At 47.6% G+C, this 284,454-nt stretch overlaps 8 protein-coding genes across 21 annotated transcripts; 6 read left to right on the forward strand and 2 right to left on the reverse strand.

Annotated features, from left to right (window-relative positions):
* The first annotated feature begins 6,519 nt into the window (after positions 1 to 6,519).
* On the forward strand, positions 6,520 to 25,988 carry CIDEC (cell death inducing DFFA like effector c). 7 transcript variants are annotated; one of them, XM_082204030.1, is made up of 6 exons: positions 6,520 to 6,544; positions 18,807 to 18,890; positions 19,693 to 19,801; positions 19,890 to 20,039; positions 23,351 to 23,538; positions 25,428 to 25,988. In XM_082204030.1, exons 2-6 carry the CDS (start codon positions 18,838 to 18,840, stop codon positions 25,594 to 25,596), a joined length of 669 nt encoding a protein of 222 aa, XP_082060156.1. In that variant the 5' UTR covers positions 6,520 to 6,544; positions 18,807 to 18,837; the 3' UTR covers positions 25,597 to 25,988. The 7 variants fall into 7 exon arrangements, with proteins under 7 accessions (XP_082060156.1, XP_082060159.1, XP_082060154.1 ...); XM_082204033.1 differs by lacking the exon at positions 6,520 to 6,544 and adding an exon at positions 12,119 to 12,199; XM_082204028.1 differs by lacking the exon at positions 6,520 to 6,544 and adding an exon at positions 14,067 to 14,223.
* Positions 25,989 to 65,687: 39,699 nt separating this feature from the next.
* NF2 (NF2, moesin-ezrin-radixin like (MERLIN) tumor suppressor) lies at positions 65,688 to 160,251 on the reverse strand. 4 transcript variants are annotated; one of them, XM_082203224.1, is made up of 17 exons: positions 160,226 to 160,251; positions 158,870 to 159,120; positions 139,606 to 139,731; positions 137,327 to 137,449; positions 135,572 to 135,655; positions 123,172 to 123,240; positions 120,880 to 120,962; positions 119,606 to 119,681; positions 118,083 to 118,217; positions 114,642 to 114,716; positions 111,893 to 112,006; positions 108,021 to 108,143; positions 105,834 to 106,051; positions 103,459 to 103,564; positions 96,316 to 96,446; positions 94,244 to 94,403; positions 65,688 to 69,746 (listed from the first exon to the last, which is right to left on the reverse strand). In XM_082203224.1, exons 2-17 carry the CDS (start codon positions 158,981 to 158,983, stop codon positions 69,696 to 69,698), a joined length of 1,788 nt encoding a protein of 595 aa, XP_082059350.1. In that variant the 5' UTR covers positions 158,984 to 159,120; positions 160,226 to 160,251; the 3' UTR covers positions 65,688 to 69,695. The 4 variants fall into 4 exon arrangements, with proteins under 4 accessions (XP_082059350.1, XP_082059353.1, XP_082059352.1 ...); XM_082203227.1 differs by lacking the exon at positions 160,226 to 160,251 and adding an exon at positions 90,607 to 90,652 and having other exon boundaries at positions 96,316 to 96,443; positions 158,870 to 159,340; XM_082203226.1 differs by lacking the exon at positions 160,226 to 160,251 and adding an exon at positions 90,607 to 90,652 and having other exon boundaries at positions 158,870 to 159,340.
* An 11,229-nt stretch (positions 160,252 to 171,480) lies between these two features.
* Positions 171,481 to 189,109, forward strand: NIPSNAP1 (nipsnap homolog 1). The gene is made up of 10 exons (XM_082203440.1): positions 171,481 to 171,778; positions 174,242 to 174,369; positions 177,028 to 177,073; positions 179,488 to 179,582; positions 180,407 to 180,477; positions 182,475 to 182,615; positions 183,490 to 183,521; positions 184,359 to 184,453; positions 186,151 to 186,234; positions 187,351 to 189,109. Exons 1-10 carry the CDS (start codon positions 171,678 to 171,680, stop codon positions 187,413 to 187,415), a joined length of 858 nt encoding a protein of 285 aa, XP_082059566.1. The 5' UTR covers positions 171,481 to 171,677; the 3' UTR covers positions 187,416 to 189,109.
* Positions 189,110 to 191,957: 2,848 nt separating this feature from the next.
* On the forward strand, positions 191,958 to 196,456 carry LOC309521284 (phospholipase A2-like). Its single transcript, XM_082203619.1, has 4 exons — positions 191,958 to 192,250; positions 192,915 to 193,089; positions 194,448 to 194,575; positions 196,166 to 196,456. Exons 1-4 carry the CDS (start codon positions 192,217 to 192,219, stop codon positions 196,285 to 196,287), a joined length of 459 nt encoding a protein of 152 aa, XP_082059745.1. The 5' UTR covers positions 191,958 to 192,216; the 3' UTR covers positions 196,288 to 196,456.
* A 1,123-nt stretch (positions 196,457 to 197,579) lies between these two features.
* LOC309521116 (uncharacterized protein) lies at positions 197,580 to 208,281 on the forward strand. 4 transcript variants are annotated; one of them, XM_082203463.1, is made up of 7 exons: positions 197,580 to 197,753; positions 202,070 to 202,298; positions 203,333 to 203,444; positions 203,660 to 203,778; positions 203,888 to 203,964; positions 206,263 to 206,367; positions 208,064 to 208,281. In XM_082203463.1, exons 2-7 carry the CDS (start codon positions 202,074 to 202,076, stop codon positions 208,221 to 208,223), a joined length of 798 nt encoding a protein of 265 aa, XP_082059589.1. In that variant the 5' UTR covers positions 197,580 to 197,753; positions 202,070 to 202,073; the 3' UTR covers positions 208,224 to 208,281. The 4 variants fall into 4 exon arrangements, with proteins under 4 accessions (XP_082059589.1, XP_082059590.1, XP_082059591.1 ...); XM_082203464.1 differs by having other exon boundaries at positions 206,266 to 206,367; XM_082203465.1 differs by having other exon boundaries at positions 203,888 to 203,935.
* A 4,052-nt stretch (positions 208,282 to 212,333) lies between these two features.
* THOC5 (THO complex subunit 5) lies at positions 212,334 to 237,683 on the forward strand. 2 transcript variants are annotated; one of them, XM_082203188.1, is made up of 20 exons: positions 212,334 to 212,380; positions 214,461 to 214,575; positions 215,434 to 215,577; positions 216,229 to 216,342; positions 219,283 to 219,380; positions 219,806 to 219,952; positions 221,294 to 221,408; positions 222,663 to 222,795; positions 223,114 to 223,191; positions 224,479 to 224,519; positions 225,660 to 225,759; positions 226,436 to 226,544; positions 230,194 to 230,295; positions 230,383 to 230,479; positions 231,614 to 231,728; positions 233,162 to 233,265; positions 234,588 to 234,675; positions 235,249 to 235,364; positions 235,575 to 235,765; positions 237,403 to 237,683. In XM_082203188.1, exons 2-20 carry the CDS (start codon positions 214,480 to 214,482, stop codon positions 237,464 to 237,466), a joined length of 2,052 nt encoding a protein of 683 aa, XP_082059314.1. In that variant the 5' UTR covers positions 212,334 to 212,380; positions 214,461 to 214,479; the 3' UTR covers positions 237,467 to 237,683. The 2 variants fall into 2 exon arrangements, with proteins under 2 accessions (XP_082059314.1, XP_082059315.1); XM_082203189.1 differs by lacking the exon at positions 212,334 to 212,380 and adding an exon at positions 212,556 to 212,612.
* Positions 237,684 to 241,975: 4,292 nt separating this feature from the next.
* LOC309521655 (uncharacterized protein) lies at positions 241,976 to 242,476 on the forward strand (the record flags this gene model as incomplete). The annotated part of the gene is made up of 1 exon (XM_082204366.1): positions 241,976 to 242,476. One exon carries the CDS (start codon positions 241,976 to 241,978, stop codon positions 242,474 to 242,476), a length of 501 nt encoding a protein of 166 aa, XP_082060492.1.
* An 11,803-nt stretch (positions 242,477 to 254,279) lies between these two features.
* Positions 254,280 to 273,147, reverse strand: NEFH (neurofilament heavy chain). Its single transcript, XM_082203057.1, has 4 exons — positions 272,108 to 273,147; positions 261,387 to 261,586; positions 258,078 to 258,202; positions 254,280 to 256,910 (listed from the first exon to the last, which is right to left on the reverse strand). Exons 1-4 carry the CDS (start codon positions 272,991 to 272,993, stop codon positions 255,254 to 255,256), a joined length of 2,868 nt encoding a protein of 955 aa, XP_082059183.1. The 5' UTR covers positions 272,994 to 273,147; the 3' UTR covers positions 254,280 to 255,253.
* Between the last annotated feature and the right edge of the window lie 11,307 nt (positions 273,148 to 284,454).

Below are 284,454 nucleotides of genomic sequence, written 5' to 3' on the forward strand. Positions count from 1 at the left end.
CTTAGAAGGAGCCAGGCAGGGGTTTCAGTAATTAAATGTGCCGAGTTGGATGTGAGCCTTTGGGCAAGCAAAGAGCTGTGTTTCAATCAAGCGACTCCACTCACTCTAGTCGATGAAGAAGTTCCAAAGGGAGCTGTATCAAGCGCTCTCTCTCTCTCTCTCTCTCTCTCTCTCTCTCTCGCTCTCACACAGAGACACTTTGCACACTTCACTCTGCTTTCCCTGCCACTGGAATTAAAGTGAACATACTGTACAGGGAGAGGAACCAAAAGTAAGCAATGCCTTGTTTTTCACACATCATGTCACCTCAGGCAAAAGTGCCTCTGTTCATGCGCAGAAGGCCTTGTGAAGGGGACCAGCTTCTGCACCGGTGGTTAGAGCTGTGGTTCCCACCATGGGGCACATGCCCCACAGGGGGGCAATTAGATTTTTTTTGGGGGGGCAACAATTTGAGAATGAGTTATTAAGCGTGATTTTTTCATATTATTATTATTATTATTATTATTATTATTATTATTATTTAACAATTTCTTAGTGATTTCTTCCTCAGTACTTCAACTGTCCTTTCATTCTTTTATTTTTCTCTTTCATGGATGCCATGTTCTTTGGAAGCTTATTTCGACCAAGTTAATAGCCTTTTGGGCTTCCTCCACTTGAATAGTTCACTTTTTGAATAATAATTATATGATATGGGGGATCAGAATTTTAGAGATGCTTAGGCAGGGCAGGGCCAAAAAAGGTTGGGAACCACTGGTATCAGAGTAGGACCTGGGAGACCAGGCTTCAAATCCCCTTTGGCCATATGAAACTCACTGAGTGGGTGATCTTGGGCCTCTCAGCCTAAACCAGAGGTCAGCAAACTTTTTCAGCAGGGGGCTGGTCCACTGTCCCTTATACCTTGTGGAGGGCCAGACTATATTTTGAATAACAACAGCAACGAATTCCTATGCCCCACAAATAACCCAGAGATGCATTTTAAATAAAAGCACACATTCTACTCGTGTAAAAACACCAGGCAGGCCCCACAAATAACCCAGAGATGCATTTTAGATAAAAGGACACATTCTACTCAAGTCAAAACATGCTGATTCCCGGACCATCCGTGGGCTGGATTTAGACGGCGATTGGGCCGGATCCGGGCCCCTGGGCCTTAGTTTGCCTGCCCATGGCCTAAACCAGCCCTTCTCAACCTGTGGGTCCCCAGATGTTGTAGAACTACAACTCCCATCACCCCTAGCTAGCAAGGCCAGAGCTCAGGGATGATGGGTGTTGTAGTCCAACAACATCTGGGGACCCACAGGTTGAGAACTCGCTTTATTGGCTAAGGGAGCCGGCATACAGCTTCCGGGTCATGTGGCCAGCATGACTAAGCCACTTCTGGCAAACCAGAGCAGCGCACGGAAACGCCATTTACCTTCCCGCCGGAGTGGTACCTATTTATCTACTTGCACTTTGACGTGCTTTCGAACTGCTAGGTTGGCAGGAGCAGGGACCGAGCAACGGGAGCTCACCCCATCGCGGGGATTCAAACCACCGAACTTCTGATCGGCAAGTCCTAGGCTCTGTGGTTTAACCCACAGCGCCACCCAATGTCCTTATGAACAGCTAATTCTCAAGACGGTTCGCTATTCCTTCATGCCTTTCCAATCCACCATTGAAATCGCATCACACCTCCTCCCAATTCAAGTTAGAAGTTGGTTGTCTCACCCGCAGGCACTCTCTCCATCTGGGATGTGGGGAGTGAGGAGGTCCTGTGCCTGGCGCTTAGATACCAGCCCCGATAAGCATCTTCTAAATGCTGGCAGAGAGATCCGATGGATTGTGACATTGTCTCATGCAACAGGCAAGCCGTTCAAGGGCAAGGAGATTCTCTGGTTGGAGAAATTGCTGTTATTTGAAAGCCAGACACGACTCGCTGTCATTGGAACTGACAGGGCAAAGGCGGCGCTGGCAGAGAGTTATGGAGAAGCCACCAGTGACTCTGTAGTTAAAGGTGTACAAAGGACTGCAGCTGGAGATTTACAAGGGAGAAAGAAAAGGGACTGCTGCCCTTTCTGGATGTGTCCTCGACACAAGAAGGGCTCCAGTCGAAGGCTGGCAGAAGGATTCAGCCTCTTGGTTGAATATTCTGTCTGTAAGAGAGGTTTTCAGCACAAATCTCTCCCCCTCTTTCTGTCACTGGGTTTGGGAGAAATCCCTCACCTGTCGTGTTTTATTCTCAAGAAAGAAAGGGTCGGGGTGTGCAGCTTTTCAAAAGTTCAGGGAATCCAATATTGAAGAAATACCATCTTAGACGAAATACAATCTTTCAGAGATAATGGGTGATGTGTGTTTTTTTATTATTAAAGAAACCTGGATTTTAAATACAAAGTTAAGGAACGTGTTTCTTCACCTGTGTTGCATAAGATAGCATTTCAGAAGGCAGTCCTATGCTGCAGGGAAAGGGGCCGTAGCTCAGTGGTAGAGCATCTGCTTTGCATGCAGAAGGTCCCAGGTTCAAATCCTGACATCTCCAGGGAGGGTTAGGAGAGAGGCTGTCCTATGAAACCCTGGAAAACTGCAGGCAGTCAGTATAGACAATACTGAACAAAATGAATCAACGATCTGATAGTCAATGAGAATAGCGGTGGAGAAATTGCTTTGCATGAAGACAGCCTCAGGTGACATCCCTGGCAACTCCTGGTAGGGCTAGGAATATCCCTTCCAGAGACCCGGGAGAGCCAGTGCTAAAACCAATGGACTGATGTTAAGACTAGTAATGGCTGATAACCCTGAAGAATATGTGCAGCCTCCATGGTTGGAAGCAACGTACCTCTGAATCCCAGTTGCTGGAAGCAAGAGGAGGACAGAGGGCTCTTGTGGTCAAGTCCTGTTCGCTGGTTTCCAAGAGACTTCTGGTTGGCCTCTGTGAGAACAGGTTGCATATCAAGACCCCGCAGCCACCCCCTCGTTGGGAAATAACACACACAAGGACACAGATATTAAAAAGGTAAAGGGACCCCTGACCATTAGGTCTAGTCATGACCGACTCTGGGGTTGCGGCGCTCATCTCGCTTTATTGGCCGAGGGAGCCGGCGTACAGCCGGGTCATGTGGCCAGCATGACAAAGCTGTTTCTGGCGACCCAGAGCAGCGCACGGAAACGCCGTTTACCTTCCTGCCGGAGCGGTACCTATTTATCTACTTGACTTTGACGTGCTTTCGAACTGCTAGGTTAGCAGGAGCAGGGACCGAGCAACGGGAGCTCACCCCGTCGCCGGGGATTTGAACCACCGACCTTCTGATCGGCAAGTCCAAGGCTCTGTGATTTAACCTACAGCGCCACCCGCGTCCCACGCCCTCGTTGGGAAATAACACACACAAGGACACAGATATTAGGTTTATGTTATTGGGCAAATTTGACCACAACTTTATTGAATGACAGAATGTGAGCGGTATTGGCTTAGGCATTGATTGGACCCGACTATAGCTGACTCCTGCCCGATGTGCAGGAAGTCCGGTAAGGGTAAACCACTGGATGGAGGAGCCCTGTCGATGCGTACCAACTCGAGCTCCCCCTAGTGTTCCCATCGGGGTCGTGTCAAGGCCCTAGCCCCCGACCCAGGCTTCAGACAAGATCAACACCCCCAGATTCCTATAACGGAATACCCTTAAGCATGGAGGGGCAGGTGATGGCCACACCTCCCCTTCCCCACACAAGGACAAACAATGCCTAACCGCAACCCTAACAAAGTTGTGACGATTGCTACGAGGCAGGCGAAAACCAAATGGCCAGTGCCAATTTGCCAAGTGGAAAAATTCCTACCAGGTCCCTCAACGGCGACCAACCGTGGTCCATAGCAAGGCCAGTGCCTAAAACCTGCAAAATAGGATGATTGAGGAAGCGAGCCAAAGAGGAAGCCCTCTGGCTCGCTCCTCCGATTTAAATGGACCCGGCCACGCTGCTGGCCGAGCTCTGATGTGGTCAGGATCCCCCAGGCAATGGGGGACAGAGTCCCCTGCCCCCAGTGGGGAGTGGGTGGCCACGCGGTTCACTGTATCTCCTCCCCACTGGTAAGTGGAGTGGATATGCTGGACAAGATAGGCCACTGGGTTAATCCAGGACACTCCTCTTATGTTCTTAAATTTATGCTATGCCAACATTAGGGAAAGATGGGTGTGGGTTGCCAAAAAACAAAAAACAAAAAACCACAGCCTAGCAGGCCAACCTCCTATACACTGGTACCTCGGGTTAAATACTCTTCAGGTTACATACGCTTCAGGTTACAGACTCCGCTAACCCAGAAATAGTACCTCGGGTTAAGAACTTTGCTTCAGGATGAGAACAGAAATTGTGCTCCGGCGGCGCGGTGGCAGCAGGAGGCCCCATTAGCTAAAGTGGTGCTTCAGGTTAAGAACAGTTTCATGTTAAGAACGGACCTCCGGAATGAATTAAGTACTTAACCCGAGGTACCACTGTACCTGGTGAGCTGAATATCTGAAGAGGGAGGGTGCCTTTACTATTCTTTTTAACGCTGAGAGGTGTGGGCACTTTGAAGAGGGCGTGGGTAGCCCACCGATGCAATCCTGTGTGTATTTGCTTAGAACTGAGGCTGTCAACGTAACCATGTCTACTCAGAAGTAAGACCCACTGAATTCTTTTTCTTCTTCTTTTTATTTTTCGTGTTTTTTTAAAAATTTCATTTGCATTCAAACATAAAAAAGACAAATATTGGATTCCTGGAATCCCCAGACCTCCCCTGCCTCACTCCTGGTTTCAAATATATATCTTTTCCCACTGCATCTAATTACATTTATCCAAATTTTGTTTCTATACACATTTAACCTTAAAAATATTAAACTATGTGTTATATCAATCCTGCCAACATTGTTAATTGTTTACAGTGTTTTTTAAGGTACTCTATAAATTTATTCCTACTGAATTCATTTGAATTTACTCCCAGGTAAGTGAGGCTAGGATTGCAGCCTAAAGCCCACCTTGTCCAATGGGACTTTCTCATGAGTAAGAGTAAAGGGTTGCAGCCTTTAGGCTCTTCTCTTTCTAATTTAGGCTGCAATCCTTACCCTTCTGCCCAAAAATAAGTGGCCCATATGTGTGTGTGTGTGGGGGGGGGGGGAATCCCAAACTCATTAAAACACAATATATGTTGTTGTTGTTGTTTAGTCGTTTAGTCATGTCTGACTCTTCGCGACCCCAGGGACCAGAGCACGCCAGGCAATATTAAAACACAATATTAAAAGCAGCTTAAAACTACTTAACATTCACATAAACAAGGTGAGTCCTGAAAATAGACTCCTCATGTATCAAATGCCAGGGTAAAGAGGTGCATCTTCAGCAATCGCCAGAAGCTGCATAAAGAAGGTGCCATTTGCACCTCTGTGAGGAGGGAGTTCCACAACTTAGGGGCCACCACAAAGAAGGCCCTCGCCCACACCAGCACCTGTTGAAGGTGGGGGGGAAATTACCATGAAGGCCCCCTTGTGCTGATCTTAGCATCTGAGAAGGTCCACAGGAAAGTGGGTTGTTTTTCAGGTATTTGAGTCGTTTCAGGATTAGAACACTAACATTGCCTTGAATTGGGCCTGAAAATGAACTATGCTGCTGTTTTAAAACAGGGGTTGTGAAGGTCTAAAGGGAACCCTGGCGAGTTTTCTGGCTGCTGCAATTGAATTTTCTCAGTTGTCTTCAAGGGCAGCCCCACGTAGAATGCATTGTAATAATTCATACTGGAAGTTTACACACACACACACACACACAGAGAGAGAGAGAGAGAGAGAGAGAGAGAGAGAGAGAGATTTTTTCTAAAAAAAAAATGTTTAGGGGTACTCTCATTTTGACTCAAGAAAATCACCATTTTATAGTTCAAATTGGGGGAAATAAATACAGAAAATGGACAAAAGTACAAAGGTTCACAAAATGTTTGTATGCGTCCCTCCAGAATAAAGCACTGTACACACACACACACACACACACACACACACACACAATATGTATATGTGTGTGTTCTGTTTACAACCCTGTGTACCAGTTCCTGCCAACACACCCAACGAAATACAAAGCGCATTGACAAATATACACCAATGCACTCCATGCATTAGTGGATGCCAGCTCTCAAAAGCTTATTTTGCCAGTTCAAAATTGTTGAACTAAGGTCTTTGTCGCTGCCTTGTTGCGCAACAATCTCCTTAAATGGACGCAACCCTTGTGGGCAATTCTTAAAGGTCCAAGACCCCTCTGCATCTGAAGAAGGCAGAGAACATCTCCTGCTCACAGCTTTAATCTGCTCCTTCCTTCCCACTGGAGGAGAGTTGAGCTGCCTTCCCAAAGGGGCTTGATCCTGACATATCTGTGTGGAAACAGAGTTCGGAGTAATCATTTCCACTTTGAGCCAAACTTGCTTTTGCCCCGCCCCAGAGTGCTTGTCTCTATAGGATGGGAGGCTGGTTTAACTTGGAGGAGGCGGGATTTGTCCAGGTATATAAGCCAAGCCTCTGTCCTAGAAAGTAATCAGCAAAATATTCTCTGCCTGGGACCAGGAAGCCCGGTAAGTGACTGAAAGGCTGTGACTGAGTCATGGTGGTTTGTGGGTTTGCTAAGCTCTAGTGACCTCTTGTTCTTATTGTTGCTTCCTGACCACAAAGAAGCTTTTCTTTTGACTTCTGGGCTTGTTGCTAAAAAAATTGGGGGCTGGTTGCCAGAACTTTAATAAGGCCGCAATCCTTTGCCTTGTTATAAGGGGGGGGGGGACTGCTCCTTTTCCTTTATGGGGTATCCAAGAGCGCATATAGAGTCCTTAAGTGGGTCCCCTATCGGAAGGGAAAATAACAGAGGCCAACCGGAGAATATTGAGAAGCAAAGTGGCTAGTAAGCCTGATCTTTATTAAACTGTTGCAACAGGGTCCCCACTCACCACACGCATGAGGGAGGAGAACCCTGAACAATGGTGCACAAACCCTTATATAGACTTTTGAAATTGCCCACCCTGTAGCTCAAGACCACCTCCCTAAAACATCCTACATACATCACAGAAGGAGGCGGTCTACAGCAGAAATCCTGTCTGCCAGGATACCTGCTAATGCTCATTGATTGCATTACCTGGGCAGCCTGGTCATTCTTTTGTGCTGGTTCATACTTTAGTTCCTGAGTCCCAGGTCACAGGCTCACCCTATTCATACACAAATACACTCTTAAGACAGGATTTATAACTGAAAAGACAATGGGAAGGCTTTCCCCCATTTCCTTCCTCCCTGCAGTGAAATATTTGAGGTCAATTTGGGAGAGTCAAACTGGCTTCAGGATTGCTCTCCTGTACTACTTCAGACACATGGTTTATATACTTATGTATGTGTTTGCCTTGTACATTTATGAACATTTAATCTATATTTGAGACCTTAGAATTCTTATAACTGCCTGCATCTGTTCCACTCGCGAGGAAGCTCTAACTATTGGCCCTAAAAACCCTCAATTATTTTTGTTATAATTATTTTGTTTACTGCATTTTATAGCCCATCTTTTCCTCCAAGGAGTTCCAGGTGGCTTAAATGGTTCTCCGCTTCCTCATTTTAATCCCCACAAAAACAGGTTGGCTAGGCTGGGAGGTAGCAATTGGCTTAAGAGAGCCTTCTTGGCTGAGTGGAAATTTGAACCCTGGTTTCCTAGGTCCTATGCCCTAACCACTAGGCCATACTGGTTCTATATTGCCGTACTGTGAACTTTAGAGCTTGTTGTTGTGGACCAACATGGCTCCCTATGCTTATTATGTGGTGTAGTGGCAGACCAGGACAGGGGAGGCCTGGGTTCAAATCCTTATTTAGTCATGGATGGGGTTTGCAGCCTGAACATGGGTTAGTTGCAACCTCTGAGCCTAGCAGAAATCAGCATGGTGTCCTGTAAATGTTATTGGGTTTCAGCTCTGATGACTCGCTGGGAAAGCATTTATCCTTTAAAAGTCAAGGAGCACAAATGTCAATCTTAATAATAATAATAATAATAATAATAATAATAATAATATTTTTCATGTGTAAAATGGCTGTCTGCTAAAACACAATAATCTGACTGACCTAGGGTTCCCATATTTCAAAAAGGTAAAAACTGGGACATCCTGAAAGTTCCTGAGCTTTTTCTGTTTTTTAAAATTTGATTGACTTGCCTGAGATCCAGGACAAAGTGCCGCCCACTTTTTGAAAGCTAAAAATTTCCATTTCTAGCTTTTCTGTATTCTCCACTTGCCCTTTAGAGAACTCAAAAGAATGACTTAATGTCCCCCTCCCCCGCCTTATCGATTATATGCCCTTTTTATAGTGCCTTGATTTGTGTTACGGAATTTGTATGATTTAGCAAGCTTGCTGTGTTTTAACATTTACTTACAATGACTGTGACATTTACTTTATAATTGCTTTTAAGGTAGTCTTATATAGAAACTTTGGTGTACTGAAATAATAATAATAATAAAAATTATTTATGGAAGTTGGTAACTTTGAAGTTTGCAAGTCTGTGGGCTAGTTGACGCAAGGACGTCTCTAGGCCTCGGTTGATCTCCTTTCCTATTTTGGCCGCTGAATGTATGGCTTGCTTCAGGTTAAGAACAGTTTCAGCTTAAGAACGGACCTCCGGAGCGAATTAAGTACGTAACCAGAGGTACCACTGTATTATTCTTTGTTGGTATATCACCCTTTATCCGAAGATCACATGGCGGTTCACAACCTAACAGTACAAAACAAGAACACGAAACACACACATACAAACCCTCCTCCCACAACCACATTTAAAAGGTCATAGATTTAATCAGCCAAAGCCCTGGTTATTAAAAAAATACATTTTTGCCTGGCACCCAAAGATATGTAATGAAGGAGCTTGGTGAGTTTGCCTGGTGAGAGCATTCCACAATTGCACTGAACCATTGGAGGAGAAGGCTATATTCCACCTTGACTGTAGGAGGCAGCATGCTTCTGAATATCAGTTACAGTGGTACCTCGGGTTAAGTACTTAATTCGTTCCGGAGGTCCGTATTTAACCTGAAACTGTTTTTAACCTGAAGCACCACTTTAGCTAATGGGGCCTCCTGCTGCTGCCGCGCTGCCGGAGCACGATTTCTGTTCTCATCCTGAAGCAAAGTTCTTTTTTTTTAAATGATATTTATTAGAAGTTTAAAAATTACAGAAAAAAGAAGAAAAGAAAACAGCAAAAAATTTAACAGGACATAATATATAAAAAGAAAAAACATAAAAAACAATACAACAATATAGCAAAAAAGAACAATAACATTAAAACACACATCCAATATTCCATATCATTATCTTTCATTTACTTGTTTCATTGACCTCCTCACACCTCCCTTTTTGTATTCTAGTTTAATTATTTCAGCAAATTCTTTCCATCTTTCTCAATTTTTGTTGTATAACAGTAACCTATTAATTAACTCAGCAAATCCTTTCCATCTTTCACTATATTCTGTCATTAAATTTACCTTAATTTATTTTAACCTTATCTTACCATAAAACTTAAAACTTAAAACTTATTTGTACATAACTCCTTATATCATTTCTACTAAAGCCAAATAGTTTCATTCCAACATTTTCCCTAACACTCATTAATTTTACACTAATTCTCAAAATAAATTTTTAAAAACTTTCTTTCAATCTTCATCCAGCGTCTCTTCTTCCTGGTTTCGGGTTATGTCAGTCCTTTCTATCCATTCCATCTAGTCCATCAACCTGGTGATCTTGTGTCCGAGGCTCTTAAGTCTTTTCCATGTCCCTTCTGCAGATCTTCTTCTTGTTTATACCTGCACTTTACTTTGTCTTTTGTTGTTCTTAATTTCTTTCCTTTCTCATTGAGGAGTAGGTCTCGGGGAGACTCCAACCCAACAATATCTCCGTCCCCCCTCGACAGGTCAGCCCATTCTCCACAGTCAGCACTGTAATCCAGAAAGTATTTAAAGGCATGTTTCAAAGTCCCTCCAAAGTTAAGAGCCCCCACAACTCCAGACCCCCCCTGCCCAAAACCAAATCCCAAAAGCCAAAACATCCCTGCCTAGGGGGATCCAACCCACTTCCCATCTCCAAGCCAAACAATACCAAGCCAAGACTTTCTCCAGGTTCAGTCTTCAAAAACAGCAGCTTATGCTACTGCAGGGCCTCAGGTCTCTCCATTTGTGTTACTTGAGGTTCAACAACAACCTCCTCCATTATCTTCTGCACTTGCACTTGCCCTGTCAAAACAGATTCCTGGGTTGGTTCCTGAATAGTTTCTATATGAGTATTCACTGTTTGTCCAAAATTATTGACTGCAACAGTCATCAAATCCATCTTCTCATGCAGCTGCTCCAACAAAGCGCTTGTCTTACAAAGGGCAAGGACCAAAACTTCTTCTAAACACATTCTTATCCAAGGTCAGAGTCTGGTCTCACGATCCTTAATCTCCACAGCTGTGAAATTCCCCAGATCGACTCCAGCAACAGTTTAACAAGCTCCCTCTAGAGGAGACAATTTCAATTTGTATCCATCTTTTAAAAGCAGGTCCAACAAAAGAAAATTACTTTCATTTTTCAAATATTTTGTTTCTTTTGGATGCAAAAGGCAACATTGGGATCAATATGTTTCTCTTTTTTAACTATCTGTCAAAAGACGTTCCATTCACAGTCAATGAACTTCCCCAAAAATTTCTGTCTCTGACACCCCATTCCCAGGTTTAAGACGGTGGAAATTTATCTTTCTTTACTCTCTCTCCTGCAGGCTTAAACAATCTAAGAGTCCCCCTCTCTTCTCCTGCTTCCAAGAGGGGTTTTGGTGGTTTTAACTTAAGGAAATTTAGTCCTTTATATTCGACTTTCCAGACTTTAGCTTGCAAAATGTTTGCTTCAATCTATTTACAAAAGTGGAAGGCGGACTTCCTGTTTAGAACCTTCCCGCTTCGGTGCCAAATTAAAATGTTTCGTAGTCCAATTTTCCGTTCTACTCACGGGTAGTTGTTTAGAGTCCAATTGTCCACAGGGAAAGGTCAGCGCTCTCCTGCAACGGCTGTACAGCTTCACTCCGTAAAAGTAGCGGTCGATTCAAAACACCGCGCCACTCACCCCACTTTGCTTCGGATCCCCGAAAAAGGGTTTCCCTGCGAGTAGGGGAGGCGCTCTTGGTGTCAGCCAAATCCCACGTTCCCAGGCTTCCTCCGCCTGGGATTTTTGAGGGGTCTTAGCGCCGTGGTGGCAAGACCCGATTTTCGCGGAGCGGGTTCCTCTCGGTCAGAGGAACTCCGCCATTGCCGATGGCGCTAACCCGGAAGTCCCCTGAAGCAAAGTTCTTAGCCCGAGGTACTATTTCTGGGTTAGCGGAGTCTGTAACCTGAAGCTTCTGTAACCCGAGGTAACACTGTATTGGGAATCGGAAGTTGGGAGACAGCTGTTGCACTCGGGTCCTGCTTGCCGGTTTCCCACAGGCATCTGGTTGGCCAATGAACAGGATTCTGGACCAGATGGGTTGTACATGCCTGATCCAGCAGAACTATTCATTTGTTTTTATAGTGACATGTTCACTGACCATTATACTAGATATAATCATTCAGCTGTGCTCTGTACGTTTCCAAGCCCAATTCAAAGTGTTGGTGCTGACCTTTAAAGCCCTAAACAACCTCGGCCCAGTATACTTGAAGGAGCGTCTCCACCCCCATCATTCAGCCCAGACACTGAGGTCCAGCTCTGAGGGCCTTCTTGCAGTTCCCTCCCTGCGAGAAGTGAGGTTACAGGGAACAAGGCAGAGGGCCTTCTTGGTAGTGGTGCCCGCCCTGTGGAACGCCCTCCCATCAGATGTCAAGGAAATAAACAACTATCTGACTTTTAGAAGACATCTGCAGGCAGCCCTGTTTAGGGAAGTTTTTAATGTTTGGTGCTTTATTGTGTTTTTAATATTCTGTTGGGAGCCACCCAGAGTGGCTGGGGGAACCCAGCCAGATGGGCGGGGTATAAATATATTTACAACAACAACAACAACAACAACAACAACAACAACAATAAATTTTATTATCATCTGTGTGATTGGACTCAAATGCAATTCCATAAGAATATAAGAACCTTACCTGGTCAGGTCAAACGCCCATCTAGTCTGGCATCCTGTTCTTCAGTGACCAGCTAGATGCCTCCAGTAAATTCACATATGGGACCCGAGCACAACAGCACTCTTTAACTCCTTGCAGTTCCCAGCGACAGGTACCCGGAGGCATCCTGAGAACGTTATTCTCCTCCATGACTTATCTAAACCTCTTGGAAACCCACCTGACTTGGTGGCCATTGCAACATCTCGTGGGAACAAATCCCATCCTCCTTGCTAGGTGCTGTGTTCAGAAAACTTTTTCTCTGACCTAGGTTTTCCTGCGTTCAGTCTCATTGGATGCCTCTGAGCTCTGGGATTATGAGAAGAGGAGCGGGGCATGACTTCTCCCTATCCGCCTTCCCACACGATGCACAACTTTAAATTCAATTTTAAGCTACAGTATGCATTGGATGTCTTTGAGTCATACACATCCTGAATTATTTTAGCATTTGTTATCTTCAACCTCTGTGCTACTGCTTCTGCTTCTTGCAATTAGGTATTTCCAACAACCTGGTGGTAACCTTATCCAGGGGTTGTATATGTGTGATGATCATAGCTGTCAACGTATCTCTTTTTTAAAGGGAAATTCCCTTATTCTGAATAGGATTCCTTGCAAGAAAAGGGAAAAGTTGACAGCAATGGTGATGATCTGTATAGCGCATGAAATTTGCAGAACTCATGTATTGGTGGTCACACATTGGGCGGAATGCTGGGGCTTTGGCCACCAAACTGCTCAAAACCTTCTGGGACATGGGGAGGTAATACCCTTGGAAGCATGAGTGCATCTCTTTCAACCGTGAGGACCAGAAACTTGCTATTAGTTCTTAGCACAAGAGCTGCAGTTCCAGCACTGCATTCTGTACTCTTATTCGTCGTGGAGTTTCATTTATTTTATTTATTTCATAAAACGCATGCACTGTCGGATTGTAAGAAGAAGGAGAACCTCAAAGCAGTTTGCAAGAAAGAGAAAACAATTGTATTCTCAATAAGAAAAAAATAGCAACGATAATACAGACTTCCAAAAAGTTAAAAGAACAAGAGACGAAAACGCGCGTCAACTTCACAAAGCTCTGGCTAGGCTTTTCTAAAGAGGAATGTTTTGGCAGGCACCAAAAAGAGGACAGTGAAGGCCCCTGCCTGCTCTCAATAGGCAGGGACTTCCAAAATGTAGGTGCTGCCACACTAAAATATGCATTGCTTACAACTGCGGAACAGGTATTACCGTATTTTTTACTCTATAAGACTCACTTTTTTCCTCCTAAAAAGTAAGGGGAAATGTGTGTGCGTCTTATGGAGCGAATGCAGGCTGCGCAGCTATCCCAGAAGCCAGAACAGCAAGAGGGATCGCTGCTTTCACTGCGCAGCGATCCCTCTTGCTGTTCTGGCTTCTGAGAGTCAGAATATTTTTTTTCTTGTTTTCCTCCTCCAAAAACTAGGTGCGTCTTGTCGTCTGGTGCGTCTTATAGAGCGAAAAATACGGTATGTGGCACCAGTCATTGCGCCAGTTCCACCGGTTGAAGTGGTTACAAAGTAAGGTGATCTCTCAGGCAGACTGGTCCCAAGCTGTTAAGGCCTTTATATACTCTTCCTTTATTTTTATTTTATTTTTTAAAAGGCAGCTGCCAATCAATATGTTTACATACAGTGGACAGATTAAGAATTGGAAGTTCTCTGAACCTTATCTTTTCTATCTCCTCTTTTAAGCTCTTTTCTTATTTCTGTAACTTTTTTTTCTTTCTCTTTTTCATCATGGGATCTTAATCAGATTAACGCTGGGCAAAAAAAAGACCTTTGAAGTTTTGTATTTCTCTTTATAAACCCTAATTAAACTTTTTTTTAAAAAAGATGCTAGCGGAAGAGAGTTGTTGCTAAACCGGGGAGAATAGAGACAGTGAACACGTGATGGCATCTGTGCTAAAGTTTGAGGAGTACAGAGTTCACGGCCATCTTGTGACGGGGAAGGAAAGAGCTGACGTCTTGAAGGTGGAGAAGGGATATTGAAGTCAAAGCCAATGGTTGGCTCTAGTAATCTGGAGATGGGCATTCAGCTTTCTGGGGTGTAAACAGAAGCCTCATTCTTGCAAGGAGCTGGTGAGGGAAGAACTCTCAGTCTGCACACTGTACCAACCTGAGACTGCAGGTAAGGACCGTAGGGCAGGTAGCCCGTTTTAGACTTAACAATCTTATAGCGAAGGCAGTGGACTCTCCTTCAATGGAGGTTTTTAAACAGAGGTCAGATGGCCATCTATCAAGGATTCTTTAGTTGTGATTCCTGCCTTTCAGGGGGTTGGACTAGATGATCCTTGGGTCCCTTCCAACTAACTCTATGATCCGCCGCAACTTCAGATGATAATGTGCAGGACTGAATCTAGGTTTTTGTGGGCAAACTGTGCTCAGGGGCAGGGGCAGTGCTTTTGCACTACTGATTCCTGGCAGGGGAGGTTTAATCCAGTTTGCATTTGAAAGCAAACTTCTGCAGCTCAGTTTCCAAATTAATATGCTATGCAAGACATAGCTGCCCTTTGAAATTCGCCCGCCTCTGAATTTTGCAATGTGATTCTTCAGCCTAGGAATAAGTACAAAAAGGCACATGCTGTGATAAATTGTGTGTGTGTGTGTGTGTGTGTGCATGCGCGCAAATGCAATATTAGTGGAAATAGCATTTTAAATTGCTTTAGGAGAGTTTTATACAATAATGTTCCCCATTGCATACAATAATGCTTTGCCTACAATAATGTGCATATTAACAGAAGTTGGCACGAAAATGCTGGTGAATCTTCATGATGATTCCCCCCCCCCCATTGCAAACTGAGATGAGAATGTGGAGGGCTGAATTTAGGACTGGGAAAATGGGCAACTGGCTCCATCCGGTCTCACCTCTCCTCTGTGATTTTGTAGCTCTCCTCAGCTCTGGGACTCCAGATATGCTGTGTAGCCAAGTGCAGGAATGGCCGCTCGGGTAATTTGTGCCACAGTTCTGGACTAAGGGATTATCCACATTTAGCTTTTGCCCTGCTTTTTCCAGGCACAGGCCTGTGCTTAAAAGCTCCATGTCAGACTGGTTGGTTGGTTTGCCCAGGAAAACCCACTCTTTAGTGCTCAGTCAGAACAAACGTCAATTTGAGTTGTCTGCAGACTGCAATTTGCTCCGATTGAGCTTTAAAGAGCAGGGTTTCATTGGAAATTTCTGGAGAGGGAAAAAAAAGGATGCTTAGACATGGATCTTTAAAGCATGGGCTGTGCCTGGAAAGAGCGGAGGAATAAGCCCTATATGACCTTAGGATTCCTCCTTTTCCTAGGGAAAGGGTTATAGCTCAGTGGCAGAGCATCTACTTTGCACAAAGAAGGTTCCAGGATCAATCCCCAGGTGGGGCTGGGAGGGACCCCCTGCCTCAAACCCCGGACAGCCTCTCCTAGCCCTTGTAGACAACACTCAGCTAAACAGTCCAATGGTTGGACTTGGTATAAAGCAGTTTCTCGCTTAAATCATCCCTTTATTCTGAAGCATGAGGACTAGAATCTTGCTTTGTTTTTAGAAGGGCCATAACCTAATGGTTGAACATCTGCTTTGTTCAATGTCCTAGGTTCAATCTGCAGCTATGCCTGGGAGCACCCCCCTGCCTGAAGCCCCGGAGAGCCGCTGCCAGTCAGTGTAGACATTAATGAGCTTGATGGGCCAAGGGCTTCTAATTTAAAATCACCCCTTTATTTTAGAACCACGAGGAACTTATTTTATGCTATGAATTGGAGCATCAGAATTCGCATGTAGAAGGTCCCATCAGGTGGGGCTGACAGAGACTCCTTGCATGAAACCCTGGAGAGCTGCTGCCAGTCAGTGTAGACATTACTGAGCTAGACGGGCCAGTGGTTGGTTCATTCATTCATTTATTCATTCAGGCTTTGTTGTCATAACAGGATCTGAGTCAGCGTGATGACTCTCCTTTCTCCCCCCCCCCCCGAATTGGGTGACGCTGCTCAGTGCCCAGCAATCTGGCCCGATTGCCCAACCGCTGCTGTTCCTTGCCACCTGACGCAACTGGACTGGTGAGGCTGGCAGACACTCTGTCCCTTTTGGCAGCCCCACCCTGTCCCTGTTCAAAGGGCAGACAAGGTTCTTTGCTTCTATAAACAGAGAGGGCACTGGGACAAAATCCAGTAGCGCTGGCAGAGCAGAGCAGCTGGTGAAAGTAAGTAAAAGGCCACGGGCGTTGCTTGACTTTGGGTTGTCTGTCAGCCTCATGCCAGACAGCAGAGCCAGTTATATTATTAAGGTGAAGAAGCTCAGAGGCAGAGCATCTGCCTTGCATGCAGAAGGGTCCCAGGTTCGAATCCTGTCATCTCCAGATCAGGCAGATTCCTATTTCATTCAGGTCTTTTCTTTTTAACCTTAAGGACTAGAAAGTTTATTTTTGGGGAACGGGTTTTATAGCTTACTGGGAAATAGAGCATCTGCTTTGTACAACAGGTTCAATCCTCAAGTCTCTCCATGTAGGTTGTGTGCCGGAAGATTCACCCCAGTACTTACTGGTTTGCACAGTCTACAGGGGCCTATAGGCAGCCCTGTTCAAAGATTTTAAGTCAGTCGATTGACAGATCGATTGGGTATCTGATTAACTTTTTATTAAGGAACAGGTCCATCTGTCTGCATTCCCCCCCCCTTTCTGAAAAAGTGGCCCGTTCTGTCTTTAGAGCAACGAAAGTTGGGAGGGGTACTGAGTTAATTTTTTTCAGGGGAGCAAACTCTTTCTCTGCCAGATTGCCTGATTTTAACCACTATTTTAACTGTGTATTTTATTCTTCTTCTTTTTTAAAGGAAATACTTTTCAGATATATACATTTCACTGATTTTAGAATCATTTTGACATTTTAAAACTTCCTTCCCCCTCTTTCTGTGGTGCCTTAAAATTATTTTTAATATCTTCTGCATATCCAAATTACTCATTAACTTACTCATTTATTTATTTTCTTTCAAAATATACTGCAGGTTAGTACAATAACCCTGCCAGCATTTTTATCTGTTTATAATTTATCTGTAAACATTCAATAAACCATTTCCATTATTTTATAAAAAGTTTTTTATCTTGATTTCTTATTCTCCCGGTAAGTTTTGCGAAACTGTGTATTTTATTCTGAGCTTCAGCTACATACAAATAAACAGTTGGGGCTGGGAATGTCCCCTGCCTGAAACCCTGGAAAGCTGCTGCCAGTCAGTGTAGACAACACTGAACTAGATGGGCCAATGGGCTAACCCAGTACCAGGCAGCTTCCTGTTTACTTCATTTCTGTTGGGTTTTTTTATAGAACCATAAGGACTAGAATCTTGATTTATTCTTAGTCAAAGGGTTGTAGCTCAATGGTAGAGCATCTGCTTTGCATTCAGGATTGAATATTCCCTGCCTGAAACCCTTGAGAACAGCTGCCAGTCAGTGTAGACAACACTAAGCTTGATGAACTGCTGGTCTGACTCATTATAGGGCAGCTGCCAACATTTCTACTTGGGGCTGGAACATCATGTCCCTTCCCTCCCCAACCACCCCAATTTATGAACTGCCTTATCATGAGACTTCCACGGCCTTTCTGCAATTGGTGAGAACTCTTTGCTATACCAATAATCTTCTCCTTCTGGAATGCGCAGGTTAATTGGGGGTGCAAAGTTAGGGGCATAGCAGGCTGTCTTTCAACTGGGAAGGTCTAATTGCTGCATTCTTTTGAACACTACACTCTAAAAACCTGCCCCACTAAAACACTGGATTGGCCTTGGTTTCTTTCCTTATACAGTCATACCTCAGGATAAATACGCTTCAGGTTGAGCACTTTCGGGTTGCGCTCTGCGGCAACCCAGAAGTAACGGAGCACGTTACTTCTGGGTTTCGCTGCTCACGCATGCGCAGATGGTCAAAATGACATGCGCAGAAGCAGCGAAATGCGACCCGTGCATGCACAGACGCGCTGTCGCGTCTTACGTTCCGTTCGGGATCGAGGTACCACTCTATTACTCTATTTTTCCTGCTGCTCTGACTGAGATCTCCCTCTTTGGATTTACCATCTTGTGTACAGTGATACCTCGTGTTACATACGCTTCAGGTTACAGACTCCGCTAACCCAGAAATAGTACCTCGGGTTAAGAACTTTGCTTCAGGATGAGAACAGAAATTGGGTGGCAGCAGCGGCAGCAGGAGGCCCCATTAGCTAAAGTGGTGCTTCAGGTTAAGAACAGTTTCAGATTAAGAACAGGCCTTCGGAATGAATTAAGTTCTTAACCCAAGGTACCACTGTACTTGCTGAAACAAAAGGTCGCTGGGTTGGCCAACACCTTATGTTGGAGAAGAATTGCTTTTCAAATTGACGTCCTGTATTAATATGAATGTTAGGTCTACTGATTTTCATATTTATCTGTTTTCCCTTGGATGGCCCAAATAATATTTTGATACAGAGATGGCGGACCTCTTTTGCCTGGAGAGTCACGCCTTTATCTCCCCATCCCTGTGGGCCACGTTTGACAGGTGGGCAGGACCATCCACCTGTCCGTCATCTAACAGTATGATGACCCACAGTCATGGCTTTCCAGAAAGGATTCTGGGAGCTATGTTTTGTTAAGAGCTGTTCGAAGGCTCTTTCCCTCCCCAATCTTCAACCCCCGAGCTTAATACCAAGCTTAAAAGATGCCCATGAGAGGCAGCTTCCTACAGAATCATATTAACCAAGCTTTCTCTCTCCCTGCAGTTTGGACCAAAAACTTCACCCTTTCTCAAGGATGGACTACGCAAAGAAGTCTCTGTGCTTGCTTTCCCCTCGGTCCCTCACCAAGTAAGTACCTGCGACCAAGTAAGTCCTTGCGACTGAGGGTGGTCAGCTATGACTGCCTTGAGCAGGCAGGGGGGCTATAAATGTAATAATAAATGCATGCTAAAATGCTGGTGAATATTCGTGATGACTTTAACTTCCTCCTCCTCCTTCACAATATTACCATCAACTTATTAATTGCCATATATATATATGTGTGTGTGTGTGTGTGTGTGTGTGCGTGTGTTTTACAATTAAAGTTTACATTCAAATATGAGTTAACATCACAAAAATATAGGATTCTCTGAATCCTTGGACTCCCCCCCCCCTTGTTAGCCTCTTTCCGTTGCATCTTATATTATCCTCCATTTTTCTTTTTGAAAACCTCCATCATATCCTTAGTTCTTGTTACATTACAAGCATTGTTACAATCCTGCCAATGTTTTTAATTGTTTACAGTGTTCTCCAAGATAAATTATAAATTTTGCCCATTCCATATTAAAGTTTTCATCTTCCTGGTTTCTGATTTTTCCCGTCACTTTTGCCAATTCGGCGTAGTCCATCAACTTATTAATTGCCTTCTAAACAACCAAGTCAAGGTGATTTACATGATGGGTTCTAAGCTTTGCTTGGAGTAGATCCACTGGAATGAATGCACTCAAGTTAGTCGTGCCCATTCAGTTTAATAGGTCTACTCTGAGTACAACAAACATTGGCTATCATTCAGTAACCTCCAACCGGTGCGGTGAGGTAATCAGTAGCCCTTAAAAATGGGGAACCAACTGAGAAACCAACATTTGATGGATTCCATATTCCATCCATCCAGGTGTGTGTCAGCCAACGCTCCTCAAGCCCGGCCTTACCGAGTCAGCAACTGCGACCGCACCGTCCGCAAGGGGATCATGGCCGACAGCCTGAGGGATCTCCATGAGAAGGTGAGCGATTCTAGGATCCCTCTGCCAGGAGCAAGGTGGGATGGGTCGAGGGGACAGGTGGAATTTGAACCCGGTGCTTTCTCTCTAGGTGCGCAGTGCTCTACTCTTAGCAGGCAATATCTCCATTGTCCTGGATGAAGATGGCACCACCGTTGAGACAGAGGAGTTCTTCCAGACTCTGGAGGATGGGACGGTCTTGCTGGTGTTGACCAAAGGACAGACATGGCGCCCAGCCAAGGTGAGCCAGTGGGCTAAGCCCTCTGCTGGTAGGACCTGGAGAGGGGTTTCCATGGTGAACATGTTCTACTAGGCTGAAGGGTGTGTGCATAGGCCTTTATCTCTCACGTGTTACGGGGTCTAAGCTAGGGTCACCAGCTTGGCACTCCTGAGGTCTTCCTCCCAGTGGCGTAGCTATCTGCTTGGGTACCTGGGGCGGCGTGCACGCCCTGAAGCCAGGGGCAGGGGGGGCTGCCAATGGGGGCAGGGCAAGCCAAGGCAGAGCGCGCTGCCTGGAGCCTCTCTGCAACCTCCCTCTCAGCTGTAGGGCAGCTGAGGCGGTGGGCAGACGCAAGCCTTGCGCTGCTCGAAAAAGCAGCACGGAGCTTGCAGGCAGTCCGCCTCCCACCTCCTCCTCAGGAGAGACGCGTGGCTCAGGCATGCTGCAGGCCCCGCAGTGTGGTGCGCAGTGCCCCCTGCCTCACCTAGCTACGCCTCTGGATTAGGCAGATTCATGGAGGAGAGGGCTGTCGAAGGCGACTAGCCATAAAGGCTGTGCTCTGCCTGCAAAGGTGGATGCTTCCCGGTTTCTGGAAATCACTCGAGGGGAGCGTGCTCCTGCCATGGCCTAGGAAGTGGTGTGCGGTGGGTGCGGGAGTTATATGCTTTTGAAAAAAATATTTTTGCCGTTTTGTCACACACACACCCCTCAGTGATGACACCTGGGGCAGCCCTCACCCACTGCACCCCCTTCCTTTTTCCTTTTTTAAACTTTATTTATTTTTATTTCAACAAAACATTTAATAAATGGCATTGGTCGGGTATACCTGAAGGAGTGTCTCCAACTCCATCGTTCTGCCCAGACGCTGAGGTCCAGTGCCAAGGGCCTTCTGGCAGTTCCCTCGCTGCGAGATGCCAAGTTACAGGGACCAGGCAGAGGGCCTTCTCGGTAGTGGCACCCGCCCTGTGGAAATCCTCCCACCAGATGTCAAAGAGAAAAATAACTACCAAACTTTTAGAAGACATCTAAAGGCAGCTCTGTTTAGGGAAGCTTTTAATGTTTAATAGGTTATTGTATTTTAGTGTTTTGTTGGAAGCCGCCCAGAGTGGCTGGGGAAACCCAGCCAGATGGCTAGGGTATAAATAATAGTTAATAATAATAATAATAATAATAATAATTAATTTATTACAATGAAACATTATATACAGTTTCCCATATCAATTGTCAGATAATAGTACACATTTTTTCCATCTTCTTTTTTAACCCTCCCCTTTGACCCCTCCCCCCAAAACTTGTTCTCTCTTCAGATCTTTAACCATGTGCACAGATTATTCATTCTAATTTGGATGCTTGGATTGGCTTCCCCCTGACCGCACCCCCTTCCCATGCCACTGCTTCCTCCTAATGTCCACAAAACCTCTAAAGTTCCCCTGACCTCCACTCAACTATCCCCTTAGTTGTGAGGTTGGTGTCAGGCGTGGAGTATCCTCACTTCCCCCAGCAGCTTCAGACGCAAGAAGAAAACACTGTTCGTATTTTATGGCTTTTTATTCAGTCATCTGGTTGCAAGACAAAGGATCCATGTCTCCACGCATAGGAGACGTTGGCTACTCTGAGTCCCTCCCCTTCCGTCTCCCACAACATCTTGGAAACCTATGGGAAGTCACAGGAGTCACATCCCTCTGCCTTCTCTGTTCTTGAATGCAGAGGGACCAGTGAGCCCTTGTTCTAGGAGGGTCTCCCATACTCTCCAGGGAGGTCTCTGCTGTCTGCTCTCTCACTTCTCCCTCCTCCTCTACTATCTCGTAACTAGGCATTTCCTCTTTCAGCTGTACATCTGTAATGTAATAGTGCCACTGTATTCTGCTCTGGTCAGACCTCACCTGGAGTACTGTGTCCAGTTCTGGGCACCACAGTTCAAGAAGGACACTGACAAACTGGAACGTGTCCAGAGGAGGGCAACCAAAATGGTCAAAGGCCTGGAAACGATGCCTTATGAGGAACAGCTAAGGGAGCTGGGCATGTTTAGCCTGGAGAGGAGGAGGTTAAGGGGTGATATGATAGCCATGTTCAAATATATAAAAGGATGTCACATAGAGGAGGGAGAAAGGTTGTTTTCTGCTGCTCCAGAGAAGCGGACACGGAGCAATGGATCCAAACTACAAGAAAGAAGATTCCACCTAAACATTAGGAAGAACTTCCTGACAGTAAGAGCTGTTCGACAGTGGAATTTGCTGCCAAGAAGTGTGGTGGAGTCTCCTACTTTGGAGGTCTTTAAGCAGAGGCTTGACAACCATATGTCAGGAGCGCTCTGATGGTGTTTCCTGCTTGGCAGGGGGTTGGACTCGATGGCCCTTGTGGTCTCTTCCAACTCTGATTCTATGATTCTATGATTCTTCTATGACCCCTGTCTCCCTCTCCTCCTGAAACTGCTGGAGACATGGGGGTCGAAATTCCCCACTCCTCCTCCTCTTCTGAGAGGAGCTGATCATACCGAGGGCTCAATTCCCATTCTTCCTGTTCAGTCCAGTCCCTGACAGCTGGTGAGGGAGGTTATCTTTTTTCTCCCTTGAAAAACGCATATTGCTGAAGGAGGTACAGTGGTACCTCAGGTTGTGAATGGGATCCGCTCCGGAGGCCCGTTCGCAACATGAAAAGAATGCAACCCGCAGCGGCGCGTCTGCGCACGCGCGGGTTGCAATTCACTGCTTCTGCGCATGCGTGTGATGTCATTTTTCGCTTCTGCACATGCACAAGCGGCGAAACCCGGAAGTAACCCTTTCCGGTACTTCCGGGTCACCGTGGGACGTAACCTGAAAGAACATAACATGAAGCAGACGTAACGTGAGGTATGGCTATAGTTGGGAAAAGTGACAGTCTCTATCCCATTTTCTCTTCCAACTCTATGTGTTTTCTTGAGGCATAGCAAATTCTACTGGAAACAAGTATTCCCAAGTCACTTGGGAAACGAAGGGTTCACTTTTTTGCATCTTTGGTGAGGTGATCTGTGGAAAAGGGAGAGAGAGAAAGAGGTGATGGGGGCAACTGCAGCTGCTCAAAAAACTAAATGTGCCTGTAGGCCTCAAAAGATTGGTCTAAGCAATGCAGATTCCTTCTAAAAGAAACTATTTAGGGCCAAAGTTGGTCCATTTTTTCTCTGACTTTGGATTAAGCAAATGATGTTTACTCCTGCTGCCGCTATTTTAATGTGCACAACATGTTTAGACTACTGCAATGCTTTACATATGGGGCTGCCCTTGGAGACTTCACTGGTACACTTTTAGGTATACAGGGCCTATTGTAAGCCTACTTTTCTTTTTGTTTCCTGGCAGACGGCAGGCTACCAGCTCTCCCTGTCCCACAAGCCCCGGCGCAGGATTGACGTGGCCTGTGTAACCTTTGACCTCTACAAGACTGACCCTCGGGACTTCATTGGCTGCCTGAATGTCAAGGCCACACTCTATGGGACGTACAGCATGTCTTATGATGTACAGTGCTATGGGGCCAAGAGAATAATGATGTGAGTATCAGTCTGTCTCTCAGCTCAACTGAATTAGACCTACCTGATGGAGGAGAAATTCAATACAGTTCACATTAAAGACAAACCTATCTAATTCACACTTCTGGAACTGAAATGTGTGGACCGAAATGTGGTCTTTCTGCAAAATTCACACTTTTTGTAGTCCTGTCCTCCAGCCAAGCAATGTGTAAAAAGAAAGGGGGGGGGAATAGCATATGACTAGGGTAAGGTCTGCCTAAAAATGCATATAATACTGAAAATGGGAAAATCACATTGCAAAAATCTGTATGCTGGGCAAAATTGCAAATAAGCACCTGTATATAAAAAGAAATTCACTGATGGATTTTCATGAGGACCCTTTTAAAAAATGCAAAATAATGTGAAATTTGGAGAACTGAAGACTGGGATAAATTAGAAACTGGAATAGTTGGGTTCACCCATTGATGTGGGTATTAACTGTTTTGGAGACAACTTGCTTTTAGATTCCAATTTTATATTGCATCCCCCCCCCCCTTAACAGGGGGCTCAAGTTGCATCCACACATCAGATCACATTACTATAAAGCGAGTGACCATTATCTTGTGGAAGCACTTGAGCTATCAGTAAAATGCACTGCCCCTTCCCAATTTTTAGCCAAATCATTGTCGTCCTGTAGCATTTCAGAAAACCAGTAGCTAATTGGAATATAGCCGCTGCCACCACATCAAGCATGGGGCAATCATTGAAGACTGTGGCATTGCCTTCCCTGCCCAGTTGCAAAAATAGATTTGCCCTTGAATCATAAAACTCGGTCCTGAGCATGCATACCCAGGGACAGAGGAAGGGGTGTGTGGTAGGGGCGGGCTGCCCCGGCTGTCACCACTGAGGGGGGTAATAAGATGTCGGGCGGCACTCACCGTGGGGCCTGCAGCACGCCCGAGCCACATGTCTCTCCCGGGAGTGACGTGGTGGTTTGGGCGCCCGCAAGCTCTGCTCTGCCCCAAATGGTCCGCCCGCCTCCTCCCCCTCAGCTGTAGGGCGACTGAGTTGGAGGAGGCAGGCAGACTCCTTGGAAGAAGAAGAGAAGAGGAGTTTGGATTTGATATCCCACTTTATCACTACCCTAAGGAGTCTCAAAGGGCGCGGGTGGCACTGTGGGTTAAACCACAGAGCCTAGGACTTGCGATCAGAAGGTTGGCGGTTTGAATCCTCTCGACGGGGTGAGCTCCCATTTTGCTCGGTCCCTCCTCCTGCCAACCTAGCAGTTCGAAAGCACGTCAAAGTGCAGGTAGATAAATAGGTACTGCTCCAGTGGGAAGGTAAACGGTGTTTCCGTGTGCTGCTCTGGTTCACCATAAGCGGCTTAGTCATGCTGGCCACATGACCCGGAAGCTGTACGCCAGCTCCCTTGGCCAATAAAGTGAGATGAGCGCCGCAACCCCAGAGTCGGTCATGACTAGACCTAATGGTCAGGGGTCCCTTTACCTTTACTTTTAAGGAGTCTCAAGGTGGCTAAGAATCTCCTTTCCCTTTCTCCCTCACAATAAATACTCTGTGAGGTGAGTGAGGCTGAGAGATTTCAGAGAAGTGTGACTAGCCCAAGGTCACCCAGCAGCTGCATGTGGAGGAGCAGGGAAGCGAACCCAGTTCACCAGATTACGAGTCCACCGCTCTTAACCACTACACCACACTGGCCCTGTGGAGAGTCCTGCCCTGGATCACCCTGCCCCGTGGGCAGCTGGCCCTGCCCCTGGGCGCAGGGCACGCGTGCCACCCCAGGTGCCCGATCGGCTTGCTCCACCACTGTGCATACCCGCTCAGAATATGGATAGATCTCTCCTGTTCAGAATCCTACCTGAATGCAAGCCGAATCTTTGACAAGGCTCCTCTCTCTCTCCCCCACCCCCCAGGGAAGCTCTACGCTGGACCCTCTTCACCATGCAAGCGACGGGTCACGTGTTGCTCGGCACGTCCTGTTACATGCAGCAGTTGCTGGATGCCACCGAGGAGCCAAAGGAGGAAAATGCGTCGCCTCGGTGCCTCCTGCAGTCCCCTCCCACCAGGAAGATGCTGCAGTGATTGTTGGGGAGAATCTTGCCTGACACTGACTTTCATGCTGAGACTTTTGACATCCTCTGCACAATGTAGCCACGAGGTCTAAGGTGTTGTAGGAAGGAGCACGAACATTCACGCCCCTGCCTGGCCCTCGGGCAGAAACTGCTGGGGATCCGGGAAGTCTCACTGCTGCTGTATTATTTAACCGCACTCTAATTTATATTACTCTTTAATGGGATATTATCATTGCCATAACTCCCAGGCGGAAGCTGGTTGCCGGGCAGAGCCCAGCCTCCCCTTCACCTCCATGTATTTGTTTTAGATATGGGATTTTAGCCTGCATGGTGGCAAGTCTTGTTCACGTGGGCTTGTATTGCATTGTTAATAAATATTGCATTAAAAAGGATTTTCTTAAACCGCCTGTTTCTCTCCCAGATGTATGGTGTGAATGTGGCCTTGGTGTCCTCCAGATTGTTTTGGTCCACAACGGCCTTCATCCATGACTAGGCATGGAAGGATCTGTCAATTTCACTTCTCTGTTTTGCTTCTTTCCTAATCCATACATTCAGTTCTCTATATTTCTTCAGCGATTTGCTGATTTCTTCCTTTAAAAAGATCCTCCTGGAATTTCTCCAGTGTTTTAGTACAAATTACTGCTAATAAACACTTCTTCTTTTTTTACTAATGCACACATTTTATTTTCATACATAAATGTGTGTACACGTGCACACACATACATTTAGGATGTGGGCATCTCTGTCAGGTATAAGCCACTGAGCCTCTTGGGCTTGCTGACCAGAAGGCCGACAGTTCAAATCCCCATGACTGGGTGAGCTCCCATCGCTCTGTCCCTTATCTTGCCAACCTAGCAGTTTGAAAGCACACCAGTGCAAGTAGAAAAATAGGTACCGCTGTGGCAGGAAGGTAAATGGTGTTTCCGTGTGCTCTGGTTTCCATCATGGTGTTCCGTCGTGCCAGAAGTGATTTAGTCATGCTGGCCACATGACCTGGAAAGCTGTCTGTGGACAAATGCCGGCTCCCTTGGCCTGAAAGCAAGATGAGCGCCGCAACCCTATAGTTGCCTTTGACTGGACTTAACCAGGGGTCATATTATATATACATAGGCTTTCCCCAATATAGCTCAGGGTTGGTTCTCAAGTTGCAGGAAGTGCAAATCTGATGCTGTTTTAGATGCAAACTGAATTTTCCCCTCATCTCCGGGGGGTGGTGTGAGTTGCAGTCCACCAAGATCTGGAGGGGGCACACATTGGCTTCCTCCATTTCCCTGCATTAAATGTTTGCTCTCTGGTGTGATCAGGGAGGAGTTAGGGATGGGTCACTTCATATTTCTCATCTGTGGTCACTTTGTATTTGACCTAATAAGTAAGGAGGGTGTATATTTCACTTCCCTCCATTTCTCATTTTACCTAAACATTTAAGTTCAGTTGCAGATCACGTTGCATTAAAAAACCCAAACAACCTCTGCGCACATTAATTTTTTCAAGCAGTTTCCACAAACAGAACACATTTTTTAACTTTTTTGTCGTAGGTCATCAAAAAACATTGATGGAACCTCTTTTTGCCTTTATCTTACATCCACCCTGGACATTTAAAGTACATTTATAACACTTTAACAGTCAGGGTTTCTCCCACCAAACTTCCCTGGGAACTATAGTTTACCCCTTCACAGAGCTACAATTCCCAGCACCCTTAACAAACTACAGTCCTCTGGATTCTAAAGCCAAACACTTCACATATCCAGTGTGGATGTGACTTTAGTTTACAGACCATAAAAAAGTCCTGCTTTAGCAAAAGACAAACTGGAGAAAAGTTCAGGTCCTGTTGCTCTTAGCCCTTGCACCATGATACACAGAGCTGTGATTGCTCCATCTCTAAGTTAGTGATGAAGCCAGCTATGTTAGAGAGGCAGCCTTACACCAGCTTCTTCCCCTAGGAAATGTGTGCAGCATTTATCCTCTGGCACATATCATGAAATATAGAACCTATTTATGTCAGGGTAAGTGCAATGTGCCCAACATGCTAAGCCAAAAAGAAAGAAACAAAAAGAAACAAAAACAAATAAGTTACATTTGCTCTGTTTTGCTTGATTTAGAGGCATTTAAGGATGCTCAAAGGCATGCGGGTGGAGCTGTGGGTAAAAGCCTCAGCGCCTAGGGCTTGCCGATCGAAAGGTTGGCGGTTCGAATCCCCACGGCGGGGTGCGCTCCCGTTGCTCGGTCCCAGCGCCTGCCAACCTAGCAGTTCGAAAGCACCCCCGGGTGCAAGTAGATAAATAGGGACCGCTTACTGGCGGGAAGGTAAACAGCGTTTCCGTGTGCTGCGCTAGCTCGCCAGATGCAGCTTTGTCACGCTGGCCACATGACCTGGAAGTGTCTCCGGACAGCGCTGGCTCCAAGCCTCTTAAGTGAGATGGGCGCACAACCCCAGAGTCGGACACGACTGGCCCGTACGGGCAGGGGTACCTTTACCTTTACCTTTTAAGGATGCTCAAAGGGACGCAGGTGGCGCCGTGGGTTAAACCACAGAGCCTAGGACTTGCTGATCAGAAGGTCAGCAGTTCGAATCCCTGCGACAGGGTGAGCTCCCGTTGCTCGGTCCTTGCTCCTGCCAACCTAGCAGTTCGAAAGCACGTCAAAGTGCAAGTAGATAAAAAGGTACTGCTCCAGCGGGAAGGTAAACGGCGTTTCCGTGCGCTGCTCTGGTTCACCAGAAGCGGCTTAGTCATGCTGGCCACATGACCTGGAAGCTGTATGCCGGCTTCCTCGGCCAATAAAGCGAGATGAGCGCCGCAACCCCAGAGTCGGTCACGACTGGACCTAATGGTCAGGGGTCCCTTTACCTTTTCCTTTAAGGATGCTCAATGATTGGGGTTTTTTCCCCCTGCTTGCAAAATGCAAGCTCTGCAAGTTTGTTTTGAAAGCTCCCAGAAAGAGTTGTACAAGCTAGGCAGTTGCTGGCAGCCGACAGTTGAGTTGATGGGCAGTCCGGGAAAAGGAATTTAACTGGCTCTGCCTTGAGAGCTTGATGGCCTTTCAGAAATGTTTGTAACTACCTGAAATTGCAAGAGTGATTTTGACTCTGCTCTCTATTGATTGTGTAAGTGTGTGTATTCATTTTGCAGGCCTCTCGTGTCTCGCCCCCGACCCACCCACCCACACCCCATTTCCAGAGCAAGCTGAGCCTTTCCATGTCAGGGAAGATGCAGTGATGAAAACACCTGGAACAAACCAGTGGGGAGCGGCAACAAAATATTGCAGCAGATCCCCTTCTCTCCTGTTTGGGGCTCAGGCACACTGAACAGGGGCCTTCCGGTGCTGTTGGGAGGCTCTCCTGAAACTTTCACACACCTTTGCTATATCCCAGGGACTGGGAACTGGATTCCACCAGTGGGCCGGATCCCTCAGCCTCCCACCTTCAGTGGGCTGGACCACCAACCTCTCAAAAGTTGGAAGGAGATTGCTGCAGCAGCTGGTGGGTGGGCTGCAGTCACCCCATAAGCATCACAGCCAAGTGAGGAATTGAACTCTGGTCTCCCAGGTTCTAGTCCAACTAATAATAATAATAATAATAATAATAATAATAATAATAATACATTTATTATTTATACCCCGCCCATCTAGCTGGGTTTCCCCAGCCACTCTGGGTGGCTACCAACAGAATACAGTGGTACCTCGGGTTACTTACGCTTCAGGTTACAGACTACGCTAACCCAGAAATAGTGCTTCAGGTTAAGAACTTTGCTTCAGGATGGTAACAGAAATCATGCTCCGGCGGTGCAGCGGCAGCAGGAGGCCCCATTAGCTAAAGTGGTGCTTCAGGTTAAGAACAGTTTCAGATTAAGTACAGACCTCCGGAATGAATTAAGTACTTAACCCGAGGTACCACTGTATTAAAATACAATAACCTATTAAACATGAAAAGCTTCCCTAAACAAGGCTGCCTTCAGATGTCTTCTAAAAGTCAGATAGTTGTTTATTTCCTTGACATCTGATGGGAGGGCGTTCCACAGGGTGGCGCCACTACCAAGAAGGCCCTCTGCCTGGTTCCCTGTAACCTCACTTCTCGCAGGGAGGGAACCGCCAGAAGGCCCTCGGCACTGGACCTCAATGTTTGGGCAGAACGATGCGGGTGGAGACTCTCCTTCAGGTATACTGGGTCGAGGCTGTTTCTCACTAGTCACTATGCCACACTAGCTCTTTAACTATGCACAGTCTGAAGAAGTCCTTTCAGCATGGATCAAAGAACCTTCCAACACTCGGCCTCATTGGCGGCCCATGAGTTATAGTGTTATGGCTATAGCCGTATTTTTTGCACCATAACACTCACTTTTTTCCTCCTAGAAAGTAAGGGGAAATGTCTGTGCGTGTTATGGAGGGAATGCCTACGGGTGGCATGCCTACGGATTTTCCTCCTCTAAAAACTACGTGCGTGTTATGGTCGGGTACGTGTTATAGAGCGAAAAATACGGTAACTATCACTATAACGCGGGTGGCGCTGCGGTCTAAACCACGGGCCTAGTAGTCCTCATAAGAGAGCTATTCCTGGAGGAAGAACCGTGAGGGGAGAGACTTCTTCCACCTGCTTTGCTCCACCCTCTAGTCATTTCTTCTCAATTTGTATTGTATTATTTTATGCACTGTGGCTTGCCGTTGTTTTAGTGATTGTAGTTTACAAATTATTTATTGCAATTGTTAAGAGTGAATTTCTGTTTAATTTTTATATGCTGATATTATTCTATATTATTGTTGAATTACTTTTTTGATGTAGGTTGCCTATTTTAAAGTTATGTTTCATTATCTCATTTTTGTATTGCATTAGATTGTTGTAAGGTGTACATTCTTTGTTTCTTCCGCTTGTAAACCACCTTGAGTACTGTAAGATAGAAAGATGGTATACAAATTAAAAGTGATGGTGATGTTGAGCTTGCCAATCAGAAGGTTGGTGGTTCGAATCCCCACGATGGGGTGAGCTCCTGTTGCTCTGTCCCAGCTTCTGACAACCTAGCAATTTGAAAGCATACCAGTGGTATGAGAGCCAGTGTGGTGTAGTGGTTAAGAGCGGTGGACTCGTAATCTGGTGAACTGGGTTCACTTCCCCACTCCTCCACAGGCAGCTGCTGGGTGACCTTGGCTAGTCACACTTCTCTGAAGTTTCTCAGCCCCACTTACCTCACAAAGTGTTTGTTGTGGGGGAGGAAGGGAAAGGAGATGGTTAGCTGCTTTGAGACTCCTTTAGGGGATTGAAAGGCGGGATATCAAGTCCAAACCCTTCGTCTTCTAAATAGGTACCGCTGTGGCGGGAAGGAAAACAGCGTTTCTGTGTGCTCTGGCTTCCGTCACAGTGTCCCGTTGCGCCAGAAGCGGTTTAGTCATGCTGGTCACATGACCCAGAAAGCTGTCTGTGGACAGACGCCAGCTCCCTTGGCCTGAAAGCGAATTGAATTGCCGCAACCCCATAGTCATCTTTGACTGGCCTTAACCATCCAGGGGTCCTTTATCTTTTTACCTAGTGTTATGAGAGATGAGAAAAACTTTCCCCTATCCACTTTTCTCCATCCTATATAGGATTTTATAAATTTCTATCATGTTGCTTTGCCTTTCCTCTAAACCAGTGTTTCCCAAACTTGAGTCTCCAGCTATTTTCTTGCTAGCTAGGGATGATGGGAGTTGTATTCCCAAAACAGCTGGAGACCCAAGTTTGGGAGACCCTGATCTAAACTAAAAAAACCCCAAAATGCTGCACTCTGCTGATCGTTTGGATTACCCTTTTCCAAATCTACAGTATCTTTTTGAGGGGAGGTGACCAGAGGTCTGGACAGGCAGATTTGAACCTGGAGACTGAAGTTGTCTGCCCTTCCTCTGGTAAGCCATCTCATGATACAAGAAGATGCGAGCTTTCACTTTGCACAGGATATCTCCTTCAGACAGAGTGTCTTCCCAGCTTTCACCTGGCTTCATCAGCGTTCTCCTTCAAGGACATCCTTACTGATTTCCAGCCAAGCTACTTGCCCCCGAGGGGAAGAGAGTCAGGACTTCTCTGTCGAACAGGAGGACAGCGCTTCCCACACATTTCAGGAAGTGTGAGTAACATTCATTAGCACCCAGGGTTGGAAGTAGCTTAGCGGGACAAGGCAGAGGCACTGGCAAGATTAAAAATCACTCTCAGCCCTGCCACCATCCTTACACTGCCCGTTATCCACAGTGGCTTTAATTAACAGCTACCCTCAGATCCTTCCAGCATCTCAAATGCCTTGGAGGTCCTGGAGAGATGGAGCCCAACAATAGCAAAGCCCTTTCTGGTTCTTTCGTGCCACACAAGAAATGGTGTCTGGAAAACCTAATGCAACCTTTGGCTACTTGGTGCCCACCAGATATTTTGGACTACAACTCCAGCAGAACCCCAACCAGTGTGGTTTACTTCTTGAGCAGGGCTGGGCTGGGCAATTGCAGAGCAAGCTAAGAATCAGCAGCAGGAGGCAGAGCTAATACAGATGAAGCTGACGACTGAAGGGTCAAGGAAACAAACTTGGGAAATACGAAAGTCTGTGCCCAGGACAGGGAAACTGTGGCCCTCTGGATGTTGATGAACTCCAAGCCCCATCATCCACCCGTTGCTACAGATCTCCCATTCTGGGTCTACTCCACTCCATTTCATGTCTTCTATCCAGAAGCAAAATAACACCGCAGAGGCATCCAAGACAGATATCCAAACACTCAAGTGTCCTTATTTTCCAAGCACAGTTCCAGATTTACATAAGCCGTCCCAGTTTCTGATTTGGTCCTGGAATGTCCCACTTTTCCTTAAGGCATCCCTATTTTCATCAGAGAAATGGTGTGGAGTTATACAACCCCCAAGCCAAGGAGATAACTATACAACTTTAGAAGACATCTGAAGGCAGCCCTGTATAATAGGGAAGATTTTTTAAATGTTTAATGTTTTACTATGTTTTTATATATGTTGGAAGCTGCCTAGAGTGGCTGGGGCAACCTAATCAGATGGATGGGGTATAAATGTTGTTGTTGAATAGGTAAAGGTAAAGGGACCCCTGACCGTTAGGTCCAGTCATGGACAACTCTGGGGTTGCAGCGCTCATCTCACTTTACTGGCTGAGGGAGCTGGCGTACAACTTCCGGGTCATGTGGCCAGCATGACTAATCTGCTTCTGGCGAACAAGAGCAGGTCATGGAAACGCCGTTTACCTTCCTGCCGGAGCGGTACCTACTTATCTATTTGCACTTCGTGCTTTCGAACTGCTAGGTTGGCAGGAACAGGGACCGAGCAACAGGAGCTCACCCCATCACAGGGATTTGAACCGCCGACCTTCTGATCGGCAAGCCCTAGGCTCTGTGGTTTAACCCACAGCGCCACCCGCGTTGTTGTTGAATTGGACATCCCTATATTGGAGGGTATTATCAGGGCATTCATGCCGTCTAATTCACTCCCAAGCAGTGCCAAACAATGGTAAAAGCCCCCCTGCGACGTTTTGTGGTGAAAACCCCTGATTTCATGGCACCCCATAAAATGAGCCCTCGGCGCCCTAACCCTCAGGGTCACATTTCCCCCGAAAACACGTCATGGTCCAATTCACTCACAAGTGGCGCCAAATGGTATCTTGGTATCTGCACTTGCATCTGCCTTCATCGCTCCCCACCCCAGGGAGACATTAGGAACAGCTGTGAGCAGCCAACAGGTTAAAGGAGACCGCATCCATCCCACGGTGTCTGAGTGCTGATTGCACAGGTGTGTCCCCGCTGAAGCAATTAATTGAGTGAAACGTGAAGCTAATTTTAGCGTGTTTATACAAAACAACGGCTCTCAGATGAGGAGAGAGAGGTAATACGCAGGCAGCGTTCTAGCTGGGCAGTGATGGAGCTGAGGCCATTAACAGAGGAAAAGGAGGAAGAGAAAGGTTGAGCTGTGGTGGCTTGTGCCCATTGGGACTGGTAGGGCGGGAGGCTGGGAGTCCAACAATAGGTGGCGCCACCATCAATGACAGTCTGAGCCAACTAATGATAAGACAATAATCTATTAATGATGATGATGATGATTTATTATTTATACCCCGCCCATCTGGCTGGGTTTCTCCAGCCACTCTGGGCGGCTTCCAACAGAATATTTAAATACAATAACCTATTAAACGTTAAAAGCTTTCCTAAACAGGGCTGCCTTCAGATGTCTCCTAAAAATCTGGTAATTGTTTTTCTCTTTGACATCTGGTGGGAGGGCGTTCCACAGGGCGGGTGCCACTACCGAGAAGGCCCTCTGCCTGATTCCCTGTAACTTGGCTTCTTGCAGTGAGGGAACAGCCAGAAGGCCCTCGGAGTTGGACCTCAGTGTCCGGGTAGAACGATGGGAGTGGAGACGCTCCTTCAGGTATGCTGGACAGAGGCCGTTTAGGTGCTTTCACCTTTTTATAGGATTCAGTGTCGATTGCTTTCAGGTACTTCCAGCAATTAACAAATGCAATATTTAATAGAGGATTGGGCAAATTCATGAAGGCTTCTCATGGTGACTGGTCATGATGGTGGGAGGCAGCAAGGCTTCTGAAGCCAAGTTACAGGGAACCAGGCAGAGGGCCTTCTCGGTGGTGGCACCCGCCCTGTGGAACGCCCTCCCACCAGACGTCAAAGAGAAAAATAACTACCAAACTTTTAGAAGACATCTGAATGCAGCCCTGTTTAGGGAAGCTTTTAATGTTTAATAGGTAATTGTATTTTAGTGCTTTGTTGGAAGCCGCCCAGAGTGGCTGGGGAAACCAAGCCAAATGGGTGGGGTATAAATAAATTATTATTATTATTATTATTATTATTATTATTATTATTTATACCAGTTGCTGGAAATTGCAGGAGGGGAGAGGGCTTTTGTGCTGCTTACAGGCTTCCCGTAGGTATCTGGTTGGCTAGTATGAGAACAGGATGCTAGATGGGCCATTGGCCTGTTCCAGCAGACAGGCTCTTTCCATTTTCTTATGTTGATTCTTGCCTGGATGTTCATCTAGGAGCTAGAGCATCTCCAGCCACCCCCCCCCCCATCGCATTCTCCATCTCATGGTGGGAATGCAACCTGGGAGCCAGCATGTTTTAAGAGGCAATTAATACCACTTCTGCAAAGCTGTCAACCTCAAGCGGCCGGGAAACAAGGGAGGCGCTGGGATTTGCAGCGCAACCTGCTGCTTCCGTCTGTTCCTTCAAAGAACCATCTTGTAAAGTGCGCACCGGGAAGAGTAATCAGAGAGGAGCCAAGCGTGGGGCAAATGCGCACAGGTGTGGCTTACCAGGGAGAAGATGGGTCAGAACGGATGCCTGTCTCTCGTTGCCCAGTGCTGCTTGGCTGAGGGTGCCATTCTTTGCATGCTTACTTGGGAGTAAGGATAGGAGGACCGGAAGCTGTCAATGGTGCTTTACACCCTCCACATTTGTAAGAAATGTTTTTGCTTTTTTTTTTAATATGGCAGCACCCACACTGTGGAACTCCCTGCCACTTGACACCAAGCAGGTGTGGCCACCCCTGTACTCTTTACACCATCTGCTTAAAATGTTTTTGTTTAAGTAAGCCTATCCAGACATGTAGAACACTGATGTGTTTTAACACACTTTCTGGCATATAATTGATTGATAATTGTCCCATCTTTAAACCCTAGAGAGTTGGTGCCGACGAGTGTGGACAACAGTGAGCTAGATTGACCAATGGTCTGGCTCTGATTCTTAAATTTCTATGCTTCCTAATTGGCTCAGTCTCTTTGTGGAATAAACAACTATTATAACGATTTCTTAGAGCAATTTGTTGTTGTTGTTACTATTACTATTATTGTGATCATTATTATTCTTTATTAAATTCGTATACCACCTTTCATCCATAGATCTCAGTCCATAATATAAAATTACAATATAAAAAACACAAAATGCATTATAAAAAAATAACAACAAATAACACATGAAAGAGGGCATTGGATATTAGATCCCACTTTTCTCCAAGAAGCTCAAGATGACAGTTCTCCTCTTCATTTTATCTCAACAACAACCCTGTGAGGTAGGTTAGACTGTGAAACAGTGATTGGCCTAATATCACCCAGTGAGCTTCACATGGCTGTGGCAGGGTTTGAACCCGGGTTTCCCAGATCAACACTCCAGCCACTCCTCTGTAACGGGTGTGAAATGGCCACATAACATGGCAGCCAGAAGTTCAATAGATGCAGCTCGTTGCATGCAGCAATTGAGACGTCTTTCCTGTAGGTGGACAAAGTTTGCCTTGTCCATTTCGTTCTCCAAGGCAGGAACTGAGGCTCTGTCTTGTAGGAAAGGAAGCAACGCAATTAGCCAGCAACTGCCCCCTAATCTAAGGTCAGCCGCTCTTTAATGAAGCCAGCTGCTCCTGCCTCTTTCCCTCATTAGTTTTAAGCGTCCAAGAGGTCAGGAGCATGATATGTCCAGTGGTTTAAAGCTTTCAATCTTCCAGAAAAGTTGACCACAAAGTGTCGTGTAGACTGGGCTTTGTTGGTCAAACTTTTGCCGGCCATTAGTACTTCCTCTTCCTCTTCTCCAATGTATTCAATAGCAGGCCCCAGGGTGGGTTGAAACCATTTTAAATTCAGAAGTTAAAACAGATTGTATTCACAAGCATAGGGTGAGTCCTATAAGCACGCATCTCAGGGGTCAAAGAGGGGTGTCTTCAGCATTCACCAAAAACTGTATGGGGGGAGGAAACACAGACACAGCTCTGCATGACAAAGCTCTGCACCCCTGGGACATCTTTCACTGGTAATGTTATTGTTTCGTTATTTTTGTAAACCGCCTGGACACAGTATACCTGAAGGAGTGTCTCCACCCTCATCGTTCAGCCTGGACACTGAGGTCCAGCTCCGAGGGCCTGTTGGCAGTTCCCTCACTGCAAGAAGTGAAGTTACAGGGAACCAGGCAGAGGGCCTTCTTGGTAGTGGCATCCGCCCTGTGGAACACACTCCCACCAGATGTCAGGGAAATAAACAACTATCTGACTTTTAGAAGACATCTGCAGGCAACCCTGTTTAGGGAAGTTTTTAATGTTTGATGTACTGTATTATCATGTTTTTAATATTCTGTTGGGAGCCACCCAGAGTGGCTGAGGAAACGCAGCCAGATGGGCAGGGTATAAATATATTATTATTATTATTATTATTATTATTATTATTATTATTATTATTAATTTGTTGGCTTTCTTTTACAATCAAGCAGTATATAAATGGCATGAAATAAAAATTAATAACATTATATAGAGATAGAGATAAATAGATCTTCTTCTTCTTCTTCTTCTTCTTCTTCTTCTTCTTCTTCTTCTTCTTCTTCTTCTTCTGCGATCACTCGTAGCCTAGTAAGATTGTCTTCCATAAACACAGTTTTAAGTGACTCCGTAAGTGACTGTGGAGACCAATTCAGGATCCACATGCCCTTCCACAGTGGGGACATTGGTTTCCAGGCGGGAGTTGATCACAGTGTGGATTTGTCAAGCGTGCCTTCCTCTTAGCACATTTCTCCCTTGCGTCCTGAGTTTGAGTGTCTTCAAAGCCCATTACACCTTTGGTAAAGGCTGTTCTCCAACTGGAGCGCTCGCAGGCCAGTGTTTCCCAGTTGTCAGTGTTTATACCACTTTTTTTAGATTTGCCTTGAGAGAGTCTTTGAACCTCTTTTGTTGACCACCAGCATTACGCTTTCCATTTTTAAGTTTCGAATAGAGTAGTTAGATATATAGATACACCCACACACCCACACACACCCCCAACAATCCTGCCTGGTCCCTCTCCTGAATCTAGCTCCTTACTCCCTAAATCACTGGCCCCCTCCTCAGGCTCAGGCAGCTGTTGCGATCACAATTTTCCTTCCCCCATCCTACTAAGGCCCTCCCTGTGGTCATCCAGCTCCCTGATCTCTTCCCACTCCACTTCTGGATCTGACCATCTCCAGATTCGGGTGGCAAAATGTATTGGCCTGACCTGGACTCTGTAGCACCTGTGCTGAATAAAAAAAAAAGGGTGAAAAGGCTTGGCTTCTGTCCTGCTCCTGGTTTTGTGGCCCACCAGACTTTCAGCTACTCTTGAATTTCTCAAGACTCTCTCAACAGAATTTTCTTTTCTCTTCTATCGATTTGAAACTGTAACCGGCATTCCAGCAGAGATTTGTTAGGTCACAGTATTTAAACTCCTGCACATGCACACACCTAGCTTGCTATTATAAGGTCAGCACCAGTGCTTTCATGTTAAGTAAAATGAAATGTCAAGGAACGCGGTTTGAGTCTTGGGTAGAACGGCAGTGGCTTTGCAGCTAGCATATTGCTTCAAACCCCAAAAAGGAATAGATCTCTCTCTCCTGAGAGATCTGCATTGGCTCCCAGTACGTTTCTGAGCACAATTCAAAGTGTTGGTGCTGACCTTTAAAGCCCTAAATGGCCTCGGTCCTGTATACCTGAAGGAGCGTCTCCACCCCCATCGTTCAGCCCAGACACTGAGGTCCAGCTCCGAGGGCCTTCTGGCGGTTCCCTCATTGCGAGAAGTGAGGTTACAGGGAACCAGATAGAGGGCCTTCTAGGTAGTGGCGCCTGCCCTGTGGAACACCCTCCCTTCAGATGTGAAGGAAATAAGCAGTTATCCTATCTTTAAAAGACATCCGAAGGCAGCCCTGTTTAGGGAAGTTTTTAATATCTAATGATGTATTGTTTTTAACATTTGATTGGGAGCCGCCCAGAGTAGCTGGGGAAACTCAGCCAGATGGGCAGGGTATAAATAATAAATTATTATATATATATTATTATTATTATAGCAGGCAAAACTGTGCAGGCAAAAATTGCAAGTGTTGATGCACCTCTGGCCCCGCCCACCAGCATCATGTGACTTTCCAAAGGTTGCCCCAAAGGGAATGTGGTCCCCGGGCTGAAATAGGTTCCAGGTCCCTGTTTTAGGCAACCAATTCAGACTGAGGACTGGTTGAATCATTAGCAATAAACTCCTGGCACCCCCGCCTGCATCCTCCACCAAACCTTCCACATCTCAGCAGCCTAATTTAGAAGGAGTGAGAAGAATAAAATTTTTGTTAACCTTGTTGCTCTCCATCCCAATCTCTCAGTGGTGAGAGATGCCAGGGGTCCCAGGAATCTTACCCGGGGGTCCATATTTCCATTTGGAAACGAGGCACAACGGAGACTGTAGTGTCTTTAGGATATATGGATTATTTACACATATTTACAGTGGGCGGGTTCGCAGCAATAAAACCCCCCAAAAAGGGGTCTTGCTTGGGGTGCAAGCCTTGGATTCAAGCAGAGATCAGCCATGGCTCTCTTTCTCTCCCTGCTTTTCCAGCACACAGTTTTTTCTTCTCCTGCTTCTACCTCACATAACTCCTAAGTCTCTAACCTCTCTACGCTAAACTCCAGCCTTCTCTGTTGAGGGTGGGACCCACGTCCATTTGCCACCTCGCCCCAAGCCCCCATGATCTTTTGTCCTTGATCCTTTATCCTTTTAATGGCCCATCACCCAGCTGCTCACCTTAAAACAGGAAGCTAACTTGGCTTCATCAGCTTTCAACACTTGCTAGATCCAGGGGTTTGACAGGCCTGGCAAGCAGTTTAACACCCCAAGCCTTGATTAAATTCTAACACTTGCTGGATCCAGGGATTATAGGAGTCCGACACATACAAACTCATAACAATACAACTGTTAAAGAATTGGGAGTCAGAATTCTTGCTATTCTCCCACAAATCATGTCATATATCATCCAGATCTCAACCTACCCACCACTGGCTGAAATATCGCAGAGTTAAACTCACATCCACAGGGGTCAAAAAAAGGGATGTCCTGTGGTATATTAGAAGAAAAAAACTTGTTTTGATGAATTGGAAGAACCGCAAAAAAGATTCCATTGAGCACATGGATTGATAATATGGACAGATTAGCTACATATGAACGGATTGCATGTCGACGCAAATTAAGAATGGATAAATATGAAGAAATCTGGAATGAATATTTAAGTGATAAGGCGGATAGTTGTGGAACGTGGAGGGAGGAGAGAGAGGTGGGAAATATTGTTAAAAAGGTGCAGTCATAGGTATATCAGTGTATTTAAATCCGAATTGTTAAATTGTGTTATTATTGTTATTATGGTTTTTGTTGTAGTGCTTTTTGTGGTTGTTGTCTGTATTGAAAAAATGATTAAATAAATTTTAAAAACCAACATCTCACATCCACAGGAGGCAGTGAGGGCCAGCAACCCAGATAGCTTTAAAAGAGGATTTGAGAACTCTGATGAGGAGAGACCTATTAGCCCTGAAGGCTGTGCTCTGCCTTCACAGTTGGAGGCAGCAAACCACAGAAGGGGAGAGGGTTCTTGTTCTCTGGTCCTGCTTTCGGGTTTCCCACAGGCTTCTGGTTGGCCACTGTGAGAACAGGATGCTGGACTAGATGGGCTATTGGCCTGGTCCATCAGGGTCTTCTTATGTTCATATGAAAGGACTTTGGCAGACCACACGTCACAAATTTATCTCTTACCTGCACATATTCCATCCTCATCAGGGAGGTCTGGCACAATTATCACCCACTTCAACTGAACGTTGCACACAATTATTATCCATTTAAATTCATCTCAGTCCTCCTTTGCTGTTGTTGTTTGAAAGGAATCAATTCACAAAAACAGTTCCCCAGCACAATGCCACGCCAAGCTGTGCCGTCACAGAACCAGCACTTAGAAGGCCTTTTTTGCAGAACTGATCTGAGGCAATTTGTCGCCTCCGTTGTTGAATGAATGTTACCAGTTTTATGAAATTAGGAGGTGCTGGATTTGAAGAGGGGGCATTATTCTGCAATTAATGAAGCTCTGCCGACAATTCCAGGGGAGGGAGGGACAGATCTAGTGGGGGAAAGGATTTCTATTAGGACAGTAATGAAATTTCATTCAGCTGAGAATAACAGACAAGATCTGGGTTGTTCTCTGTTGCTCAGGAAGGAGAATGGGTGGAGATTGCAGAGAAACTGATTTCAAATGAACATTCAGAGAAGCTTATGTTCTTAAAGAGGTGCCCAAAATGATACGTGGTTGGGAGAGAATGGACAGAGGGAAGTTTTTCTCCCTCTTTCCTAATAATACTAGAACTCAGGGCCATCCAGTGAACCTGAATGTTGAATGAATTACGACAGGAAACAAGAGGCTCTTCTACATCGAATAGAGGGTTAGGGAACTGTGGAACTCACTTCCACAGGAGGCAAACCAACCAGTTTGGATGGTTTTAAGAGCAGATGGTGATATTTGCGTATATCCCGCCTTTTCCCGAGACCAGGACTCAAGGAGGCTTACACAAATTAAAACAGCAAAAATAAAATTTAAAAAGCTAATATATATATATATACAAGACCATCTTTTACAAGCAATTAAACTCTAATAGAATTTTAAAAATATTTTAACACCTCTTAAAATACAGATAGCACAGTGCTATTGAAAAGATTTTCCATTAAAAAAAAAGTCAGTTCCCAAACACCCATTGGAATAAGAGTCTTTACCTGCCGGTGGAAAGACAAGAAGGAGCCAGTCTAGCTTCTCTAGGGATGGAAGTCCAGAGTCTGGGAGCAGCCGCCTATTAAGCAATTTCATGAAAGATAAGGTTATCAGTTGCTTCTAGCCATTATCCCTCCCTCCATATTTTTCTTTATTTCGCACAATTTATACCCCACTTGATTATAAAAAAACCCCACAAACTCAACAACCTCAAAGTGGTTTATAAAGAGAATAAAACTACTGGTAAAAAAACAGTTAAAAGCAACTATTTAAAACATTTTTTTTAAAAATCAGCAAAACTAAAAACAGATTAAAACACGCATTCTACATATCTGGGTAAGCTTGTCAAAACAAAAAAAATTTTTGGCAGGCACTGTAAAAAAAGTAAAATGAAGGCACCTGCTCAATGTCAATTGGCCGGGAGTTCCAAAGTTCACACTAAAAAAATCAAAATCTTACAGATGTGGAACGGGTACGATGCAGCACCTGTAACAGTGTCAATTCTGACAATCAAAGTGGCCAAGTGGTAAGGTGATCTTGCAAGTAAACTGGCCCCAAGTTCTTAAATGACTTTCTATAATAATAGCAACACGCTGAATTTGGCCCAGTATGAAAGCAGAATGTCTCTGCCAGCTGCTGGGAGTCACATGTGGGGAGAGGGCTGTTGTGCTCTGGTTCTGCTTGAGGGGGCACCTGGCTGGCCACTGTGGGAACAGGATGATGGAATAGATGGACCACTGGCTTGCTGATGTTGTTATGTCAAAGGAAGAGCTAAGATTTTTCCAAGTTTCAAGGCTGGGGCTTCGATGCCCTCCTGACCAGCAGAAGCCAAGTAAGCAAAAGCTATGCAAAGTGGTTGGCTTGGCTTGGCTTTGCATCAATTATATGCAATTTGCAAGGATCCTACCCCTTCCTGATATGAAATCCATGTTCCCTTTGACACAGAAACGTGCCTGGATGATTTTTATTCCTTCAGCGAAGGAAAGAGGGAGAAAGCAGGGGGAGAGACAGAGACACCTGCAAATTGAGGGCAGGAGAGATTCCCTTATTAGGCAGGGAAGCTGCAAAGACATGGCGGGAGAGATAAAGTGAGCTGACAATCAAAGTAACAGCCGGCAAAACAGCGGCAGAGTTTATTCAATTTGTCGGAAACCTGCTTGGGCAAGATTGCCTTGCACCGAGTCACCGGCTGTAATGGGGAGCAGGCATCCTTATAATAACACCAAGCCTCCTAACCACACATTGGCAGGATGGGGCCCGAGAGGAGCAGTCACAGAAAGCCTCTCAGTTCGGGGGGGGGGGAATGGGAACGGGTGGCCACGGATTGGAAAGAAATGCCTGGAGGGTGACACGTTCCCCCATGCCTGTATTTGAGAACAGCGACTGGTCAAAAAAGTCTTTCTGCATCTAATAAGATATAATTTTTATTAAAAAAATTAATAATTTGTATAATGCCCTTCATCCTCAGATCAGGATAGTCCACAGCACAAAAATACAACATGTTGTTGTTGTTTAGTCGTTTAGTCATGTCCGACTCTCCGTGACCCCATGGACCAGAGCATGACAGGCACTCCTATCTTCCACTGCCTCCCGGAGTTTAGTCAGACTCATGTTGGTAGCTTCGAGAACACTGTCCAACCATCTCATCGTCTGTCGTCCTCTTCTCCTTGTGCCCTCCATCTTCCCCAACATCAGGGTCTTTTCCAAGGAGTCTTCTCTTCTCATGAGGTGGCCAAAATATTGGAGCCTCAGCTTCAGGACCTGTCCTTCCAGTGAGCACTCAGGGCTGATTTCCTTCAGAATGGATAGGTTTGATCTTCTTGCAGTCCATGGGACTCTCAAGAGTCTCCTCCAGCACCATAATTCAAAAGCATGAATTGGCCTTAACCAGCCGTAAGTTGCCCTTCCTTGTGCTCCCCCATGTCAACATTCATCAGCCACCACTTATGCCTTTACTACACTGGTTCGATAGCTTGATCACTGTGTGGATTTGCCAAGCATGCCTTCCTCTTAGCACGTTTCTCCCTTGCGTCTTGAGTTTGAGGGTCTTCAAAGCCCATGACACCTTTGGTAAAGGCTGTTCTCCAACTGGAGTGCTCACAGGCCAGTGTTTCCCAGTTGTCAGTGTTTATACTACATTTTTTTAGATTTGCCTTGAGACAGTCTTTAAACCTCTTTTGTTGACCACCAGCATTACGCTTTCCATTTTAAAGTTCGGAATAGAGTAGTTGCTTTGGAAGAGGATCATCAGGCATCCGCACAACATGACCAGTCCAACGAAGTTGAAGTTGAAGAATCATTGCTTCAACACCAGTGATCTTTGCTTCTGCCAGTACACTGACATTAGTTTGCCTGTCTTCCCAAGTGATGTGTAAAAATTTTCGGAGACACCATTGATGGAATCTTTCGAGGAGTTGGAGATGGCGTTGATAAGTGGTCCATGTTTCACAAGCATACAGTAAGATTGGTAGTACAATAGCTTTGTAAACAAGCATTTTGGTTTCCCTGGCAAATCCACACCGTGATCAACTCCTGCCCATAAACCAATGTCCTCACTGTGGAAGGACGTGTGGATCCAGAATTGGCCTCCACAGTCACTTACGGACTCATTGCTAAAACTGTGTCTATGGAAGACAATCTTACTCAGCTACGAGTGATCGCCAAAGCACATGAGAGAGAGCCAGACAATCCTTGGATAGCTAGAGGGTTTTTCTCCCCTACAGATAGATGGTTGCATAAGTTTCTGATCTCTGCTGTGGCAGCAGCATTCTGAATGCGAGACCGTCAATGAGCTGAACAATCAGCAGGGTGTGCATGCGTCTGCGTGTCTCTCTCTCTGTGTGTGCGGTGAGTGGAGGTGATTTTCCATCTCCCAGCCGCAGTGGAGATAAATGCTCTCGATCACCAATCAGACAACCTGCATTGTCCCTTCTACCCACACAATCTATATTTCTCTCTGCCCTCTCGCCGCTTCTCCGGCCTGAAATTACTGCCAGCGGTAAGCCGGGGAGAAGGAGAAGGGTGGCGATGTGAGTGGAATGCAGAAGGGGGCACCTCCGCAAACCTCAGGCATCGGCCCCGAAATGAAGATCTGGAAGTGGGGAATGCTGATCCTAGCAGCATCAGCACCCTGGACAGCAATTCTGATTCCGCAGCCAAAGCACCCTTTTCTTGCACTGATTGCTGGTCAGTGCTGGATTTACGTATAAGCTAAACAAGCTATTGCTTAGGGCCCCACTCTCTAGGAGGCCCCCCCAAAAAAATTAAAGAAAAATAAACGGATGTACATTTCCAAAATATAAGATAAAAAACAAATAAAATAAAACCTACATACAGCAACAGTGTTTTGTGTTGCGTAGGCTCCTTTTTTGTTATGTGCAAATGGCTTTAGATACCTATTGGGTCCATAAATTATCATATAGCAAATATTCAACACAAAAAACAGCGACAATTTGTTGTTGACAAAGGACAGCTGGACATATAAAGGGCCCCATTGCCTTCAGTAGCTTAGGGCCTCATCAAACCTAAATCCAGCCCTGTTACTGATGCAATATACAGGAGCCTCACTTATAATTATCTTCATTTGCTTCCCTTATAGCATTCCAAAACAATGTGCAATATCATCACTTCCCTCTATAAAAACAGTTATGGAAACAATTGCTTTACTCGAGAGCCAGTGTGGTGTAGTGGTTAAGAGCGGTAGTCTCGTAATCTGGGGAACCGGGTTCGCGTCTCCGCTCCTCCGCATGCAGCTGCTGGGTGACCTTGGGCTAGTCAACACTTCTTTGAAGTCTCTCAGCCCCACTCACCTCACAGAGTGTTTGTTGTGGGGGAGGAAGGGAAAGGAGAATGTTAGCCGCTTTGAGACTCCTTAAAGGGAGTGAAAGGCGGGATATCAAATCCAAACTCTTCTTCTTCTTCTTCTTCTACTCGTGAGCTAGTTATTTGCAAGAATAGGTGAGTTTTTAATCCACGGCACCGCCCACTTTTGCCTCTGGCCCCGGCCACAACCGACATGGTTCCCCATTGGACAATGTGACCCCGCTGGTGGGAAAAAGTTCCCCTGATGTATGCACACATCTTAGGAACATAAGAAGAGCCTGATGGATCAGGCCAATGGCCAGCATCCTGTTCTCACCATGGCCAACCAGGTGCCTGTCAGAAACCCTCATGCAGGACCTGAGCACAAGAGCAAACGGTATTCAGAAGTATTGCTGCCTCTCACCATGGAGGCAGAGCACAGCCATTATGGCCAGTAGCCATCAATAGTTTTCTCCTGTAAGAACAGGCATAGGCAAACTCAGCCCTCCAGATGTTTTGAGACTACAACTCCCATCATCCCTGACCACTGGTCCTGTTAGCTAGGGATGATGGGAGTTGTAGTCCCAAAACATCTGGAGGGCTGAGTTTGCCTATACCTGTGTAAGAACTTGTCCAGTCGTTTTTTGGTAGCCACTCAAGTAGGTGGCCACCACTGACTCCTGTAAAAGTGATTCCCGTAGTTTAACTATGCATTGAATGATCATCCCACTTTTTTCTCTGTGGAATGGGTCTTGCAGCCTTTCATATGATTTCAAAACCCTGCATAGCCCATTCGATGCAAAGCAACAGTGGTCAGAAGAAAGAAGAACGGGGTGGGAGGGAGCCGGACACAAATGTGTGCATTCACCATCAGATGAGAAAACTCCTCTGTCAAGCCACTATCAAGTCTCTTAAACGCAGCCATTCATCTCTGACTTTTTTGGTGCATTGCGCTGATAGGGTCGAGGAGCGAACGTCCTGCATCCTGTGGACTTCGAGAGAATGAGAGGGATATTAAGTCTGGGAGGAAATGATGGAGAATGTTGAACAGATGCAAGTGCCTCTTTAAAAACCTGTCTGGGGCCTTTCTGCAGCAAAAAAACCCCCTGAAAATAAATAGCAGTCGTCATGGTCAAATGCAGAACCAACATTCACCTCCCTGCTAGAGGAAAGGGCTGTAGATCAGTGGTGGAGCATTTTCCTTGCATGCAGAAAGTGCCAGGTTGAACACCTGGCATCACCAGGTAGGGCTGAGGGACGGGGACAACTCTCTGTCTGAAACTCTGGTGAGCTGCTCCCAGTCCATTCAGACCAGCCTTTCTCAACCTTGGGTCCAGAAAAGTCCTTGTTGTCATTGTGCTTTACTTGTCTGCAGGCTCTCTAGAAAAAAGGATGTGGTTCACAATATTTACCTGTACGTGATCACCAGCTTTTGTTGCAATACATTTGTGTTCAAGGAAAAACGAAGAAGAAGAAACCTCGGGTCCTCAGATGTTGTTGGACTACAACTCTCATCATTCCTAGCCAGCATGGGCAGTGGTCAAGGATAATGGGAGTTGTAGTCAAAGTACATCTGGAGACCCAAGGCTGTGAAAGGCTAGTGTAGAGGATACTGAGCTGGGTGAACCAATGTTTTGACTCACGTTGGGATGTGAATAGATGCTAGGAGAGGATATATTTCTTAGATATTCTCCTTCCTTCCTCGCATTTGTGAGTTCAGTAGAGTTCCATCCCTTTGCAGCTTAGATAGGCTAGTTTAAGCCTTTTAGTTTAAGTTACAGATAGGTAGCCGTGTTGGTCTGCCATAGTCAAAATAAAAAAATTCCTTCCAGTAGCACCTTAAAGACCAACTAAGTTAGTTCTTGGTATGAGCTTTCGTGTTATCTGAAGAAGTGTGCATGCACACGAAAGCTCATACCAAGAACTAACTTAGTTGGTCTTTAAGGTGCTGGAAGGAATTTTTTTATTTTGCCTTTTAGTTTAAGTAATCCAGGATGCATTAAGGCAGACCGGATTCCCCTGGTATTTTCCCTCTTTTCTCCCCCTTAAAGCAATAATCACACAAACAGTCTTGCATAAAGTAAAAATAACATTTATTCGCTTGGAATACTTGTTGAAGAATAACAGCTAACAGCAGGTTTGTTCAGGCAGGCTGAAAATGCTAATTCAGTTACAAAAGCATGCTTAGGTCTAGCTTAAAATGGTGTCTGAGCATGAAGCTCGGACTTGCAGATGTTCTCACATTGCTGGCAGAGCAGAAAGAGGTGAGGAAAGGGGAAGAGCAGGTAGGAGAATATACATAGCTACTTCCTCCCACTATCAGGGCACAATGGGAGTGTCCCTCACAGAGTTCTCTCTAGCAAGTTTAGAGGAAAGCTCTATGAGCTTCACCTCCTATCATGTGCCTAGCTAGCAAAACATGAATTGTTGGTTTGACTGCACTTTAAATATCCCACAGCTCAGTATACTTTGAAGGTCCATAGCCTAGTCGTTTTATACATAGAAGGCCCCAAGTTTGATCTTTGGCATCTCCAGGTGGAGCTGGAAGAGGACCCTGCCTGAAACTGGATAGATCAGTTTAACCATGGTGTTAGGCTTCAGGAAACCAGATCCCTCCCACAGTGGCAGCCAGGAAGCAGATAAACAAAAGGAGTTCTTACCAAGTAATTTATTCAATATTCACAGAGAGAGACAAAGGTATGCAGTCTCCCTAAGACAATGCCATTGCTCAGAGTAAAGTCTGACCCCCTCCATCTTTCCTATTCTACACCACCCCTGTGTTGACTAATCTGAGCTTCTGCCTCTGAGCTTTCTGTTCTACTACTCTCAAGGCTCACATGGTCCTGGGAGAGGAGGGGTCAGGATTGCTTTCCAAATATACTGAGTCTGACGGCTGTCTCTCCCCTGGTGTTTCTTCTTCTTCCTGCTGTTCCTCTCCCAATATTTCCCAGCTACTCCCCTCTGCAGCCTCTGAACTATGCCCTTCTGCAAACCACTGTTCTAAATCTATACTGTCCTCCTGTTCTCAGAAAGGTTCAGGAGAAGGGAGGAGGGTATCCACCATTCCTCCTCAGCCCAGCCCCTGTGATGGCCTGGGCTTCAGACTCAGAGGCTGAACCTGAGGGATCCCAACCTGCACAGGATTCCCCACCTCCAGAACCAGCTGAGCAGGGGCTGGGGCATGAGCCTGAAGGGTCCTCACCTGTGCTGGATCCTCAGGTGCAGGCATCAGCTGAGTCTGCTCTGGCTCCTGAGGTGATGGAGGACCCATTGCCTGCAGGTGCTCCACTCTCAGCCCCGTCAGAGGAAGCTGAGGTTGCCTCTGGGTCAGGTTACCCTCCAGCCTCTCCTGAGCTGCAGAGACTCAGGGCAGAGAGGCGGAGGGAACGAAGTTCCTGCAGGAGGAGTGTTCATCTCCAGGCCAGGAGAGGTGAGTCACCGGAGGATCAGGGCCGCCCTATGTCTCGGGGCAGATAAAGCTGGCCAGCCCTAGTCCCAAGTTGCGGGAGCAACATTGTTGGTTGCTAGTTCCTGACTGAACCCTGTCCTGCTTTCCTGCCTGAGCTCCTGACTCGCCCTGGCTCCCTGCTTGCAAGCCTGTTCCTGACTTCACCCGACTCCCTGCCCTGCAGCCAGCTTCAGCTGATACGGACTGCCTCCATGTTGCACCTTTGACCATGGACCGGACTTGGACCTCGCCTCTCAGGTAACCCACAGTACCAGCACAGCCCCTAACACATGGTGCTAATAACACCAAGGTTGCTGGTTTGATCCCCGTGTGAGACAACTGCATATTCCTGTATTGCAGGGAGTTGGATTGGCTGATCCCCAGGGTCCCTTCCAACTCTATAATTCTATGAAACACTACAGAATCGGTGTAGATAAAACAGCTAGGTGAGCCGATGATCAGTGTAAGGCAGCTTCCTGTGTTCCTACGACTTGAGAGAAGGGCTATAGCAAAGAGGCAGAGCCAACCAACCCCGAAACGCCTCCCTCCATCCCTGGTTTACTGGTCCCTTGAGCATAAGCAGTGGTGAAGTGGTGACCAGGGACATCAATGCTGAAGACAGACAAGACATGTTCCACTGGGTCCCCCAGGAGGTTCTCTGACACCAAGTCCCACCGAAGTGAACAGCAGCTGTGTTTGAGAGCAAACTCCTTCCTCTTATCTCTGGCCCAGTGGGATGTTTGTTCTCCCTTAACTCTGGCATCCGCTCGCTCTGTCTCGCTCTCTGAGCTACGGATTTTGCTTAATCTCCGTGTGTCAATTCCTGGATAAATGAATGGAGCTGTATTAATTAGAATTTAACCTCATTAATCGCTGGGGCTTCCAAGTTCCAGCTGCCGCCGGTTCCTCTCGCGTGGCAGGCATTGTGGATCGCCTGCCCCCCCTCCTTTTAAGAAGAATGCAATTAAAACGTTGTTTATTTTGCTCACAGAGCTTCAAAGGGCAGCTCGGAGGAGACCTCCCCAGACACCTGCCCTCTTAATTTGATCAGAGGTCTGTATTTGTATCACTGCAGATACAATAGCACGTGTCAAATGCATGTAAATGGCATGCAAATTGGTGTCACTGGGCCTGTGTCTTTTAAGCACTTAGGGGTGATCCTGTGCTGAGCTGTTGACTGTCGCTAACCTTTTAACCACCAAGCCTGTGATGCTGTTAAGGCTGGGCAAGACAGGTCTTTATTGGGCTCCATGGAAGTCCAAGATATATTTATTAGATATTATCCTTCCTTCCTCACGTCTGCGAGAGCCATCCCTTCGCAGCTTAAATGGGGAGCTTGGATAGGCTAGTTTTTAGCCTTTTAGTTTAAGTAATCCAGGATGCTTTAAGGTAGTCCAGATTTTCCTGCTATATCCCTCTTTTCTTCCCCTTAAAACAATAATCACACAAACAGTATTGCAAAAGTCAAACATAAATTTTTGCTCACTCAGAATACTTGCTGGAAAGTAATAGATACAGCAGCTTTGTTCAGACAGGCTGAAAATGGTAATTCAATCACAAAAACATACTTTGTTTTCCCTTATGCAAGGTTCTGGTTCTCTCTCTCTCTCTCTCTCTCTCTCTCTGTCTGTCTGTCTCACCATGTTTGGTGCACATATGGTTATGTACTTTTTGAACTTTCAATAAAAATTAATAATAATATTAATAATATAGTTTAAAACAGCGGCTGAGCTTGGAGCTCAGACTTAGCAGATGTCCTCACATTGCTGGCAGAGCGGAAAGATGGAAAGAGTAGGAGTTTGCCCAGGCAGGTAGGAGAAAATCTATAGCTATTTCCTCCCCCTTTCAGGGCACACTGGGAGTTCTCTCTAGCAAGTTTACAGGAAAACTCAGTTAGCTTCAGCTCCTGTCATGTGCCTGTCTAGCAAAACATGGATTGATTGTCTGAAAGCACTTTAAATATCCCACAGTACCAGGCTACATGGACCAGGAGTCCGAGTCTGTATCAGGCAGTTTCCTATGTTTCCCAACAGTTTTCAAAATTCTAGAGCATCCTGACTTTGCTGGACTGCAACTCCCATCATCCCTGCCCACTGGCTACCCAGGCTGGGGATGATGGGAGTTGGAGTCCAACGCCATCTCTCCCCAGAGGCATGAGCTGTGCAGGTGAGCTCCAGCAAGCCCTGGCCGATCCTCCTGTTTCTATAGCTCCCAGCTCCCATTAAACCAAGAAAGTGCATGAACGTCTCAAGCAATATCCATCCCTTTGCCAGTTTCTCATTACATCTGAGGCTTTTGCAGCCCTAAAGACAAAGGTCCTTCTTTGATGACGCCTCGGCACCTGTGGATTTCCTTCTGTCCAATTTCCAAGGATTATCTTCCCTATTTCACGCATCCGTAATTAGATTTTCTCCCTTCCCACTTCAGATGTGTTAATGGCCTTGATATGTCCCCATCAAATCAGGCGCTCCCCTCCCCACCAATGAGAAATGATTGTTCTGGTCAAACGGCCTCTTCTGACTCATCAATTCCATGTGCTGAGTCGGCACATCAAAGTCGGACCCACCAACTCATTATGGTTCAGTCCCTCCCTCCCTCCCACCAAGCCTATCCGCTTATATGCAAAAGCTGCGTAGAGTCTTTTCTCTCACTTATTTTGGGTGCAAACACTACCACCACCTCCATTTAGAGCAATGGTTCCCAAAGTGAGGAGCACTAACCCCTTAGGGTGGCAGCAGTGGAATTACCTTATGGGTGCTAAGAGGCAAGGGGGCACAAGGAGGTGCTGGCAGGAGGCGACTTTCAGTACAGTGGTACCTCGGGTTACAGACGCTTCAGGTTACAGACTCCGCTAACCCAGAAATAATACCTAGGGTTAAGAACTTTGCTTCAGGATGAGAACGGAAATCACATGGCGGCAGCAGGAGGCCCCATTAGCTGAAGTGGTGCTTCAGGTTAAGAACAGTTTCAGGTTAAGAACGGACCTCCAGAACAAATTAAGTTCTTAACCTGAGGTACCACTGTACATTGATCATCAGTAGTGGCGCCCGCCCTGTGGAACGCCCTCCCATCAGATGTCAAAACGATAAACAACTACCTGACATTTAGAAGACATCTTAAGGCAGCCCTGTTCAGGGAAGTTTTTAATGTATGATATTTTAGTGTTCTTTTGGTTTCTATGGAAGCCGCCCAGAGTGGCTGGGGAAACCCAGCCAGATGGGCGGGGTACAAATAATAAATTATTATTGTTATTGTTATTATTATTATTATTATTATTATTATTATTATTATTATTTATTTCTGTTAGTAAGAATGTGTAAAAAATATCATGCACTCTTTACTTGGATGAAGAACTGCATTGCAAAATTTGGGGCAAAACTATGTGGACTCTGATAATTGCAGAGACTATGACTCACAAATCGCACATTTCTAGGGGCAAAGAAGACCTGAAATATTTCTATGCTGTTTGGTGGAATTTCATTTATTACATGTCAGATTCAAATACACACACACACACACACACACACACACACACACACACACATATATACTCTCCTTCCCACACCACCAAATTGCAAAATTTAGTTTTCATGATGCATTTTGCTACCTTTCATTTTCTATATCATCTGCTCTCTGTTTATTTGAAAAATGCAACCTCTGTATTGCTCCTACATTTGTAATTTTGATTATTGTTTGGTCCGTGTTTTTGAAATAATAATAATAATAATAATAATAATATTTGGATCAATGCGAATTTCAAAGAATGGATTTTGTGCCACAAAGCTCCTTCAACCTTATGTTTCTGTTAGTAAGAATGTGTAAAAAATATCATGCACTCTTTACAGAACTGCATTGCAAAATTTGGGGCAAAACTATGTGGACTCTGATATTATTCATGATGCATTTTGCTACCTTTCATTTTCTATATCATCTGCTCTCTGTTTATTTGAAAAATGCAACCTCTGTATTGCTCCTACATTTGTCTGCATTGCTCCTAAATGTTGTTGCATTTAGAGTCCCCCTTTTACTCCAAGGAGCTCAATGTGGCTCACACACTCCCCCCCCCCACACTTTGTTTTTACAACAATCCTGTTAGGCGGATTAGCCTGAGAGGCTGTGACTGGCCCAAGGTCACATGGGCTTTACAGCCAAGTAGGAATTTGAACCCTGGTCTCTCCCATCCTTCTTAACCACTGCACCATGCTGTCTCTCAAAGATCTTCTCCTAGCTCTACCTGGAGCAGGTGGGAATTGAACTTGCAACCTTCTAAACGCAAGGCAGATGCTCTACCACTGAGCTACAGCCTTCCACTGATGTGTATTATTTCAAAATATATATAGTACATTTCCCCCCCTCTCCGAATCTTTTCAACCAGCTGAAAGAAGCTGCCAGTTACATGGCTTTTATTTTGCCTCTGCGCTACCAGGGACTGACTAGACAGGCCTTGCCCTTCTTAGCCAATCATTTCCCCCAGCACCAGTGAACAACAAAAGTCGTTCTTGAGTCAGCTGTGAGCTTGCCTGAGCAGCGCTCGCTCGCTTTGTGTTGATCTCGTACAGATGGATTGCTTTCCGGTGGCTCAAAAATAGCACGCTGTTTGTTCGGGAGCTGTCATAACATTTTTCAAAAAGGCCCAAGATCAATCCTGGCTGGGTCCCCTCCACATATTCCCCTAAGAGGTGCCCTCCTTTGGTTCGCCGCTGTTTATTCCCCGCTCTCGACGGCTGGGCATGCCTCATTTGCGGCGCTGGCTGTTTCTTTGTCCGGATGTGACAGCTTTTCAGTTGAGTCTGGCAGGACGGGAGGGTCATTGCTCTAACAGAGGCTCCCACACCTCTTTTTCTTCTCTGCTGTCAGGGACTGGCTGGATGAGGAAGAAATGGTGGGAGCCATTTGCCCCAAAGCCCCCCTGGATCATGGTGGTGGTGGGACAGTGGAGAGCAGTCTGGGGAAGGGAGAAGCTGGATGGTGCTAGAAGCAGAGGGTTTGAGCGATCAAAGGGGGGTGGGTCAGGACAAGGAGGGTCTTCCAGGACAGGGTTAGAGGCTGAGAGTCACAGTGTTGAATGCAGACTCAGAGAGGAGTCAGAGTGGAGCAGCTATCCAGCAACAGGACATTCCCAGTCTTGCTGGTTCTCCTCCCCCTCTGACACCTTGATGGAGCAGACTCCTGCAAATTGCTGAACAATGGGCCAGACAGGCCCAGAGAAGGAGCTCACCCCCCCTTGACACAGCCTTTGTTTGCTTGAGAAGATCCAGAGCAAAAGGTTACAGGAGGAAGTGTGGAGCTAATGGTCAGTTTTGGCAAATCTGCTCCACATCAGAGCTGGCTGGGGGAGCGTGGCTGGGGCAGTTTAAACCGAGGAGTGAGCCAGAGGACTTCCTCTTGGCTCGCTTCCTCCATCACCCGCCCCCTCCCTTTTGCAGGTTAGGCACTGGCCTTGCTATGGACCTTGGTTGGTCGCCATTGAGGGGCCTGGTAGGAATTTTTTCCACTTGGCAAATTGGCACTGGCCACTTGGTTTTTGCCTACCTCGTAGCAATCGTCACAGCTTTGTTAGGGTTGCAGTTAGGCATTGTTTGACCTTGTGTGGGGGAGGGGAGGTGTGGCCATCACCTGCCCCTCCATGCTTAAGGGTATTCCGTTAAAGGAATCCGGGGGTGTTGATCTTGTCTGAAGCCCGGTCGGGGGCTAGGGCCTTGACACGACCCCGACGGGAACACCAGGAGGAGCTTGAGTTGGTTTGCATCAGCAGGGCTCCCCCTACCGGTGGTTTACCCATACCGGACTTCCTGCGCAGCAGGGGTTAGTCAGATATAGTTGGGTCCAATCAATGCCTAAGCCAATACCGCTCACATTCTGTAATTCAATAAAGTTGTGGCCAAATTTGCCCAATAACATAAACCTAATATCTGTGTCCTTGTGTGAGTTATTTTCCATCGAGGGAGTGGCTGCGAGGTCTCGACACACAATGTCTTAGCTGGAGTAAGGTGAACCAAAATGTTATTTTCTGTTACTAAAGAGCTGATTGCATTCTGTGCCTTCTCTGTGTGTGCCTGCCCTGTGGCTGACTTGGCTCATTGACAGCTCCCTGACATCCATACAAACACCCCTCCTCAACAGCATTTGCACAGCTCAGAAGAAAAGTGAGTCTTGAGGTCTGAGAGAGAACCATTGCCGAAGAATGCAAGCACAGAGAACACTGACCAAGCAAAGAACCCAGTGTCAGGTGCGTTCCTGGCTACTACCATAAAACAATCCATGCCCAGGTTGATTTGAGGGTGGGATGAAACAACAGGACTTATAGAATCATATAGTTGGAAGGGACAACTATAGTGGGGATTCAAACCGCCGACCTTCTGATCAGCAAGTCCTAGGCTCTGTGATTTAACCCACAGTGCCACCCGTGTCCCTGTCAGAAGTGAGCCAGCAGTAAAAACAAACTGTGCAAGTTGGAGTTAATGCTTTATTCTCCTCTCTTCCTTCTCCCTGCATCAGCTCCCCCGGCTCGATTTTGGTCACGGGGGGCGGGTTTCCACCGTTCCCCCAGTCTCAGCAGTCTCAGCAGCCTGGAGCCAGCCTGGTAGCACAGTTGGCTCTGGCTGGCTTCAGGAGCTGCTTGCTGCCACGGCGTCCACCATTTTGCGTCTCTGGAAGTCCCCATATGAGTTGCCTTGTGCCGTTGAACCAATCACACATCATTCATCCCCTACTAATAAATCTACAACACTTAAAATATAAATCCAGGGACATTAAATAAAATCTGGGGACATTCCAGGGACGAATTTTGTCTGGGGACAGATTTGTAAATCCCCGGGAAACGGGGACATCTGGTAACCATAGTATACCAGTTGCTGAAAGCAGTGCAGGATTAAACATTGTGGAGGCCCTTAGGCAGTCAAAATCTCACCCCCTCATTTGTGCGCTTTAGTGGGATAACACCGAACTAAGAAAGCTTTATTGTAATTTTCTTTCAAGATCAAATCAATTTTATTTTGATCCATTGTTGTGGGCCCCTTAAAGGCATGGGGCCCATAAGCCGATGCCTACTCTGCCTATTTAGTAATCCAGCACTGGCTGGAAGCCACAGGAAGGGAAAGTGCTGCTCTTCTGCTCAAATCCTGCTTGATCCCCAGTGGGGTTTCTGGTTGGCCACTGCGAGAACAGGACAGTGGTCTGGATGGGGACATCGGTATCATCCAGAAGCATGTTATTATGTTCAAGTCTCTTGGAAGCCTTGGGCTGGAGGACATTTGGGTCCCAAATCCTAGCCGTAAAATTCTATAATTCTACACCATCAAAGCCACTGACTCACTTAAATAATCCCTTTAGCCTTCGTGCCAAAGACACAGTCCTTTTGTTTTTGCAGGTTGCAGGGCTCAGAACAATAAAGGATAAAAACGCGGCGGTGAAGCGGGAGCCCCCCCGTCACGCACGGAAACCTCCTGTCAATTTTGCAGAGAGGAGACACGGGGGAAGCCAACTTCCGCAGCCTCTGCTGAGATCGGAAGCTTCATTCCTCCTGAGCGGAGCCCAACTTTTCCGTCACAACAAGACACCGATGCAGAAAAGCTGCATTATTTATACCAGGGAGGCTTCCTATCTCTCTGCTTAATGCTGAAATTAGGTCAGCGATGCTCTTTTTTAATCTTTTTATTTTATTTTGCAGGCTTGTTCTCAGAACAGGAGGCTCCTTCTCTTCTCCCTCCCCTCTTCCCTCCATCCTTTCCCCTGTCACCAAAGAGAAGTGAATTCCCTCTTCGCCTCCGCTCATCCGCACCTCCCGTCTGGCTCCTGGAGGGGGGAAAAAGAAAGAACAGGAGGAAGAAAGAGGAGTCGGAGCAAACCCATCTCCTTCTTCTGAGCCAATTATTGAATTTGGGAAATACAGGCAGTTGTTGTTGATGTTGTTGTGGAGGTGCAGAGGGGAGCGTGCATAAAATATGACAGGCAGAACCACCATCCTCATCAAAAGCTAAATTTAATCTCCTGGGAATTTCCGTTTCTTTCTCTCTCCTCCCTTTCTTTTTTTTCGATGGCCGGGATTGTGCAAACAGAAAAGATAAACAATTCTGGTGGTGCATTCATTAAGCGACGCAGGAGGATCTGGAGCTCTGGGTGCGGGAGGCGACAGCGGGAGTTTGCTCAGATTAACAGCAGCAACACAGCAGGAACAAGACCAGGGAGCCGCACCAGAGCCGGGAGGAAGTTGCCTTGTACTGTGCCAGACTGGTACTGTATTGGCCAATTTAGCTTAGCATTGCCTACACTGACTGCCAGGGTTTCAGGCAGGGTGTCTCTCCCAAACCAACCTCTCATACAAACCTGCCTGGCTGCTGCTGAGATCCATCAGTAGACAATTGCTCTTGGTCCCATTGACCTCAGAAGCATGGTTGTCGGTGACCCGAGAGAGCCTTTTCTGTGGCTGCTCCCAGATTGTGGGATTCCTTCTCAAGAGAAGCCCGACTGCCTTGCTCTTTGCTATTTTTCTGCCAGCAGCCCAAGACCTTCCTGTTCGGACAGGCCTTTGGAAACTAAGATGCTCATCTCTCGGCTGCTGTCAGGGAAAACTGGATTTTAATTGCTAGTTCCAAATGTGTTCTAATGTATTCTAAATATTGTGTGTGTTTTTTAACTCATTGGTTTTTATTGCTTTTATATTTTATAATGTTGTTTTTAATTGTAAGCTGCCTTGAATCTCATCTTGGGAGAAAGGTGGGCTATAAATACATTAAATAAGTGATATATTTATATCTATATACCCTGGCCATCTGATGGAGTTGCCCCAGGCACTCTGTGCGGCTTCAAACAGAATATAAAGACACACAATACTTCAGGCATTAAAAGCATCCCAATGCAGTGGTACCTCTGGTAACGAACTTAATTAGTTCCGGAGGTCTGTTCTTAACCTGAAACCGTTCTTAACCTGAGGTACCACTTTAGCTAATGGGGCCTCCTGCTGCCACCGTACCACTGGCGCGCGATTTCTGTTCTCATCCTGAGGTAAAGTTCTTAACCCGAGGTTCTCATCCTGAGGTAAAGTTCTTAACGCAAGGTACTACTTCCGGGTTGGTGGAGTCTGTAACCCAAAGTGTTTGTAACCTGAGGTGTTTGTAACCCGAGGTACCACTGTACAGGGCTCCCGCCAGATGTCTACAGAAGGTTGTATAATTGTTTGTCTCTTTGACATTTGGCATTTGGCTGTTGCCGCGTCAGAGCCCCTTGTGTGTAATTCTCCACCCTTCTTGCCCAGATGAGATCCGAAGAAACAGCCGACTTGCTGGCTGAGAAAGCTCAGATCACGGAAGAGGAAGTGAAGCTCCTGGCTCAGAAAGCTGCCGAGGCAGAGCAGGAGATGCAGTGGATCAAAGCCACAGCCATCCAGACCAAGGAGGAGAAACCGGCTGATGGAGCATGGCGCTGAAGATGGCGGAAGAGTCGGAGCAAAGGTCAGGTGGGGAGGGAAGCACAACCACTAGCTGGGGGCTTTGCAGCATTTCATTCCTTGTTTTTGTTGACATTGGGTTGTGCTACTCTGGGCGGCTTACAGCATATATAAAAACACAATAAAACATTTAAAAAACTTGCCTATACAGGACTGCCTTCAGGTGTCTTCTAAAGGTTGTATAGTTATCTCCTTGATATCTGACAAGAGGGCGTACCACAGGGAGGGAGCCACCACCAAGTACCGTAGGTCCTCTGCCTGGCTCCCTGTAACCTCACTTGCAGTGAGGGAACCGCCAGAAGGCCTTCAGAGATGATAGATAGATAGATAGATAGATAGATAGATAGATAGATAGAGTTGTACCTTGGAAATCAAATGGAATCCATTCCGGAAGTCCATTCAACTTCCAAAACGTTCAAAAAACAAAACTCCTGCAGCCAAGTGGAACCTCGGAAGCCCCATCAGACGTTCGGCTTCCAAAAATAGTTTGGGAGCCAAAATGTTCTAGAACTAAGCTGTTCAAAAACCAAGGTATGACTATATATATATATATATATGTGTGTGTGTGTGTGTGTGTGTGTGTGTATATATATATATATTTGCTTTCGTAGATTTTCACGGGTACAGGAATGCAGGTTTTGGTGTCTTCGGGTGTCTTCCCGTGTAAGAGTCGGGGTGTCTGTGCGACGTTTCGACGAGGTCTCACTCGTCATCTTCAGGCTGGTGCTTTTCATATATATATGAATGAAGTAAATCAAACAAATTAATACAATAATCATAACAGAAGTACAAAACAGAACAGAACAGAAGTACATAAACACAGCACAGTATGACTTAATAGTAGGTTGGTGAAGTATTTATTACCATCAGGAAAGCCAATTTTGCACGTTGCACTGTGCAAAGGGAGTTCTGTGTGCCTGTTATCATTGTATATATGATAAAATCCCACCAAACAGCGTATAATTTTGGGGGGCCCACCAAAACTTTAATTTTATGTAATTCAACTGTAATTTTATGAGGATTTGTTTCCAGCTAATGCAAAACTCCTTATACCAATGCAAAAGTTGCAAACAAACAAGCGAATAACTGGCCTGGCAGAGCTGGATTTGCATGATATGCTTCTCCCCCCCCCCCACACCTGCTTGCTCCCCTTTTCTCCCTTGAAGCAGGCAGAGCTTTTCGACTGACACAGCTCGGCATCCCTTAAGCACCAGAGCATTTCGCGACAGGGAATATCCAGGGATCATATTATCTGGCAGCGAGATGCAGCTGCCTTTGGCGCACAAAGGGGGCAGGCATCTGACAGGCAAAACAAGATTACATAAGTATTCAGGGCAAGGAACGAGGAGCAGGAGCGTTTGAGGAAGGGCTGGGAGAGAGGGAGATAATGAAGCAAAAGGGGGGGGGTTGCCAGGGAAAGCACAGGATGGAGAAAGAGAGAAACTCCTGGCGAGGGCTGTGTGGCAGTAGAGGCCAAACTGGGAGCAGCATTGAAGGGAGACATCACCTTTGTAGAATAGGCTTGCTTCGACACCGACTTACAGACACCCTCTCTATCACCCTCGTACCTACGGGACCGCCTCTCCCGGTATGCCCCACGGAGAGCCTCAAGGTCCATAAATAGCAACACCCTATTGGTCCCAGGCCCTAAGGAAGTTAGATTAGCTTCAACCAGAGCCAGGGCCTTTTCGACACTGGCTCCGGCCTGGTGGAACGCTCTGCCTCACGAGACCAGGGCCCTGCGGGATCAGATTTCTTTCCGCGGGGCCTTTAAGACAGAGTTGTTCCGCCTGGCCTTTGGCTTGGAGCCAATTTGATTCCCTCCCCCTCTTTCTTTTCCCTTTTTCCTTTCTCCTCCTGTGATGAGGCTGCATTTTAATATTTTAATGTTTCAATATTTTAATTGTTGTATTTTAATCTTGTTTTTAGCTTGTATTCATTCAACTTGTTTTTATTATTGCTTGTTAGCCGCCCTGAGCCCGGCCTTGGCTGGGGAGGGCAAGGTATAAATTATTATTATTATTATTATTATTATTATTATTATTATTATTATTATTATTCTCAGCCAGGAAAGCAAGAGGCATTGGCACAAGTTCATGGGCACATTTGACTCCTAGGCCTAAGGTCCCCCACCTATGAGAGCATAATAAGAGCCTGTTGGACCAGACCAATGGCCCATCCTACTCATTAGCCTACTCATCATCCTGCTCTCACCCCAGCGAACCAGATGCCTGTGCGATACCCCCAAGCAGGGACCAAGCACAAAAGCACTCTCCCCTCCTGTGATTTAGCCATTGATAGCCTTATCTTCTGTGAATGGGTCCAATTCTCTTTTTAAAGCCATCCATGCCAGTGGCTGTGGCGTTTGCCCTCCTAGGTGACATCATGCTGGGTCATAAGGAAAGGGTTAAATGAGTGTGAAGTGATTGGCAAATGGGAACCCAAGGGGAGGAGTTAGAGTTAGAGTTAGTGTTGTTAAGAAGTCAGTCTTGGAGAAGGGAGAGTGAGGATACGTCTGTGGGTTGGGATAGTTTGATGTGAGTGGGTGAGAGAATCTGTTAGGAGGAGTCAGATAGACAGTTGGTATAATCAGTTAGTAGGTAATAGGAAGGTATAGGTCAGTAGAGAAACTAAGATTAAGAAACTGACAAGAAAAATTATCTGAAACCATAAACTTGTTAAGGCTTATAAAATAAACTTGTCTATTTGGTTTAATGTTAACAACTGTCTGGACTCCGTCTGTACCCGAGAGAAACAGGTTGGTGGCAGCAGGGAAGCATTCACAGTGGTGGCACAGGGATCAGTAGACCGTCAAACGTCCAGGGACCCTGTGTGATCGCTACAGTGGCCATCACTGCCTCTTCTGTAGCTCAACTTCTCATAGCCAAGTAAGATTGTCTTCCATGAACACGGTCTTAAGAGTGAGTCTGTAAGGGACTACAGAGGCCAATTCTGGATCCTCACATCCTCCCTCAGTGGGAACATAGGTTTTCAGCAGGAGTTGGAGTGGGTTTGCCAAACGTTGCCTTCCTCTTAGCACGTTTCTCCTTTTTGCCGTGAGTTTGTGCTTCTTCAAAGTCCATCACATCTTTGGTAAAGGCTGTCTCCAATTGGAGCACTTGCAGGCTAGTGTTTCCCAGCTATCAGTGCTCATGTTAATTTTTTTAGATTTGCCTTCAGAGCATCTTTAAACCTCTTTTGTTGTCCACCGGTATTCCGCTTTCCATTCTTGAGTTGGGGATAGAGTAGTTGCTTTGGAAGACAATGATCAGGCATCCGAACAACATGACCAGTCCAGTGGAGTTGATATTGAAGAATCACTGCTTTGACACTGGTGAAGCTGAAGATTCAGAACACACGAAAGGAAGACTTTCTTCAGACAGTGCATAGTTGAGCTACGATTTTCTGAAAACCTGAAAATCATGGCTCAGCTATGCACTGTGTGAAGAAAGACTTCATTTTGTCTGTTCTGAATCTTCAGCTTCACTGGATATCCATGAATTCTAGTGGAGAAACGGAGAAAAACTTTGCTCTCTCTACCCTCTCCATATGCATAATATTACACAGTCCTATTGTGTGACCTCTTACTCAACTTTTCTCTAAACTAAAAGGTCCCAAATGTTGCAAACTTTCCTCTCCAGGGCATGAGAACTTTATTCAGACATTATTGAAGACTAGCTGTGCCACTGCATTAGTTTCTGCTGCAGAGTGAAATCCCAATGCACCATTTGATATGCATTTAAGTCCCAGCCTAGATAATGGATCTTTGATATTTCGAGGGAGAATTACACCTGCGACATGGCTTTGTAAGTCACCTATTTTATTAACACTGAAGCAACCCTTCTATGTCACCGCAGTCCTTAAAACTCACAAAGACGAGTTCTTTTCTCACCCTTTGTGGATAATCATTGTTCCTGGAATGCAACTTGAGAAGATGATTCTGCTATTGTTCTATGCTGGAACAGAATGTATTTGAATCCGCATGCATTGTGTTTTACATTCTTTAATGCTTTAATACAGGATTTGCTGCCATTTATTAATTGTTGTTTTTTGAATATTGGTAGGCATCTAGAGGGCACTAGATTAGTGAAGGCAGAGAGAGGGGCATAGGAATGTGGTTATACAAGCTTTAAAAAGAAAAACATTAGAATAGAATCATAGAGTTGGAAGAGACCACAAGGGCCATCGAGTCCAACCCCCTGCCAAGCAGGAAACACCATCAGAGCACTCCTGACATATGGTTGTCAAGCCTCTGCTTAAAGACCTCCAAAGTAGGAGACTCCACCACACTCCTTGGCAGCAAATTCCACTGTCGAACAGCTCTTACTGTCAGGAAGTTCTTCCTAATGTTTAGGTGGAATCTTCTTTCTTGTAGTTTGGATCCATTGCTCCGTGTCCGCTTCTCTGGAGCAGCAGAAAACAACCTTTCTCCCTCCTCCATGTGACATCCTTTTATATATTTGAACATGGCTATCATATCACCCCTTAACCTCCTCTTCTCCAGGCTAAACATGCCCAGCTCCCTTAGCCGTTCCTCATAAGGCATCGTTTCCAGGCCTTTGACCATTTTGGTTGCCCTCCTCTGGACACGTTCCAGTTTGTCAGTGTCCTTCTTGAATTGTGGTGCCCAGAACTGGACACAGTACTCCAGGTGTGGTCTGACCAGAGCAGAATACAGTGGCACTATTACTTCCCTTGATCTAGATGCTATACTCCTATTGATGCAGCCCAGAATTGCATTGGCTTTTTTAGCTGCCGCGTCACACTGTTGGCTCATGTCAAGTTTGTGGTCAACCAAGACTCCTAGATCCTTTTCACATGTACTGCTCTCAAGCCAGGTGTCACCCATCATGTATTTGTGCCTCTCATTTTTTTTGCCCAAGTGCAATACTTTACATTTCTCCCTGTTAAAATTCATCTTGTTTGTTTTTGCCCAGTTCTCTAATCTGTCTAGGTCGTTTTGAAGTGTGATCCTGTCCTCTGGGGTGTTAGCCACCCCTCCCAGTTTGGTGTCATCTGCAAATTTGATCAGGATGCCCTTGAGTCCATCATCCAAGTCGTTGATAAAGATGTTGAATAAGACCGGGCCCAAGACAGAACCCTGTGGCACCCCACTAGTCACTCTTCTCCAGGATGAAGAGGAACCATTGATGAGCACCCTTTGGGTTCGGTCAGTCAGCCAGTTACAAATCCACTGAGTGGTAGCAGAGTCAAGACCACATTTTACCAGCTTCTTTACAAGAATATCATGGGGCACCTTGTCAAATGCCTTGCTGAAATCAAGGTAAGCTACATCCACTGCGTTCCCTTCATCTACCAGGCTTGTAATTCTGTCAAAAAACGAGATCAGGTTAGTCTGACATGACTTATTTTTCAGAAATCCATGCTGACTATTGGTGATCACAGCATTCCTTTCTAGGTGCTCACAGACTGTTTGCTTAATGATCTGCTCCAGAATCTTCCCTGGTATTGATGTCAGACTGACTGGGCGGTAATTATTTGGGTCCTCTCTTTTCCCCTTTTTGAAAATAGGGACAACATTTGCCCTCCTCCAGTCTGCCGGGACTTCGCCTGTTCTCCAGGAATTCTCAAAGATGACCGCCAGTGGTTCTGAGATCACATCTGCCAGTTCTTTTAATACTCTTGGATGCAGTTCATCTGGCCCTGGAGACTTGAATACATCTAAACTAGCCAAATATTCTTGTACTATCTCCTTAGTTATTCTGGGCTGTGTTTCCTTTGCTGAATCATTTGCTCCAAATTCCTCAGGTCGGGCATTGTTTTCTTTATCGGAGAAGACTGAGGCAAAGAAGGCATTGAGGAGTTCAGCCCTTTCTGTGTCCCCTGTTTGCATTTCACCATCTTCTCCTCTGAGTGACCCCACTGTTTCTTTGTTCTTCCTTTTGCTACGAACATACCCATAAAAGCCTTTTTTGTTGCTTTTAACCTCTCTAGCAAGCCTGAGTTCATTCTGTGCTTTAGCTTTTCTGACTTTGTGTCTACACGTGCTGGCTATTTGTTTGAATTCCTCTTTGGTGGTTTCCCCCCTTTTCCATTTTTTGTACACATCCTTTTTTAATCTTAATTCAGTTAAAAGTTCTTTAGATAGCCACCCTGGCTTCTTTAGGCACCTTCCATGTTTCCATCTCATTGGTATTGCCTGACGTTGTGCTTTTACTATCTCCCTCTTAACAAACTCCCAGCCATCATGAACTCCCTTTCCTTTTAGTATTGTTGTCCATGGGATCTCACCCAGCACTTCCCTAAGTTTTATGGGTGATCCCATTAAAAGGTGATCCCATGTTGCAGGTTGTGGAGGCTCACATGCAATAATTCCCCATCTTTTTACTAACCTATAAGAACATAAGAAGCTGCTGGATCAGGCCAATGGCCCATCTAGTCCAGCATCCTGTTCTCACAGTGGCCAACCAGGTGCCCCAATGGGAAGCCCACAAGCAGATGCCCATTAATTTCAATGGGCTTACTCTTGAGTAGGGCTAATATGGGCTCCAACCCTAGATGATGGTGATTTGGGTGCCTATCTCCCACTTTTATGAATTCTGATCGTGATGGTTGGCAGTACTCCATCACAGAAGTTGCGTCTTGCATTAATGTTTATCCATTTAGCAATCAAAACTTAAATTTAAAAAACCTGTATTTTAAAAGCTGGATTTCTGACTTCCAATTGTTCAGCTTATAGCTAGGCCTCCCCTCCCCAGACCCTCCCCCAATTAAGGTTGCTAAAGTGAAGAAAGGTGTGTACCGTATTTTTCGCCCCATAAGACGCACCGGCCCATAAGATGCACCTAGTTTTTTTGGGGGGGGAATAAAGAAAAAAAATTTATTCCCCCCCCCAGGTGCGCTGCGCTAATCCCGAAGCTTGGGGCGTGCGGAGCTCAGTATGCCCCAAGCTTCTGGGTGCCGGCAAGGTCTCCGCTAGCCGTGGGAGAGCCGGGCGCCTCTCCCAGGGCTAGCGGACCGCTGCGCTAATCCTGAAGCTTGGGGCGTGCTGAGCTCAGCGCGCCCCAAGCTTCTGGGTGCAGGCAAGCTCTCCGCTAGCCCTGGGAGAGCTGGGTCTCCCACAGCTAGCGGATAGCTTCCTGAAGCCTGGAGAGCGAGAGGGGTCGGTGCGTACCATCCCCCCTGCTCTCCAGGCTTCAGCGAAAGCCTGCATTCGCCCCATAAGACACACACATTTCCCCTTCATTTTTGGAGGGGAAAAAGTGCGTCTTATAGGGCGAAAAATACGGTATGTTGGGGGATAACCAAAATTTTTTTTTGTGAGAAAGGAATTGGAAGGTATCATCATCATCTCACCCTTCAGGCTAGGGCCCCAGGGCAGGTTATATGACAATATTAGAGACAACTTTAAAACAACTTACAATCACAAAATAAGGAGGGTCCTTAAAATGTACACCTCAAGTGTCAAGGGACAGGGCGAAGAGGTGGGTCTTCAGCATTCACCAGAAGCTGTATAAGGTGCCAGGCACAGCTCTGTGAGAAGGGAGTTCCACAACTTAGGGGCCACCACAGAGAAGGTCCTTTCCCAGGCCACCACCTCCCCCCACCGCCGCTGAGCCTCTGAGGACAGAGGAACAAGAAAGGAGGGCCCTCCCCTGTTGATCTCGGAGCCCAAGAGGGTCTGTAGGGAAGGAGGAGGTCTTTCAGATACTCAGGTAAATTCCTGGCCTGAGATGCACCCAGAGATAGTCCTTTTCCAAGTATGTTCACCACTGTTTCTAAGCTCTTGTTTTGCACTCACTTCTGGCTGATGGTCATCCAGGCTCAGAGGGTGGGGATGGGAATCAAAGCAGATCCTGCACGCTTGAAGCCCACCCACCCACCCATGTTTGAGAACAAACGACAAGAACCGCCGCCCACGGCGGATCTCTCCAAGTACTTGGAACTTTTATTAAAACCCAAAGTGAGAAACAAATCAATTCTGCAGAGTATATAACAATCCATGGGAATAGAAAATAGGGTCTGTCCATATCAAGACCCCCCTTAAGGAAACAACACAATTGGGGGGGGGATGCGTCAGATATCTGAATTTCAGATATACATTTTCAATATTCAGTACAAACTTCTTTTTTGTAAAAAATAATAGTATCAAGAGAGAAACACTCCCATCTGCAAAAACAAGTCAGGGCTGGGGGAAAGGTTGTTGCACATCTGGGCTAGATGCATATCTGGGATCCAGTGACAGAGGCCCTAGGGATCAAATGTGTCTGAAGGCTGGGCTCTCACACCTTAATTTAAGGGCAAGGAATGCTTGGCCCTCCAGTTGTTGTTGACCTCTAATTCCCAGAAGCCACCATGATCTAATGGCCAGGGATGATGACTTCAACAACATCTGGAAGGCTACAGGTTCTCATTACCTACCTCCAGACAAAGACCATGCTGAGGGTCAGATGCTGTTTCGTATTTCAGGCAGCAAATTTGTCTCCACCATCTCACACACCCTCCTTGCTTTTTACTCCACGGTTGCCCAATTTGCAGTACAGGAGCCAAATGCAACGAGAGAGGTTGGGCGACGCTTGGGTGAACGAGAGAACTAACCAGAGGGAGTGGCACCCACACCACCCACTCCAAAATCCAAAGATACCCACATGCCTTAAAAAGAAAAAGTTGGCAACCCCTGGATAGCCAATGCAGGAAATGCAACTTCGAGTCACGTGTGGTTAAGGCCACCAAACCCAGGCCTGGTTCTAGGGCCTGACTTGCCCGCTTCCAAAAAGTGTTTATGGATATGCGATGCAGAGAAGACCCAGCTTAAAATGCTGTGCCACCGATGCAGGGTGGGCACAAGCCATATCTTTAAGTCTGGGATGCGGTCTTTTGAGCAGTGAAGTCAAGAAGAGCCCTGCTGGATCAGGCCAGTGGCCCATCTAGTCCAGCATCCTGTTCTCTCAGGGGTCAACTGGATGCCCCTGGGAAACTCAGAAAGCAGAATCTGAGTGCAGGATCAGTCTCTCCTCCTGCGGCTTTCAGCAAGTGGGATTCAGAAGCATTACTGCCCCCAGAGCAAAGCCATCGTGGCTAGAAGACAATGGCAGCCCTCTGTTGATAGTGGAGGGTGGATCAGGAGGACTCTGGCAACAGTGGGAACCAGAGAGCTCTGCAGATCTGGCCCAGTTCCTAATGGATGAACACTGCTGGAGTAACACCCAAGGCAACCGTCTAAGGCAGTCTTTCTCAACTTGTAGGTCCCCAGATGTTGTTTAAGTACAACTCCCATCACCCCTAGCTAGCAAGGCCAGAGCTCAGGGATGATGGGAGTTGTAGTCCAACAACATCTGGGGACCCACAGGTTGAGAACCGCTGGTCTAAGGAAACAAAGCCCTATTTTACTGCAAATGCCGTGGCTCTCTCAAGGATTCAGATAAATGCACAGTAAAACGATTTGGGCCTCTGCCCACGTGAAGTGAGGATGCACACCAGCATTTCAAAAAACACATGAGTTTGCTCTTTAAAAAGCTAAAAAGTGACTTTAAAATGGCTTTGACAATCTAAGCCAAAACATGGTTTGCCATTACCGGCAAAAGACAGAGAAAGCCTGGCTGCTGGATCAGGCCAATGGCCCATCTAGTCCAGCATCCTGTTCTCACAGTGGCCAACCAGATGCTCCAATGGGAAGCCCACAAGCAGGATCTGAGCACAACAGCAACTGTCTGCACTTGTGATTCCCAGTTACTGGCATTCAGAAGCGTACGGCCTCCGACAGTGGAGGTGGAACCCAGCCATCATAGATAGTGGCCAGGGAGAGACATAGCCTCCAAGAATTTGTCTAGTCCTAAACTTTCATCAGGTCTTTTATTTCTCTTACTCGCCTGGCAAAGCAAGAGCCTCTCTTTTCAGCTGTCCGGGAACTCCAGCTGTTTACATCCAATTTTGTGTGATGCAAGGCAGAATCAGTTGGTGTTTTGCGGATCCTGAACAGGACATCACCCAATGCACCTTTAATCTGGCATCTTTCACACAAGATGGCCAGGTTCAGACTGACTGGGCCTTTCTCACTGTGCTGCTACTAGTAACCCAGAAACAACCCTTTGCTTATAAGCTCAGCCTCCCCCTGGTCCCTCTACTCCTCCTGTTTTCGAACTTGTACGAATCCATCCATCAGAAAACAAGGAAAGGCGAGACATGGTGAGCCTACAGGCGTGGTGGCCATGTTGGAAGTGGGAAACTAACGCGGCTGGGGCTTTATGTTTATTTTGGGAACAGCACCACTTTGAAAGCAATAGACACTCCACCTTTAAAATGGCAGGCCCCTTTAGTCATTGCATCCCTTGATAGCAGCACAAAAAGGAGATCAACGGGACCAGGGGGCAGCGCAAAGGCTTGGAAGCTAGAAAATTCATCTGAGGCTTTTGAGCGAGAGAGATCGTCTCTCACTGAGGTATTGCAGTACACAAAGAGTTGCGGGTTTCTTTTTTAAAGGACCGAAGATCAGAATGCAAGAAGCTGAGAAGGAAGAGGATTTGTGTGTGAGTGAGAGGGAGAGTAGTTTAGTGTGTGCATGTTGCTCCCTGACTGTCATCCCACAGGAGTGAATGCTGGGTGTTTTTTTTGCAAAGCTACACGTATTTTCTCAGGCATGAAGCCACTGCAGTCTAGTACTCAATTTAACTTTAAAAAGCAAAAAAGGAGTCTTTACAAAGAGGCACCTGCCCTGTCAGTTAAGAATTCAAAATCTCACAGTGGATTAGCATGGGTTGGGGGCAGGACATCTCGCAGGGGTCAAATGGCGGAGGGGCTCTGTTGTTCTGCATCTAAAAGTCCTGCATCTTCCACAGCACCTTGGGTTGGGGCTTCTGGGCCCCCAAATTCCACATACTTCTCCCTCCCCGTTTCTGACGCTATCACAGTTCTTATGAGAAGCAAATTTTTGCACAAAAACCCCCAACCCAAATCCCGTGATTAAAACGATATACCTTGAAACAAAGTGCAAAAACAAAATACAAAACCCTGGGTCAACATGGCATGGGGGAAGGATTGTAGTTCAGTTTTTGGAGCATCTGCTTTTGCTGGGAGAGACCCCCTGCCCCAAATCCTGGAGAGACGCTGCCAATTGGTGTGGAAACTACTGAGCTAAGTGGACCCAGTGGAAGGCAGCTTCCTTCAGAGCCCACCCAACTACTCTCTGCCAGCTTGGTTCAGAAGGAAGGAGAGAGCATGACGTCTAAGAGAGGCTCCCTGGTTATCCTTCCATTTGGTTCAGAATGTAGGGTAGGGGCCTAAGTTGAAGTCACTTAGCAGTGTGCTTGTTGCACAAGGGGGAACAAATATGCAGCACCCACGATGGCCGCACAACGGATCGCGCAACAAGAACCGGCTGTTGCACCAGGATCAGCTGTTCCCTAACAAGCTTACTCCCGTGCAACTGTTGCACCGGATCCCTTTGTCACGCAAGCTTTAAACTCTGCCACCCACGAGCACATAGGGTCTTGCGCCAGCAGACAAAGCATGCTAGATGGTAAAGGCTCCTTGATGGGAGCTTCAGGAAAGAGCCGCCTTTCTCGTCCGCAGGAGGGAGCGGCGTCGTGTCCCTACAGAGAGGTGGGAAGCAAAAAGGGGTCTCATGCTGGTGCTGCACCTACCCCGTCTTGTGAGCACGTTAATACAAGTCACAATCAATACAAACACTTTTTTTAAAAAAGGAAGAAGTAAATGGTATATCACAGTCGTGTGTTATACAAAGATTATTAAAAACCCAAAAAACTACAAAGTACGAAGCAGGGGAGCGTCACGTCAAACTCTTCGAAAACGCGTGAAGAGGGGGTCACAGTTCGGGGGGCAGCCGGGAAGGAGGGATTCGTGGCCGGCTATGGCTGAGTCCTCAAACGGAGGGTCCGCATCAGTCGGGCGCTGGCTCAGGAGCAAAGAACCGGCTCGCTTACTAGAGCTCCTCGAAGAAGGCCACACGGGACTTTGTGCTCTGTAAGGTGAGCTGGGGGAGAGAAAAACAAAACACACAGGAATATAATAAAAGAGGGTGCTGGCTTCCTGCTCTGCTGGGAAAACTGCCTTAAGGAATGGTGGGAGACGGAAGGAAGGAGAGAGCTGCCTTCTGCCAGGAATGAGATGTGCCTGAGCCTGCTAGAGCACATGAAAATGCCCTTTGGCTAATCCAGTATCTTATTTTCTGCAGTCAAGACCCAAATGCCTCCAGCTACTACATGAGTAGACCCCAGAGGGGGATGGCCCTTTCCCAGCTTGGCAACTGATGTTCAGATATACTGCTTTTTTTCATGGAGGTTTTGCTGAGGTATCCTGGCAGATCTCAACACCTCCTACTCCACAGATGCTGCCAATTAGCTACCAGAAGGTGCTGGCTTTGGTGTATAGAGTCCTACTGGGATCAGGCTATCTGAAAAGGCATCTCACCCCTTATATACCCCATCGATCGCAGAGCTCTGCAGGAGAGGGCCTCCCGCAGACGCCATCTTCTCAGGTGGTCCATTCTATATGATGTAGGAGTCAGGCCTTTTTTGTGGAGGCCCCTACACTTAACTCCCCCCCCTTTAAATCTTACATAGGCAATGTCTTTTTGGTGTCTACTGAAGACCTGGAATAAGACAACATGATTGATGAAATTAATCACGTAGGTTACATAATTTCGCCAGAGTCGGTAGCAAGATGGATACTGTAGCTTTGGGGGAGAAGACGAACTGCGGCAGAATAGAAACAGCATTGCACGTGACAAATGTGGCACAGAATGGAAAGCAATGCACCTTCTTCCCTCCCTGCCTCCCGCAGCCATATTAAGGATCAGTGGTGCACCAGAACCTTGTAGCATTTCAGGAAAAGCAGATGCTGCACAGGAAGCCAAGATTCCCAGGTATGCTGCAGCTGTGAAGCTTAAGCAGGTGTGCATGGATGAATGGGAACAAAATCTAACACATGCCAGGCTTTAAAAAAAAAGAGAGTATACAACTGGTCCTTACAGTGGCAAAAGAGGAGGCAGGAAAGGCATGTGGGAAATTTCTGATGGAACTGTTGAAGCTGCTGGCAGCAGTCATTGCCTCTGAACCTCACAGGGTTGTTATGTGGATTAAATGAGGACCTGGGAGAACCATTTTCAAATTGCCGCTTGGTCATATGACGTCCACTGGGTGACCTTGGACCAGTCACTGCCTCTCTCAGCCTAACCTACCTCAGAGGGTTGTTGTGGGGCTTAAATGAGGAGGGGGAAAAACCATGTGTGCCTTCAGCTCTTTGGAGAAAAAGGTGAAATAGAAATGCAATTATCTATCTAGCAATAATTTGCATGGATTGATAAGAACCATTCGTGCAGGCACGACCAACTCCCAAGAGACTGCAATCTACTCACAGTACAAAAAACTGGCAGTAATCTACCCATTAACAATGTTCTTGAGCTTTTTTTAGGAAGCCAAAGCTGTTGAGCTTTTTTTGGGGGGGTAACAATTCTCAGGGGGTCCAAAGATTGACCAGGGGCACCCCGCAATCAACCACTAGATCACGATTGATCAGTTGGTGTAAATGTACCTGTGATGAGGATGGGGGGCTTTGATACATATATTTTATTACATATAAAAATCCAACAGAAATGATCCATATACCCTCATCCGCATAGAGCCAGGGGCCGTGGGGGGAGACGGCCCTATTAGAAAAGGGTAGAGTTATTATTAAAGTTATTATTAAAGTTGAGTAAGTTTGAGAAACGCCAAGCCATATGATAGTGTCAGGATGCTGTCAGCGGTTCCCGGCTGGTTGCCCAGGAAAGTATAAAGACAAAGGAAAGTTTCTTACCGTCCTTTTTTATTTCAATCTTTAAAGAGAGAGGCTATAGAACCCAGCCTCTTGGATAATGGTGTTGTCCCGAGTGAATCTCCACCCTCCTTGTCTCCCACTTCCTCATTCGTCATTCTCATCGCCAACTCTACGGGTGCTGCTACGTGCCCTCTGTCTTTGAGCTCTTTGCTCTCCTACTTTTAAAGCTCGCTGGGTTCTGGGAGAGGGAGGGTCTGGAATGCTTTCTAATGACAATGTGTCAGCTGGCTGTCGTTGTTCTGGCTCTCCCATGATTTCCCAACTTTCCCCCTCTTCTGCCTCTGAGCTGCGACCTCCCTCAAACCCCTGTTGTAAATCTATACTGTCATCCTCTTCCTCCTCCCTGGAAGGGTCAAGAAGGGGAGGTGGTCTCCACCATTCCTCCTCTGCCCAGTCCCTGACAGATAGCAATCTTCAAATATCTGGAGGGCAGTCCCATTGACGATGGAGCATTCTGCAGCTCCAGCAAGCAGGGCTTGGACCAACGGATTCTAATGACAAGAAAGAAGATTCCGACTAAGCATTAGGAAGAGCTCCCTAATGGTGATAGCCGTTCAGCAGCATAAGAGACTTTCTTAGAAGGTGGTGGACTTCCCTTCGTTGGAGCTGCTTAAAGCAGAGGTTGGATGGCCACCTGTCAGTGATTCTTTAGCAGCGATTATTCCCGCATTGCAGGGGGCTGAGCAAGATAACCCTCAGGGGTTCCTTCCAGCTCCACAACTCTATGATTCTACAAGCAATGTTCCACACTCACTTCCCCACTGGGCCAGCAATCAGATGTACTCATCTCCGCTGCGCTTTTCTGTAATCACAAGGAGCGGAGAGACAGTGGCAAGTGGAGAGTGGCCTCGACAGAGCGTTGAGTGCTATTCAAGAGGACTCTGGTCTTTCCAAGTGTATTTTGCCCCTCTGGATTTCTCTCTCTCTCTCTCTCCCCGCTCGGCTCATCTCACTGTCTAAAGGAAAAATGAGTCACCCGCAAATGGATCCCGGGGTTTGTGTGGGCACAGAAATATGTATGATAATGGAGAGGGGTGTGTGACAAGATAGGCTTCCACAGAGGGTGGAGGGATTTAACAGGAATGCCAGGAGCTCCAAATGACAAATATTCTCTTAGGAAGACAGGCATCTGTCCCTTTGCAGGTCAGGCTATTTGTCCACCTGAGGCCAGAATTGTCTACTTTTGAGTGGCAATGGCTCTGAAGGGTCTAGTAGAAGCGATCTTTCACATTGCCTGGAAACCTAATCTTTTTTCTTTTCTTTTTTAAGATGGAAATGTCTGGGCCTGAAACTGGGGCCTTACTGTCAGGGACCGTGCTGAGGAGGGCTGCACTGAGGAAGAATGGTGGGAGCCACCCCCTCCTCCTGATCCTGAATCTTCCCAAGAGCAGGAGGACAGTATTGGTTTGGAACAGTGGTTTGCAGAGGGGCATAGTTCAGAAGGCAGAAGCTGGGAAATACTGGATGGGGAACAGCTAGCAGAAGAAACATTAGAAGAGAAAGAGTTAACAGATTCACAGTCTCTGGAAAGCATCCCCCCCTTCCCCAAAGACATAGAGAGCTCAGAAAGTTTTGAACATAGCAGAATAAACCTGTTACTGTTTAAAACCTCGCTTGCAAACCTGGGCTCATTCTGAGCTTTACCCCTCCCCAACCTTCTCCCTGCAACTGTTGGCTACTTGTGTATCCTCTTCCTTCATAATTTCCCCTCTCTTCCATTTCTTATACATGCCTTTATTAAATCTCAGCTCATCTGTAAGCTTCTTACGCAGCCACATAGGTTTTTAGAAGCCTCCCGCTTTTCTTTCTTGTTGGAATTGTCAGCATTTGTGCCTTCGGTATTTCACCTTTAAGAAACTCACATCCATCTTGGACTCCCTTCTTTTTAAGCATTTCTGAACATGGGAACTCACCCAGCAGTTCCTTAAGCTTTTTGAAATCAGCCCTCAAAAAGTGCAGAGTGCATGCCTGGCTACACCCAGCTTTCCCTTGCCTCTGTATCATGAAACTCAAGAGGACATGATCACTGCTTCCCAAGATTCTCAGTACTTCCAGCTTGTCTTTCTGCCTTCTGAGAAATGAAATAGTCAGCAAGGCAATGGAGGAGTTTGTTGGACTTTACATTCTTAGCAGAGTTTGAGTTCCAACAGATACCAGGGTAGTTGAAGTCTCCCATGACTGCTATAACTCTCCTTTTTGAATGTTTGGTAATCTGCTCCAGTAATTTGGTAATCTGCATTCAAGTATTCCATCCCGCTTGGAAGTCTATAGCAGGAAGGTCACAGCTGTTTCCCTCTCCTACAGTTTTTACTCATATACTCTCAATCTGCCTTCCATACTCCCAAGTTATGAATCTCTTCCTAAGTTTACAAATTCTTTACATATAATGCTACTCCTCCCCCCTTCTTGTTTGGTTTATTCCTTTTGAATAGGTTAAATCCCCAATTTCTACACTCCAGTCATGAATCTCATTCCACCAGGTTTCAGTAATGTCTATTAGATTGTATTTGTCAACCTGTATTAAGAGCTCAACTTTATCTTGCTCATTTCCCATACTCTGTGCATTAGTATAGAGACAACTGAGTCATTCCCTGCTACCTTCTTCTAGTTTCCTGACATTTAGCAAGTTTCTGTAGCACTGCCTCAGTTTCCTGTGCATCAATGTAGCTATTATCCCCAGTACCAGGTGTTCCCTTCATCTGTAATATCGTCTCCCTCCCCATCAGGATTTAGTCATATTACTCCGCACCTATTATGCTGGGTGCCTGCTTGCTTCTGAGAAATGGCTTGGGACTCAAATACCTGAAGGATCGCCTCTTCCTATATCAGCCTCTAAAATGAGGTTAGTTATCCTAAGTGCAGTTAGTTATCCACCATCAGTGAAAAGAGCCTCCTCTTTGATAGCCCCAAACATTTGGAACAGCCTTCCCAAAGGTGTATAGTTAACACTGACTTTACATTCACTTCTGCCAAGGTGTTTTTAAAGTGGGTTACTTCAGTTAGTTCATATGGGTTTAGAATTGTCTCATTTTTTCTGTTTCATTTTGGTGACATGTTAAGTTTACTCATGCATATTGCACATCACTGTTGCATACACAGAGGGTTGAAGGGCAGTCTAGAAATGTTTTAATAAAATAATAAACAAGCAAGCAAGCAAGCAAAGGAGCACAGGAAGCTGTCTTATACCACGCCAGATGATCAGACCATCTAGTTCAGTAATGTCTACACTGACTGGCAGCAGCCCTCTAGGATTTCAGACATAGTTCTCTCCCAGTCCTACCTAGAGATGGCAGGGATTGAACCTGGGTCCTTCTCCATGCAGAGCAGAAGCCCTGCCATTGAGCCACGGCCCTTCTCCTTAACAATTAGTAATAATAATTAGAAAAACAATAATCACCCATTTAAACCAGTAGTTTAAGTTGCTTTTTACCAAGCCGCAACACATTGCGGTTGTAAATTTCCACAAGTGAAACATGCACAAGCTATCTTGATGGCAAGTGTCACGGCTTCACCGGGAATACTCTGGCAATCCGTTTTGCAAGAGCGCCGTGGAATTCTCTTAAGACACCCCCCGGCTTCCTCTTCAGAGATCTATAGCTCCGAGATGCACAGGCAGAAGCGGGTGACAGCTAAACTGCTTTGGCTTCTCTCATGTAAACACCCTTCTCCAGATCCCTTCAGGGCAGAGGACAAAGCCAGCAGCCCCTTCAACAGGAAAGAGAGAGCATGTTTGTGTGAATCTTATTGCAATACTGCAGGAAGGCGACTGTGAAAGGGACCCACCGCAGACCTTATGAGATAATTGCCGTATTTGATTACTACCTCCTTAATCGGCATCCTAGGACACATCATGCCTCCCAGATTATCAAACGAGGTGCGGCGCATCTAAAAGGTGCTTAGCTAATTGGGAACATTATTTCCGGCAGACACAAAGCCGTGAGCAGCTCCAGTCAAAGGGTCGGGCGTTTTGCTGAGAAACAGCCTCTTACAGGAAGCGTTGAGTGCACCGTAACTCACGCTTGCCGGCTTCCCTGGCTGCTACTCCTACACCTGCCGGCCTCAAATGCCTTTTGCACACCAGTTCCTTGGCCTTACAGCCGATCATGCGGCTCGGCACAGGTTCTGGCAACTCGGGTTTTAAAGGATCTGTTAGCAAGCAACGGGGAGGACTAAACAACAGCAAGCTCAACGGCATGACCAGGTATAGATTAGGCAGCTTCCTTTGCAACTACTTTTTGCTGGGGGCGGGGTGGTGGTGGCTGGATTGAAGAAGAGACTACTGCAGAGGCTTAATGCCCTCTGCCGGAATGTATCCAGCGGCTGCCTCCGATGGCAGCGAACGGCTGCCTAGTTTCTGCTCTGCCTATGCACACTTTCTTAGGTAACAAGCGCAGACAATCCTGGCCACTTCTGGCACCAGCCTGATCATAGCTGTAAACTTTCCCCTTTTCTTGTGAGGAATCTTATTCGGAATAAGGGAATTTCCCTTACAAAAAGGGAAACGTTGCCAGCTGTGAGTCTGGTGCTAAATAGGAAGAGGACAGAGCAGAACCTCCCCTCGGTTTGGTGGCAGCCTGTAAGTGGATGGAGGTCATGGAATCACAGAAGCGTAGAATTATTCTAGTCCAACCCCCTGCAAAGCAGGAAAAACAGCTAAAAATCCCTGAGAAACGGCCAGCCATCCTTTGTTGAAGCACCTCCAACGAAGGGGAGCCCACCACCTTCTGAGGGAGCCTGTTCTGCTGTCAAACGGCTCTTGCCATCAGAAAGTTTAGTCAGAATCTCCTTTATTGTCATTTGAATGCATTGGTTCGGATCCTGCCCACTGGAGCAGCAGATAACAAGCTGGCTCCACCTTCCACGGAACAGCCCTTTGTATGAAGCACGCAATGGATGTGAAATGGATGGGATGGTTACAAATATAATTCCAGCATCAAGTAAACAAATCAAGACCATCTGAAAGTTAGCACAGGTGCTGGGTGTGTGAAATCAGGTGTATTTAAAGCCTTGCAAGAACTTCATCCTAGTACGTGACATGCAGAAGAAGAAAGGTTTAGCTCAGTGAAGTATTGGCGATATAGGAAACTGCGGCTGACAGAGAACAAATTCTTTTAAAAACGTGTTGTATCTGTTCAAATACAAGCTGCCGCCAAATGCAGGCTAGATTCCTGAAACAAAACTTATGAAATCCCGGCTCCTTTACCTACCAGAACACCATTACAGGCCACACTCATGTTTAAATGCAAGTCAGGAAGTGTGGTCCCTATTCACACCAACATGGTTAAAATAATAGCATTAGGAATCCAGCAACACTTGGAGGGCCACAGGCTAGTCCCCCCGATCGCAGCATGAATGAACTATCAAGTCAAGATATAAATACAGTGGGACCTCTGTTTTAGAGCGTCTTGGAAGCCGAATGTTTCGGAACCCAAATGCCAAAAACCCGAAGTAATTGCTTCCGTTTTTGAACGCGCCTCAGAAGTCTAACGGCTTCTAAGGTGTGTTTCTCAATTTCCACCATTGAAATTGCCGACAGCGCTTTGCGCCTCAGTTGCCGAGTGTTTTGGAAGTCAAACGGTCTTCTGGAACGGATTACGTTCAACAACTGAGGTTCCACTGTACAGTGGTACCTCGGGTTACATACGCTTCAGGTTACAGACTCTGCTAACCCAGAAATAGTACCTTGGGTTCAGAACTTTGCTTCAGCATGAGAACAGAAATTGTGCAGCAGCAGCATGGCGGCAGCAGGCCCCATTAGCTAAAGTGGTGCTTCAGGTTAAGAACAGTTTCAGGTTAAGAACAGACCTCCGGAACGAATTAAGTACGTAACCTGAGGTACTACTGTACATGGGTCTGCTAGATCAGGCCAATGGCCTATCTAGTCCAGCATCCTCTGCTCACAGCGGCCAGCCAGACTGTTGTTGCGGGAAGCCAGCAAGCGGGACCCGAGAGCAAGAGCCTTCTTCCCTCCTGCAGTTTCAAGCAACTGGTATTCAGAATCACTGCTGCCTCCAAGTGCAGATGTCTATTTCTAAATTGTGGGAAGGACAGGATTTTATCCAAGGAGATCCATCTGGGAGACCCCACAGAGCTGCGCCAAGCCTTATTTGCGCTGCCTCTGCCAGCCAAGGAGTGTGGGAGGACGCCCAGCCCCGTTAGGCAGAATCTCGCAAATTGGGGAGTTCCCCGCCAGACGCTGAAGGTCTGGCCCACATCTCTCCTCCACGGCCGCCTCCTCACATCCAATTAAAGCTAGCTGTGTGCATCCGTGCCCGCCGCCGGAGGAATTAAGTTTGCTCTTGGCTGAGCGGACGGACGCTTTCTGCCTCTGATCCTGCGGGGAACGGTGCACTGTCAAAAACAGCAGCTCCGCCAGAAAGCGTGGGGGGGGGAGAGAGAGAGATGAAATACTGGTGTGTGTGTCTCTCTCTGTTGCAAAAGGATCCCCGGCAGGGGCACACTATTCCCAGCCTGTCCCCTCCCCTCCTGGCATCAGTTGCTCAGGTGAATCTGCTCGGTCTCTGCCTGGCGTCTCATCACCTGTCAAGCCTGCCTGTTGCTTTTCTGACAGCCACCTTGCTTGCAGGGACGGCTGCTCTGGGGACGGCTGCTCACCGATGGCGCTTGGATGGAGAGTGGGCGGCCATGACAAAGGCTGACATGTCCAGCCCAGCAGAAAGGTGTTCCGAGCTCAAAGGAGCCTCACCTTGTGTCCGCAGAATCGTGTTGGGGGACTTAGGGTGTCAAGACCCTGCAGGGGGACCAGAACGGCTACATCAGAGGGATGTGAGAACCAAGAGCTGCTGGTGGTGTAGTGGTTAGTGTGTGGGACTAGCTCCTGGGAGAGATCAGGGTTCAAATCCCTGCCCATGCAGCTCGCTGAGTGACCTTGGGCCAGTCACTGCCTCTCAGCCTCGCCCGCCTCGCAGGGTTGTTGTGCAGAGGAAGAGAACAATGCATGCCACCTTGAGCTCCTCGGACAGGAAAAGGTGAGCTACAAATGCAATAATGAAATATAAAATAGGAAGAGGGAACAACTTGTTGACCCTAGTTGGGTTTCTGTTTTAAATCAGGGGTGTGAAAACGTTTTTCAGGCAGAGGGCCACATTTTCCTCCTGGGCAACTTTCCAGGGGCCGCATGCTGTTGGTGGGCAGGGCCAGGAGCAGAAGCGAGCAGAGATTCCAGCTTTGCCTTTGAGCAGCGGCAGCAGCAGACTCCAGGCTCTCAAATTTCAGCAGCAATGCTAAAATTTGGCATGCCCTACCCCACCTCTCATGTTCCAGGGGCTACAGCATTGTTGTGGCTCTCCCTGCAGCACGGCACCCATTGCGACCCCACCGGTCGTGCTGCCGTTCAACCACCTCCGACGGCAGGCCAGTTTTTACACATTCTCTTCTCTCATCTAGCCATGCAGGTGTAAGCAGACTTCAAGCTGGGCAGAGAGGCTCCCGGAGGGTGCCAAGCAGGGGGCATTCGTGGTGCTGCTGGGGAGAGCCTTGAGGGTCAGAAAAAGAGGCTGGGGGGCATATTCATTCTCTGGGTTTGAGGTCCCCTCCTCTCCCCCGGTTTTTAAATGCAGAGGGCAATCCTGCAGCAAAACATCTCGCCCTGTTATTCTGGAAACTACCAATTTCACTCTTCCCTGCGTCAGGCTAATCAGTGGCAACGACTTGCACACCTCGGTGGCACAGAGCCTCCTACGCCGAAGCCTGCAGGGAGAAGGGCTGGCTCTGCAAAGGCCGCCTGTTTCCCATGCTTGCCGTTCTTTATCCAAAACAGCCTGGCGGTTACGAGAAGTAGATGCATGCCCCCCAACCAACCCCAGCCTCTGCTGCTTCTCTCTGAGCATCCCCCTTCTCTAGAAGGAGACAAGATCAGACCCAAGCTTTTCCTCCTCCTCTGCTACTACAGGTGTCTCTGAATGTGTGGGCTGTTTTCTTCGACGCAGATGCAAGGCGGGGAGGGGGGAGAAGCAAGCAAGTGTGTGCCATCGCACGCAGCAAGATTTCGTGCAAGCCAAACCTGGGTGATTAAGAGCAAATTACATTTTTGTCACAGGGAGAAAATTGATTTTACAAGGCACCATTGTGCGATCCGTCCCTCTTCCTGCAGGGAGGGAGGGGAGAGAGGAAGGAGAATAGGCTCTACAATGCGCTAACTGGGCGAATCAAAGAAAATATATATATGAAGGGGAGAGGGAGAAAAGAGGAAGGCAATCAAATAGCCAGAAGGAGAAAGGAGAAGAAGAAGAAAAAGAGGGGGGGATATCTTCTTTGCTCCTTCTGCCTGGAGGCTGCTGTATCCCCCCAGGAGACCCGGGGCTTTTATTTGATTTGGAGGAACCAATAACTCTGTTGCAGTCAAGCTCATTTTGCACTAGCTAACCCAATAACTGCAGGGCCCCCCATTTTTGCTGGCTTGGCAAAAATTGCACAGAATTGAAATGAGACCACCAAATCCATTTAGGCCATTTCCCCAATAAAACTGGAGGGGGGGCAAGTGGGAGGAGGAGGAGAAACAGCCACGATGTGGGGTTTACGGAAATGGGACAACTCTGAGTTAGGAGTCTGTTTCCACTTGGGAATCTCAGTTGGGGCTTCCTGTGACTCCAGAGGAAGAATTAAGGAAGCGGAGTATCCAGATCTACCTAGAGATGTGTGTGAGACAGAAAAGCCCCTTTGGAAAGGCAGATAAAAGAAGCCATTTCTTCAGTCCAAATCATTGAACTGTGGAACTCGCTCATTAAACTGCGGAACTGGCTTCAAAAGAGGACCAGGCAAATTCATGGAGGAGAAAGCTATTGCTGTCTACGAGCCACGATGGCTATGCTCTGCCTCCACAGTTGGAGGCTAAGGCTTCCGAATGCCAGTCACTGGAAACTTCAGAAGAGGAGAGTGCTGTTGTGATCAGGTCCCGCATGGGAACTTCCCACTGGAGTATCGGGTTGGCCAGTGTAAGAACAGGATTCTGGACTTCATGTGCCATTGGCCTGATCCAGCAGAGCTCCTCTTGTGTTCTTAAGGGATTGATTTGAAACAGCATGTAGCCAAAGGGTTAACATACACGCTACTTACTACTCCAAATCTCCCATCTCAAAACAGCTTTTCTCAAGAAACCAGGGTCTCATGGCACAGATTTGCATGCAACATTTAGTTTCAGGCCCTTAAAAAGAATGCAAACAATATCTCATCCCTTTTTTTAAAAAAAAAACAACTATGCTGCCAACCTTGCCTTGTATTTCAGCAGCATAAAAAGTTTACAGCATCTCATTTACCTGTCACTGGCAAACGGCACAGAGGCTGCGTTTTGCAGAGACAAGGTCACCCTGGCATCTAAGCAATCTCCTTTTAACACCCCTAAACTTCTCAGGCCTCCCTCTCCCACCCTGCAAATGGGGGAATGGGGCACTGTGCCCCAAATCTCAGTCTGCTGTCCGCCAGCCCCCACCTGCCTGCCTGCTTACTTTCTAGCAGTTTTCTCCTCCTTAGTCTCAGTGCAGCAGGAAGGAGGAGGACGGCAAAAGCTGAATTAGACTCTGTACACGCTCCTGCTTACTCTGCATCTAGTGCGCTCTTGCCACTGGTTTGAGAACTGGTGTACACACAATGTTAGCCACAATCCATATCTATCCTGTCATTTCTTGGGAAATGCTGCCTTTTGATGAGTTTGACCCCAAACAAGCTCTGATCTGGGCTGAGAAGAATAATGACCCAGTTACGTTTTAAGCTGGTGACGTTCCAACTCTATGATTCTATGATGCTACACCCGGTCTTAGTTGGCTCTGCCTGTCATTAGCTCTGGCTCCCTCTACTGTTGGTCTCCCTGCTTTCCACCCTACCAGTCACACTGGGGACACCAGCGGTAAAGAAAGCAAGGCTTTATTACCTAAGCTTAGAAACATTATCTAGAGCTCAGCATCATGATGCAAAGGCAGAACACACTCATAAAACTCAGAAATGTTCCTGATAATGTAATGGAAGGGTAGCAATAAACAATAACATTTATTGCTACTCTTTCATTGTATTATAGGAACGCAGAATATCCGAATTGCACAGAGAAAGGCTGCAGTTCTATGCACGTTTAGTCTGCGAAATGAGTGGGACTTGCTCCTGAGTAAACATATCCTGGAGCAAGCTGGAGGTGTCGTAGCCACTCCACAGAAAATTAGCTTTCATGAATCCATTTCCTTTCAGTTTATAATATACCCTTTGAAGCAAAAGAACAGCCTTTTTCTGCATCTGAAAGAGTAATATTCTATACACATTTATTAAAAAGAAAGCCCTGCTTAATTCAATGGGGAAGGGCTGAAAGGGGGATCGTAGGCACTGTGACGCTAGACTATTGACAGGGGGACAGGCCCACGTGGGGGAGTGGGGAGGATAAGGATCTGGGCTGCCCATTAAATCCAGCTCTCCACCACAGCAATGACAATATACCAACAGAACGTTTCTGAAAGGCTGAGTTTATGGAGGAAAATAGCTAGCTACTTAAGAGGACTGGGGGTTGTAGTGAGCCTTGGTATGGGAATGCATGGGGAAAGAGGATGGAGAAAGGTTTTTCTCCCTGAATTCTTGGATATCTAATGAAGCTGTAGGTTGGGAGATTCAGGACAGATAAAAGAAATAACTTCTTCATGCAATGCATGGCTAAGCTATGGAACTCATTCCTGCAGGAAGCAGCGATGGCCATGAGATTGGGTGGCTTAACAATAAAAGGTAAAGGTAAAGGACCCCTGACAGTTAAGTCCAGTCGTGAACAACTCTGGGGTTGCGGCGCTCATCTCGCTTTACTGGCCGAGGAGCCGACATTTGTCCACAGACAGTTTTTCCAGGTCATGTGGCCAGCATGACTAAGCCGTTTACCTTCCCACCGGAGCCGTGATGGCTCTGCTCATCAGGGACTGTGTTGAGGAGGACTGCACTGAAGAATAATGGTGGAAGCCACCCCCTCCCCCTGATCCTAATCCTGAATCTTCCCAGGAGCAGGAGGACAGTATAGATTTGAAACAGAGGTTTGCAGAGGGGTATAGTTCAGAAGGCAGAAGCTGGGAAATACTGGATGGGGAACAGCTAGGAGAAGAAACACTGGGAGAGAGGGGGTTAACAGATTCACAGTCTCTGGACAGCATTCACACACACACACACACACACACCTTCTTCAAAGACATGGAGAGCTCAGAAAGTGTTAGAATAGAAAAAGCAGAGGGTACAAGCTCAGATTATAAAACGTAGGAGTGACGTAGATTAATAGGGATGGGGGGGATGACCCTTAATTGGGAGCACCGTCATTTCTAGGTGGACGTGTTCTTTTGTCTCTCACTGTGATTATTAAAGAATCTAACTTGTAAGATGTCCCTTTCATTTGATCTTCTTATTTACTGTCATGGGGGAGGAAGCTGATTCCCCGAAGCTTGACACACACTCAGAGGCAGGAATGCTTCTGAACACCAGTTGTTGGAGACCACAGGACGGGACAGTGATCACATGCTTGGGTCCTGATTGTGGGCTTCCCAGAAAAGATATCTGGTTGACCACTGTGAGAACAGGATGCTGGACTTTATGGGCCGTTGGCCTGATCCAGCAGGCTCTTCTAATGTTCTTATGAAGGCATGCCAACTGCCTACTCTTTCCCAGAAAGGAGAGCTGGATCGCTCTGGTTCCCCTCTTTCCTGTTTTGCAGGCAAAACACATGCCTTTTCTCTTTGGGGGAAAAAAAGAAAAACAAGTTTGAAGCTGCTCCAAAATCCTGCCTGCTCCTGTTGAGCGTTCGTCACAGATTCATCAGCCTGGCCTAAGAGGAAACCCTTGAAGTCCGAGGCACAGAGAGAATAAGAGACCCTCAAGAACGAAAACAAACCCCGTCTCCTACATTCTTCTGAAGTCTGAAGCAGCAGCCAGCCCCCCTGAAGTTCAGCCAGCTGGAATTAGCGAAGCCAGCGCACTACATGCAGAGGAAATCAGCTTCCTGAAGAGATGTCTGTGCTGCGCCCCCAGAGCTCATAAAAAGGGGATTAGAATGTTAACCACATAATTAAACATGAAAAATTCTGCAGGCTCCATCCAAGGTGGAGAGGAATACTCGGGAGGTCGCAAACATGACCTTTGTTCCCATGCTGGGGCTTCATCACAGAGGGGCCTCTACCCAAATGTAAGATTCGGAACTGGGACATAGAATCACAGAATTGTAGAGTTGGAAGGGACCCCAAGGGTCATCTAGTCGAACCCCCTGAAATGCAGGGTCCTCCGGATGAAAGCAAAGGAGAGGCCATAGCTCAAGGTGGAGCACCCGACCGTGCTGCATGGATCTAAATCCAACAACAAGTCCAAGGGGGAACAGCTGTTTAGTGGCAGAGCAGCTGCCTGGAATGCAGAAGGTCCCAGATTTAACCCCAAGGTAGGGCAGCCTGAAACTCCAAAGAGCTGCTACCAGTCATTGTTGACCATACTGGGCTAGATGGGCCAATGGTTTGACTCGGTGTAGGGCAGCACCGTGTCCTTCCTTCCTCATTGTTGTTGTTATTTATTACATTTGTATGCCACCCTTTAGTGAGAGCTGGACCATAAAGAAGGCTGATCGCCGAAGAATTGATGCTTTTGAATTATGGTGCTGGAGGAGACTCTTGAGAGTCCCATGGACTGCAAGAAGATCAAACCTATCCATTCTGAAGGAAATCAGCCCTGAGTGCTCACTGGAAGGACAGATCCTGAAGCTGAGGCTCCAATACTTTGGCCACCTCATGAGAAGAGAAGACTCCCTGGAAAAGACCCTGATGTTGGGAAAGATGGAGGGCACAAGGAGAAGGAGACGACAGAGGACGAGATGGTTGGACAGTGTTCTCGAAGCTACCAGCATGAGTTTGACCAAACTCCGGGAGGCAGTGGAAAACAGAAGTGCCTGGCATGCTCTGGTCCATGGGATCACAAAGAGTCGGACACGACTAAACGAGTAAACAACAACAACATGCCACCCTTCATCCGAAGATCACAGGGTGGCTCACAACACAAAAATACAAAATGAGAACACAAAATACATAATAAAAACAAAAGCAATCCATAAAAACCCTCCCACAAACACATTTTAAAAGGACATAGAATTTGCAGTATTGTCAAGCTGCAGATCCAGAGGTCCTTGAAACAAATCACCAATCAAACCCAGGAGCCAAACATTAAGCATTGTCACATTGCTTCTATCTGGAACCCCCTGAGTGTTATTCTGAGGGCTCCTTGCTGCCTCGAGGGCTGTTTTACAGCAGAAAGGAGAGATTTTTAATAAACAAATTCCCTAACCCCCTCCCATTTAAATTATCTTTCCGTACCCACCTCTGCCAATAAAGCTTTGGTTTAGCACCTTCGGTCTGCAGCCTCCCAGTGGAAGGAAATCTAAGTATGTGGAAATGAATTTCCTTATATTCGTCCTCTGCTGCTGTCTGTCTGCTGTCTTCCCAAATGCTGTATAAAATTTTAAGTTGTCCATGGCACGAGTCAGGGATCTGTCTATTTCTCCTTCGAGAAAGGGCCATAGTAGCTCAGTGGAAGAGCATCTGCCTTGCACGCAGAACAACCCAGGTTCAATCCCCAGCAGCTCCAGGTAGGGCTGGGAGAGATGCCCTACCTGAAATCCTGACGAGCTGCTGCCAGTCAGTGTAGACAATACTAAGCTAGATGAATGAATGGTCTGATTCCGGAAAAGGCAGCTTCCTATGTTCCTATGCAACTCTATAATGTGTCCCAAAACTTGAAGGCCCTGTACAGTCGTACCTTGGTTTTCGAACAGCCTAGTTCATGAATGTTTTGGCTCTCAAATGACTGAAACCTGGAAGTGACTGTTCCGGTTTTTGAATGTTCTTTTGGAAGCTGAACATCCGACGGGGCTTTGGCGGCTTCCGATTGGCTGCAGGAGCTTCCTGCAGCCAATCTGAAGCCGCACTTTGGTTTTCAAACGCTATGGAAGTCGAACGGACTTCCGAAACGGATTCCGTTCGACTTCCAAGTTACGACTGTACTACTCAAACGTTTACTCAGAAGATTGAAAAGTATAAGATCAAGTTCTTGGCTCGTTTTCTGGATTTCTTTTTCCTAGCAAGATTAGCACGAGAGGTTTGTTTGCTGTCTCAATGAACAGAGAACATACAAAGTCTAGTGCTTAATTCTAGTCAAGAGGTAAAGTCCATACTGTTCCTATAAAGATTCAAGCATCAAGTAGAAGGCCAGAAAATCCTGATGACCAAGATAACTGACTCGCATCTCTCCTCAAAGGAGAGCTTCCAGCTTTGCAGACTCTCCCTCTGAGAACACAAACAGAATTTGAAATATCGGGTCCTTGGCTAATGCTGCTCAATCACAAGCAACATAGAGATTGTGTAAGAAAGCTACAAATCAGAGTGAAATTTAAAATGCTGCAGTAACATGCAATAATTTTCAGCAATAGCAGGAAGTGGAAATCCAGGCTATTGGGACTAGGAAACAGTAAATATCAAAGAATAAAAAATGGCTCGAATGGACCTATTACTCCCAGCTCATCAATGGGGAAGTGGAAGTGTGAGCTGTGACCACAATGTAGGTTGTGTCAAAATCAGGACAAGTTTCAGGTCACAATTCTGCCATCAGGAAGAGGGAATGCCATGATTTAACACAAGCGAAAGGGGAAAGCCCAGGATGCAGCAAGATGTACAAAATTCAGCTTCTGGGATTCTCAGTTTTACAAAGCAAATTTCTACTTCTGAGGATTTGTTTGAGGGAACAGAGGCAATGCCTGGTGAAATTGTGGAGTTGTGAGCTGAAGCTTCCCAGTGTTCTGTAACTCCGTAACACGCAGAAATTGGCAGAAGTGCAGAATAATTGCACAGGTTACAGAATTCGGAGGCTTTCAGCACCAAGCGCATCCAGCCTTGCCCATGACTAATTCACAGGAGCACCCGAGATGAATGGCATTTCCTTAGGGAATTTTTGCAGAAGTCAGAAAGTGCTAACGTGCATTTTTAAAAAGGAGAGCCCTAAATCCACAAATATTACAACTCTACACGGAAGCAAGCAATGCCTCTGATGGTCCTCACAATTCACAGATTACTTGCCCAATCTCTCAGCGGTAAGATTCAGAGATCAGGGGTACTCTTTGGAAAAGGGACTGCTGGTTCCTTCAGTCAGCAGCACGAAGATAAAGAAATAGCTCCCGAAATATAAACGATTCCCACAAAACCAAGAGGCTGCAAAGAGTCATCTAGTTCAACCCTCTGCAAACTAGGATTAACACCTGGAGATTACATGGCAAATAGCCATCCAACCTCTGTTTAAAAACCTCCAATGAAGGATCACAACCAGATGAAAACTGGAGAACAGCCTAAAGAATCCACAAATCTTTGAGGGAGAAGACTCATCAAACAGTTTCACAAGCAGATACTTGATCTGAGAGAGCCATTTCATAGAATCATAGAGTTGGAAGGGACCCAAGAATCATCTAGTCCAACCCCCTGAAATGCAGGAATCACAGCTGAAGATTCCATGACAAATAGCTATCCGACCTCTGTCTAAAAAACCTCCAGCAATGAGAGTTCAATACCTTCAAAGGTAGTCTGTTCCACTGTTGAACAGTTCTTACCATCAGGAAGTTCTTCCCACTGTTTAGTTGGAATTTCATTTCTTGTCATTCGGATCTGCTGGTTCAGGTCCTACCTCTGGAGCGGCAGAAAACAAGCTTGCTCCATCTTCCGCATGACAGCGGTTCATATTACTAAGTTCCATGTGACATGCAATAGTACAGCTGTGCGAAATGGATCAGCTGCGACAGCCGCTCACACAAAGGTGCTGCTGCATGTCTCACGCCTTTTTGAGCGCCATTCCAAAAGTGGCTTGGTCTGGCACTGTCGGGAAATCAAACTCTGCAGCCTGGGCCTTGAGAGGAAAGTGAGTTTCGCAGGCAAAGTGACAGAGCAAAGCAGAGCGGCGAGGTACTCAAGGAGAGTGGGTTAGTTTAGGAAGTCAGGCAGTGAGAAAAAGACAACCTGAGATCTAACAGAAAGCAGAGGTTTAGCCAAAGTCAATGCAGGCTCCAAAGGGTTTGACGCCACCATTTGCCCCACTGAGGACAAGCTAGCCAGGAGTTCTAGATTGCCGAAGTAGCCTCATGTTGGCCTCAGTAACTTTTATGTTTGAAGAGCATGAAATAAAATCCCCCCCCCCAAATGCTCATCTAAGATTTTGCAGGTGCCAAAGACAAGATGCAATGGAGCGACAGGCCAGTTAAACCAGGTGTCATCATGGCAACCATTCATCCTTTTTGTTCACTGATGGCTCACCTGCTTCCTTGAGGCACAAAACCTTCCCTTTCAAGATTCAATTTAGGAAGTGGACAGGGGGGAGTTTTTATCCCCGTCTTGTAACTTGAGGACTGGTGGGTATCCAAAGAATATGGAGGTTGGAAGATCCGGGACAGAGAAAAGCAAGGACTTCTTCACGCAGCACATAGTTAATCTGGGGAACCTGCTCCTGCAGGAGGCAGTGATGAGGTAAAGGTAAAGGTAAAGGGACCATTATTGGCCAAGGGAGCCGGCGTACAGCTTCTGGATCATGTGGCCAGGATGACTAAGCTGCTTCTCGCGAACCAGAGCAGCACACGGAAATGCCGTTTACCTTCCCACCGGACCAGTACCTATTTATCTACTTGCACTTTGACGTGCTTTCGAACTGCTAGGTTGGCAGGAGCAGGGACCAAGCAACGGGAGCTCACCCCGTTGTGGGGATTCGAACCGCTGACCTTCTGATCAGCAAGTCCTAGGCTCTGTGGTTTAACCCACAGCGTCACCTGCGTCCCTTACCATAAAAGAGGGTGAGGCAACTGCATGGAGGAAAAGGCTATTGGCGACTATTAGCCACAATCGCTATGCTCACAATTGCTATGCCTCTACCGTTGGAGGGAGCAACCACTCAGTCCGTAGAGAATGACACTCTTAATCTCAAGAGTCATGGATTCAAGTCCCATGATGGACAAAAGATTCCTGCGTTGCAAGGGGTTGGACTAGATGAGCTTTGGGGATCCCTTCCAGCTCTATGATTCTACCAGCTGGCAGTAGCCACAGGGTAGGGACACTGCTCTTGTGCTCAGATCCTGCTTGCAGGTTTCTAACAGGCACTGTAAGAACAGGATCCAGGCGAGATGGGCCGCTGGCAGGCGCTTCAGATGTCCTTATGTAATGCTAGTGTGGCCAGTTAGCAGACTATAAAGCCCGCTCCCCCCCCCCCACAATTCCCCCACGGCCCATCTTGAAAGGTGCCAACGATGACAAGCCGTTCCAATTAAGGATCGTCCCGCAGCAACAGCCTGGGTGGCATTCCTGCCCTTCGCCGAGATCTGAACGGTTCTGAAGAGCAAACCGCGGGGGGCACGAAGAAGAGGTGCCAGAGCACCAGCCAACGAGGACGCTCGAGCGAAGGCTTCCAAAGACCAGGGAGCAGCTTTGAAGTGCTCAACTCGAATGGGAGAGAGCAAAAGCGGCAGCTTCAAAAAAAGGTTTCAGAAAGATTTATTTTTCAGAAGTTAAAACAGGAGGAGGGGGAATGAATCGGCTGCCAAGGGAGGGGGGTGATTAATGAGGGGCGGGGGCAGGAGATGAGGAACAGAGCCGAGGATTCAACTTTAGACCTTCCCTGCAGGGTGGTGATTCTTTTCGTGGGACAGAGGGAGAGGTATCTGCCCCTCCCTTCCCCGTCACGCATGCAGCCTAAAATGAGGAGGCATCACTCCTGTTTTTGTGCAAGTGCTCCTTTGCCGTGGCTTTTTGAAGAGGAGGCGGAGAATTGGGAAAGGTCAAGCTTCTGAACGCAGAGGCTTCTGCAGGAAGCCAACCCTTCCATATTGTTGCTGTGATTTATTTGATAGTTCAGTTGGTAGAGAATGAGACTCTTCATCTCTGGGTCACGCGTTCAAGCCTCATGTTGGGCAAAAAAATTCCTGCACTGCAGGCGCCTGGCCTAGACGAGCCTTGTGGTCCCTTCCGACTCTGTAATTCTATGATTTCTCATTACCGCTACCCTCCACCATAATGTTACAGGTTAAAACAATTTAGAAATACAGTATGAAAAACAGTTTAAAGCATGTTAACAGCCACGGTTACAGGGTGGGGCTTAAAAATATACATCTCAAGTATCAAAGGTCAGGGTAAAGAGGGGTGTTTCTAGCCTACACATAATGAAAGTGCCAGGTTTGCTTCTGTGGCAAAGGGAATTCCACAACTTAGGAGCCACCACAGAGAAGGCCCTCTCCTCATTCATCTGTCCACTGAACTTCTGGGGGCAGAGGAACTACCAAGAGATCCCCCTCTGGCAATCTTAATAACTGAGAGGGTCTGTAGGGAAAGAGGCAGTCTTTTCAAATTAGGGGACTAAGTTGTTTAGGGATTTAAATGTGAGCACCTCTAACCGGGCCCAGAAATGAACCAGCAACTGTTAACATCCGCTGTTACCTGTGTGATGGCGGGAGAAAGATGCACAGCTGTGCTTCGGATATACGCTAAGTGAATAAATTTCCTAATGGAGTATTATTGATCTGTTGGGCTAAGTGAGGAAGCGCAGGTGGCAGGATAAGCCTCTGCCAACCTGCTGCCCTCCAGATGCTTTGGACTACAGCTCCCATCAGCCCCTGCCAGTGTGACCATGCTCCTTTAGCACCATATACCCGTGCTGACTAGGGGCTGATGGGAGTTGCGGTCCGAAAGATCTGGAGGGCCCCAGGCTGGCAAAGGCTGGACTGGTGGAATTGCACCAAAAGTGGGGGGACGCGGCAAAAAAGGAGGAGAGGTCCCCTCCAGCATTGCACCCTCCAGGAGGAGGGGTACCATAAGGCTCCTGACCTGTTTGCCAGATCTCACCCTCACAAGGACTGTGCCGTGGGGTGACAAGCTCCAACAGCCCTGCCGGGTGTGGTGAAAGGCAGTGGATTTCCCACAAGCAAGCTCATGCAGGGGTTAGTAAGAGACAGGTGGCCATCCCATCACCGCACGCAAAGAAATCTTGGAATAACCTACTTGGAAGGTCTCAAATGCAGATAGGTCTTCTGCCCTGGGCTTGAGGCTAAACCGGCAAAATGAGAAACAAACACACAAAAGAAGAGGTCCTCTGTGAAATCGAGTGTCAATGTTCCCAGGTCGCGTCTTCCTCAAACAAAGTGTGAAAATTGGGTTGGTGGTTCTATAGCTCACAGGGCACTATCTCCTCCAGAAAGCTCTCTTGCCCAAGGCTCACTCAAAGTCCCATTTCAACGGGATTCACACAGGAAAACATCGTGGGCAAGGATTGTATTCCATTTTCATTGGAGGGCAAGCCAAAATGCTACAGGCAAGCCCGGCAGTTGGATAGTTTTAGCACAGCAGCACTTAAACCCTCTGGAACTCCCTGCCTCTTGACATCAGGTAAGCGCCTTCACCGTACTCTTTGCAGCACCTGCTAAAACGTTTTTGTTTAGACAGGCCTACCCAGACATGTAGGATGTCAGTGTATGTTTTAATCTGTTTTTAGTTTATTGCTGATTTTGTCTTTTGACTGCTTTGAATAGTTGTTTTAGCTGAAAATGTCACTCTTTTATTCTTTGTAAACTGCTTTGAGGGTTTGCTTGTGGTTTTTTGCAATAAAGTGGTATATACATTTTAATGAAAGAAATGAACTATGGGCCCGGAGAGTGTTCACCTGTTGCAGCAGTGGGCATCAACCTCTATCTATTGATCTACTGATCTTTCCTTCTATCTATTTAAATTGCAATGCAGGCCAGCACGAGATCTGTTCTGAAGCTGTCCCTTGCAGGCAGCAAGGAAAAAGGGTGCAGAGTAGGATTTCAGTAGGCACCGGAAGAAGCCTCGGACTGGTTTTGTTGGTGCACCAGGATAATGGCAGTCACCCTGCCACGTTGACCCTCCCTCTGCCCCTCCTGGGAAGCAGCAGTAATGCCGCAGCACGGGGGTCAGGGGTTCATGGGTGCCCCTCCCTGCCCGTCCTACTTCAGTCCATCCCGACACGACAAGCTGCCCTTCCTAAAATCATACTTTCTACATATTAATGATAAAACAGCCTCCTTTGCATCTGGACGTATAGAGTTAAAAAGAAAAAGAAAACAGAAATGGGTCCCATGTCCTGGGTTGAGGTTAAAAGGTGGGTCCTGGGTTGAAATATGTTGTCTGTACTGTCACGAGCCAATATGGTTCTGTGGTTAGAGTGGCAGGCTAGGAGCTGGGAGAGACCAGGGTTCGAATCCCCCGCTCAGCCATGAAGCTTGCTGGATGACCTTGGGGGCCAGTCTCTGCCTCTCTCAGCCTAACCTACCTCACAGGGCTGTTGTGGGGATTAGAGGAGGAAGGGGAGAACCATGTCTGCCACCTTGAGCTCCTTAGAGGTGAAAGGGAGGAAAAGGTGGGACACAAATGAAACAAATGAATAAATAAAGTAACAAAATCCGAGTAGGAAATAAATCAAAATAAAACAAAGCAGAGATAAGATGAAGCAATTCGAGACCCACAGCTCAGGTTTCTCGTCTACAACGATCCTCCCTCCATCTACCAAGGGATTTTTTTAATATAAAGCTTGTTATCTTTGGCTTAAAGGGGAGATTCCTTGCTGACAAAGTCTCCTGGGATTCCAAAGAGATATTCAAGGCAATCCAAAGATTTCCCTCTTCTCAGCAAATATTTCAACATTTTGAAACAGCAGGTCAACCAGGCAGAGAGCTGAGGCAATTATTCCTCTTGTAACCAAATGAGGCACACAAAAGGAAGCACGGGCATTCAACAGCCAATTTTTAACTTTTTTTTTTTTTTTTTGGTTGACATCAGCAATATAGGAAATGAGGCTCTGAAATGATGCCTAAGTAGAACCTCGCCATCCAGGAGTAGTATGCTGCTGAATACCAGCTGCTGGGCTGCAACGGCAGAAAAAAGATCCTGGTTTTATGCAACTGGCCAGCTACGGAGGTGGATCACGTGGGCCTCTGGGGGGGAATCCAACACGGCCCTTGTGAAACGTATTGCCTTTCCCCTCTCTCACTCCAAGACTTTTCCCTGCCGCAGCTCTACGTGTTATGAACCGAAGGAGATCTCCAGCCCCATACTGTGCCCCCCTGCTCTTGGAAACCCTATAAGAACCTGTTGCAGGAGAGGGACTGTGAGCAACATCGCTGGGGCAGGCAGTTTCTAGGACCAAGGTGAAACTGTAAAGCTCCTCTGTTATTTTTTTGCTATTGGACACTGCGTCTTGGTGCTGTTGCAATAGGGGCTGGACGCTGACCAGTGGCAGTACCTTTTCGGTGGTGGCTCCCTGGTTATGGAATGCCCCCTCTAGTCAAGTGCACCTGTCTCCTTTATTATTAAATTTCTGGTAGAATTGGAAGACGTTCCTTCCCCCGCCCACAAGCATTAGGTGGCTGAGAAACACTTGCTGGGAGTTGTGCTACAGCAACACTTGGAAGGCCAAAGGTTCCCCCGGTCTTCTCGGGGTCTCTAAGGAAATTACCAGTTCTTTTTTTCTAAAAAAATATTTAGGGGTACTCTCATTTTCCTACTCATATTGAAATACCACCCTGCAATGAGGCCAAACTTAGATTCACAAAATGTTTAGGGGTATGCGTACCCCTGCATCCCCTCCAGAAAAAAAGCACTGGAAATTACTAAACGCAAGAGGCACTTTTACAGCCACCATCCATGTTTGTAAGCCACTGAGCATTTTAGCGTGGCAGCACGGACACTTCGAAACTCCCTGCCTCTTGGGATCAGGCAGCTTCACTGTGCCCTTTTTGACACCTGCTGGAAGCATTTTGATTTAGGCAAAGGCTACTCAGATACATAGAATCTTGAACTGCGTTTTCATCTGCTTTTTAGCTTACTGTTGATTTCAGCTATTACTGTTTTTCAACGTTTTCAACAGCCATTTTTAACTGTTTTTTTCTACTGACAAAGTCAATGTCTTGTTCTTTTTGCATACAGCTTTGAGGTGGATGTATATAAATTTTATGAAATAAAAATAAAATAATTACCATATTTTTCGCCCCATAGGACGCACCGGCCCATAGGACGCACCTAGTTTTTTTTGGGGGGGGGAAATAAAGGGAAATTTTTTTATTCCCCCCCCCCCAGGTGCGCTGCTCTAAGCCCAAAGCTTGGCGCGTGCTGAGCTCAGCGCGCCCCAAGCTTCTGGGTGCCGGCAAGGTCTCCGCTAGCCGTGGGAGAGCTGCGTGACTTTGCGCGGCTCCCCCACGGCTAGCAGAGCGCTGCGCTAATCCCGAAGCTTGGGGCGTGCGGAGCTCAGCGCGCCCCAAGCTTCTGGGTGCAGGCAAGCTCTCCGCTAGCCCTGGGAGAGCTGGGTCTCCCACAGCTAGCGGATAGCTTCCTGAAGCCTGGAGAGTGAGAGGGGTCGGTGCGCACCGACCCCCCTCGCTCTCCAGGCTTCAGCGAAAGCCTGCATTCGCCCCATAGGACGCACACACATTTCCCCTTCATTTTTGGAGGGGAAAAAGTGCGTCCTATAGGGCGAAAAATACGGTAAATAAAGGCGCTCTCCAAAACACGGCACAAGGTCTCTCTCTCTCTCTCTCCCTACATGACATGTCCTGAATTGAGCTCAGCCATATTTTCACGCACCAAGAAGTCCCGTTTTTTTACGCAGTGGCGTGGCCTACGATACCTTCTTGATGGTGTTGTGCTTGCTGCTGCCCCGCTCGTTGTTCTCGCTGTGCAAGATGTCCATCGCCGTCTCCCTCTCCTTCAGCTTCAGAGCCTCGATCTCCGTCTTCAGCTCGTTCAGCTGCTCCTGGAGGTGCTTGCTTTTCTCCATGTACTCCACCCTGAGCAACGACACACACAGACACACACAGACACACAGAGTGCCTGCCGTTAGCTGTGAAACCAAACAATTTTTGCAGACGCAGCTAAAATAGATAGGTTTCTCATTTAATTATCCCTGAAGCGCTGCCTGGAGGATGAAACCGATGACATTGCTTTGAAATGCAGCAAAAAAGCTTTGCTAAAGCAGAGGTGGGTTGTTGTTTTTTCGTTTTTTCTTTCCCACCATCCTCACAAAGCTGCAGGTCTGGAACAGGTGACTGAATGTCATCTGGACCAGCCTACCAGCCTGGTAGTCAGATAAGCAATTCACAAGTTGCAAATCACAGAATTGGAAGGGACCTAGGGAGCCATCTAGTCCAACCCCTGGAATGCGGGAATCACAGCTAAATCCTGAGCCATGGAACTACCTTTTCTATTCCAGAACAGACAGAGGTGTGCCGACATGCCTACAATATGACACCGCTCAGTTGTCTTTGGGCATCACCTCCACTGCGTTAAGTAATATGATGAAGAGCAACCCGCAAAGTTGTCATGGCCTCAGAGCAAGATTTGTCAGAGGCAGAGTTCTCTGGGAGCTGCAACTCCAGGGAGGAGAAGAATCCATGCTTAGGTCCGCACTGCACCAAAGCCTGCATCCCTTCCACCGAACCTCAAGCAGACACCACTGTCGCCAGACTCTGATGGCTGGTCTAGAGACTCCTCAGGGGATCAAGAGAGTCCCAAGGTGTGTGATAGTCCAGTCAGTAGAGCACGAGACTCTTAATCTCAGGCAATGGGTTCGAGTCCCACATTGGATAAAAGATCCCTGCATCGAAGGTGGCAATAATAATAATAGTTATTATTATTATTATTATTATTATTATTATTATTATTATTATTATTAATACTCCCCCCAATCTAGCTGGGTTTCCCCAGCCACTCTGGGCGGCTTCAAACAAAATATTAAATTACAATAACCTATTAAACATTAAAATCTTCCCTAAACAGGGCTGCCTTCAGATGTCTTCTAAAAGTCTGGTAGTTGTTTTTCTCTTTGACATCTGGTGGGAGGACGTTCAACAGGGCGGGTGCCACCACCAAGGAGGCCCTCTGCCTGGTTCCCTGTAACTTGGCTTCTCGCAGTAAGGGAACCACCAGAAGGCCTCGGTGCTGGACCTCAGCGTCCAGGCAGAACGATGGGGGGGGTGGAGACGCTCCTTCAGGTATACTGGGCCGAGGCCGTTTAGGGCTTTAAAGGTCAGCACCAACACTTTGAATTGTGCTCGGAAATGTACTGGGAGCCAGTGTAGGTCTTTCAAGACCGGTGTTATATGGTCTCAGCGGCCGCTGAGTTTTTAATATGTGACATTTTAGTGTATTTTTCATCTTTGTTAGAAGCCGCCCAGAGTGGCTGGGGAAACCCAGCCAGATGGGCGGGGTACAAATAATAAATTATTATTATTATTATTATTATTATTATTATGCTGCAGGGTATGCACTGGCGGAACAGCACCCAGAAGGACTGAACCCTGCGCCCACCAGTTGATGAATGGAAGGTTCAGTCCTGCCGGTTGCACCTTTCCAGTGGGGTACAAACTGATGAAGCAGTACCCTGCAGGACTGAACCCAGCCCTCAACAGCTGACATCATCCAGTGACATCAGCTGGTGGACAGGTGGGCATGGCTTGGGAGAAATGGCCTCGTGGGCCAACGTGAACCCTCCTGGTGGGCCACGATTGGTCCACAGGCCCCATGTCATGCTGTAGACAATATGGAGCTAGATGGAAGCATGGTCTGATATGATCTCAGTCGACTTCCTATGCTTTTAAGTTGAATGTCACATTGAAAGAAAGAAGAGTGGGTGGAATCTGCACTGTGCCACAAGCGCCACAAGACTATGAGTTACCACAGCCAAGAAGGAGAACAACGCACTTCTCTTTCTCTATCTCCATGGACAACCTCTTCATGTCGGTATCCTTGAAGTCAAAGGGGAGGCTTTCACTGATGAGGTTGAAGGTTGGCATGTCAGCAGGGAGCGCCGTTGAGCCTGAGTTCATCGGCTGCTAAAGGCAAAGCAGATATTAATCACCCACTGCAGGGGTGTCAAAAATGTATATGCCGCTTGATGCAGAGATTTGCATTTTAATTTCATGTTGTAATGCTGTCCTCTATCCTGAATTAGAAGAGCATGAGAAGAAGCTTGCTGGATCAGGGCCAAAGGCCCATTTAGTCCAGCCACATGTTCTCACAGTGCCCAACCAGATGCTACAAAGGGAAGACCAGAAGCAGGATCCGAGCACAAGAACACTCTCCCCTCTTGTGGTTTCCAACAACTGGCATTCAGAAGCATTGCTGCCTCTGGCCATGCAGACGGAGCATAGCCATTGTGGCGAGGAGCCATTATATGATACAGGGATACGGATATACTTTAATAGCGTAATACAGTGGTACCTCTGGATGCGAACGGGATCCGTTCCAGAGCCCTGTTCGCATCCTGAAGCGAATGTAAGACGCGTCTGTGCGTGCCACATTTCGCCGCTTCCGTATATGCGCATGACGTCATTTTGAGCGTCTGCGCATGTGCGAGCGGCGAAACCCGGAGGTAACGCGCTCCGTTACTTCTGGGTCGCTGCAGAGCGCAACCCGAAAATATTTAAGCTGAAGTGTATTCATCCCAAGGTATGACTGTATCTCAATATAATTTAGGCAACTAAGCAGGCTACATGTATAAAAACCAAGTACGCCGACATTAAAAAATAAAAGCATCCAGAATCAAAACAGACAATGAAACAATCCCATTGTAACATTAATATATAAACATGCAATGCAACAACCCCATTAAATCAGCACAGCAATTAAAACAAGGAGGCCCAGGTTGAGGTCAACAGTAGTTGCCTGTCCATAATGTTTCCTAGCAGGACAGGTGAGAGCGAAGAGGCACCTGGGTAACAAGATATACTTACCAGCAGGTGCCTGGACGCTTTATGGACATCTTGGCCCCATCAGTAACCAGCTGTGTTCTTGCATCTAATTTAATGTCAATAAGAAAGTACAGTTGGTCTCACTGCAGGAAACACACTTAACCCCTTTGTTATTTTTCACAGGTTGCTGGATGTGGTTTTACTCCAGCAGGTTTTTTTTGCACAGATCACAATTCCTGTAGCACGAGTCTGATTGCTCTCTGATTCTGACTGCTATGTCTGGGGTTGGGCTAGCGATGGGGTGGTTTTATTTGCCTTCCTGTGGCTTGTGGATTGGTTCGTCTCTGAATCCCCGTGGAGCAATTTTGCTCTGCCCGTGTCTTCTGCAAAGCGCATCGTGTCTTGGGGTTGTGTGGGCAGCTGGGAGTGGGGGATGAGTGGCGGATAGATGATCCTGCCTCGTGGCATGACCAGGTAGGCCTTTTGTGCCTCTCAATGCAGCAAGCCTGTGAATCTGACATTTATTCAGTGCCGGGGATGTGTGATAGAAACCCACACTACAAATTGGTCAGAGCAGCGGAGCTGATAACCATAACTCTTCTGGACAGCTGATGCCAAGAAGAAGGGCTTCAGGCTGAATGGATTTTACAACTCACTTGAAAAGCCTCAGAGATCAATGTCAAGCACAATTGTTTAGACCACAGGTCCTGGTTGAAATGTGGATGCCGGAGAAGAAGAACAATGTGTACAAAAGCCAATGAAGCCTGTTGCAGTGATGCAAAGTACCTTCCAACCAGTTATTAACCTTCCCTTGCTTTTCCCGGGTGTGAGTCTGTGTGCTACTGTGTCCTAATGACGGAGGCACCAAATATCTAAAAGGCCACCTCCTTCCCTACAGATCCTCTAAGTTTGTAAAGATTGGCAGTACTTAAGACCATAAAAAGAGCCTGCTGGATTAGTTAAATCACCCATCTAGTCCCACACCCTGTTTCCACAGTGGCCAACCAAATGCCTGTGGGAAACACTGGCTTTGCCATGGCTACATGCCTACCTGGATGGTCGTTTCCAGGGGGTGATGCCTGGGGAGTGTTGTTCGTCCCTATGGAGCCTTCAACGTGGGGGGTTGCCCAGGGTTGATTTTATCCGCTATGCTGCTCAACGTCTACATGAAACCACTGAGGGGGTCAGCAATATGCTGATGGCACACAGCTTTGCTATTCCTTTACATCCACAGGTGTGGCAGAGGATGTGCTGAACCGATGTCTTGCCTCAGTAATGGACTGGATGAGAGCCAACAAGTTGAAGCTCAATCCAGGTTTCAGGCAGGGGATATTCCTAGTCCTGCCTGGAGATTAAACCAGGGACTCTCGGACTCTCTGCATCTGAGCTACAGATGGTTCCCTAGACCAGATGCATGGCAGGTGGCCCTCTCTTGATGGAGTCGTACCATCTCTGAAGGAGTAGGTATGTAGCTTGGGTGTACTTCTGGGTCCACTGCTGTTGCTTGAGACTCCAGTGGTCGCGGCAACATGGAGAGCCTTCCATCAGCTTTGGCTCGTGGCCCAGTTGCACCCCTATCTAAACAGGGATAACCTAACTTGATAATAATAATAATAATAATAATAATAATAATAATAATAATAATAATAATAATAGCTTTATTATTTATACCCCGCCCATCTGGCTGGGTTTGCCCAGCCACTATGGGTGACTTACAGCACATCTAAAAAATCTTCTGTCATCTTTGCTCTGGTGACCTCTAGGTTAGATTACTGCAACATGCTCTTCTTGTGTTTCCCTCTTGAACTAAAGTGTTAGGGATTTAACCACTGATATGTCTTCTAATGCTCCAGCCTCCAGTTTCAAGCAGCAGGCAGTCTCACCCCATAATAAGTAACTTTACTCCATGGTAGATATCCTAGCTTGAACCAAAACAGCTACCCCTCAGTAAGCATCTTGCCTGCTCATTGCTCTCCTGCTAGTTTTTGCATCCCTATCTACTGAAAATTCACAAGACAACCCTAGGGAAAGCAAGGGACAATGAGAGGAACAGCACCCAAACTGCATTGATTCTGAAATATTCTTGTTCACCACCTGTGAGAATCATTTCCTTTCAGAGCAAATAAGTCGGCATTCTAAGCATTCCCACGGGCCACGAGTGAAAGAGGATTGTGTCAGGCCCCTTTAAGAGATCCTCGGGAGAGATAGCAGCGGGCTGTATTTTTCAAAAAGGAGAAGCGCTTCTCTTATGAAACATTTCTGGGATTGATGCAGCTGGAGGGGTGGAGCCAAACTGCCGCTGTCTTACAATCTTCCTCTTAATTATACTTCGGTTCCAGGGGCAAAAATATACTCGCAATGCCTGCTGATTAGCTCCCAATGAAAACCTGGGGCGCATGCATGATAAGGAAGCCTTGTTTTGTTTTGCAGAGTTTAGTCAAGGACAAACTGGCCTGATGCTCATCGTGCGACTGACAGTCCTCCCAAACCAGGATGCTTTGAACACCGGAATGTTTTGCATCTCACCTCCGCAATGAATGAACTCTAGGGCCTGAGGACCCCAGGTAAAATAGTCTTTCTCCCTCTCTCAGCGCACTCTCTCAATTCATAATAACATAAGGCTTAGCAACTGCATACAGCATTTCAAAGGTTCAGAGTGCACTGCAAACCTTACTACATATGTGACAGCACTGGAAAGAAACCAATGTTTTAGTGTGCCCCCCCCAAAAAAAAAACTTTGGAACTCCCTGCCTATTGACATCAGGCAGGTGCTCTCACTGTAATCTTTTCAGTGCCTTCTCAAAACATTGTTTTTTGATTAGGCAAGCCTATCCAGAAATGTACCAGAAATGTTAGAGGAGCTAAAGTTAGTCTTTCCCGACCTGGTGCCCTCCAAATATTTTGGTCTACAACTCCTGCCAGCCCTACTGGCTTAAAAGAACAGTGAATTCTTAGAAAGGAGAGAGAGAGAGAATGGAATACCAGGAGTGGTCCTCCTGATGTTGTTGCACTACAACTCCCATCTTCCCTCACCATTGCTCACGCACGCTGGGACTGATGGGAGTTGGAGTCCAGCAACATTAGGAGGGTCAAAGGTTTCCCAGCCACACTCTGCACCTGGTGCCCTACAGGTGTTTTGAATGACAATTCCCATCAGCCCCAGCCAGCAAGGGTAGCCCAAAACATCTGGAGCCTGCACCAGTTCTGCACCACAGGGTTGTTGTGAAGATTACGGAGAGAAACAATGAATCTTTAAGAGGGGCCAGGTGATTGTGGCAAATGCTGTTACTTCTGTCACCATAAACCAGCCTTTCAGAGATGAGTCCTGCTTCGAACTTATTGCATCTCCATCCATCCTCCTGGTTTCTCCATTCAGCCCCTTCTGCCTTTGGGGGGATTGGGCCATAGCTCAGTGGTACAGCATTTGCTCTGCATGCGGAAGGTCCTAAATTCAATCCCCAGCATCTCCAGGTAGGTATGGGAATGTTAGCTGCTGAAACTCTGAAGAGCTGATGCCATACAATGTTGACAGTACTAAGCTAGATGGAGCGATTAAGTCTGACTGGGTCTAAAGACAGCTTCCTATGTTCCCCATGCCAGACTGGATCAGGCCAGTGGCCTATCTAGTCCAGCGTTCTGTTCCCACAGTGGGCAACCAGGTTGCCAAGGGGGAGCCCACAATCCAGACCCAGGCACAAGAGAACCCTTTCCTCCGTTGGCTTCCAGCATCTGCTATTCAGAAGCAATACAAGCGATGCTTGTAGCCTTCAATAGCCCTATCCTCCATGATTTTTTCTAATGCTCTTTTAAAAGCATCTAAGTTGCTGGCCATTGCTACATCTTCTGGGATGTATCTTTCCGTATCTTGAGTGTGCACTCAAGAAGTGAAGAAGTGCTTTGTCTGTCCTGGATTGCAATCGCCCACAAGCGCAATCACTGGCACCAGACCCATTTAAAGTCAGGGGCTCTTGTACGGGAAAGCCAGACAGGCTGAGAGTGTTTGTTCCGAAGATTGTCTCTGACAGAACACCAGAGCAACCAGTGTTTCAGCTCAAGGGGCCTCTGGCTAGAAATGGCAGGCTCATTTCGGCACTGCAGCCAGTGCTTTTAAAAGCTTCTGAACGTCAGCAGACAGCCTCAGAGAACTGGGGGGGGGGGAGAGAGCGGGGAGCCATTAAATCCAAGCCACCTTTATTCTGCTTGTTTAAACACTCAGTCAGGGTGATGCAGTATCGAAGACAAATTGGGATGGCGAGAGAGTCTGGGTAAAACTAATGTAAAAGAAACCTGTTTGTGGGGTTTATTTGTGACAGCACAGAACACAACTTGCACACCCTTCTTTGTGTAACAGGAGTGAACAATTCAGAGCTGGGGGTGCTGGAAGCTTCCCGGAGCTCTAAATTAAATGCTGGTTGTGCGTGTATGTGAGCGACTGCATCATTTGAATCCCCTCAATTGCGATGGACACTATCAAGCAGCACTTCACACGCTTCTGACATGGCATTATAAATATGTATTTGCCTTCGGTGTTGCTGTTAGCAGGCTGCTGGCAGGAGTCTTCCCAGGTAAGGGATCAGCCCGCACCCTAGACTTGGCCATCTCAATGAGGGGGTGCAAGATCTGCTGATTCCTGGGGTTGGGGTGCTGTGGTGAAGGCCATAGCTCAGGGGGGAAAGAGCATCTGCTTTGCATGCAGAAAGCCCCGGGTTCAATCCCCAACGGATGCAGGAATAGGTGGGAATGTGCTACATCATAAATCCTGGCAATCTGCTGCCAGTCAGTGTTGACAGTACTGAGCTAGATGGACCAACGATCTGACTGCAGCTTCCTGGGTTTGTAACAGTTCCGCATGGCTTTTCTCCGGATCCAGGTGTAGCGTAGTCACTTGCCCAATGGGACTCCCCCCCGCCCACCCCAAATCTGCCCTGGAGGTTTGGGGAACCCCTATCAGATATTTAGGGGGTTGCGGAGGGGGTGCCTTTGTGCAATTAGAAATCCTTGCACTGGGCGGATGCGTTACTCAGCGCTACTTTGGGCACAGTCCTTTAACTTTTATCTTATTCTTCAAGTTGCCCGTGTCCCTCTCTCCAACTTAAGAGCCTCTGGGACTGGGATGTTCTCTGTTGCATTGCACTGCTCTTTGCTCTATCGAATCCAAGCCCTGGCACAGTGCTTGCTACGAACAAAGCGAAATAAATGGGACACCAGAACCGCAGAGGGCGACACAGATGCTCAGTGCCGCTCCGTAACGGCAAGTTCTGTCGGTTAACAAATGTGGGCGTTTAACAAAAGCCCAGTGTTTTGCTCCTCATAAAAAAGTCTGTGGCCTTCCAGTTTAATTGGAGGTCTTGTTATTTTTCTGCCAAGGGTGATAATGACAAAGGGATTAAAGGAGCCGGCCATGTGCTGAAAACTCCGGGAACAGATGCCCAAATTACTCTGAGTTGAAAACTGGCTGATTATGATCACCAAACACACAGCAGGTCGTCTTGTAGGAGCCCTGACAATGAGGAAGAATCCCCAAAGCGTCCCCTGCCAATTTTTTTTTTTTTAAAGGAAGAATTTTATAGCCTTTGATTTGAAACCTGGAAATCCAGACACTGAAGCGGAACCCCTGATCATCACGGCTTTCATTTTTAAAATGAATACAATTTCTAGACCTCATAGAAAACTGGAGCGACAAGCTTTGAGTAGTTTTGGCTAAAAGCAACGTCGGAACATGTGGCTTTGGATGATGATGATGATTTCTATACTGCACTTCATCACAGGGTGGTTTACAATATAAAGAAACAAAAATGCATAACATGCTAACAAACAAAAGCAACAACCCCCCTGCTACACACAGAGAGTTTAAAAGGCCATAGATTGTTTAAATAGCCAAAGGCCTGGGAGAAGAGGAATGTTTTTGCCTGGTGCCTAAAGATGTGTAATGAAGGTACCAGGCGAGCCTCCCTGGGGAGAGCATCCCACAAAAGGGGAGCTACTGCAGAAAAGCAGGAAATTGTATATAAAGCCAGCAAAGGAACAGCTCTGCTCAGTTTGCATAATTGCAATGCTGGGCTTCGGGTTGCAGATCTCAGAGGATGCCCAGGGGCAAGCAGCACAGAGTCACCAGGGGCAAAATGATGCCCCTATGTATAAAATGTTTTCTTACTGTGTAAGACGACTTGCTGGTTATTTCCAATAGCTTCTGCTTGGCTCTTCGCTCAGAGTCTCGAGCTTCCTGGAGGTCCTGCTTGAGCTGATCGGCCTCCTTTGCCCTGCACACAAGCAAAATACGAAAGAGGAGGTCATGGGCCTAAACGAGGCAGTGGTGGGCCAAATCCAACACCCTACCCTAGCCTTTGCCACCTTGGCAATGTTTCCACAGTTCTCTCCAGATGATCTGGACTCCAATTCCCATCACCCCCAGGCAGCAGAGCCATTTTGGACTACAACTCCCATCAACCCCCAGCCACCATGCTGGGAGCTGAAGTCCAAAATGGCTGTGCTGCCTGGGGATGATGGGAATTGCAGTCCAAATCGTCTGGATGGCACCTGGATGGCAAAGGCTGCCTCTACCCACAATGCTCTCCTTCCCCAAATGGCAGGAAACGGCAGCGCTTCATCCGTCTTGACTGTTGTCCAGGGAAGGAGAAATGAAATGAGTGGGTGAGGGGGTAGGGAGAGAAAAACTGGTTTTTGACTGTTGTCCAGGACAGGTTCTGCTTCCCACCCGCCACCAGCAGAAGCTTCTATCTTCTAAAATGTAGGCTGCAGAACTTTTTGCCCTCCAGATGTTGCTGGACAACAATTCCCACCAGTTCTAACCCCTGGCCATGGTGGCTGAGGCTGATGGGAAATGGAGTCCAACAGCACCCAGAGGGCCAGAGGTTCCCCCAGCCTTGTTCTACACGCTAATCTCATGCCACTAGGGGTGGTTTAGACTACCCATCTAAGGAAAGACAAGCACCACTGAATTACGGCATTGGAGGTTTCAAGAACCACTGCCTACCCCTCATCCTCGACAGGTTCCTCTGAAGCAGTTGAGGGGGTGGGTTGGGGGGAAAGAGGAGAGAGAAAATAAGTAATCATATCTTCTGAACAATACCCGGCGTTGATGTTTTTGGCAAGCGGGGCGGAGGTATAAAGGAAGGAGGAGAAAGTTACCAAGCGGGCAAAGACAGAAGCCCAGACACAGGAGTGGGGGAAAGTAGTAGTTCAGAACAAAATTAAGGCTATTGTTAATTCACCCACTAATGAATGCAATTTATGACAAAAGCCCTTGGCAGCGGCCCTTGTATGCCCAGAGGACCACGGAGATGGAGGCCTGGCGTGCGGTAGGAGCCTCGTGATTGGCCGGGAGAGGATGGGGATATCTGGAGCGAGATATTGGGACAAGGGAGGGGGAGAGTAATGAATTTGGTGTTTTAATATCTAGAGGCGAAAAACTTAATTAATGGCATCTGAGTGCTTTGGAGACGGCAGCGTGGTGGTTCTTGAGCAGCTGAAGACCCAGTGGGGGCCCAGGCCCGAGGGCTTGGCAGGATGGCGCATGCTCAGCTGAAGTGCGTGCATGGCGAGGAGGGAAGTTAGGGATTGCAGTGGGGCCAGGGTGCATGTGAAAAGGATGGGATCACAACCCAGGGAAATCAAGGAGTTCACCTGTACTGAACTGGTTTATCAGAGGCATCTCGTTGAACTTTGTCTAGTGCTTCAGATCATTCCATGCTCATTGGCCATGCCCACACCTGAAGGACCAGGTGCATAGCCTGGGAGTCATTTTGGACTCACAGCAGCCCATAGAGGTGCAGGTTAATTTCAGGGTGGCTGCTCCATCTGGTACGCCAGCTGAGAACTTACCTGTCCTGCCAGGGTGGTGCATGCTCTGGTTATCTCCCACTTGAACTACGGCAACGCGCTCTACAAGGGGCTACCTTTGAAGGTGACCTGGAAACTACAACTAATCCAGAACGCGGCAGCTAGACAGGTGGCTGGAGCGGCCGCTAGGAAGGTATAACACCGGTCCTGAAAGACCTACATTGGCTCCCAGTACATTTCATGGTGCTGACCTGTAAAGCCCTAAATGCCCCTGTATACCTGAAGGAGTGTCTCCACCCTCATCATTCAGCCCCGACACCGAGATCCAAATCCAAAGATCTTCCGGCTGTTCCCTCACTGCGAGAAATGAGGTTATTGGAAACCAGGCAGAGGGCCTTCTTGGTAGTGGCTCCCTCCCTGTGGAACACCCACCCATCAGATGTCAAGGAAATAAACAACTATCTGACTTTTAGAAGACATATGATGGCAGCCCTTTTTAGGGAAGTTTTTAGTGTTTGGTGCTTTACTGTGTTTTTAATATTCTGTTGGGAGCCACCCAGAGTGGCTGGAGAAACCCAGTCAGATGGGTGGGGTACAAATAATAAAATTGGTAGTAGTAGTAGACTTTAACTTTGTGCTACACGGGGCACAACCAAATGGCAAGAAAAACAAGGCATGAAATGCTGCAAAGCCCCCAAGCCAGTGGGTGTGCTTCCCTCCCCGCCTGACCTTCGCTCCGACTCTTCCGCCATCTTCAGTGCCAGCATCTCTGCCTCCAGCACCTTCTGCTCCATCAGCCGTTTCTCTTCCTCAGTCCGGATGGCCGTGGCTTTGATCCGCTGCATTTCTTGCTCTGCCTCAGCGGCTTTCTGAGCCAGGAGCTTCGCTTCCTCTTCCGTGATCTGAGCTTTCTCGGCCAGCAAGTCGGCCGTTTCTTCGGATCTCATCTGAGCAAGAAGGGTGGAGAATTACACACGAGGGGCTCTGACATAGCAGCTAGAAGCCATGACGGCTATGCTCTGCCTCCACAGCTGGAGGCAGCAATGTTTCTGAATACCAGTTGCTGGAAACTGCAAGGGGGCGAGAAGGCTCTTGACTTCCAAATCCTGCTAGCAGGTTTCTCACTGGGACATCTGGTTGGCCACTGTAAGAACAGGATGCTGGACTAAGATGAGCCACTGGTTTGATCCAACAGCCTCATCTGATGTTCTTATGGTCTGTGGTCAAAAGTCTTCCTAACAGATGGGCAATGAAAACGACCTATGTCACCCCTCATAGCTGCAAAGAGGCTCATATTGGAAGGATAAATGCCCACTTTGTACTACTCGGGGGCCTGAAGAACTCACTGCCCTTTCTGCAATTGGAGCTGGAGCTTATCACCGTAAATCTCATTTGGATACCTAAGAACATAAGGAGAGCCTGCTGGATCAGGCCAATGGCCCATCGAGTCCAGCATCCTGTTATCAGTGGCCAACCAGATGCCTATGAGAAGCCCACAAGCAGGATCTTAGCACACTCCCCTCCTGCAGTTTCCAGCAACTGGTATTCAGAAGCATTACTGCTTCCAACAGTAAATGGAGAACATAGTCATCCTGGCTAGCAGACGGCAATAGCTGTCAATTTGTCCAGTCCTCTTTTAAAGCCATCTAAGCTTGATGACCTTCACAGCCTCCTGAGGCAGCGAGTTCCACAGTTTAACTAGGGGTGAAAAAATTCTTTCTTTTCCCCTGTTTGCATTTATGGGCTGCCTATATTAATTTGTAAGTTTTAAGTCAGGATCAACGGGAAATGTCAACTGGCAAAGTTTATTTCTTTATTTTCTGTTATTTGGGTTTGTTTGTTTTTTAAAAAATAATCTTCCCACAACAGACTCTGGACTTCCTTTCAGGTGCTAAACTGGGGTCTGTACCACCCTGCATTGGGATTCCCTGGACTGAATGTCGCTCCATGAAGAAAATAAAGGAAATCCAGGCATACAGAAAACTAGCAGCTCAAGAAGAAATCTGGCTATGACATTTCTCCCTGAGATGCTAACCTCCTACATGCAGTTCGCCTCCCTGAAACACTCTCCATGCAAAAGACACACATCCAGTGGTCTTTTCCACCTGTAAAACAACTGCACCAGAATACAGAAAGTCTTTTATTTTCCTCTTCCTTGCTTTTCATTTTACATCTATTGCAAGCCATTCTGGCAGGATCAGTCACCCTTCCTCTTAGCAGGATGCTGAATGGAATTTTAATTGACTAATAATTGTTCTTTTCAAAGAAAAGAAAAGAAGGAAAACCAGCTCATATGGGCTGGTGACCACAGGAGCAATTTAAACTTATCCTGCTGCGGGTGGCACAATTGCCTTTGCCAGCTTAGTGCCTTCAACATGGGGCTGATGAGAGTTGTAGTCCAACGAGAGTGGTGAAGGCTCCCTACTGCACCATCAGAGTCCCCAACACTGTGGTGACCAGCTGCCCAGTCCTTTGCTTCTGAAACCTGGATGATGCAAAGCATGCAAAGCACATGCTCTACCCCTGAGCTTCTGCCCCTCGCCTAAAAATAAACGAAGATTCTAGTCCTTATGCTTCTAAAAAAAAGAAGAATTAAACAGGAAGTTGTCTTATACTGAACCAGACTACCATCTACACTGATTGGCAGAGGCTTTCCAGGGTTTCACTTATAGGAGACAGGTATTGAACCTGCAACCTCCTGCATGCAAAACAGGTGTTCGATCACCAAGCCACCACCTGTTCCCAAACGAGTAAGCTTGATGTTGCAGAGTCTGAATACAGGTGAATGGAGCACCTACTCTGACTGGTAAGGACAAGTCTTGCTGAAGAGAGGGGTCTTGCTTCTACCATGCATGTCTTGTTAACGGGACCATGCCATTGCAGTGGGCAGCTAGTCATCCCTGCAGAGAGACTTACCAAGGCTTCGTTAGCCATCGTCGCCTCATCTTTCAACTGCAGCAGCCTCCTCTCCAACTCGTCCCTCGTCCGCTCTGCCTCTTCTCGCATCTGCTTCTCTCGAGCTAAACGCTGGCGTTCCATCTTGGGGGGTGGGGAGAGGCAGGGTGGGGAAGCGAGGACGGCAGAAAATAGTACATAAGCAACCAAGGCATGCAGATCGTAGGCATTCTGCACTGAACAGAAATCCAATTTATCAGGGCCGTGCGGCAGAATTCAGACATCTGCTCGCCACAATCAATTCCACTTCCGCATTCCAGGTTTACAAAGCAATTTAGATGCTTTGTTAAAGAGCAAGGAGATTTTGAGGCACAGGGTTTGCTGGCAGGCTGCTGGTAGAGGCCGGCGTGGAGGTTCTCGGTGGACTCCCTGCTCTCTGCACCCTCATATTTAGGAGCCCTCCCTCAGCAATTATTTTTTCCCCTTCTTGCTCTTCAGTATCCTCTCAAAATTTTGAACCATTTCCCCGCTCTAGGTAAACAACACATTTAACCTCTGTTGGCCATATCTGAGCAGTGTGCAGGAAGGTTAAGAGAGACAAAATCAGTTAAAAACTAGCCGTAGAAGTCAGAAAAACGGCTAGAGATGCCTGCAGAAATGTAAAAAGTTATGCACTAGGTGCTGGAAATTCAACGGTGACTGGGCCTGCCTGAGGGGATGCAACAAAATTGAGCCCACAATGCTCTAGTGGATTTGAGCCATGAATCCAAGTAACAATGACCTCAGTGATCACACAGTGATGTAAGGAGCCAGGCAGTTCTCAAGGTACCCTTGGCCAAAGTTGCTAAGGGCCTTGCAAATGCATACAAGACCCTGGAATCTGAACCGGTAGTATATAGGTAGACTGTGCAACCTTTAAAACACTGGTGCTCTGTGCAGGAGTTAGTCTGTCCTCGCCAGCAGTCCAGCTGCAGCATTCTGCACCAAGAGGAGCGTCCAAACCCGTCCCAAGGGGAGCACCCAAATTTTTTTTTTTAAAGCCTTTATTGGGCTGGGTGACACTCCCTGAGACAAAACACGTTTCCCTCCTCCTAGAACTCGGGATGCATCCCCCATTTTCCTTTGGACACATTCCGTTTTTTACAGCTCAAGTTGACCTGGGTGCAAGGCAGCCAACCCAGAGAGACTATTATCGCTGCCCATGGAACTAAGCCAAGAGCCGTAACATCACTGACACAGGCAAATCCAAGACAAGTACTTTTAACCTAACCTTCCCGTAAGCTGAGCGTCCCCTGGCACACGGAGGCACTTGGCCGCGGCCGCCTAACCGCTTCCCCAGAAGTGGCAATCTATATTCCGAGCAGCACCGCGCAGATTAGCTGTGTGGGTTTCAGCAAGTAGAAAAGGTCTACAAGCAGAAAACCATGATTCATACAATCCAATTTGCTGATATGTGCTCATTGGCTCCATGCTGTGGCCTGAGATGCGGCGCGTCTGCTGGCTGGGCTGACCCGCAGCGGATAAAAGGAGGCCAGGCTCGGAATTAGCATGCAGGCGGCATGCGGCGGAAGAGCAGCTCGCATTCCATCACCATCTAATTAGGACACGGCTCCCCCTCCCTCCCACAACCACAGCCAACCTCCCCAAGACACAGCAAACATACGAGCGCCACGACCGAGAAATAGGTTTACAGAGCGGCAGGGGAGAGGATGGACAGCATTTAAAGATCGTATGCCCACAGAGTGGACACCGTTTTTCTGGCCCAGTAGTTCGGGCACTGGCAGCTGTAAGCATGCGCTGCTGCAATGCACTCTATGTGGGGCTTCCCCAGCGATTGACCTGGAAACTGCAGTCAGCGCAAGATGCTGCAGCGTGGTTGCTGGCAGGAGGGAGACCGCGTCAGCGCAGAACACCTCTGCTCAGAGATCCGCACAGGTTGCCCATTTCTTACAGGGCCAAGTTCAAGGTGCTACCGTTGGTATACAAAGCCCTTGAAGGCTTGGGACCGGTTTACTCCTGGGATTGCCTCGCCCCAGTGGGATCCCAAAGTGGGCAGGACTAGCTGGAGCCGCTCTGAGATGCAAGAGGGTGGGCAGGGGGCTTGCTGGAGGTGTAACTGACTATCAGACTTTGAAAAGCTGGCAACATTGGATCACGCTCATCAACATTGTTGAATTAAGCTAATTAGTTTGAGTTGAGTTTTGAATAAATGTGCAACTAACCATTTGCATTTGGAATATCAAGCCCAGTATACCTGAAGGAGCATCTCCACCCCCATTGTTCAGCCCAGACACTGAAGTCCAGCTCTGAGGGCCTTCTGGAGGTTCCCTCACTGCGAGAAGTGAGGTTACAGGGAACCAGGCAGAGGGCCTTCTCGGTAGTGGTGCCTGCCCTGTGAAATGCCCTCCCGTCAGATGTCAAGGAAATAAACAACTATCTGACTTTTAGAAGACATCTGATGCCAGTCCTGTTTAGGGAAGTTTTTAATGTTCGATGTACTGGATTATCATGTTTTTAATATTCTGTTGGGAGCCACCCAGAGTGGCTGGGGAAAGCCAGCCAGATGGGCAGGGTATAAATATGTTGTTGTTGTTTGAAATTAACAATTAGTGTTTATTCCTGTGCTGCAGGAGGCTGAACTAGATCACCCTTCCATCTCTACAATGCTATGATTCTATGGAATTTTACTGTGTTATTATCTTCCTTAAAGGTAAAGGTACCCCTGCCCGTACGGGCCAGTCTTGACAGACTCTGGGGTTTGTGCGCCCATCTCACTCAAGAGGCCGGGGGCCAGCGCTGTCCGGAGACACTTCCGGGTCACGTGGCCAGTGTGACAAAGCTGCATCTGGCGAGCCAGCGCAGCACACGGAACGCCGTTTACCTTCCCGCTGGTAAGCGGTCCCTATTTATCTACTTGCACCCGGGGGTGCTTTCGAACTGCTAGGTTGGCAGGCGCTGGGACCGAGCAGCGGGAGCGCACCCCGCCGCGGGGATTCGAACCGCCGACCTTTCGATCGGCAAGCCCTAGGCGCTGAGGCTTTTACCCACAGCGCCACCCGCGTCCCCATTATCTTCCTTAGTGGGTTGTGAAAACCACTATTCTGAATAATGCATTTTATAAGGTAGAGTAAAGGGCAGTGGGGTGACTTTATGGTACCAAGAGGGCGGTGACCCCAAAATGTTGGAGAACCATTGTCTCACCCCATATATGGCAACCCAAACACACTGATCTGTGGAACAGGCAGCGTTACAGGTTCCACATAACACCCGTTCCGCATTTGTAGTAACACAATCTTAGTGCGGCGGCATCTACACTTTGGAACTCCCTGCCTGTTGACATCAGGCAGGCACCTTTGCTGTCCTCTTTGAGAGAATGCATAAGCCAGTTGCTGCTATCTCTATGCACAAGAGGCTGCTCAATCTGTTACACAATGGGCTTCCACTAGCACAGCTGCAGCACTGGATCCCTCTGTTATGCAACTTTAAAACTGCCCTGCCCCGAGTTTCCAGAAATCTGCAAAATTTGCCTGGGATTGTCAGCTCTCGCCCGCGGGTGCTGAACGTTCGCAGCAATGCCGACGTTGCAGCAGTTTCCTCTGAAGAGATCCCAAGTGAACAATTCAAATACAGTGGTACCTCGGGTTAAGTACTTAATTCGTTCCGGAGGTCCGTACTTAACCTGAAACTGTTCTTAACCTGAGGCACCACTTTAGCTAATGGGGCCTGCTGCTGACGCGGCAGTGCTGGAGCACGATTTCTGTTCTCATCCTGAAGCAAAGTTCTTAACCTGAAGCACTATTTCTGGGTTAGCGGAGGCTGTAACCTGAAGCGTATGTAACCTGAGGTACCACTGTAGTTGTTAAGAAAGGAAGAGGACCCTCCCTTTCTCTGACCTGTTTCCTGGCCTTCTCCTCCCGGGCCTGGGCTTTCATCTGCTGGACTTCCAGGGAGTCTGCTTTCCTCCTCCTCATGAACAGGTCGTGGTTTCCAATGCACAGCTGCAGGATCTGGTCCAGCCAATAAGAAAAGGAGAAGAGGATGGCAAGTTTGTGTTCACGCCACCAAGCAATTGAAAGCAAAACACTTTTGTCCTCTACCCCACCTTGTTGCACAGAACTGCATGCCAACCCCCACCATGTTGAGACATGCCACAGCCGTCAATAATGCCAAGGGAGAACTGTTTATGGTGGCTTCCGTGTAGCAACTGTAATGTCTAGATCAGAGTCACGTGACCATCATAGGAAGCTGCCTTATACCAAATCGGACCATTGGGACATCTAGCACAGCTTTATTTACATCAGGAGTGGTGATGCTGTGGTCCTTTAGATGTTGTTGGATCACAACTCCTGTCATTCCTGACTATTGCCTATGTTGGCTGAGGCTGATGGGAGTCCACAGTCCAATAATATCTGAAAGACCACAGCTTCCCCCATTCCATAGTCTACACTGGCTGGCTGTCTTTCCTGACCCTACCTAGAGATGCTAAGGATCGAACCTGAGACTCTGCCAATGAAAAGAAACTCTTCCCAATGAAAAGAAAAGGAAGATTCTAATCATGATTCTAAATAAATGGTAAACAGTAACCTGGTAACCTGCCTTGTGCCATTAGACTGCTGGTGCGTTTAGCTCAGTGTTTTGGCCAGCTTGTGAAACACAAAAGGGACTACAATCCTAAAAGCAAACAAACATTTAAAACAATATACAACAATGGATTTAAAGTTTAAAATGTAGTAGGCGTATAAACACATAAAAACTTTAAGATAAACTTCTGTAGAGAAATGACCCAGAGTCACCCGTGGATCCGAGTTTGGGAATTTTCTTAACAAACTAGTTTGAATCAGGGGATGGTCTGCGCCTACGGATCTGTGTGCAGAATCTGGCGACCATCCGGGTCGTCTTGTGATCTTTGCCTAACAGGAGAATATCAAATTTTTGCTTTTCTGGGAGGTCAGCAAACCTCACCAGCAGGGGGTCAATGGTATCTCTATGTGCCTCATCGTAAAAGGGACATCTAAAAAATATGTGTTCAGAGCTTCCTATATCCCCCCAATGGGCAGGCGCAAAGTCTCTGGACATATGGGGCTTTTTTAAAGGATCCTTCCAAGACCAGCGAGGGCAGAGCCGAGCTTTGCTCAGTGTTTTATTGCTTCCTTTGTTACTTATCCTTGGTATTTTATTCCAATTCAAATTGCAGTACAATAAAATGCAAAATGAGAAAGAGAGTCAGTGGTGGCATAGTGGTTAAGAGTGCTGCACTAGGACCTGGGAGACCATGGTTCAAATCCCTGGCTTAGCCATGAAGCCCGTTGGGTGATCTTGGGCCATTCCCTTTCAGCCTAATCTACCTCGCAGGGTAGCTGTGAGGATAAGGTGGGGAGGAAAAGAACCATGCACACCTCCTTGAGCTTCCTGGAGGGAAGGTGGGGATTTAAATATAAAAATGCAATTAAAAAACAGTATGACTATTTAGTGCAATGGATGTGCCATCTCCCATCTTCAGCCAACTCCCTTCGGGCCCAACATCGCATGGCTGTGCTGGCAGGGGTAGTTGAGATTTGTAGTCCAGAACATCTGTAGGGCATCATGTTGATGCAGTTCTCCAATAAATAATAAACACATGAGTGGGTTGGAAATTAGCTGTCTCTATAAGGCAGACCGATCCTTGAAGCTCAGAAAAAACTCTGGGTGAAAAGGGGGAATGGAGACGAACCCCCTTTATACACGGCTCTTGAATGGGGATCAGCGGGAGGAGTTGGGAGGAAAAACAATGGAGGCCCTGAGCACAGTGTTTGACCACAGAGCTTGCAGTTTCCCCAGCGCTCCAAGAGACCAATTTTCCAAGCAGAATCTGCCAGCTATTCAGACAAAGCCAGGCCTCTGCTGCTTCTGTTGCAGTAACAATGGCGGGCTTGTTTCCAGCCTTTCATGCAAGAGAAAGAGTCACTCACAAAACCATCGAGAAGCTTGCTTCTACTATCCACTTTCTCTCTCTCCACACCCACCCTGAGATTAAGAGTCTCATGATATATATATATATATATATATATATACATACATATATATAACCAGAAGCCTGCCGCTACTATCCACTTCCTTCCCTTCCCTTCCCTTCCCTTCCCTCCTTTCTTTCTTCCTTTCCTTCCTTCCTTCCTTCCTTCCTTCCTTTCTTTCTTTCTTTCCTCTCTCTTTCTCCCCCCCCAACACCCTGAGATTAAGAGTCTCATGCGCTCTCTCTCTCTCTATAAATAGGGCCATATAGCTTATTACTGTCTACACTGACTGGCAGTGGCTCTCCAGGGTTTCAGGCAGGGCATCTCTTCCAGCCCTTACCTGGAGATGCCTTTGGGGACTGAACCAGGGACCTTCTGTATGCCAAGCAGGATCATGCAGCTGGGCTGAGGCTGGTGGGAGTTGCATCCCATAACATCTGGAGGGCATCAGGCTCATGCAGATGGGCTGGCACCAGCTCTCTAGGTCTGCAGTGCGATTTGTGCCTTTCCCGCTCCCCAGAGCCATCATCTGTTTCATCTCCTGCACACCAGCATTTCGCGCAGCCCGGGGCCCCTTTGCCTTGGAAGGATGCCTGGCTGCTCAGCAGAGAGGCTGCCACAATGCAACTCTTGCATCCTCCTTCAGACTTACCAGCTTATTCACACGCAGCTTTGAAGAGTTGAATTTGAAGACGTCGATCTTTTTGTCCAGAGGCTTTATCGTAAACTGCGAGGGAGGAAGAAGTTGTCAAAGAGTGGAGTGAAAATGAAATAGAGGAAGAGGGGTGCGCCCTGATAGCCCAGCCCAGTCTTATGCACATCGGAAAAGAGAGCCAGAATCTCTCTTATACAAAGTCAAAGCAGTGGTCCATCCAGCCCAGTACTGCCAACACTGACTGGCAGCAGCTCTCATGAGTTTCAAGCAGGGAGCCTTTTCCCCAAACCTACCTGGCACTGAACTTGGAAGAACCCTTTGCATGTAAAGCACATGCTCTAGGCACTGAGCTATGGGTCAGAACCCTGGTCCATACTGAGTCAGAACCTTGGATCTGTCTAGCTCAACACTGTTTACTCTGACTGGTAGGGTCTCAGGCAGGGGACATTCCCGTCCCTAGGAAGAGATAGCTGGGACCTTCTATGTGAAAGGCTCCACCCTCTGAGCTACAGCCTTTCCTTTTAAAGGTGAATGCACCTTGAAGTTTTACTTTCCGGCTAGCTGACAACACAGAATCAGTCAAAGGACAATTACTCCCTCGGGTTGGGGAAGTTCAGTGTTCTCCAGCCATTTTCACACCCCACAAACTTAGATCCCACAGCAAAGCCAGTAAGCAAAGGAGAAGAGTGATAGAGGAGAAATCAAACAAATGCCTAGAATCCAGCCAGTAGCCACTGCAGCAAAATTTGTGGCGGCCAATTTGAGAGATCTGTTCCTTCATCCTCCCCTCACTTGGAATACCCAGGTAAAGTGGAAATCGAGGCATTCTTTGCTCACAGGCTGCACTGAATAAAAAGTCTTATTTCTCAGTGCATGGAGAGAGGGAGAGAGAGAGTGCCAGCCTGTCTCTTTTCTTAGCAAAGAAGCGTGTTGGGTTGTTTCTGTCAGGAGCTCGTCCTACACTCGAGTAGGACCCTGGCAGAGACACATGCCCGACTGGAATGTTCTCTCCCTCCTGGTCGATCGTTCAGGAGCTTCAAAAGCTTTCTTCAGCCCGAACATCACAGCGACCGATGCCAACAGACACCAGCACACTTAGGAATCTGCATAGTCTTTGCAGTTTGCGTGACAGACCTCAACAACTCAGCATTTTGGCTAATCTACTTTATTTACATATAAACACACACGGAGCACTGCAACATGGCTCCCTCTCTCTTTAGCATCAGACAGCAAAGAGAAAAAGAACAAAGGACAATAGTCCCACTTCATGGAACACAGTAACACAAACATCCTGTCTCCGTCACTTCCCACTCTGTGGAATCAAAACATACACCATCATGCAATAGACAACAATCCCATGACTGCAATCACGGAGCAGGAATTCTAACAGTTTTGCCAGGTGAGTAGCCAGCCTGCCTAGAATGGGAAGCAGAGCTGCAGTGCTGTGTAGTGGTCAGAGTCTTGGACTAGAACCTGGGAGACCAGGGTTCAAATGCCGACTCGGCCGTAAAGGTCACTGTGCGACCTTGGGCCAGTGGCTGCTTCTGAGCCTAGCCTACATCACAGGGTAGTTGTGGAGATTAAATGGGGGACAGGGGTGAACCAGAAAACCACCTTGAGCTCCTTGGGGAGGGGGGAGGGGGGGATTAAAACACAATCAATAAACAAAACAAATAATAGGACGAAACAGCAGCAGGGAGCCTCAGATCTCAACTCTGGCGGGGAGGGGGGGAAATCCCAGAGGATTTGCTGCCAGCCACGAGGACCACTGCAGTCCCAGACGTGCGCTTGATAATAGACACACTAGATTAAACACCTCTGATGTTTCGGTACAGCTGTCCTGCGCCACTATTAAGCCCCGCTTACTATCGTGTCACATCTCGCTTGCGGCCGTCTTATTACGAGGATTATTGACGTGATAAAAGATGACAGATCCTTCCCTCGAGGGGCGGCTCTATTACAGGCTATTATGTTCCAGGCCCAGCAGACGAGGTCCTGGGCCTCTCAATTCCTGGTGGAATACTGTACAGTGTTATGGGAGGGAAGTGGGGAGGGAAACATAACTGATAAAACTTGTGTGTAGCCAGAAAAGGGAGAGGGGGAAAGGATCTCGCAAGAATGCTAACTGTAATAGGATTATGCATCCAAAACTGTAATTTTTTTTAAAAGAGCACATCATAAACTAATTGCTTCAAGCTTCAGCAATAATAACTGAAGTAGAACGCCTTAAGCTCTTGGCCCTCACCAGATAATGTTTAAATGTTATCAATCCTCCTTTTCCTGCCCGCCTCCCACCAAAAAAGAAAAAAGCCGCTGCTAATTTCGTCTGCATTGCACTGTTTGCATCAGTCTTAAAAGAAAGAAAACTGCAGTCAACGTTTTCCAGGACAGGGGAGCGAGGAACCGCTGTACCAATTAAAACCGGTGACTGTTTTTAAAGAACTGCAGAGTCCAGGAGGTTAAGGGATTCTCTGCAGTCCTGCTATATCGGGGATAGCCAGCATGGCACAAGTTAGATGCTGTTGGACTACAACTCCCATCATCCCTGCCTCCTGGCCATATTGTCTAGGGTTGATGGGAGGCAAGGTGCAGCCACTCTAGCCATCCCTGTGCCAGACAGACCACAGTCAAAAGGGCATTATTATTATTATTAATAACAATAATAACTGAATTTATATACACTGTATGTAGGTAAAGGTAAAGGACCCCTGGACGATTAAGTCCAGTCAAAGGCGACTATGGGGTTGCGGTGCTCATCTTGCTTTCAGGCTGAGGGAGCCGGCGTTTGTCCACAGACAGCTTTCCGGGTCATGTGGCAAGCATGACTAAACCGATTCTGGCGCAACAGGACATCATGACAGAAACCAGAGCGCACAGAAACACCATTTACCTTCCCACTGCAGCGGTACCTATTTATCTACTTGCACTGGCGTGCTTTCAAACTACTAGGTCGGTAGGAGCTGAGACAGAGCAACAGGAGCTCACTCCGTCGCAGGGATTTGAACCGCTGACCTTCTAATCGGCAAGCCCAAGAGGCTCAGTGGTTTAGACCACAGCGTCACCCGTGTACACTGTACATTTAATGAACTCTTTTAGTCCTTTAACAGCTGTTGGTTTATTGTCTTTACATTCCACCTTTCTCCCTGCAAGGAGCTCAAGGTGGCAGATGTGGATCTCCCCCTCCTCATTTAACCCCCACAGCAGCCCTGAGAGGCAGGTTAGGCTCAGAGATTGTGATAGGCCCAAGCTTCACATGGCCAAGTAGGGATTCGAACCCTGGTCTCCCAGGTGCTTGTCTGACCCTCTAACCACTTCCACTGCATGGCTTCCTCTAAAGTATCCTGGGAACTGGCAGCAGGAAGGAATAGGTGAATGAGGCCGCTTTCTCAATTCAGCACTTGGACAGAGACACGGGGAGACAAGAGGAGTGTGCCTTACCTCCTTATCGCTGTAAGAGACGTTCCGAATCTCATTCCACGGAAATGAAATTTTGGGGGTCAGCCTGTTTTCCATATCATATATGTGCAGGCCCAAGGCATCCACGCCCAGCAGCAGCTCTGTTCCTTTCTTATTCTAAAGGAGAGAGAACATTGGATTTTTTTTTAAGCAGAGCTTGCATAGCCATCTGTCATGGATCCTTTATTTTTTGAGATTCCTGCATTGCAAGGGGTTGGACTAGATGACCGTCGGGGTCCCTTCCAACTCTACAATTCTACATTGTCTCCATTTGAAATGGCTCAGAGAATCTGACACATGAATCCCACCTAAGTCTATCCAACCATGGCCCCACAAAATTCTACAGTAGGGGTTGCCAATGCAGCACCCGTGGGTACACATGCACACACAGAGGCTTTCCCTTGTGCCTACTGTATCCCCTGGTCAAGTTGTCTCCCCCCCAAAAAAAAAAAAAAAATTGGGACCATAGGTACTGATCAGACCATTGGTCCATCTGGTTCAGTATTGCCTCCGCTGCCTGGCCGTGGCTCTTCAGGGTTCCAGGCAGGAAATCTCTCCTAGATCTTCCAGGAGATGCCAGGCATTGAACCTGGGACTTTCTGCACGTAAAGCAGACGAGCTCCAGCCCTTCGCTTAACACACACACAAAGCTGCCTTATATGAATTCAGAGCCTTGCTATAAGGCACCTTACGGGCTTTTGCACAAAAATGTAAAATGAAGCTGGATCGGAGACTGAAAAAATGTTGGTTTCTAGAAAGCAGAAGAGTTGGGTGCTATTATGGAGCAAGGGTTTTGCAGAAGTCTATAAAGCTGATAGACAAAGAATCAGAAGTATTTTCTTTTCTTCCTTTTAGTTTTATGCTTGGTACTTGATGTGAAATCAGAGTCTTGCTCCATATTGTCTACACTGACTGGCAGCAGCGCTCCGTGGTTTCAGTCAGACAGGGAAAATGCCCAGCCCTAACTGGAGACTCTGGTGATTGAACCTGGGACCTTCTACGTGCAAAGCAAAGCTCTTCTATTGAACTACATCTCTTCCCTGAATTAAGGTTGAAAAAAGCCAATGGAATAAGTTATGGTGTGTGTGTGTGTTGCTCACGACAGTGTATTCCATTTGCAAATGTGCACACAAATCCAAAAAGCTTTGTTCTACAGGATCAACCTGGCCAAAGAGGGAGGGCAGGAGGAGGCAGAGCTAGAGCACTCAGGCTTCCCGAGGCAGAATGAACTGCAGCAGCAGTGACTCATTCATCCCCCTGGGGAAGTTTCTCAGCGGCCCTTCTCTGGTTGCAGGTAAGGCTAAGGCAGGAAAGCTGCCAGTACATCAAAGGTTCTGCATCAAACTCTCCTCTGCACTACGGAAGGAAGCTTTAGCAAAGCCAGAGTCTGCTGACCAGAGTCCTTCTGCACAACTGGTTCCCCTCTTCTTTTGTTCCAAGGGCCTCCTGCCCTCAAATCCCCACCACCACCAAAAAAAAGTGCAACCAAAACTTGGGGCTTTTACCCGGATTGCAAAGTAGTTCACGCCATACATCTCGAGGTCCTGTGCAATCTTCAGGTACTCCATTTCAGCTTCATCCCTGTAAATGTGAACAGTGGGCAGACAGTTTAGAGCTGCAAAAGCTTGACAGAAACAGGACCTTATGGAATATGCAGGAGACTGGGGAGAACCAAGGAATAAAACGGGTTCTTAGCTTCACAGAGATATTACACAGCATGCTCAAGATGGTCTCAAGGTATTACACAAACACAAGCACACACACACAAACTAGAGGCTGTGCCGCCGCTCACTTTGCTTGCCAGCTCTGTCTGGCAACAACTCCCCTCTGGCCAACCTTAATCCTCCCTTGCACTTCACCTAAACCACCCTTCCTGGCCAAAAAACCCCCACCTCCATATGCAGCTGCCTGCCTGCCTGCCTCTTTCTCCCTGCTCCACTGCTCAGCAGCTCTCAGAAGCCTGTTCTCACACTATAGTGCATATCACCACCTATCAGTGGCCAAGCAAACTGCTACATGATGACAACTTTCCCTTTTTATTATATGTAAGAGATATAAGCAAGAAAAGATCCACAGCAAATCCCTTCCTGCAGGTTTACTGCATCCTAATTTCTGTTAAAATGGATGTTCAGCAAAGGAAATATTTTTATTTTCCCCCTTCCCAAACACCCTAAATTTCAGGGGCATAGTTGGTCACCCTTAGCGAAAAGAACTGCTGTGTTGTAGGGTGCAATAGTGGTTGGCGCTACTGATACTCAAAGGGCAGAAGGCAGAGGTACCAAAAGTAGGCAGAACCAGAGCCAATGAGATGCAGGGCCACCCCATGGACTGGTTGTAAATAAGAAGGAAGGCTGGTGGGGAACTGTCCCATTTGCCCTATTGGGTCAGCCTCCACTATTATGGAGGGAGAGGAGCAGAACAAAATAAGGGTAACCAGGAAGCTACCCGTTTTCTATGCTTGTCTTAGAGACGTCTAAATGTTATAGGACTTCCACAACGATCCCTTCTCTAGGTCACAAGCATAAGCTGTGATCAGACCTATGCTTTGCTGCCATCCTTAAAACAAAGGACGTGAGATTTTGCTTTCAGGGCAGGCTGCACATCAACTCTTGAGATTTTTCAGATTCCTACAAATTTTCAAATTTCCAGCTCTCATGGTTACGAATGTAAAAACTTTGGTTGGTATGACAGCTACTATTTATTTCGTAAAATTTATATACCACTCGATTGGAACCCCTCAAAGTGCTATAAAAAGGACACTGAGGATGCAAAGACTCACCTGGCTCTGCCTCGATGTTGGCCATACCAAGCTGTTATTCTTTCTTCCCACATTTCTGGGGTCATCTGGTACAGGTTTATCACCTGAAGAGTGAGACACAAAGCCATCTTCAAATATCTGAAGGGCTGTCACATGGAAGATGGCACAAGCTTGTTTTCTGCTGCTCTCGAGGGCTGGACCCAAACCAATGGATTCAAATTACAAGAAAGGTGATTCCAATTAAACATTGGGGAGAACTTTCTGAGGTTAAAGAGCTGGTTAAACAGTGGAGTGGAATACCTCGGAAGGTGGTGAACTCTCCTTTGAGGTTTTTAAGCAGAGGATGGGTGCCTTTCTGGCAAGGAGTCTTTAGCTATGTTTGCAGGTGTTTGGACTGGGATCCCAATTCTGCAATTCTATGATTCTAGGATCTATACAGTAGCTTAGCTCAGTGGAGCCCCACCTACCTGCAGTTTTGTCTCAGAAATGGACAGTGCAGGCTAATGGTCAAAGTTAGACCATGTTTGAAATGCCACATCCTGCAGGACGGCTCATCAAGCAGTACTATAGTGTCTTTGAACCACTGTTGCCCAATATAAGTAACTGAAGCAGACAGACAGAGGCATGGACACGGCGCCTTACTTTCCTTTCCCAACCAAGGTATGCATATTTGCATCTCAACAAAGTAGGGAAACAAACCACTTCCTGTTCATTAAATGACAGTTCATTACAATTACATTATTAGCCCAGGCAGACAGACGATTAGGCTTCTTCAAGCCCTAAAGCAGTCTACCCTCCAAATGCTTTTGGGACCACAGCTCCCATCAGCTGTAGCAGGCTTCCTCAAACTCAGCCCTCCAGATGTTTTTGGCCTACAACTCCCATGATCCCTAGCTAGCAGGACCAGTGGTCAGGGATGATGGGAATTGTAGTCTCAAAACATCTGGAGGGCCAGGTTTGAGGAAGCCTGAGCTGTAGGGATCTGCCTTATATAGTCAGGGCCTTTGTATATCTAGCTAAGTACTGTCTACACTGACTGGCAGCAGCTCAGATAGGAAATCTTCTCCAACCCTACCTGGAAATGCTGGGGATAAAACCTGAAACCCCCTGCATGGAAGGCAAATGTTCTGCCCCTGAGCTATAATAATAATAATTTATTATTTATACCCTGCCCATCTGGCTGGGCTTCCCCAGCCACTCTGGGCGGCTTCCAAAAGAATATTAAAATACTATAATACATCAAACATTAAAAGCTTCCCGAAACAGGGCTGCCTTCAGATGTCTTCCAAAAACCTGATAGTTGTTGTTCTCTTTGACATCTGGTGGGAGGGCGTTCCACAGGGCGGGCGCCACTACTGAGAAGGCCCTCTGTCTGGTTCCCTGTAACTTGGCTTCTCGCAGTGAGGGAACCGCCAGAAGGCCCTCGGTGCTGGACCTCAGTGTCCGGGTAGAACAATGGGGGTGGAGACGCTCCTTCAGATATACTGAACCGAGGCCGTTTAGGGCTTTAAAGGTCAGCACCAACACTTTGAATTGTGCTCGGAAACGTACTGGGAGCCAATGTAGGTCTTTCAAGACCGGTGTTATGTGGTCTCTGCGGCCGCTCCCAGTCATCAGTCCAGCTGCCGCGTTCTGGATTAGTTGTAGTTTCCGGGTCACCTTCAAAGGTAGCCCCACGTAGAGCGCATTGCAGTAATCCAAGCGGGAGATAACCAGAGCATGCACCACTCTGGCGAGGCAGTCCGCAGGCAAATAGGGTCTCAGCCTACGTACCAGATGGAGCTGGTAAACAGCTGCCCTGGACACAGATTTGACCTGTGCCTCCATGGACAGCTGTGACATGACTCCCAGGCTGCGCACCTGGTCCTTCAGGGGCACAGTTACCCCTGAATCCTCCACACCTGCCCGCCTCCTGTCCCCCAAAAACAGTACTTCTGTCTTGTCAGGATTCAACCTCAATCTGTTAGCCGCCATCCAACCTCCAACCTCCTACAGCCCTTCCCCATCCAAGAGCCTTTGTGAAGAAGAACAAAATAACGGTCATTATCTTCAGCAGAGCTCGAGAGACCAATCTGGAAAGTGTGTTTGGGGAAAAGGCAATTCTAATGTTCTGCTATCATTTAACAGCCATCCCATGTCCAAGGAAGCCAGCAGGCTGCCTTATGCTGAAGCAGACCAACTCGTCCCTCTAGCTCGGCATACACTGATCGGCAGCAGCTCTCTGGGGATTCAGGCCTGACATGCTGCTCTCTGACTAAGATCTGAGGCCTCTCCGCCTTTGCCCGTGTCCGACTGAGCAAGACAGAGCCTTACCCGCTTTGGAAGCAACTCCTCTTGGGCCAAGAAGCCACGCTTGTGAACAGTGGGGTCGTAGTCACCGTACTGGAGGGGGGAAAACACAAAACAGGGATGTGTAGTGTTAAAACGGGGGTACTTATCCAGTCCTGGTGCACAAAGAGAAAGAGACAGGCCCTGGTGCATGAAGAAGCAGAGATCTATTGTTAGGGAAGGGTCCCAACTCCAAAGCACATCCACTGAATGCAACAGAGGTGCATTCAGCACTCTCATTATACAGCTTCCGGACAATGCTGAAGATGTACCTCTTTACCCTGTTGTTGTTTTTTTAATTAATTGATGTATTATTATTTATTACAGTGGTGCCTCGCAAGACGAAAAGAATCCGTTCTGTGATTCTCTTCGTCTAGCGGTTTTTTCGTCTTGCGAAGCAAGCCCATTGACGGATTAGCAGATTAGCGCTATTAGCGGCTTTTAGCGGCTTATCTGCTTAGAAAAAGGGGGGAAGGGGGGAAAAACCGCAGGAACTCGCAAGACATTGTCGTCTTGCGAAGCAAGCCCATAGGAAATTCATTTTGCGAAGCACCTCCAAAACGGAAAACTCTTTCGTTTAGCGAGTTTTCCGTCTTGCGGGGCACCACTGTATATTTATTTTCCACCTTTATTTTCCAGTGAGCTCAAGCTGGTGTACATGGTTCTCCCCCCCCCCTTCATCCTCACAACAACCCTGCAAGGTAGGTTAGGCTAAGAGATGATGACTGGCCCAAGACGAGCTTCATGACTGAGTCTCCCAGTCTCCCAGGTCACAGTCCAACACTAACCATTACACCACACCAGTAACAATTAAATTGTCAATTTAGGTGCATATTTTTTAGGACCCCTCTTATGTTTATGATTGCAAGTTGCTTTCAACTTTTTAAAATGATGTTTTATTTTAATGTCGTAATCTGCATTGGGACCTTAGGGTGAAGGGCATTTGATAAATAATCTTAACAGGCCAGAAAATGACCTTCTGTTTATTGTAAAGTTTTCTTTATTTAATCGCCATCAGACCAGAAGATAATTCTCTCCTCTGTTAAGGAAAGCATAGTGCAATCCAACTATGGACTTTGACTGTGGTGGGGTCAATGTATCTTCCCACCCCCAAACTCCAAGCCTGTGTTGGCTTCTTGCCTCATCCCAACCCCACAAAACCTTAAAATCAGGATCTCGCTTTTTAATTTTAGAAGAATTATTCTCTGAGCTCCCCAGAGGCACAGTCTCACACACTGCTGTACAAAACCGAGGGCATTGCAAAGCACACAAGTTTTCTGTACTCTCGTCAGCATATATTAATATCGTGTTTTTCATTTATTTCTCATGCAGAAGAGGAAACAACAACTTTTTTTAAAAAAAGAGGATTTTTACAAGCTTTCAAGAAGAAGAGGAAGGGGGAATATATGTTAAATGTTTTTTCCCCATAGGAGATGTCCTGCTGATGGCCTGTGCCATTCACCCGCAGATATTGATTTTAAATCTTTTGTTTTGTTTTCTCACCCCCTGGGGCCAGATGGCTACTTGAGGATGGGCGATCAATAACAGCAGCGGGTACTGCAAATAGCGAAAAATATGCACATATTAGGGAAATGCATTCTATGCAAGAGGCAACCATGCCACCGTCAGGAGAATGAAGAATAATAACACTATTTTTGCAAGAGTCATACACATTCAGCAAATCACTGCAGGCCAAGTTTGAGAAATGACAATGTGATCAAAAGATGAACAGGTACAGAACAGTGAATCCCATCCCTACTTGTGGGCAACCTTTCAGTGGCAGGCAGGGCTAAAAGTAAAACGTGTGCAGAGCAATGGATGCAACGCTTATGTTAGTAGGCAATGTTGCATGTTTCTATACACTCACACAAATGCACACTGCACACATCTCTCCATCCAGGGAAGGAAGAGGCATTGCTGCAGTTCAAGGACATGAAGGTTAGAGCTGGTTAGAGCATGGTGCCGATAACACCAAGGTTGCAGGTTTGATCCTCATATGGGACAGCTGCGTATTCCTGCATTGCAGGGGGTTGGACTAGATGAGTCCCTTGCAACTATGATTCTATGTTCCATATGAATTCCTTGCAACTCTATGATTCTATGTTCTATATGAGTCTCTTCCAACTCTATGATTCTATGTTCCATATGAGTCCCTTCCAACTCTATGATTCTATGTTCCATATGAGTCCCTTCCAACTCTATGATTCTATGTTCCATAAGAGTCCCTTCCAAGTCTATGATTCTATGTTCCATATGAGTCCCTTGCAATTCTATAATTCTATGTTCCATATGAGTCCCTTCCAACTCTATGATTCTATGTTCCATGAGTCCCTTCCAACTCTATGATTCTATGTTCCATAAGAGTCCCTTGAAACTCTATGATTCTATAATTCTATGTTCCATATGAGTCACTTCCAACTCTATAATTCTATGTTCCATATGGGCAAAAGCACTTGGAAGGAGGAACAGAGCTAGAGTCCCAAGGGGCCCCTACAGAGAGGCCTGCAGGGCTGCATTTGGCCCAAAGGCCTGAGGCTGCCCACCCCTGGTGCAGCTGCAAACTACAGAGCGTGCACAAACTTAAGCACATCCGTGCATGTCCAAGGAAGCTGAAAGATGGAAGATTCGGGACAGGTAAAAGAAAGGACACCTTCCCGCAGCGCAAGGTTAACCTATGGAACTCATTCCCACAGAAAGCAGTAATGACCGCCATCTTGGATGGCTTTAAAAGAGGACTGCACAAATTTCTGGAGGAGAAGGCTCTCAATGGCTGCTAGCCAGGATGGCTATGCTCCACCTCCACAGTTGGAAGTAGCCATGTTTCTGAATGCCAGTTGCTGGAAGCCACAGGAAGGGAGACTTGGTGCTCATATTTTGCTTGTGGGTTTCCCATGGGGGCATCTGATTGGCCACTGTGAAAACCGGGTGCTAGACTAGATGGGCTATGGACCTGATCCAGCAGTCTCTTCCTGTGTTCTTAGTATATGCATTTTTGTGCAACGTTCCCCCTAATATATGTGTTTTGTACATTTTTGGGTTGGAGAACTGTATCACGAGATTGGGAGGGTTGCGAATCTTGAAGGCTCACCTGTCATTTTGGAATGTGCAAATTTAGATAAGCATGCACTAAATTGCATATCAAACCGAATTTCTCGCCCACCCCTAGTTCTGACCAAGCTGCTCTCCTGAAGTCTTCCACATCAATGCCAGTTCCAGGAGATTCTGCAACTGTTGATTTATGCCGTTTTCTATAGCTTTCAGGGCGCAGATCTTCCACACAACAGAAGCAAAATAGTATCCTGTAGCTATTATATGGGAACAAAAGAGTGACAACTATTTTGGCAGTACAGAGCAGCGGAAAATAAATTGGGCTGGGGCAACCTTCTCAAAGGTTTGAGTGGGGCGGAACCGCTCAGGGGAAAACGCACAATGACTATCGCCAAGCAGTAATCTCAACATGTTTTCCTTTACAAAAAGTCTGAGGAAGGCTTTTGTGTGTGTGTAAATAGAGCTATTTTGTGTGAAGGAATCGTTTTTTGTTTCGGGGGGGGGGGAGGAGACACTGCCTATTCTGAACTTTACTAAGTATATATACAAACACAGTACATATACAAAATTGTTATTATTACAATAAATCTGTGGTGACCAGGAATAAAATGGATACACACCCACATACACCCCAACTATTTTTATTCAGATTTTTATTTTTACTTTTACAAAAAGAAGTTGAAGATTGCAGTGTGAAGGAAAAGATACTTTAAATGCATGCCTATAATTGGTTAGAATGTGTGTGTGGGGGGGGGTAAACACCTTGTAAATTTCTTAATATGCAATGCATTTTCATCTTACCAATAAAGGAAAAGGTAAAGGTAAAGGGACCCCTGACCATTAGGTCCAGTCGTGGCCGACTCTGGGGTTGCGGGGCTCATCTTGCTTTATTGGCCGAGGGAGCCGGCGTACAGCTTCCGGGTCATGTGGACAGCATGACTAAGCCGCTTCTGGCGAACCAGAGCAGCGCAAAGAAACGCCGTTTACATTCCCGCCTACCTATTTAACTACTTGCACTTTGATGTGCTTTCGAACTGCTAGGTTGGCAGGAGCAGGGACCAAGCAACGGGAGCTCACCCCATCACGGGGATTCGAACCGCCGACCTTCTGATCGGCAAGTCCTAGGCTCTGTGGTTTAACCCACAGCGCCACCCGTGTCCCTCACCAATAAAGGAAATGCCCTCATGATTTCCCTGGATTTTTAACAGATTCTAAACCAGCGAAAAGCAGAGGCAGAAAATCAGTCAAGATAAGATTCAACAAGACCAAGAAATTGGAAAACTGGAAGACAGAGAATGGAAAATCTTTAATATGGCAATTTGGCTCCAATGGACAGAGCAAGTACCGGCAACGAAGCAAATGTGGAAGATGATTTTGTAGAGCAGTGGCACGGGCTCATACCAGGGTCAAGACGTAGTGAAACTGGGGCCTCAACGCCAGCATCACAATAACTTTCCTGGAGAGATCTGGTATGCAGCAGTGAAACAGTGCACTGCTCTTCAGATTCCCCCTACGTATTTTAAAAAGAATGATACAAAAAGTAGAATTGCATACCAAACCAAATATAAGCCAGTATTTGTGTAGTGGTTGGAGTGCTGGACTGAGACCTGGGAGACCAGGGTTCAAATCCTCACACAGCCATGAAGCTCACTGGGTGACTTTGGGACCATCACTGTCTCTTAGCCTGACCTGTCTTGCCGGGTTGTTGTAAAGATAAAACAGGGAGGAAGAGAGCTCTGTATGCTGCCTTGAGCACCTTGGAGGAAAGGTAAATGTAACAAGGAAAAAGGCTTCTATGTATTGTGGATTTTTTTTACACGCTATTGTTATACAGTCATGCCTCGGGTTACAGACGCTTCAGGTTGTGTTTTTTCGGGTTACGGACCCACCGAAACCCGGAAGTACCAAAACGCGTTACTTTCAGGTTTCGGCAATTGCGCATGCGCAGAAGCGCTAAATTGCACTTTGCTCATGTGCAGAAGCGCCGGGTCACAACCCAAGCGTGCGCAGACGCGGGGCTGCAGGCTGCAAGAATGCCTCCCGCACGGATCACGTTCGCAACCCGGGCATCCACTGTATATGAAAAATAAAAAGTTAAAAGAAACTAACTTTCATCCATGTAAGCAAGATTTAGATGGGCAGCTGGAGACAGCAGCCAATCTGCCTGCCAAAAGCTATTTTACCTAAATTGGGCCACTAAACAGCACCAAAATTATTACTCACGAGGGTTCATACGATCCATCATTTTGAGCCGATACCCTTCAAATAGCGAGAAGCCTGATGAAACCGTCAATTTGGAAATTAAGAACTCAAGCCAGATGCTCCCATAGAACATGCAGAAGGAATTCAGTACAAAGGGCCACGTAACAGCCGCCCCCTGAACGGGTGTTCCAAGAGAAGGCCATTTACAAGTAATATATCTAGATATAGATATATATGTACCGGAAATATTTTGATTCCATTTTGGCCCGCCGATGAAAGAGCTGCCAGCGTCCTGCCATCATTCACTTATAAAGCCAGGACGTGATTTCATACAGTAATTAACCCCGGTATGCAAAGAATGTCCTCAACATCCACGAGGAAAGTCAGAGGGGAGGAGAGTCCTGCATGGCGGTTTTTTAAGCAAGACAAATGATCAAATAAAGCGAAGGCAGGAAGTCAGGAGTCCTTCTCAATCAGCCTCTATTTAAAGTTTTGAACAAGGATGGGGGGGCGGGACAACACACGCTACAGAGCTTGACAAGCAGCATCAACAAGCTGCCCACACACATCCTCAAGGCGGCAAAAGGCGTTCGGTGTGAGAAAAGAGGGGCTTCAAGGCGGAAGTGCCAAAATTGGAGCCGGCACAGATGCGAAAGGAAATGCCCCATCAGCATCTGACTCAGACTCCAATTTATGCAAGAAACTTTGTAAGGGAACATCCAGGGAGGCGCTGGGCACCTGACAGCTCCCCACTAGTTTCGGTAGGAGCAGAGATATTGGGGGGGAACCCAACCACCAAGAGAAGGGTGTGGTCCAAAGCATTTATGTCCAAGGAAAATGGATTTACAGTTTCGGGCAGTCGAAAATACTAAAAATTATGGGGAGGGCTCTTAACAGATTCATCAGTGCAACTCCAGAGTCCATCACAGATTGATTATGGGGGTAGGTGGATTTCAATCAGTATGTTTATTATTGCTTCTAGAATCTCTATGTCACCTTTCAGTATAAGACACCTAATGCAGCATGCAATCAATCATCATCATCATTATAAAATTGCAATCAATCCATTAATCAATCAATCGAAGCACAGATACAGCAGGCACAAAAATTGATGAAATTCAGCACAGCTAGGAAAACATGTTGCAATGCGTAAGAACGTAAGAAGAACCAGCTGGATCAAGCCAAAAGCCCATCTAGTCCAGCCTCCTGTTCTCACAGTGGCCAACCAGATGTTTGTGGGAAACCTGCAAGCAGAACCTGAGTGCAAGAGCAACTCTCCCCTCCTGCAGTTTCTAGCGACTGGCATTTAGAAGCATGATTGCCTCCCACTAACGGAGGCAGAGCACAGCCATCATGGCCGGTAGCCCTTAAAAGCCTTCATGAATTTACCCAATTCTCTTTTAACGTCATCTAGGTTGGTGGCCATCACTATCTCTTGTGGGAGCGAGGCGAGTACAAAATGTCTTTGCTCAGTGCAGTGGTGCTAAATGGCACTACCATTTAGATCATGGGTAGATGAATCCGGCCCAATCGCCTTCTAAATCCGGCCCACGGACGGTCCAGGAATCAGCATGTGTTTAACATGAGTAGAATACAGTGGTACCTCGTGTTAAGAACTTAATTTGTTCCGGAAGTCCGTTCTTAACTTGAAACTGTTCTTAACCTGAAGCACCACTTTCGCTAATGGGGCCTCCTGCTGCCGCCGCGCCACCGGAGCACGATTTCTGTTCTCATCCTGAAGCAAAGTTCTTAACCCAAGGTACTATTTCTGGGTTAGTGGAGTCTGTAACCTGAAGCGTATGTAACCTGAAGCATATGTAACCCGAGGTACCACTGTATGTCCTTTTAATTAAAATGCATCTCTGGGTTATTTTGGGGGCCTGCCTGGTGTTTTTACATGAGTAGAATGTGTGCTTTTATTTAAAGTGCATCTCTGGTTTATTTGTGGGGCATAGGAATTTGTTCATTCCCCCCCACCTTCAAAATATAGTCTCCCCCCCCCACAAGGTCTGAGGGACAGTGGACCGGCCCCCTGCTGAAAAGGTTTGCTGACCCTGATTTAGATCCACACTTCATGAAACCACACTGGGTGACCTTGAACCAGTCCCTATCTCTCAACCTGACCCACCTCACAGAGTCATCGGGCAGCGTAAAATAAGGAGGGTTAGAAAAACAAGCCCACTTCCTCAAGCCCCTTGGCAAAGAATGCAAATGACTTTAAAAAAAACAGTTTCTCTTTCCTGCTTCCATCCAAACTCAGTGCGTGGTGGCCCTTTTGGATAAAAGTATTAGGACCTTTATTTTAAAAACAAAAAGTTTGCAGACCAGCGAAGATGGCAACACTCACTTAACCAGTAGCAGACGATGACACAGTTGAGCTCACCTGACCTCTGTGTCATGGGCCAGGAGTCAGCTTCACCTGCTGAACAGCAGCCTGAAGGGGGGAGAAGGTGGAATGACTCCACCTGCAGCTGATCAGCCTTCACAGAGAGAAGGCACTGATGAGAACCAGCTGGCTTTGGCCTTCATAAAGAAAGCATTCAGCAGCAGCCAGGTGCTGCAAACAATGCCTGAGGTTCCTGGCTCTTCCTTGCTGCTTCCTGCTGGATCCTTGGCTCCCTGATCTGGACTTCCTGACTTATGGCCTGGACCTTTGGCTCTGTGATCATCTGGATTCCCTGACCTCTGTACTGGACCCATGACTCTGTGATCAACTGAACTCCACGACCTCTGGACTGTACCCTTGACTCTGCTACCATATGGGTTCCTTGATCTCTGGACTAGACCCATGACGCTGTGATCATCTGGACTACATGACCTTTGGGCTGTCAGACTTCGTATGTGGATTCTGCTCTCAGGAAAGTGTTCCTCGGAGACTCCTAGCCACTGCTTGCTGAGCAACGAGATTCAGACAGGGCTACAATACTCTGATCGGTTCTGTTGCTGTTGCTTTCCTGGGAGTAGAGGAACACCAGCAAGGTCAGCATAGTGCAAAGGCACTAGCAGAGCCAATCTGGTGTTCCTGCCAGTGCATTTCCAACACACCAGCAGTAGGAGTAACAATGCAACTGACCAAAAGTGGTAGTAGAGTTTTGCTTTCAAACTGGATATTCTATAGTCCTAGCAAACCTTATTTTGACATCTTTAAGGGGGACATTTTTAAGAGGGAGGCATCCTTTCTAACACTGAGCAGTACCTCCTTGTATTTATCAGACACATTAAGAGAGAGACACCTTCCTTCACGAATCCCCAGAAAAGGCACCTTCACAGCAGCTTTGCAATAATTCAAGTTTAACTGACTGAAGAAAAGTCAAAACCATTTTTTAAAACAATAATAATAATCTTTAAATCAGCTGACAGCCTTACTTATGAGTTCAGAGCACGGTTAACAAATAGCTCGGGAGTGATTTACCAACAGCGAGCCAGGATGAGGGATTGGTGATTCAAATTTAGGAAAGGGGGTGGGTGGCTGTGAAAATGAAGGATAGCATACATTCTTCAAGATATGTTGGCTTGCGTAACCTTGCAAACTTTTAGGAGGAAAAAAGCACACGCAGAGAGAGCTTTTCAATTAAACGAGATATTTAAAAGTGTCACGAAAATGGTTCTTCTTGAAGGAACACTGATTCATGTTTGTGTTTTTACTTGTAGATTGTCTTTCTATCACGCAAACATCTGGTTTCGCTTGCACCAAATAAATTTGTTCACATTTATATTCAAGATACCAAAACATTATTAGTTTCAGAAATAACAAATAGGGGGAGGGGGGCGGAACAGCAGCGCTGAAAGGAGCTGCAATACTACAAAATCCAAGAGGCCGTAACAGGCAGAGTCACTTACGACGATGACTCACACTTTTAGGAAAAGGAATTGGTGCATTTATTGCTTTGAGAAAAGGGCGTTTATTGGGCCTTTTAAAAAAAAAATTGCCACATTTTTTTTAAAAAAAAACACCTGCCCATGAGCACAATGGCATGAATGTAATACATCTGGGGTGGCTAACCTCCAGTTTTGGGGGAGCTAATCTGACTCATGTTGACTGGGGCTGATGGGAACTGTGGTTGGGGAAAGGCTGTGCTACACCTTTTGAAAGAGGGAGCAACAAAAGTAAGCGGGGAGTCTTTGGGGAGGGCATGCAGGGGGGGGGGACACTTGCCAAAGTGCCAGGTCTACAAATTTTGCCCTAAAGGGCAAAGGTCTGCATCACTGGCACCAGCAGAGGGGGTGACAAAGTAGAGAAAGTATTTCTTCCTTTTGTGCCCCATGCAGGCTTCTGTGGAAAGACCCGTCTCCTTGCCTGCTCCAGGAAGAGGAAGGAGAAAACAGCGGCTTCCAAGACGACATGGATTCGCCATAGCCAGCCACATCACATACAAGTTTTAGCAGGAACATAAAAGAGGAGTCTGGTCCTGATGTCAACGTGGCATGGGAGAAAGGCAAGGGGGAGATTGTGCCACAGACCTGCAGCCCATGTCTGGTCATTCCTTATGTTAATGACCAGGTCTCACTTATTAGAAGAAGCAGGGAGGTGGCCACCCACCTAGAATCTTCCAAGTGCCCCTATTTTCCAGGGACAGTCCCGGATTTACAGAAACCGTCCCGCTTCCTGTTTTGATCCTGGAATGTCCCGCTTTTCCTTAGACAGGGGTCAGCAAACTTTTTCAGCAGGGGGGCGGTCCACTGTCCCTCAGACCTTGTGGGGGGCTGGACTATATTTTTTGGGGGGGAAATGAATGAATTCCTACGCCCCACAAATAACCCAGAGATGCATTTTAAATAAAAGCACACATTTTACTCACGTAAAAACACCTGGCCGGCCCTACAAATAACCCAGAGATGCATTTTAAGTAAAAGGACATATTCTACTCATGTAAAAGCACGCTGACTCCTGGACTGTCCATGGGCCAGATTGAGAAGGCGATTGGGTCGGATCCGGCCCCCAGGCCTTAGTTTGCCTACCCATGCCTTAGGACATCTCTATTTTCACTGGGGAAATGTTGGAGTCCTGTGACCCCCCAAGCCAAGGAGATAAGTAACTATACAACCTTTAGAAGACATCTGAAGGCAGCTCTGTACAGGGAAGTTTTTAAATGTTTAATGTTGGAAGCCACCCAGAGTGGCTGGGACAACCCAGTCAGATTTACAGTAAATTTATTGTTGTTATTACTGTGGAATGGGACGTTCCTATTTCCATCAGAGAAACATTGGAGGCTATGCCCACCTTTTCTAAGAAGGGAAATGCAGGATCCGCCACACAGGGTGTGGTTTTGCCACCCCTCTAACCTGCCGCGCGGGGCACATGATCCCTCTCGTGACACCCACATACCCCCAATCTGCATCTGGCCACTGGTGAGAGTCACTACCGACAAGCAGATTTACAGAACCACCCTGCCTGCAGTTTCTCAAAAAGATGTGCATGACAACATTATATTTCCAGCCACAAGGCCAACAGATGAAATAAACGAGCAAGAGCTCCTTTACAGGAAGAAGAAATGTTATACAACCGTGTGCTGAGGAGAAAACACACAAAGGAATAACGATTTTGGAGCTCAACAGATAGAAGACGGCGAAGTCTGCTCCAGAGAGCTACTTTTCTGCCAATTAGAGTTGTTCTAGGCACCCCCTGCTTGAGAACATGATGCACAGGCAGCAAAAGGAGACTATCAACGCTCACCTGTGTGGTCTAATATCAGGACGGTGCACAGGGGCTTAATACATTGCAGTCTTTTGTAAACACTTATTAAGAGACTCATCTTCCTCTGCGGGTCAGTTCCCTAAATGAAATGACTTCTCTTTTTTTTGGCTAAGGAAAAGGTAAGATGCATTAGTCACCAATCGTTGGAGCCACAAAGAATAGAGCATCAACAATAAGCATTTATCAATATTTATGTCTCAAGCATCGCCTTTCTACACAACTGTACCCCCCAAAGCAGTGTTCTTTTCCTCTCATTTTTCAAATGAAATGACACAAGAGGCGGCGGGGGAGCAGTATAATCAGTGAACAGAGTAAGCTATGAACGTTTGCCAGGTGGGGACGATGCATGAATCTGCCCCCCCACACACACACACACCATTGCAGCTGAAGACGTGGAGAAGCCATCGATGGAGATTGCAGCAAAGCCCTGAGACGCCACACATCTCATCTTTGACAAAATGAGGTATCTGACCACATTGCCGAGGCGAGTGCTGGCCCTTCAGCAAAACGAGGCCTGCTGTATGGGCAGGATCCCTTCTTTACCCAGCAGGTCACTGCAGTCTGCAGGAGACCATCTCCCACAAGTTCCAAAGAGATCAGAAGCCCGCTTCACTGAAACTCAAGAGCAGGCTTTTCAGCTGTGAAACGGCATCCCTGTCGGAATACAACGGGCACCTGCTACTGGCACTTTTCTGGCAACAAGTAAAGACATTTTTTTTCCCCAACAGGCTTTCCCAGCTGGATAAATAGGTCTCTGCTATGAGTATCTACTTTTTACATTTATCTGCTGTCATTTCCTAAGATTTTTCTTTAAAAAAACCTAGTTTTATTGCATTTTGGACACTGCCTTGAGACATATGGGTGGAAGGCGATAAATGATGGTGGCGATATAGGAGACGAGAGCTCTGACGTTTCTTCAACAAAGCATCAAAATGAGACCAAGGAGCTGCAGCCGTATTGCTAGCCCCGCCCACAGCTGGCCTAGGCTCCGCCCATTGCCCGTAACAACTTAGGGTCACTTAATCATGTTATACGCCCCCCTAGAACAATTCAGTCTGTGGAACTGGTACTGTTACAGGCACCACATGATACTCATTCCCCATTGGTAGGAAACTGACCTTTCAGCTTTGCTTCATCCACACTTTGCCTATTGATATCACTGTGTTCTTTCCGGTACCTACTAAAGACATTTTTTGTTTCAGAGAGCCTACCCAGATATGTAGAATGACAATGTGTGTTTTAATCTGTTTTTTCACTTGTCACTGATTTCTATTTGGAAAATTAAAGTTGCTGTCTTTAAGTGTATTTATGGATAATTTAACTGTTTTATTCTTTTTGTAAACCACTTTGAAGCTGTTGAGTTTGTTTGTTTTACAGTCGAGCAGTGTATAAATTTTCTGAAAACTAAAAGAAAATAGTCATCCATGCCACTGTCCTTACCTTGGCTTGGACTGCGTAAGAGGCAAGGAGAACAGATGCCTCTGGGGGACAGGAAATCTTCTCATCCAATATCTGCTTCTTCACCTGAATAAAAAAAAGCAGGAGCTATAGTGCAGCTAAGAAAGACAAACCCAGCGGACAGCCACAATGATTTTCTTTTCAAAGTGTCTGCTTCAGGGGTCGGGCAAGGTTTACCTCGCCTGGGCTGGTTCACTCTAGCAGAGATCCCTCTTTGGGCCAGATTGCGCGCGCGCCTGAGATTTCCAGCGCCTGCGCAGGTGTGATTTTCTGCGCTGCGGAAGCAAGTCGCCGCGCTGCACCGATTTAGCGCAGCGGATGGGGACCCACCAGGTAGGTGGCTCTGTTCGGGGGCGGCTCCTGGGCCGGTTAAACGATCCCCATGGGCAGCTTGTGGCCCATGGGCCTTAGGCTGCCAATCCCTGGTCTACTCTATGTATACAACCAAGTATGGATCCAAACCCAAATTGATGCCGCCCCCACCCCGCCCCCCGTTTAAACATGCAAAATATTGTTTGGCACAGCAAGGTAGGTCACTGCTCCCATTTTACAGTGGGGGAAATGGTGGCTCCAAGGCAGCAACTTAACCCAACATCCCATAGAAATTTCTATTTCCCATAGAAATATCCAACTGAAGCAGGAATAGACCAAGCCTTCTCCCCCCTGATCCAGGCACAACATTGTAGACTAGGGCAGGGAAATGCAGTCCTCTAGACCTTAGCCTTGGGACTCTTCCAAAAGCATGCCACACCCAACACTGGTCCCCTTCCACATCCTTTGCGAGTCACATTGGGATGTGTCCTTCAACTGTAATAACATCTTCTCTTCCTAGATGGTGGGGGGTGTAAAAGCCTCTGGTTTCTTATTTATATATTTATTGCATTTATATCCCAGCTTTTACTCCAATGATCTTAAGGTGGCATACATGGTTCTCCCCTTCCTCCTCATTTAATCCCCACCACACCCCTGCAAGGTAGGGTAGGCCAAGAGGTAGTGACCGGCTGAATGAGGATTTGAACCTTGGTCTCAGGCTGAAGTCCAACCCTGTAAGCACTATAGGTAAAGGTAAAGGGACCCCTGACCATTAGGTCCAGTTGTGACTGGCTCTGGGGTTGCGGCGCTCATCTCACTTTATTGGCCGAGGGAGCCGGCGTACAGCTTCTGGGTCATGTGGCCAGCATGACCAAGCCACTTCTGGCGAACCAGAGCAGCGCACAGAAACGCCGTTTACCTTCCCGCCGGAGCGGTACCTATTTATCTACTTGCACTTTGACGTGCTTTCGAACTGCTAGGTTAGCAGGAGCAGGGACCGAGCAATGGGAGCTCACCCCATCGCGGGGATTCGGACCGCCGACCCTCTGATCGGCAAGTCCCAGGCTCTGTGGTTTAACCCACAGCGCCACCTGCGTACCTAACCACTATACCACGCTGGATTATGGCTTACTGTGCAAAGCTAAGGCTCACACCCACAGCTCCACCCACTCTCACCTCTGACCCTGGAATCCCAGAATTGGAACTGTGGAGTTGGAAGGGACCCCAAGGGACATCTTGTCCAACCCCTTGCAATGCATCAGAATTAAACCCTTAAGGGCTCCCTTTCAGATGCTGGATTTTCAAAGTCAGAAACAACAGCTGCCTCCTGGCTGCCAAAATATGCAAAGCCTCCATTCCGACTTGAAAGTACTTTTCCCTCCCGCTGGGTCAAGCAAACATGAGTCTCCCTTACAAAACACCTACTTGAAGGAAAAATAGGTGCTGAGTGATGTCCTGAACGAGCTCGTCCTCTGCGTTCTCTGGGTAAAACTTGGCCAGGAAGTGAAAAGTGACTGGCTCCTCCTTTGGAACATCGTGGTCCAGGACCTGCAGAATTAGATCTCCCTTTTATCTCTTGGAAGAATGTATGAAAAGCCTTGACCATCACATTTAGTTTCTGAACACCGAACAGAGCAAACCAAACTCCAGCAACTGTTCAGAGGCACAAAGCATTATGCTGCAGCATAATGCAGATTCAGAAGTCCAGTTGCTACGCTGCCTTACAAGGTAGGGCAAATCTACACATACGTCAATAATACTAATAATAATTTGTTACTTATACCCCGCCATCTGGTTGGTTTTCCCCAGCCACTCTGGGCGGCTTCCAACAAAATATTAAAATACAATAGTCCTTCAGATATTAAAAGCTTCCCTAAAGAGGGCTGCCTTCAGATGTCTTCTAAAAGTCTGGTAGTTGGTTTTTCCTTTGACATCTGGTGGGAGAGTGTTCCACAGGGCGGGCGCCACTACCAAGAAGGCCCTCTACCTGGTTCCCTGTAACTTCGCTTCTGGCAGTGAGGGAACGGCCAGAAGGCCCTCAGTGCTGGACCTGTTTAAAGCACAGGACTTCTCTCAAAGAATCCTGGGACACTGAAGTTTCTTAAGGATGCCAGGAATTGTAGCTCTGTGAGTGGCAAACTACAATTCCTGGGATCCTTTGGAGGAAGCCACATTTTTCAAATGTGCTTGGGATATGCTTTATCCTTATGGTGTGGGTCAGTCCTTCATTCTCTTAAAGGAATATTTAATAATTCCCCTACTAGATCACTTTGCCCCATATACACCTACTCAACCCCTTCAATTGGCGCTTTTACAGGTGCCACATAATACACATTCCACATTTGGCAGGACCTGCACTTTGGAACTCCCTGTCTATTGATATCAGGCACGCACCTTCACTTTTCGGGTCCTTCTAAAAACACTTTTGTTTCAGCAGACCAACTCAGATGTTTAGAAAACTGATGCGAGTTTAAATCTGTTCTCAGCCCATTGCTATTTTCACTTTTTTAAAGTCTTAGATTGGAGCTGTTAATTTTTCTTTTTGCTGATTATTGTTTAATTGAAAACCATGTTGAGGGATTTATTTACAATCAAGCAGCGTATAAATTTTATGAAATAAATACTCAGCAATGGGTATTTAAGATTTCCTGATATGCTCCCCTGGCGCAAGAGCTGGCCTGCGGATCTGCCCCCCCATGTGCTTTCTAGGCCTTTCTAAACATTTAGACACACTCAAGACTTTTTACTATTTTTCCAGAGAAACTGGACATCCACCAATAAAGATTTCCTCGCTCTTATCTTGGTGTGGCCTTGCTCTTTATTTTCCGCAATGCTTCTGATACTCGGAGCCTCCCTAGTTAGGAAACTGCAGTGTAGCTTAAAGCCCCAGGTCGCTAGTTAAGACATAAGCATTTGCTTGGCACCACACCGCTGCCTTCAACAGATTTTGTAGCAGACAGTACAAAGTCCCATCAGTCAAGGCAAACACATCCAGCTAGAGGGAACGGTGCGCTGAGTAAACACTCTTAATGCACAACATACGTCTGGTCCCGAAATGTCATCCAACTTCAGCTGCCTGGGAACAGATTAAGGAGAGGAAAGCCATCTCGAAGCAAGCTTCCCCAGTGAGAATTAGCCAGTACTACATGCAGCTCAGATATGCTAGCCTTGACTTATAGTTAACACTCAGGCTTACCGTGCAAAAGTTACAGCTGAGCTACAGGAATGAACTCGCAGCCACTTGCTACCTAGGAATCGGAGGCAGTAATCTTACGGCTAGTTTACTAAGAAGCTGGTCCCCATGGAATCCATGAGAACGTAAGAAGAGCCTGCTGGATCAGGCCAACAACCATCTAGTCAAGCATCTTGTTCTCACAGTGGCCAACCAGATACCCATGGGAAACCCGCAAGCAGGACTTGAGCACAAGAGAACTCTCCCTTCCTATATTCAGAATCACTGTTGCCTCTGCATCTGTAGAGGCAGAACACAGCCATCCTGGCAAATAGCCATTGATCATCTTCTCCTCCATGAATCTGCCTAATCCTCTTTTGAAGCCATCCAAGTTGGTGGCCATCACTTCTCCCTGTAGCAGCGAGTTCCTTAGTTAAACTGTGCATTGCAGGAAGAACTCCTTCCTTTTCTCTGCCCTGAACCTTCCAACATTCAGCTCTGTGAAATGTCCACAAGAACATTCCGTCCTTACCTTCTTATCCATCTTGAGCCACGCCATTGTGTCTTTGATCATGTATTGCAGCCCAAAGAACCACGTTTCGCGGAGTCCCAGTGTCCTGCACACCAGGTCAAACAGGTCCTTTCCTTTCCACTTGACCTGCAGAAAAGGATAACAAAAGTTACAGCCTCCTGCTCCCAGATATAAGTTTGCTTTGGACAATGTGTGGTCGTGTCCATCGCCACCGCCAGACTGGAAAAAGCAGAAATAAGATCTCTATGGGAGAAGAACAAAAGCAACACAGGGATTGCTTGTTCTGTAACATTTAAAGCAGGGACCTATGAGTCCTCCAGTTGTTGTGGAAACTAACACCCACCAGCCCCAGGCAACGCGGCCAACAGTTGGAGATTATGGGAGTTGGGGATCAAACAACATCTGGAAGGCTGCAGGTTCCCCATCTCTGATTTAGGGGTTTCCAACTGGGTTCCTGTCTGGTGGGCAAATGCTCCTGCCATCAAGGACGTTGCAGCTGACAATCTCTTGGGTGACTCATACACTGCTCCACAGGACAGCTGCAAGGAGGAGCAGAACAGCTGCAACTCCATGGAGGAGAAGGCAATCAATGGCTTCTAGCCGTGATGGCTATTCTCTGTCTCCATGGTTTTGAGGAGGAAGCAGTGCTTTTGAATTGCTGGAAACCACTGGAGGGGAGAGGGCTCTTGGCCTCAGGTCCTCCTTGAGGGTTACCTGGAAGAGGAATATCAGTGGCCATCATGGATGCTGGACTTGATAGGCTATTGCCCTGATCCAGCAGCCTCTTCTTATGTACTTATGCAACCCTCAGAAGTTCAGGGGGAGCAGGGAGTGACCTAGGAGAGGGCCTTCTCTGTGGCAACCCCTAAGTTGTGGAACTCCCAACAGAGGTGCATCTAGAACCTTCCCTACACAACTTTCACCAAATGCTGAAGATGCCCCTCTTTACCCCAGCCTTTGACTCCTGAGATGTGGGGATCCAGAGCCTACCCTATCCCTCTGACTAACTAGTTCTGACTGTTTTCAATTCTGTACTTTAAATCATTGCAACCCACTCTGGGACTTGCTAGTAAAAAAATTCAATAAGAACCACAACAACTATGGAATTCACTGACAAATTGAATGCTTCACTCAAAAACGGTGGGAGGGGAAAAAAGAATAACCAGTGGCATACACATCTCAAAATTTAGTTGCTCTTCTGCAGGGTAGCAATCGGTTAGTCTCTGTGCCCTGTTGCAGCAGCAAATTTAGATTTAAGGCTCTAAATCATGCATCCCATTTCATAAGGATATGTACACTCGTTGGGATCCCTGTGTGCTTTCTACCGGGTTAACTTTGCACATCTTCCACTGAATGGAAGTGGCACATTGTAGGTGTTTGGGAAGACATTTTGAGCATGCAGGGCAGCAAGGGAGAAGGAGATGGGTTATGTAAGCAGAGCAATGCTCATAGAAATATGGAGACAGCTAAAGCAACCTGATCAGGCAGTTACCCTGAGGATTAAGCCTTCACTCTCTCTTTAGAGTGGCAATTGCGTTCCCTTCCCATATATGCATTATTATTCAATTAAGCAGTTGGAGAGGAGGCATTAAAGCATGGGCTTTTTAATGCTGTGGTTATAGGAAAGCAGGTAACAAAAGGAAAGTATTAGAAAGGAGCAGAGACAGATGACTTTTATATGCAGGGACTGGTTTTGTTATGTATGATTGGGTCCAGGATATCTGGAAGAGATGCCTCACGTTTGATCCAGTAGGGCTCTACATATTTTATTGCATTTATATCCCATCTCCAAGGAGCTCCAAGTGTCATATATGGTTTCCCCCTCCACCCCTCCTCATTTAATCCCCACAACAGCTAGTTTAGGCTGAGAGTGAGCGACTAGCCCCAACATCACCCAGTGAGCTTCATGGCCGACTAAGGACTTGAACCCTGGTCTCCCAGGTCCTAGTCCAACACTCTAACCACTACACCACCCTGGCTCTATGTTATGGTCTCCCTCCTCTGCTGTCAGTGGTAACATGCCTCTGAGCATCAGTTGATGAATCACAAATGGGGAGGGAGTGCTGTTGTGTTCAGGGACTATTTGTGGGCTTCCCATCTGGACATCTGGTTGGCCAAAGGTGATCTGGTTTGGGAGAGGAAGATGCTGCACAGGCCAGGCCTTTGGCTTGACCCAGCAAGGCTCTTCTTATATTCTAATGAAGGGAAGATACGGACTTCCTTGAAAACCTATTACAGTCATACCTCGGCTCCTGAACGCCTTGGGAATCGAACGTTCTGGCTCCCAAACGATCGAAAACCAAAACTGAGTGCTCCAGTTTTTGAATATTCTTTTGGAAGCTGAAAGTCCAACGGGGCCTTCACAGCTTCTGATTGGCTGAAGGAGCTTCCTGCAGCCAATCAGAAGCCGCGCTTTGGTTTCCGAACGTTTCAGAAGTCAAACGGACTTCTGGAATGGATTCTATTCGACTTCCAAGGTACGACTGTATTATACTGACATACATCTAGCCAGGGCTGAGTTCAGCCTCCCATACCCAGGCTACCCTTACAGAAGTTAGGGGATGAGCTACAGACCGAAGACCACATGCACCCCTTGGCCTAATTCCACAAGCCCTTCCTTGAGACATCTGGAAAGAGTCTTCCATCTCTTCCTCATCAGCCTACTGGGTGAGGAGGGAGGGAGAAGGATGTCAAGGGCCGGAAATCAAATGCCTCATCATCCGCCAATGGAGACCTAAAAAGATCCCTGCTTGATCAAGCCTGTGGCCCATCTGGCCCAGCATCCTGCTCTCACAGTGGCCAACCAGATGCCCCAATGGGAAGCCCAAAAGCAGGATTCCAGCACAAGCACCCTCTCCCCTTCTGTGGTTTCCAGCAACTAGTATTCAGAAGCATTGCTGCCTTCAGCTGTTGAGGCCGAGCTGATGAATTTGTCATGAATTTGTCTAATTCTCTTTTAAAGCCATCTTGGTCTGCCAGTAGTCATCGCCGCCTCCTGCGGCAGCACGTTCCATACTTTAACCATGCTCTGTATGAGGAAGTGCCCTCGCCCCCCCCCCCCGACAGGTCAGCGCTAAGCGAGTGCGGCCCTCGTCAGAAAAAGGCCTTCCAAGGAAAAGGCTGCAGGGTCCCTGAAAGAAAAGTCTCGACAGCAGCAGCTCCAGCTGCCAGGTTAACAAGGGGAGGTAGTCCAATAAAGCAAACCCACACGTTCACTTTGGGTTAGCAGGGAGCAGAGAAATTCACCTGGAGTAAGGGAAATTGGAGCAGTCAAAGAAGCTGTGGTCTTTCAAATGGCTGCATATCAACAGTACAAAAAGAAAGCTTTGGCTTGTTTAAGAAAAGATGGTACACCAGTAGGAAATAAAGCGAGCGAGATCCTGGTGCTTTTCTACCTCTGGGAATCGATAAAATTGCAGGGAGAGGCATATGGCTGCTCTTCTGAAGCATTAAGGCAGGGGGGCCTCCCTCCCACCTTGTCAGTATCTCTCAAGTCTTAGGATCACCGGCATAGCATTCAAAATTAATCCTCACACATGGCACAACAGCTCTGCTCCAGCTGCTCTCCCTTCTCCAGCTGTTATTGCACACTGCCCACTTGTGGCTGCTGCTCCCCACTGCATCAAACAGAGGTTTTAATCTCAATTCCTTTTGCCTAGCACCCCCCAACCCCCGGCGCCAAAATCCTTTCTGGTACCACTGATGTGAATCCCACCCCCACCCCCAGTGCCTTATTTTCTGGTGGAAAATATTCCATTTCATACGTTGGGGGTGGAGAGGTTGTTCATTACCAACAATGAACAGATGCCAGCTGCAAGCACAGGATGAGTCGAGCTCGGCCATTTCAAAGTGTTTAGCTTCACTTAGTGATTACAAGAGAAATAAAACTGGACAAATTAAGACCGAGGGATGGGAATACCAGCCCTGTGAAGCAGCCACCGTGTGGGTCAGCGCTGCCTACTACGCCAAGGGAGGGGAGAATGAATAATGGCTTGTGAACATGTTGGTTTGCTCAGTGGCGGAGGAAGGGAGACGGGGGGGCGGTCCGTTCCAGGTGCCATCTCTGAGGGGGTGACAAGGCACCCTGCAGGGGGCTCGCCCCACCACCATCGTGCCGCCACAGCCACGTGCGAAGGATCCGCCGCTCGTGGCTGCTGCAGCGAGCGGTGGTGGTGGCATCCCACCGCCGTCCGTGCGGCGCTTAAGCGGCGCCATCAGCAAACGGTTGCGCAGCGCATGTGCGGCACCGCTACATACTGTGCACGTGCATGCGCAGTACGCAGCAGCGCATGTGCCACCAGGCGGTTTGCCCCACCCCCGGCACCCCACACTGGGGGCTGGTTAGCCTTCCTTTGCCCCTGGGTTTGCTGGCATTTGGTGTCACCAATAGCCTTGAGCTCAAAAATATGAGAGTATCATAAGAGCCCTGGTGGATGAGGCCAATGGCTCACCCTGCCTAGCATCCTGTTCTCACTGAAGCCAGCCAGATGCCTGTGGGAGAAAAAGGTAAGTAGGACCCGACCGCAAGAGCACCTTCTGTGGTCTCCAACAACAATGAACAGAATCATTGCTGCCTCTGACAGTGGAGCAGCCACAAACGAGCATCAGGAGAGAAATGCAGTTGAAGAGAAGAAATGCAACGGAAAGACAAGCAAACAGAATCACTGGATTTACAAATGGATGTTGCCAAGACAGAACGGTGAAATGAGAGCCCTGGAGTGCATGACGCCACGTGGCGAAGCGACCCGTCCATTCACTGGAGTGGAAAGTGGCGGCGAAAGGAGGGGCTTGCAAATGCAGGGCTCCTGCAGAAGCCTTGCCAAGGAAAAGAGGCTTTCATCCACAGATGCAGGGTCTGCACCCTGTGGAATTGGTGTTTTCAAACTCCAGCCGCGCTTTAGACTACAAACGATGCGGAAGCCCTCCCTCCCGGAAGCGGCAGCCTGTCTGCAGACTACAAATGATGTGGGGTGTTATGTAAGCCCGCACAAAGCTAACGGGGAAGTTCTTGGACCATTTTCAGGCATCGCGTTTAGTGCATAGGACAGGGATGTGGCAGTGGGGACACACACACAGAGAGAGAGAGAGAGATTTGGATGATTTCTAATTGTTAGATATTGATCGCCGACATTTTATAGCAGTGAGCCTTCCGCCCTACTCTGCCCCGCAGCGGCAGTTTGGCCCCGCAGACATAAACAGGCACTTTGATGGCTGCTGGTGCTATTAGGTTTTTATGCCTTGACTCACAAGTGCCGTAACACCAATTTAACGGCTGCTGGGAGAGCCATAGATTCCGAGACGGACCTGCGCATAGCAACTGGCTCAACAACCAATCTGCATTCGGCGTCTTTCCGCAATTAGCTTAACTAAGATCAAACTTTACTGGCACTCCTTTGCTCATTCCATATGGTAGGATTCCTTCGCTTGGATGCTAAAAACCAATTCGGAGAAGCTGAACTGTACATTTGAAGTGTGTGGCTTTTCCCCAAAGTATCTTGGGAACTGTCGTCTGCTAAGGGTGCTGGGAATTGTAGCTCTGCAATGGTAAACTACAGTTTGTTAGGATTATTTAGAAGAAACTGTGTGTTGTGTGGCGTTTGAGCAGCCTCAGGTGTTTATTCTGATCACTTTTACATCTACATTCAAGCTGTGTACGCATTGTACCTTTAAAGCACACTCGAAGCGCATCATTTCCCCCAAAGAATTCTGGGCACTGTAGTTTGCTAAGGGCGGCTGGGAATTGTAGCTCTAGGAATTCTACAGCCTAGAATTCTTTGAGAGAAACCATGTGCGTTAAAGCAACGGTGTAGACGTGACCGAAATCTTTTGGGGGCACCATTTGAGCTCACAGTATAGGCAGTGATCATGTCAGTACCTGGAAAACCACAGCGAACACTCTAGCTGGACATTCGCAGCAATCAAAATACAGCCCTTTTTACCATCAATCATATCTCCCGCTCTTAAGCCCTGTGTGGGGTTTTGTTTCAACCCATTCCTGTTCCTTGTGCTCACTAAGTCAAAGCAGACTTGGCACCCTCCGATCAACATTTGGAAACCAGGAAGAGCCGTTGCTCAATGGCAGAGCACTTGCTTTGGGCGCAAAAGGTTCCAGGTTCAACCCCTATTATCTCCAGTAGATACCCCTGCCTGAAATCCTGGGGAGCCACTGCCAGTTAGTGTAGACAATATGGACCAATGATCTAACTCAGTATAAAGTAGCTTCCTATATAACTCAGTTAAAACCCATAAAGACTAGAATCTTTATTTTATGGGAAGGGTGGTAGTGATTGTTCAAAATTTGGCAGGTGCCAGGTGCGTTGTGCACCTGGCTATCAACCACTTGTGATCAAGTGAAGATGCCCAGGCGCCAGGATGGCGCCTGACGCCTATACCATCTGGAGGTGCTTGCCTGGGGATCCTTAGATCTTGACTGTTTTCACACACCACCAACACATCCTGTAGAATTCTGTTATATTTTATCTGCCCAATCAGAATGAATTTCAGGAACCGAAAAGTCAAATTGAAAAATAAAAATTCCAAGCTGTGTGGCCCCAAAATGGCAATGAGCCATTCTGTTTTGGCAACTCTAAGCCTGGTTTAAAGCCTAGCTTATATATCTGAGTTTCTAACACCGGTGGTAGTTCAGTGGCTTTGCATGCAGAACGTTCCAGGTTCAATTCCCGACGGCCTCTCCAGGTAAGGCTGGGAAAGACCTCTGCCCGGGGAGCTGCTGCCAGTCAGTGTAGACAAGCCTGATCCAGATGGACCAACAGTCTGACTCAGTACAGTGGTACCTCGGGTTACATATACTTCAGGTTACATATGCTTCAGGTTACAGACTCCGCTAACCCAGAAATAATACCTTGGGTTAAGAACTTTGCTTCAGGATGAGAACAGAAATCGTGCTCCAGCAGCATGGCAGCAGCAGGAAGCCCCATTAGCTAAAGTGGTGCTTCAGGTTAAGAACAGTTTCAGGTTAAGAACGGACCTCCGAAACGAATTAAGTACTTAACCCGAGGTACCACTGTCTTAAGCAGCTTTCTGAATTCCTAACAATCCACTCCATTAGTCTTGCTCACCACGGCTGTGAGATTTAGCACACGCATCTGACGAAGGTCACCACCAACCGAAAGAAAAGCAAGGCTCCTCATCACAGCTCTCCCCCCGCCATCATCCGGAGTGGTGGCCAGAATGATATAATAAAGCTATATCCCCCAAATAAAAACCGCATTAGAGGCAGAGCCATAATTTATAAAAAGCAAGGGCTGCAACGGCCCGGCTCCCGTCTGGGGGTAATGGGGCTTGGCGGGGGGGGAGGCCCCCACACTCTCTCTCCCTCCGCCTCGAGACACCCCAAATTGAGCCAGCAGCTTGAGAATGAATGCTCTCTCCTAGGTGGTCCTGTCATATTCCATTAGCTTTATCTTAACATGGTTTGTTAGATATATTTGCAAGTCTTGCCGGAATACGTGGATAAACTCCGGTTATAAAGAGGGCTAAGTGCCGCAAGCCGGTTATTTTGCAGGGCTGGGATTTATGATCTCAACTAAGTGCAGAGCGCCTGCAATTCATCAGCATCTCCTGGTTGTCGTTTTTCTAAAAGTAAACAGGAGTAAGCACTTAAAACTCAGCAACCAGTAGACGATGGGAGAAGGGGGGCCTCTTCTTGTTCTCCAGCCAAGACGTCAAGGGTTTGGGGAAGGGGGAGCGGAAATCTATTAACAGGGTGTACATTATTTATTAACCTGCAACAGGAGTCATTTGCACCTGGCAGGCGGCCAAAGCGTCACTCCGATAATGCAATTTAACATGGGGACAGTGTCCTTGCTACAAGCGCTGCACCGCCGCTCCTCAGGCAATTACGGCCCGCTATGAAGTTATGGCAAAAGTTAGGAGAGAGGAGCCCACTAGTGGATAGAGATGAAGTCAGGACGGCATGATGAGCCAAGGCTGCAGAGTGGGATCCCGCATGGATGTGGCTCCAAATTATGGATGTGGCTAGGGGTCATGGGAAAACTTCAGAAGAGCCCTATTGGATTTGGCCAAAGGCCCTTCTGGGACTGAATCCTGTTCTGCAGTGGCCAACAAGATGCCTAGTGCAAGCCTGCGAGCAGGACCTGAACGTAAAAGCACTCTCTCCCCACTTGCAATGCCAGCAACTGGTATATAGAGGTGTACAGTGGTACCTTGGGTTACAGACGCTTCAGGTTACAGACTCCGCTAACCCAGAAACAGTACCTTGGGTTAAGAACTTTGCTTCAGGATGAGAACAGAAATCGTGCTCCGGCGGCACAGCAGCAGGAGGCCCCATTATCTAAAGTGGTACCTCAGGTTAAGAACAGTTTCAGCTTAAGAACAGACCTCCAAAACAAATTAAGTTCTTAACACGAGGTACCACTGTACTACAGTCGTACCTTGGATCCCAAACACCTTGGTACTCAGACGTTTTGGCTTCCAATCGCCGCAAACCCAGAAATGAGTGTTCCAGTTTGCAAACATTCTTTGGAACCCGAATGTCCAATGGGGTTTCTGCAGCTTCCGATTGGCTGCAGGAAGTTCCTGCAGCCAATCGGAAGCCGCACTTTGGTTTCTGAACGTTTTGGAAGTCGAAAGGACTTCCGGAACGGATTCCGTTCAACTTCCAAGGTACGACTGTATTGTCTCCAAAGGTGGAAGAAGAATACAGACATCATTGATAACCTTATCCTTCCCCCCTTGCTACTTTTCTAGAAAAAGAGGTGTCAGAACTCATCATGAACACCTCCCTCGTTCTCTTAGAATGGCAAGGATGCCCACCTGAAAGATGCCAAACTGAGTTCCTGTGAGTTCCCCCTGTCCTCCTCCGTGTATTTGTCTAATCCTCTTTGAAAGCCATCCAAGTTGGTGACCATCACTGTCTCTTGTGGGAGCAAATTCCATAGTTTCACTCTGCTGCGTGAATAAGTTCTCCCTTTTGCCCGTTCTGAATCATCCAACTCTAGACTCCGCAAATGCACCCTTCATCAAACCACTATTGCAAACAGGAGAGCCACAGAGCTGAGACCCCCCCCCTCCAGATCTCAGCAAAGACAGCAGAGGGACAGAGGCACTCACAGAGATAAATAATGTAATCTTTGTAAAATGCACAAAAAGAAAAGCGCTGTCTATTGCACTGTGTTTCTTACCTGTTAGAGCAAGAATATTTTAACTACTATCACAAGGATGTGATACTATCACGGTGGAACTCCCTCCCACAGGAAGCAGTGATGGCCACCCACTTGAATGGCTTCAAAAGAGGACGAGACAAATTCATGGAGGAGGAGGCTACCAATGGTTACTAGCCGCAAGGGCTACACTTTGCCTCCACAGAAGGAGAAATACTTCTGAGTCCCAGTTGCTGGAAACTATAGGAGGTGGGGAGCAGCCATGTGCTCAGATCCTGCTTACGGGTTTCACACAGACACCTGGTCAGCCACTATGAGAACAGGGTGCTGTACTAGATGAGCCACTGGCCTGATCCAGCAAGTCTTCTGATGCTCTTACATTGTCATCATCCTGTGCCCAGCTGTGGCTGACCGTGGTATCTCTAGAATTACTCAGTTGGCAATGAAAAGGGTTTAGAAAAGATACCGGAGCATTTTACAAGACATCTTCCAGGAGATTGGCATCCGAAGCAACAGATAAATAATGGGGTATGCCAAGTCCCCAATAATGGTATCACACATCAGCAGCAGGAGCTAGGTCAGCAGCCACAGAAGAAAACCCATAATATTTCAGAGACACTGAGAGCTTGAAAATCAGTAGAGTTCCTCTCATTTCCCTCTTCAACAAACAGATGTCACAAAAAACCCACAACCCCTTAAAGAGCCACTTAACTATGCTGCAAGCAGACGCCGTAAAAAAAGCTATTTTTATTTACTTATGCTGCACGACAACTTGATAACGACTTTTTAATTAAAAGCTATTTCTGTGCAACCTCTAAGGAGACAGCAGACATGGCAAGGTACAGCTACAGAAGCGCACTTGACTGGCCCTCTCTGTCGGAGCAGAAGCAAGGCGCAGACAGACAGATTAAGGGCAGCACAGTAGAGGACCAGATCCTGGTAGCAGCAGCATGGAAAGGGAGGTCAAAATAAGGAAAGTGTCCAGGAGGAGAGAAGACAGCTATTTTTAACCCTGGGTATTTATCCAACATCACAACTTAAACGGGCAACATGAGAGCCTTGCCAGATCGCCAGCTGTTTTTCCAATGATGATTGAACTGGGTTAAAACATCCTGACAGCTTCTGACTTTTCAATAAACAAACAGACGGGATCTGTTGATATCTATAGCCTACTTATTCCTTTTTTAATTCAGCCGGAAGAAATTTATTGTGACTGTAAAAGAGGGGAAAGTCTAATCCCTGGCTCTGATCCATACCAGAAACTGGGGTCTGTTCAACTGATAATTACCTTTTTCTCTCCTTTTTTCTTAAGGCTAGTTTTTCACCGTGAAGGCCCGCAATGTGGCTTACAATAGACAGAAAGCAAACATTTTAAACAGATATGGTTTTTAAAAGCAGTTAGCTTCAAATTAAGGCCACCCAACAAAAATAAAATCCAGAAATCAAAGTGACACAAACCCCCGCAAAAGGTTGGTAAATCAGATTACTAAAGATTTCAATGGAGCTTCACTGTTAAGATGTTTCATGGGAGTGAAAGGAGAGGCTGTTATAGGAAAAAAGCATTGGTGGCCTCAAGCATAGATTACTGCAATGTGCTCGACCTGGGGCTGCCCTTGGGACTGATCCACACTGCAGCTAGACTCCCCCTCCTGTTTTTTAAGATCATTGTTATTATTTTAATGTATTGACCTCTCTTCACCCAAGGTCCCAGGGTGGGTTAAAAAAATGTAAAATACGAAACAGTTTAAAACAAGTGACAGAAATAGAGGGAGCCCTAAGAAATATACAGTGGTACCTCGGGTTAAGTACTTAAATCATTCCAGAGGTCCATTCTTAACCTGAATCTGTTCTTAACCTGAAGCACCACTTTAGCTAATGGGGCCTCCGCTGCTGCCGCACTGCCGGAGCACAATTTCTGTTCTCATCCTGAGGTAAAGTTCTTAACCCGAGGTACTATTTCTGGGTTAGCGGAGTCTGTAACCTGAAGCGTCTGTAACCTGAAGCGTATGTAACCGAGGTACCACTGTATATATCAAACGTCAAAGGCCAGGATAAAAAGTTGCCTCTTCAGTATTTGCAGTTAATCGTATCGTGAAGTTACGGGCAATCAATGCAGCTTCTTCGAAAGAGGGGGTATGTGAAATATAAATGTAACTCTACTACTGGCAAATGACCCTTCCAAGTTTGCCCTGAACAGAGTAAAACCCTCCCACCCCTTAAAAAAAGAAGACAATCTATGTCATGGGTAGACAAACTAAGGCCTGGGGGGCGGATCCGGCCCAATGGCATTCTAAATCCAGCCCACGGATGGTCCAGGAATCAGTGTGTTTTTACATGAGTAGAATGTGTCCTTTTATTTAAAATGCATCTCTGGGTTATTTGTGGGGCATAGGAATTTTCATTTTTTTCTCTTCAAAATATAGTCTGCCCCCCCTCCCCACGGTCTGAGGGACAGTGGACCGACCCCCTGCTGAAAAAAATTGCTGACCCCTGATTATGCATTGGAAACAGATTGTAAGCCCAGCACAAACACAAACACACCTGCCTCCCCGCCCCCATCCGTTGTGCAAACATACGCACACAAACGCACTACTCAGTTGCAGCTGGAGGCACCGTCATTGCCGACATAGGTCTAAAATGAAATATGCTCCTAGATTCACTTGTACAACTGAGGACTCTCAATTTCACATTAACCTCCGTGTGGGGCTGCCCTTGGAAAATTCTGGGAAACTTCCATGCGTTGCCAGCCATGATGCAGCAAGAATGCTGATGGGAGCCCGGGTGATCTTATTTTATCGCGCTGCTGGCTCTACGTGATTTGCGTGAGCTGCCAACTAGTTTCAAGGCTCAATCCAAGGTGCTCTTCTCCACCTTTAAAGCCACGGATGGCTTGAGACCTTTTCCCACATGCACTGAGCATCATTCGGGTCCCTGCTCCAAATACCTCACAGCCTCGGGAGGCAAGGCTGATTTTCTTTGACACCAATCCTAGGGAACACCTTGCTGGGAAAAAGGACCTCGCGGGTCAAATCAGGACATCTGCTGGCCCCACAGGCCAGAGGGGTTACCTACCGCATGTTCTCCCCAAGCGTACAGCCCTTAGTGGCATCAGCTTTATTATGAAGGCAGAGGTCTGTCTGTGTCGCAGCAGACTTATAGAACTGTAGAGTTAGAAGGGACAGAGAGGGTCATTTAATCTGTGGGACGGGGGTTATTGGTTTGGTTTGTTCTTGTTTTTATTACATACTTTGTGGTTTTATTCCATGTTTTTATGCTGCAAACCGCCCTGAGATCTTCCGATGAAGGCCGGTATAGAAATTTAATAAATAACAACAACAACAATGCAGGAATCACAGTTAAGGAATCACTTATGCTCTCCCTGCCCCCCAAATCCTTCAACCATTGTTGAACAGACAGTACAGAAGTAGGGGACGCGGGTGGCACTGTGCTCTAAACAACTGAGCCTCTTGGGCTTGCCAATCAGAAGGTCAGCGGTTTGAATCCCCGCGGTGGGGTGAGCTCCCGTTCCTCTGTCCCAACTCCTGCCAGCCTAGCAGTTCAAAAGCATGCCAGTGCAAGTAGATAAATAGGTACTGCTGTGGCGGGAAGGTAAACAGTGTTTCTGTGCGCTCTGGTTTCTATCATGGTGTTCCGTTGTGCCAGAAGCGGTTTAGTCATGCTGGCCACATGACCCGGAAACCTGTCTGTGGGCAAACACCATTGGCCTGAAAGCGAGATGAGCACCACAACCCCATAGTTGCCTTTGACTGGGCTTAACCATCCAGGGGTCTTTTACCTTTTTTTTAACCTTAATACAGAAGTTACCTGTCCTCACTACCTTCTACAATATAAGCCTAGAGATGAGAAGATGATCACTGTGAACTTTTGGGGCTTGCACTGGAAAGGCCTTTTGCAATCCCTCATTTGGTCAGCTCTCTCTCTCCCGGTCCTAAACACAGAACACTCTCAAGGCACATTGAGACTGTTACTATTGTGCAGGTAGGATTTAATCACCTGCCAGCCAATTCACGTTGGGCAAATTCAAGTGAATTTGTGGAGCTCTTGCGCAACTAGCCTGCTTCCCCAGAAGAACAGAATCCTGTGTAATAAGAAAAGTGACAATACAAATGCACTTTGAAGTCAGTGCACTTGTTTGACACAACGTCACCTCCTGCAAACAGCGTTCAGCAAACAAGATATCGGGAAGCGAATAAACTCGCTCTCACACAAACACACCCTTTTATTCCTCTTCCGGGCTGATTTCAATGGAAGTCGCTTGAAACCTGGAAACCACCCAAAGACCAATGCCTTTGGTTAACTGCTGTGCTGAATTATCCATAGGAACACAGGAAGCTCCCTTATACTGAGTCAGGTCATGGGGTCCACCTAGTGCAGCGTTCTCTACAAAAATTGACAGTGACTCTGCAGGGCTTCAGGCAGGAGACATTCCTAACTCTACCTGGAGTCGCCAGGGACCTTCTGCATGCAAAGCAGTTGTTCTACCCCTGAGCTACAGCCCTTCTCCAAAGTGTCCCAGAACCACAGGGAATGTGTAGGTTAGGAACACAGGATGCTGGTTGCTTAGTTTTTTTTAAGTGACAGAAAAAAGAAAGAAAAGTGAGGGGGGACTAAGATGTATATAAGAAATTCACACACACACACAAATGCAATATAATATACTCTTGCCTTTACTAAAGGTGTCATGGGTTTTGAAGTCGCTCGAACTCAGGACAAAAGGGATAAACGCGCTAAGAGGAAGGCACGCATGGCAAACCCTCACCATGATCAACTCCTGTCCGGAAACCTATGTCCCCACTGTGGAAGGATGTGTGGATCCAGAATTGGCCTCCAAAGTCACTTACGGGCTCACTTTTAAAACCATGTTTATGGATGACAATCTTACTTGGCTACAAGTGATCGCCAAAGAAGAAGAAGAAAAGATATTCCTATACATTCTTATATAAACTGATATAGTGTTATTATCCTAATACTTATGCAAATGTTAATAGCCTACTATAGTCCGTATAAACTAATTCCAAATGTTATCATTCTTATCCAAACAACGTTTGTGCCTGTAAGCAGTCCATTCATAAGTTGCAAGTGATGTCATATTGTCAATCCATTGATTAAAGGATGTCATATCTTTATTCTTCCAGTTCATCAAATAACAATCTCAGGATGCTGAGGAACACAGGATGGTGCCATATTGTGAGTCAAGCCATTGGTCCATCTAGCTCAGTATTGTCGACCCTGACTGGCAGCGACTATGCAGGATTTCAGGCAGGGAGTCTTTCCCAGCCCCACCTGGGATTGAACCTGGGACCTTCTGGATGCAAGGCAGATGCTCTACCACTGAGCTACAAGCCTTCCTCGTAGAACGAGTATAAATACATTTCTGATGAACAGTGATCTATTGATTGTTAAGAAAGCTAACCAATTTCAGACCTAAACGCTGGAATTAGGTAGCTAAGAAAGCTCACCAATTTCTGCATTTCAGCCTCCGAAGTAGTAATAAACTGTAAGGTAATCTCTGATGTATTTGCCAGCTCAAAACTGTCCCCTATTACGGTTTCTTGTAGAGCTTTCCAGCTCGCTTTTAACTCAAGGCTTGCAAAAGCACTCTCTGTCAAGAGTGTTAAGGTCAGGAAATCAGCTGGGACCAGCATTGGCACTTCCACAGGGTAAGAATTCGGAACGGAAAAATCACAGGAAGAGAAGAAATTCTTCAAAACACCATTACACAAATCCGAACTGAGCACCCTCACCCGCGTACAGAACTTGTCACTTTGTGGCAAATATGATACCACTGAGCTGGAAGAGACTTAGAAGGACAGCTAAATGGATGTGGATCTTTGAGGGGGGAGACCTCTGTCCTGGGGAAAGCCTGAAATTATTTGCTTTTAAAAGGCAATAAACAGGAGGCAGAACTCTGACAGCTCAAATGATTGTGCCTTCCAGATTTATTCAGCCTTCTGTTCCTTTCCTTTCGGGTCAAGGGATTTTTCCCTTTGGGGCAACCCTTCCAAGGACCATGTGTCACTGGTGGGTGGGGCCAGAGGCAAAGTGGGTGGAGCAACAAATGTAAATTCCAGCTTTGTGCAACAGCCGAGTTTCTACACACACTTGCACACTCCTCCATCCACACAAACAAGAGGCACAATCAGAGCTCAATGTCATCCCAGCTAGGAAAAAACACACTCAAGGAAGCTGTGTAGCAGGGTCTAGGAGGGGTATAGCCTCAGAGGGGTATAGCCTAGGCAGAATTCCCAGGGCCAGAAAGAGAACTGAAGGGCCACATTCGGCCCCCATCCCTGCTTTATTTATACTGCAGGAAAATAATGGCATTCTCTTTCATCTTTCCATATAAAGTGGCCATAATGGATATAATTTTAACAACTGTGTCATTTCCTTGAGTTTTAAGCCTGCTATTCACCAGGACCGCCACAGAAGGGGTTGAGACGTGATTCCATTTTCAAAGTGAGCTTTTGGGTAGAGTGCTTTGGTTGGGAAAGCACAGCCTCTAAACACAGATTTCTTAAAATTGTGGTATTAGGTGGCGTACTTTACAAGGCTGCTTATATCCTGTCTTGTTATTTATCATGTTATGTTTTGGGCTCTTGTTTTGGTGAGAAAAGCAGTGTACTTTTTATGCTAGTAAGGAAGTCTAAATTATCCCACGGACAAGGGAAGATACTTCTATGATTCAAGCTGCGTTCCTGGACATACGTGGGAATTTGGTACCACTAAATTCAAAGGGGGCTTACTTCCTAATAGGCCTGCATAATATCGTACGGTCAGGGTCACTGTCATCTTGACTAAACAACCTACAAAAGGATATAAGAGCCTGCTGGATCAGGCCAAAGGCATCCTCTTTTCTCAGTGGCCAACCATATCCCAATGGGAAGTCTGGTAACACAACCTGACCACAAGAACCCTCTCCCCTCCCGCAGTTTCCAGCAACTGGTATTCAGAAGCAGTACTGCCTCCAACCGCGGAGGCAGAGCATAGTCATCACAGCCTTTTCTTCCAAAAACTCATCGAATCCTCTTTTAAAGCCATCCAAGTCAGTGGCTGTCACTGCCACCTGTGGGAGCAAGTTCCATAGTTTCAACTCTGCGCTGCGTGAACAAGTCTTTTATCTGAATCTTCCAACATTCAGGTTCATTGGATGTCTGCGAATTATAGTGTTACGTGAGAGGGAGAAACACTGTTCTCTATCCATTCTCTCCGTGCCCTGGATCATCTTGTGAACTTCTATCATGTCACCTTATCGCTAATGCTGCTGCTGCTGCCGCTACCTCGTCCTGCTTGGGAACGAAGCTCCCCTGCTGGCTGTTCCTTCCCACAAGAAGTGGTGTAAGCAGCAACAGCACCTCCACGCAGCAGCCAGCGCAGGCGGCTCTGACCTTCAATGTGCTGCTGCATACAGGCCCCTGCGTATCAAAAAAGCCACCTCAAACTGCGCCTACAATGCTCTGGGCCAGCATCAAAGAAGAAGCTTGAAGTCTCCCCAGAGTGCTTCTGAAATGAAGAGCCTGGTAACAAACTCCCTCTGCTGGTCTGCAACCTGCAGACAAAAGCTGCTCCGGTAGGAAGCTGCTGGAGTGGAATTCAGAAGCAAGATCTTGAAACTGGCATTTGGCCTCCCAAGACCCGACGAATCTCCAGCGTGCGGCAGAAAGCAATTTGGGAAGAGCACCTGCCTTGCATGCAGAAGGCCCCGGGTTCAATTCCCAGCATCTCCATTTATGGCTGAGAGAGACTCTGGGGAGCCGCTGCCAGTCAGTGCAGACAGAACTGAGCTAGATGGAACAATAGTCTGTCTTGGTATATGATAACTTCCAATGACAGGAGAAGCAGGGGTAGAGCATCTGCTTTGCCTGCAGAAGATCCCTGATTCAATCCCTGGCATCTCCAGGCAGAGCTGGGAGAGATCCCCGGCTGAAACCCTGGAGAGCCACTGCCAGTCAGTGCAGATAAAACTGCATTAGATGGATCAATGGTCTGACTCTGAATAAAGCAGCTTTCTATGTTCGCTTTACAGCTTCAGTTACACCACCGATCTTGTTATTCCTATTCATCACCAACGGATGCAAGTCAGGAGTGGGTCGCGCCCACACCGATTGGACCTTGTACTCCTCTGATTAGATTCCGTATTCATTTGTGTGCTACACGGTGCAGAAGTGTGTCTAGCATCTTTATTATACAGTTTTTGGTGAATGCTAAAGACACGTTGCTTCACCTTGGCTTTTGGCACTTGGGGTATACATATTTAAGACCCTGTTAGTTCTATTTTAATCACCTTCCTTCTGGCGACTGTAAGTTGTTCTAAGCCATTTCTAATACTGGCTTTTATGTTGTTGTCACCCACCCTAGGACCTTAGGGTGAAGGGTGGGTGATAAATTATAACAACCACAGTAATAATTGACACACCTACAGTTATCTCTCACTAACACCATCAACCCCCAAGATCACGATCAATCCTGCAAAGAGGAAGACAGAAGGATGGAGAAAGCGCTTGGCCCTTGAATGTCCATAAATCAAAACCCACCAGGGGGAAAAAAAGAATCTAAAACGTTATCTAGTCCAACCCCCCCAACAGAGGCAGGCACTCTGCTGACTGTTCAGCCCCTGGTTAAACACATGAAATGAAGGAGAAGCCACTATCTTTTAAAGCAGTCTCTTCCATTGTCAAACAGCTCATACCATCAGGAAAATTGTGCATAAATATACTTGGGAGCACTCTTTATTCTCCTAATTATTCCAGGGAGAAATGTTCCACTTCTAAATGAGCCATTAACCTTCTGGTTTTCTGCTGAAAATCATTAATGGCCAATTTGCAGACCTTCGTTCTTATACCCTGAACCATCTTTAACCTATTTCACTTCTTCCAAATACTGTACGTGCTTGAAGCCTAAGAAAGAGGCGGAATCAGGAGTGGGGAAGATGCAGGTAGAGAACAGGTAACCAACACTGCTAGCTCTCTCTCCTGAAAAATCACCCATTCCAGAATAGCTTTTCCTTTTTTAAAAAATGAGAGGGTCATCAGGGTTCCATTATGCACATTTCATCAACGGAGTATTGGGGCAACTCCCGTACGAGAACGGTTGACAGTGTTTGGTGCTTTTCAGTTTACAGAAAAGGTGAGTTAAAGGGGAGGGGAACAAGGCAGAGGTATATAAAATTATGCATGAAGAAAGTGGCTAGAGGAAAGTTTTTTCTCCCTCTCTCCAGCACTAGCACTCGGGGATATCCAGGGAACCTGAATGTTGGAAGATTCAGAACAGACAAAAGAAATTATTCTTCACACAGCACATAATTAAATTATGGCATTCTCTTCTACAGGAGACAGATGTTACCACCATCTTGGATTGCTATGGCAGAGGATGAGACAGGGCAGATGCAAGCCCCACGCTAAATCTCAGTTGCTGCTGGGAATCACAAGTTGCTGTTTCACTTGGCTCCTGCTTGCAAGTGGTGGTTGGCCACTGCAAGAAAAGGACGCCACACTAGATGGCCCTTTGCCCTGATCAAGCAGGGCTCTTAAAACAGGACCACAGAACAGTAGAGTCAGAAGGGACCCCAAGCGTAATCTAGTCCAACCCCCGGAAACACAGGAATCACAGCGAAAGAATCCTTGGCAGAGTCTTTTAGACAACATTCCAACGGCACAGAGTTGACCACCTCCCGAGGGAGTCCATTCCACTGTCAAACAGCTCTCACCGTCAGGAAGTTCTTACTAATGTTCAGCCAGAATCTCCTTTCTTGAGATTTGAATCCATTGGTTCGGTTCCTATCCTTTGGAGCAGAACTCCATCTTCAGATATTTGAAGATGACTATCATATCATCTCTCAGTCTTCTCTTCTCCAGGCTAAACAGACCCAGCTCCCTCAACCATTCCTTATAAGACTTGTTTTCCAGGCCCTTGATTGTCTTGGTCCCCCTCCTCTGCACACGTTCCGGCTTTTCAACATCCTTCTTAAACTTAGGTTCCAAGATAAAACTAATAAAGCATTTTGGGAGGTGCACAAGGCACCACAGATGCACAACACCCCTCTAGGCAACATTCTAACCACAAGTACCCCAAACTTCAACAAAACACACAGCCACCTCCATTACCTCGCAGTTGAACTCCATCTCAGCATCCATGGTGATAATCCGCACTGTGAAGGTCTTGGGCTGCTTTCTCTTCAGTGAGCTGAAACTCATGCGCGATGCAATGGCACCAGCCATGACGAAAGCCCTGGGGAGCCACCCCAGCTCCCAAAGGGTGCAATCGTTCCCTCCTAACTTCAGGGAAACGTTCCCAATAATGGGAGGACTGCTTGAGGGGGAGACGGACCCCTCTACTCAGATGCAAGATGCAAACACTGAGGGGTCAAATGAGAGAAACCTCAGAGAACGACTTCACCCTTCCTGGCTTTTCTGGGGTGTTGTAGGGCGAGAGGAAAAAGCTAAGGGGTCATCTAACAAGTCTCTAGAACTTGTCTGTGCCCCTCAGTGCTTATCTCCTCTGTCAAAGGAAAGTGTATAGAGGTGTTAAAGGATAAATAGAAATAAGGACACCTCTCCTTTCAAAATGGCAGGGGAAGAGGAAATGTAAAGAAATGTTTGGGGGATAAACCACCCACACAGCTGCCGGGCCACTCTTGCTATGAACCAACAGCTGTGTTCAGCCTTCAAAAATGGGGAGATGTCCCCAGCGACCAAAAGAGGTGATTTGGGGATAGTGGATGGGCAAGAGCTGAGCCTTGGCTGGGCTTAGTAAGGTTTTGCACTGTTGCAAAAGCGGGCAGGTAAGGTTTTGCAATGTTCTTTTGAGAGAGAAGAGTCTGTAAAGACACGAGTTTCCTCAAATTCCGACCAAGGGCGGGACGGGAGGATGGAGTTTTCTGTCTCAAGGCATCCTTTTGAAGAAGAAATGTGAGTGGTTTCGGTGGGGAGTTTTTAAGGGGATCCCAACTCCACAAAGCAGATGTCGCTGCGGGCAATTTGGAGGGAGGGCAGAGGGGAAACGCTGCCGGAAAGTCAAGGAGGAGGATAATGGCAATGATAATACACAACCCCAGAAACTCAGTATAAAGAGGAGGGGTATAATTTGGGGGCATGAAAGGGGTGAAGTGAAATTGGGGGGGGGGGCTTCTAAGTGAGAAATGGTGGGAGAGTTGCAAAGGGGGGGTGACCCAAAAATTCAATATGGGAATGGGGGTGGGGGGACAACTTAGAATTCCTACTGTGAAACGGGGAGGGGTATTTAGGGGGCCTACTTGGGGGCTGGGGGAGGGGGCGCCAAGGGCTGGGGGAGGGTCTCCCGCCCAGGAATGGGGGGAGGATGCTCCTACGAGGGCAGTTTTGGGGCGGGGAGGGGCGGCCTTCTTCTTTCGGACCCACCAAAGTGTCCGGGGGGTGTAGAATCTCCCTGGGGCGCTTCTCTTACTCCCCACCCCCCTCCCTGACTGGGAAACTGCCCCTCACCTCAGCCATCACAGCCTAACCTGCCACTCCTCGCCACTCTCTTCCCATTGGCTGAGAGGTCCTCCCCGGAGGCGGGACGTCGGGCCTCTCCCACCTCCCCTATCCACCCCTGACGCCTAGGGATCTGTGAGGGAATGCGAGAGCTATACTTCCGGTTTCAATGCGAACGGCAGCCATTTGCGGGGGGAGGAAACGAGCGGGGATAAAGCGGCAGGAACCGCTTTGTATCCCCCCCACCCCGAATTTATGTAGCTCTTTCATAGGTGGCCATGTACTGCGGTTCCCCACGCAATGATTTCTTAGCATGTTTGCCGCTTTCTCACCCACCTCAGCACTTTCGGTAGGGGACCGGAAGTTTCTGTATAGCTTCGTTAGGCTTGTGCCCACCTTTAAGCACCTATGTTAGGAAGTGGGTGGGGGCTCTACGTCTTCCGCTCTCATGGATTGGTCGAGCGGCGCTGCCGCTCAGCCCGACATACACCCTCTTCCCCACCTACCCGCTCCCCGCTTAGACCATAGAAGCTCCGAAGAGAGAGTGACCGACTCCCGCCTCGGCTTTGTGCTTGGAAAGGCGGACAGGCAGGAAAAGAGGCGGGACCGGGAATGGGGTGGCCTTGGGCGCCCCCTAGCGAAAGACAGAAAGAAATGGAGAAAGTAGAATTCTGAGCAGAAAAGTTTTTATCCTCTCAGAACATCTAGAACTGGTGGACAGGGCCAGATTTAGATGAAGAGAGGCTCTAGGCTACTCCACTTGCGAGGAACCTCCCCAGACTCCACCCTCACGACTAGAAGAAAATGGAACCGTGTTATAAACAAAATTGAGTGACGCCAAGGATGTTGACGGGTACCGTATTTTTCGCTCTATAACACGCACCTGACCATAACACGCACATCGTTTTTAGAGGAGGAAAACAAGGGAAAAAACATTCTGAATGAAACAGTGGATGTATCATTCTTGTGCTTCATGCTGTGGCCACAGACATGTGCTCTGATGGTGAATTTGGGGTGACCCAATGCAAAAATCCTGAGAACCCACGTGGATCCATGCTTTTTAACCACGTTTTTGCACTATTGCAGCCCCAGGCAACAGTGGGTGCGTGATTTGGGGGGGGGCAGGCTGTAGTCATGGACATGCTATGTGCTCTGATGGTGAATTTGGGGTGACCCAATGCAAAGATCCTGAGGATCCATGTGGATCCATGCTTTGTAACCACATTTTAAGTGGGGAGGGAAGGAAAAACACAGAAGGGACAAGGAGCACGAGAGGGGTGTGCAGAGAAGCAGCTGGCTAAGAATGCAGGAGAGGGCTATAACGGGAGGGAGAAAAGGAAGGCAAAAGTTTCCCCCCACCCAAGCACCCAAGCCAGCCAGCTCGCGCGCTCTCTAACTCTCTCTCTCTCCCACCTGCATGTTTTCAGCAGCACCGGAGCACAGAGAGGAAGGAACGACACTCTGCTTTCCCCTCTGCTTGCCTGGAGGGGAGGGGCTTTCCCTGCTCTTTGTTCTGTTTGAGCAAACACAGCAACGAAACAGAAAAGGGTGGGCAGTAAAACCCTGAGGCAGAATGCAGGAAAGCAGCAGCTTCCTCTTTTCAGGTTTCCCTTCTCCATGACTGCGCGTTTTGATTTTTGCCTGATTTTTCGGCTCCAGGGACCACACATTCGCTCAATAACACGCACAGACATTTCCCCTTCCTTTTTAGGAGAAAAAATATGCGTGTTATAGAGAGAAAAATACAGTATTTAAAATTCTGCCAATCGGAAGGTCGGCGGTTCGAATCCCCGCGACGGGGTGAGCTCCCGTTGTTCACTGCCAGCCTAGCAGTTAGAAAGCACGGGGGGGGGGGGGGAATCAAGAATTGACCCAACGAAAAATTTCAAAAGGACTGGAGCAAATTTATTTATTACTTAAAAGAATGAAAACGTTTGTAGCAGTAACGTGAAATGTTTAGTAATGTGAAATTAAGATGCTGATTTATAAATGAGAGTGTGATTTCTTAAAGTCAGTATATGATAAAGAAGCGATTAGGGAAATGCGATAGATATGTTAATGTTATAGGGATGTCAGAAAGAGGGAGGGAAGGAAGTCAATGCTCCTTTTGAGCAAATAATATAAGCTGTGAATATGTGTATTGAACTGAAATGAAATATGGAAAACTCAGTAAAAATTATGATTAAAAAAAGAAAGCACGTCAAAGTGCAAGTAGATAAATAGGTACCGCTCTGGTGGGAGAGGGGAGACTGCCCGCTGGGGAGCACGCAGGCTGGCGAGGCCCCCTAGATTTAGAGGCCCTAGGCTTTAGCCTACTTAGCCTGTACATAAATCCGGCACTGCTTGTGGATATCTATTAAGCTGAATGTCAGGAAGCTGAAGGGTCAGGACAGCTAAAAGAAAGGACTTTTCTTTAACTATGGAACTCCCTTCCACAAGGAGACAGTGATGGCCACCAACCATGATGGCTTTAAAAGAGAAATAGACAAATCAATGTAAAGTTATAGCTCCATTCTTACAGATGAGTGTCTGATGTATCGTGTTTATCATATTCTATATTTTGTTGTAAGCCACCCAGTCAGATGGGTGGGGTATGTAATAAATTATTATCATTATGTTGAACTTCACCAAGAAGTGAAAAGTGGTCGGCTCCTCTTTTGAGACATCTTTGTCCAGGATTCCCAGAATTCGATCTCCCTTCAATCTCTTCAAGAAGAGCCTGCCGGATCAGGCCAAGGGCCAGCATCCTGTTCTCACAATGGCTGACCAGATAATACCCCCACGGGAAACCTGAAAGCAGGACCTAAGCACAAGAGCAGCACTCTCTCAACCTCTTCCCAGCAAATGGTCTTCAGAAGTACAATGCCTCCAGCAGTGGAGGTGGAACATAACCTTTGGGGGCCAGCTGTGCCCCATAAATGTGCCCGGTCACCTTTTAAAGCTGTCCAGGTTGATAGCCGGGACGCGGGTGGCACTGTGGGTTAAACCACAGAGCCTAGGACTTGTCGATCAGAAGGTCGGCGGTTCGAATCCCCATGACGGGTAGAGCTCCCGTTGCTCGGTCCCTGCTCCTGCCCACCTAGCAGTTTGAAAGCACATCAAAGTGCAAGTAGATAAATAGGTACCACTCCGGTGGGAAGGTAAACGGCATTTCCGTGCGCTGCTCTGGTTCGCCAGAAGCGGCTTAGTCATGCTGGCCACATGACCAGCTGTACGCCGGCTCCCTCGGCCAATAAAGCAAGATGAGCACCGCAACCCCAGAGTCGGCCACGACTGGACCTAATGGTCAGGGGTTCCTTTAGGTTGATAGCTATCACTTCATCTCAAGTGGTCCTGAGTTCCATAGTTTTAACTACACAATATGTGGAGAATTCCTTTCTTTTGCCTGTCCCAAATATTAATCTGAATGTTGCCAGAAGCGATTCACACTGCAGTACAGTGGTACCTGTGGTTAAGAACTTAATTTGTTCTGGAGGTCTGTTCTTAACCTGAAACTGTTCTTAACCTGAAGCACCACTTTAGCTAATGGAGCCTCCCGCTGCTGCTGCTGCTGCTGCTGCTGCGCAGTTTCTGTTCTCATCCTGAAGCAAAGTTCTTAACCTGAGGTACTATTTCTGGGTTAGTGGAGTCTGTAACCGGAAGCATCTGTAACCCATGGGCACTGGGCTGACAACTCCTGACATACATTTATATAAGGGATGTTTAGTATTTAAAGGAAACAGATGAAGGGAAAGCTGACATTTTAGTTTCTTATTCATACCTGATAACCTCCCAAAGTTATTGTAACCCGAGGTACCACTGTATTCTTTACATTCAGGGAGCGCCAAAGCAATGACTTGTGGTGTACAAACAGAGCCTCTGTCAGTATCATCACACCATCCAGGTGTGATCTGGCTCCCTTGTTTGAGCTGTCACAAATTGGTCCTATGATACCTGGACTGGGGAAATGTTTGCACCTGTGGCACATCCTATGTGGCATCAGTGTGGTGGCCTTGACTGTAGGCTGCTTGAACTTGAAAGCACCTCTGAGCATGTACAGAGGGCCATATGTTATTTAGCAAACCAAACCACCAGTGCTTCAGGAGTTTGGAGGAGTCCAGCTAAGGGCATCTGGTTTTCAGTAATTCCTGAGACCTGCTAACACCTCTTTTTTTACAATTTAACCAAGTGGGCTCAGTGTGGCTGAAACAGGACTAATTATGGTAGTATCATGGGCTGGAGGTTCTTCCCTCTTGACTTAACCATTTCTTACCTCCAAGCTTATTAACATCAGGCACCCAAGCATGGGGAATTTTGCATGAGTTTCAGAGGGTTGAACCTGTGAGGTTCTTTTCAGGCGATTCGCAATCAGTTCTCCATGGCTGGTGCAAGGCGATTGATCCAATTATTTCAATGACTTGCCTACAGCTCCTCCATCGATCACCTGCAATGGGAACGCTTTATTAAAACCCGGCCAGCGTGCTGTTCCAAAGAGATCTGTTTCCCTTAAAGCACATGCTAAGCCTCCCAAGTGGACGCTGTATCTTCCCGATTGTCACTATGGGTCATTTACAGAGTCAAAGGTATTAAAGGCTTTCATAATTCACTTCCCCAAGCTGGCCAGCACAGCATTGAAGGTGCCGACCGAAGCCTTGTCTGCGAGCCATTTGTGACATCCTAGGCAGTGATTAACTTCCCGGCAGAGAGATGCCGTCATGTGCCATATACGCCGCAAGCCCGGGTCTTAAATTATACGCAGTAATGTTGCCCCAGGTTAAATCTGGGAGCCAGTGTGGTGTAGTGCTTAGGGTGTCAGACTAAGACCTGAGAGACCAGGGTTCGAATCCCCTCTTGGCCATGAAGCTCACTGGGGTAACCTGGGGCCATTTGCTGCCTCTCTCAGCCCAATCTACCTTGCATGACTGTTGTGGGGATAATAAATAAATAATAATAATAATAATTTTTATTTATACCCCGCCCTCCCCAGCCAAGACCGGGCTCAGGGCGGCTAAATACCAATAATAAAAACAAGTTGATTAAGATACAATTTAAAAAACAAGATTAAAATACAACATTAAACCATTAGGATGCAGCCTCTTCACAGGAGGAGAAAGGAAAAAGAAAGAGGGGGAGGGAATCAAACTGATTCTAAGCCAAAGGCCAGGTGAAACAACTCTGTCTTACAGGCCCTGCAGAAAGAAATCAGATCCCGCAGGGCCCTGGTCTCATGAGACAGAGCGTTCCACCAGGCCGGAGCCAGTGTTGAGAAGGCCCTGGCTCTGGTTGAGGCTAATCTGACTTCCTTAGGGCCCAGGACCTCTAGGGTGTTGCTGTTTATGGACCTTGAGGCTCTCCGTGGGGCATACCAAGAGAGGCGGTCCCATAGGTCCGCATCAATCACCTTGAACCAGCCATGGAGAACTGATTGCGATGACCATGTACGTCACCCTGAGCTCCTTGGAGAAAGAGGTAAGATACAAATGCAATGAAATCAATCAGTTCTCAGCATCTCCAAGTAGGTTTGGGAATATCCCTGCCTGTAACCATGGAGAGCTGCTGCCAGTCTGTGTAGGTAATACTGAGCTAGATGGACCAATAGGTCTGACTCAGTGGAAGGCCGCTCCCTGTGTTTTTAATGTAATTAAACATTTGCTGCTCAATTACTTAGAGGCACCTTTTAAAATCAATTCATCTTCTCCATTAAGTGTTGTAGCCCTGCTATGATGCCCCATACCAAAGAAGGCTGAGGGCTTTTTTAAATAAAAAAAATAAAGAAAATTGTTCCTTTTTTATTTATTCACTTGCTTATGTTTCCAGACTTTGTCTTCTCCGCCGGATCACAAGTCTCTGTTCCTGGCTCTCGTCCAAATATAATATATAAAGCGTTATTACCGAGCAAGCTCCGTCTGGACCGAAACAATTCGATTTTTGCAGAGAGAAAAAAATGACTTTGGACTTTGTGCATGAGAACCAGAAGCACGTATGGGTCTCAGGACATCAACGTTTGATTGTTAGCCAAGGGGAAAGCTTTAATATGGGGGTAAAGGGACCCCTGACCGTTAGGTCCAGTTGTGACCGACTCTGGGGTTGCGGCGCTCATCTCGCTTTATTGGCTGAGGGAGCCGGTGTACAGCTTCCGGGTCATGTGGCCAGCATGACTAAGCTGCTTCTGGCAAACCAGAGCAGCGCACCAAAACGCCGTTTACCTTCCCGCCAGAGCAGTACCTATTTATCTACTTGCACTTTGACGTGCTTTGAACTGCTAGGTTGGCAGGAGCAGGGACCGATCAATGGGAGCTCACCCCGTCGCAGGGATTTGAACCGCTGACCTTCTGATCAGCAAGTCCTAGTCTCTGTGGTTTAATATGGGGGTGCAGAGCCTTTTTTCAGCCGGTGGTCGCATTCTGTTGTGGACAATATTCTGGGGGGCACATGCCAGTGGTGGGCGGGGCCAGGAGCAACAGTGGGCAGAGCAATCGATGTTGACTTTGCCTTTGGTACAGTGGGCTAGTTTCTGTACACACAACACTCTCTATCCTTCATCCAGGCAAGCCAGAGGCACAATCAGAGTTCAAGGACAGCGTCCAATGAAGCAGAAGATCCAAGCAGGGTGCAGGAGGGGATGTCACAAGGCCAGACAGAGAGGCTTGGTGCATAGCTGTCAACGTTTTCATTTTTTTAAGGGAAATTCCCTTATTCCAAACAGGATTCCTCGCAAGAAAAGGGAAAAGTTTACAGCTATGGCTTGGCGGGTCATGTGCGCCTGGGTCTGATGGTCCCCACTTCTGGTTTTTGGGAGAAAGCAGGATCAGTGAGGGGTGTGGCCTGAGGGGCGTTCAAAGGGCCAAATAAAGAGGGCTAGAGGGCCACATTTGGTCCCTGCACGTTAGGTCCAGATCCTCAAAGTGTCCCTATTTTCCAGGAACAGTCCCGGATTTACAGAATCTGTCCTAGTTTCTGATTTGATCCCAGAATGACCTGCTTTGCCTCACGACGTCCCTATTTTCATCTGAGAAAAGTTGGCAGGTACGGAGTTATGGAACTCCCGAGCCAAGGAAATAAGTAACCAAAGGAAGCCCTGTTACAGATAGGTAGCCGTATTGGTCTGCCATAGTCAAAATAAAAAAATTCCTTCCAGTAGCACCTTAAAGACCAACTAAGTTAGTTCTTGGTATGAGCTTTCGTGTGCATGCACACTTCTTCAGATACACTGAAACAGAAGTTGCCAGATCCTTCTATATAGTGAGAAGGTGGGGAGGGGTATTACTCAGAAGGGTGTCGTTAAGAGTCGTTAAGAGTCGTCAACAGGCTCATCTCAGCTATCTGCCAATCTCCCATTCCCACCACCCTTCTGAGTAATACCCCTCCCCACCTTCTCACTATATAGAAGGATCTGGCAACTTCTGTTTCATGCACACGAAAGCTCATACCAAGAACTAACTTAGTTGGTCTTTAAGGTGCTACTGGAAGGCTTTTTTTTATTTTGACAAAGGAAGCCCTGTATAGGGAAGGTGGGTTTTTTTAAAAAATGTCAAATGTTTTATTGTTTTTTAATGTATGTTGAAAGCTACCTAGAGTGGCTGGGGCAACCCAGTCAGATGGACAGAGTACAAATAATAAAACTGATGTTGTTGTTGTTGTTAGTGCTTTTTTCTGAAAAAAATGTTTAGGGGTACTCTCCTTTTCCTACTCATATTGAAATACTGCCCCTCAAAAAGGTCAAACTTAGATTCACAAAATGTTTAGGGGTATGTGTTCCCCTGCGTACCCCCCATAATGATTATTATTATTATTATGGAATAGGGTGTCCCTGTTTTCATCGGATAAATGTTGGAGGGTATGTAGGTCTCCCACCCCGGTTTAGTTGATTTTATTAACTGAAAGGGGCCACATGGGGAGGCCTAGTGGCCCTAGCTAGTTTCACATCCCAGAGTTTCCCCACCACTGGGATACAGGGTGGCAGCTTCAGACTAGCAGAGTTTAGTTTCAAGTGGGAGCTCAGATTCTCCAGAGGCACCTGAGGGCTTTGAAGGGGCACTGATCTCTTCAGAATCAGGCTCTTCCCTGAGACGCCCATTGTGTTTCTTTTGCCAATCCCTCAATGTGGGTCACCTTCCTTAAGAATAGAGATAATTCACTTTCTTCAGGAGCTTTGCCAAGAGCAATTGAAATTCTCCTTTCCCTGAGAATAGAAAAAGAATTAAGCCCAAGAGTGGATTTGTCAATGTCAGACTTTATTTTCTGCACCCAGACATCCTTTCGCTCCCGTTTAAATTGAAATGCAATTGCTGGACCTGACTCCTTTTTCTGTTTTCCTTCTCCTGTCTCCAGCTCAATGACTGCGTGTCCTGATTTTCGTGTTTTGTCTTGAACATTTCAATCCGCAGGAAGCCAGAAAATGTATTTATTGGTGGCTCTTTAATAAATACATATTTAAGTTGCTAGTCATTTTTAAAGGATTCAAATGGGACGATTTACAAATATGTATATAAATCTTAGGAAACATGTATACAAATCTTGGGATAAGCCTTGATTAAAAATTCATTTCCAGAGGATTATTGGAATTGGGTTGTTTATTTGGGATTGCTGTATTATGTTTTGAATTAGATTACCAGTAAGCTACACTCGGGGGCCTTTGCTATGCATTTCTGTTATAATTATTGAATTGCCATCTTTGCTTGCCTCCTGATTTGCCGGTATTTTGCTGGAGGTATCCAGTCTCACACTGGACCTTTAGGCTTGCAAAAGTAAGGTGGATCAAAAGGCTCTGTCACCCTCAAGCAGCAAATCCTCTTCTTTTCAGATAAATTTATTGACTTTAACAAGGCAGACAAAAAGAAAATCAATTACACTGGCACAGCACAGTGCAATACACTGCAAACTCTGCAACACCCTTCCACACAATGCTCACGAAGCAGAAAATAGTGGCAAGTTTTAAACTAGAGCTTGCCGATCAGAAGGTCGGTTGTTCAAACCCCCGCGACGGGGTGAGCTCCCATTGCTCTGTCCCAGCTCCTGCCAATCTAGCAGTTCGAAAGCACGTCAAAGTGCAAGTAGATAAATAGGTACCGCTCCAGCGGGAAGGTAAACGGTGTTTCCATGTGCTGCTCTGGTTCGCCAGAAGCATCTTAGTCATGCTGGCCACATGACCCGGAAGCTGTAAGCCGGCTCCCTCGGCCAGTAAAGCGAGATGAGTGCCGCAACCACAAAGTCGTCCGCGGCTGGACCTAACGGTCAGGGGTCCCTTTACCTTTACCTTTAAAGACCCATATATTTAAGCAGACATTGTTGGGCTAATAAGATTAATCACACTATTCTGTTTTGTTATTTATTGATATTTAACTCAATATTTCATCAATGGCTTCTCTGTTTTTACCGATGTATTCCTTTGTATTTTTTGTTTTAATTTTGTTTCATTCTCTTTTAAAAAATACCTTTCTGTGTTTTATGTAAACTGCTTACGGGTGTTATAGAAATTTTAAGGTTTCAAATATAGAATAAATGTTGATAATTGCACAAGGTAAGCACACATACATAAGTATATAAGCCACACGTCTAAAGTAGTACAGGAGAGCAATCCAAAAGCCATCTTGGCTCTCCTAAAGACTAAATATTCCCTCTGCCTCCTTAATCCCCCTTGCCTGAGAACAGGTAGGCAGCTAGCAATCACGAAAAGTTCCTGAAGGGATTCCTCTCCTATATCTCTGAACCTCCTTTGTATTGTCATTGTTTGCCCAGATACTCTGCATTGAGGGATGTCTGACAGGCATCCTGATTGTCTTATGCTTATGTTTGTGTAAACTGTGTCTGGAACTATGTAAAACTTCCTAAATATTCAGGAATAACACACCTTGGCCTGCCTGAGCCACAGCAACCTCACCTTATATGCAATGTACCATATTTTTTGCACCATAACACTCACTTTTTTCCTCCTAAAAAGTAAGGGGAAATGTCTGTGTGTGTTATGGAGGGAATGCTAATGGGTGGCATGCCTACGGATTTTCTTCCTCTAAAAACTACGTGTGTGTTATGGTCGGGTGCGTGTTATAGAGCGAAAAATACGGTAATTTCTGACTGTTTGTAGAGAGGACGTCCTCCTTCTCCACGCCAAAATGCAAACGCTTAAAAGAGATGTTTCTTCTGGGCTCTGGGTCTCTCTTGCCTCCTTGCTAGGAGGGGAGGGAGCTCTGTTGCAACAGAAAAATAAAGATCTGCCTTGCTTTCACTGCCTCCTGCCTCCACCCATTCATCTCTGATGGATCATGGACTTAGGGGACTCAGTCCCTTGGGGAGTTGGGCAGCAAAAGCCAACCACTCCTGTTTTTCTATATCAGGGGTTTTGCGTATGAAGCAATACTTATAAATACTGATGATGATAAGTGCTAGCGTTATGAGATCAGCTTTCCCAAGCAAGACAACCGTTCCTCAAACTAGCTGGAATTTTGTTTGTTGGTGGGCACAGATCATTAGTTATATTGTTGTTGTTGTTTAGTCATGTCCGACTCTTCATGACCTCATGAACCAGAGCACACCAGGCACTCCTGTCTTCCACCTCCTCCCGCAGTTTGATCAAACTCATGCTGGTAGCTTCGAGAACACTGTCCAACCATCTCGTCCTCTGTTGTCCCCTTCTCCTTGTGCCCTCCATCTTTCCCAGCATCAGGGTCTCTTCTAGGGAGTCTTCTCTTCTCATGAGGTGGCCAAAGTATTGGAGCCTCAGCTTCAGGATCTGTCCTTCCAATGAGCACTCAGGGCTGATTTCCTTCAGAATGGAGAGGTTTGATCTTCTTGCAGTCCACGGGACTCTCCAGAGTCTCCTCCAGCACCATAATTCAAAAGCATCAATTCTTCGGCGATCAGCCTTCTTTATGGTCCAGCTCTCACTTCCATACATCACTACTGGGAAAACCATAGCTTTAACTACACGGACATAAAGTTAAGAAGACCTTGGGACAAAGTTTAAAACCTGTGAAGCTAAGGCAAAAAGAATGCTGTTGAACTCACAGGAGAACAGCTTTTCCTCAGTACCATGCATACTTTTGTAAACTTCTGTCGTGTTGCCTCTCAATCGCCTTTTCTCTAAACTTAAATTTAAAAAGCCCCAAACGCTGCAACCTTCGAAGCATTTTCCCCGCCCAAAGAATTCTGGGCGCTGTAGTTCGTTAAGGGCAGCCGGCCATTGTAATTCTGCGAGGGGTGAACTACACGCCCCAGAATCCCTTGCAGGAAAGCCTGCCCTTCGAACGCGCTTTAGAAAGATGGCGTCAGGTGGCTAGTCCGTATGAAGGCTGCCGGCCGCTGACGCCCCCTTGCGGCTGTAAGGAGACCCCAGGGGTCCCTCCCACGCCCGGGGAGAGGGGGGCGTGTGCCGCATCGGAGCACCGAGATCCGCCCCAAAGCGTCGCTGCGGCGACGGCAGCGGCAGCGCCTCCTCTTCCCTCCTCTCGTCCGGGTCTTGCTGGAGCCGCGGGCGAGAGCGAAGATGGCGACGTGGGCGTGCGGGATGCCGGCGCGGCGCTTGCTGCTCCTGGCGGCGCTGCGGGGCGGAGACCCTTGCCTGGCCCGCGGCAGCGGCGGGGGCCGGTGAGCAGCTTGCCCTCCCCTCCCCACCCGGAGCCCTCCCCCGATGCTGTCTTGCGCAAAGTCTTGCGCCTTTTCTTGCGCCACGGGCGCTCCCCGGGTGGCAAAGGGTTAATCTCCAGCGGGCGGCGAGGGGGGATCAAGCCTGCCTTAGGATCACAACAAACCCCGGAGGAAGGAAAAGGATAGTTTTCGCTTTGCGTCTTTGGAGGGTTGGTGGGGCCTGGCGCTGGAAGCTCTTAAAACGCAGTGGACTTTGGGGTCGTATCCAACATTGGAGTCCTACTCCTAGGAAGCCCATTGAAATGAATGGACGTTGCTTAACCTAGTGCCATGAACTTCAAAGGCCTGTCCTTCGAACGCGCTTTAAAGGGAACACCCGTGACTTGGTTGGATGCAACCCTGTTTTAAAATTCCCGTTTGCTTGATTCTTGCCAGTTTTGAGAGTCTTCTCTTTTTCTCTTCTCCTGTCTGTCATGGATGCTTTAGCTAAGGTTCCTGCATTTCAGGGGGTTGGGCTAGATGCCCCATGGGTCCCTTCCAACTCTTAAGATTCTATGACGCTTTAGGCTGCGAAGCTAATCCCATTGACCTGCAAGTAAGCCCCACTGAATCCAGCAGAATTTTTGTCTGAGTAGATGGACTTATTAGGCTTGTGCTGTAAGTAACAAATTATTTGGAAAGCTGGAATTTTGGACTAGAGATTAGCTACCAGCCCTTGGCTAACAGATCTGACTTCTCCAACTTGGTGCCTTCCAGCAGTTTTGAATTCCAGCTGCCATCAATCCCAGCATCTTACGGCTGGAGGGCACCAGGTTGAGGAACCCTGGTGTCCATGTTCACTTAGTTACAGCCCCTGAAGGGGCCAGTGGGAATCCTGTTGAGTTAGCCGGGCCCCCTGATGGATTGTTTACCATCTATTTTCTGAAGTTAATGAATGACCAGCGTTGGTGCAAAGGTCTTGGCTGCAAAGAAAGGGTCTCTCTCTCTCCCTCTCTCTCTTTATTTATCTAGTTGCCATCTTAGATAAGAGCAGAATATTAGATCCATAACATTGGCTGGAGTGAAATGGTACCCATTGCTGGGTAGAGCTGTGTTCGGGAGAAGCCGTTCATTTTTTATTTTGCAGATAGATATTTTATTTTTACATGGGGAGAGCTTAAGAGGGAGAAGCTTGATCAGAATTTCTATATAAGCATATTTGTACCGTAAACTTCCCTTTCATGTCAGTTATCCATACAAAGAACCTTGTGGGGTAGTTCTGTATTATAATTCTCCATCTCCTAGATTTTGCGGGGGGGGGGGAGGTTAGAGGTGAAATGTGGGGTCTGTCCTGATTCACATTTCACTCTATTTCACAAGATTTATATACCGATGGATTGTAATAACAACTCAAAGCAGTTTGCAAAACGTTAAAATTACCATTAGAAAAAGTTTAAAACAACTGTTTTAAAATAATTTTAAAATCAACAATAAGGTAAAAAGCAGGTTATAACAGATGCTGACGTTCTGCATGTCTGGATAGGCTTGCCGGAACAAAAATGTTTTCAGCTGTTTCCATTTTACAGGTGGGAATGAAGCTTGGAGCAAGCTGGTACACGAAACTAAAGTACCGTATTTTTCGCTCGATAGGATGCACTGGACCATAGGAGGGGGAGAACAGGACACCCCCCCCTCTGCTCAGCACCCCTTCAGCGAAGCGGCAGGAGAAACGGAGCCCCTTCCATTTCTCCTCCCGCTTCGCTGAAGGGGCGCTGCACAGAGAGGGAAAACTGTGCAGCGCCTCTCCAGCGAAGCAAAGCCTGGAGAGCAAGAGGGATCGGTGTGCACCGACCCCTCTCGCTCTCCAGCCTTCAGGCAGCTATCTGCAAGCCTTCGGAGCACAGCGGGAACTCCCGCTGCGCTCCAAAGGCTTGCGGATAGCCGCCTGAAGCCCCCGGAGTGTGGGGGGAGCTCTCCTTCTGCGCTTCGGAGGCTTCGCATTGCTATCGCTGAAGCCAAGGAGCCTGCATTCACTCAATAAGACGCACACACATTTCCCCTTAATTTTTGAAGGGGGAAAAGTGCATCTTATAGAGCAAAAAATACGGTAAACCAGTAGCATAGTTTTCCAAGGTGCAAAATACTCCATTCGTCCTCCAGCAGCTCATTTTTTAAGAGCCCATGCGAACTGATGCAGAATTATCCACAACACAAGGGCATAATAACTTAAAACAAGGAAGGCTACTTGCTTCAGAACCCTTATGCTGATTATGCAGGGACTGAAGCTCATTATTGGCCTTTGAGAAGTAATGAATTGACATTCGTCCGGTTCCTTGGTCACCTGGAGATCATGACTCACTCACTCGCCATAGGCAACCAGGCGAGTAGCAATTCAGAAACCTGGTCCAGATGTTTTGCTGCGAAGGCTGCCACCTCCTCCTTCCTTTTGTGGGTTGCCTTTCTGACAGCTGCATTTTTTTTCAGGGACTACTCCAAAGACCACGAAAGCAGCTGGTTCCGTTCCCTCTTCGTCCACAAAGTGGACCCCCGAAAGGATGCCCATTCCAACCTCCTGTCAAAGAAAGAGACCAACCACCTGTACAAGATCCAGTGTGAGCTGCCACCCTCCTCGTCCCTAAGCTTCCTTTCCCCTCTGCTCTTGTTGTAAGCCTCTGTGTTGCTTTCAGCACGGGTGAGGGCCGAGGGCTGGTCCGCGGGTAAGGGCTGTAAGCAGCAGCAGATTTCACGTCTTCTGTTCAGCAGAGCAGCTTGGGGAGGTGGGTGATCAACGAAGAGCCTTCCATGCGTCGCGTAAAAACCATGGAACCTTCTTGGTGCAGAACTTTGGCTTTCTGAAAACTTTTTAATATATATATTTTAAAATTGTTATCTTACTTTTTCACATATAAGAAACATAATTCAAAATACAGTCATACCTTGGAAGCCGAACGCCTTGCCAGTTGAATGTTTTGGCTCCCGAATGCTGCAATAGTGAGTGTTCCAGTTTGCGAACGTTCTTTGGAAGCCGAACATCCGACGCGGCTTCCGTGGCTTCCGATTGCATGCAGGAAGCACCTACAGCCAATCGGAAGCCGCATCTTGGTTGCCGAACGTTTTGGAAGTCGAACAGACTTCTGGAATGGATTCCGTTCAGCTTCCAAGGTACGACAGTACAATAACCAACAGCAATAGCAGCTGGCGTGTTATTTCTCAGAAACAAAGCATAGCAGCAGCTTAAAGCTGGAACCACTGCTTAGAAGAATTTTAATAATAATAATAATAATAATAATAATAATAATAATAATAATAATAATAATAATTTATTATTTATAGCCCACCCATCTGGCTGGGCTTCCCCAGCCATTCTGGGCAGCTTCCAACAAAACATTAAAATACAATAGTGTGTCAAACATTAAAAGCTTCCCTAAACAGGGCTGCCTTCATATGTCTTCTGAAAGTCAGGTAGTTGTTGTTCTCTTTGACAACTGGTTGCAGGGATTCCACAGGGAGGGCGCCACCTCAAGAAGGCCTTCTGCCTGGTTCCCTGTAACTTGGCTTCTTGCAGGGAGGGAACCGCCAGAAGGCCCTCGGAGCTGGACCTCAGTAGAACGATGGGGATGGAGACGCTCCTTCAGGTATACTGGACCGAGGCCACTTAGGGCTTTAAAGGTCAGCACCAACACTTTGAATTATGCTCGGAAACATACTGGGATAGTTCTTTCAAGACGGGTGTTATGTGGTCTTGGCGGTCGCTCCCAGTCAGCAGTCTAGTCGCCACATTCTGGATTAGTTGTAGTTTTCCGGGTCACTCTCAAAGGTAGCCCCACGTACAGCACATTGCAGTAGTCCAAGCGAGAGATAACTAGAGCATGGACTACTCTGGTGAGACAGTCCGTGGGCAGGTAGCCTGCGTACCAGATGGAGCTGGTAGACAGCTGCCCTGGGCACAGAATTGACCTGCACCTCCATGGACAGCTGTGAGTCCAAAATGACTCCCAGGCTGCGCACCTGGTCCTTCAGGGGCACAGTTACCCCATTCAAGACCAGGGGGTCCTCCACACCCGCCCGCCTCCTGTCCCCCCCAAAACAGTACTTCTGTCTTGTCAGGATTCATCCTCATCTAGGAAGTCTCTAGTCCAATTAGGTCTCTCCAGATGTTTCTCTGGATCTGGGAAGGCTGTCTCAATTGATGGTCGCATCTCAAATGGGAGATGAATGGATTGTAAAAGGATGAAGGAGAAATCGCTTCATATTAAGGCATTGGTTGGGGAGGGGAGCAAGTCAAGTTTCTCGACCTCATGATTACAGAAGCTACATTGACAGTCTCTGCTGTCTGTGATATAGTGACCTTGCTACCTGCTTCCAACCAATCTCCTATCAGCATCCACGGCAGACTTACTCAAACCACCCTCCCACCGCCAAATCTGTTCCTTGCCTCCAAGAAGTTCCAAATTCTGTGCAAGATGCAAATACAGTGGTACCCCATTAGCTAAAGTGGTGCTTCAGGTTAAGAACAGTTTCAGGTTAAGTACGGACCTCCGGAACCAATTAAGTACTTAACCTGAGGTACCACTGTAATAAACAAACAGGCAAACAGACATTCAGAATTATATGTGCTAGTTAGGCAGGAATAATGCACACAGAATAATCTTCAAATATCTGAAGGGCTGTCACATGGAGCAAGCTGGTTTTCTGCTGCTCTAGAGAAATAGCACCCGAACCAATGGATTCAAACAACAAGAAAGGAGATTCTGACGGAGCGTTCAGAAGAACTTTTGAGTTGTTTGACAGTGGAATGGGCTCCGTTGGAAGGTAGTGGCCTCCCCTTCATTTGAGGTTTTTAAACGGGTGGGATTGCCATCTGTCAGATTCTTTAGCCATGATTCCTGTCTCGCAGGGGGTTGGATTAGATGACCCTTGGGTGCCTTCCACCTCTACAGTTCTAGGATTCCATTTCAAAAATAAAAACACCCTGTTGCCATTACTTGAGAATTTGAGAATAGAATCTGGATTCTGGAATAGAATCTGGATTCTTGATGCGTCTATTATCTGGACAGAATACTTGTTGCTTCAGGAAATGTATTATTATTTCTTTGGTGCAGAATGCTTGCTGTGGGGCAGCCGCGAATTTCCCTGCTAGCTCACCAGGGCAATGAGTTGGTCCTGTTCAAGGAGACTGTTTTGCTGCAGGCTTCCTCCACTCTCCCTCCCTCCCTCTTGTTTTGCATTTGATACTAAGCCAAGCGCAACTGTTTTCTTTGTCATTTCAGTCCACAATGTGAAACCTGAGTGCCTGGATGCCTATAACAGCCTGACGTAAGTATCTCCCGCTGTCAGGATTTCTGAGATTGAGAAGAGAGGTTTTTTAAAAGGCCTAACGTCAGTATAGTGCAATTGAGTAGTAAAATTCCACAAGCAGGAATTTTGCTGCAATGTTCAGGGAGCCATCCAGTTCCTATTCCCATCTTCCCAGAAACTCCATTCCTTTTAAAGTATTTATTTATTTGGTTTTTCAAATTAAAATTTTACAGAGATATATCAAGCGTAAATCTTAAAAACAAGATTCCAAGGAATCTCCTGGGCTTCCATCCTCCCCTTTGTGGGTCCTATTATTAATCATTTCCTTTGGCATCTTTTACGATGATCCAAATCTTTTACCTCTTCCATTATGTCCAAAATTTACCCTTATTCACTACAAGTGGTATTCCAGTCCTACTAACAATTTTAACTGTTTATGGTGGTCTTTAAGATAAGTCATAAATTTTCCCCATTCCTTATTAAACTTTTGGTCTTCCTGATTTCTGATTCTTGTCCAGTCATTTTAGCCATTTCAGCATAGTCCATCAGCTTTACCTGCCATTCTTTTCTGGTAGGAACTTTATATTCTTTCCATTTCTGGGCCCCCAGATACTCCATTCCATCTATCCTGTCCTTTGCAGATACAGTGGTACCTCAGGATACGAACGGGATCCGTTCCGGAGCCCCGTTCGCATCCTGAAGCGAATGCAACCTCCAACTGTGCGTCTGCGCGTGCCACGATACGCCGCTTCTGCGCATGCGCGTGACGTCGTTTTGACTGGGCATGCACGAGCAGCGAAACCCAGAAGCGCTCAACCTGAAGCAGCTTCAACCCAAGGTATGACTGTACTGCTCCCCGTCCCCCCAAGTTTTCCTTAAAAAAGAAGAAGACAGCATTTGTTTAAAAGTACAGTGGTACCTCAGGTTAAATACTTAATTCGTTCCGGAGGTCCGTTCTTAACCTGAAACTGTTCTTAACCTGAAGCACCACTTTAGCTAATAGGGCCTCCTGCTGCTGCTGCAACGCCGGAGCACGATTTCTGTTCTCATCCTGAAGCAAAGTTCTTAACCCGAGGTACTGTTTCTGGGTTAGCGGAGTCTGTAACCTGAAGCGTATGTAACCCAAGGTACCAGTGTATAGTGTGTTCTCAGGCTTGGAAGGGGCTTACCCTGTTTTTAGAGGCAGGGGATCTGTGTAAGGAAGAACATAATTTAAAATACAATAAACAACAACAATAGCTAGAGGTGTATTAAATTGTGTGTGGGGAGAGAGAGAGAGAGAGAGACACTTTTCAACTTTTCATAATACTAGGTCCACCTGTGAAGGTACCTGCCTGATATCAACAGGCAGGGAATTCCAAAGTGTAGGTGCTTTGGGGAATTCTAGGGACAGAACTACCCAAACTGTATAGAAATTTATTCATGTATGTGACTACAGTGGCAAGAATATTACTCATCCCTAAAATGGAAAGATGGGACGCGGGTGGCGCTGTGGGTAAAAGCCTCAGCGCCTAGGGCTTGCCGATCGAAAGGTCGGTGGTTCGAATCCCCGCGGCGGGGTGCGCTCCCGTTGTTCGGTCCCAGCGCCTGCCAACCTAGCAGTTCGAAAGCACGTCAAAGTGCAAGCAGATAAATAGGTACCGCTTACTAGCGGGAAGGTAAACGGCGTTTCCGTGTGCGGCTCTGGCTCGCCAGAGCAGCGATGTCACGCTGGCCACGTGACCCGGAAGTGTCTCCGGACAGCGCTGGCCCCCGGCCTCTTGAGTGAGATGGGCGCACAACCCTAGAGTCTGTCAAGACTGGCCCGTACGGGCAGGGGTACCTTTACCTTTACCTTTAAAATGGAAAGAAGAAGTCGTCCCAGAGAAAGAAGAATGGGTACAAAAACTTATGAAATATGCAGAAATGGCAAAACTTGCCAGGAAAAATAAGAAATAAGGATAACAAACTTTTTATAAAAGAATGGAAATGGTTTATTGAATATTTACAAACAGATATTAAGGACATTGGCAGGATTATTGTAATCTGCAGTTTTATAAGCGTATATGTTTAAAGTAGATGAGTAAATGAGTAAATGAGGTTAATTTGGAATATGCGGGGGGGGCATCATTTAAGCAACAACAGAAAGGGAGGGAGGAAGTCAAGTCTTGAAACGTTAAAATGATTGTAAAATTATTGAAATGTATAAAACTGAAAATCATAAAAAAACAAAAGTATAGGTGCTGCCACACAAAAATATTTAGTTTTTACAAATGCGGAACAGACATTATGTGGTACTTGTAACAGTGCCAGTTCTGCTGATCAAAGTGGTTGTGGGGACATATGTGGACTAAGGTGAGGCCATAGTTATTGTTATTGATAATTGCTGCTAATAATAAATGTGAGCTTTGGCTATACCAACCTTGCCTGTCGATTCCATGTCTGCTTTGCAGGGAGCAGGTACTTCCAAAGCTGCATTCGGACTCGGACTACCCCTGCGACCTGGTTGGCAACTGGAATACTTGGTATGGTGAACAGGACCAGGCAGGTGAGGGGGCAGGGCCAACCGTGCAGGGTGGGTTTAGGGGCCTTCGAGTTCTGCCTTGACAGGAAGTTCATTGCATATGACTCGGGGAGCCGTAGCGATTCAGCCTTTTCTCCCCTTCCATCTTTAAAACAAACAAACCCGTAATCCATGGGTAGGCAAACTAAGGCCCGGGGGCCAGATCCGGCCAAATCGCCTTCTAAATCCGGCCCGCGGATGGTCTGGGAATCAGCATGTTTTTACATGAGTAGAATGTGCCCTTTTATTTAAAATGTACCTCTGGGTTATTTGTGGGGCCTGCCTGGTGTTTTTACATGAGTAGAAAGTGTGCTTTTATTTAAAATGCATTTCTGGGTTATTTGTGGGGCCTGCCTGGTGTTTTTACATGAGTAGAAAGTGTGCTTTTATTTAAAATGCATATCTGGGTTATTTGTGGGGCATAGGAATTCGTTCATTCCCCCCCCCCAAATAGTCCGGCCCCTCACAAGGTCTGAGGGACAGTGGACTGGCCCCCTGCTGAAAAAGTTTGCTGACCCCTGCCGGCGTAATCCATTAGCCACTGCCTCTAATCAGAACCTCCATGTGCAAGAGCAGTACATCCACAATTACTAGATTCTTTGTGCATTACCTAAGGAGGCCCTCGAGATTCAGCCCTTCCTCCCGATAAAAAAGGGAATTTCAGGGCTAGATCAGCCACAATCGCCGTCTGCGTGCAGAACGGATGCTCTAGCAGTGAGCCACGTGGGTGTTAGCTTTCAGCTGGGGTTTCTTGCCTATCGCTTTGTTTGAGCTTTCAAGGATTTGAGGCTCTCCTCTTCTTGTCCCAGTGCACCTCTGGCGATTCACCGGTGGCTACCCGGCCCTCGTGGACTGCATGAACAAGCTGAAACAGAACCAGGTACCAAGCGCAGGTCTCTCTTCTTCTCCAGATGTACTGCTTGTTGGGAAAACACCAGGGAACTGCGTCTTTCCCTCCGAAGCGCCCCTCGGGATGATTCATCACTCTTCTGTCCCGAGTCGCAACTGCGACATATATCCGAAGATATATGCACACACAAACATAGCAGAGTTCAAAGCAGAATCTGGACTTGAGGTGTAGAATTGTAAGCTAAACGGCCTCCGTCTTGTATACCTGAAGGAGCGTCTCCATCCCCATCATTCAGCGCCGAGGGCCTCCAGGCGGTTCCCTCATTGCGAGAAGTGAGGTTACAGGGAACCAGACAGGGGGGCCTTCTCGGTAATGGCGCCCACCCTGTGGAACACCCTCCCTTCAGATGTGAAGGAAATAAGCAGCTATCCTATCTTTAAAAGACATCTGAAGGTAGCCCTGTTCAGGGAAGTTTTTAATATTTAACGCTGTACTGCTTTTAACACTTGATTGGGAGCCGCCCAGAGTGGCTGGGGAAACTCAGCCAGATATAAATATAAATAATAAATTATTACTATTATGAATGGTTGAATGAATTATTATTATTATTATTATTATTATTATTATTATTATTATTATTATTATTATTATTTACAAGATCAAGTGTTACAGAACAAAGGAATCATGGCTCCTCTTTCCTTCTCGTCTGAGAGAGAACAGAAAATGCAATAGCACTACAAAACGGAACAGTGTAAACTGAACTTGCGCTCTCATGACTCCCAACACTGTGGAATGTCAACCCAGACATGTGAAGAAAACAATCACACATCAGCAGCGATGGAGGAATGAAATCCCAACGCTCCTGGCAAGCAGACGGTGCCACTGCCAGTCCACATCTGGCTAGCTGGTCTCTGCAGCAAAGAGCCAGTGGCAATCTTAATGGCACAGTTGGGTAGCCAAGGCGATGCCCTCCAGATGTTGGGGGTCCCCAGCTCCCATCGGCCCAGCCAGCACGGCCCTTGATCAAGAATGATGGGACATCTGGAACCTGCCTACATAGGAAGGCCGCCTTGCACTGAGTCAGACCTTTGGTCCGTCAAGCTTAGTGTTGTATACTCTGACTGGCAGCAACTCTCCAGGGTTTCAGAGAGGGAGTTTCTCTCAGCCTAACACGAAGATGTTCTGGTACCTTCTGCATACATAGCAGATGCTCTACCACTAAGTTGCGGCCCTACCTCTGGGTAGAGTATTAGGCTTGTGCCTCTGACCCCTGGTTCAAGTCCCTGGCTAACTATAATAATTTATTATTTATACCCCTCCCATCTGGCTGGGTTTCCCCAGCCACTCTGGGCATCTCCCAACAGAATTAAAAGCACAATAAAACATCAATCATTAAAAACGTCCTGATACAGGGCTGCCTTCTGACGTCTTCTAAAAGTCAGATTTATTTCCTTGACATCTGATGGGAGGGCATTCCACAGGGCAGGTGCCACTACCAAGAAGGCCCTCTGCTTGGTTCCCTGTAACCTCACTTCTTGCATGGAGGGAACTGCCAGAAGGCCCTCGGAGCTGGACCTCAGTGTCTGGGCTGAACGCTGGAGAACGCAGGCTCCTTCAGGTATACTGGGCCAAGGCCATTTAGGGCTTTAAAGGTCAGCACCAACACTTTGAATTGTGCTCGGAAATCTACTGGGAGCCAATGTAGGTCTTTCAGGACCAGTGTTATGTGGTCTCGGTGGCCACTCCCAGTCACCAGTCTAGCTGCCGCATTCTAGATTAGTTGCAGTTTCCAGGTCACCTTCAAATTGTGGCTGGGATAACCCAAACAATAACCATCTGACAAATAAGTACTGTCAACATACGACTTTCAGGTCAATGAGGGCTAGAAACTCGCTTGAAAGAACCAAATCCCATGCTTGCACAGCACAACACTAGCCCACTCTCTTCAATCATGCCCCCCCCATGGAAAGTACTGACAGCCCACAGCTAAGTGCCCAAGTGACCCTTCTGATCTTTCCCCTTTCCAGGAGTACCTGGAATTCCGGAAGGAAAGGAGCAAAATGCTGTTGTCCCGAAGAAACCAGCTACTCTTGGAGTTCAGCTTTTGGAATGAGCCTTTGCCACGACCTGGGCCCAATATCTATGAACTGAGGACGTACAAGCTGAAAGTGAGTTCTGGGGGGTGAATCTTGGGGAGGGGATAGATGTTATGGCTCAGGATACTAATATCTCCTGGAACATTTCTGCCAATATGAAACTTACACGGGCCCTTGGGCCATCTGACGCCCTTCTGGGAAAGCATATGGTCAGCGAGGCAATTGAGGAGTTTGTTGGACCTTGCATTCTCAGCAGAATTTGAGTTCTTATCAGGCATATCGGGATAGTTGAAGTCTCCTATGACTACTGTATCCTTCCATTTTAAATGTTTGGTAATAATCTGCTCTAGGAAGGCATCATCCAAGTCTGCAGTCTGGCTTGGAGGTCTATAGCAGACCCCCCCCCCCAATTGGAAGGTCACTGTTGTTTCGCTCTCCTACAGTTTTTACCCATATACTCTCAATCTGCCTTCCGTGCTCCAGGTCATGGATTTTTTCACAAGTGTACATATCCTTTATGTACAATGCATCTCCTCTCCCCTTCCTGTTTGGTCTATTCCTTTTGAATAGGTTATACCCCTTAATTTCTACATTCCAGTCATGAGTCTCATCCCACCAGGTTTTAGTAATGCCTATTAGGTCATATTTTCCATCGTGTATTAAAAGCTCAAATTCGACTTGCTTGTTTCCCATACTCTGTGCATTAGTGTAGAGACAACTGAAACAATGAGTCATTCCCTCCAACTGCTTCCTCCTTGTAGTTTCCCGCCCTTTAGTAGGTTTCTGGAGCACCACTTCAGTTTCCTGTGCGTTGATGAAACTATATATAGATATGCCCCAAAAACTGAGCTTGGGAAGCTCACCACAACTCTTCGAGAGAGCTTTCCCTGAAGTTTTGCAATCATGACTACAAACTGTGTACATCACCTCTCCCTTTTGCTTTCAGCCTGGGACCATGATTGAGTGGGGAAATAACTGGTAAGCAGATTTTTCAAATACCTTGAATGTCCCTATATCCAAAAGATCATTTAAGGGAGGTGGAGCTGCTGGTACAGTGCCTTACAAGACCTTACAAGGAGGAGTAGCTGCCACTGCCCCTTTCAGCAAAAAAAAAAGGGGGGGTTTCTAAGGCTGAAAGCTTAACCTTGCTTCCTTGGGAGTAGGCCCCGAGGAATTTAGTGGGACTTGCCTCTGAGTAGACGTGGTCAGGATTGCAGATATAAGCAGCAAAAAACCAAACCTGTCCTCAGGAAGCCAGCTTTGAGCTTCCACAAATAGTGGTAGATGTGTCAATTTCAGTTCCTCGTTTTCCCCAAACTTAAGTTCATTTCGCCACATAAGTGAGTTGTTGTTGTTTTTTACTGCTTAGAGATTTTTGGAAATGCTGGTTTCTATGTACTTACAAATAGATATATATATATATATTAAGTCCTTTAAAAACCCACCAGCTTTTCAGTGCTCATTTCTACTAATACATAGACTTTGCTCGTTAGGTAAAAGTGAGAGAGACAGTTTTTCCATATCCCCTTAAGGCATTGCTTTTGTACGTTGCTTTCTGTGCTGCATGCATGTGAAGGAGGCAATGCACCCATTGCATAGCTGGGGAGCCTGTGCCCCTCCCCATGCTGTTGGACTTGGGGCCATGTTGTCTGGCTGGGAGTTGGAGGCCCATAAGCTCCGGAGGACTACACCCCTGAAGTCATGGGGCAAGTGCAGGTTTGCCGTTATCTCTTTGGGTAGGGCAGAAATGGCCAATGATAGCGATTCATTTATTACTTTGCTTGTGTCTTGCTCTCTCCCTTGACTGGTGAACAGGGCGCGGGCCATTAAATATCGCCAAGAGAACCAGGAAGCTGTGGGCGGCTTCTTCTCACAGATTGGGGAGCTGTACGTCGTGCACCACTTGTGGGGTAGGTGGCTGCCCAAATGGGGCTGATGAAAAGTGTTGTAGTCCAAAAGATCCAGAGGGTCTTGGGCAGCAGTTCTCAACCTGTGGGTCCCCAGATGTTGTTGGACTACAACTCCCATTATCCCTAGCTAGCAAGGCCAGAGCCCAGGGATGATGGGAGCTGTAGTCCAACAACACCTGGGACCCACAGGTTGAGAACCGCTGGTCTCGGGGGAAGACAGCCCTGCACCCCTCTCAAAAAAGTCTGTGGCCATGAGCTCCATTGGGTTACCCCTTAATTGCCTGCCCTTCTGTACATTTCATAGAAACAGAGAATTGAATAGAAGGGGCCCACCATGGGTCATCAAGTCCAGCCCCCTGCCATGCAGGAATCTCAGCTAACGCATCCATGACAGATGGCCATCCAACCTCTGCTTGAAAACCTCCTGTAGTGGTTCTAGGGGTTGCTCATGCGTAAGCCGGTGCAAACACCTAGCTGGGTTGCCTGAGTGAACCTTTTCTGTCCGGACAGCCACTCTCCCGTGGCTGTCTCAATCGCTGGCAGAATCCGTCAGTGGGCGTTTCTTAAACTTCTTCCAGCAAAGAAGCTCTTTGACACCTAGTCTCCTCCTACTCTCTCTGCACAAAAGCCTTCTGCGCAAGGAGGGCGTAGGCAGCGGAGGACCTCTACTCTCCCCGTTGGTCCCCGGCAAGGAGTCCTGGGACCGCCTCGCCGCTTCCCCCATCTGCCCCCCTTCTCCACTGGTGCTACGCTGATTCTCTTCCCCAGAAGATGGGCTGCCTCTCCCACTCACGGGACGCTCTCTGGAATCCCTCTGGATTTTGCTCTCTCCCTCCGGCACTGATGGCAGTCCCCTGACACCTCCCAAGGAAGGAGAGTCCACAACCTCCCGAGGGAGACCGTTCCCCTGTCAAACAGCTCTTAACTGTCAGAAAGTTCTTCCTGATGTTTACCCAGAATCTCCTTTCTTGTAATTTGAAGCTGTTGGTTCGCATCCTGCCCTCCAGAGCTTGTTCCTTCTTCCATGTGACACCCCCCGCCTTGAGATTTTTGAAGATGGCTATCATATTTCCTCTCTTTTTTTAAAAAAATAGTTTTTGTTAAGAATTTCAGCATAACAAATTATCAAAAACATAACATCTTCATTCCCCCCTCCCCAAGAAAAACTGTCCCTCCCACACACACACACACACCAGACCAGACTTCCCTCCGCTCCTCTCCGGTTTTTCAACACATATTATTCTCTGTATGTCAGTTTTGCCAGTTCCGTATCATATCTCCTCTCAGCCTGTTCTTTTCCATTCTAGACATACCCAGTTTCCCTCAACTGTTCCTCATAGGGCTTGATTCCCAGACCCTGGATCATGTCTTGGTTGCCCTTCTTCCCCCTTTCCCGCTTGTCAATATCCTTCTTAAATTGTGGTGCCCAGAACTGTGTGGTGTGGTCTGACCAAGGCAGAATAGAGTGGTACTATGACTTCTCTTGGTCTGTACACTATACTGTTGATGGAGCCTAGAATAGCGTTAGCTTATTTTGCTGCTGCATTACACTCTTGACTCATGTTACGCTTGTGGTCTACCAAGACTGCATTAGCTTTTTCTGCTGCTTAACATGAGTCAGCCACTTTATGCAGCAGCCGAAAAGCTTCCCACGTTGATGAGCTTTCCTGTGATGTAGTGGTTTACTGTCCTTCTAGCCTACAGGGACCTGCAGTCTCGAGAGGAGACGAGGAACGCTGCCTGGAGAAAACGAGGGTGGGATGAGAACGTTTACTATACAGGTGAGGCATCTTTTTCAGTGGTGGTGGCTGGTACTCAGGGCTGATGGCTTGCAAGGCAGGAGACCAACAGTAGGGGGAGCCAGCCCAGAACCAATGACAGGCTCTAGGAATGAGACAGAGATGAGAGCACCTATTTTTCACTCCCTGTCTCGGCTGATCTCTCCTGCATCCACAGAGTCCCTGGCGCTTAGAGAAGCTGTTTTTCGGAACATCCTCTGCAGGAAAAAGCTTTGCCTCTCCCTAATCCTAGTCCCATTTCCAAAATTCTTCTTTTGAGCTTGAATATGAAATTCAAGAGTTGCTTATCCTGGTGTACCCTCACACCAGGGGTGCGGGACTAGATCTGGCCAGTGGGCTGAATCCTTATCTCCTCCACCTTCCTCCAAGTTTGACAGGCGGCGTGGCCATCCCACCTGTCATTCACCTGGCACCAGGTGACTTGCTTTTGCTCTCGTGGGCAGTCAGCTGGTTGCAGGGAGAAGAGGGAGCAAACTGGAAGGAGGAGGTGTCAGAAACTGAAGAGGTAACTGGGTTTAGTGAGAAGGAAGAGTCTGTGGCAGAGAGCAGTCCAGAATCGGAGGCTGGAGAGGAGGAGGGCCAAGAGGTAGAGAGAAGCCAGGAAATCTCCCCCTCCTGTTGCGACCAGCTTCCCTCTTCCCTGGTCTCCCAGAACCAAAAGAGGCATGAAGAGAGCATAGCAAAGGCAGAAAAGGCAGAGTATTCTCAGGTTGTTTGGGAAGGACCTGGGGGAAGAGGAGACTTAGGGAGCTGTGGGGACCTTCAGTCTTTGCAACTGCCTCATCAGGGCAAGACCTACTGGGAAGCCTTGCTGTGCTCACTAGGCCTGAGCCGTTTTGTCTCTTCGAAGAGTTAACTTCACTGACGCCTTGTGAGTTCCTGCTGGCCTGCTCCCAATGCCCACCCTGGCATTACCCCTGGGAGAACTCAGTCCTTGGAGAAGTCCTTCTATGAATTGTCAGTGCTCAGTATTGGTGTCCTTGGACCAGAGACCTTATGTGGGGCTCCCTGTTGAGGGTGAGGGTGGAGCGGGCAGTGGCAGACAGGTTCCTTTGCTCTGTGTCCTTGCCGAGTGACCACCGGGTTTTCCTTTTGCAGTGCCTCTGGTCCGGAGCATGGAATCACGAATCATGATCCCTTTGAAGATCTCCCCCTTGCAGTGATGCTGTCGCCAGGTTGTCGTCTCTCTGCACCAAACACACAGCTCAAGAAATTGAGCTGGCCGCGTTTTCCTCCGTCCGGATCCTCTCTGAACTCTTTTCTGACCTTCTCTTCACCCCTCGCCTGTCTCCCATCTTCTCTGCTGCTTTGTCTGGAGATACCCATCTCCTTGCCTTCCTCCCCCTCCTTTTCCTTCCAGCCTTTTGGTTTCCAGAAAGTGTGTCAGAATCCTGCTGAGCTCATCTTTTTGACTCTGAATAAGAAGCTTGAAGGCTTGATGTGTTGCCATCAATGGACTACCAAGTCTGGCTTGTTCCGGAGGCTGATGATTCTCTAGATGAAGCTGCTTAGGGGGTGCTTGCTGTTGCTTGCTGTGGCAAACACGATTATATTAAGAGTTGTTAAGAGGCCCCTGCTCCCCTCCTAGAACTACAGTTCCCAGAGTTCCCTGGGGAAAGGGATTGATTATTAAACTGATCTGGGAATTGTAGTGCTGAGAGGAGATTAGGGGGTCTTCCTAAGGGGCTGAGGCTTCTCAACAAACCACAGCTCCCAGAAATCATTGTGGGGGGAGGCATGAAGGTTTAAAGTAATAGCATAGCCCTTTAAGGTCTGAATGCCACCTAAGTGGGTATTGCTGGATTACAAAGGAAATGACTCTTCTCCCCACCCCGCAACAATTCTTATTCTTGAAATAGCGTTTATTAATCACTGCAAAGGCAGCCTCCAAACCTTTCTAAAAGGAAATAGTCGTACCTTGGAAGTCGGAAAGGAATCCGTTCCGGATGTCTGTTCGACTTCCAAAGCGTTTGACTTCCAAATCGCGGCTTCCAATGGGTTGCAGGAAGCACCTGCAGCCAATCGGAAGCCGTAGAAGCCCTATCAGATGTTCGGCTTCCAAAATAACATTTGAAAACCAGAACAGTCACTTCTGGGTTTCGATCATTCAGGAGCCAAAACATCCCAGTTCCAGGGTGTTCAACAACCAAGGTATGACACTACAGTCGTACCTCATATGACGAATGCCTTGCGAGTCGAACGTTTTGGCTCCCGAACGCCGCAAACCTGGAAGTGAGTGTTCCAGTTTCCGAACGTTCTTTTGGAACTGGAATATCTGACATGGGTTCTGCGGCTTCTGATTGGCCGCAGGAGCTTCCTGCAGCCAATCAGAGGCCACGCCTTGGTTTCCAAACATTTTGGAAGTCAGACGGACTTCTGAAACGGTTTCCGTTCAACTTCCGAGGTACGGCTATAATGCACAACAGGGTAGCGTTCTCAGGAATGTAATGAATGTGTACTTTGGGTGTGGGGAACCTTTATAACCTGCTGGATGTTGCTGAACTACAACTCCCATGGTCACGCTGGCCATGCTTGCTGGAAGTTGTAGTTCTGCAGCCTCTGGAATGCCAAAAGTGTCCTCCTCCTAGCCTGCTTAGCTTGGTCTCTCTGTATGTGCACAGACCGAAAAATCCCTGGTGGTTTAAATGTGGTCTCCCAGCTGTGAGTTAAGAGAGGAGGTGGAGAGAGAGAAGGTCCTCTCATTGGCACAATGCAACTTGTCTTTTGACCAGTTACCCATCTCTGGGTACCATAGTGAGGCTGTGCTTCTTCGTAATAAACTATTTTAAGTGCTCTTCTGCCTAGGGACCATGTTAAACAGCCTAGCTGCACATGTAATAAAATATTTAATATACTACTGTGTGTGTGGCAGTGTGTATTGATTGTCCATTGTGGGGTTGGAGTAAAATTTCCTCACTTCCAGACCCGTGAAATACCAAACTTGTAGATCAGTGTCATGGAACTGTGGAGTTGGAAGGGGCCACGAGGGTCATCTAGTCCAGCCCCCCTGCAATGCAGGAATCTTTTGCCCAATGTGGGACTCGAACCCACAACCCTGAGATTAAGAGTCTCATTCTCTACCGACTGAGCTATCCCTTCAACAGCATCCCTATATATTAATCATTTTATATTGAATTTTACTGAATTTTTTCTGAGACAAATGACATAATATGTAGTATCAAACACAGCTTACAGCACATTACAAAACCCGAGTGTGAACTTTGTCCCAGTACTACTTTGTTGATGCAAGGGGGACCAGAGAGAGAACTGAAGCAACCCGAGGTCACAAAAACAGGTGATCTGTTGAAACAGCAGTCTGGAAGACCAAAGGAAGTGATTTATTCTTTTTTAGGCTGAAGACCAAAAATGTTTAGGTGTAGTACCTGTTCATAATGGACAATGAAGATCCGGGGCCAGGACTGCTCCTTGTTCTTGCAAAACAAATTCAACAGAAACCAAGTAACTGAGAACCTTATTTTGGTTTTAATCCCTCTTAATGCTGTCTGTTAGGGACGCGGGTGGCGCAGTGGGTTAAACCACAGAGCCTATGACTTGCTGATCAGAAGGTCAGTGGTTCGAATCTCCGTGATGGGGTGAGCTCCCGTTCCTCAGTCCCTGCTCCTGCCAACCTAGCAGTTCAAAAGCACGTCAAAGTGCAAGTAGATAAATAGGTACCGCTCCGGCGGGAAGGTGAACGGCGTTTCCGTGCGCTGCTCTGGTTCTCCAGAAGTGGCTTAGTCATGCTGGCCACATGACCCGGAAGCTGTACACCGGCTCCCTCAGCCAGTAAAGCGAGATGAGTGCCGCAACCCCAGAGTCGGCCATGACTGGACCTAATAGTCAGGGGTCCCTTTACCTTTAACACTGTCTGTTATGTTCTGTGACTTCTTCTACCACCGCCAGCTGCCCTACCTTATTCCTTATTTATCATTTTTCTATTGTATTTCTACCCCACCTTTTCCTCCAAGGAGCTCATGTGATTCTCCCCTTCCTCCTTTAATCCCCACAACGACCCTGGAAGGAAGGTTTAGCTTGGGAGACAATGGCTGGCCCAAAGCCATGGCCAAGTGTGGGGGTTTGAACCCTGGTCTCCCAGGTCCAAGTCTGACCCTTTTAACCGCTGCACCGTGTGGGCTGTATACATTTCAGGGGCCGAGAGGAAAGCGATGGATTGCCATGTGTGTTTGTGGCAGAGGTCTGTGCTAGGAGCAGTTGGTGTGGCCCCCAGAAGGTCACACAGGAGGAAACGTGGCCCTCAAGCTGGGGAAAGGTTCCCTGCCATGGGCATAACCAGGACTTGTCCTTTGAGGCCTAGAAAGGCAGGAGTGTGGGGATCCAGCCACCTGCTCACTGTGTAATTTGCCTCTCAGCTGCCTGTTTTGTTTGCAAAGCTGTTGGCAATTCAGTGGAAAGTAGCAGAGCCAGGGCAAAGCAAGGTTAGCGAACATAAGATCAGGTCAAGTCAATGGCCCATCTAGTCTAGCATCCTATTCTCAGCAGCCAATCAGATGCCCCAGTGGGGAGCCCAAAAGCAGGACCAGAGCACAGCAGCACTCTGCCTGCCTGTGATTCCTAAGCCCTGTGTTGCAAAGAGAACGTCAGCAATGTCTAGGCAACATGATGACCATGTACATACGCAACAGACAAACTTTATAGAATTCCTTCAAATCACAACAAGTACAAATAGTCTCAAAGTCTCTGAAAATCTTTAAATGAAGGGAGGTACCAGACTTTGTAAGATGAAAGACAAGCTGTGAAGCTTTGTGTATTCGGCAAATATGATGTCCAACACTGGACAGTGATTCCGGATATTGACTACTATTTCTTAGAATTCTTCATCAGCGTGGTGGGAGGATATAGAATTGGTTCATAAACCTATCTTATTTCAAATGAATATATGTAAATGGAAATATCAAATGCTGTGGAACAGTGCTCATGTAATCATGCAGTCACTGCTGACTACATTACAAAGTCTGGTAACAAGTACAAAATGAAATCTTTAGTCTCAAAGTCTCTGAAAATCTTTAAATGAAGCGAGGTACCAGACCACAGCATACCAGAACTGTGGTATACAGGGGGCAAATCAGCAGATAGTGTGTAATGTCCTCTACCTGATTGCATCCAGATATACATTTGCGATCCATAAGGGGAATTCCCTGAAATCTTCCCTCTAAATATGACGAGGGCATCTGCTAGAATCTTAGTTCTGCAAAGGTCCTGCGTAGCTGTGGGAAGGTCAGAGTCTCAAGGTAATGGGGCCTTGAGTGATGGGTCTTAATTTGGGGGTACCAAATAGAGTAATTGGCGGCAATGATGGATGCTCTGTCTTACGTTGGCATCCTGATCAAAAATCCAGCTTCTAAGGTCATGTGGGCTAAGGGCGAAGTAGTTCTCCATTTGAAGATTATAAGCCCTAAGCTTAAGGTAAAGGGACCCCTGACCATTAGGTCCAGTCGTAACCGACTCTGGGGTTGTGGTGCTAATCTCGCTTTATTGGCCGAGGGAGCCGGCGTACAGCTTCTGGGTCATGTGGCCAGCATGACTAAGCCGCTTCTGGCGAACCAGAGCAGCGCACGGAGCTGTTTACCTTCCCGCCTGCTAGGTTGGCAGGAGCTGGGACCGAGCAACGGGAGCTCACCCCATCACGGGGATTCAAACCACCAACCTACAGAGCTGTTACCCACCAGCACCCGACACACAGTGCCCCAAAAGTTTAAAACAAGAACATTCTTCTGTGGGAAAGCTGATAGCTAAGCGGAGTCCCGGAAAATAAGATGGCTGGCTTTCAGGTGGCCTTGGTTTAATCACAGATCACCTGGGCAACACTTACATAAAGGTAAACACGCACAAACCTCCAGGTATCTTATCTTGAATTTTGCTGGGGACCAAGGTGAAAGCGAAGGTATAAAGAGGCCGAACGCCCTACAGGAAAACCCTTCTTGCGAGGACTTAACAGCCGACAGGATGAACCTTGCTCGGTTCCTAATCTTGGCATCAAGTAAGTTGTGGCTCTTAAGGGATGAATGGGTGTTCCTACTGAAACGGGAAGTGGATATGCTGTGTTGGGGGCAAGGGATAAATTCCTTTATTAGCTGGGTTCCCTCTGAAGGATGCTTCTTGGTTAACAATTCATGGTACCTTTGGCACACCACCTCTGTTGCCTGGTGTGCTCCCTTGACCAGCACTGTCGTGTGGCTTTCCAGCACTCGGGGCAAGCAAATCACCAACACTGCAAGAGCGACCCCCTACCAGAGACAAGCAGGGCTGCATTGCATCACCTGTCCAGCTGTGCAGAGGGGAACACAGCCGGCTGATGGAGCCCTTGGCAGGCGAAACCCCCTGACACAGAGAGGAGCACTGGGGCAGGTTGTGCTGAGGTTGCCCCTTGCCTGCCTCCCCCATCCATGGGCCTGATCTGTTCCCACCGTCCAGGGAATGTGGCACACCAAGTGAGGAGCGAGCGAGTGCTGGCTGGGTGGTCATTCAGTGAGGGGCCTTGGCATGTTCCAGCTTGGAGACCGAAGGGCAGCCTGGCCTCAGGAATGAACCCTCAGGGTGGGGTTTTACTTTCCAGCTTGCGTTTAGCAGGCAGGATTACGCTTCAGCTCTCAGAAGCCTGGGAAATGTCAACCTAACCCTAACCGAATTCCTCTTGTGGGAAGTTTATGTCTCCTTTCTAGTCGGCTCAGACACGGCCTCCATCCCTCGGAACTTGTTGCAATTCCATAACATGATCAAATGCACCATTCCCAGCAGTGACCCACTGAAGGATTATGCAGACTATGGTTGCTACTGTGGCTTGGGGGGCAGCGGGACACCGGTCGATGAGCTGGACAAGTAAGCCAATTTCTCATCTTTGCCCTCTGCCCCCCCCCCCCGTCCCCAACGTGTTCCAAGGCTTTGCACCTCCTAATTTTATTAGGGTACCTGCAGGTGGTCAGTATTTTGCAGGAGGGGTTTAAGAACAAACCAGAACTTCAGTTTTCTACGCTTAAAGTAGACTCTACTGCAACAAATCTACCTTTAAAAATTTGCTCTATTTGGGGCTTACGTTGCACTTAAGTTGGGAGCTGCAACTACAGCAGAATGCTGAAGCATGATTGCTGGCAGAAGAGAGGGCTTGTCAGCATACAAAACTCTGCTCAGTGTTATGTACTGGTTGCTCATTTTCTACCAGGCCAAGTTCATGGTGTTACTCTTGTGGGAAATGCAACCTCATATAACTAGCATGTTTAGTTCGGGTTAATGCATTAAGGGGTTAAGACCACAGAATAAGCTGTTGTTGCTAGACCAGGTCACACCCTCTCACCTCCTGTGGGCAGTTAGGAAAGTTTTTTTTCTTTGCCTTCTTTCTGTTGTTTGTTCACATCTACTATGTGAAGCCTATCAGAGAGGATGTCTGAGCTTGACTGCTCCAAGCTCAGAAAGTGTGTTCAGAAACATTTGCCATATTTTGTAAACTTAGCCTTTTTACCTGCGTTTTTCTGGCTGCTGCATGGAAAAGCACATGAATTTGACCTTTGAAGTTTGTAAGTAAACTATTCTTTTAAACTTATCAAATAGTGTGGTCTCTGTTGTTCTAAAGGGATAGAAAGGGCAAGCTCTGTATACAAGTGACTTTAAAATGGGATGTTTAAAAGGTCTAACAGTGTATATTCCCGCTCTTCACTTTGCTGTGTGTTTTTGTGTTTTAAAACCTCTGCTGTGGCTCTCTCTTATTGGAGGGTATTCTGCCCCACATTTGGATCTAGCGATCTATCTACATACAGCAACAACTATTAGTATATAAAGCCTTTAACCTCTTGGAACCAGTTTACCTGCGAGATCACCTTACCCTGATACTGGTATGTGCCCACTTGACTGCTTCGATCTGTGGAAGTGCCACTGTTAGAGATGCCACATAATACCTGTTCTGGAGTTGTATTAACTTAATCTTTTAGTGTGGCATAGAATGTTGACGTGTGTTTCAATATGGCCTTTTACCTTATCCTTGATTTGAATTGGTTTTGAGTATTTGTTTTTAACTATACTTACTGATTGTTGCATTGTTTTCTTCTGGTTAAAGTGGATTGGTGTGCTTTAAATGGGTGCAGTGACATTGTCTAGAGAAATCAACGAAATCAACTAAACAAGGCAGCAGCTAAGTGTCTTCCAAGCTCGTTAAATCAACTCGAATGTTTCTAATTTTCGAACAGGTGCTGCCAGATCCACGACCAATGCTATGGTGAGGCCAAGAAGCATTCCGAATGCAAATTCCTCATAGACAACCCTTACACCAAGACCTACGCCTACAGCTGTTCAGGCAGTGATGTCACCTGCAGCGGTAAATGCAGCCTCCACCCTGCTTTGGCTATGTCAGAGGGCCTAGTTCAGCTTTCTCTCCACAAGCCTCCAAATTAAATCCCCAGTGTCTTAAATCAGGGATGGACACAGTTCCTGGCCATCTCGATAATGCTGGACTCCCAGCATCTCCCCCTCCCAGCCAGTGTGGCCAATGGTCAGCAGGTGTTGGGTTGACATCTGTATGTTTACAGGGCTTTATTTTTCAGCCAGAACTTCTGGCGTCTCCCAGGTGGGCACCTTAGCCATTATAAGAGAACAAGGGAGGCGTTCATAGTGAGTTCCGGTACCTCTTTTTCTAGAAAAATAGCACTGGTTGCAGATACTCCATCCCAGAGTTAAACAGGTGGCTTTCAGAGAAGATTGGACAAATTCAGGGAGGAGGCGGCTATCAGTGGCTACTAGCCAAAGTGACGATGTTCTGCCTCCATGGTCAGAGGTAGCAATGCTGGAAGCCACAGGAGGGAAAGGGCTCTTCTGCTTGGATCCTGCCACAAGCATCTGAATGGCCATTGTGAGAACTGGATGCTGGACAATTTGGGCCTTTGGTCTGGTCAAGCAGGGCTCTTGTTAATAATAATAATAATAATAATAATAATAATAATAATAATAATAATATATAAATATAAATATAAATATAAATATAAATATAAATATAAATATAAATATAATTTATTTCTTATATCCTGCCCATCTGACTGGATTTCCCCAGCCGTTCTGGGCAGTTGCCGACAAAATATAGCATCAAACAGTAAAAGCTTCCTGGAACAGGGCTGCTTCCAGATGTCTACAAAAAATTCTATCGTTGCTTAACTCTTGACATCTGCCAGGAGGGCATTTCACAGGGTGGGTGCAAGTACTGAGAAGGCCTCTACCTGGTTCCCTGTAACTTCACTTCTCGTAGTGAGGGAACCGCCAGAAGGCCCTCTGAGCTGGACCCTGGTGCCCGGGCTGAATGATGGGGGTGGAGACGCTCCTTCAGGTATACTGGGCCATTTAGGGCTTTATAGGCCAGCACCAACACTTTGAATTGTGCTCAGAAATGTACTGGGAGCCAACGTAGGTCTTTCAGGACCGGTGTTATGTGGTCTCGGCGGCCACTCCCAGTCCCCAGTCTAGCTGCCGCATTCTGGATTAATTGTAGTTTCCGAGTCACCTTCAAAGGTAGCCCCGCATTTATGTTCAGTAGTGGAGCTTGTGAGAGATCTCAGTCAAGGAGAGCAAAGCAGATGCTCTATAACAGAGCTACAAACCTTCCCCTAAAAACAAATTAGGATTCTAGAATTTAGGGTTCTTAAAAAGAAAGAAAGAAACTGAATTACGGTAAATAGGAAGCTGCCTAACACTGAGTGAGACCATTGGTCCATGTAGTCCAGTGTTGTCTGCACTGACTGGCAGTGGCTCTCCGGGATTTCAGACAGCATTTTAGGCAGGGCATCTCTTACAGCCCTACCTGGAGATGCCAGGGATTGAACCTGGGACCTTCTGCATGCAAGGCAAGTGCCCTTCCACTTGGCTAAGGCCCTTCTCCCAAGAAGTCACCCAGTTCATACTTGGCCTTTTCCTGCTTCAGATGACAATGATGAATGTGCGGCGTTCGTCTGCGAGTGCGACCGTAGTGCGGCCATCTGCTTTGCAGGGGCTCCATACCAAGAGCAATATAAACAGCTGGACACGAGCAAACACTGCAAGTGATGTTTGTGCTACAAACCATCCAAGGCCCTCGCTGCTGCTTCTCACGCATGATGATCCTTTGGCGGACAACTGGAGAGGTTGAGACAAGGTCAATACAGCCGTTGTGTGTTTTCTACAGCAAAGGGATTGCTTCCTGAGTCATGAATAAAATAAAAGCAGGCATCTAAAACTGTGTTTTATTATCCCCCGCCCCCTGCTGTATTTGCAAATATTCAGCTTGACACAGATGTCATGGTTTCCACACACTCTGCCTGGTATCCTTGGAAAGTGGCCACTTTATATCCTGGCAAATTGTGGACGATCAGGAGTTCATCTGATGGGGAAGAAATTTGATTCATTTCCCCAACATGCATAACGGTGAAACGATATGGGAGCCAAACACAGATGTCCTTTGGAAATTTGCCCTTCTCCAAATTTCGCAGTGCAGTTCACCAGCCCAGTAATTCGCAGAAATAAAATAAAAATTCAAGCATAAAAATGATAACCACATGCAATAAGGCATTATAGTCATACCTTGGTTTTCAAAGTGACCGTTCCGGTTTACGAACTATTTTTGGAAGCCGAACGTCCAATGGGGCTTCCACGGCTTCCAATTGGCTGCAGGAGATTCCTGTAGCCAATTGGAAACTGCGCCTTGGTTTCCAAATGTTTTGGAAGTCGAACAGACTTCCAGAATGGATTCCGTTCGACTTCCAAGGTACAGTTGTATATTGTGGGGAATGGCTTTGCCAAAAATGTATACTGGGCAAAAATAGCATTAAAAATTAGAATATTAGGAGAAATTCCCTGTAAAATGCTGGCAAATTTTCATGAGGACTTTAAAAGCAATGCTAAGTTGACAGAGCATTCGCCTTGCATGTAGAAGGCCCTAGTTTCAATCTCCAGGCAGGACTAGGAGAGACACCTATCTAAAACCCTGGAGAGTTGCTGCCAGTCAGTGTAGACACTGCTGACCTAGATGGACCCAATGGTCTGGTTCAGTAGAAGGCAGTTGCCTTATCATATTTGCGAACCCCAGTAAGTTGGTCGCTGTGAGAACAGGATGCCAGACTAGATGGGTCAAAGTGCAACAGTGCTCTCCCGTCTTGTTATTCCAACAACTGGTACTCAAAAGCGTTTACAGTGAAGATAGAACATAACCATCAAGGCTAGCAGCCATTGATAGCTGGTGCTGGGAATGATGATTGGCTGCTTTTGATCTGTGATGCTACAATTGCATAGCTGGAGGCAACAATTGGGACACGTAAGGGATTGGCTCATCTGCCTCTGATGTCACAATTCCTCCTGAGGCTGGGAGCTATAGGGCATCAGAGCAGAATGGGTTGCCTTGCAAAGCTGCTCTCTACCAGCCACCTCAGAGTCAAAACTGCACCTCCTTTCCTGGCTAGCTGGCCCCAAGCATCAGCTACTTGGCTACTGCAGGTCTATAAAAGCCTTTGGGAATAAGTAACACCTGCCAAATAGAGGTACCACTTTAGTTAGTCGTTTGCCTTAGCGGAGTCACTGCTTCCGCTGTAAGGTTTTGTCTGTAATCCTCCACACACTTCGTGGGGAGTAACTCCCATTGAACACAGAGGGAATTACGACTGAGTCTTTGCCTCTTAAGAATATAAGAAGAGCCTGCTGGATTGGGCTAATGGCCCACCTAATGTCCAACCAGTTGTTAGGAGGAGCCTCAGCCAATGAGAGGCATGGGCAACTAATTCTGGTTTTCCCCCTCACCTCCCTCCCTGCTGGGTTCTCAAAGGAGCAACACCAGGGGTCAGCAAACTTTTCCAGCCGTGGGCCAGTCCACTGTCCCTCAGACCATGTGGTGGGCTGGACAATATTTTTCGGGGGGGGGGATAAACGAATTCCTGTGCCCCACAAATAACCCAGAGATGCATTTTAAATAAAAGGACACATTCTACTCATGTAAAAACACACTGATTCCCAGACCGTCTGCAGGTAGGATTTAGAAGGCAATTGGGCCGCATCCGGCCCCCGGGCCTTAGGTTGCCTACCCCTGAGCAACACTAACGCCACCTTCACACCATGCATCTAAAGCACTGTGATGACATTTTAAACAGTCATGCCCCCCCAAAGAATTCTGGGAGCTGTAGTTTGCTAATGGTACTAAGAGTTGTCAGAAGTCCCCTGTTCCCTTCACAGAGCTACAGTTCTGTGGTTTAACAACCAGTCCCTCTTCACAGGGAACTCTGTGAATTGTAGCTCTGGTAGGGGAATAGGGGGGTCTCCTAATAACTCTCACCACCCTTAAACTACAGCTCCCACAATATTTTTTTTTGGGGGGGGGAGCAGTTTTGCCTATTTAAAATGGCATCGTAATGTTTTAAATGCATGGTCTAAATGTGACCAGAGTTCTCTGCTATTACTAAGCAAACTTTTGCTAACAAGAACGTTTCTTACATAAGTTCTGTTGCATATTTTCAGCAGTAAATAATAGACAGTAATACTAGCCTCAGTCCAATAGTTATAAAGCATTTTGTAATGACACCCATTTTCCTGAACTCAGCTGACCGAAATTTCCTCCTTACCCTGCAACTCCACTGCATGTTATATAGAAAGAGCTTATTTCTTGCTATCCTTTCCAGCATGGCAGATTTGTAGTCGTATATTCCGCTCAATAACTAGGGACTTAGATAACATCGTAATATAATTTCCAGAGCATTTCCCCCGTATATTTTGCTGGCGCTAACATTTTTAAACTAACTCTTCCACTTTCCGTTCCAGTCTTTCTTATCAATCTGTACATTCGCCGTTTCACATTCGTTCTGATTGAGGTTGCAATCAAAAACCTGAAATGGGAAAAACTGGACCCCATGACAAATACGTGATTGCATTTAATGTGCCTAGACAGCTGTGAAAGGCCCTGTTCCAGTTTGCAATTGCTGCACACGGGGAGGGCCTTTTAATTCTTCCACGTAGACCATAGTCGTGATCAACCCAACCCCCCACTCCACCCCCGCAAAACCTCAAAGCATAAGAATCCAAGAAGAGACTGATTACTGAATCAGCCCAATGGCCCATTTTGCCCAGCATGCCCCAATGTGAAATCCACCAGCAGGACCTAAGCACAACAGCACTCTCCCCTCCAGAACCCCCCCCCCCAGAAGCTCCACTCCACCTGCCCCTCCTCCACTGCTGTTATTTTCCTTTCAGATACGGTTGTCATGGAATTCTACTCAATATTGATCCAGAGCAGATTCCAATGTCTAGTTAGCAGAGTAACAACTTAAACACGTTGCAGGATTCCCCAAAAATAGATCACAGGGAACTGTATTTCATCCAGCAGAACTTTACTGCTACTGAAGGCAAATGAGCATAACTCGTCACAAATCCAATGCGTTCAGGACTGGCACTGTCCATAAGAAATCCACTTGCGGCAGACTTAAACTTACAAGAACTTATAATAAGTCTAAACCTTAACACTAAGCATACAGAACACCACACCAGAAGGAAAAGAGAGAAAGTTAAGACCAAGGTCCTTCTGGCCTATTATTATAGTCAAACAATCCACTGGGTCTTCTGCTTTTTTCATTGAACTTTATGAGACTTCCATTGAAATCTACAATTTGACACAATGAATATTATACCTTATTTATTCAAAAGTACAGCCGGCTACGTCTTGTGTGCTTATTGAATCTGTTATTATTATAGTCAGCATGATCTTCACAGAAAGCGATAACAATCAGTTTAATCCAGCTGTACTCAGCTTCTCTGAAGGAATAACCCAGGCTTCCTCAACCTCGGCCCTCCAGATGTTTTTGGCCTACAACTCCCATGATCCTTAGCTAGCAGGACCAGTGGTCAGGGATGATGGGAACTGTAGTCTCAAAACATCTGGAGGGCCGAGGTTGAGGAAGCCTGGAATAACCCAAACATCACGAACCTTCTGCTTGCTGCTTTCAAACAGAGAAGCTTCCAGAACCCTCTTGAATAAATTAGAATAGGAAAGATCTCTACACATCAGACCCATACTTTCTGTAATAAGAAATGCAAACTGACAATGGTAGCCTGTGGGACACAGCTCACCGCTTAGAAATATACTTTGCCCCTTCTGTGACCCCTGCACACCCCACAAATTTCATTTCTGGTACTGCCATTGACCGTCTCCAACCACAGAGGCAGAACATAGCCATGGGTTGCCTTCCCCTCCATTAATTTTTGTCTAATCCCCCTTTAAAGCAATCCAGGTTGGTGACCGTCTCCACATCTCCAAGAATGCACACAAATAGGTATATATGTAAACAGCCTTGAGACTGGGAAATGATATATAATGAATTGAAAAAGATGTTTAAAATAACATTTGTAAAAAACAAACCCAGAAGCTTTCCTTTTTGGAGATTATAGGAACAGAACTACACAAACTGTATAGAATGTTATTCGCCCAAAAATGGAAAGAAGAAGTCCCAGAGAAAGAGGAATGGATACAAAAACTTATGGAATATGTGGAGATGGCAAAACGTACCTGAAAAATAAGAAATCAAGATAACAAACTTTTTATAAAAGAATGGAAATGGTTTATTTAATATTTGCAAATAAAATGTAAACAGATCAGAACATTGGATTATTGTAATAACCTGCAGTTACATAAGAGTATATATTTAAAGTACATGAGTAAATGAGTAAATGAGGTTAATTTGGACCACAGGTATGAAATTCACGGCATGTAATGCCTTAAGAGAAAATTTAATGAAAATGATTTATAGGTGGTACATGACACCAGTCAAGCTTGCAAAAATTTACCATTTGCCCGACAATAAATGTTGGAAATGTAATTAGACTGAAGGTACATTCTTTCACCTTTGGTGGACATGCCCAAGGATTAAGACATTCTGGGAGATGATATATAATGAAATGAAAAAAGTATTTAAATATACATTCCTTAAGAAACCAGAGGCCTTTCTCCTGGGCATGGTCGGCCAATTGGTGTTAAAGAAGGATAGAACTTTTTTTATGTATGCAACAACAGCAGCAAGAATACTCATCGCGAAATATTGGAAGACACAAGATTTACCCACCAGGGAAGAATGGCAGATGAAGTTGATGGACTACATGGAATTGTCGGAAATGACTGGCAGAATCCGAGACCAGGGGGAAGAGTCGGTGGAAGAAGACTGGAAAAAGTTTAAAGACTATTTACAGAAATACTGTAAAATTAATGAATGTTAGAAAAATGTTGGAATGAAGTTATATGGCTTTAGTAGAAATGCTATAAGGAATTAAGTATAAATAGATTAATAGAGCTTTAAAGAGAAAAATATGGTTAGAATGTTTTAAGACAATTATAGGATAGAAAACAGAGGAAGATGGAAAGGAATTGCTGAAACAATTATTAGAAGTGGAATACAAAAAGGGAGGTGTGAGGAGGTCGAGAAAATAAGGGAAAGAAAGATAAGATGTTGAAATTGGATTGTGTTTTAAATGGTTTTTGTTTTGTTTTGTTTGTTTCATTTTGTATTGTATTGTATTGTATGTTTTTTCTTTTTTGGTTTTTTGTAGTGTTGTGTTTAATTTGTTGGAAATCTAATAAATATTATTTTTTTAAAAAGAGTATATATTTTTTGGAATATGCAGAAAATATATTTAAAAAATGAAGCAACCGCAGAAAGAGGGGGAAGGAACTCGACTTTTGAAATGTTAAAATGATTGTAAAATTATTGAAATGTATAAAACTGAAAATCCTAAAAAAGAGACTGTGGAAGGCGATTACTAAAATAATAAATTACTAAATTACTAAAATAATTAAAATCAAGAACTTCTTTACCTTCTTCTCCAGGGATATGATGGAGACCTTGGGTGAATTTGACAACGAATCCCCACTCTATGTCTCTTTCTGCAAGCGGATTTCCCCAGAGGACTTTGAGAAGCAATCTCTGACGTACACCCAGAAATCCCTGCAGGACCTTTATGTCAAAATGGAGCAGAACCCAGGAATCTGCGAGTCGATTGTGCGCAAGAGGAAACAGCTGGAGAGTGAGGAGGCGGGTATGGCGTCCTACTTGAAGGTAAAGCTGGGGGCACCTCGAGATGTCTGGAAAAGAGGTTCGAGAGAGAAACGAGAAAGAAAGAGGCAAGCCTCAAAATGGAAGTTTTCTGCATTTTGAGGCTTGCCTCTTTTGCGCCTCGTTTGTATTTAGAGCTTCTCTTTCTCTCTTCATAGTAAACCGGCTGCTTCCAGACATGGATGATTCAGCACAGTGGAGGCTAAACCCCAGTTCAGGGTCCTGAGATACCTCACCTGTGCCCAACACATTGTGCCAGTCAAGTGTTTAACAGCAGCATTTTGCATCAAATGAAGTCTCTCTCAGAGGGCCACCCCATCCCAATAATCCACTTGAGGGGGGTTGCTAATATATACAACAAAAATTGAGCGTATTCCGTTCTTAGCCCTGCATCTAATCTCCACACAAACCCACCAGGCTGGGCAACCCCACCTGACAGCAGGTGATTGACAGGGGGGGTTGTCCAACTCACCTGTCCTGGTTGGCCTGCGGAGGCAGCAGTATTCCAGTACGTTTCCAAGCACAATTCAAAGTGTTGGTGCTGACCTTTAAAGCGCTAAACGGCCTCGGTCCTGTGTACCTGAAGGAGCGTCTCCACCCCCATCGTTCAGCTCTGAGGTCCATCTCTGAGGGCCTTCTGGCAGTTCCCTTCCTGTGAGAAGTGAGGGGTTACAGGGAACCAGGCAGAGGGCCTTCTTGGTAGTGGCGCCCACCCTGTGGAACGCCCTCCCAGCAGATGTCAAGGAAATAAGCAGCTATCCTATATTTAAAAGACATCTGAAGGCAGCCCTGTTTAAGGAAGTTTTTAATATTTACTGCTGTATTGTTTTTAACACTCGATTGGGAGCCGCCCAGAGTGGCTGGGGAAACTCAGCCAGATGGGCATGGTATAAATAAATAAATTATTATTATTATTATTATTATTATTATTATTATTATTATTATTATTATTGTAGTGGTGACAGGTCAGGATAAGTTTCTCCAGCCCTGCCATGGTGCCCAGCCTATCTTCCACCCAGCCAACCCTTCTCTTCCAGGCCAAGATCTCTTCACTATTCAAACACAGCAACTCAATGGAAATGGAGGAGATTCAAGAAGAGGTAGAACAGCTGAAACGGGAGATGCAGAAGGCCAGCAACTACGCTTTTGGTTGGTCCTGCCTTCCTCTAGGTAGAAGGGCTGGGAAGGGGCTACTCCTGGACTTTGCTCCAGCCAGGAGGGGCTATGGACATGCCATGCCACTAAAGACATGGTTCCTTCCTTTCCGAGGAATCCTGGATTCTGGAGTTTATCCGTCGCAGGACAACAACTCCCGGCACCAGTACTCCAGTAGTAACAAACTACTTTTTTTTACTCCTTTTCAGCGGCCAAGAGGGCATCACAGTTGGAGAGACGGGCAAGGAAGACCATGCCAGGCCAAGCCAGGCTTCCGGAGCAGGTTGTTGCAGCCATGCCCAAAGTCTTTGGTCCTTACCCAAAGCAGGTTTGTACCAAGATGCTTTGCCCGCCCTCATCCCCAGTAGGAAATCAACAAATCTGTCCATTTTGGTGGACTGGGCAATAACGGGTCTTCCCTCTCCACCCCCAAACAGGCAGAGAGGTCGACGGCTTCTTTGAACGTGGACTTGAAGCAGCCCCAGGTTGGCATATCACCAGTCAATCAAAAGAGGTGGGAGCTGATTGAAGGGCAAGGTGGGCGGGGCGGGGGGTCTCAAAGTGGCAAGGCCATGGGTGGGATAGAGACGTTAAGAAGCCGTGTTTCCCAAAATTGGGTCTCCAGCTGTTTTTGAACTACAATTCCATCATCCCTGACGACTGGTCCTGCTAGCTACGGATGATGGGAGCATAGCTGTCAACTTTTCCCTTTTCTTGCGAGGAATCCTATTCGGAATAAGGGAATTTCCCTTTAAAAAAGGAAAACGTTGACAGCTATGGATGGGAGTTATAGTCCAAGAAGTCCCAAATTTGGGAAGCATTGTAGTAAAGTGGGTTTTGGGGTTTTGTTTTTTTACAGAAACTTTGACAGGTCTCATGCGGTAAAACAATACCATGAAGCATTTGTGGAGGCAGACCATAGCCATTGTGGCTAGTGGCCTCCTCCAGCCCTCTTTGAAAATCATCCAGGTTGGTGGCAATCACCAACTTTTTTACAATGTTGTGAACCGCCCTGTGATCTTCAGACCAAGATCTACAACTCAGCAACAAGTGCAAACGAGACTGGTCTTCAACAGGCGCTTGGAGGCAGTGGTGGGCTGGATGCAGCGGTGGCTGATGTCAATGGGGACTGGTAGGGCAGAAAGCAGGGAGCCCAACAGTAGGTGGCGCCAGAGCCGATGAAAGGCAAAGCCAGCTAGTTTGAGTTTTGTCCCCCCCATCATCTTCCCTGCCGAGTTATATGAGGGCAACACTGAGACTGAGGAGGAAGAGGAAGCTGAACAGATACTCCCAACCCCTCCCCTGGTAGTTAAGGAGGAAGGCAGGCAGGTAGGGGTTGGAAGAGAGCAGATTGCGGTTGGTGGGGCAGCACCCTATTCACCCTACAAGTGGACAATGGAAGTATGAGAGGTAGTAAATGTGACAAAATTAAGTACAGTGGTACCTTGGGTTAAGTACTTAATTCGTTCCGGAGGTCCGTTCTTAACCTGAAACTGTTCTTAACCTGAAGCACCACTTTAGCTAATGGTGCCTCCTGCTGCCACCGTGCTGCTTGAGCACGATTTCTGTTCTCATCCTGAAGCAAAGTTCTTAACCCGAGGTAATATTTCTTGTTTAGCGGAGTCTGTAACCTGAAGTGTCTGAAACCTGAAGTGTATGTAACCTGAGGTACCACTGTAATCTTAATCCAGTCAAGGGAGTAATGAAGGACTTTATTCATTGAAAAAAATTGAATTTATTTATTATGTTCTAGCTGCTATGGGCCCATGTTCCTTGGGAATTCGAAGAAACAAACAAACAAAAAATCTGTGCAGTTTTGATATCGGTGGTTAAAATCAGTGTAGTGTTGAAAGGTTCAGTCCACCATCTTGATTCAAAACAGTGTCCAATTGGATTCAAACAAGGATGAAAACCTGCTCCTTGCAAAATTTGATTATGATAACTTAATATATCCAGATGCATAGCAAGCAAACAACTTCCCCGGTGTAGCAAAATGCAAGAAGATATCCAGCTGTTTACACTGGGAGATCAAATGTTTTTATTCGGACAGGCCTTTTGCCCCTAAAAGGGCTTGATCTGGCTGTTGTTAAGTACGATGAAGTTTGTTCAGCCCCTACTATTTTACCTGTGTATGGCTCTGCATACACCATGCGCAACACCCACAAGAACTGTGGGAACCACAGCTGTCAACTTTTCCCTTTTCTTGCGAGGAATCCTATTCGGAATAAGGGAATTTCCCTTAAAAAAAGGGAAACGTTGACAGCTATGGTGGGAACTGTAGTTTGTTAAGGAAACATTGGGTTATTGTTCTATAATGGGGAAAAGACAGTTCACAGGATACTTTGGGGGTAATTAATATGTTTTAAATGTGCTTGTCATTGGCGCCGACTCCATGGGGCCTGAGGGGGCCCGAGCCCCCTCAAAAATTCGTTTGGGGGGGCTCTGCCCCCCCAATAATCTCAGGCGCCCCTCCAGCACAGCGCCACCGTCGCCCCTCCCCCAGCCCAAAATGCACAGGGTCAGGCTGCATGCCTCCTGCCCTCCCTCCCGAGCAAAAGCTCCCCCCGCTTTCCTTCGGAGCTGATTAGTAGGCGCAGCACGCTCTCCCCTATTCGCTCACGAGGAGGCGGCGCCACTTTATCTGCATATTCATGAGCTTATTTATTATTCATGAGCTTTCGCGGGCTCCCCCAATATTTTTTATGTCGGCGCCCCTGGCTTGTGTGGATGATGGTCAGCCACCTTGAGTGCCTTTTGGTGGGAAAAGTGAGACATAACACAATACCGAACCATTTCCTTTCTTCGTTTCTAGCAGTACAGTCGACCTGCATCCTGTTATACTGAGCCCCGGTGGCTGCCGTTCCTCATTCCTGGTTAGCAACACCTTCAGCAGGGCGAAACCCTCCACTTTTCCGAGGTAGAGTTTCTCTTTCGAGGTTGTCCACACATTCATGGTCCTCACTCCGCCTGTGCAAGGAGGTGTTTTGTTTTGACAGTGGGCACAAAGAGCTGGCCTGTGTGGCATCTCTGAGGCGCTTCTGCTAGAGAAATCCCATGGCCTTGAACCAGGCCCTAAATCAGGGGTCGGCAAACTAAGGCCTGGGGGCCAGATGTAGCCCACTGGGCTCATTAATCCAGCCCACGAACCTTGCGGATCCTGCCGCCCACTCGGTCAGTCCCCACGCTAAACCGGCATGGCTTTGGATTGGCTGCCGGAAGCTCCTGCAGCCAATCCGAAGCTGCGGATGCCAATCCGAAGCCGAGCAGGAGGAAGCAGCGGCAGCGAGGAAGCTGCCTCCGCCGCCCAGGCCAGCAGCATGGGCTCTGCACCCCGTAGACCCCTGGCCGAGGCAGAGGATGACGCTGCCAAAGACGAGGCAGTGGCAGGGGTCCTTTCGAGGGGCAGGGTGTGCTTTCGGGAAACCAATATGAAACCACAACAAAAGCTAAAACACATTGCTATCCCTAAAAAGCAGTCTTTAACAAATCCACTTTAAAACAGTTGTTTAATTAATACCACTTGAAACGGTCATGGCTCCAACCCACAGAAGAATCGTGGGAACTGTAGTTTGCAAAGGGTGCTGATAGTTGTTGTTATTTATTAAATTTGTATACAGTGATACCTTGGTTCTCGAATGGCTTAGTTGTTGAACAAATCGGTTCCCACATGCCACAAACACAGAAGTAAGTGTTCCAGTTTGCGAACGTTTTTTGGAAGCCAAATATCTGATGTGGCTTCCACTTGAGTGCAGGGAGCTCCTGCAGCCAATCAGAAGCAGCGTCTTGGTTTTGGAACAGTTTCGGGATTCGAACAGACTCCTGGAACGGATTAGGTTCGAGAACCAAGGTACCACTGCCCTGCCCTATACGCACAGGTCTCAACATAAAATCACAATATAAAAACACAAAATACCATATCAAAACACAAAACGGGGGATTAGAAGAATTCCAACGCCCCATCACAATGCTACAATTTCCAGAGTAGTCCAACTAGCAATCCCTCTGCCCAGGGAACTCTGGGAATAGTAGCTCCGTGAGGGGGATAAGTGTCAGGAGTTCAGCCTACACTTGAGTAGGACCCTGGTAGAGACACATGCCCGACTGGCATGTTCTCTCCCTCCTGGTCTTTCATTTGGGAGCTTCAAAAGCTTTCTTCAGCCCGAACATCACAGCGACCAATGCCAACCCACACCAGCACACTTAGGGATCCGCAGAGTCGTTGCAGGTCATGCATGACAGACCTCAGCAACTCAGCATTTTGGCTAATCTACTTTATTTACGTATAAACACACGTATAAACAGCAAAGAGGAAAAAAACAAAGGACAATAGTCCCACTTCACAGAACACAGTAACACAAACATCCTGTCTCCGTCACTTCCCACTGTGGAGTCAAAACATGGACCGTCATGTGACAGACAACAATCCCATGACTGCAATCATGGAGCAGGAATTCTAATGAGGCTCAGCAACCTGAACGGATGGCAGCTCCCATGATTCCTTGGGGGAGCCATGACTGTGTGGTTTGAGTGGGGTCTACGATGGCAGCGCAGACGCGCCGCCATCATGAGATATTAGGGATTCCTCACGGGGGCAGTTTCTCTTTCTCTTCCAGGACTGCTGACAACGGTCCGACTGATTCTATCCAAAGCGCCAGCCCAGCGAGCACATCCTCAGTTCTGAACGCACCTTTGCCGGCCCAGCCGAGAGTCAGAAAAGAAGACACACAGGATAATGAAAATCCGGGCCCCAGTTCCCACCCTACGGGGGCCTAGATGTCTCTTGGTGTAGTGGAAGATGCTAAGCAAATGAAAGTTCAGTGCATGATCCTTACCCGTGTGGTGGTTCTGATGTCCTAACACCTCCAGAGGAGGGAGGGAGAGACAAAATGGCTAACCAAGCTCGCATCCCATTTAAAACACTGTTACACTACTTTGACAGCCATTGAAGATGTTGGGGACCATAACTTGTTAAGGGTGCGGGGAACTGTAGCGCTGTGCGGGGTGGATGGGCAGATCTGTCCATTTTGGCTCCTTTCTCACTTTCCCAGTCTTCGGTTGTCTCCAGCTTTCGGCATTCAGGCTACAATACCGAATGAACCACATAAACTGGATCAGGTTTTTTTTAAAGCCGGAACTCACCAGAACTCAGTTCCGGCACTTTTCAGGTGGGATCTACCTCGCAAGACGAATGCCTCTCAAGACGAAAAACTCGCAAGACGAAAGAGTTTTTCGTTTTTTGAGTTGCTTCGCGAGACGAATTTCCCTATGGGCTTGCTTCGCAAGACGGAAACGTCTTGCAAGTTTGTTTCCTTTTTCTTAAAACCGTTACAGTAATACAGGGTGCATTGCTTGAAGAGGTGCAGTTGCGACTTGACTTCGGGGAGCAACTCATAGCACGCGGTGTGGTAGCCTTTTTTGAGGTTTTTGAAGATTTTTTTTGAAAAAATTGAAACCGTGCTTCGCAAGATGAAAAAACTCGCAAGACGAAAAAACTCGCGGAACGAATTAATTTCGTCTTGCGAGGCACCACTGTATAGCCGTTATAAGAGAACAAGGGAGGTGTGCGTGGTGAGTTCCAGCACCTCTTTTTCTATAAAAATAACAGAAGGTGTTTGTCTCCTTTTTTGTAAATAATTTTTTTATTAATTTATCACAGTTATATTTTCACAAATAAAAACAATAATTAACTCACATTTCTACCAAATCTAAATTTATAAAAATGCCTTTTCACAAACCTTCTCTTTGAGATTCTTTAAATCTCTGGACTTCCCTCCGTACCCTCTTCTGGTTCCTTATTTTAACCAAGTTCTTCTACATTTCCATACTTACACTTTTCCAATTATTATTTCCCTTAATTTTATCTATTTTTCTGCTAGTTGCAAGCGTTTACTTAAAATCCTGCTAATGTTTCAACTTGTTTACAGTATTTTTGCACATAGACAATAAACAATTTGTATTTGTACAAACAGAAAGTGTTTCTCAAACACTATCCACCCCAACTCCTAATACGGCAAACTCTTTTTTTTAATTTGGGAGTTTTTAAAAAGTAGTTTCTCATTGCTTTTGCAATAAGGGTGAAACTTAAGCAGTCCTGTTTAGACCCGTGAAAATACACAGTTCTTTTCAACCTGGCCTTGTATAATGGCACAGTTGGATCTGAATACAGTGGTACCACAGGTTAAGAACTTAATTTGTTCTGGAGGTCTGTTCTTAACCTGAAACTGTTCTTAACCTGAAGCACCACTTCAGCTAATGGGGCCTCCTGCTGCTGCCGCGCCACCGGAGCACGATTTCTGTTCTCATCCTGAAGCAAAGTTCTTAACCCGAGGTAATATTTCCGGGTTAGCGGAGTCTGTAACCTGAAGCGTATGTAACCTGAAGCGTATGTAACCTGAGGTACCACTGTAATGTGTGTGTTGTCTACATGAAATCTGTTAAATGGAACTGGATACAGCCTCCTGATTCTATCAGATTTCAGTTTAAAAACAAAAGCAGTACACAAGTTTCTAGTCCTTATAGATCTGAAGGAGAAAATAAACTAAAAAAAAATAATGTTTCTCAAGGGAGTGTATCATTTTTCTGGGTTTGATAGAAACTTGTAACACACCAAATCCCTCTCCTCAAGATTCCTTGTCTATTATTATTATTTTGAGAAAACAACAACTACAGAATTAATAATAATAATAATAATAATAATAATAATAATAATAATAATAATAATAATATTAATAATAATAATATCTTTATTGTCATTGCCCCCTCTCGGGGACAACGAAATTACTTGGCTGCTCCATCCACCCGGGTAGGGCACTCCACACAGAATCAAAACAAGTATAAAAACACTAATTAAAACAATACAGTATAAAACAGCAAGGAAGATTAGATGACGAAGATTAGATGATGAATTGATTTGTTTACAGCGGAACATACCATTACAGCTGGAGTGGGGAACCTGCAGCCCATCTGACCATTGTCATACCTTCCAACATTTCTCTGATGAAAATAGGGAAGTCCCATTCCGTAATGATAATTTTACTATTTATACCCCACACATTTTACTGGGTTCTCCCAGCCACTCTGGACAGCTTCCAACATATATTAAAACATTAAACTTTTTTTTTAAAAAAACTTCCCTATACAGGATTGCCTTCAGATGGCTCGAGGGTCGGATAACTCCATACCCACCACCATTTCCGCAATGAAAATAGGGACATCCTAAGGAAAAGTGGGACATTCCGGGATCAAATCAGAAACCGGACCGGCTTCTCTAAATCAGGGAAGTCCCTGGAAAATGGGGACACTTTGAGGGTCTGCATTCAGCGGCAGAGCATATGCCCGCGCTGCCGAGGGCGGGCGCACTCCCGAGGGGCGCGGAGGGTGCCCTCCCACGTGCCACAGTTCAGCGTAGGTGTCAGGTGTGCATGCAGGAGCCAGGCCCTGTGACCAATAGGACTTTGCAGGACTGGGGCCTTCCTAAGTTTGTTCTGAAGAGGCAAGGCGTGGCCTCACAGGTGAGGCCAATTGGTAACTCACAGCACTTGGTGGCAAGAGCCAGGAAGGGATATAAGGTCAGCGTTTCCCTTCAGCTCTCTGCCACAGCAACACGCTTCTTGCCTTGCTGTGTTTGGCTGCTTGCTTCCTGATCCTTGAACCTCGGCTTCTTGTCTCCCTGCTTCTTGATCCTCAGACCCTTGACTTTGTGACTCCTTGATCCTTGGACCCTTGACTTTGTGACTCCTTGCTTCTTGATCCTCGGACCCAGAGAAAACATTTGGTCAGTTTGGGAATCAAAATAGTTTCAGGTCAGCCTTCCTGTGCTGATCTATGTATGTGCTTGGTTGGTACACTTATGAACACTACCATATATCTAAGACCTCAAAATTCCTATCACAGCAGCCAGTCTGGGCCAGCGCACTGTGATATGAGCACACATACACACATGCCTGGTGCGGGGTGCCGGGGTGCCAACTTGAATAAAATATTGTGGGGGCCCAGGTAATCCCCGCCCTCTGTAATCAATCACATGACGCAGTGCACACACACCATTTGAATGGGAATGCCCATCAACTTTGTGGGGGCCTGGTCCCCTCAAATATTTTATTGGGGCCAAAGCTCCCACAGGAGTTGATCCCTATCCAGCAGGGCTGGATTTAGGTCTGATGAGGCCCTAAGTTACTGAAGGCAATGGGACTCTTTATATGTCCAGCTGTTTTTTGTCAACAACAAATTGTCGCTGTTTTTGTGTTAAATATATGCTATATGGTAATTTATGGATCTATTATGTATCAAAAGCCATTTGCACATAACAGTCCATGCAGAATTTAGGCCTCCTATATATAGAAATGAGCAAACCAGTGATATTTCAGGGAGCAGGCTAGCAGGTGGGGCTCATTACATCATAGGAGCCTATACAACACAAAACACTGCTGCTGCATGTAGCTTTTATTTTATTTGTTTTTTATCTTATATTTTGGAAATGTACATCCATGTTTTTTGCCCTTTAAATTTTTGGGGGGCCCTCAAGAGAGAGGGGCCCTAAGTTACAGCTTGTTTAGCTTATAAACAAATCCGGCAGCGGGGTGGTAAGATTGTTATATAAGGCAGAGAAACTTCAATCTATAACAGCAATGCTTATTATTAAATAATTATACAACAGGAAAAATATAAACGTGAAATAAAAAATTATTATTTTTCAAGAAGCGGGGGCAGGAGAGGAAAAGCGGGGATGGAGAAAAAACAGAAGAGGCTGCTCCCTCCTTTCCTGAAAGCATCCGCGAGGCGCCACTAGGGGGCGGAAGAGAGAGGGAAAAACAACAACAACCTGTGCCGACGCTCTAGTCCTTTCGCCGGCGGCCGGCTTGCTTTGCCCGCGCTTCCGGTTTGGTGCTTCCGGTTGGGCTCAGGCTTTGTGGTAGAAGGAGGATTTATCGGTGAGAGCCGGATGGGGGGAGGGGGGCGCGTGACCGTCGGTAAACGGCTTCCCTCTTTCTTCCCTTCTGTTCTCTGAGGGTGGGGATGCCTCTGCTAATACCCCCCTCCCTCTCCAAATCAGAGCCGGAGGGGGGGAGGGCGAGGAGAATTCGGGGTGGGGGTGGGGGTGGCTTTTAGCTCCGGGAGGTATTCGTTCTCTCAGCCTCTTGGTACTTGTGGCGGCTGTTGCAGGTGAGAGCCCCTCTGAGCATGTGCAGACATCTTCCCAAGGGCCTCTAAGCATTATTCTCTTATAGTGAACAAGAATGGGGAGGGAAGAGGGTCATTTCAGTAGTACTGGGTTACAGACGCTTCAAGTTAAAGACGCTTCAGGTTACAGACTCCGCTAACCCAGAAATAGCACCTCAGGTTAAGAACTTTGCTTCAGGATGAGAACAGAAATCGTGCAGCGGCGGCAGCGGGAGGCCCCATTAGTTAAAGTGGTGTCTCAGGTTAAGAATAGTTTCAGGTTAAGAACGGACCTCCAGAACGAATTAAGTTCTTAACCCGAGGTACCACTGTATTATTGTTGTCAGTTGCTGTTATTTAATGTATATAAGGGACGCGGGTGGCGCTGTGGGTTAAACCACAGAGCCTAGGACTTGCCGATCAGAAGGTCAGCGGTTCGAATCCTCGCGATGGGGTGAGCTCCCATTGCTCGGTCCCTGCTCCTGCCAACCTAGCAGTTCGAAAGCACGTCAAAGGGCAAGTAGATAAATAGGTACCGCTCCAGCGGAAAGGTAAATGGCGTTTCCTACGCTGCTCTGGTTCGCCAGAAGCAGCTTAGTCATGCTGGCCACATGACCTGGAAGCTGTATGCCGGCTCCCTTGGCCAGTCAAGCGAGATGAGCGCCGCAACCCCAGATTCGGTCACGACTGGACCTCATGGTCAGGGGTCACTTTACCTTTACCTATCCCGCTTTTCTCCCTAGCTGTGGGGGTTCAAGTCGGCTAACATTTTTTAAAAAAAAAATTATTATGAAATAGAAACTAATTGTATTTTAAAAGTTGCCATTGTGGTTGAAAGGTAATGAGGCTCTTGACTTCCGGGTTTTGTTTTATTGATCAAATTTCTTTATCGTCCTCCCTTCCTCCTAAAAGAGCCCAAAGAGTTAAGCGCAACATACGGTGCTTATTGTATATTTAAAAAAAAGTGCTTTGAATTTCGTACATGTAGCGGCTGGGATAAAAAGCCCCACTTTAGATGGCTTGTTGGATGAGGAAAGTCTTCAGTAGACTTTCGGGACCACATAACACCGGTTCTGAGAGATCTGCATTGGCTCCCAGTACGTTTCCGAGCACAATTCAAAGTGTTGGTGCTGACCTTTAAAGCCCTAAACGGCCTCGGTCCTGTATACCTGAAGGAACGTCTCCACCCCCATCGTTCAGCCCGGACACTGAGATCCAGCGCCGAGGGCCTTCTGGCGGTTCCCTCATTGCGAGAAGTGAGGCTACAGGGAACCAGACAGAGGGCCTTCTCGGTAGTGGCGCCCGCCCTGTGGAACGCCCTCCCATCAGATGTCAAAGAGATAAATAATTACCTGACATTCAGAAGACATCTTAAGGCAGCCCTGTTCAGGGAAGTTTTTAATATGTAACACTGTACTGTTTTTAACACTGATTGGGAGCCGCCCAGAGTGGCTGGGGAAACTCAGCCAGATGGGCGGGGTATAAATAATAAATTATTATTATTATTAGGTGCCAAAAGGAAAACAGGGGAGGCACCAGGGGTGGGAATTCGAAAGGGTAGGGACCACCATACTGAAGACCCGGTTCCTATATTATATGGTGTTGATCTCCTGTTACGATGTTCTATGCAGAATGACCTTTCCTGCAGTCACCTCTCTTTCAGCATATTTTTTATGTCCAGCGGTAAATCTGAATGGTTCTGGGTGATTTAAAATAATAAAGGAATCGTCCTTCGGTATTCACAGGCACACTTTCCACATTGCCTTGGAAAATGATTGATATGAAAGTAGATTTTACTTGAGTCTGTGTGAGATTAACTGATCCCCCTGTCTCCTTTTCATGGGTTTTCAGATTCTCATGTTTTAAGAAAATGTCGTCAGACTCCAGTAAGAAACGGAAGCCGAAGGTCATCCGGACAGATGGAGGCCCATCGGAAGGCAAGAGGGGCCGGCCAGACACTGATCAGGTAGTTTCATTGTAACAGAGGTACTTGTGGGCTTGGAAAAGCAGAGCGGTTTGGAGGTATGTCTGTAAAAGATGCTCTAGACTAGCCCTTGGGGTTACTGTATTTTAACTGCCAGGTTTTGACTAGTAACTGATTATGTCCTGGTGAACTCAAAGTGTGGCCATTTACTGTAAAGTGTGTCAGGAATAAAAGGGGGAGGGAGTCTCAGAGCAAGCCTGCCTAATTTGTGACCCACAGAGCCTTAACACAGCCCACCAACCACGCATAGGAATCTGGCCGGGGTTCAGTCAAGCCCCCTGGTTTTGCTGCCTGCCAAAATGGGCAGATGTTTCCAGACATAGAGAATTATATCTTCACCAAATTCCATTCTCGGAGTGTAGCAGGCTTGTGTGCTGCAGGTTTGTGGGCATAATTTAACATTTTACTGCTTCAAAATTAATATAACTCCCAAGTACCATCTGAAGGAGCCTTTTAGCAACTAGGATGCTGTGATGCCTCTAGTGTAGCGCTACCTCTCCTGTCTTTGAAAACAGATTCTCAGAGGGGGTGTTGAGAAATGCTTAGCCAGTGTTCTCACCTGGAGCTTTCCCTCTTAAGCTGTGGAAGGCTGTACTCAAACTTAAACTTACGGTACTTTCTCCTTGAGCTTTAATGCAGCATGGTCTCAGAAACAAGATAAACTGGAAGGGTGATGATGGAGTTTGCAGTGCCAGGATCATTTTTGCCTACCTTTATATTCTGCTTTCAAGAGTGACCAGAGATGCTACAGAGAGCCCTTTGTATAATATGCCATCGCTTCCCTTCTGAAGAGAAGAGAACTTCCAAGAGTCTAGCTTCCCTCTCTGTTTCCATTTGCAGGATGCCAAATATTACAGCGAAGAGGCTGAGATGGACCTGCGGGACCCCAACAAAGATTATGAACTTTACAAAGAGACCTGCCAGGACCTCCAGAGGCTTATGGCGGAAATCCAGGAGCTGAAGAGCAAAGGCAACAAAGACAGTGTAAGGCAGGGGTGGGGAACCATATGTGCCCCCCGACCTATCTGTGTGGCCCTTGGACTCTCCCCAACCACGCACACACTCCACTAGCCTTGCTTTGGGTGTTTTTGTCTGGCTGGGATGTCTCCTTCAACTCTGAAATTGACTTTTGTGTGCCTGTATGGAAGGTAGAGAGAGGAGTGTGAGCAGAAACAAGCTTAATGTACAAGGGCAAAACTACATTAGCCACCCCACTCACATTTGCCTGTAACCCTGCCAACTATGGGTATATGGCCCCGGGAAGGGAATCCAACCCTCTGGCTAAAAAATATTTTTCCCACCCCGTCAAGGCATCCTAATGTGACCAGGGGCTGGGGGGGGGGTAGATAAACCCTAGCAAAATTTAGATATTTAAAAGAGGAAAGGAGAAGCCTGGCAGATTTAGGGGACAGGGGAGTTTGGTAAACAACTGGGTCCTGGGTTGTCTGAAAGCAAATGAGGCTCCCACCTTGCTGAAGCTAAGCAGATCTGGGGCAGTGCCTAGATGGATGAAGACTGGGAAACCTCACAGAAACCACCTTGGGTTCCATGATAGTGTAAGGAAGGCAGGATATAAAGGTAAGAAAATTAAGGACCGTCCTGATCAGCTTCCTCCCCCCCCCCCCCGCCTTTCAGGCTTCCGAAATTGAGGAGCGTCGCATCCAGAGCTGTGTCCACTTCATGACCCTGAAGAAACTCAACCGTTTGGCTCACATCCGGTTAAAGAAGGGAAGGGATCAAACCCACGAGGTACAGTTGAGTCCAGAGAACCAGGGAAGGGTTACAGGATCTTGGATGGTCAGATCATTAGGTGCAGCAGCACTGAAGCTTGCTCCACATCTTGAAACCCTCTCCCTCATTGGACACGTACTCTCATACAAGGCAGTTCTAGGGAAGATTTTTCAGACCCACCTTATTTTTGTGATTGTCAGTTGTTTTAAACTGGTTTGAATATTGTGTTTTAATGTTGCAAACCACTCTTGGACCTGAGGGTGAATGGCGGGGAAATAATAATAATAATAATAATAATAATAATAATAGAGCCTATATGTTACAAGATAGTAAGCCCAACCCTTTCATTCCTACTTGTGTGTTGGGCTGAATATTCAAATCCAAGTGAGGGGGACATAGATAGAAGAATACCCGTTATTTTGGACTGATGGAGCTAACATATTTTCTTTAAAAAGAAATGAGATTGTACTGGTATTGATACGCAGCACTGTTTTCCGACAACATGGCTTTCTGTGTTTTCTTAAAACACACTTCCCCACGGGGTAAAATGAATTTTTTTTTTGTATGCTTTGCATGGGATGCGGGTGGCGCTGTGGGTTAAACCACAGAGCCTAGGACCTGCTGATCGAAAGGTCGGCGGTTCGAATCCCCGCGGCGGGGTGAGCTCCCGTCGTTCGGTCCCACCTCCTGCCTACCTAGCAGTTCGGAAGCACCCCAAAGTGCAAGTAGATAAATAGGGACCGCTTTCTAGCGGGAAGGTAAACGGCGTTTCCGTGTGCTGCGCTGGTGCTGGCTCGCCAGATGCAGCTTCGTCACGCTGGCCACATGACCTGGAAGTGTCTTCGGACAGCGCCGGCTCCTGGCCTCTTGAGCGAGATGAGCGTGCAACCCTAGAGTCAGTCACGACTGGCCCTGACGGGCAGGGGTACCTTTACCTTTATGCTTTGCATATGTAAATCAGGGGTGGGGGACATCAGACGTGGGGGCCAAATGTAGCCCTTCAGGACTCTCCCCAGGTCATGTACCCTCCTGAGCTTTACCCCTCCCAGACCTTATTTCCCTCCCCTGAGTGATGGAATGGAATGTGTCCTCAAACTCTGATCATGCCTCTTGTATGCCTGGATGAAGGACAGAGAAAGGTGTGTTGAGTACTGTATTTTTCGCTCTATAACACGCACCAGACCATAACACGCATGTAGTTTTTAGAGGAGGAAAACAAGAAAAAAATATTCTAAACAAAACAGTGGATGTATGATTTTTGTGGTTCATGCTGTGGCCACAGACATGTGATCTGACGGTGAGTTTGGGGTAGCCCAATGCAAAAATCCTGAGGATCCATGTGGATCCATGCTAAAGTCGCCCTAAAGTCGCAGGGGCACTGGGGGAGTGAACAGGAAGCAGGAGGAGGAGAACAATCCCTCTCACACACACAGACACACAGACACACAGAGTATCAATCCTAAAGTCGCAGGAGAGGCAGGGGCGCTGGGAGTGGGAAGCAAGAGAAGGAGAAGATCCCCCCCCCTCTCTCTCTCTCACACACACACACAGTATCAATCCTAAAGTCGCAGGAGAGCGCAGGGGCGCTGGGAGTGGGAAGCAAGAGAAGGAGAAGATCCCCCCCTCTCTCTCACACACACACAGTATCAATCCTAAAGTCGCAGGAGAGCGCAGGGGCGCTGGGAGTGGGAAGCAAGAGAAGGAGAAGATCCCCCCCTCTCTCTCACACACACAGTATCAATCCTAAAGTCGCAGGAGAGCGCAGGGGCGCTGGGAGAGTGAATAGGAAGCAAGAGGAGAACGATGCCTCACACACACACAGACACACACACACACAGAGTATCAATCCTAAAGTCGCAGGGGCGCTGGAAGTCGCAGGGGCGCTGGAAGAGTGAAGGGGAAGCAAGAGAAGAACGATGCCTCACACACAGAAAGACACACAGAGTATCACTCCTAAAGTCGCAGGAGAGCGCTGGGGCGCTGTGAGAGTGAACAGGAAGGAGAAGGAGGAGAACGATAGCTCAAGCGCGCACACACACACAGCCTCTACAGTGGCTGATCCAAAATCGGACAGCAAAAAACTGCAGGCAGGGACATACAGCACGGGGTTGTTTTAAAGCAACCAACCCCGATCTGTCTGCTTCTCTCCTTCCTCCGGGCTAGGCTGGCTGAAAAGCTTTGCTGCTACTTAGCAGCTCACTAGAGAAGAGAGAGGGACATAGAGCACGGGGTTGTTTTAAAGCAACCAACCCCGATCTGTCTGCTTCTCTCCTTCCTCCGGGCTAGGCTGGCTGAAAAGCTTTGCTGCTACTTAGCAGCTCACTAGAGAAGAGAGAGGGACATAGAGCACGGGGTTGTTTTAAAGCAACCAACCCCGATCTGTCTGCTTCTCTCCTTCCTCCGGGCTAGGCTGGCTGAAAAGCTTTGCTGCTACTTAGCAGCTCACTAGAGAAGAGAGAGGGACATAGAGCACGGGGTTGTTTTAAAGCAACCAACCCCGATCTGCTTTTCTCCTTCCTCCCCGGCTCGGCTGGCTGACAGGAGCCGCTTACACCCGCTTTGCAGTTTCAAAGAGAGCCACGGACTGCTCACAACTGCAGCGGATTCCCCTGACATCTATAGGCATTCGCTCCATAACACGCACAGACATTTCCCCTTACTTTCCAGGAGGAAAAAACTGCGTGTTATAGAGCGAAAAATACGGTATGTGTGTAGAAACCAGCCTACTATACAAAATAAAATTTGCATTTGTTGCTCCGCCCACTTTTGTCTCTGTCCCTGCCCACCACTGGCAGGTGGCCTCTGGAAGGTTGCCCACATGAGCATATGGATCTCAGTTCAGTTTCACTAACTTGCCACTTTTTTGAGATCGCATCGTCAGCCGTGTGTCTCAGCCACACCAACTTGATTTTTCACTTCCTTGCCTTGTAATGATTTCTCTCTGTGCTCTGTTAACAGGCAAAGCAGAAAGTGGATGCTTATCACCTGCAGCTCCAAAATCTGCTGTACGAAGTCATGCACCTGCAGAAGGAGATCACAAAATGCCTGGAATTTAAGTAAGCAGCTTAAAAAATAGGATGTGACTGGAGGGTAGAGAGGCCCCCAAAAGTTAGCCAGTAGACTAATGAGGTTTCACACCTTTTGCCAATTTTGTTTTGTTAGTACTTTTTTTCACCTCAAGTGCTGTTGGCCATCCTTTTTGTCAAAGATGCAGCCTCCAAGTTCTTCCAGCATCTCATTATAAGCCTGGCCACTTGCAAAAAAAAAAAAAAAAAAAAAGCTTTTTAGAAATTTGAACTGTAAGTTAGCCTTATCTAGTTGGTCTGCACAACTTTGATAAGCCCATTCCAAGGCCCAACTTGAGAGCTGTCACTGAACTGCAGCTAGCTCAGTCTTGCGGTCCTTGGGCTACATGTGACCTTGGATACAGAGGAAGGTTCCCCCCCCCTTATTTATCTTTCTCTTTCTCTGCTTCCTTCAGGTCCAAGCATGAGGAGATTGAGCTGGTGAGCGTGGAGGAGTTTTACAAAGAGGCCCCTGCAGAAATCAGCAAGCCGGAGATTACGCTCGCCGATCCCCACCAGCAGACGCTCTCCCGCCTCGACTGGGAGCTGGAGCAGCGCAAGCGGTGAGTACGATAGCCCAGTAGCTGCTAGGTGGCTTTGAGCAAGCTTACGGTTCTCCTCCCTTTCCTTCCACTCTGCAGTATTGGTCCTTCTAATAGTGAACTCGGGCAGTGAGAGCCAACAGGGATTGCAGCCCAAACGGGGCTAATGAAAGCAAGAAGCAATTATTATTATTATTATTATTATTATTATTATTATTATTATTAATTTATTTATTTATTTATTTATTTGTTTATACCCCGCCCATCTGGCTGTCACTCTGGGTGGCTCACAGCAGAATAATAACAATAATAAAGTGATAAAACACCAAACATTAAAAACTTCCCTAAACAGGGCTGCCTTCAGATGTCTTCTAAAAGTCAGATAATTGTTTCTTTCCTTGACATCTGATGGGAGGGCGTTCCACAGGGCAGGCGCCACTACCGAGAAGGCTCTCTGCCTGGTTTCCTGTAACCTCACTTCTCGGAGGGAGGGAACAGCCAGAAGGCCCTTGGAGCTGGACCTCAGTGTCCGGGCTGAACAATGGGGTGGAGATGCTTCTTCAGGTATACTGGGCTGAGGCCGTTTAGGACTTTAAAGGTCAGCACCAACACTTTGAATTGTGCTCGGAAATGTACTGGGAGCCAGTGAAGATCCTTTAGGACCAGTGTTATATGGTCTCGGCAGCCGCTCCCGGTCACCAGTCTAGCTGCTGTATTCTGGATTAGTTGTAGTTTCCGGGTCACCTTCAAAGGTAGCCCCACGTAGAGCACATTGCAGTAGTCCAAGCAGGAGCTAACCAGAGCTGCACCACTCTGGCAAGATAGTCTGCGATGTTGGCATGCTTGCAGGGGCAGGGGACCCTGCATTTTAAAGACTGCCAGAAAATGAACAGACCTGGGAATCTAGAAGTGTGGTCCCACAGTGTTCCAAGTTTATAAATATTATGAGAGGAGGACTTGAGGAAGAAGGGCTGAAATGTCAGTGGTAGAGCTTCTGCTCTGCATGCAGATGATCATCGGGTCAGTTCCCCAGCATCTCCAGGTAGGGCTGTGAGAGCCATTTGCATTAAATCCTGGAGCGCCCCCTGCCAGATGGACAAATTCAGCATCTTCTGATAGAGCAAGCACCCTGAATGCAGAAGGCCCCAGGTTCTGTCCTCCAGGTAGAGATCCCATCCTGAAATTCTGGAAAGCCACTGCCAGCCAGTGTAGACAATACTGAACTAGATGGACCATTGATCTGAGTCACTATAAGGCAGCTTCCTGTGTTCCCAGACTTTGTGTGTGTGTCTCCTTTCTCCCTCCTCTACTTTCTCTGGAAACACTGTCGCTTGTTAGTAACTGTGAATCTCTTACGTGCAGGCTGGCAGAGAAGTACAAAGAAAGTCTGGCAAACAAAGAGAAGATCCTGAAAGAGATAGAAGTGAAGAAGGAGTACCTCAGTAACCTCCAGCCTCGGCTCAACAGCATCATGCAGGTATGCTGTCGGTCAGGCTTTTAAAAAGAATTGCTTTAGGAGTTCTCAGCAGGAGGTTAAGAAACCCGCATTCCCTGTTGGTGCAGCATGGGAGATGGCCTTCGATACAGAACCAAATCATTGATTACAGAGCTGGTGCGGAATGTCGCTGGACTACATCTCCCATCATTCTCAACTATTGGCCATGCTTGGCTGGGGGGTTGGAGTCCTGCAACTTCTGGAGGGCCACAGATTCCCATCCCTGCTTTGGAGAAAGAAAACATGAATATATATGAGTGGTTTTACGTAAGAACAGATTCTGGGTAGGAGTTTTATCACAAGCCCCACTGACTTTGTCAGAGACCGTTGCCTTTCCTTCTTCTTCAGTATGCTGGTTATTTTACTACTACAGTGGTACCTCAGGTTAAGTACTTAATTTGTTCCGGAGGTCCGTTCTTAACCTGAAACTGTTCTTAACCTGAAGCACCACTTTAGCTAATGGGGCCTCCTGCTGCTGCTGCCGTGCCGCCGCTGCACAATTTCTGTTCTCATCCTGAAGCAAAGTTCTTAACCCGAGGTACCTATTTCTGTGTTAGCGGAGTCTGTAACCTGAAGCATATGTAACCCGAGGTACCACTGTACTGCAATTACTATTATTATTTATAACAGGGTTGGCTAAGCTGCAGGCCTCCCGAGGTTGTTGGAGCCACCAGACGTTTCACATGCCAGTGGTGGGTGGGGCCAAAGCAAAAATGGGTGGGGCAACGTGTGTATTTCCCTCCCTTTGTACAGAAGGTCAGTTTCTGCACATTCTCACCCACGTCCCGCTCTGTCCTCCATCCAGGCAAGAAAGAGGCGTGATCAGAGTTCAAGGACACAGCCCAGCCAGGCCAAAAATACTTGAGGAGGGTTCAAGACAAGGGCCCGTGAGGGCTGCGGACTGGGGAAGAGTCCCAAGGCCCAGATAGAGGAATCGCGCCCTGAACCTGCAGTTCCCCACTCCTAGGATAAGAGAACTAGAGCAGCTTCAAGAGGTGTCAGGGGCTACATCAAATGAGACAGGGGGCCACATGCGGCCCCTGGGTGACAGGTTCCTGCCCTCTGTGCATCAAAACATAACATACCTAATAATGAAAGGGCACGTACTGACAACATAGCATAATAAAAACAGCATCTTTGGGGGCATTTTGGTGCCAACCTATTCTCATGGGTCACTGCCCAAACCACAGAATTATAACCCCCATTTTTCCCCCTGTCGGTCCTCTTTCCTATCAGGCTTCGCTCCCTGTCCAGGAGTACCTTTCCATGCCTTTTGACCAGGTTCACAAGCAGTATGAGACAGCCAGGCATCTCCCGCCACCCCTTTACGTGCTCTTTGTCCAAGCCAGTGCCTACGGCCAAGCCTGTGGTAAGTTATTATTTCAAGGTAGCTGAGCTTTGAAGGGGAGCAGAGGTGTCAAATTTCACAGCTCCTTGCAGAAAGCATGACATTATCTGAAGACTGTCACATCGGTGTGTTCCCCGCCCCCACCCTTAATCTGATCCCTGGCTCCCCTGAGTCTGCAGGGTTGGGGAAGAATGAGAGAAAGAAACACACAGAGAGAGCAGAGCTGCCTAATATCTGATGAAGCTTCTGCATTTGACAACCTTGTTGCTTCTGAGCTTTACAGAGTTTGTGGGAGTCATCTTTGGGGAGGTGTGGCTAACGGCGTCATCTCCTTCACAGACAAGAAGCTGGCTGTGGCTATCGAAGGCAACGTGGAGGAAGCCAAAGCGCTCTGCAAACCTCCAGAGGACTCTCAGGGTGAGTGAGGGTCCATAAGCTGCCTTCACTTGCTGTGAATGGCTCTTCAGTTGAGCATGTCCTTTGCTTCCATAAGGTTCCAGGTTCAGGAGCTCCAGCGAAAGGATTCCCACCTACCTGGGCTGGGAAATGTCCTGGAGAGCAGCAGCCAGTTGGCATAGACCAGCCATCTTTGGCTTGGCACACTCCAGGACTACAACTCCTGGCGTCTCTTCCCATTTGCCATGCTGGCTAGGTCTGACAGAAGTTGTTCTGCCCCAGACTGGTGCCCTCTGAAAGTTGCTAGCCTGCAACTCCCATCAACCCGCGCGAGCATCGCCCAAGGATCAAGGCTGACGGGGAGTCATAGTCTGACAAGGGCTGCAAAATACGGGTGGCCCACTGGCAGCTTGCATGTTAAAACTGAGCTCAAAGCTAACCAAAAGCGTTAAACTTGTAAAGAGGAAATTAGGAGATTCTGTCCTGCAGTGTTAACGTGTCTGTGCTGGATGTTGTATGGGGTGCCCTGGCTGCAGTTGGATAAACATGCTCCATAACTGGGGAGGCATTGCTGCTTTGTTGTTGGAGCGTAAGAGAAGCCCTGGTTCTGGTCAAAGGCCCACCTAGTCCAACATCCTGTCTTCACAGTAGCCAAACAGCTGCCCCAGCGCAAAGCCCACAAAGTGGACCTATGTGCAGCAATGGGTATTCAGAGGCATACTTCCTCTGCTGGCAGAGGTGACATATAGCCATCATGGTTTGTGGTCGTAGACAGCCTCTTTCTCCGTGCATTTATTATTCTTATTAAATTTCTATATCACCCTTCGTCTGAAGGTCATGGTGGTTTACAATATAAAAAAGCACAAAAATGCATGCTATAATAACAAACAAAGGACACAGATTGTTTGATCAGCCAAAGGCCTGGGAGAAGAGGAATGTTTTGCCTGGCACCTAAAGATATGTAACAAAAGGGCCAGGCAAGCCTCGCTGGGGAGAGCATTCTATAAGATGAGAGCCACCACAGAAAAGGCCCATTCTCATGTGCTGCCCTCTGGGCCTCTTGTGGAGGAGGCACACGAAGGAGGACCTCGGGTGATGATTGCAGGGTCTGTGTTGGTTCATATGGAGAGAGGCGGTCCTTTCCTTTAAAGCCATCCAAGTTGGCCGCCATCACTAAAGGCACTTGTGTCCTACTTGTTTGCTTTCCACAGGCATCTGTTTGGGCACTGTGAGAACAGAATGCTAGGTTAAATAGGTCTTTGTCCTGATGCAGCCAGGCTCTTAGCATTCATTTATTTGGATTCACAGATGATGAGAGTGACTCGGATGCCGAGGAGGAGCAGACCACGGTAAGAGCTCCGCCTTCCCACTGCACTATGAAATTGCAGGGAGGGGAGGGATGTTGTGGGGAGATGTCTCCATCTGCCTTGAAACCGGTATTCCGTGTGCCATTAGACCTGTTCTTTCACGTCTAATGTGCCTTGTCATTCACCCGCCCCTCCCCCATTAAAAATAATAAGAGATGGGCCTTTCTTGTGTGCCATTTCCATGTAATGAAGTGAGGAGAAACAGGCATACTGGGACTTGGTGATGCACTTACCAACAGACCATCTCCTTCGGTCATCTGCATTGTCATTTCCTTTTGGCTCTCCCTGTCCCTCACTTGGCCTCTCCAGGTAAGGCTGGGGAAAGACTCCCTGTCTGAAAACCTGGAGAACCACTGATAATAGTGGTGGAGCATCTGACTTGCATACAGAAGGTCGCTAGTTCAATTCCCGGAATCTCCAGGTAGGGGTGTGAGAGAGCCCTACCTAAAACCGCAGACAACCACTGCCAGTCCATGTAGGTGATAATGAGCTAGATCAGGGGTCAGCAACCTTTTTCAGCTGTGGGCCGGTCCACCGTCCCACAGACCATGTGGTGGGCTGGACTGTATTTTTTGGGGGGAAATGAACGAATTCCTATGCCCCACGAATAACCCAGAGATACATTTTAAATAAAAGGACACATTCTACTCATGTAAAAACACGCTGATTCCCAGACCATCCTCAAACCGGATTGGGAAGGCGATTGGGCCACATCCGGCCCCTGGGCCTTAGGTTGCCTACTCCTGAGCTAGATGGACCCAATGGTCTGACTCTGTATGAGGCAACCTCCTTTGTTCCTCGTGAGCACTTCCTTTCCTCTATGGCGTTGGATTTAGAATTTTGAAACAGGGCTTATTCAGAATGGGGCAACAGCCCCTTCAAAAGGAAAATGGAAAGATTGGGGTGTACCAATGACCACCCTAGTGGTGGGGGTGGGTGGGTGGGTGGCTGCGCTTGTCCCTCCCTGCTGCCCATCTCACGCTTGCACCTCAAAACACATGGGCAGGACAGGTAACAGGGTGCAACAGGTGTGGTGAAAAGCCACAGCAAACAAAGTGCAGGGGAAGTGCGTTGCAAGAGTGGAGGCAGGAATGTGTTGTGATTCTCCCTTCCCCACTCTAGAAGCGTCGCCGCCCAACCTTAGGGGTGCAGCTGGATGACAAGCGGAAGGAAATGCTCAAGAGGCACCCACTGTCTGTCACTGTCGACCTGAAATGCAAAGGTACGTGAGAGAGCAAAGCGGCTCATCTGTTGGTGCCCCTAAACTGGGGATCTTTCCCTTCTCTGGAAGTTAGGGATGCATGAATATTTCAATTTCCATATCAGTTAGTTGTTCATTTTTCCGGTCTTAGGTTGGTCCCCGACATCTCCTCAGCAGCTTGCGATTTTTTGATCACACACAACACACTTTCACCAAACAATTGTAATTGTTTTCCTGCTCCTTTCTCCTAATATTCAAGCAACTTTGCCTTAGAGGAAGTTTTGCATGTTACTTTCACTAAAACATGGCTTTTTAATTCACGCTTTCCTCCCATGCATTTTTGTACACATTTCTTTGGTTGGAGAACGGCAAGCGAGAAGCATTATCTGAGTTCAAGGACATATTTACAGCCAGGCGAAAGAGCGCTCGAGGAGGGTATGAAGTAGGGCCAGGGAGGGGCATTGCCTGTGAAGGGGTGTGGCTTAGGAGAGGGAGACCCCGAGGGCCAGACAGGTAGAGAGTCCTGGTGGGCCATATTCAGCCCACAAGCCTGAGGTTCTCCATGTATTATAGCTAGTGAGTTCCAACAGGTAAGGGAGCAGTTCACTGACCCCCATCCTCTCACAGTGGTTTAAACACAACTGGAAGTCGTTGCTCTCTCCTGCCTAAACCCCTGGCATTGGCTGTGTCATTGCAGATGGCAGCCTCCTCCTCCTCACCTTCTACTATCTGATGAACCTCAACGTCATGACGACGAAAGCCAAGGTGACGGCAGCTGCGGAGATGTCCATGCCCATCAGTGCCGGGTGAGCTTTGCAGGGGGTGGCGAGCGGACAGTCTGTCGCTGATGGATCCCAGGTGCCGAGGGTGGGATCAGCTGGGAAATTATTTCATGGGGTGTTGGCAAGCAAGCCTGCTGTTGTGGCTGCTGGCAGAATTCTACTTTGCCCAGTGGGTTGTTGTTTTTTAACCCCCGAAGAAAAAGGATAGATTCCAGTGCAGTCTTTCTGAGATGTGGAAAGTTTGTGAGTGTTTTCAGCGTACCCTTTTCCTGCAGCACCTGGCAAAGAGTTACCTCATTTTAGGGACTCGAGAAGCAATGTTAACCTGACTTAGGTTGTTGGTCAATCTTGCTCACGGGTGGGCAGACAGTCGGCAATTTGGATCTACTAGAACCCCAAGATCTGCAAACCAGAGCCAGGCAGAAAAGGTGGCTGTGTTCTCCCTTCACTGTTGGGGGCAGTATGCTGGGGATCACTACACAGCTCCTACCTGCGGGGTTCCCAGAAGAGGCATCTGGTTGGCCACTGTGAGAACAGGAGCCCCTCTGGTCTGATCAAGCAGCCAGTCACTTCCTGTGTTCTTTGCAGGACAGAGAACTTCTCAGCCTAGGGAGTTGTTTTCCTTATGAGAATTGAATTAAGCCAACACGAAGGAAGACTTGCAAATCTCTCCCTCACTTTACTTTTAAGTCCCCAGACCTTAAAGGGAGAGAGGGGCAAAAGCTTTTGCAAGCCTCCTTCCCCTTCCTGCCCCCCTTTTTTACACGCACACACACAGATTTCCCCTTCCAGATTGGGCCGAAACCATGGAACTCGCTGCTGCAGGAGGCAGCGATGAGCACAAACCTAGATGTCTTTAAAACAGGATTAGGCAAATTCATGGAGGAGAGGGCTATCCATGGCAACCAATCACATTGGCGGTGTTCTGCCTCCTCCCTTGAAGGCATAATTGCTTCTGTTAGAAACCACAGGAGGGGAGAGTGCTCTTGTGCTTCGAATCCTGTTTGCAGGTTTCCCACAGGTATCTGGTGGGCCACTGTGAGAACAGCAGACTCTTATGTACTTATGGGATTTTGACATGGTGTGGGCTGCTCCCACCTGTCACATTTGGTCCCGTGTGGCAGATACAGCTTTGGCCTGTGGAGCGAAAAGGGTTCTGCATCCCTGTTCTGTGCTCACTATATAGGTTACAGTGCAGAAGCATCAACAGACTCACATCTCTTGCTCTACGCAGGCAAAACCATTTGTTAACCTTGGGTCTTGTTAAATTGTCAACTATACAGAAGGCAGCACCTTGAAACAAGCAGGCACAGTTACTGTCCGGCATTTGGAGTCAGTTAGCATACAGAAGTGTGAATTTTAATAGTGCTACAATTTGAAGAATTATTATGGAGTAACAGAGAACAGGATTTGTCAGCTGCTGTTCTCAAATACTGAAGATCTGAGTCTTCTGATCTGTGTAACGGAGCAGTGAGCCTCCCGTTAAACCACAATCAGCCAGAACCTCAGGCCTAAAAATTCCCCAACCTGAACTTTCCCATCTAAGTGGGCTTTCTGCCTTACACTGCAATATATTGTTTGGGGCAGTGCAAAAGATGGGCACTGTCATTGAGTTGCACCAGGGGGCGCTGTGGGCACACAAGTTTGCAGAGTCACTTGCATGTCGCTTGTAGTCGTTGCAGTTATACATCCCCTCTCGGGCCTCGTTTGCCCCTAAAGAGCGGAGAGACTTTAGCAGAAAAGACAAGATCTGTCTCTGATCTCTTAATTTATCTTGGCAGCGAGACAGGGAGGAGCCTGATGAGAGAGGAGCATTCCTATGGGTCAGATAGCAGGGAAAAAACCAACAAACGGACCTATGTGTCTCTGGTGCTCTGTTGAGTTGGCGAGGATAAATTAGGGGCTGATCGCATCTTGTCTCCCTGTCTCATTTAATTACTCTCTAGCAGACTAATCGCTTCCTCTCCCTGTGCATGGTCGCTGAGTCTCCCTCTCTGCTGAGTCTGCTTCCTCCTATTCCTGTCTCTTCCCTCTTCTGTTCTGTGAGTTGCCTTGCCTTAGGGAGTGGAGCTTTTATTCCCTTTGGAGTTGTGTGTGTGTTGGGGTGTGCGTGGAAATCTGGCTTGGAAGCACAGCTGTCAAAATAGGCTTGGGAGAAGCAGCTTGCTCTTTCCCCTGCAGTAGCCTGCTTCACACTTTGTTGATGTTGTTTAGTCGTTTAGTCGTGTCCGACTCGTTGTGACCCCATGGACCAGAGCAAGCCAGGCACCCCGTCTTCCACTGCCTCCTGCAGTTTGGTCAAACTCATGTTGGTAGCTTCAAGAACACTGTCCAACCATCTCGTCCTCTGTCGTCCCCTTCTCCTTGTGCCCTCAATCTTCTCCCAACATCAGGGTCTTTTCCAGGGAGTCTTCTCTTCTCAAGAGGTGGCCAAAGTATTGGAGCCTCAGCTTCACGATCTGTCCTTCCAGTGAGCACTCAGGGCTGATTTCCTTAAGAATGGATAGGTTTGATCTTCTTGCTCTCAAAAGTCTCCTCCAGCACCATAATTCAAAAGCATCAATTCGTTAAAGCTGAGACATTTGGCAAAGCATCACTTAAACCTTTGTTTAGTGCACGCACACACACACTCCCAATTAAGGCAGTTTTAACAGTGGAAAAAGAGGAGGTGGTGTTGGGGGGTATATATGTGCCAGTGCAATTATTCATCCTTGGGCGGTTCTGCTGTTAATGCCCGGTGGCAGCCTTCAGTAACCTGACTTCCTGCTTGGCTAACTACCCTAATTCTTAAAGTCACTGATTACCACGAATGCTGTGATCCGATTGTGCTCCTGCCTAAAAACGAGGTTCTCGGTCGCTCTCATTATCTGTGTTTAATGTGACTTTTAAGTCTAATCTGCTGCTGATCAGAGAACCTGTTTACTTCTGTCGGCAGCATTTGAGAGAAAGGGTGGGAGCTGTGGGGACTGCCTGCATTCAACTCTAAACAGGGAGGGGGAAGATTTATATGATCTGAAGAGAATCCAGAGTATGCCTGCATACAACTCTAGAGTCATCGCTGCGAGATGACAGTCTGTGGCCCATTTAGAAAGGGGGACAGCGCAAACGACGGGAATGGATGCAAAATGGAGTTTCAAAAGATCTGAGCGACGTCAGAATGTTCCAGTGGGTGAGGGGAGGAGAACACAGACACACACAACAGAGGTCCCTGGAGATCTGCGGAATTCCCATGGCAACGCAGCAGAAGTAAACTTGCACAGAATCCTAGAGTCGTTCATACGGGGAGATTTTCCTTTGGCAGATCCGACTTAGATAGAAATGAAACACAGTTGCACAACTGTTCTCACAGTGGCCACCCAGATTGTCTTGTCTGAGCATTCCTCCCCCTCCTGTGGTTCCCAGAACCTGATATTCAGAAGTATTGCTGCCTCCGACGATGGAGGCAGAGCCTACTCATAGTGGTTAGTAGTGATCAATAGCCTTGCCCCTCCTCCTTGAATTTGCCCAATCCTCTTTTAACACCATCTAAGGTTGGCAGCTGTTGCTTCCTCCTGCGGGAGCGAGTTCCATAGTTCAACTCTGCTGTGTGAAGAATGACTTTTTCCTATCTTTGCTGGATCTTCCAACAAAGAAGATCCTGAATTTCACATCGCTTGTTCCTATTTCTTTCTAGAGACTTGCTGTGCCCCGACACCCTCCTGAGCTGCCTGTATCCTGGAGATCACGGAAAGAGGACTCCAAACCCTGCCAACCAGTTCCAGTTTGATAAAGTCGGGTAAGCTGGTAATGGACAGAGGTGCTTGCCTTGTAGGCCTCTCCTTCATGGCTTCTCACATGTTCCCTCCCTCCCTGTGTCTTCCAGGATCCTGTCCCTGAACGATTATGTTGCAGAACTGGGACACCCTTACATGTGGGTACAGAAGTTGGGGGGCCTCCATTTCCCCAAGGATCAGCCCCAGGTAGGTGCAGAGCTGCCTTTGAACAGGTGAATGAAGATGCACTGAGGGGTTTACGGGGGACATGGCTACTAGCTGCGATGGCTGCACTCTGCCTCCAAACACCAGTTGCTAGAAACAGCAAGGAGGGGAGAGCGCTCTTTTGATAAGATCCTGCTTACAGGCTTCCTATTGGGGCATCTGGTTGGCCACGGTGAGAGCAGGATGCATGGGCGTAGCCAGGATTTATTTTAGGTGGGTCAGGTTTTATGTTGGGGGGCAAAACTGAGTTATCTGAGACGCAATTGGTCAGTTAAGTATTTTTATTTATTTACTTGTTTTAGGGGGAGCAGCTGCACCCCCCTGGCTATGCCCATGGCAGGGGGCCTGACTAGATGGGCCATTGGTCTGATCCAGCATGGCTCTTCTTACAGAAGTGTGTGTTGTGTGGGTATAGATAGTTGGTGTGGGTGTGAAGGTTTGTGCATGTTTAGGTGGTTCCAAACCATGAGAGCAGAGTCCCAGGGCAGTGGAAGGAGGACTTAGCAAGTATCCTTAGGATAGCTCAGCTGATTAGACCATGGTGCTGATGACACCAAGGTTCGATCCCCATATGGGACAGCTGCATATTCATTCCTGCATTTCCAGGGACTGGGCTAGATCATGGGTAGGCAAACTAAGGCCCAAGGGCCGGATCTGGCCCAATCGCCCTCTAAATCCGGCCTGCAGACGGTCTGGGAATCAGCATGTTTTTACATGAGTAGAATGTGTCCTTTTATTTAAAATGCATCTTGGTTATTTGTGGGGTGTAGGAATCCATTCCTTTCCCCCCCTTCAAAATATAGTCCAGCCCCCCACAAGGTCTGAAGGACAGTGTACCGGCCCCCTGCTGGAAAAGTTTGCTGACCCTTGGGCTAGATGATTGCTTCTATGACTTTATCCAGCATTCTCTTGTCTGTCAGCATAAGGATGAGTTTTAATGTTGTGCACAGAGGAATCTGGATAATTATCGGGGCCTCGGCTTTTTTATCTCGGATGAGGCTGTGCGAGGAAACAGGTTGCAGCTGCGAGAGAATCCAATCTGGTCAAGCCACCCCAGTTTCCTGGCTCTTCAGTGGTGTGGAGGTAACACCACTTTTGCCTTTATCCCATTTGCAGAATCCTGTGATTGCCGATAACTCGCTGAGCGCTAGCCACATGGAGAGGACGATGAAATTGCTCAAGATGAGGCTGGAGTCCCGCCTTGCTCTACACAAGCAGTTTGCTTCCCTTGGTAAATCCCAGCTGCCCTGCTGCTTCCCCCAGTAGTGACACTCTGGATTCCAACAACCGCACATACTCTGAGCATCAGATGCCCCCCACCCTCAGGCCTGGGACACATTTCAGCCCCAAACCTACAAAGTGAGGCAGAATGTTCCTTCATACTACAAACAAATAATCCCTGCACAAGAAAACCTAGCATGTCAGGAAGATGTAGCTAGAGTCCCATTTCCTGTGACATTGCTAGTTTTCTAGGTGCAGGGATTTTTATTTTGTATGGAGAATCACATCATGGGACCCCCTACCTGTAATCTGAGGTGGCAGCCTCCCAGATGCAAATCTGCCACCTCCAGGCCTAACTACATCTAACTTAAAAAGCATTTTTGCTTGCTTAGAAGCAGCTAAATTGCTTCATTTAGGAACAAGCAGCTGTGGGAGCCCCATGGCAATGGCATGGGACAGTGGGGGAATTTCAAGTAATTATTCTCCCCATGCCTGTTTCCTTGACAAAAATCACCCCCTGGAAGCTTTGGGGGGAAACATTAACAAAAGCATTGAGAGGCAATTTTTGGCAGGGAGATGGTGTGGAGGGGGTTCATCCAGATTGCACCCCCTCCACACACATTCTCCCCGCTGACTTTCTCCAAAATTGTAAAGTTTTGAAGCTACAATAGAAGGGGAAAGGAAACACAATCAACTTCATAGACAGTTAAAATATCCCACTGATCTTGACTTGAACATATAAATTAATGTACACAGTCCGTGTGTCCAAATAGGTGTCCCAGGTGTGATTGACAATTATCAGCTATACATTGAAACGTAGCCAGGACAATGGAATCTTCAGAGCACTGAGTAGTATGGGGCGAACACTGAACCTCTCTAAAGAAAAAGGTCTAAAAGTGGGTGGCTAGCCCAAGGTCCAGATCGGGCTCACCAAGCTACGGGAATTGACTGGCCAGTTCCCACAGTCCTATCTCCTTTGTGGGATCAGACCACGTTCTCCCTAACCCAGCATTCTTGGCAAGAGTCCTAGCAACCAACAGATATTCAGCGGCTCACTGGGAATTGGCCGAGGGATCCTTGGGTCCACTGCAGTACATCTTCACTGATTGGGACAATCTCGGCCAAACACTGCCTTTGCAGCTTCCAAGCACCTCTCTGTTTTTTCCACTTCCATCTCCAATGGAGCAAGCTTTGTGCTAATTTATCACTCATCAGCATGTTGGTCCTATCACCAGCTGTTACCTATCAGAACTCTTTTGAGCCTTCAGAGGTTTAGAACCTTTTTTGCTTAAAAATATATGACAGGAACCTAAAGCCACAATTGTTCAGCGGCCAGATTTGCCCTTCGAGCTGCCACTTCTGAACATAACACGTTGACCTTGCTAGGGAAAGGGGACTCTCTTCAATCATATTTATGTTCTTTTTTTCCATCTTGGGCTTCAGAACATGGCATTCTGCCGGTCTCCAGTGAGTGCCAGCATCTCTTTCCGGCAAAGATTGTGTCGCGGTTGGTGAAGTGGACAGCGCTCACGTACGAGGATTACCTGGTAAGTGGAGTCTTGTGAGAAAGAACTGGCCTGCTAAACCAGCCTCCCCCAATCTGATGCCCGCAGCTGTTTTGGACTATCTGGGACTTGATGGGGAGCTGAGGCCAAAAGCAGCTGTGCTGGCTGGGGTGTAGTCCAAAACCACTGGGCGGGGAAAGGCTGCCCTGAAATACTTGTGAGCTGGGAGGGAGGGGATCAAAAATGCCCATTTAATGTTGTTTGAATGCTACATCTGAGAATGCTTCCTGCTTTGCTTGAAAATCATATATGTGTGCATGCTTCTTAAGAATAGCCATGTAGAGGAAGAGCCAATTACAGCTTTGCTCAGTTTGGTTGCTATTACAGTGGTACCTCGGGTTATATACGCTTCAGGTTACAGACGCTTCAGGTTACAGACTCCGCTAACCCAGAAATAGTACCTCGGGTTAAGAACTTTGCTTCAGGGTGAGAACAGAAATTGTGCTCAGGCGGCGTGGCAGCAGCAGGCGGCCTCATTAGCTAAAGTGGTGCTTCAGGTTAAGAATAGTTTCAGGTTAAGAACAGTTTCAGGTTAAGAACGGACCTCTGGAACGAATTAAGTACGTAACCAGAGGTACCACTGTATTGTTATCATTATGTCAGGGACTGGACTGAGAGTAATGGGGGAGACTGCCCCCTGCTCCTGCAATTCCCAGAGAAGAGGGAGACAGTATAGATTTACAACAGTGGTTTGCAGAAGGTCACAGTTCAGAGGCTGTAGAGAGGAGAAGCTGGGAATATTGGAAGAGGAGCAGGAAGAAGCAGCAGCACCGGGGAGAGACAGCTGACAGACGTGGTGTCTTTAGTAAGCATTCCAGACCACCACCCCTCTCCCCGAACCTGGTAGGCATTGAGAGTAGGAGAACAGAAAGCTCAGAGGCAGAAAGCACAGATCAGCCAGTGTAGGGATGGCATATAATAGCAGAGACGGAGGGGATGGGACTTTACTCGGAGCAACGCCATTATCCGAGAGACGGCATTTGTGCATCTCTCTCTGAATACTGAATAAAATACCTTGGTAAGAGCTTCTTGTCTTTCCATTACTGGCAGCCTGCCATGAGGGAGGGGGATCGGATTCCCTGAAGCCTGACAGATTATTACTATTTTAATGAAGCAATAAGTTTTTGGAAGTGGAATGCTTAGTCTTGCTTTTCCATCTCACATCGCTGGCCTCAGCTGCCTGTTCTTCACTGTGTGTCGATCTGAGCCATGCTTGTGTTGTAAAGAGACTCCGTTGTTTGTGGACAGTGCCCCTATCTCTGTAGACCCAGCTCACCGCCTGCTTCTCGCTCTTCCTACTGCAGGATCTGTCCTACACAAAAGATGTCGTCGAGGCCGGTTTGGCTGAGGACACGCACCTGTACTACATGGCCCTGATAGAAAGAGGAACAGGTGGGTGATTCTCTTCCTCCTGTGTTTCCCCACCCCAAGCAGGCTTGAAAAGAAGGCATGGCTGTCATGCAGAGGTGGGGACCATAAGAGTCACAAGAGCCCTACTGGGTCAGGGCAGCAGTCCACCTAGTTCACCATCACCCTGTTCTCAATAGCAGCCAACCAGATTGCCTGCGGGAAACCCACAAGCAGGATTTGAGCACGAGACCCCTATCCCCTCCTGTGGTTTCTTGTAGCTGGTATTCAGAAACGTAATTGCCTCCAGCCACAGGGGCAGAGCATATCCACAATGGCTGTGCTCTGTCTCCATGGTTGGAGGCAGTAATACTTCAGATTAACAGTTGGTGGAAGCCACTGTTTTCATTCTGGGGGCCGCATTCCCTTGTGTGCAGTTTTCCAGGGGCCGCTTGGTGATCGAGGCCAAGAGAACGACAAGTAAAGCTGTGGGTTACCTTTGTTCAGTGGCCAGGTTCATTGTGTATGCCTTCATTTTTTTGGTGTTTACTCATAAACCAAGAGGGGCTAGAAATTTTGACCATCCCATGATGACATTCCCTTCCCTTCTGTGATTAGCCAAGCTGCAGGCAGCGGTGGTGCTGAACCCAGGCTACTCCTCCATGCCTCCCATCTTCAGCCTGTGCCTGAACTGGAAAGGGGAGAAGACCAACAGCAACGACGACAACATCCGGGTACAGTGCTGGGCCCAAACCCAGGGAAGAGGACTCTCAACCAGGCCCACCAACTCCCATCAGCCCCAGCTTGCGTGGTCAATGATCAGGGATGATGGGAGTTCCTTCTGGGGAGTCACAGGTTCCCTTCCCTGATGCAGGATATGGCTGGGCAATCTCCGAGGGACCCCTTTTCAACTCCTCCTCTCTCCCTTCTCTGGTTCCCTGCAGGCCATGGAGAGCGAGGTCTCTGTTTACTACAAAGAGCTGTACGGTCCCAAGCCAGGCTACCAGCTTCTGACCAACCAGCTGCAGCGCTTGTGTGTCGTCCTGGATGTCTACCTTGAGACAGAGACCCACGACAACAGTGTGGAGGGGCCCAAGGAGTTTCCGCAGGAGAAAATGTGTCTGCGCCTCGTCAGGTAAGGAGCAGGGCATGTGGGTGTCTCATTGTCCAACTTTGGGGAATCTGCTTCCTCCCCCATGGCAGTAAATAAGAAGATCAAATGAAAGGAAGCCTTACCAGTTAGATTTTTTAATAATCACAGTGAGAGAGAAAAGAACATGTCTCCTTGAAATGACGGTGCTCCCAATTAAGGCTCACTCCCCCCCCTTCTGTCCCTATTAATCTACGTGACTCCTATGTCTTGTAATCTGAGCTTGTACCCGCTGCGCTTTGTGTTCTAACACTTTCTAAGCTCTCCATGTATTTTGAGAAGGGGGGTGCATGCTGTCCAGAGACTGTGAATCTGTTAACTCTCTCTCTCTCCCAGTGTTTCTTCTCCTAGCTGTTCCTCATCCAGTATTTCCAAGCTTCTGCCTTCTGAACTATGCCCCTCTGCAAACCCATGTCCCAAATCTATATTGTCCTCCTGCTCCTGGGGAGATTCAGGATCAGGGCAAGGGGGTGACTCCCACCATTGTTCCTCCGTGCAGCCCTCCTCAGCACAGTCCCTGACACTCGTACTGTGGCACATCTAAAGCAGAGTAGCCAGACCCGGGGGGCAGGTTGTGCACTTTCAGAAGATGCCCAGGTTTTGGCCAGTCTCCAGGTGAAAGAATCTCTGTAGCTGCGAGTGAGCAACTTAATGCCTGAAACACTGAAGAGCTACTGCCAGTCAGTGTAGACACTATTGAGGTAGATTGGCAGCTTCCATACAAGATGGCTTCATTGTGCGCCTTGTGCAGAAAGCTGTGGTTTTCTTTTAACTGGCTGTGACCTACATGGGGCTTTGTTTTTCTCTCTATCCCCTCCCCACCAATCAAAAATTTTGGCACACCTTGTTCCTGCTGTCTCTTCCTTCCCTCACCGCCCTTTATCTTTTCCCACCTTGTACAGCTATGAGCCTTGCTTGGCACTTCTACTCATGCTTCTAGAGGGCTCATTCTTGCCTCTTCCTATTCCAGCGGGGAGGAAGAGTGAGCGCTATCTCTAGCAGGAAGCTGTTCATTCCCCTGGATTTTGGCGCTTTCATCTCGTCTCCAGTGCCTTCTGGGAGCTGTCTCCCGTTTTTCATCTCCTGCCATGGCGCTTTCTGATTTTTGCACCCACAATATTTGGTGGCATTGCGACTGGGGTTCTGCCCACCTCCTCTCAAGCTCCTCTGTGCTTTAACAAAGGCAGTTGAAAGGAGCGAGGAAGGGCATGCTGTGAGACAGCCAGAGGCTGCAGTATTTTTGTTTCTTTTCACAAAGGCAGAAGTGTGCGTAAATCTGCTCAAATAAAAAGGAGAGTGTGGAGGTCAGGTATCTGTGGGCAGCCGGTGTGATCAATGAATGTTGTGGCGTTTCCTGGTTCTGTACTGGTTGTTTGAAAGGAGACTTTTATGAGGGCTCAGGCAGTCCCTAAGGTACCCTGGACCTAAGTTGTTCAGGTAAAATTCTTGATTATCTTCCTCTGTTACATCCAGCAGATCTCTACAAAGGTACTAGCGTGACTTTCTAAACGGCCCTTTCATCACGATCCTGATATAGGAGCCACAGATTTTTTGAAAGCATTTGATGAGAAGAGCTGTCCTGCAATAGCTGTTGATATTCAGGAATCTCTCTTCTTTCTTAGGGGCCCCAGTCGGATGAAGCCCTTCAAGTTCAACCATCCTCAGGGTTTCTTCAGCCATCGCTGACTCCTCTGCAGCTGGGATCCTCCCTCCAGGCAGCTCGATGCAAGGAGAAAGAGAGAGGAGAATTGTTGCCCTCTGGGATTCTTGGTTGGCACAGTTCCAGCTTCATCCTGCCGACGACTTTCACCAGAGATTTCTGCCCACCTCTGGTTTTATCCATTCCATTCTATCTGTAGCGGGGATCGTTTTAAAATATTAAATTGAGTGTGTGCTTTTACAAGTTCCATTTTGTCATACACGTGTCTCTCCTGTTGTGCAGAGAACCAAAGGCAGCTAACTGAAACAGAGGGTAAGGAATCTGTTTGACCCTGGCAACATCAGCACAGACTTTCTGGCTACACACAGAAGCAGTACCAATCAGCGGCAAAGCCCCATAAGTGTGCCCCATAAGTGGTTTAAGAACCATGTAACTTCTGCACGGGCAAATAGGGTGTCTTGTTTTGCTACAACTGCATTATTATTATTATTATTATTATTAGAATTAGAATTAGAATTAGAATTTATATACCACCCTATACCCAGAGGTCTCAGGGCGGTTCACAGAAAAGATCAACATAAAAACCACAATATATATAATCAAAATAAAAACAACAACCCAATAACCACCCCGAAAAAGAGCCACATTTTTAAAAGGGCATAGGATGTCAATCAGATCAACCAAAGGCCTGGTTAAAAATGAATGTTTTTGCCTGGTGCCTAAAGGTGAATAATGAAGGCACCAGGCGAACTTCCCTGGGGAGAGCGTTCCACAGATGGGGAGCCACTGCAGAGATGGCCAGTTCTCGTGTTGCCGCCTGCTGCACCTCTCAGGGTCCGGGCAGGTTCATATGGAAAGAGGCGGTCCTTGAGGTATTGTGGTCCTGAGCAGTTTAAGACTTTATAGGTCAAAACCAGCACTTTTACTTGGGTCCGGAACTGTGATGGGATGATGAGCTGCTTGTGCTTAAAATCGTAGTCCCTCAGAGTTTGTGCAACTCCACAAACCTCTGTGTGTGACAGAGCTCCTCAGACATGTCTGCTCTAGTCACTTGCAGATTCCGACAGTGGTTGTTTTCGGAAGCGCTTCCAGCATAAAAGCTCCTTAACGGAAACACGTCTTCGGGACTCGCGGCGTGACAGCTTCCGGCGAGGAATGGGTCTCCCTATGGGAGCTTCTGACACCTCCCCACTGTTCTCGCTGGACGTGTCCCTGAGCCCTCCCTCTTGCTCGCTTTCCCTCAGAGATCCTCCCCTTTCCCTGCTAGTTCCTGCTTTAGCTGCTGCGTCTCTCTCAGCCTCCATGAGACTTTCCTCCAGAGACCCATCTCTCCCCCTGCTGGTGCCTGCTTCTGCTGCTGAGTCTCTCCCAGCCTCCGTGAGCCCTTGCCCCACCTGTTCCTCCGATGGCAGTTCCCTGACATCCACCTCCCCTCCAGGACCCCCTTCACCCCCGCCCGTTCCCTCTCCTCTGGGCGGTGAGGAGGTAAAACCCCGAAAAGAATCCTCTTCATCTTCAGACGTCTCGAATATTTCCCTCCATCGGTCGCCATTCCGGCTCGCTGAATCCTCCTCCTCCTCGGAATCTGTGAACCCCTCCAACTCTTCTTCTTCGTCGGTGGTGGCAAAGTATTCCCTCCGGAACCTCGCCACAGGCTGAGGTTTACGTGGGAACCTCTGATGAAAAGTTTCTATTAAAACCTCGTCATTGACATCCTCTGCCATGACCCAGGTGTTTTCCGACTCCGGTTCCCCTTCCCACGTTACCAAATACTCTACTTGATCTCCCTTCCACCTGGAATCGAGGATCTCCGCTACATGGTAGCTGTGTTCCCTTTCCTCCATTGCTGGTCCCCGAGTGACCCTCCCTTCTCTGTCCCCTTTATACAGTGACAGCAACGACCTGTGGAAAACTGGGTGCAGCTTCATGTGGTTCGGTAACCGGAGTCTGAAAGCCACTGGGTTGACCTGTTGCGTGACTTCAAATGGGCCCAATCTTTTGGGTCTTAACTTCTTACAACCCCCTTTGAATGGTAACCCTTGGGTTGACAGCCACACCTGGTCCCCCACCCTAATGGTTTCACCTTCTCTTCTGTTTTTGTCTGCCTGCCTCTTATATTCCTCCTTGGCCCTGTCTAAGTTAAGTTGGAGCTGGCGATGGATCGCTTCCATTTCTTCTACGAACTGTTCGGCAGCTGGAACGCTCCAGTTCTCCCCTTCCCCCCCTGGGAAAGCCCGGGGATGGCACCCGTAATTAGCCAAAAAGGGGCTCATCCTCGTGGACACGTTCTCCGCATTGTTGTAGGCAAATTCCGCCAACGCCAGCTTCTCCACCCAATCATTCTCTCTGTCATTGACATAACACCTCAAATATTGCTGGAGGATGCCATTGGCTCTTTCCGCCTGCCCGTTGGTTTCAGGATGCCGGGCAGTCGAAAAATTGACCTCTACATGCAGTAAGCTCATGAGCTTCCTCCAGAACCTGGAAGTAAATTGTTTCCCTCGGTCTGAAACCACCCTCAAGGGGGCGCCATGCAACCTAAACACATTTTCTACAAACAATTTAGCGGTTTCTTCTGCCGTGACAGCATGTGAGCAGGCTATAAAGTGGGCCATTTTGGTTAACAGGTCTACCACAACCATGATGGCTGTTTTCCCTCTGGACTTTGGCAGATCAGTCATGAAATCTATTGCCACTGCTTCCCATGGTCTTTCAGGTGTGGGTAGCGGTTCTAATAACCCTGCCGGTGCCTGCCTCTCCCCCTTGGCTCGCTGGCATTGGTCACACCCTCTCACATACTCCTGCACATCTTCCCTGACCTTGGGCCACCAAAATTCCCTGGTAACCAGCCACATGGTTTTGTGTTGCCCAAAATGCCCTGCTGTGGGGCTATCGTGCAGTTGCTTGAGTACCTTCTCCCTCAAATCACCTTCAGGTATATATAACGCTCCCTTGTAATACAACGCCCCGTTTCTCTCCTCGAACCCCCCGGGTTTATCTCCCTCCCTCCTGAGACCCCTGAGTTTGTCCTGGGCGTATTCATCATGCACCGTTCCCTCTACCAGTTCCCTTTGCCCCACCAATGCCGCCCCACACACCCAGCGGTCCTCTGGAATGACATGTCTTTCTTCGGGTGCTCCCTCCCCCTCCAAATATTCAGGTTTGCGTGAGAGAGCGTCCGCCCTAACGTTCTCTGGGCCTGGCACGTAACAAATCTCAAAGTTAAATTTGGAGAACTCCTGGGCCCATCTCAACTGCCGTTGGTTGAGCACTCGTGCCGTTCTCCAATACTCTAGGTTCTTGTGGTCAGTGCACACTTGCACCTTATGTTGTGCGCCAATTAGCAGGTGCCTCCATCTCCGGAAAGCCTCATGAATAGCAAGAAGTTCTCGGTCGTACACCGTGTAGTTCCTCTCGGATTTGTTCAGCTTTCGCGAAAAAAAGGCACACGGTCTCCACTCTGACTCCTCCTTCCCTGGCTGCAGAAGAAGCTCTTCCCTGGCTGTTTCGACTCTCATCTTTTTTTGTAAATCCACATGCAGAAGTTGTCCTTCAGAGGCGAAGGCCCTTTTCAGTTCCTCAAAAGCTCGCTCCGCCTCCTCAGTCCAAACAAATTTCTTCTTACTGCTGAGACAGTCCGTAATGGGCGCCGTCAGGTGTGCAAAGTTTCGGATGAACTTACGATAAAAGTTCCCAAATCCTAGGAACCTCTGCACATCCTTCTTGGTTTTGGGTGTTTTCCATTCCAGCACTGCCTGGACCTTGCCGGGATCCATGGTCAATCCCTTGTCTGACAGGCGGTACCCCAGGAACTCCACCTCCTTGGTATGAAACTGACACTTCTCCAGTTTCACCCACAGCCTGTTGGCTTGCAGCCTGCTCAACACTTCTCTGACGTCTCTCACATGCTGCTCCTCATTCTCAGAATACACCAACACGTCATCTAGGAAGGCCACACAATTCTTGTAAAGCACGGGTGTCAAACACAAGGCCCGCGGGCCGAATCCGGCCCGCCAGACCTCATCATGTGGCCCGTGTAGCCCCAGCCCGCTATTAGAAGCCCAGTCGCTTCCCACCCGCCCATCGAGCAGGCTGCTAACGCGACGGCGCATGCGCGCGACGAATCCTCCCGCTAACGCCAATATCATAAAGGAGATTGCTTACCCTAGCAGCCTTTTTTGAACATGCGCGACGTCGGGCTTGCAACGCGCACGCGCAAGCGGGGAAAGATGGAGGGGAAAGCCCCGCCGCCGCCTCTGCGCTTGCGCGCTTAAATGAGCTTCCGGGGGAAAGGAGGCGGTGAGGTCGCGTGCGCGCCGCCTTCGCCGCGCGTGCGTAGTAGCCGGCAATCTGTCAGCGCCCGGCCCGTGGCGCCCGTTTGCCGTTGCTGTGGCAGCTGAGGGGCCCTGCGGGAGGCCCTGGCTGCGAGGCCTGCTGGAGGGACGGAGCCTTCCGGGAACACGAGCGGCAGCTCGGCCGCTTTCTCCTCGTCGTCGCCTTCCCCCTCCCTGCCGCAGCCGCTCACGCTGCTGGTGATGCAGCCCTGCGACGGGGACGGGGAGGCAGTGGGTGCCTTGCTGCAGCCCCAGGTGGTGCGGCAGCAGCAGCTGCCGTCGCGGGGGGCCTCGGAGGCGCCCTCGGGCCTCATGGTCTACGAGCTGGGCCCGGCGGCGGGGGGCAACGCCGACGGCGAGGGGGGCGGAGGCAACAGCGCCGGCAGCCCCGGCGGAGGCCTGGAGGATCTGGACGAGGAGGAGGAGGGCAGCGCCCAGTCGGGAGGAGGAGGAGGCGGCGGCTGCAAGAGCTGCACCTACAAAGGCTGCAGCGAGACCACCACGCATGTGGCCAAGCAGCGCAAGCCCTGGATGTGCAAGAGGCACCGCAACAAGATGTACAAGGACAAGTACAAGCGCAAGAAGAGCGACCAGGCCTTGGGGGGGGCGGTGGAAGTGGCGGAGGCGGAGCTGATGCAGAGGGAAGGCAATTTCAAGAGGGATGGGAAAGTGATAATAAAGAGTGGACACATAGTCCACTGATACAACCGGCCCTTTGAGGGTGACCAAACTGCTGGTGCGGCCCCCGATGAATTTGAGTTTGACACCGCTGTTGTAAAGCAAAGGCCCCAGTACGTGGTTCATAAACGATTGGAAGCACGCCGAGCCTGCTTGTAAGCCAAATGGCATAACGAGATATTCAAATGCCCCCAAAGGGGTGAACATGGTGGTTTTCCATTCATCCCCTTTCCTTATACGTATCAGGTTGTACGCCCCCCCTTAGGTCTAGCTTTGTAAAAATCTTTCCCTTCCGCACCCTGGTCAAAATATCGTCAATCCTGGGCATAGGGAAAGCCAAGGGTTCTGACACTGTGTTTAACCCCCTAAAGTCACACACAAGTCTCGGCTTGTCCGTGTTTTTTTTTATCCACAAAAAACACTGGGCTACCTCCCACTGCTCTGGACTCTCTGATGAAGCCTCTCTTCAGGTTCTTGTCAATGAACTCTCTTAGCTCCTGCATTTCTCTGTCTGACATGGCATACAACTTGCCTACAGGAAGCTGTGCCCCAGGGAGTAAATTGATTTGACAGTCAAAGGGTCTATGCGGGGGTAGTTGGTCAGCTTCCTTCTCGCTGAACACGTCGCTGAGATCTGCGTATTGTGGTGGTACCTTCACTTTCTCCATTACTTCCGTCCCTGCGAGGGTGGCCTGGGCCCCTGCTGAACCCTTTCCCCCTTTGCAGTGTTCTAAGCAATGTGCTGAACCAAAGGAAACCACTCTCTGATGCCAGCCCACCAGCGGATCATGTAACGCTAGCCAGCTCATCCCCAAAATAATAGGAGCTCCTCCCAAGGTGGCCACATTAAACGCTATCAGTTCTGTGTGCCTTGCCACCTTCATTATCATTGGGACGGTCTGCAAGCTGACTTCTCCTCCCAACAACTCCCTGCCATCGATCGTGGTCACCTGCAGGGGGTTGCTTAAAGGGATAGTCTGTATCTGGTGTTCAGCTGCAAACTCTTTGCTCATGAAATTGCAGGAGCTGCCTGAGTCCAACAGCGCCTTTATCTTTAGGGGGTGTCCATTTTGCAGCTCTAGCGACACTTCTATCACTAGGGCAGGTTTAGGAGCTTCTGGCATGGGCACTTTCACTGCTCTTTGGCCTGGCTGCTGTGCCCCGACTGTGGCAACCAGGTGTTGGCTTTTACCTGCTCCGGTTTTTCCTCCTCTCTTCCCTCAACAGCGCCCACCATCCCTTGCCATTCCTTCCTCTGGGGGCAGACTCTGGCAAAGTGACCTGGCTGTTGGCAGAGATAGCATTTCCGGGCGCCTTTTCCCTCCTTCTTTCCCCCCTCACTGGGCTTTGAAACTGCGTGCGCGCGCGCTGTTCCGATTTCCATCGGCTCTGCCGGCGGGAAAGTTGTCTCTGGAATGTCTGGAATGCGGAACTCCTTCCAACGTTCCCCCTTCCCATCCCGCCTCTCCAAAGCTCTCGCCTCCTGGCGCGCTCCTATGGTCAGCGCAGATTTAGTCAGCTGATCCATAGAATCCGCCCTAGGACCCCGGGAAAGTTCGTCTTTCACAGCCGAAGCAAGGCCTTCTTCAAATAGCATTTGAATGGGTGCCGCCGATAAGTCCCACCCCAATCTGTGAACCAGCATGGTGAACTCAGTCCAGTACTCACGGACAGATCGGCTTCCCTGCTTGCAAGCCATTAGCTGTCTGCGCACCACTCCCTCCTCAGTATCGCTGGAAAACATGAGATCCATTGCACGAAAGAACTTCATGGTGTCCTTTAGGACGTCATTATGCGTTGCCATCAGGGGTCTAACCCAGTCCCTCGCCCCCCTTTCAAGATGCCCAATCACAAAAGCCACTCGCGATTCCTCGTCAGGGAATTCATCAAACTGCACATTGAGGGCATATTGCATCTCTGTTCTAAAGGCATGGTAGTCCTTGGGGTCCCCCCCAAACTTCTGCACCAATCCTGGTACCTTTCTGGTGAACTGGGTGGCTCTCCCCTTCTTGTCTGCATCCTGAGCCCTTCTCTCCTCAAGCCTCGCCGTCTGCAGTGCCAGTTGGATTTCCAACGCTCGGTACCTTTCTTCCAAGCTTGGACCCGCTCCAATTCCTGCTTCTCCGGTTCCGGCTGGGTTGCTCATGATGCCTTCTCCTGCACAGGCAGCTTACAGAGACTGTCGGAATGCTGTGATGGGATGATGAGCTGCTTGTGCTTAAAATCGTGGTCCCTCAGGGTTTGTGCAACTCCACAAACCTCTGTGTGTGACAGAGCTCCTCAGACATGTCTGCTCTAGTCACTTGCAGATTCCGACAGTGGTTGTTTTCGGAAGCGCTTCCAGCATAAAAGCTCCTTAACGGAAACACGTCTTCGGGACTCGCGGCGTGACAGCTTCCGGCGAGGAATGGGTCTCCCTATGGGAGCTTCTGACACCTCCCCACTGTTCTCGCTGGACGTGTCCCTAAGCCCTCCCTCTTGCTCGCTTTCCCTCAGAGATCCTCCCCTTTCCCTGCTAGTTCCTGCTTTAGCTGCTGCGTCTCTCTCAGCCTCCATGAGACTTTCCTCCAGAGACCCATCTCTCCCCCTGCTGGTGCCTGCTTCCGCTGCTGAGTCTCTCCCAGCCTCCGTGAGCCCTTGCCCCACCTGTTCCTCCGATGGCAGTTCCCTGACAGGAACCTAATTGGTAGCCAATGCAGTCAGACCAGGATTGGTGTAATGCTCAAACTGTCTTGCTCCAGTGAGCAGCCTGGCCGCCGAATTCTGCACTAGCTGAAGTTTCTGAACTGTCTTCATAGGCAGCCCTACGTATAATGCATTGCAGTAATCTTAACCTGAGGTTAAGGGACATGGACAACAGTAGTTAGGTTATCCTTGTCCACATTGGGGTGTAGCTGGGCCACCAACCGAAGCTGATGGAAGGCACTCCGGGCCACTTAGGCCACCTGAGCCTCAAGCCACAGCAAGGGATCCAGGAATAGCCCCAAGCTACGAACCTGCTCCTTCAGAGGAAGGGTAACCCCATCAAGAGCAGGCAACCTCCCACCCATCTGCTCTAGGGAACCACCCACTAACTGTGCCCCAGTCTTATCTGGATTGAGCTTCAGTTTGTTGGCTCTCATCCAGTCCATTACCCAGGCAAGGTGCATCCGTCTTGGAAGCTGAAGCTGTCGCTTTCCTCGCACCTGCATAGGAAAGGTATCTTGTACAAAATGACTCTTGGCCCCCCATGCTGCTCAGATCCCTGCCACACTTTTTGAAAACAGAACACAGAGATTTGAAGCTGCCAGGATCTGTGCCAGAGACTGGCTTGCACCAAGTTGCAGTTGCAACCGAGACTCAGAGCGGATAGCCTGGCTTGATTGGGGCTGAAAAGCCGGGTCCCTGCTGCGGGGAGAGATGTAATTGGGTTTGCTAAGGCTAGAACTACTGTTGGCAAGCGCAAGGACCTCTTGTTCATACCTTCCCCAGCTTCCTTGGGGGAAGCTGACGGGGCCTGGGGCGGGTTGGTCTCCGTTTCCACCTTCAGAAAACTGCCTTCCTGGCTTCATCTTTCTGCCAAGTCAGCTGGCTCCCTGCCACCCGAACGCAAGGATGCCGAGAAGAGAGGACTGCATTGCAGCTTCCATTAGGTGCCTATTTTTAGCCTCGGTGTCTGACTTGCTTATTTACCCGCAGAAAAGGGAGCGCTGGAGGATGGGATGTGGGCACATAGCTAGGAAGGAGGAGCTGCAGGAAATCATAAGGGAGAGAGAGCTATGGGGAAGGGCTCTGGGAGAGTGCCGGAGCCAGGCCTCCATCCACGGTCCGGATGCTGTGAAAAGGCGGGCATGTTTGCTACATTGCTGTGCTCACTTTCACTGGAAAATAAAAACAGGAATTCACCCACAATGTCTCTCTCTTCAGTGGGGTCCTGCAGCAGTCAATATATTCCATAACTACATTCAGTATTAGTAGAGTGTTTTCTCTCTCAAAGTGCTTCTTTACAACAGTCCTGCAAGGTGGGCAAATAACAGTTTCAGCAAAGGTTTTCCAGGGAGACACAAATCCCATTTCTGTCTCTCTTCCTGGTTCCCCCCATCCTGGCCCGTATCAAAGGACCTGGGAGAGAACCAGCCCTCCCCAAGCTGATGCCCACCTGTCATTTTGGATTGCAGCTCCAAAAGCCCACCCTAGACATGCTCAGATTTTTCCAGGTTGCTTCACCTTCCTGTTTGTTGACCACCTTGAAGCTGCTTGTGGTAGCCATCTTTCGTGGGTCAATGGGGACTTCTTACTCTCTGTAAGAGAGTTTAGTGATTGAGTGTGCCCTCATGAGCCAATCCTCTGGCTAGGCATATGGGCCCCGTAAGTTGGCATTCAACTCAACGTGCCTTGGATACCCTGAACTGTCTAAACTAGATGTGGGGAACCTTTGGTTTTCCATATGTTGCTGGAACTACAGATGTTGCCATTGGGCATGCTTGCTGGGGCTAATGGAAGTTGTAGTTCATCAACATCTGGAAGGCCAAAGGTTCCCTGCACCTGATATAAAGGAACTAAAGACCATGCTTATTTTGGTGGACTTCAGCCCCCAAAGGGGTCACTATTGAGCAAGCACTCCTGTGTCAGATATGCTCTCTGGGGGTCTGGCAGTTAACAGTGGCGGATTTGCCTAAAGCTTGGAATCAAGTAGGACCCCTGTAAACTCAAAGCATTCTCTGCTGAGGTTTCCACTGCCACAAGGGTAGCGGTCTATTACACAGGTGCAATAATTCATTTTTAGCTCAGTTTTCTCTTTGGCTCAGGGTGGTCCACATGTTTATACCAAATAGGCTGCAAAAGTACTTCACACAGAACTCTGCACACTGCCTTATCATGCAGGGAGCGAGACCAAAATCTGACACCTCCCACAGCCCTTGGACTGTCTTCCCAAAGCCAGGTTTTGAGAAGGTGGCACAAAGCTTTGGCAGGCTCCTGGAACCTTCCCACCTCCTTCCTAAAGCTGAGAAAGTGCTAACTAGGCTTTGAGAAGGAAATAGGAAGACTCTAGGATAGGGGTCAGCAAGGTTTATCTTGCCTGGGCCGGCTTGGTCCCACAGAGATTCCTCCATGGGCCAGATTGCGCACGCGCCTGCGATTTTCGTTGTCTGCGCATGTTCAGACACAATTTTCAGTGCCATGGAAGCAAGTCCCCGTGCCACGGCGCAGCACGCAAGTGGGCAGCTCAGTTTGGAGGCAGCTCGTGGGCTGGTCAAACGACCTCTGCAGGCCACTTCTGGTCCAGGGGCCTTAGATTGCTGACCCCTGCTCTAGGCAGCGGCGTAGCATGGGTTGTCAGCACCTGGGGCAAGGCAAGTAATTTGCGCCCCCTAACCCAGGGCAAGGCAAGTAATTTGCGCACCCTAACCCCTAACCTGCCGCCGCTGCCAGCTTCTTCTTACTGCTGCCTGGTCTGGTCTGGTGTGGTTCTCCCCCGCGCTCAACGCTGCGCTGGGTGGCCGCTGCACTGTCCCTCCCCCAGATAGTCCCTCGCTCTCTCTCCGCACCGCACGCCTGGCACCCACCCCCTCCACAGTGGGCGGCGACCCAGCGGCTCGGATCGGATTCGCACAGCCAGCACTGCAGTGAGAGAGAGTGAGTGAGCCAGGTAGGGGCAGAGAGCAGCGAGTGCGAGCGCCCCCCCAGATGTTGCGCCCGGTGCGGCCGGCCCCCCCTGCACCTCCCACGCTACGCCACTGGCTCTAGGACCCTGTCAGAGCCCTCATGCCTCTTTCTATATAAACCTACATAGACTCAGGTCATCTTTCTGAGGCCCTTCTTCGTGTGCTGCCTCCAGGCCTTTTCTGCAGTGGCTCCCCATTTGGGGAACGCTCTCCCCAGGGAGATTCAGCTGGCACCTTCATTATACACCTTTAGTTGCCAGGATAAAAAGGTTCCTCTTTAACCAGGCCTTTGGCTGATTGACATCCAAAGCCTTTTTTAAAAGTGGCCGGGGTGGGTGGGTAAGTGTGTTGCTTTTGTTTTTATTTGTATTATGTATCTTTTGTATTTATATTGTGATTTTATGTTGTTACTGCCCGGAGACCTGTGGGTTTAGGGTGGTATACAAACAACAACAACCCATTCAAGAACCCTACTGAGTGACCTTGGGCCTGTCACAATCTCCCCGCCTAACCTACCACACAGGGTTGTTGTGAGGTTTAAATGGGGAAGGGGAGAGCCACAAGTCACCTTGAATTCCCTAGTCGGCCAATTGGTATTAAAGAAGGACAGAATTTTCTTTATGTATGCTACAACAGCAGCAAGAATACTCATCGCAAAGTATTGGAAGACACAAGATTTACCCACTCTGGAAGAATGACAGATGAAAGTGATGGACTACATGGAATTGGCGGAAATGACTGGTAGAATCCGAGACCAGGGAGAAGAGTCGGTGGAAGAAGACTGGAAAAAGTTTAAAGACTATTTACAGAAGTATTGCAAAATTAATGAATGTTAGAATGATGTTTGAATGAAGTTAAGCGGTTTCTAGCTGTAATGATATAAAAGAATATGGAAAAATTGGATTTTTAAATAGGTAAAAATTTAATGTTATCATATATTAAGATCAAAGATCAGGATAATAAGGAGGGAAAGAAATTGCTGAATTAATTAATTGAATTGGAATACAAAAAAGGGAGGTATGAGGAGGTCAGGGAAACAAGGATATGAATGTAAGATATGGAAAGGTTGATTTTTTATTTTTCCTTTTTTATTTTTTTTTCCTGTAAGTGTACTTATTTTGTATTTTTCTTGTATTTTTATTTTTGTCTTTTATTCTTGTATTTTTTGTTTTTATGTAATTCCTTTTTCTGAAATTCTAATAAATATTTTATATATATATAAAAAAAGTCACCTTGAATTCCCTGGAGGTAAGATGGGCTAGAAATGGAAGCACTGCAGCAATCTGACCCAAGCTACCTGTCTCCAGGCAGGCAGAGGGCGGCGCTGCCTATCATTGGCTCTGGCTGTGCCTACTTTTGATCTTTCTGCTTTCTGACAGGCAGTGGCTCTCCAGGGTCTTGGGCAGAGGCTGGTCTCTCCCCATCGCCTGATCCTTTTAGCTGCAGACTTGGACCAAGGGCCCTTCTTGCATGCAAACCACCAGAGCTACTCAGTGAGACGTCGTGTTATGAAATGACATTGGCAGAGGGCACTCGGGAACAAGGAGAACGCTTTGCATCTCTCTCTCCTGATGACTCCTATGTATATCCAATTAGCTTTCCTTTTTGATGTTTGGTCTTCGGACGCCTTTCCAATTCCTGCCACCGCCAAGAATTGTTTTGAATTGGCCCTCGCTAATTAATGTAAAGCAACTGTGCAGATATTTTCTCTTTTTTTTTCCTGCTGGAATTTCGTCACAAAAGTTCCATAGTTTTTTTCACCTTGGAATGGGTCTTCCATGTAGAGTAACTGAGCTCTTTTTCTCCAGGAATAAAGGGAAGGGAAATCCTTCCACTAAAGCAGGGGTAAGCAATGTGGTGAGAGCCAGTGTGGTGTAGTGGTTAGGAGCGGTAGTCTCGTAATCTGGTGAACTGGGTTCGATTCCCCGCTCTTCCACATGCAGCTGCTGGGTGACCTTGGGCTAGACACACTTCTTTGAAGTCTCTCAGCCTCACTCACCTCACAGAGTGTTTGTTGTGGGGGAGGAAGGGAAAGGAGAATGTTAGCTGCTTTAAGACTCCTTAGGGTAGTGATAAAGCGGGATATCAAATCCAAACTCTTCTTCAATGTGGTGCCCACAAGATACAGCTCCTATCATCAAAGACTGAGAAGCCAAGCAGCTGTGAAGTGGTGTACACAGGAATAGACTGAATCTGGAACAGCCTCCCCAAAATCTGGTGTCCACCAGAAGCTTTGAACTACATTTCCATCGGCCTCAGCCAGGCCCAGTTCTCTTTCTGCTGGGATGAGTCTGGATCTCTTTGCTTCAGAAACCAACATTCTGCGAGCAAGAAGACCTGCCTGGAAGCCTCGGTGGGCAGGGCTGGTTCTAGGTAAAGGGACCCCTGACCATTAGGTCCAGTCGTGACCGACTCTCGGGTTGCGGCGCTCATCTCGCTTTATTGGCCAAGGGAGCCGGCGTACAGCTTCTGGGTCATGTGGCCAGCATGACTAAGCCGCTTCTGGTGAACCAGAGCAGTGCACGGAAAGGCCGTTTACCTTCCCACCGGAGTGGTACCTATTTATCTACTTGCACTTTGACGTGCTTTCGAACTGCTAGGTTGGCAGGAGCTGGGACCGAGGAACGGGAGCTCACGCCATCGCGGGGATTCGAACTGCCAACCTTCTGATCAGCAAGTCCTAGGCTCTGTGGTTTAACCCACAGCGCCACCCGCGTCCCTAGGGCTGAGGGCTGGCTTTACCATTAGGCAAAATGAGGCAGGTGCCTAAGGCGGCAGGTGCTGTGTGGGCTGAGTGGCCTGCTCTGCACCCAATAACCTATCCTGCTGACTTTAGGAGGATGCTGTCCTATTGCAATGAGATTCATCTGATCAGCCTCTGTAGGTGGAATAGGGACACCATCTTGCCCTTCGCCTCAGATGGCAAATGTCTTGGGCCGGCATGTTTATCTGCATCCATACTGGCTACCAATTTGTTTTTCCAACCAATTTCAAAATGCTAGTTTTGACCATTAAAGCCCAGGGCCCCTGCCCCTAAAATGAACCTTTCTGGACACTGAAATTATCACCTGCGCTCCTTCTCAGAGGACCACCACCAAGGGGTTCTGGAGGATGGCGACAAGAGAGAAGGGCCTTTTTCATAGTAGCTATCTGTCCTTAGAATGCTCTTCCCAGGGAGGCCTGCCTGGCCCCAAATTTGTCATTGTTTGGATGCCAGGCAAAGACGTTTTGGTTTCCCAGTGTGGCACCGATAATAATTTGATGTTCTTTGTCCTGTGTTTTTAATATGTTTATATATAGCTATTGCTGTGCTTCATTCTCATTGTAATTCACTTTGCAATTCACTCATTGTAATTCACTTTGTAATTCACTCATTGTAATTCACTTCCCAACTTTTTGTAGTTGAGAAGTAATACAGAAATCCAAGAAACCTAATGTATGGGTGGAAAGAGGTCTATCAGCATGCAGAGCCAAAGGGGCAGGCAGGCAACCGGACAAAGACCTGTGCAAAGTCTTGCTCCTCCACGTAGACACTTGTCTGGCTTTTATTACTGCACTGGTAAATACAGCTTGAATTCTGCAATCTGAGATACATCTCATAACTGCTTTTGGAAACCCCCAGCAAAGCTGATTCAAGTACATGAAGGATCAGTATAACATACACATGCCACCCCTTGTGTGATTATCCCTGTATTTGGGGCTGGGAGGAGAATGAAACAAACAAAAGCTGATTCCAGGGCCTTGCAGTTTGGTGAATGGGATTTAATCACATACCAGCAAATTCACAGTACTGTACGCAATTGTTATGTACTGAGTTGAATAGGATCCAAAATGCAGCAGTCTGATTGGTCCTAGAACAATAGGATCCAGAATGCAGCAGTCTGATTGGTCCACAGGAGCCACCCAATCCAGCTCCAGTTGGAAGTGAATCCGCAACCTGATTGGCCTACAGAAGAATCCCGGAATTAGCCAATCACGTGGGGCCCATTGTTTAAATAATGTATGTAAAGCAGACATTCCGGGGGAACTTCCATTCCTCCTCACCACTATGGGCTGAAGAAAGAGCATGAAATCCACTCTCGACTCTGAGTATATTTAAGCAATTAAGTGGGCTTGATGCTCTTGTGCAACAAGAACTCTCCCTCCCCTCCCAAAGAAGCTGGACTTTTCGCAGCATAGAAAGTTGATGGGAATGCACACTGGGAAGTGTGTGCTCAATGTCACGTCCCTGCAGACAAATGCTCGTATGTCTGCAGGTGTCATATAACTCTGCAAGCTGCAGATCAGGACAATTACTCAATCGGTGAGGCATCTTAGAGTGAATGCAGGCAGCTTGCATGCTTGTAGGATCTAGGACAGCCCTGAGCTAGGTGCAAAAGAAGGGTGCAGGTTGCAGTGCCAATTCGAAAATACTGCTGCAAAGTGGGAAAGCCACTTGTGTATAGGCTGGACTTGTAGCAGAAGCACAGCTGGGGCCAAACCAAAGGCAGAAAGGAAGATCCATTAAGAAGGGCAGTGGATCCATTGGTTTTAAGTAGTACAGGCTACTTATGAGGACAGTAGGATGCTCATATATATTACATGAGTAAGCTTGGAAACCAGGTCACCTTAGGCAGGAAGCCGATAGACAGTGTGTTAATGCCAAGAGGAAGCTGCCTTATGCAAACTGCTGGTCCACCCAGCTCAGTTTTGTCTACTCTGACCGGCAGCACCTCTTCAGGGTTTCAGGCAGGGGGCATTCTTTGTCCTGCCAGGAGATGCTGGGGAATGAACCTGGGACCTTCTGTAGGTGTTCTACATTGCTAGTTCAGAATAAATGTATTTTTTTAGCACATAGAATTCAGCGCCACAGGACAGGGTTGTGGCCAGTAGCCTTCTGCATGAAAAGCTGGTGCTCTGCCATTGAATTTTGAGCCTTCCCTTAAGATGCAGGGGCACAGGAAGCGGCTTTATACAGCATCTGGTCCTTCTAGCTCAATCTAACTGGCAGCAGCTGCCTTGGGACCTTCTGCATGCAAGCCAGTTGCTCTGAGTTACAGCCCAGCCCATCCTGGAAGCCTTAGACTGGGATGAGCTGCCTAGGCAAGTGAATCTAAGTCCCTAATGTTCGAGGTTTCTAACAGCCTAGTTAAAGGAGCAGAGGAAGCTGAGGTCAGAGCATTCGGTCCAGTATACCTGAAGGAGTGTCTCCACCCCCATCGTTCAGCCCAGACATTGGGGTCCAACTCCAAGGACCTTCTGGCGGTTCCCTCCCTGCGAGAAGTGAGGTTACAGGGAACCAGGCAGAGGGCCTTCTTGGTAGTGGCGCCTGCCCTGTGGAACACCCTCCCATCAGGTGTCAAGGAAATAAACAACTATCTGATGTTTCAAAGACATCTGAAGTCAGCCCTGTTTAGGGAAGTTTTTTATGTTTGATGTTTTATTCTGTTTTTAGTGTTCTGTTGGGAGCTACCCAGAGTGGCTGGCGAAACCCAGCCAGATGGGCGGGGTATAAATAAATTATTATTATTATTATTATTATTATTATTATTATTATTATTATTATTTTGAAATTTGAAGTACTTTATTGTCACTTGTACAACTTGTATACAGTGAGATTACACGAGCACCCCCCATCCAGCTCTCTTAGTCTTAATTCCCCTCGTTTACTGACACACACACACCAAACCCGAAAGTCAGTTGCCCTGTTATCTTTTCATTCAGCAGCCTAACAGCCCACGGATAGAAGCTGTTCTTTACCCTGTTGGTGCGACTAATCATACTTCTATATCTTCTGCCTGAGGGCAGGAGATCAAGAAAGTGCCGGCCAGGGTGTGAATCATCCCTGAGAATTTTCCTCACTCTCCTGAGGCAAAGTTCTTCCGCAATGTCATCCAGTGGATTCAGGGGACAGCCCATAAGATCTTGTGCTGTATTCACCACCCTCTGTAGGCACTTCCTATCAGACGATGTCAAACCAGTGTACCACAATTATTATTATTATTATTACTCATTGAGCCCAGGATTTCACTCTGGCAATGACTCCCCAGGATCTTTGCCATTACTTCCTGATCCCTTTCAGTGGTGATGCCAGGGGACTGAACTGGGGACCTTCTGCATGCAAAGCACATTGTTCACCACTGAGCTCCACCTGCCAAACCTTCCCTCTTGACACCCCAGAAAGGAGACCACGACAGAGAAGAGAGAGTCAGCTCTTTGTAAGCATTTTCGTTTGCTTTTATTGCACAGAAGCAACTGGAAGTGAACGTTTGACTTGCTGTAGTGCACTTCTTTTTTCCAGTGGGTGAGTGTGTGCATGTGTGTGCATGGTTTTTTGTTTTTTAACGACAGAGGGCACATCTATACGTCAAACCTAAGCCAGGTTTCCAACCGGTTTTGACCGGCCTGGCTCCCTCCCAGAAAACATCGGGAACTGCTGTTCTCCTGCAAAGGGATTCTGCTGACAAATCCCTTTTCGGTATCCATGGTAAACTTGTATTTCCCAGGGTCCCTTAAGAATGGAAGCGAGGAACCGAAGTAATGGAACCAGTTTTGAAACCCGTTTAGGTTTCCGGTATAAAATGCGCCCTGAATGACCTTCCTCCTGAGACCAGCTACGGATGAAGCTCTCGACAGTGTGAAAATGAAGACAAGGCATTTTTTTCTAGATCGTTTTGGAATTCTCTAGCCTACTATACATCTCCCAAAGCATAAATCCCAGCTCTAACTGCATACATTCATTTATTGCATTCGACCCATCGTTGCCCGTACTTGGAAATAAATGCACTTATTTGAAAAGGGCAGTCAAGTTTTGCTCTGGATATTCCCCTCCCCTCCTCCCTCTCCCCGTTCCTTAAATAAATTCAAGTGTTTAAATGTGGCATTCTGCGTATATCACATTCTGCTACGGAAGCTATCATAACATTATTGAACCACCTTTTTCGGGGGCGGCGGCGGCTCGGTTCATTGCTTATTTGGGGTGTCTTGTTTATTTTTCTTTCACATAAACATATTGCTAACATGAGCTCCATGCCTCGGCGGGTGAGCGACAGTCACCACTCGCCTAAGCAGAAAAGGTCCAGCCTTCGAAAGGGCAAAAAAAGGAGCCCGTCCTGAGGCAGCGAGGGCCCTTGAACAGCTCCTCCGACATCCGCCGGTGCCTCCAGCTTCCTCCCTCTCACTTCTCGCTCTTCTTCGCTTTCTCCTCTGCTGGGGATGCCTTCTCTGCGGCTTTGCTGTCTTTGGGGTCTGTGCTGGATGACTTCTCCACTTTCTCAGCCTTGGGCTTGGTGGCTTTGGCTGGCTCCTTTGCCGGCTCGGCCTTGGGGGTCTCCTTGACCTCTGCCTTGGCTGGTTCTTTGGGCTTGGCTTCGGCTTTGGGCTTCTCCTCCGGCTCCTTCTTGGGCTCCGCTTTCTCCTTCTTGGGTTCCTCTTTTTTCTCTTCCACCTTGGGTTTCTCGGGCTCCTTCTCAGCCGGTTTGCTCGGCTCCTTGGCCTTCGCTTCTTTGGCCGGAGCCTTTGGCTCGGGCTCCTTCTTGCTGGCCTTCTCTGCTTCCTTCTCTGCCTCCGGCTTGGCCTTCGCTGCCGCTTTGGTGGGCTCCTTTTCCTTCACCTTATCCTCTGCCTTGGAAGGTGCCTCCTCCTTCTTCTCTGGCTTGGTGGCTTTCTTCTGGTCTTCCTCCTTCCCCTTCTTCTCCTCCACCTTGGCTTCCTGTTTTGGCACATCCTTGGCCGGGCTCTCCTTCTTGGGCTCCTCTTCTTTCTTGCTCTCTTTCTTCTCCTCTACTTTTGGCTTCACCTGAGCTTTTTCCTCCTCTTTTGCAGGGGCCTTGGCCTCCTTCGCAGGTGGCTTGGCTGGTTCCTTCGGTGGGGGCTTCTCCTTCTCAGGTGACTTGGCTTTCGGTGGGGACTTGGCTTTCTCTGGGGACTTCACCTCCTCCTTTGTGGGGGATTTGACCTTCCCTGGAGATTTGGACTCCTCCTTTGTAGGGGTTACCCCTTTCTCCGGAGATTTTGCTGCCGGAGACTTTGCCGGAGACTTGACCTTATCTGGAGACTTGCTCTCCTCCTTGGTGGGAGATGGAGCTTTTGCCGGAGACTTGGAGTCTTCTTTGGTAGGGGATGCAGGCTTTTCGGGAGATTTTGTTGCCTGAGCCTTGGCCTCTTCCTTTGTTGGAGACTTCGCTTTGGCCGGGGATTTGGTTTCTTCTTGCGTCGGGGAGGCAACTGCTGGAGACTTGGGAGCTGGAGACTTGGGAGCTGGAGACTTGGGAGCTGGAGACTTGGGAGCTGGAGATTTGGGAGCTGGAGACTTGGGAGCTGGAGATTTGGCATCATCCTTCACTGGCAACTGAATCTTGTCTGGAGATTTGACCTCTTTTTCTGGAGGTGTTGGTGCTTTTTCTGGAGCGTCTTCTCCTGATGGAGATTCCTTCTCTTTTGCCTCTCCCTCTTCTTCTTCTTCACCACCCTCTCCTCCTTCAGATTCTCCCTGTTCTTCTTCCTCTTTTGCATCTCCTTCTTCTTCTTCTTCTTCCTCTCCTCCCTCCTCTGCTTCCTCTTCTCCCTCTCCCTCTCCTTCTCCCTCTCCCTCCTCCTCCTCTTCCTTTTTCTCACCTCCCTCTTCCTCCGTGACTTCTTCAGTCACTTGAACTTCCTCAGTCTGCTCCTCCACAATCACCGTCTCCTTCTCAGACTTCTCCACCACTTTGATCTTCTCCTCGCTCTTGAACTTGATGTGGGTGGAAATGCTGGGGGCTTTGGGGACGGATTCAGGGAAAGGAAAGAGGCCCAGCCCAGCTCCCATGCGGCATTCCTCACCTTCCAGGAGTTTCCTGTTTCCAAAAAAAGGTGGGTGGGAGAAATCAAAGGAAGTCAGAGTCTGCTAAACCAATTGGCTGCGAGTACCAATCACCATGCAGAAAACCAGGCAGGCGTACAGCAATGGCCACATCCACACCGTACATTTATAGCGCTATGATATCACTTTAAGCAGTCATGGCTTCCCCCCAAAGGATTCTGGGAGCAGTAGTTCAGTAAGGGTGCTGAGAGTTGTTAGGAGACCCCTATATCTCCCTCCCAGAGCTACAATTCCCAGAGTTCCCTGGCAAGAGGGATTGATTGTTAAACCACTCTGAGAATTGTAGCACCGGGAAGGGAAATAAGGGTCTCCTAACAAATCTCAGCACCCTTATTGAACTACTGCTCCCAGAATACTTGGGGGGAAGCCATGTTTAAAGTGGTACCATAGCGCTTTGAATGTGTGGTGTGAAGTTGGCCAGTATCTATTTGTTTTACTTTAGCTGGTGCATAATGTTTATTCCCTTGGCCTCATTGCCAGGAAAGTACCTGGAAAATAATGGCTAGATCTATGTCTAAATAGACACTCCACAGTTTTAATTAAAACCTCATCCAGGAAAGCAATGTTAGTGGTCTCCCAGGGACCAGAAGCATGACTCATCTCAACACGAAGCTGCACCTTCAGTTGTGTGGGCCCAACTCTGTGGAACTCCCTCCCACTAGAAGTCAGGCATAGGTCATCTCCCTGCTGAGTTTCAGGTGCCTGATTAAAACCATTTTATTCCAGGAGGCTTTTGTGTCCCGAGTGCTCCTCCGATATTTTAAAATATTTCAGGTGTTATTTGTTTAAATTTCTGAGACTTTATAAATTTCTGAAGTTTTTACATGTTAGAGGTTTCATTTGTTTTAAATCTTGTACATAAAAAATAAAAATCCTTGTATGCCGCTATAAGACCTAAATGGTGAAAAGCAGGGTATACATTTTAAAATGAAATATTTTTTTTTTAAAAAAATATAAAAACCCAAGGAAAGAATGGGTTGTGGAGGAGTGGAATTGAAGGACCGAGGTGAAGAAAACAAGGCTGGACGTGCACAGGGATGAGCCTGTGTACGACAGCATGAAAGGAAATGATGCCGTGTCTGGAGGAGGAAGGGCTTACGCCTGTGAGCCTGTCAGAGTAGGGAAATGAAGCGACACCTACCTGTAAGCTGCAATCTCTATATCCAGAGCCATCTTGACATTCAGCAAGTCTTGGTATTCCCTCAGCTGGGCTGCCATCTCCCACTTGGTATTCCTCAGCTCATTGTCCAGCTGGGCGATGCTCTCCTATGAAAGAGAGGCAGGGAAGAGTGTGGGTCATCTTCAGGTGGCCAATGAGTGAACAGCAGGGTCGAAACTGGCCCTAGCACTAGGCAGAGTGTGAGGTGACTGATGCCAAAGGGCCACAGTGATGACCCAGTGTGGGGTAGTGGCCGGTCCAGGGTCATGGAGGAATTGAAGACCTACTGTAGCCACCGGCATCCTAGATCTGCCCAATCAGCATGAAGTTGTTTCACTCTTTCACAGTCAAAGCCTTTGACTGTGATAGAGAAGAAACAGGAAGGGAGGGCAAAAAGTATAAGAGGCTACCATATGTAGTGGCAATGTACAATTATTTAAAAGGCCTGGGAAAAGACATATTAAGATTTGAAGAGAATGTGGGAAATGATTGTTATTTAAAAACAAATATGCTGAGCCCATTTACTTATTGTTATTTTTGTTCGGATTTATTGCATTTGCATCCCAGGAACGGAAGGAGATGTACATATGGCTCTTCCCCCTACTCACAACAGTCCTGTGAGGTTGGTCAGGCTGAGAGGGCCACAAGTGAGACATGACACAATAGTAAAGGTAAAGGTAAAGGGACCCCTGACCATTAGGTCCAGTCGTGACCGACTCTGGGGTTGCGGAGCTCATCTCACATTGCTGGCCGAGGGAGCTGGCGTACAGCTTCCGGGTCATGTGGCCAGCATGACTAAGCCGCTTCTGGCGAACCAGAGCAGCGCACGGAAACGCCGTTTACCGGTACCTATTTATCTACTTGCACTTTGATGTGCTTTCGAATTGCTAGGTTGGCAGGAGCAGGGACCGAGCAACGGGAGCTCACCACGTCGCGGGGATTCGAACCGCCGACCTTCTGATCGGCAAGCCCTAGGCTCTGTGGTTTAACCCACAGCGCCACCCACACCCCAGACACGATATTAAGCAGGGTTTAATACTGGCACAGGACCAAAACATCAGAGGTGTTTAATCTAGTGTGTCTTAATGAGTTTTCAGCACTATGGGCTGCCACAGGATATTGTGGTTGACATGTTGCTGTTAGTGCTTCTGCAGCAGTTTGTTTGTCTTATCTGCCCTTGGTTTTCTATTATTTGTAATTGGTGTTTGTGGTTTCAATCCTTTTACTGCGCTGGGATTACTTTTGTGGTGAAGGGTGGCTTAAAACTATCTTTAAATAATTAAATAATCAGAGAGAGAGAGAGAGAGAGAGAGAGAGAGAGAGAGAGAGAATATTTAAGAGTGAAATCTCTTTCTCCCCCTTACGATTTCAACATCTTTGACCTGGATGCAGTTCAAGCAGGACTGCATTGGTTTCGGTGCATGTTTAGCCCTCCCATTGAACTGAATGGGGCTTGAAAGTGCTTGGGTTTTGGCTAGATCAAATGCAGGCAGATTTCAGGCTTCTGGGATCTACTTTGCTAGTTACTGGAAGGCATCTGAGACTGGTCAGAGGTGTCACCAACCCACCACCAGACTTCCTTCTTACGAGTCCAAGGAAGTGACCCCGGCTGCCAGCTTCCTCCTCTTTCATCTCATTGTTGCCCCTTGTAGAACTTGGCAGGGAGGAGGAAAGAGACAAAACTAAGAATTAATTGGCTCTGCCTGCCATCAGCTCTGGCGCCCCCTAGTGTTGGGCTCCCTGCCTTCTGCCCAAGCAGCCCCAATGGGCATTAACTGCCACTGGCAGAGGCCTGAGACACACCAATTAGAGCTTAGTCGAAAAGGCACACACTCCAGTTGTAATATGACAATAACAATAACCAGTGTTTTTTTCCTGGGGGGACGCATAGCCCTAAACATTTTGGTTAGGAACATCAGCAAAACCCCACTACAGTGGTACCTCGGGTTACAAACACCTCAGGTTACAAACACTTCTGGTTACAGACTCCACTAACCTGGAAATACATAGTACCTCAGGTTAAGAACTTTACCTCAGGATGAGAACAGAAATCGCGCCACAGCAGCGCGGCAGCATCAGGAGGCCCCATTAGCTAAAGTGGTAACCCCTCAGGTTAAGAACCGTTTCAGGTTAAGAATGGGCCTCCGGAACAAATTAAGTATGTAACCAGAGGTACCACTGTAATAATAAGGTTGCTTTGTGGAGCATTTTTTGTTTGGTGTTTATCTGCATGTGTGTATAAGGGAGGGAGGTTGTCTTCAAGCCAACCAGACAAGGGACTCAGCTACATTAGTAAAAAAAACCACAACATTTTGAATGCGTTATAAGCATGCAACACAGGATGGCGCCGGAGAGCAAAAATAAAAATAAAAAATTCTATGCGATTTTTACATAGTGTTTTCTTCTTCTTTTATAACGATTTCATTTCTAACTTTTTAATAGTGTTTTTTCCCCGTGTGTAGATCCACCTAAGGTCTGTTTTTTGTTTTTAATAGCTGTATGCCTTAGGTCTCATCTAGACGCAGTATTTTACCACTTTATACAGTCATGGCTTCCCCCAAAGAATCTTGGGAAGTGTCGTTTGTTAAGAGTGCTGAGAGTTGCTGGGAGAGACTCCTATTCCACTCTCAGAGCAACAATTCCCAGAGTTCCCAGTGAAGAGGGATTCGTTATTAAATTGCTTGGGAAACTGTAGTTCTGAGAGGGAAACAGGGGATTCCTAAGGGTGCTAAGAGTTCTTAACAAAATACACCTAAGCCCTACTCAGAGTAGATCCATTGAAATTATCAAACCAAAGTTACCCATGCCTATTAACTCCAACCGGTCTGCTCTGAGGAGGACTGCCATTATCATCCATTTTTATTATTATTATTAAAGATTTTCTTGTTTTACAGAAGTATGTGTAATGTCTCTCGTATTTTTTCCATGTAACATTTTTACAAATTGAAGACAAGATGGCACCCTCTTCAATCCACAGACAGAGGTTGATAAGGGTGGTAGTTAGATCTTCCTTCAGTGCTGGCAGTGGGAGAAGCTTCAACACTTCTTTTCTTAAACATTCTTGTCTGTTTTCAGCCTAAGAGAGCTTGGCTTATCCTGGGCTATCCTTGGGTTATACAGCTAAGACTGGTGGATTTAAATCCAGGTGGTGAACACAGATATCACTGGACTGTGGCCCCATCCTTCCTCCCCATTGGCTGTCCCCCATGGGGGGCTGATGAGACCTGATATTTGAAGGGCACCTGGTTGGGGGAGTCTGTAGTAGGCAGCTGCCATTGGCCCACACATTACCTGATAGGAGAGGACATCAACATGATGGCGGTCTTCTATGTCGGCCCTCTGCCTCTCCAGGGATTCCTTCGTCCCTTTGAGAGCTTCAAGCTCGGTGGTTTTGGATTGCAGTTGATGGCGGTATTCGGAAATCTCCTCCTGTGCTGTACGGATGGCATCGGTATTCACCTTGGCCGCTTCCAACAGCTTGTCCAGCCTCACTGTAATGTGGGGAAGGGAAAGGAGAAAAAGCATATATCCAGTCATTGGCAGATTAAAATGATGGACTTTATGGAGCTGGCTGATCTCACTGGGAGAATCCACAACCAGAAAGAAGAGGAATATCAAGAAGACTGGAAGAAATTTAAAGACTATTTGAATAAATATTGTAATATTTAAAGATTTGTAACTACTTGAAAGAACTAATTAGGCCTAGGATTAAATAAATAAATGAGAAACAGAACGATAAGAAAAGTTAGGAAATTTGATTATAACCGGAATATTGTTTTTTGGAATAATGATATTGGAAACTGCTACATTCAATTACATGATGGAAGAGATTAGAGGAAGTCAAGTAATATGTTTATGAAGTTGGAAGTTAAATTAATTAATTAAGTTTTATTGTGTTTGTGTATGTGGTGGTATTCTTGGGTATTATTTGTGAGGTTTGTCATATTTTATTTCTTTCTCTTTTCTTTTATTATTGTTTTTCTTATTTTTGTTTTATTGAAGTTATGTGTTTGTATGAAATTCAATAAATATTATTGGGGGGGAGGGAGAAAAACCATCTATCCAGTCGCAAAGCATGCCAAAATATATCGTCAAGTAAAGATTGCAGAGTACAGGCTATTCCTACTCCACAATGGTCCAAAACAGGAGTGAACTCCAGTCCCAGAGGCCAAATTCCCCCCCCCCCGGGCTCTTGATATGGCCTTTGGGACTCTCCACATGCTGTGCCCCTTCCCATGTGACAGACCTCAGTGACAGGCTCTTTGTTATCCCCTTACCTAGTGTTTTTGCCAGACTGGAATGTGCCCCTGAAATGTGATTGGACGAATTCCTGGTCTGGACTACGTAATTCATTGAGGACCAAGCTATTCATTGAGGCTGCTAGACATGATGGCTGCGCTTTGCCTCCATGGTTGGAAGCAGGGCCGGATTTAGGTTTGATGAGGCCCTAAACTACTGAAGGTAATGGGTCCTTTATATGTCCAGCTGACCTTTGTCAACAACAAATTGTCACTGTTTTTTGTGTTGAGTTGAATATATGCTATATGGTAATTTATGGACCTAATAGGTATCGAAAGCCATTTGCACATGTTACCATGCAACCAGTCCATGCAGAATGTAGGCACCCTATACAGTGGTACCTCAGGTTAAGTACTTAATTCGTTCTGGAGGTCCGTTTTTAACCTGAAACTGTTCTTAACCTGAAGCACCACTTTAACTAATGGGGCCTCCCGCTGCCGCCACGCCACCGGAGCACAATTTCTGTTCTCATCCTGAAGCAAAGTTCTTAACCCGAGGGAGTATTTTTGGGGTTAGCGGAGTCTCTAACCTGAAGCGTATGTAACCCGAGGTACCACTGTATATAGAAATGAGCAAACCAGTGATATTTTAGAGAGCAGGCTAGCAGGTGTGGCCCGTTACTTACACAACACAAAGCACTGTTGCTGTATGTAGGTTTTATTTTATTTTTTATCTTAGATTTTGGAAGTGTACATCCAGTTTTTTCCCCTTTGATTTTTGGGGGGGCTCCAAGAGAGTGGGGCCCTAAGCTAAAGATTGTTTAGCTTGTATGTAAATCTGGCACTGGTTGGAGGGCAGTCATGCTACTGAACACCAGTTCCTGGAAACCACAGGAGGGGAGAAGGGTCTTGTTCTGGGGTCCTGCTCCTGGGCTTCCCTTTGGAGCATGTGGGTGGCCACTGTGAGAACGCTGGATTAGATGGGCCACTTAGAATCATAGAATCATAGAGTTGGAAGAGACCACAAGGGCCATCGAGTCCAACCCCCTGCCAAGCAGGAAACACCATCAGAGCACTCCTGACATATGGTTGTCAAGCCTCTGCTTAAAGACCTCCAAAGAAGGAGACTCCACCACACTCCTTGGCAGCAAATTCCACTGTCGAACAGCTCTTACTGTCAGGAAGTTCTTCCTAATGTTTAGGTGGAATCTTCTTTCTTGTAGTTTGGATCCATTGCTCCGTGTCCGCTTCTCTGGAGCAGCAGAAAACAACCTTTCTCCCTCCTCTGTATGACATCCTTTTATATATTTGAACATGGCTATCATATCACCCCTTAACCTCCTCTTCTCCAGGCTAAACATGCCCAGCTTAGCCGTTCCTCATAAGGCATCGTTTCCAGGCCTTTGACCATTTTGGTTTCCCTCCTCTGGACACGTTCCAGTTTGTCAGTGGAGTGTCAGTTTGTCACTTGTGTTCTTGTGATCGTGCCTCCTACTTCCCTGGCTAGAGAGAGATGCCCATAGGAAGCTCTGAATTGTGCATGGCTTAAATGTAGCCTACGGTACTCAGGCGGCAGAGAAGCCTGTTGCTCCGCCCACTTTTTGCCACTGGCCACGCCCACCACTGCAATGCCGACCCGCTTGCCCCAACCCCCTCCAGCTCTTTTGGACTACAGATCCCAGCAGCCCTAGCTAGCACAGCTGCGGAGAGATGGGGGAAAGAGAGGAGGAAGGGTTAATAACGGGCTTGAGACAATTCAACCGCTTTGGCCAGCCCCTGATGGGAACCTCCAAGCCTCCATCACTTCGCTTCCTGAGAAGGGCAGCCCAGCCCCCTCTGCTGGGATCTGCAAGATGATTCAGCGTCATCATCCGGAACTAGGCAAGTTCCGGGGAGGTGGGGAATGAACTGTGTATTATTAAAACATTCTGAACGGATTTTAAAAAAATACAATATACTGGTTTTGCACTCATTTAAGGCTGTTCAGGTTTAAAAATGGAATGAATCTTGCTCCCAAATGTATAGTCTTGCCTCAATATGCCCTCTACAAAAAACCCACAAAACTGATTTTTATACTTCTTTTCTGTGTTTTGCATTATTTAAGCAGCTGGCTTGCTGTGTGTTGTTTGCAGCCTCGTAAGCTATTAGGTATACAGCCTTGGATATAAAAAAGGGTTTGATCCTGATCACCCACTAGATTCAGCAGGGGTTTCATAGCTCCCAAATGCAAGGGGAACGGGAGGGGAATTTGGATTTTCAGGTGGCATCCTGTGGAGGGATAATACTTCGTGTTACTGCCTTGCTACATATGCAGGCAGATGGATGCAGAGAATGAATTTGAGCCCTTTCTCGCTCTCTGCTTTCCAGTCACCCGCGCTGAGATGATGGTAAAGGGTTTACAAAACCCAAATCAGTTGAATGCTATTGTTAAGTAGCTGTGAGCTCTTCTGATCTCTGCTCATACATCATTTGTCTCTTTGAGAAGGGCTCGCACAGCATTCACATATTGCTGACTGCAGCATTCTGAAAAACAAACCTTAATGTGTTTGTACTTCTGATTTTCCAGAGAGGATCAGCAGCAGTAAAGGTGGCAAATGGAATGGAGCCTAAACGAACGCTGTATTCTCCATGGTGCATAAATATGTATTTATTTTATTTTATTTCACTTTTTTACACTCAAAAGAGCTCAAGGTGGCGTGTATGGCATTCTCCCCCTCTTCATTTAATCCTGGCAAGAACCCTGTGGGTAGGATAAGTTGAGAGGCAGTGATTGTCCCCCAAGTCTTGTCCCCCCCCCCCAGTGAGCTTCATGGCTGGGTGAGAATTTGAGCCCTGGCTTTCCAGGTCCTAAGTCTGGCACTTTAACCACTGAACCACACTGCCTCTCTAATGTGTAGTCAACATATGACACTCCTCTCCAGAAGGCAGGATAACAGCCTCTGATTTAGGAATATCCTTAAAGGGATTGAGATAAATGCAGGATGTCTCCACACACATACCAGTGGCTGGGAAATGTCATGATTGCTCAGGGCAGCTCTGCATTCAAAGGCAGTTAACCTCCGAATACATAGAGGAACATAAGAAACAGCTTAATACTGAGCCCAATTGTTGGTCCATCTACTTCAGTATTGTCTGCACTGACCGGCAGCAGCTCTCCAGGGCTTCAGACAGGAGTCTTTTCTAAAATCACTTGGGGATACCAGGGATTGAATCTGGGACCTTCTGCATGCTTAAGAAGATTATCTGCAACTGAGCTAGGACTGTTCCCCACTGAGCTATGGCAGCCAGAGAATAAGCTTTTCCCAGAAACATTTCCAGCTAGGGGGCCATAGAAAAATAATATGGGCAAGCAGTGGGCAGGAAGAGCAAAAAATAGATGAGGTAGGTCAGAAAAAGGCTGTTTGGTTTAAATGCTATCAGAAATGAAGGGTGGGGAGAAGGAAACACCTATGTCTTCATGGCCATAAACGAACGGATCCTGAGGAATGGAAACTAACATAGACAAACAGATTTTCCTGCATCTTGAAAATAAGGCTGAGCTTTGTAGGGTTGCAAGAAGTTTTGTAATGAGAACTATATGCATTATTGTGAAAAAGGACTAAGAGGGAGTTTATTTAGGATTTGGATTTTATAGCAATAACTATTAAAATAAAATGCAAAATCAGAAAGAAAGTTAGAAAACCATTAATCGAGGTTGACAGAAGTCCTAGGCTGTGATAGCCAAAGGTTTCTCGGGGTTAGTGTGCAGATGAACGCTAATATTGCAAAACACCTGGTCTTTTAAGAACTGCATAGGAATTATGATTTAAACAGTTGGTGCTGAGGAAGACACATTCTGGTTTGGAGGTGGTGGTGCTCAGTCTCTCCAAGTGAGGAGAAGGACCAGCCATCTACAGAGATTACTTTCTAGAGTGGCAGAATCAACTCCCTGCCCCACCTCCCTCTGACCCAGACCAAGGCCCATGCTGCTGCTTGAAACGCTTGTTCAAACCATCTGCATACACAACTGAGCTCTTCATCGTGGGATCCGCAACAAAATTTTGCAGTGTCTCCCCACCCTTGGTTAAGAGTGCTCCTTTTCATATTTCTAGCCTGCCCTACTCTAAAAGGCTCAAGCAAACCAGTTATTTTCTCCCCTGCCCCTCTTTCGTCGTTTTCTGCCTGTTCCATCACCAATTGACATTCATTATTCCGTAGTTCCTGGGGCTGCTGGTTGTTGGGGTTTCGGGGGGCAGGGAGGAAGTCCCCTAATTTAATTTTCCTGTAAGTATTTTGTACTATTGTACTGCGGACTTCAGGATTCACCAAAGCATGGTTATATATATTTCTCATTGGCCAAATTTGAGCTCAAATCCTGTCCACACTCAACCACCTGAAGTCAGTATCAATGTTGATTCTGTGTGTGAGAGATCTCCCCTTCTTGGTGGAGAGACTGTACTGTGTCTGAGGAGTGACAGCCTTAGAAGTCACAGATTAGCTGACAGTTGCCCTGACTGATCTACACCTTCAAAGCTCACACAACCCCACTCCAGACTTCCAGATAGGAGGCGCCCCTCTCAGAAAGGGAGAGCTGGTCTCAGCAACCTCAACACACACTTTGCTGGATGGGCTGGCCTTGGTGATGTCTGGGCCTGCAGGCAGCCATTCTTGTTGGGAAAAGGCCTCTGCCACAGGGTTCCTTTGGAGAGGAGCATAGCAACTGTGGGATCAAGGACAGGAAGCCTAGGGCAGGGGGCAGGGAAATTAGTTTACCATCAGTCACTATTGCAGTTGTGCTGCCAAATTAGAACTTCTCTCAATCCCACTGGCATCTGAATCACGGCAGGTGGCTATCCACAAGAGAGCCCCTTCTGCGGCTGCTCCCATACAGTAGCATTTCTTCCCAAGGAGAGGTTAGACTGGCTTCCTCTTTGTCATATTTCCACTGACAGCCTAAGACCTTCTTATTCAGACACGCCTTTGAAAACTAAGGTGCAGACAATGCTGATCACTGGGCTACGGTCAGAGGGAAATGTATCTTAATTGCAGGTTCTAAATCTGTTCTGGTGCATTTTAATTATTGCTTTTAGCTGGTTTGTTCTTATTACTGTGTTTTTTTAATAATGTTTTTAAAGGTTGCAATGTTTTTTGTAAAAAGGCAAGATGAATAGATTAAATAAACATAGCCATAAAAACACCCCTCACAAACTCTGTCTGTACATGATCAAACAGTCATTCCCCTCCCACCTGCATTTGGGGGGGACTTCATGACCCCTTTCCTTTCCTTTCTCTTTTTTTATTCCTGCAAGCCTTATATCTCCCCCACATTTGCCAATAACCTGCCTCTTGTATGTGGGTGGTGACATTTTCGCTTAGTGACCATCACTAACTGCTCCATTGGGAAATTAAGGAAGTAGCAATACGTTATGATGTCTGGATGGTTTCATTCTAGAATAAACGCAGGAGGCAAAATCAGTAGTGAAAATGGACTCAAAAAGCCTCTACAAATGACCATACAATGGGGCATTGGGGAGAAGAACCGTCCTTTTAGCACCTCATATTGTGAGCAGGGTGTGTGTGTGTTAAAACTGACCTGTCTGCATTAAGTGACCTTCAGGTGTGCATCTCAATTACTTTCCGTAGGTGGTTCTCTTTAGGCAGATCAAACTGCTTTTGCGGGGCCAACCTGACGATTTCATCTGAAGCCGCCTCTCAGTACGGAAACCTGCCTGACAGGACTATAATAGAGCCTTTAGGTCACATCCCACTCACTCTTAAGCCTGTGCCATTTTCACAATGCAGGCATGCTGAAGAGCTGTCAAGCAACATACTATAAAAGGGCTTGTGGGACAGATAATTCTAGAAGCTGGGGGTGTGTGTGTTGCAGTTTCCACCCCCAAGGGAAAGAGATAAGCTGCTTTTGGCACAATGAAAGTGCTATGTGAAACATTTAATTTAATAAATAATATCCTGGTGCCACCATAAGCCAGGCTTTTCATTTCCTCACAATAACATAAACAGAGTTTGGCTGTTGGAGCAGGCAAATGGCCCATCCAGTCCCCTATCTTGTTCTCACAGCTGCCACCCAGATGCCTATGGGAAAACCAGCTTAGATATTTGGCTCACATTCCTGCAGCTGCCCTCCAGGCTTCTGCCAGCCTTTATGAAAGGAGGAGGGTATTGCTGGTGGCTACCAAACAGGAATGGCTAAGGAAAGACAAGAGAGCTGTTAAAGCTGGACTGCAACAACAGCAGGGATTTCCCAATCTGTAGGAAGTAAAAATATGTCCCTCCCGCTAACTTCCAACAACACGGATTCCCCTTTCAATGCTAAGAAGGAGGAGGTAAATTTAATAATAAATTGCGGTCTTGTGATCGGAGCCTCTCTCTCTCCACTAGTAACACTCCGCGTCAGTCTTCGTGAGGAACAGAGCAAGTGAACCCCTACTGCACGGTCTAAAGTGGTGCAGACTAGGGCCTGGGAAACCAGGGTTCAAATCGCCATTCAGCCATAGAACTTAGTGGGTGACCTTGGGCCAGTCACTGCCTCTCAGCCTAACCTACCTCACAGGGTTGTTGCAGGGGTTAAATGAAGAGGGGAAGCACCATGTACGGTGCCTTGAGCTCCTTGGGGGGAAACGGTGGGTATATATATATATGCAACCAATCAATCGAACAGCGGGATAAGGACCTCCGCCGACAACGGCACAAAGGAGGATCAGCACCGCGGACAGCGCCCGCGCCTGTCATAATGACAAAGCAAGCGTCCTGGGAAAAAATGCTGGTTCAGGACCCTGGAGAGCGTCGTCCCTCCTCACCCCGGGGGCCCTGAATGCGGGTTAGCATGGCCAGGGGGCGCGTGGAGAGGAAAACAGCGCCTAGGTGGTAGAGACCGTGACTCGAGCCGTCCAACTTTCCGGCTGGTTCTGAGAACTTGCTTTTGCTGCAGTCCCTGAAATCCGCCCGTGCTTGGGAGTCGAAAGGGCTCCGTTTAGGGGGAGGAGGTCGTAGCAAAAAGGTTAAGCACTTGCTTTGCATGCAGAAGGTCCCAGGTTCTATCCACGGCGTCTCCAGGTAGGGCTAGGAATGTCCCCACCCAGGATCTCTGGGGTAGCCTCTGAGCTACACAGACAGACCAATGGTCTGACTCGGTGTAAAACAGCTTAGGTTCCCTCCCACCTAACTCATTTTGGGAGGCGTGAGCGCTTGCACCGCCCGCCCGAACTGCATCCGATCCCGACGTTACCAGCCTTTCCGGGGCGCCCCCGCCCCCACTTCTACGCGCCTTTCTCGCTTCAATAGGTAGGTGTGTGGGTGGATCCCATGGGAAATGGCCAGAGGAGGAGGAGGAGGAGAAATGGGGCGGCGAGAGAGGATCGGGGCCCTGGGGAGGGGAGGGGCTGCAAGAAGAGAAGTCAGACAGCCTGCGACAGCCTGGCAGCCGCCTCCGCCCCACAACCCCCCTCCCCGCGTGCAGCTGACTTTGGCTTCAAGTTACTGCAGGAGGCGAGGACTGACTCAGCAGAGACTGCGGAGCGGCGCCCAGACACAGCGCGCGTCCCCCCCCCCTCCAACCTCGTCCCACACATGGTTACCCCCACCATTTTCTCTCCCCACTCTCTGCAGCAAGGCGGATCGACCCCTTTTTCTTAGGTACCTCCGCAGTACGGATAGGACTGGTGACAGATTCAGTTCTCCGGGGGGGGGCGCGGAATGTAGCCGCCTTTTGCACCAAGGAAAGAAATAGATTCATCTTTTCCCCCTGTAGAAACTGCACCCCCAGCAAATGAATGAAATGACACCCTCTGTCCCCCAGGAGTGACGGCGCAATACAGTGATACCTCGCATTAAACACTTAATTCGTTCTGGAGGTCCATTCTTAACCTGAAACTGTTCTTAACCTGAAGCACCACTTTAGCTAATGGGGCCTCCTGCTGCTGCCGCGCCGCCGGAGCACGATTTTTGTTCTCATCCTGAAGCAAAGTTCTTAACCCGAGGTACTATTTCTGGGTTAGCGGAGTCTGTAACCTGAAGCGTCTGTAACCCGAGGTACCACTGTACTTTCCTTCCACCGCTGTCCACAGTGCTGAATCAGTCTCTCTCTTTCCTCGTATTGGTGCAATGGAGCAACGCGCTCACAATCCAGGTATCCCCAAAGTTCACCACTACCCGCCGAGCCCCTGAAGGCATTCTCTCCCCGCCCCCCGCCCCTTTTGGAGTCTTCCTTCCCACGCTATAGACTCTGGAAAGAGAGTCTTTCCTCCACCTCCCAACTCCTTTAATAGGCAATCCACCTCCTGCTCCCAACATTTCTCCCCCTCCCAACGCATTTCCTAATCCTTTTCTATCTAGGCTAGCGTGCCTGACCTCCATGGCAGGACATCTTCCCCCCCCCAACTCAGCAGCTGGGGTGGGGCGATGACCAGTATCCCCGCCCCCCCACCGCCCCCGCAGAAGTATCTTGTCCACTGCATTGGCCTATGTTATACAAGCAATTCTACGCGGTTCGTCTGCTTCACTTGAGGAGGGGAAGGCGAGTTTCGCATTACCTGTAAGTGTTGCTATCATAGGTTTCCCAGTTGAAGGTATTTAGACGTACGGGGGGGGGCACACTGAGATAGGGACACGCCCCCATTGCAACGCCTTCCTTTGCGTGGAGACTTCCATGACAAGGTCTCCATTTTTGCAGAGTAATGGCTTGTCAAGGGATGCCACCCCGGCACGCAGAGAACAAACCCGCCCCCCCCCCGAAAAAAATACATTTGGAAATTCCTCCGCTCCAGGCGACTTGTTCCCCTCTTGCCTTGGGGTAGGAGCGCGATTTCAGGGATGGGGAGGGAAGCGAATGTGAGAGGGGGGAGAGAAGAGAGAGGAAGAGAGGTTTCGCCCCGTATGTTTGTGTGTGAAGATTCACAGGGAGTTTTCGCAGCCTGCCCTTGAATATATCCAAGATGAAAGGGCTCTTTATCCAAAAAGAAGAAAAATCAACAGATAATTTTGCAAGCGCTCCTTTTCGCACCTAACAACGACCAATTATTTAATTTGCAATTATGATGACATGTTATTATGTTTGACTATAAGGAGGCAGTACATTATTAAAATAATAGCCAGAAAAATATAGTCCTGGAGAGGAATGAATCATATCTGGTTCTTTGCGCCCTACTATCTGGGGGCGGGGGAGAAAGGGGACCTTTAATGAAACCCAACAGCCCCCATCCGCTGACCCTTCCCAACGAAGGCGCGCTCCCAGCTTTGAAACTTCCAAACAGTTGCGGGGGGCTGGGTCCACTCTAGTATTACGAAGCGAGGGGGACAACCCCTCCGTTCCTCGTCGCTCCTTTGATGAAGCGGCTGCTGGGAGACAGCACTTTCTCCCTCTGCTGCCGCTGAGGTGGTTCTCCGGCACGCCTTCCTTCCTAACTGCAGGATGGTTCTCTGACCGACCCCCTTTAGACTAAGGTGCCTCCCCCCCCCCCGCAGCCCTACTTCCCTGCCGGCTCTCGGGTGGCTCCCCGGCGTCCCCTTCCTTCCTTCCTATTCCTGGGGCGGTTCCCGAGTGGCCGCCTCCTCCTTCCTTTGGACAAAGCTGCTGCCCCCGCCCAGCCCACTCCAGTGGTTCCCCGACGGCCCTCTCCATGTCCTTGGAAGGGTTGCGGGTGAGGTGACCTCCCCCTCCCTCCTTTGGACAAAGCTGCCCCCCCAACCGCGCGCCCAGCTCTCTTATCTCACCGTCGGGGGGCTCCCTGACTCCCCCCTCCTCCTTTCCGGGATGGCCCGCCCCGTCTATAGTCTCACCTCGGAACCACTCCTCGGACTGGATGGAGCTCTTGACGGTGTGTCCCTCCAGCTGGGCGCGGATCTCCTTGAGCGCAGAGGTGACGTCGGAGCGGGCTGCGGCGTCTCGAGCCTCGACGGCCACCTGGAGGGCGCTGCTGCCTTGGATCTGGAGCAGCAGCTCGGCCACCTCGTCGTCGTGGCTGCGGCGCAGGAAAAGGCTCTCCTCGCGCAGCGCCTGCAGCTTCTTCTCCAGTTCGCCCTTGGCTAGCTGAGAGTCGTCGGCGAACTTGCCCAGCGCCCGGATGGCCGCCTCCACCTCCTCGCGCTGCCGGCTCTCGTCGTCCAGGCGCTGCTTGAGATGCGCCAGATCCTCTTCCAGGTGTTCCTGCTCCAGCTGCAGCTGCCCCTTCTCGGCGCTCAGCACCACCAGCGTGCCGCGCATGTCGCGGATCTCGCGCTCGTACAGCTCCCCGATGGCTGAGCGCCCGGCCTGCTGCTGCCGCAGCGCCGCCGCCTCGGCCTCCAGCTGCCGGTTCTGCTCCTCCAGCGCCCGCACCTTGTCGATGTAGCCGGCGAAGCGGTCGTTGAGCGCCTGCAGCACCTCCTTCTCGTTGCGCCCGCGCAGGTCGCCGTTCAGCGACGACTCCAGGCTCTCAGTCGACGAGCCCAGCTGGCTCAAGACGCCCGCGGCCCCGGACGCCGACGACGCCCCCAGGCGCCGGTAGCTGGAGACGGAGACCGCCGAGCCCCGCGACCACGACTGCGAGTGGAAGCCGCTCGACGCCAACGAGCCGCTGCCGCCTGCGGAGCGCGCGGCTGCCGTCGAGTAGCGCCCGCCGCCGAAGCCGGGCTCCTTGCGGTACGAGGGGCCGCTATAAAGCGTGTCCATGCCGTAGCTCATCATGGTGGTGGCGGGGAGGGCGCCGCTGCCGTCGGAGCGACACGCCAGAGAGGCCACTGCGGCAGAAGGGAGCGCCGCTGTTCTTATATACCGCACGCCGGCGGCCGCCGAGCATCCCGGGGCCGCCCCTTCTGCGAGAAGGAAAGGAGGGAGGGAGGGAGAGAGAAAGAGACGGGGTGGTAGAGGAGGAGATGAAACGGCTTCTCCCCCCCCCCCTCTCTCACACATATACCTGTGCCCGCACCCCACCCTCCCTGCCAAAGGCAAACTCTGCAGAGCTTTTCAGTAGGTACCGGGGCTCAAAGTAGTACCCCGCCTTCCTAACCTGAGACACTTACGGAAAAGGGTTCCTCGTTTGAAAAGATGTTCCGGGCTCAAATTATGCGTCTTGCCCCTAACGTGAGATATATTATTATTTTTTTCCAAGTGAATTTTTATTGTTTTCCTTACATATTCTTTTCCAACAAATTGTAATAGCACCATACATTCCCTTTGACTCTGCCGAGTCGCGACCCCCCTCCTTCCCCACAACTGGTATATTTATCCTCTTTCCATCACGCATATCATTCTCATATTAGTACTATTCAGTGGCGTAGCGTGGGTTGTCAGCACCCGGGGCAAGGCAAGTAATTTGCGCCCCCTAACCCGTGGATTTGCGCCCCCTAACCCTAACCCCCAGATGTTGTGCCCAGTGTGGCCGGGCCCCCCTGCACCCCCCACGCTACGCCACTGGTACTATTATACATTGGAGGTATTATGTCAATCCTGCTAGTGTCTTGACCTCTTTACAATTCTTCTTTAAATATTCAATAAATTTACTCCAGTTATTTTGGTATCTTTGATCTCCCTGGTCCCTAACGTGAGATATATTATTTTGGGAGGTGGGGCGGTATTGTTTAAGAGGTCCCGGAGCTCACGTCTTTCCTCCACCTCCTGGTCTGAAATATGTGATGGTTTAATTGTTTGAAAGGATCTGGGACTGGGGTTCGGGAGTCCCCAGCTTGAGGTACAGCATATGATGGTTCAGTGTAATTGAAAAGGTCGTGGGGCTCATGTCTCCCCCTCCCCCAACTCAAGGTGTGTGATGGTTTTATTGATTTCTTTTTCTTTCTCCAGATTCTGACACTTTAAAAAAATTAGCCATACCAAACTGTGTTACAAAAGTAATATTGCTGAAAGTATAAATATAAATTAGCCCACTAAACAATATTTCAGGATTCAGATTACATTTCTTTAAAGTACAATATATTACAAACAGGATTAACCATCTTCTGTTTAATATAATATTCGAGCTACTAGATCATACTAATTTTTCCTTTACAGCATTCATTGTATTTTATAACCTGTAATAAGAACAAATGAACCCATTAATTACATCCACATTTCATTGTTAAGAGGTTCTGGGGCTCCTTCCGCTGGAAGTATGTGGTGGTTAATTTTACTTAAAGGGTCTCGGGGCTCACGCCCACGAATTCCTTCATGAGCAACCTTCAGGGGCTGCATATCAATGGGGGCGTGGCAAGAGGCAAAAATGGGCGGAGTAACAGATGCGACGGTTTTGTAGGCTACAATTAAACCAGGCACATTTCAGAAGTTTGTACCAAACAGAGTCTCTCTCCATCCAAGGAAGCCAGAAGTGGCACATCCCAGAGGGGCGAAAGCACAAGGGAAGGGGGGTGGAGCAGAGTCAGTGAGGGGCATGGCCTGAGGAAAGTCCCGAGGGCCAGATACAGTCATACCTCGGGTTACAGGAGATGCTTTGGGTTGTGCGATTTCGGGTTGCACACCGCGCCGAACCCAGAAGTACCAGAATGGGTTACTTCTGGGTTTGGACGCTTGCGCATGCGCTGAAGCACTAAATCACACTTTGCACATGCGCAGAAGCACCGAATAGCAACCTGTGTGTGTGCAGGTGCAGCGCTGTGGTTGCGGACACTGCGGGTTGCGAATGTGCTTCCCGCACGGATCACGTTCGCAACCCGAGCGTCCACTGTACTAGAGGCTTGGAGGGCTGCATTTGCCTCCCTCACCTGAGACTGTGGTTCTTCTTTAAAGTGAAGGCAGGAGAAGAGTGTTGGACTAGGACCTGGGAGACTGGGGTTCAAATCACCACTTGGCCATGAAGCTCACTGGTTGACCTTGGTGGCCAGCCACTGTCTCTCAGCCTAACCTACCTCACAGGGTAGTTGTGGGGATTCAGTGAGGAGGGGGAGAACCGTGGATATAGCCTTCAGCTCCTAGAAAAAAAAGGTGGGATATAAGAATTGTTGGCATCCCTCAAGAGACAATGGAGTGGGAGTGAAGGCGCTGTGATAGCAGCATCAAAGTGACCTCCCTGGGGGTGCAAACCTGGGCAGTGTGTAGGGAGGTCCTTGGGCTGCTCAGACAACAAAACTCCCCTCTCGCCCTGGCGGATGTGGTCCAAAGGAAAGCAGAGCAATACGTTTGGCACCAGGTTGGTTGCAGGAGTTGGCAGGAGGCATAGAAGAACTGTCTTAGGAACTCCATTCTGGATTTCTGTAGAGTTTACTCCAGGCCTAGGCAAACTCAGCCCTCCAGATATTGGAACTACAACTCCCATCATCCCTAGCTAACAGGACCAGTGGCCAGGGATTATGGGAGTTGTAGTCCCAAAACATGTGGAGGGCCGAGTTTGCCTATGCCTGGTTTAGGTAAAGGTAAAGGGACCCCTAACCATTAGGTCCAGTTGTGGATAACTCTGGGGTTGCAGTGCTCATCTCGCTTTATTGGCCGAGGGAGCTGGGTCATGTGGCCAGCATGACTAAGCCGCTTCTGTCAAACCAGAGCAGTGCATGGAAAAGCCGTTTACCTTCCTGCCAGAGCAGTACCTGTTTATCTACTTGCACTTTGATGTGCTTTCGAACTGCTAGGTTGGCAGGAGCTGGGACCAAGCAATGGGAGCTCACCCCATCATGGGGATTTGAACCACCAGAAGACCATACTTTTCCTTCTCCTGGATAGGCTACCTTCCCAGGCTTAGGAGCCCCATCTGCCCCTTGACTGCCTTCTTGACTGATGGACCTACTATTGGTCTTGTCCACTCAATCTGCCAAGACTCTCTTTGCATGCGGGAGAAGTCCCTAACACACGGGGGGAGTCCCTAATCCACTGAGAGTTTGAGACCGATTGGCTACCCTCACCTGGTTTAGCCAGCCTGTCAAAGCCATTTCCCGGCCTGTGGTTGCTGCTGCATGCTGACAGCTTCTAGGAGCCACAGGCAAGAGCTGAGTGCAAGGTGAAGACCAAAACTGGACAAACTACCCCAGAAGGAGGAGGACATTTCCCCTCACCAGAGGTACTACCCCTCCCCTAACACCCCATACACCCCAATATAAGTGCAATAAAATAAGTAAATATCCAGTCGGACCATCTGGCTCAGTATTATCTACACAGCCTGGTGGTGGCTCACCAAAATTTCAAACAAGGGTCTCTCCTAGCCTTACCTGAAGATGCTGGGGTTTGGACCTGGGACGTTCTGCATGCAAAGCAGGTGCTCTGCCACTGAGTTACAGCCCTTCCCCTAAGATGAAGTTAAGATACGAGTTCTTATGGTTCTAAAACGAAGAAGAGCTGCAATAAATCGGAAGCTACCTAATATCAAATCAGACCATTGCTCCATCTAGCTCAGAACTGTCTGCACTGAGTGGCAGAGGCTTTCCAGGGCTTCAGACAGGGAGTGTCTTTCCCATCCCTAAATAAATAAATGAAGCGGAGAGGGTGGATTCAGTAGGTCACTGGAAATGGCAGGCAGGGGAGGTTGCCCCGTTTGATGAATAGGGTGCCAATCTCAGCAAGTCCCCTCCAGCCGGCTTACCTGGCTTCTAACCAGTCCAGGGGGTAGTGTTGCCTGTTAGTTTCCTTCTCCTTAATCTCTGTTTCTATAACTCAGTAGGCGTGGTGGGAAAGCTAGAAGTAGTTGGCTCTGCCTGTCCTTGAATCTGGCGCCACCTACTGTTGGGCTCCCTCCCTTCCATCCTATTCCATGTCTCAAGGGGCACCAGCCACCGCTGGAGACTGCTCAGGTTGGAACTGAATGTTCCAAAGAAGTGGCATTACAAGTATTATTACTGCAATCTCAGAGCTGGGGTGGCCCTGCTAGACCAGATCAATGGCTCCTCTAGTTCAGCATCCTGTTTCCAGCTAGCTTCTCCCAGGACTTGTGTTGAACCTTGTGGGGTTATCTCAAGAAGGAGCCCATAGCTCAGTGGTAGAACATCTGCTCTGCATTTACAAGGTCCCAAGTTCAATTCCCTTGCATCTCCAGGGAATCACCCCTGCCTGAAACCCTTGAGAGCTGCTGCCAGTCAGTGTAGGCAATACTGAACTAGGTGGCCGAATGAGTCTGACTCAGCATAAAGCAGCCAGGAGTGGTCAAATTCACTCCCTGTCCAGAAGAGAAAAGGGACCTTGAACGTTCTTTGCAGAACTCATAGCAGCTTCCTCCGACGCTCTGCTCTCTCGTTTTCATGACTCCTTCCTTCCTGTACCCAAATCCGCCTCGATCCACCCACTTCTCCACTCCGCAGACGATCCCCTCCGCTCCCTTTCAGATGCTATTTGTGACACGTGGCTGGAGCAAGCAGCAGGGACTACCCCTGAGTGCGCAAGAGAGAGGGGTGGGCGCCTGCTGCTGATGGGCTGATGGCATTGACAATTCCTTCCCTCCCGGGGCTTCTGCCGCAATCCAGGTGCGGGAACAGGAGGGAGGGGCCGCCTCCGCTGCTGCAGAGGGCCAGGTCATGCCAGCCCGGTCCTATTTCTGGCCCAGTTCATACGTGCGGCTGGGCAGATCCGCAAGTCGCGCCAGGGAAGGGGGCGGGTTGAGATAACTCCAAGTGGGAGAGTGTAGTTTCCGTCCAGGAGGGGGCGGAGGGGGAGCAGACAACCTTGATCTCTCCACTCATCCCCATCCATCATTGTTTCCAAAGTTTCTTTTTTTAAAAAGCAACATACGTGTGTGAGTGAGTGTGTGTGGTTTAATAACAACGGCAGCAGCTGGGATCTAGTGACCAAAAGTTTTGTTTTTCCTTTTTTTTCTCCCAGGAGCTCGGGGTGGTTCTCCCATCCTCTTCATCTAATATGCACAACAACCCTGTGAGGTATCTGAAGAAGTGTGCATGCACACGAAAGCTCATACCAAGAACTAACTTAGTTGGTCTTTAAGGTGCTACTGGAAGGATTTTTTTTATTTTGCCTGTGAGGTAGGTTAGGCTGAGAGGCAGTGATTGGCCCAAGGTCACCCAGTGAACTTCAAGGCCGAGCGTGGGGGTTGAAACCCTGGTCTCCCAGGTCCTAGCCCTGCACTCTAACCACTGCACCACCCCTCACTCTTATGTTCCTGCGCAACAGAGGAGACCCATGCTGCAGAAAGGAGTGGACCCATTGAAATGAATGAGTGTTAGTTAGTCACCATGGCTGTTTATTTCAGTGGGTGTACTGCTCCTGGCTACCCTGTAATCATCGGATAGAAGGATGTTTTAAATGGCAAATGCTTTTAAAACGTTTTTCACTGTAACCAGTTTGAGATGTCTTTAATTGTAAATGTTTTTAGAATGTTTTAAACTATGTTAGAATGGTTTTGCTTCATTTTTATTTATTTTTATAAAATATTTTATTTTCATGTTTTTAAAAGAAATATTCATATCCATTTTCTATTTTCTTTTTAAAATACTTTTATTTTGCTTTAAACAAATACAGATAAATATAGACAACCAAAATTACAAAAGAAAATTCCTTAATAATAATAATGAAAAAAGCTAAAAACTACAAAAAATATCAAAGTACATGGCATTATGCCATTCATATACATTTTCAATCTTGACACATCTGAGATTATTTGAATCCCTGGACTTCTTCCCCCTCCCCCCTGGTTTCCATTCCCCCCCCCATTCTTCTATTGCATCTAATTACATTTTCCAAATTCAATTTATATCGTTTTTTAAAACTTTAATCTCATTACATTATAAATGTTATAACAATCCTGCTACCGTTTTTATGTATCTGCAGTGATCTTTAAGGTACTCTATAATTTTTTTCCACCCTTTACAAAATTTCTTATCATCTTGGTCATCTTTGCTATTTCGGCATAGTCCATCATCTTGGTTATCTATTCTTCCTTCGTTGGGACCTTCCCTTCCTTCCATTTCTGGGGGTTTTTGCTTCATTTTTAATAATAATAATAATAATAATAATAATAATAATAATAATAATAATAATTTATTATTTATATCCCGCCCATCTGGCTGGGCCTCCCCAGACACTCTGGGTGGCTTCCATAGAAACCAAAAATACAGTAAAATATCACACGTTAAAAACTTCCCTGAACAGGGCTGCCTTAAGATGTCTTCTGAATGTCAGGTAGTTGTTTATCACTTTGACATCTGCTGGAAGGGCGTTCCACAGGACGGGCGCCACTACCGAGAAGGCCCTCTGCCTGGTTCCCTGTAGCTTTGCTTCTCGCAATGAGGGAACTGCCAGAAGGCCCTCGGCGCTGGATCTCAGCGTCCGGGCAGAACGATGGGGGTGGAGACACTCCTTCAAGTATACTGGACCGAGGCCGTTTAGGGCTTCAAAGGTCAGTACCAACACTTTGAATTGTGCTCGGAAACGTACTGGGAGCCAATGTAGGTCTTTCAAGACCGGTGTTATATGGTCTCGGCGGCCGCCCCCAGTCACCAGTCTAGCTGCCGCATTCTGGATTAGTTGTAGTTTCCGAGTCACCTTCAAAGGTAGCCCCACGTAGAGTGCATTGCAGTAGTCCAAGCGGGAGATAATCAGAGCATGCACCACTCTGGCGAGACAGTCCGCAGGCAGATAGGGTCTCAGCCTACGTACCAGATGGAGCTGGTAAACAGCTGCCCTGGACACAGATTTGACCTGTGCCTCCATGGACAGCTGTGAGTCCAAAATGACTCCCAGGCTGTGCACCTGGTCCTTCAGGGGCACAGTTACCTCATTCAGGACCATGGAATCCTCCATACCTGCCCGCCTCCTGTCCCCCAAAAACAGTACTTCTGTCTTGTCAGGATTCAACCTCAATCTGTTAGCCGCCATCCATCCTCCAACCACCTCCAGACACTCACACAGGACCTTCACCGCCTTCACTGGTTCTGATTTAAAAGAGAGGTAGAGCTGGGTATCATCCGCATACTGATGAACACCCAGCCCAAACCTCCTGATGGTTTGTTTTTTTTAAAAAAAGATATTTATTAAAAGTTTTTAAGATATAACAAGAAAAAAGAAAAATAAACATACAAAATAAAAAACAGTTAAAAACACACATTAATTTTCAATAACATAACTTCCATACACTTATTTCCTCGGACCTCCTCATACCTCCCTTCTTTGTATTCCAGTTCGATTTGTTAGTTCAGCAAATCCTTACCATTAAACTTTTACCCATTTGTAAAACCTCTTTTTTTCATATCTCTTAAAGTATTACAGCTGGAAATTAGTTACAAAGTATATACATGTGGATCTATCCCATACGGGGATAATCCCAGTGTTCTCTGTTAGCTGAAAACCAACAGAGCATGTCTAGCTAAAAAGCTACTCCGGCGGAGGAAGTCAAAGAGAGAGTATGGCAGCATGCCTTGCCCTTTTGTTACCTGGGCAGGCAAGGTTACACCCACCTCTAGTCACATGCAAAGGAAGGGTGTCCCAGCCAGGAGGAAACAGGAAGTTTTTGACTGGCTGGACCAAACATTCCCCTGCATGTCCACTCTAGGAAAACAAGGAATGTTGTACTTGACTGCTACTTATGCATCACATCCCACAAGAAATGTCACGGTGCATCTGCAGCAGCACAACCGGGTGCATTCATCTGCCCCAGCAGCAACAAAACAGGACTCTCCCATATTGGTCTTGACAGCCACATCAGGCGCTGCAACCTTCCAACAGTTTGACTTCATCCCCAAAGGCACACTCCTCCATTGTCTCCTGAGATGGACGGCATGCCAACCAACAGGAAATGGGGAGATAAAATGACAGAAACGGAAGACCATCACAAAACGGAAGACTGCCGCCAAATGCTTGCTGGAAAAGGAAACACTTATTCACTGAATAATAGAACAGTAGAATTGGAAAATTGAAAGTGACCCCAAAGGTCATCTCGTCTAACTCCCTGCAATGCAGGAATCACAGCTAGCCATGTGCCTGAGGCTCAAGCAAGGAGGGTGTCCCATGTTCCTTTTTTGTATGATTGGCAGGTCAGCTGTGCCACTGAGGACCCACATCGTAGCTTGCACTGGGTACCCCTCTCACCCAGGCTGGGAAAGACTCGGGAGACTGAGATCGCTGGACTGACAGATTTGGGACGTTATTCTAGAATACTGTTTTGGCGCTCCTCTTTCTGGAAGCTCATCCCGGCATTTCATAGCAATCCCTCCCTGAAAGGATGCTCCCTGTCTATTTGTTCTGTCATCCAGAGGACATTTCTAAAAGGCGAAGGCTTCCTCTGACCTCCCAGGAGCAAAATGCTCAGAGAAATCTATTTCCCTGGGCAGCAGGAAACCCATCAGCTGCTGAATATGACAGAGCATTTTCTCTCCTCCTCCTCCTTTAAAGACGCAGCCGCTTCCTGGCTCAGAGGTTGCTGTTTGTCAGCCAGGGTTAGATATATTCACACATCCCAAATGCTGAGCGTTCCAGCTTCAATGGAAGCCAAGGAGAGCTGGGCTGCCTCAGCACATCTGGGGAATCTGCTCCCCTTCCAGCGAATAGGGAGAAAATGCTGCCGTGTGCTTTGACCTCGTCAACAATCGTGGGGAAATGCTGGAGGAGGCAATACAGCTGAGCATCTTGGCAGGATGTGAGAGAGGGAAGAGAGATCAGTGTGACATTGAGAGGAGGGAGTGGGAGTGGGGTGGGGGGCCCTCCAGGAACCTTTAAAGCCGAGTGTGGTTGGAAAAGGGGCACCAGAGAGAGAATCCCACTGAATAAGCTAAGCAGAGGAAGAGAGGTTGACCACCTTTCAGCACACATCCCTAAGGGGTATAGCTAAGGGACAGAGTGAGAGAGTACCGTCTTTTTCATGTACAGTGGTACCTCGGGTTAAGTACTTAATTCGTTCTGCAGGTCCATTCTTAACCTGAAACTGTTCTTAACCTGAAGCACCACTTTAGCTAATGGGGCCTCCCGCTGCCACCACACCGCCAGAGTATGATTTCTGTTCTCATCCTGAAGCAAAGTTCTTAACCCGAGGTACTATTTCTGGGTTAAAAGAGTCTGTAACCTGAAGCGTATGTAACCCGAGGTGCCACTGTATAACACGCCCCCATGTATAAGAGGCTCCCTATTTGGGGGGACTCAATTTTAAGAAAAGTGGGGGTAGTATTCCCCATAGTTGTTGAGCTTTTTTTGGGGAGAGTGGCCCTATCCTCTGTCAGTGTGGTGTGGTGATTAAGAGCAGTAGACTCGTAATCTGGTGAACCGGGTTCGCTTCCCCGCTCCTCCACATGCAGCTGCTGGGTGACCTTTCACCAGTCACACTTCTCTGAAGTCTCTCAGCCCCACTCACCTCACAGAGTGTTTGTTGTGGGAGAGGAGGGGAAAGGAGATGGTTAGCCGCTTTGAGACTCCTTCGGGTAGTGATAAAGCGGGATATCAAATCCAAACTCCTCCCCCTCCCCCCTCCTCCTCCTCCTCCTCCTCCTCTTCTTCTTCTTCTTCTGTCCCATCACCAAAATGAACCCCAGCAAATCGCCCACCCAACTGCTGCAATGGCAGCCAATCATCACCAAAACTTGCCATAGCCACCTATGACAATCTACGACTCATGGCATTGTCGTCCCCACAATGATGTATAAGACGATCCCAAATTTTTAACATGATTTTTGAAGAAGAAAAAATAGTCTTATACACTAAGGTTACCAGACGTCTCCGTTTCCCGGGGACAGTCCCCGGATTTATAAATCAGTCCCCATACAAAATCCTATCATTCCTATTGAAGTTGAAAAGTGTCCCCGGATTCATTGAAAAAAAAATCCGGTAACCTTATTATACACAGAAAAGTACGGTATTTTCAACCAGGTAGTTACAAGGAGCTGAGATAGTAGCGATGCTTCAGAATACCAGTTGCTGGAAATCACAGGAGGGGAGAAGGCTCTTGTACTCTGGTTGTGCTTGAGGGCTTCTCATTGGGGGCATTGATTGGTCTCCTTGAGAACAGGATGCTACACTAGGACAAATGCTGCAATGCCCCATCAGATTTTGTCTGCCCTTAGCCAGCCTGCCTCCCTGACTTTTTACTTATAACCAGCCCAGGGTGTGGCTCTGTCCCACCAACTTTCCCCTCCTTAAGTCTCAATGTTGTCCCTTGTAGATCTCAGCAGGGAGGAAGATGGGGAGAAAATTAGAGATACAGTGGTACTTCCGGTTACGTACTTAATTTGTTCCGGAGGTCCGTTCATAACCTGAAACTATTCTTAACCTGAAGCACCACTTTAGCTAATGGGGCTTCCCACTGCCACCACACCGCCAGAGTATGATTTCTGTTCTCATCCTGAAGCAAAGTTCTTAACCCGAGGTACTATTTCTGGGTTAAAAGAGTCTGTAACCTGAAGCGTATGTAACCCGAGGTGCCACTGTATAACACGCCCCCATGTATAAGAGGCTCCCTATTTGGGGGGACTCAATTTTAAGAAAAGTGGGGGTAGTATTCCCCATAGTTGTTGAGCTTTTTTTGGGGAGAGTGGCCCTATCCTCTGTCAGTGTGGTGTGGTGATTAAGAGCAGTAGACTCGTAATCTGGTGAACCGGGTTCGCTTCCCCGCTCCTCCACATGCAGCTGCTGGGTGACCTTTCACCAGTCACACTTCTCTGAAGTCTCTCAGCCCCACTCACCTCACAGAGTGTTTGTTGTGGGAGAGGAGGGGAAAGGAGATGGTTAGCCGCTTTGAGACTCCTTCGGGTAGTGATAAAGCGGGATATCAAATCCAAACTCCTCCCCCTCCCCCCCTCCTCCTCCTCCTCCTCCTCCTCTTCTTCTTCTTCTTCTGTCCCATCACCAAAATGAACCCCAGCAAATCGCCCACCCAACTGCTGCAATGGCAGCCAATCATCACCAAAACTTGCCATAGCCACCTATGACAATCTACGACTCATGGCATTGTCGTCCCCACAATGATGTATAAGACGATCCCAAATTTTTAACATGATTTTTGAAGAAGAAAAAATAGTCTTATACACTAAGGTTACCAGACGTCTCCGTTTCCCGGGGACAGTCCCCGGATTTATAAATCAGTCCCCATACAAAATCCTATCATTCCTATTGAAGTTGAAAAGTGTCCCCGGATTCATTGAAAAAAAAATCCGGTAACCTTATTATACACAGAAAAGTACGGTATTTTCAACCAGGTAGTTACAAGGAGCTGAGATAGTAGCGATGCTTCAGAATACCAGTTGCTGGAAATCACAGGAGGGGAGAAGGCTCTTGTACTCTGGTT

Source organism: Podarcis vaucheri (genome assembly GCF_965113315.1).
Source record: "Podarcis vaucheri genome assembly, chromosome: 16".
Taxonomy (NCBI): domain Eukaryota; kingdom Metazoa; phylum Chordata; class Lepidosauria; order Squamata; family Lacertidae; genus Podarcis; species Podarcis vaucheri.

Excerpts from the sequence above, each read along its gene's own strand:
- CIDEC (XM_082204030.1), top strand. The coding sequence starts at position 18,838 with ATGGACTACGCAAAGAAGTCTCTGTGCTTGCTTTCCCCTCGGTCCCTC. Across the intron at positions 19,802-19,889 it reads TGAGGGATCTCCATGAGAAG|GTGCGCAGTGCTCTACTCTT; the intron begins GTGAGCGATTCT and ends CTTTCTCTCTAG. Across the intron at positions 20,040-23,350 it reads AGACATGGCGCCCAGCCAAG|ACGGCAGGCTACCAGCTCTC; the intron begins GTGAGCCAGTGG and ends GTTTCCTGGCAG.
- NF2 (XM_082203224.1), bottom strand. The coding sequence starts at position 158,983 with ATGGCTGGTGCCATTGCATCGCGCATGAGTTTCAGCTCACTGAAGAGA. Across the intron at positions 108,144-111,892 it reads AGGAGAAGGCCAGGAAACAG|ATGGAACGCCAGCGTTTAGC; the intron begins GTCAGAGAAAGG and ends CCACCCCCCAAG. Across the intron at positions 103,565-105,833 it reads GCGGAAGAGTCGGAGCGAAG|GGCAAAGGAGGCCGATCAGC; the intron begins GTCAGGCGGGGA and ends GCTTGTGTGCAG.
- NIPSNAP1 (XM_082203440.1), top strand. The coding sequence starts at position 171,678 with ATGGCGACGTGGGCGTGCGGGATGCCGGCGCGGCGCTTGCTGCTCCTG. Across the intron at positions 179,583-180,406 it reads TGGTGAACAGGACCAGGCAG|TGCACCTCTGGCGATTCACC; the intron begins GTGAGGGGGCAG and ends TTCTTGTCCCAG. Across the intron at positions 180,478-182,474 it reads ACAAGCTGAAACAGAACCAG|GAGTACCTGGAATTCCGGAA; the intron begins GTACCAAGCGCA and ends TCCCCTTTCCAG.
- LOC309521284 (XM_082203619.1), top strand. The coding sequence starts at position 192,217 with ATGAACCTTGCTCGGTTCCTAATCTTGGCATCAA. Across the intron at positions 192,251-192,914 it reads GTTCCTAATCTTGGCATCAA|TTTATGTCTCCTTTCTAGTC; the intron begins GTAAGTTGTGGC and ends TCTTGTGGGAAG. Across the intron at positions 193,090-194,447 it reads CCGGTCGATGAGCTGGACAA|GTGCTGCCAGATCCACGACC; the intron begins GTAAGCCAATTT and ends ATTTTCGAACAG.
- LOC309521116 (XM_082203463.1), top strand. The coding sequence starts at position 202,074 with ATGATGGAGACCTTGGGTGAATTTGACAACGAATCCCCACTCTATGTC. Across the intron at positions 203,779-203,887 it reads TTGGTCCTTACCCAAAGCAG|GCAGAGAGGTCGACGGCTTC; the intron begins GTTTGTACCAAG and ends ACCCCCAAACAG. Across the intron at positions 206,368-208,063 it reads AAACCCTCCACTTTTCCGAG|GACTGCTGACAACGGTCCGA; the intron begins GTAGAGTTTCTC and ends TTTCTCTTCCAG.
- THOC5 (XM_082203188.1), top strand. The coding sequence starts at position 214,480 with ATGTCGTCAGACTCCAGTAAGAAACGGAAGCCGAAGGTCATCCGGACA. Across the intron at positions 222,796-223,113 it reads TGCCTACGGCCAAGCCTGTG|ACAAGAAGCTGGCTGTGGCT; the intron begins GTAAGTTATTAT and ends TCTCCTTCACAG. Across the intron at positions 226,545-230,193 it reads TCCATGCCCATCAGTGCCGG|AGACTTGCTGTGCCCCGACA; the intron begins GTGAGCTTTGCA and ends ATTTCTTTCTAG.
- NEFH (XM_082203057.1), bottom strand. The coding sequence starts at position 272,993 with ATGATGAGCTACGGCATGGACACGCTTTATAGCGGCCCCTCGTACCGC. Across the intron at positions 258,203-261,386 it reads TTGATGTCCTCTCCTATCAG|GAGAGCATCGCCCAGCTGGA; the intron begins GTAATGTGTGGG and ends TCTCTTTCATAG. Across the intron at positions 256,911-258,077 it reads ATAGAGATTGCAGCTTACAG|GAAACTCCTGGAAGGTGAGG; the intron begins GTAGGTGTCGCT and ends TTTTGGAAACAG.